This window comes from Xiphophorus maculatus, chromosome 20 (genome assembly GCF_002775205.1).
Source record: "Xiphophorus maculatus strain JP 163 A chromosome 20, X_maculatus-5.0-male, whole genome shotgun sequence".
NCBI classification, from domain to species: domain Eukaryota; kingdom Metazoa; phylum Chordata; class Actinopteri; order Cyprinodontiformes; family Poeciliidae; genus Xiphophorus; species Xiphophorus maculatus.
The window spans coordinates 24137675-24414030 of record NC_036462.1 but is presented as its reverse complement, the minus strand read 5'-3'; the positions used below and the strand labels follow the sequence as shown (position 1 = coordinate 24414030).

Below are 276356 nucleotides of genomic sequence, written 5' to 3'. Positions count from 1 at the left end.
AAAATTCAATTGCTAAGGTTTAACTGTGGGTTTATATATATAACAACCTGTGGGTTTATATATGTATGTGTGTGTGTATATATATATTTATTTCAGACAATTAGCATTTGGTGACTTCAACTGCTTGTCACCATCATTTCAGTTATTTTGCTATAAATCTGACATGTAGCAGGCAGCAACATAAAGACACAAGGACCCGTTAAACAACAAAAGAAAGATTAATAGCTTTTAAATAGCGAGCTGTCACTTCCGATCAGCTTGTTACCTCTGATAGATGACACAGGGACAAAAATCAGCACTGATGTGAGTAAAAACCAGGCCCAGGGGAGTGGCCGACCTGAGACCATGTGGCCCACCCCGAAGGGTCATCACAGAGCACAAGGGCACATCACGGAGATCACATTACCCTAGATAAATATGTGGCCTTCACCCAAACATGTGTAGCTTCTTTATAGCAAAAGGCTGCCACATGGCCCACTTTAGAAAAAATAAAAACGTGTCAGGATGAAGATAACGCACTGTGTGCTTGCGTGAATGCATATAAGTGTGTGCCATCCACTCAAGGGTTATTATGCCCTCGAGCAAGGCTAAAGACAGCTGCACAGTTGTAAAGACAGTAGAGAACAGAGAAAGCTTTACTGTAGGCCACTGCACATCACATGCTCATAAAATGTTGCCTTGTGGCCTGAAAAATCAGACATCTATTTTCATTAAGAGGGACATTATGCAGCACAACAAATTCACCGCTTGCTGTCTTTTCTCTCTCTTTTAGTCAGGTGAAACTACTCTACCGTGTGTAGCAAGTACTCTTTTTTTCTCACATTTTGTCAAATTACGATCACAAATCTGAAGGTATTTTATTAGGATTTTATGTGACAGAACAACATTAGATATTGGAAAGCAGCTGGAAAATAACATATTTTCTACTGACCTTCCCTTGAGTAGGGACCTAGTAGGGACCTTCTCCTTGTAGAAGGAAGAGATAGAAGCCTATTTTGGCTTCTATCTCTTCCTTTGTACATGCAGGCAAATACGTTTTTGAACCTTTTACTTTTAAGAATAGCTCAAGCTCAGTCAGAGTGAATGGACGGCAGCTGTGGACAACAATTTTCAAGTGTTTCTACAGAATCTCAATTGGCTTTAGGTCTGGACTTTAAATGACACATTAAAATGTTTTGATTTAAACCAGGGGTGTCAAACTCCAGTCCTCAAGGGCCACTGTCCTGCGGTTTTTAGATGTGCCAGATACAAAACATACGAATGAAATGGCTTACTTACCTCCTTCTTGGGTAGATCAGTTCTCCAGAGCCTTGCTAATGACCTAATTATTTTATTCAGGTGTGGTGCAGCAGAGGCACATCTAAAAGTTGCAGGACACCGGCCCTTGAGGACTGGAGTTAGACACTTGTGATCTAAACCGGCGTTTCCCAATTCCGGTCCTCAGGCCTCCCTGCTCTGCATGTTTTAGATGTGCCTCTATTCCAGAGCAGCTGATTCAAATGATTGCATGACCATCAAGTGCTGCAGAAACCTGTTGATCACCCATATATTCAATCCAGGTGTGTAGCAGAAGGGAAACACCTAAAACATGCAGGGCAGGGAGGCCTGAGGACCGGAATTGGGAAACACTGATCTAAACCATTCCATTGCAGCTGTCGCTCTATTGTTAAGGGTTGTTGTTCTGTTTTCTTGCTCGTTTCCCACTTGAATGTTTTCCTCTAGATTTGCCCTGTATAAGCTTTTTCAATCTCTCTATAAAATCTGACCAGGCTCCCTGTCTCTGTTGAAGAACAAATTCCCCAAAGCATTGTGCAGCCACCACTATGTTTAATAGCGGGAATGATGTGTTCAGGGTGATGTGCAGTGTTAGTTGGAGTCATGGAGTCTAGAGTATAGAAAGCAAGATTTTGGTCTTACTAGCATAGCAACTTCTTCCACACGTTTGCTGTGCCCTACTTGGTTTGTGGCATTGACGTGCGGTCAGGGGAGGCAGGTGAGGCAGAGCCTCACCTTCTGTGGGTGATGTGGTGGTGCATTGGCAAAGCATGACCACATATTGAGGCCTTAGTCCTTGTGGTGGTGGTCGCAGGTTTGATTCCCGGCCTGGCGACATTTGCTGCATGCCCTCTCATTACCCTGTTTCCTTTTGAACTACTTTCAAGTAAAGGCCACTGGAGCCAACAAAACCTTTAAAAAAAAAGAGCCTCACCTTCAATTGCGCAACCTCTCACTAACTGCACTGGCTGCCATTCAATGGGAGCATGTTCCTCCTGTCTGTAGCCAATAAAATGGCTAAAAAACATTTAATGTATGAACTGATTTTCCATAATTTAGCTTATATAATATAATGTACAGTGTTTTTTGTCACCAACTGTGTGTGTAACGTGTTTCATGTGCTGAGGAGCGATCAGAAACCGCAGAGAACAGATTCGAGTTGAGGCAGGCAGTTCTCTTGCCTCATGGCAGGGGGCGCTCATGATCCCAGACATTGTGACTCCACAACTGCAGAGAAAGAGACAGTAACAGCCAACTAGCCATACAGTAAAATCAAGTGCAGCGATATATTTATAGTTTTCTCCTTTTACCACAGCAATCATTTATTAATAATCGCAAAATAAACATTAAGCCTAAAACTATACTACTGCAACAGACTGAATGTTCTGCTCTCTGTGTGGGAAATATTTGAGTGTTTTTTGTTGCTCTATTACCTAAGCTTTCAATAAAATACATTGACGTTTGGGAAAGGAAATCACAAAATGTGAAACAGTTCAAAGGAATATTTGTTAGCTTATGAACCAGAATTAAATTGAGGTGAAAAGTGTTACAAACCCTCCAAAAGTCTGTTTAATCTGTTTTTTTCCCCTCCAGAACCAAATGTTTTACTTTCAGCTGCTAATCTTGCCCTGAGAGTAAGGGAGAGTTGCTGGCATGTTGGCAGGTGTCATTATTGCTGACCCACAGGGGCAGAGGGATTGACAAACAGGAAGTTATGATATTACACATATTCCCTGTAGGCTGTGGTTTCCTGTCAGGTATGTGGGAACAACTTTGTTGTCATTACAAAACCCCCCTGTACAGCCTATACCTATAAGTTTACACTTTGAAGATAAGAAATAAGAATAAAATAACTATTCTAGATTAATATTTTTGGAAGATATGAGAAGAAGCAAAAATAATGATTTCTCATAAGGTGAACAGGAGTCCTATCCACGGGATTGAGGGAATAAATTAATCCCATGATGACTTCCAACCATAGAAGACTTTGATTGGCTTCCTTAGCTTGGATAAGAAAGCACAGGTAATGGAGAAAGAAGGTTAGTAGAGGAGAGGGATTTAGAAGGAGGGAGAGGTGGATATGTCCCCTCTTCCTGAGGCAGTGTAATTATATCTGAGGATGAGATAAATGTCCTTGTAAAAGCACTCTATTGCACACACGCACACGCAGAGAAAAATGCGCACACATACGTATTCCAGGTAATGTATAGATCTTCAAGACCTTGGGCATTTCTCCACAAATCTCTAACTGTGTGAGTGATTTCTCTAAACTGCACCCTTGGGTCAACGCATGAGCATAAGCCAGCCTGTCAGGAAAGCTCACATTTGGTTAACTTCCCAGTCTAGACACACACACACACACGCCGACACAATCTGGGCAGTGCGGGCCAGCAATAGTGTGAAAGGGAAATGGGTGATAAAATCCTCATTTTCCTTCATTGCCGAGTCGTTTGTCTTCGTCATGCTCTGCAGTCATGGAAGTGGTGGCCGGCACTGGAGAGCTGAGTCATGTCAGTCCATCATCGATCACTCTGTTGTTTACTGTTGCTTTCAATTCATCATTTCTTTCTCTCAGTGCAGTTATTCTTTGCTTTATAACCATGTTTCACACAAAGAGATGTACTTCTCTCTCACCTTTAATTCCTGACATTAATATTGTGAACAGTCACTGTGAAGAAGCTAATTATACGTGTATGGACGAGGTAGATGGATAAATAGACTTGAAAATATATTACAAAAACTAAAAGAAAATAATAGTTGAGAAATAATTTGAATATTAGACCTTTTTGCGGTGCTCTTTATACAATAACATAAGTATTACAAGCCGACTTTGGTCAATTAATTAGGTAATCTGCTCAAATAGAGCACACAGATATCTGTTTAACAAAAATGCCGTTTACTGCCTGACTGTATTAAAGCAGTTTTACCTTCAGATGGACGGGCCTCTTTCATCTAGTTTCCACCAATACAGGTGTGTTTCTATTACCCGGCAACCTTGGATGGGCTGAGGATAATGTGATTGTTTGTCCTCTCAACGTGTGACGCTGTGACACAGAAAAGATGAGACACACAGCTTAAATTAGCATTTAACAGGAAGGTTTGTTCTTCTTCTGTATAGTGAACATACTCCATATAAGATACTTTATACTGAATACTTCATTTCAAATAATTGTCAAATACTTCAGCTATCACTGAGTAAGTGCAATAATCCTTAGATTCAGTACATCACAAAAATATTTTTACCAGAATAACAGCATCTTATCTCAACACAAAAACCTTTACTCTTTAACTACAAAATTAAAAAAGGTGTAATGCTCCTATATTAAGCTTCACACATTGACAGTCATTACTTTCTCATGGAATGTCATTACATAGTTTCTTTGTTGTGTTTTTTTACAGTAGTCCTTAAAAAAAAAATTCAATTTTGAAATACAAAACAATGTCCTTTGTTGGAGAACTGTTTCGGAAAAATACTAAATATAACCATTTCGAAGTAAATTCATCAGTCCTTCAGCTGTTTCTCAACTAGCTCAACACACATGCACAAAGTCCGCTAGCATTAGCATTAACTAGTATCCTGAAATATAGCCCGTTTTCAGAAACCGCATAACGTGACTCACTAGTTGACTCGCAATTCAGCAAGATCCTCAACTCATAAAGCTAAACAATATATATGCATCAAAATACATTTTTACTGTCCTGTGATACAGAAAAGATGAGACACACACGTTAAGCTTCCATTAGCATTTAACACGAAGGTTTATGCTTCTTCTGTGTTCAACCTTCTCCATGCCACCAATGCGACAGACGCCACCTAGCGACTGTGTGTGGAATCGTACTAAATAACTGAAGTAACGCCAAAACACTTATTGCAATGATAAATTAAGAACAGAGAAAAATAACTTTGGGGTGCCTAATTTTATACTTGGTGTTTTCATTTACTTATAACAACTTGTTTTTACTCCTCTACATTTCCACCACATTCCACTTTTCCCCAAAACATCTGTGATGCAAGAGTAATTAATTAGAAAACTGAAAAATTATTCAAATTAGAAAATAACTGCTAAGATTAGAGGAAATGAGCATATCCTAATTCACTTGTTAATCAATTTCATTTTTGTTGTGACACCAATTGACTATGTTCCGCGTTTTGTTTTTCTTTTGAATGTATCCTTTTTAATGTATACTCCCTTATTTGGTCTATTATCTAGTTAATTATTTTGTAGCTCAATACACTTTTTTGCTTTTTGTCACTTTATAATGTCTATTGTATACACACATGCTGGTGAATAATAAATATATATTTAAATAAAATAAAATAGAATGCAATTTAACATTCCCACCACAGGAACCTTTTTCCAAGAACCAATATGGTTTTCTGTGGCCTTTATTACTTCGTTGTATTTCCTCCTCCTTTATCAGGATAAAATTAGATCCTCAGAAAGAGAGATTTACCCTAGAAAAAGGCTCTGGCAGGTAAGAAGTACATTTTCATACACAGGAACCATTTGATGAAGTGTTGTGAAGTGAAAGTCAAAAACGTCTCATGCAAAGTTCGCAAAAGTCATTGGTTGAATGACATTGACATGAGTCTAATACAATCAAAAAATTTGTATTCCATTTAATGCTGTCTGTGTGAAAAATCGAGAAGTGAACCCTTAAATATTATTTTATCTGGAAGTAAAATGTAGATTTTACACAACTTAATCCTAACGCATGGTATGTATTAAGTGAGCATATTATAAACAGTACAAATACTTTATTTACATGACAAAATGATTTTGTTTTCTTCTTGTTGTGATCCACATAAAAGCCTCTAAAGATGCAGATACACCAGACTAATGAAAACTAGCGCCATGTCAGCTTTAAAAATTGATGCCAACATTGTTCTAAAAATTTCTATTAGTGCAGGAAAGTCGGGCAAAATGTCTAAAAAAAACTTTCACATGATTACTACTTTATGGGATGTTTGAAATGTATTATCATTGTAATTGGTTGATACAAGACAAAAGAAGAGACCTGATTATGGGAAGACAGAAATTGTCAACAGTTCTGGTCTCATTCTACTGCTCCAACAATCTGCACAACTAATGAGCAAAAAAAAAAACTTTCCTGTCTCTGGCTCTCCCACTCTCCCTCATTCAGACACACAATAAATCCCACACGCCTACTCTACAACACTCCCAAAGGAATCCAGCAAACCAGTAAATTTTGTGTTGGCTATGTGCAGGTGTCTCAATATGTCAGGCAGCTGCCAGAGTTCCTTAAAATGTGGAAGGCAAGGAAAACAGAGAAAGAGACAAAAACATGCAAAATTTGCCCATAAAATATCACCAAAATATACTCCATGTTCCCATAACTATTCTTAACATAAGCACATGAGCATGCAGCACATCAACAAAACACAATAAATAGTACTTTAATACATTAAATTTAATGATTTGTTGGTACATACAATTTTGAAATGAAAGTATATCTATTTATCACATAATATAATAAGCTAGTTATTCCTTATATTCTTCTACTATTGTCAAAATGTTTGGACAAACCAATGAATTAGGAAATATCTCTCAAGGAAGGAAGATAATCTTTTCCTCAAAAAATGTCAAGGCAAAATTTGATATGCGGTAGTAAGACAATCTTTTCTTAACTTGAAGTTGGCCTCTGATACCGTAGTCTGTGATGTCCTCATTGTCAAGTTATCAGAATTTGTTTTTCTGTGCTGACGTAATGAAATGCCCAGGATCATATCTGAAAAATAAAACTTATTGCGTTTGCACAGTTGGCGCATTTTCTAAAAAGGATGACAGAAATGTAGGTGTAACCTCCAGGTGCTAGGTTCGGTCCTTTTCTTTTTAGTTTTCTCGAGAATTATTTTCTTGAAATTTGTCCACCTCAAGTAACATATCAGATTCATTCTTTATTGCACAATTACATGGAAATAAAAATTACTATTCAGCCCAAAAACCGTTGACTACATTTGTCAAAACACACTTACGTAACTCACTCTTGAACTCCAATGTTGATAAAATATCCTTATTTCAACATCAATGGGATATACAGATCAAGATGTAGTGACAGATGTAAGATAATAAGAAAAGAATGCAACACAGATTTATATGGTAAGTGGATAAACAATCTACTGTTGAAACAAAATTCAAATTGTGAAAAAACAATTGATACATAAGGAACAATATAAGTACTGAGGCTTCCTAGATGTGCGTGAATGTCATAAATCTGCCATAATTACATACAACATCAAAGAAGGATGACTGAACTCCAATCAATGAGTTTATGACAATATAAGCAAGCATTAAAATTTATAAAATGAAATCCCATCTCTGCAGAGTTCTAACCAACCATGATTTTTTACCTTGCAAAAACAGTATTAAAGAATCCATTTCATTAGTGTATAACTGTTATAATTTTCTCATGTGTAAATATTTTATTCATCATCTTGTATTTTTAGAAATCCTGTGATTTAAAGTTTTAATCTCGTTCCACTTGCTAAGAACTGCAAATGGAAGTCTGGTTGAATTTGTTACTGCTTGGCTGGATGGTCCCATTAGATGATGGACTGAAGTGCTCATGTTGATTAAAGTGAAATGTCCCTTTAAATGTAGTATCTAAAAGTATTTTATGTCCAGGTCTACATAGACAGGTTTTAATGCTTATAGTTCACATTGCTGATGTATTTCTTGTGAATGTGTAGTTGGTAGTCCTCCCCTATCAGCAACTGTCTCCATGACTCTGCCAACAAAGACCTGTCTGCTGTGATTGGTTAGATGAATGATAGAAAACAAGCAATTTCATCCACTGCTCTTTTCTGGTAAGCAGCTGATTGAACGAGACAATGCAATACATGTAGTGGCATTATCAGCTCTGAGAAGACAAACACGGACGGCCAGGATTTCCAAAGCCTTTAAAATTTCTTAAAGAGTGAATTCCCCCTGTTGCTACTTCAATTGCTGTGGACAGACGCAGGTTTAGAAAATATGCGTAAAGCTAAATAACACCAAATCAGTTATATACAAAGGGAAGATCTATTTTTAATAATGGTAAAGGAAAAGGGGCTGAATGCTCGTACTGTTCAGCAGGTACAGGATGACTCAGCAGCCTTCGGTCTCTCAGGGGCACAGACTGCCTGTTAGCACTCAGCTAATAAGATGCCCGCCAGAGCTGATGCATCAACATCCTACCTGAACATTGCAGAGTGAGAGAGGGGAAAGGAGAAATGGCAGGGGACGAGAGATGCAGACGTAGATATGAAGAAGGAGGGGAGGGGAGAGGGGAGCCTTCTAGCTGAGTGCACCTGTCCCTAAGCACAAGCTGCCGTTTTATCTTTACCTCTTTTCTTAGGGTACAAATAAAGCACTCACACGCTTGATACTATATTGCACTGCACTGCACCTTGTACTGTTCAAGTTATGTAACAGAAGTAGGGATTATATTTACTGATAAATAATTAACTATAGGGGAAAATGTGTGGTCTAAATAATGTACACTTACATAAATCACAACCTGAGTTGGTATTTTTAGCAGAGTTACTCTGCGGTAGCTTTTCGTGGTCATCCATCTTAAAAACACTAGCAGTAGGTGAGACACTGTTGGAGAAACGTTGGTGTAATTTAATCCCCCAACATCCAAGCATCACCAGTACTGAAAACTACTAATCATAGTCAGTGCAATAAAACACACCAAAACCAATACCTAACATTAATAAAGCAATTCTGTACACCGATGATAAATTAAACACATAACTTTAGGAGTGACAGTTTCTGTAGGGCCTGTGCAACTTGCATCAAAGAATTACCGCACATATGTTTACCTGCATGGCTAGGCTGCCAAGCATTATGTGTAATTAATTTATCATCTTGTGCTATTGAAAGCAAAAGAAAATTGAATGAAATCATCCAAACTGTTATCTCACTCTTGATGACAAGCTGTAGACATCATTAGAGGGATAAAACATACAGACTTTTCTATTTCCCCCTGACTCCATGACCCAGAATTGGGGGGCTAAAGAGATGGCAGGGATTTGAAGGAAAAACTGTTACGTGGTTTTAACCATACTAAACACACCTGATTTGGTTCACTAACTTGACTATAAAAGTCATTTAAATAAAGTGTGTAGCTTAGAATGATTTTTGATAACACATGGCACAGTTTCTGGATTTAAAAAAAAAAAGCTCAACCAAAAACAACTGTAGCCGTAAAGGCAATATTGTTAGTGTTCAAGGAGGGATGGACAAGGGTGCCCCTGACTGTTTCTGTGTTGGCATTTCTTGTGTGGCAGCATTACCTCCCCTGATCTGGTACATGCAGTGCTTGTTAAAAAGGCTCTCATGTCTGTTTTTGTCATTTGCATAGTAAGATCTTCGTCATAATTTAGAAGGAATGAAGGAGGTTTATACAGTGGACAGATCTTTAAATGCAAATGAGTACAGCCTGGCGTTATCATTACACAGGTGACACATCCAAACACCTGAGTACTTGTCAATATCAGGTGCAGATGGACGTCCAGTCCAGCTATGTGAACTGAAATGCTCTGAGTTGAATGCTGCAGTTGGATCATCAATTACAAAACAAAAGACCCATTGATATACATATATTAGGATTGCAGCTGATAATTATTTTAGTAATTGATTATTCTGTCCATTATTCTGACTATTTATTGTGTAAAGTTTGCAGTTTTCATCTGACTTTAGCTTATTTAGTGACAGTTAAAGGTCAAGCTCAAACTTGCTAGCAAGCTGAATTTCTCAACGCTTTTGTTAGATCTTGCGTATAAATGGCACATCTTACTGAAGGCTGACAGGGAAAAGATTTAAGTGCCATCCTGTTAAAAGAGATTTAAGATTTATCATTTTCAATTAATATTTTTTTAGTTAACTAGTTTAGCAACAGTAGTAATGCTAAAGCTCAGCATGCTAGCAGGCTGTGCTTCTCAACTGTTGATGCTAACGAATAGCACATCTCTGCTGCAATTTTTAAGCTAACAGTGTCATGTAAAATATCTTTAATAACTATTTTGTTAGCAGTTAACTACGTTAGCATATGTTAAAAAGTGGTTGAATTGTATCAACTATCTGTCGTTTAACTGTTAGACCTGCATTCTGTTCTGGTGTACTGATCAAATCATAAAATGTACGTATTTGTTTTAATTTTCACTAGTTTGTTTTAACAGTGTAGATTTAACAATTATTTCATGGATCTGTTCTTTCAAAACAAACATATGCATCACCTCCAGAACAGAACATACACTCTCTGAGGGCCCAACACCCTCAGATACGTCTCTGTGAAATAAATATTTTCAGTTTTTCTCAGAGTCACAGTAAAGAAAACTCAGGGGGAAAACAGAAGCAGAGGACTAAAACTAAAAAGTTGTAAGGCTGCTTTTTGCTGTTGGTTTTTCATGTCACTTGTGGCATAATGTTTGTGTTGCAGTATTGCTGAAACCTCACATGTCAGCGCTGGATTCAGCTTCAGACACTCCATTCATACTGACAGAATTTCTGATTATTTTTATACCCATTTGGCGAACTCCAGTGTTCTCATGACTGCAGTGTCAATACACACTCCTTGTTGTCATGAATAGATCAGGCATGCCACAAAAGCGGGAAAATATCTGATTCCTGGTTCCTGTGCAAACCCAGATGTACAGTACAGACCAAAAGTTTGGATACACCTTTTAATTCAATGAGTTTCCTTTATTTTCATGACTATTGACATTGTAGATTCACACTGAAGGCATCAAAACTATGAATAACACATGTGGAAATATGCACTAAACAAAAAAGTGTAAAACAACTGAAAATACCCCTTATATTCTAGTTTCTTCAAAGTAGCAACCTTTTACTGTGATTACTGCTTTGCACACACTCTGCATTTTCTTGATGAGCTTCAAGAGGTCGTCACCTGAAATGGTTTTCACTTCATAGGTGTGTCCTGTCAGGTTAATAAGTGGGATTTCTTGCCTTATAAATAGTCATGAAAATAAAGAAAACCCATTGAATTAGAAGGTGTGTCCAAACTTTTGGTCTGTACTGTATATAAAATCAAACTAACTTTCAGCTTATTTTCAGCGGTGTGAACAATAACATTTTTTTTCACATTTTGTGTTCCATGATTTGTGAAAACCTCTAAATGCTCAGTACTATGGATTAACCTCTTACTATGATAAAGCAATTTGTCCGTTCTGCAAACTAACAGTTCTAGCTGAGACGTTTTGCTATTCCTACAGACAAGCTTCGCAAGCGTTTGAGTAAAAAAGAGCTTTATTGTTTCATGAAGAGGAGAAACGCTGCATAAAATGGCTCCCAATTTACTTGATCGAAAAGTTTCACACCCCTCTGAAAATCCAACTGGAACTTCTCAAATAACCACCGAAGCTCATCAGCTGATTAGGCTTCCTGCTTGCAGAGAAAAACAATCTGCAGCAGCGAAACAGGAAGGCTTGAAGGTTGTCTTTGTAGCTGCGACTGGGAGATGAAGGCAGTGAAAATCTGGAGGGCTGCATTCGCCTCATGAATTATAATGTAAGCTGTCAGAGTGAGCGTGTCTCTGGGATGGTAAGCGTCCAGTTCATGTCAGGACAGGACAGCCCGGGGCTTAATTACAACTCCGCCTATTAGAGGACACACACAGGGACACAGAAAACGCAACACCCTTCTTGGAATCATGGTGTGACTGTCCTGCATGTTTTGCTTTTTTTATTTGCATAAGCCCCCCATTTAGATTAAATGTATAAATCACAACAACAACAAAAATCACAACACATCATGTGCTAACAGCAAAAGTCTTTGAACCACACGCTGCATTACAGTGCAAACACACGCCACACATTCCTCTCTAGCCCCCTTCGAGCCCCTCTGCCTTAGATATTCTCTCTGAACCTGTGTGTGTGCTCGTGTGTGCAGATATGACTTTGTTGGCGTCTTAATCACGCTTGGCTGCGCCTGTGTGTGGGCTGCTGTGACTATACGCTGTCGGTGAATAGCAAGTGACAGTAGGTACCAGACCAGAGCAAGGAGCCCCCTCCACACCCACACCCCAAAACAGGCAGGATGGTGGAGGGGGGAGGCGAGGTGCAAGACAGAGAGAGAAGACCCGAGGGCCTTTCTGTGGCGCTGGGCAGGACGTGAAGGTCATGTCGCTAAGCATCAAATCAGCTGGGCTGTTGGCCTGGGCGGGGCGCGTTTCTGGGTTTCTCAGAGAATGGTATCATTATGTGCTCTTCAGGGATCTCAGTCTTTCTTTGTTATTTGAACTCAGGCAGGCTGAAGCCTCCAGTTGAAATGTGATGATTAGCGATATTAGAGTTTACGCTACCTTGCGCTTGGACGTATTTATAATTTGCCATGTTTTAACTCTAAACATCCACAAGGAACATCTGCAACAGAGCAACACAGGAGAGCTTTGAAGTCAAAGTGAAATGATAAAAGTTTTTTTTTAGGTACTTTTATATATACAATTTCTGAATTGTTTTCAGCCCCAATATAAGTCCTTTGTAGAGCCACCAATATTGCCATCACATTGGGATGTCTATGGGGAATCCTTCTGGTTTTTGGCCTTTCCTCTTGACAAAATATCTTTTTCTTCTTCTTTTTTTGTGCTTTGTATTGGACTTCTTCCATTTTCTCATCAACTGTGACCAAATCTTTTCCCTCATAAAGAAGGGTGTTCCCACAGCACAACGCTGCCACCACCATTTTCCCACACACTGGCTTTTCAATGTAAACACGTGTCAAACTCGAGGCCCGTGGGCCAAATCCAGCCCGCCATAACTTTTTATGTGGCCCTCCAGATTCTAGATTAAACACAAAGTGTTTATTATGTTATCAGTCAAATCAATTATCTGTTTACTGCCAAATTAAATCAATCAGTCCCTCAAGTACCTTGATAATTATAGTGGAAATTCACACAAAATCAACAAATCTCCACACTTTTTTTGCACTAATACATAACTGGAAGTTCATTGCAGATTTTTCTCAAAAATTGTCAAAAACTTGAACTAAACAACTGCCTCAACCTTAACTAATGTCAGATTGTAGTCCACGTTCTATACGGCCAGTAATAAAAATTTGCATTTACCGTCATAAATAAGCGGAAATATCACAAATATTTCCAAATTAGTACCACAAACACTTAGATTTTTACTACCAAAAAAAATCACAAAAAGTGTCACAAAATCCTGAAGGGACGGAAAAGATGTTCAATAATATTATGTAAAGAAGTTATTGATATTTTAAGTTTGTGAACAGGTTTTAGCAATACATTCTAGCACAACCGGCCCACTTGTTCAATAATATTAGGTAAGAGCATTCATGATTCTGATTTGGCCCGACATTGCTTCTGGCAAACTGCGAGTTTTTTAATAATAGCTTTCTTTGTCTTCCATAAAGGAAAGATTTGGATGACTACATCCAAATCTGGCCTTCAACACCAGTTAAAGAGTTAAGGTAAAGGATGAAAGAAAATTGCTGCATCTAAAGCTCAATATTGTTTGGTTTTTATTCATACTATTAGCTTTTGGTATCTCTGCCAATTTTATATTTGTCTTATTATTTTTACTAAACTTAATTTTATTTCTACTTTATCATTTATCTACCTGTGACGTTGTGGTTTGGTCAGCTGAGGACGTTGTAAATATGCTATATACTGTAAATAAACTTTGACTAATAATTGCCCTGTTTACAGATTGTTACACCTGAGCTGTGGATCTCTGCTGCTCCTCCAGAGTCACCATGTATGCTTCTCTGATTATTGTTCTCCTTTTCTGCCTGTTTAGAAGGACTACAATGTGTTAGTAGGTTTTCACTTGTACTGTAGTCTTGTTTTATAACCGAACCTTGTGCAACTTCTCTGACTGCTATGATGTGCTTCTTGGACATCATGAAGCTGTTTTTTCTCTTATGTTTCCCAACACCTCTGACAACAACTGTATTTATACAAAGATCACATTTTTACTCATTTAATAGCACTGGCTTTTATTTACAAGTACCAGAATAAAGGAGTGTGACTATATAGCCAAAGGTTTTAGGTATTTAATTGAAATAAGTCTCACATCCTTCTCTTTTCACCTCACACTTTTGATTTTGTGTTGGTTTATTACATAGAATTCTATTGCAATACATTGTTTTTGGTTGTGGTTGAAAGGTAAGTGTTTTTAATGTTTATTAAAACCTAGACACCCAGCTGCTTGTAGTCAAAAAGAGCACAAAGGCTTTGTCAAGTCTGACTACCAAAAATCTTCACGATGAGACCAAGAAGGACGGCCAGGGCAGACAGGCATGTCCAGGCAGACAGTAGTTGTTTATATTGTGTATTTAAATTATTTTGAGCTCCCAGTAAAGCAGGAACTGGAAAAACAAAAAATTACCATCAGCAGAGAGAAAAAAAATGTGTGTGTGACAGTCAAGGAAAGAACAGGGGCAAGATGGCAGGTATACATGCAGCAGGGATTAGTGGAACCGGATAAAGGTGAGGTGGGTGTATGAGTCAGATGACTTAGACAGTCTGAAGATGTCTGGTGGGTGGAAGGAAAAACACGCCTCAGACAGGAACTGCAGCAGATGTACATCCCTGATCTTTTAGCAGCTAAGAAGACAGACATCTCTAAGCAGGAAACACAAAACTTAGCAAAGAGTAGCGATCAATTTCTAGATGGACATAAGGTCAAAAGAAAGTTGCTGGTAAAGTGATGCTAAATCTTGGTGAGACATAAAGTTGTGTTTGTTGCCATCTCTCATCAGCTCCTCCAAGGGCCCTTCACATGCAGAGAAATACTGTAAACATGAGGTCACAATGACCTTCATTCATGTAGTTAATGTTGGTACAGTGTGTACTATCAATCTGAAAGGATTGTTGAATCATAAACACTGATCCCACAGTGCGTTTGTTGTTCTGTTAAATTTCTTTAGATACGGCATGTTTTTTTTCGCTATTACAGATCTTACATCCTACTTCATGTTGTTGGACCAGTTCTGTTAAAGAAAGTTCTGGATTCTGCAGGTCTCACTTGAGAATGTGAGGGAGGAACACATTTTGCCTGATTCAAAGACAGGCAATCTCTCCTGCCACCTATGGGTGGAGCTGCTTTTGGAGAGAATCATAAAAACGATTAACTTTATATGCAGGATATATCTGGGGCTTGTATAGTTTTCTTAGACGTTTCACATTCCTTTCTGTTGAAAAATTCAATTTAGTGAACTACGCCGACTGAAAAACTGTAGAGGAAACACAGAATCATATTTTACCTGCAGAGAGCTCTAAAAGATGAAAGTGAGGTTAGAGGGGAAAAAAGGCAGGGATGCAGCGAAAGAAAGAAAACCCCTCTTGACTGCAGGGCGAAAGGGCAAAAATCCCTGTTTGATTTGTTTGCTTAAAAGTTACCTCCGAACTTTCCCCTAAAGTTTCCTCAGAGTGCGAGAAAAATGTTTAGACTTGTTTGTGGGGGTGTGCATGCGTAGGGGTGTGTGTGTGTGTGTGTGTGTGTGGGTGTGTGTGTGTGTGTGTGTGTGTGTGTGTGGGCGTGTGGGTGCGTATGTATGTGTGTGTGAAACTGTCAGCGATCATCAAGTCTCCCCTCCACCAGTTCAATAAATAACCATTCAAAAAAAAAAAAAGCTCACTTTACTCACAGGTCAATTTCCCCTGCAGTCAGACAGAGAGGACTCCCCGGGGAGAAGGGAATGAGGCAAGGCGCTCTGGCTGCTTTTCTGGAGAACATAGGGAGGTGCTGTGGAAGAAATAGCACCCCATGACTCATCAGCCACAAAAATATTTCTTCACTTTATCTGCTGCCTTGACCCTTCTGTTCCAAATATGGCTTCTGCTCCCCAAAATTTAAGAGAATTGAAATAATTTTAGGAATTGCGAGTTGTGGCAAAACTATTGCTACACGATAACCTCAATGCTTTTGTGTTAGTTTTCTTTGGATGACAGCAGATTGTTCTTTTATATGCATCTCATAGAGTTGCTCAGCAACTTCCAGCACGTCTGTCCAAGAGCGGCTCCTGCATACTAGATGTAGCCGCGTTACAAAATCAGGGGAAATTCAAATGGAGAGGTTTCCTGACCGCTCTACATCATGTCTATAATTTGGTGAGAGAAAGGTCAAAACCTGAACGAGGATATGTCCTGTGGGGCTGTGTGCCAAGCCACCTGATGAGTGATGACAGGTGTGGCTGGACGCAGAACGAGGTCAGCAAAAAACAGGGCCGGGTTCAACCTGAAGGTACGGGCCGGGGTCCTAACACTCCCACAGGGATTGCAGCCTGACCTTGATGGCAAATATCACAGTGTTTGTTGAAAGGCTGCATGCTTTGCTTAATGTATTATTGCTATCATTAACATGCATGTGATACAGGGATGAAAGGGTATTTGCGTCCTTACTGATTTCTTCTGTTTGTGCTTTATGTCACATATAAATGTTTCAGGATATCAAACAAATTTTTATGTCATAAAAAGACAACCTGAGTCAATACAATATGCACTTTTCTCATGATAATTTCATTTATTAAGCAAAAATAGTTATCTAACCCAACCTGGCCTTATGTGACATATAATTACTTCACTTATCCTATGTGGAAAAAACATTTGTCCCACCCTTGGCAACAACTCTTATAATAGGTGATGATGATTCACTATATCTTACCTGGGTTTAAATCTTTATGTCTAACGTTGATTAGGCCACTTCAAAATGTTTTCTTTTTTCCTTCGGGCTGTCCAGTGGTGAACCTGTTGCTTGCTTCTGATCCTCATCCTGCTGTAAAAACCCAAGTGCACTTGAGCTGACGCTCATGACCTCATGGTCCGAGATTCCACTTAAGAATTTTTTTGGAAGAGAATAGAACCAATTTTGACCATTACGTTTTCTTTTTAATCTGTATATTTTATACCAGATGTAAATCATCCTAAATGCATTACTTTGCCTCAGCAGTCTACAGAATGCATTCCCAAAAGAATAGGGATCTTTAGGCATTTAGTGAGCAGCGGTTTTCACCTGGGAACTCTCCCGTGGATACCATTTTCCCCCAGTCTCTCTCTTGTTACTTCTCTTATTCTGCGATTCTGAATCGATAGTGTGACAAAAAACAGGAAAAAATGGGTAAGAATCTGTAAAAAGAACCAATTACTTTTTACAGCACTGTATGTATATTCTTCCTTACTGGTAGGAAACACTGTTTTATTCCAGCTTTTATTTGATTTATTTGCCAAGTTGTCTTATACTGGTAGCACAAAAAATAGACTATTTCCATTAGAGATGTGATGCACTGTAGTGGCTATAAAAGTTATAGTACATGATTCTGAAAATATTGCCATTACAGTTGAAAAAATGGTGAAACTAAAGAATGTCTTGGTTGATATGAATCCTTTTGGATGAAACTATGCATAGAGTTTATACCTTTAAAAGCACAGAAGTGCACTCAACCAAATTAGGTAAATAATAATAATAATTTTTAAAAAAACGACACTGTTCCGTTGTTTCGGCTTTGTCTCCCCAGAAAGCTGCATCTGCCTTTTAGGGCTGGCCAGCAGGATCCAAGTTCACACATTAATGCTTAACCTCTGGCTGACAATATGAGAGCAAGTCCCAGGCACAGAGAAAAAAATATATATATATATATATGTATATATATATATATATTTGTAAATATATATATAACTTGCATATGAATGGCCAGCTACTGTGGAAGAGTCTCTGAAACAAAGGCTCATAGTGGCTCATGTCCACTAGAGACAAAACGCAGAAAAAACAATTTCAACACCTGCTTTCAAAGCTCCTAAAAATCACACCCTCCGACTGACACACTAGCGCGTGCCGACACAAATGCACAGATAATGTGCCTTGATAACATTATGAATGGATGAGTGAGCCGCTCCATAGAACAGTGATTACTGGCTGCAGCGTGTGAAAGGAAATAGATTAGTCACTGTCTGAGCTCCCTCCCTTTTAATAACACAACATATAATACTCCTTCATGCTGTCTGAGTGGGGGAAATAAAGTCCAAATTTAATGTTAGGCTCTGAGGGAAGTGCTTTTTAATAGAGAGTGGGAGCACAAAAAGAAAATAACCCTAACCGCTGTGATGTCCTTCTCTTTTTTGCTTCTGCTTATTAAAGAAAACAAGTTTCATTTTTTTAAAAACAGCTACACCCCTGTGAAAACCATAAAGGCTGTAATTATGGCCACATTTATGTTAGCTTCTCTTTTGTTCATCTTTCTTCAACAACCCCATGGAATGTGTTTTGCGAGAAATATTTCTCGAAATAAGCCAAGAAAAAGAGTGCAGCGGCAGAAACGCTTCTTGAGGAAAGGCTGAATGGTAAAGATGGACTTCGCCTTGTTAGAGCCTCAGGTGTTTGCTCTCTCCCTTAACAGGTGCATTATGGGCAGGCAGGAGATGAACTCTGCCCTGGAGCAATTTCAATTTTTTTTTCCCTTCAGAGAAAGGCCGGCAGATAGACGGACACGTGGACAGCAGGATAACAAGGAGAGAAAAAAAATAGAGCTCCAGCTGCCTCCCGTAATTACATTCATATAAAAACCACACTGGTTCCAACTCCATTCTGGAGTGATCCGAGAACAATCGAAATCACCGGTTTATTGATGGAAGGAGTTACAATCCCTAAAGGAGCGATGCTGAAGTTGGTAATGAGTGTGACATAATTCTTATTTTTTCTGCAGAGGACACAAATGCTCGACGCTGACGGGAACGACTCCTCATCCAATTCCTACAGAAGATGACAAGTCCTCCCACACACACACACACACACACACACACACACACACACACACACACACACACACACACACACACACACACACACACACACACACACACACACACACACACACAATGAGGTGTCAAGGTGGCGGCAGCAGCAACAAAGGGTCTTGTTTATTAAAGTACCTTGTGAGATGACAAATGAAGCATGAAATGAGGATCTCACACACAATGCAGACATGCCAGGCAGTGTATGGCGAGAGCTCAGAGGAAAAAAAGTGGAGGAGCGACCTGTGTCATACTGTGAAAATGCTCATAAACATACAGATAAAAAGAATCAATTTCATGGGCTGCGATGGTAAACAGAATGTGGAGGCGTCTGTTTCATTTGGACCCTGAGCTGGTGCAGGTTCCACCCAGTAGGCCGTTGGTAGTTTTAGGGTTAAGTTATGGAGTAATATCCCAAGCAGAGTATGAGCCGGTAAAGCCTGACTGTCAACTAGTAAGTTAGGCAGGGAAGGCTTTAATCAGAGGAACTGCCAAGTGATCAGTGGTAAATTTTCAGGAGCTGCAGAGATCCACAGCACAGTTGGGAGAGGCTAATGACAAGACAATTATTAAGTGGTGCCACAGGAAAGCTCTTGTTGCAAGCAGAGCAACACACCATATTAAATCCCCCTTCTTATTGCAATGCAAATATGAAAATGTGTGCAATACTGCAACCACAAAGAAATAATTGGCTGCAAGATTTGGCTGGACATTTTTTAAGATTAGGTTAAGATTAAAGCACAACCATGACTCAGAGTGGTCCAATCAAATCCAGGTGTAAATCAAAATGAGAATTTGCTGTCAGACTTTAAAAAAAATGTTTATAGACATTCTCCATGCAATCTGGGCTTAAGGTAATTTTCAGAGAATATAAAGCAGGAAGACAAACCCCAATAAGACCTGCAGCTGAAATTACAGCAAAGTAATTGACAGGGAGGGCTCAATAAAAATATACGTCAAACTGTGCAATTTGTATTTGTAAAAACTTTTGAAAATTATGTATATTCAATCCAGTTCATTCCCTGCATAAACTGAACAAGAACGTATAGCTGGTGAAGTAAAAGTAAAGGATTTATCCCCATAATATATTCCATATACCAACCACTTTCCATTGTGAAAGCCTGTAGAGAGACACATACTTTGGGTGTTGTTAGGGTGGATGGTAAACACTCTGTCAGCATGTCAGTGCTGCTGACAGACAGAAGACTGTGACTTAAGCTTGATGCACAGCAAACATTATATGAATATACTGAACTGAAAGCACGTCTCGGAGCCCTGTCATCTCCTCGGCTGGCAGGAAGGTGGTGGGCGGATGATCGCTTCCTGTCAGGTGACATCTTCATGGCCCACTTGCAGACACTGCCCTGAGCAGAAAAATAAGTTTGCATGAAAACATAGAGGCAAAACAATTTAGGAGCTGCAGAGAGTTGGATGGGGGTTCTGTTGAAATCCTTTTGCGGCTTCACAGTGCCAGTAAACAGTATTCGCCTTTCTATTACTTTTACGAATCAGTCATGAACAACAACATTTGACTTTTGAGCAAAAGACTTACAAAGAATCCGTTAAAATGTCAACATGAAAACAGATTTCTACAAAATAACGACAATTAAATGGAATTATTTAACATAAAATAAGCGACTGCACAAATATTCACCCCTTTTAACGCAACAGACCTATCAACACAGGCCAGTCAGTGCCAGCAGTCGCACACTGAGTGGAATGGAGAAGAGTGACTGTATCTCTGGTGATTGTTACATAAAGACACCTGTGTCTGGAAGGTCCATTTACTGGTTAATCAGTATTCCTAGCTACTATTACAGCTTGAGGACAAAAGAATGGTAATGATGAATGGTAAATGGCCTGTACTTGCATAGTGCCTTATTTAGACCAGAAGACCCCAAAGCACTTTACATTCAGTTATTCACCTATTAAAGCACACATTCGCCATTCATGCGCTGGTGGTGGTAAGCTACATTGTAGCCACAGCTGCTCTGCAGCTTTCTACAGACAGAAAAGAGACATAAAGCTCCACAGAAATGGGTTGAAAACAACAAGGTGGATGTTCTGGAGTGGCACAGTCAAAGCCCGGACCTCAATCTGACAGAGAATTTGTGGACGGACTTGTTTACTTCCAATCTCCATGGAACCTGATAGAGCTGGAACAATTCTGCAAGGAACAATGGAGGAAATTTACAGTGTCTGGTTAAGATGGGGCCCAGATGTGCATCTACTAAAAATTAACTTGAATGGGATAAATATTATGCAGTCACATATTTTTATGTTATATGCTTATTATTTTTTGTTATTATTTTTTTAGAAATCACTTTTAACTTTTTTTTAGTTTCGTTTTTGTCAAAAAAAAAAAAACAACCCTCAATTTTGTTGCTCGTGATTGATTTGTACAAAAACAATTAAAAGGATGAAGCATCCAAGAGGCTGAATACTTTATAAAGACGCCTTTTATGTGGTGGGTATTTTATATGCAGCACAGTCTAAATCCATAAGCAGTTCTAGGATAAAGTTAATATGGATTTAATGAATGTTTCTGACAAAGACACCCCAGCAGCTCTACAATGTGCAACATGTTTGTATCCTCAAAGGGAGCGACAGGAGACTCTCCCTGTAATCATCTCTGAATTGGGAGTGAAGTCAGTGCAGTGCTGCAAGAAAACGGGTGTGACTCACTCACTGGAGTGTAATGCTGCCATCTATAGGTTAGCACTTCATTCCAGATGCCAACAACGCCTTTCCAGTCCACACTTTTCTGGTGTAAGATCAGTCACATTAGAGCCTCTGACTGACTGCACGAGTCATGTCTTGCACCTAACACCACCACAGTGAGGCAAAAAACAAATTGAAAGAGAAGCAAAAACCCTGAAAGAAATACAAAAAAGGCGGCTGACACAAAAGCTGGAGGTCATTTTTGTATAATTGTGGTATTTATGCCTTTATATTCAGCCCACCCTGAGTCAAAATCTTACTGAGATATCTTCACTACATTTACAGCTGTATGTTTCTTGGGGCAAGTCTCTGTCAGTTTTGCCCCACTCTTCAGTCTTTTAGAGACTGTAACAGGTTTTCTTCCCTATGATCAGCTCCATGTCATCTATACAACAACCGAGTAACGCCATATTCCTTTGATTTTCAGACGACAAATTGAACAGTGGTCTGTGAGACATTCAAAGCTTGTCATGTTCTTTTATTTTTCTCTGACCTAAACCTAATTTAAACTATACTCCACACTGCATTCCAGTTATATGTTGAGTTAGACACAGAGAGTTCAGCAATTAAATAAGCCTGGGGATCGCTGGTGACACCACATTTCCTTTAAGTGTAAAGTGGGCTGAATACGTGTGCTCACCACACTTTTTAGGATTTTGTTCGTATAAAAGTAATTTTAAAACAATCATTTTCCTCTCTTTTCATAATTGTTTCACAAAGTAGTAACGTGAAAAAAATGTAGAACACTTCAAGGGATGTGATTCATTTTTGAAAGGCGGTGGAAAACGGGTTCATACATCATCATAATTTTATGATCAATCACAAAATCAATTAATACCTCCTGTGAGCCGAACGGGCAGTTAAACAGTCAGTTCTTAAGTCATTATTAAAGTTGTTTCTAAAGGTTATTACCACCCTCTGCTTAAACAGACGTTGTCCAAACATGACCTTAAAGACGGTGTCTGATTGGCACCTGGGTGCCCTGTTTGATTTCTGGTCAGCTTCTCACCTGGCGCGCTCACAGCCAGCTGGCGAAGAAGCAAAAGGTTTCCTTGAGAGGTTCCCCACCCTGTCACTTAATACTTGCTACCATACGAACAAACACCTTCTGGCTTCAGGGTGGGAAACCTCGCACAACATTCCCAAAACACTTGCGGACTCAAAGATATCCGGTTTCATCAGGCAAGCAGGTATTTTGAATTTTCTATTCCTGCCACAGGTAGGCAGATTTTATAGATGCATGCCTATCAGTGAGGCCCAATTGATTACAGTGTCACTGATGAACATTGTGCTGGTTGCTGATAGGCAAACTAAGAATAGCTAATTGGATTAGCTATTCTAGGAAAAAGGAAACTGAACATTCCCAGATAAAGTGGCTGGAAATGTTTACACTGTTTCCAACATTATTTACAGGAAAAAAGCGTTGTAAAGTCCAAGGAATGTGACAAGCAAAAACCTACAATTAGTTGGCAATTAACTGAAGAAGCAGTCAAAAGCTCATAGTTAACTATAGAGGAGCTGCACAGATCTGAAATCTCAGAGAAAAATCATAGTCTCAAAGGTTACTATGAGACATGGTTTTTACAAATCTCCTTCAGTGGCAGAAAAACAGCTCAAACCAACTTAGAATCAGTGGCAAGAACCGCAAATTGAAGATCATAGCTCTATCCAATCTGACTGAGATCAAGCTACTTTCATAGAGGGATAGACAAAAATACGTACAAATCTGATGAAGACACAACAAGTATTGATTCAAGATAAAGAGTTGAATATCAAAGCAAATGCCATAGTTTTCAGATTTTGAAAAACATGTGAAGAAGGGATACGAACACCTTTGCATGTTTAGGCTTTTACTTTCAGAATTCATGTAAAAATGAAAACAGATAAAACAGATTGAATTAAAATTCAATATTATTTGTAGAATTTTCATAGATTTCCAGACTAAGACACAATTCTCCTCCTTCGGCATATGTAGCAGGGCAGGTTTTCAGCACGACTGTTTTTGTCCAAGTGATACTCTGGCTTGTGTCTGTCTCCCAGTTAATCAAAGCTTGTGTTGACACAGGAAGTCTATTGGAGAACATCACGATAGAGGCGTTGGTGTGTTTCCGAGTTTGTGTTGAGGGGTGATCCACTTGCACTCGCACCGCATTTCCTCTTTGTGTGACAGACAAAGCAGATAGCTCTCCGTCTATCTGGGAAGATAGGATCGCTGTACAAACAGCAGCCAGCCATTATTGACACTGCGTCTGTGTGAGTGCATGGATGGCACATGGTGAGGGCATCAAGAAAGAAGAGTGAGCGTATTGGAAGCCTGTTAAACAGTGCAGAAAGTGTTACTGTCAGACATCTCCTAATGCCACAGGGTGCTTCAGGAGAAGTGCATTTTCTGCTCTGATTGCCATTCATTGTGTTCGTACTAAAAGTTATTAAATGACATTTTATACTTTTAAGAGCAGTTGTGCAATTCAAGATTTCTTTTCTTCGTCACAGGATGACAAAGAAAGGCGAGTCTTTGAAATATTTACCAAACACACATTTTGCTTCCTCTATGATGAAGTTAACTACTGTCAACCTCATCTTAATCTTCACAGCAAAAATAAGTTTTACATAAAGAGTTAACTCTTACGCAATGGTCCACCAAACGAATCTTCAGTTCCTTAATACATATTGTCAGAAATGGGAGGAAATTTGAAGAAAGACAAACAAACACATCTCTGTTAAAAATATATCTCTGTTCAATCTATGGTAATATTGTCAATTAACTTGGAATTTTAAAAAATCCCATTTGGCAAAGGTTAAGCTTGAACACCAGACACCCATGTTGAATGTCCACACAAATAGAGTCTTGGTAGGAACTATTTTAGAACCCATCATAGTTCTGATATGAGTAAAGTTAATTGAGGTTCCTTGGAAAGAAATATCCACTCCCCTTATCTCCATGGAAAGAATCCAGCACAACTGTTAACCCACCAAAACATTGACTACCCACCAAAACAGGTCAGAATATGAGAACACTAATCATAGAGGAAGACAAAATGTCCATGGTAATTCTGGAGAAGCTTGAGAGAGCCACAGCTTAGAATCTGTCAAGAGTATGATTATTAACTTTACATAGTTGACAAAATAAACATTTGGAAGAAGATGATTGCAAAAGTAGTGCTTTCTGGATTACAGTCCATCTAACTTTTGACTTGCAAGACAGGGTTACTGGGGTAAAAGGGGCAGTAGGGGCAAGTAACCCCCCCCCCCCAAGACTCTCCTGCTCAATCTGGAGCATCCACACACTTTACATTTGGGTTAGAACCATTTCAGTTTATGATGAAGACCATGACCTGAAGATGGCAACAGATGAGACTGCAAGGCTCCCAATCCAGCCACTGCTTCAGTATTTATGAAGATCCTATGAAAACTACAAACATTATAGGTGACAGGACATAGCCCAAGTGGAATCCAACTAGCATGAGATCGACTCTGTGCCGAGAATCAAGACATAGCTCTTGCTTTGGTTGCAGAAAAAAAGATAGCGCTGAAAAGCATCCATTGGTGCCCATACGTTCACAGAAGAGGACTTTGCAAGATTTTCCCACATACTTAACCCACAAATCCCTTTTCCTTACAAATGTGACACATTTGATGAGATAATACGCAGGCTTTGGAAAGGTGTAAGACTTACTGCCAAGGAAAAATGGTTGGCCAAGCACATTCTTCCTTACCTTTTGTGCCAAGATCACCTCCATAAATGGTCTCCTTTACGATTACTGTAGTTGTGGTGACACTACTTTTGCATAATGACCCTATATTACAGCTTACCTAACAAGCAGCACGATAATCGAAGTTACAACATACTTTCTCCCCTCAAATTGTGCAAAGCATAAAAATAAAGAATCGAAGTTAGCCCCGACTGTTGGTACAAAATAACTTTCCAGGCCCTAAACGCTTAAGAATGAGGAATTAAAACGCAGGGACTGAGGCTGGTCGTAATACGAAGACTGAAACAGGGAGTGACTGAGTAGGCGGTGTGATGGGAAAAGGAACAATAGTTACCAGAGGAAAGAAAGTGAGAGACGAAGCAATGGGGGAAAGACAGATAAGGCTAGTGGCTTATTCTAGTTACTCGGAAAGGATTAAGCAATTTGCCACTGTTTTGGTGAAACACACATGCTCACAAGAATGATCTGTCTTTTGGGTCTGCGCACACAAACACATGCACACACGCACGCCTGCATGCGAACACACCCACACACCAACCCATGTGCTGAAAGGGGTTAAAGAGCTACGTTGCCCTCTGAGCTGGTCTTACTAGGCTGTAATGACTTTAGTGGATGCTGAATTCTTTTTATCCACCAGTGTAATATAATAAAGCAGAGAGAAGGGAGCCATCTTCTCCTGACCGCCTCTATCAGCCTCAGTAGACCATCTTACTGACTCTCAGCTCTTTTTTCCCACCTTTTTAACTTCTGCCATTCTCATCACTCAGAATCTCTGCTTGGTCCCTCTTAACCTTGACTGTTTTACTTTGTTTCCTTTGTTTACTCTTTGTCTTTACATTGTGGATACTTACAGCTTCATGCTTTTCCACTTTTATAATCTTTATTCCTCCGCAATGTATGGCAGGAAGGAGCCATCTGAACCACTCCACTGTCCGTCCCAGGCTGTGTAACTCCAGGTCCTCTGCTGCTTCCTCTCTCTGGTTATCTTTGTGTTCTGCATAGCTCATCCATTCTTTGTTTTCTTACTTTGAAGGCTAGATTTAACAAAGCAGCTCTTCCTTGGGGACAGTGTGAGAAAGAATATGGTTATACTCAGTGCAGATAATAACCATTGTAAGGAGTAACTGATTGGACCTATTTACAGCATGCAATAAAAGGAAACAGTAAAGATTATAATTATCCAAAAAGGATCTTAATTAAAAGCCTCTGAAGATGAAAAGTTGTAAGGATGAAGGGGGAGGAGGAGATTTATATTGAGAAGAGTAAAACTGTTAGAAAAAATTTAAGTGGGATTTTTTTTTCTTTTATTTCAGAAAGTTAATTTAAAATAAGTCAGAATTAAACTTTGGAGTTCATCATAGATATGCTCTCATCTCTCGCACCTTTGCATTTTGACAAAAAACAAAAAAGTTGCAACAGAGTCAGTCTGTGGTGTTATGTCTAAATATTAGTCCTCTACTGCAAAGTCTCTCAAAATTACCCAAGTTTCAGGCAAATAGAATTTTCTCCTTAAGTACCATCACAGTGAGGTACTTCTCCATTTATTTGTTGGTTTACATAGCCACCACCAGCACTTAATTCCAGTTCACTTTTATCCTCCTTAATTTATACTTGGGCTCCTCAAAATATTTTTGAAGTGCACTTGTCTTTCCAGTGGTTTCTATCTGAAGCAAAGACCAGTGTACTTGCACTGCTCTTTTTGGCAGCTTCTGCTCATTAGTTCCATATCACCTTTCTGGGTTTTAAGTAGTTTTTTGGGTCTGTCATCGTCATGCAACAATATAATTTTACAAACATGTTTGTTGTAACTGTAAGTATTCCTAATGTTTTGAAGTAGCCCAACTACCAAAGCCCTGACTGGAGTCAGATAGAGAATCTGTGGAGGGAGCTAAAGATTAGGGTGATGGCACGGAAGACTTCCAACCTGGAAGACTTGGAGCTCATGGTGATCCACCTCTGCACAATGCAACTTAACAATGACAGCGCAAATGTACAGTAAAAAAAAAAAAAAAGAGCATTGTTTAGGCTGCTTATTGTTTATTAAAAAATGTTTATACAAAAATCTGATCAGTCATAAGAACTGTTAGACTGCTGCAATGCCAATAAAATGTTTCCATTTACTGTTGGGACTGGTATAAATAATTTTCTACATTTAGTTTTTCCAATAAGCTCTCTGTTTTTTTTTTTTGCATTGATTTATAATGTTTTAAAAGATGGCTTTTCCATTATCGGAAACAAATTTCTTTATTGAACGAAAGCAATCTCAAATCAAATTTTTTTTATTCTATGCTGGACTGCACAAAGGCTTCAGACTAGCACTGTAAATGAAATAAACACCACCGTACAAGCATACCTCTCAGCCTCTTTATTAGTGCTTTCCTTTCTTGTCTTCCTTCCTTTTACATGTTCCTTTCATTACACCACCTCACTGAGCCGAACGTGTTTGTACGTATTGTAGTTATTAGCGTTGGTAGTGGTGGCGATGGGGGTCTAATTTAATTCGCCAGCAACCAGTTCAGGCTCACATTAATGCAGCTTAATAAAAGACTATTCAATTAGCTAAAGAGCTCTATGTGCTGTGCAGGAAAAAAAGAGAAAAGAGTGACGATTGTCTTCGATGGAGCCACAAACTCCAATTAGGCTCACTGTCAATTTCTCACATAAACAATGCCAAGTTGGCTGAGGGAAAAGAGAGGGAAGCATTGAAGAGATGACAACAGTCTGGGGCAAATAATGACTACAGTAAGTATATGTGACTGTCGTGCTTGTAGATTCAAAGTGTGCAGCTTAACTTAAATGCACCACCATTATGGCAATAGTTTGTCAGAATCTGATACTACCTCAGCTGGATGACAAACAACAGCTGACAAACAACACATCCAGAATGACTGAAGGGAGACGGTGCAGAGCAGCCAAAACAGCAAGCAGACTTTGTAGCCGACTGTCAAACTTGTCTGCAGCTTAAGTTATAGGCTCAAATAAACGTCCTTCAAAAAAAGAAAAAATGAAAGCAAGAAAAAGACTGCATGTTTGCTGAAACAACAAGCAACACAAAACCCTCGGTGTAGCATCTCGTCGTACTGAACTGGACCCAGTAATTGTCTGGAAATCAATAGTGGCGCATTGTGAGTCGTGAGCGGCCATCGTCTAACCTTGCACCATGCAGCTGTCTCCCCCAATCAAAGCCGGCCCGGTTTCCACAGCAACCTCAATCCCACATCTCCCACATTAATAAAAAGGGAAAAAGAAAAGCCATGGCACTTGGAAGTGTGGGGCTGAAATGGAACTAGCAGAGAAGGGGGGGGGGGGAGTGAGCTTCAGCTGTGCCTCGTGTTCAGCGATGAGGCTCAATCAGATTTAACAAACTCAGCTTTCTTAAAAAGAAAACAACCCCCTCCCCAACGCCACCATTGAGATAGTGTTTATTTCATTTCAGCGACAAACCCCATTCATAGCATCTCATAAAGCCTATTCTTCCACTTTTTTTTCATCTATTGTGCTCTCTTATTCAATATATTTGCAAAATATCCCTGATACTTCTGTAATTCAAGGTATTTAATTAAAGGGGATGGGTTTCTAATAAAAGCCAAATGGCAGATAGCAGTGCTTGAGCTTTTCAGGGGCTTGTTTAATCAGAGAATTGCTGAATGGGAGAAAAGGCAATAACAGAGTGAATAGAAGCTGGTATTTGTAAAGAAATGTCAGGGAGAGAGGAAGGCTATCAGAGTCAGTGGCTGAAACCTTTAATATGACGCTCGCTTTAATATACGTACGCAAAATGTGTGTGCGTGTGCATTAGAAGAGTTTGAGCAGCCCGGGAGGGAAGACTACATTTGGATGTCGGCATGGGCATCAAAGTACACCGAAGTTTTGAAAAGTTGCATGTTTTTTTCTGGCAGAGTAATTCAGCGCTACCACCCACACTACACTTTCTCCTTTCTTACAAAAGAAGAGAGAGAAAATCTTTCTGAGTTGGGTTCTGCTAGATGTTTATATATTTTTTAACATCTAGCAGAACCTTAACGGCCTGATGCAAAGTGCAATGTCACCACATGCCTGCTCAGGAGGTATTAATGCAAAACCAATGAGCTGGTGCGGGTAGCTGGCTTGCTTCGATAGAGAACTTTATCTAGTTAGCATTAAAAACTGAATTTGACTGAGCTGTTTTATTATAATGAACAACATGAAATTTATTTAACTCACTTTAAATTAATTTGATCCTATTTTTCCTGGATATCAGCTGGGCCTGTGTGTCTTGTAAAGTTCTTTGAGACGCCATATACAGTGAACTGACAATAACTAAAAATTTAAAAATAAACCAAAATTATTGAGACATTTATTTTGAAGCATATCTCTAAAGTGTTTACATTATTTAGAAAATCTAAAATATTAACCCCCAATGACCACAGGTCAATAAAAATATGAATTTAAAACCCGCCGTTTTAATAGTAATAATTTGATACAACATTTCCATCTATCAGGAAAATTCTGTAGAGTACAAAAACAAGAAGATTTGTTTAGGTTGACATTTGTGGTGGCACAGTTAAATTTTTTTTGTGAAATCACAATGTCTTTCTTCAATCTTTATACAACACAAAATAAAGAGCCTATTTGTTTACACATTGAAAGTTGATCTGCAGGGTTGGCACCTCTATTTGGTGAGGTTTGATAATACTTCTTGATATCTCTCTCCATTCATTCCTACAGTATTTACAGGTGTGAATTCAATCTAATTTTGCTTCCATAGCAACTCAAAATACCACAAGATTTAAGGAACCAGTATAATTTCAAATTCGACATAAGTGCAGTAATTTGTTAGAATATTTCTGCAGGTTTAGAAAGAATTCTTCCTTCAGTCTTTCATATTGAGATGACATGTCATATATTTTTGTTTTGAACTGTTATGCAAAACACAATGAAACCACGGTACTTAATGTTATCTGACCGTGACGATTTCACACTGCTCCAGATTCAGAGGGAAGGAATCCCAGTACGAATTATCCGTTACATCTTTCATTTTTACTCCATTTCTATAATCGAGCGTTTATGGATCACGCCAAGGCAATGTGGATGTCATGATCGATGCAGCGGTGGCAAGTGGGAGTCAAACTGCAATCAATAGAGCACTCGTCACAGCTATCATTAACAAACACACCTCAGTAAATTGTCATCGACAGCCACTTGTGTGAACGTGCGTTCATATCAGGGAACAAGCATGTTGGTGTGTTACAAGCCCGTCGATATTCTGTGTGTAAGTGGACGATAACAAGCCTCCATCATTCTAAGGGTGCCCAACCATGTCCATATAGAAGTGGAAATGCATCTCGACTTGAGTTGTGTTGTTCCTCACGCACACCCACGCCCACACACACACACTCCGAAGTAGGGAGGAGTTAAGTGTGTAAGTACAGACCACTGCTGCAGGTTGTAGCTCCGTTTGCTGACCTTTAGGGTTATCTGGAAGATTCCTCCGCACCTTACTGCTGGCACAACCCCTGCTGTCACCATGGAAACACAGCTAGCAGGGACAATCTGTGCTGCGTCCAGTGCATTGCCCATCTACAAATATTCATGCTCATGTATTTTCTACATAGTTAATAAAATCACAGTTTGGTATCTTTCAGAGAAACAAAATATAATTTTTTCGCTTAATGCAGAAGTAAACAGATTTTTTTCCCCCAAATTTGAGGAGAAATTGCTACATTTTATTAAGTTTCATTATTTTAAAGAGTGACTAGTGGAGGTCTGACCGGAGATTGTACTCCAGTATAATCAATTCTGTAGAAATAATTGATTATTTTCAATTCATTAAAGATAATCAGGTATAGTCAATGTCTTCATAATCTATTCAACAAAGCCACCATGAAATAGTCAAAGTTGACATTTAGGAGTGTTTGAAAAGGACAAAATATCCATGAGAATAACATATATTTACATCTAATTTGAGATGTTTTGACACACAGACAATCCAGTGTAGTACAACTTGTCCCTGACTGGACCCTAAAAGTCCAGCTGTTGGGATATCCCCTCTCCTCAGCGGGAATCCTACCAGCATGTCTGCTGCTGCGCAGTATCTAGGACCTTAGCTAATTTTTCTTCGGTACCAGTGAACAGTGAACTTGTTAGTAATTAAGCTAAGTGTTGTAAATGCTGACTAATCTTTAGTCTGATTCTTCTTTCTTCCTCCAATCGTCACTGTAGATTTTTAAATAAGACGCCTTAGCTTTCCTTAAATGGCAGACTTTAATGATAGCTGGGAGTTTTGGTGTTACATTTTAAGCCTGGCTAACAAATTGCAGCTCTGTAAACTTAAACACTAACATACCGTGTTTGGAGGAAGAATTGGTCCCAACCCCATGTGAAAAGTGAAATTTGCAGGTAGGATCATCAGAATTGAAAGAAGGATGAATGAAGACTTAATTTAAATGGATCTTAAGGAGAAACTAGTGTGATTTTAAAAGCAAGATAAATGTCCCAAACACACAGATGAGGAAACTCTTAATTGGTTTTGGAGAATAAAAGTAAAACTGCTAGAAAGGCTTTAATGTGCATTAAAAGGAATCAGAGAAAATGTTGTTACTAAAACACACTTGTACAAAGCATTCAACACGTCTGTAAGCACGTTCAATACTTATTCCCTTTGCCAGTCCAGGTTTGTAGTAATTATTTAACTTATGGGAAAATTTGCTGTCATCTCCTTGTGTGTATGGGTATCTTGGGTTGTTACCGACATCTGATGCTAATGTCCTATTAGACTAGAAATGAGATGAAAACATTTTTTTCTTCAGATTAGCTCAGGAACAGTTCATTCAAAGTGCATGTATCTCCATCACCAATCAGCTGCATCCAAACCCTAAATCACCAAGAGTATTACAAAGTGCTGGAGTGAAAGAAAGCATGCCACTACTGGACTCTAGAGCAGCGTCGACATGTGATGAATCATCACTCTTGGTCCGGTGGTCCGATGGATGGGTCCAGGTGTGGCAGCTGTTTTTCATGAATTTTCCATTTGTAAAAAAACAGCAGCAGAGAATATATTGCAGTTAAAGAGAAAGGTGAAGTCTCACACTGGCACACAAACACATTAATTCACTCTTCACCTGTCCCCCACTTCATTAATCCCTCATTTCCTTCACTCTTCTCTCCGTTCTTCTCACTTAATGAAACCACAAGTACGGCACAAAATCAGGCCTCTAGGCCCCTACAGCTGTCAGTGGGGTACACATGACCCCATTTTCACTTGTGGAAGAATTATTAGTCTGCTGTGGCAGGAAACAGTCATCCGCCACCTCACGTCTCGCTCACAGGCAACACACAAACAGCAGACACAAAGAAACACAACTCATCACCACCGGATTATGAGAATTTATTTTAGAACGAGCTCTGGCACAACTTGGCATTAAATCAACACATATTCGATTCAGAGAAAGAAAACAAAGAAAAAAACAACAACAAGGGAATGTGAGAAATGGTGGTTAATACATATTGGTGGCCAAACAGATGTGTGAACAGATAAGTAAAGTTGATTTTGAACAAGAAAAAAAATGTATGGATTTGATATGATTTTTGTTTCTTCGTTGCTTCACTGCACCCCTTGTTCCGGCTATTCTTGCATTTCTCAGCCATGATTTGTCACACAGCTCTGGAAAAAAAAAAAAAAAAAAGAGGAGGAGAGGGAAGAGGAAGGGGGAGGGGGAGGGTGAACAAGAGGAGAAACTGTCAAAGTATGAATTTGCATTACTGGAAGCAAAGGGGAAACTAACAGGAACCAGGATGCACCAGGAAAAATCCGGTCTCTCACACATAAACACAGAAGCTCAGGCTCCACACGGCACAGTGCCAAAAAAGAAAAAAGAAAGCGCTGTATTAAATTTCTAACTGTTAGAACTTTCTTTCACAGCAGGAGGTTATCCTTTCCACCCTGGAGACATGGATCAATAGACAGGAGCTTCTTTAAAGAGTAAGAAACCAACAGTAAGTAAAGGAGATTAAAAAAAATAAAAAATAAGTTTTTACAACCTTTAACACAACCTTTTCATTTCATAGCTTTAGTATTTAGTATCTCAAATTAAGGATGTATTTAGCTTAATACATTCTTGATGAACAAAAGAGGGCAAAATAAAAAGCAATAAAATGAGTATGAGTTGCACTTTGGGTAAGTAACAAAATATGTCAGATTTTAAAAACAGTTTTATTGATCAATTTAAAATGGGTTTAGGTTAAAACATCAGGCTATTGAGGCTTTTATTAAACTAAATAGAAAGAAAGATGGAAAGTTACGTCTCGCAGACTGTATGTAATCTTGTGAACAGATGATATTGAGTCTGTGAGGTGTGTCCTTTTGTGTCTCTGGCCTGCAGCTAAAGCAACTGGTTTTAAACAACATTTAGAAAAACAGACAGCTTTAATAAGATATGGAAAAAACATACTTAAGTTCTAATTCAGTGATTCACAAGCTGCAGGGAATGTCTGTAGTGGTTTATTGGTACAAAAGCTTTCCACTTCATAAATTTTGGCCTGACCTGTTATTTCTGGGGTGAACAGCTGCACAGCTCCAACAGCATTAACACAATCGAAGGAAGCAAATGTGGCCTTTGGAGAAAGTTCACTTTCATAACAGTGACTCTTCATTGTCTCACTAACAGAGATGGAAAACAGACAAAAGATTTCATCAAAATCTTTGATTGTTGTTTATTGAGATGATAATAAAGGGGATAAAAACTATCTTTCTAAAAGTGAACATGAACTGTTAAGATACAAATTTATAGCAGCATAAAGGTTAGTGCCTCAAAAGACAAACATTTCTCTGAAACTCAAACAATTGTCAAATGTGCTGCTCCAATACACCGTTTACACTAATTATCTATTCTAATAGAGATTTTAAAACCTGTTGGGCACCTTAAACTAGACATATGGATCCACTGACCTTTGTTTTGTCCAATAACTTGATTTTATCAACTTAATCTAAGTGCTTTCCTAACACTGATCAAAATGCCAAATTCTTTATTACCTGTCCAACCTAAATGATTACAAAGACTATGACTTTCTGGGTTAATAACAATCAGGCTAATTCAATATTATCTTCATTGTTATGACTTTTTCTGTCAAATATCTCTAATAGGCAGATCTTCATTTACTTTCTATGTAGGATATAGACTTCCAAGTCAATATCAATATTTGCAATTAATCATTTGTTGGTATAGGATCTGCACTAGGCCAACTGTAGGCAACAAACTGATATTACTACTGCAAGTTAGTAAAATTATAAAACAGTCATTTTGTTCTTGCAAAGCACCATGGTTGCTGTTTAACTTTAGTGTTAGCTTTACTATCAAGCCTGAATATAAGAATGAATGCTATTAGCTTTACATGCTGTTGTGTCTGTGTTTGAGCTTTTCTTAAACTCCTTTTTTTTTGGTTTTGGAAAGACCTTAGAATTAGAAAAACATAAAAAGTGATATTGACGAGTCCAAGTTGGACTGAATTATCCTTCACTGGTTACAGATTTCTTCACAGTTTAGTTTGTTGCCCTTTCATCCTTTGTTCTAATCATAGAAACAAAACAAAAAAGAATTCTTAGTTTTCCCAAAATTCTCTCGTCCTGTTATGTCTCATAAACATTTCATGGATCTCCTTATCTCATGGGCTAAATGTATTATTACACTCCCACTGTAAGTAGATATACATTATAGAGGCTTTGCCCTAAAATTACAATCATTAAAACACAAAACACTTGAATCCTCAGTAACTGATTCCCAGTGTTGCGACTGGGATCTCACAGAGGTTATGAATCATCATTTGAGGTGTGCTGAGATTGTGTTTAAAAATAAATAAATAAAAAACAAATAGATATATTAATCTCAAGGATAAAAAGTAGTCAAAATATCTAAAAACCAGTTGAGTTTATTTCCTTTTTAATTGGCTGACTGGAATTATTTATATACTTCAACCAATGATAGTTCAGAAACAGAAAAATTGGGGAATTCTTAAGCCATAATAAGTCTATTAATGGATATATTAAAATAAAAGTGAGAGCAAAGGCCTAAAGAAACCCATTGTTGTAAAAGATAATTCCCTGTGCTTAGAAGACATCTTGGTTGTGCTAATATTGGATTCATACTTTTAATACCAGATGGTGTAGCTCATTCCAACAAAGTAATCCATGGACACACAGAATAATGTTGACGGTGTAGAGCTAAAGTAATTAACAGTTGCCCAATTAAGTGTATATGAGGGACTCATGCTTTAATAATTACTTGAGACTTTAATTTTGGAACAAAACTCTGAACAGACTAAATGAAGAGAGTTAAGCAGAATTGTGGCTACTTCCCTGTGACATACCAGCTTTTTAAAATGACACAAGAATATTAAGTGTTTGCATGTAGATGAAGAGCAACACTTACAGACTGGCTTTTTACTATGCAACACAGTGCAACTAAACTCCCCATGTGTCAATACATGAACAAACACCCAGTCGGAGGAAGAGACACAGGGCAACACGGGGTTAGTGAAGCATTAGCTTGTGGCTGCTGGGTGGGCTAGTTGGCATGCTAACTGCCTCTGAGCCCGGCTGGCAGGCAGGCAGATACGCTGGCGGGTAGGTTAGCTGTTCACTTGCCAAGTGCATCCGAGGGCATCGCAGGCTGTGCCTTTGAATTGGAGATGAGTGGCAAATGTGACAAGGAGCTTTAGCTTTACTGCTCCACTCACGTCCCGAGACATAAAGGAGGACGGCATTAATGTGCATGTGTGCATAAACATCCACACTTTGTGTGAAGGTGGCTGCTAATGTGTGCAAGAGTTTATGCACAAAAAGCACAGTGTTTTTTTTTTTAATTCTTGTGTGTGTTTGGGTGGGTGGGGAGTTGTGGCAGGTGTGTGAATATTGCAGCACTTTCACATATTATGCCTAATGCATAGTGTATGAAGTAGCACCTGAATTTCAAATTGACCCCTGGCACCCCCCACAGTGCAGACAACTCAATTTGGTGCCCCAGGTCCAAATTTGGACTGTTGCCATCCAAACTTGGATAATATATGGACAGGGGAAGCTTTTTTGTGCACAACACCTTAAGTGCTGGGGGCAGACAAACATTTCACCTCAAGGTCTGAGCTGAATTTCAGCTGCTGCTTAGGTACACCAAGTTACTGCATTAGCATTTTAATAAAATTGCATTACAGGAATATCTTAGACTATTTAAATCTTGAACACATCTCGTTGTTGTCCAAATCAGAATGTTACTTCTTGGGTCCTTATTAAGTGACAATACATGCTCTGCAAGACAAGAATAGGGAACTTTCTTCTCTTTCCCAGGGGTGCTCTGATTTGGGAGTTTTTGCAGCTCATTGTTAATGCATATTCTGGGCAGAACGTTTTTCTTGTTCTGTGTCCCGAAAATATAAAGTAAATGTGCTGCAGTGGGAGAGACATATGCAGAGGAGTTCTGCACTTGAGTTCCTATGAGGTATGAAATGTCCTGGCAAGAAAAAAACTTTGTTCTTGCAGTCCTGACAGAGGGAAGACAATGCAGAGGATATATAGGCCTTAAGCAAGGGTTCGTTACAAATATCAAGGCATTCAAAAAGTTTTAAAAAGTGACTATTTCAAAACTGCTGAAAGTTTCTGTCTTACCAATCGTACAGCTTAAAGTGCTTTTAATGAGAGGCCAGAGAACATGCTTTAGTGACTATATGGAGCAGAGAAATGTATCACTGCCTCACTACAACGTGCTGGCACGTATCACTAAAAATCAAAACAAATTAAACTGTTTGGAACCATTTACGGGTCGTGAAAAACATTAGATGTGAGCACCACCATTCATTCTTAATTAGGTAAACTTAAAAATAGTTTTCAAGCTAAAATGGCACCTCTTAGACAGATGCCACCAAGCTACAATTAGACAGTCCGAATGATCAAATAGGTCTTTTATAAACGCAGTATTTTAAAAGAAACTTAAACCCACTGTATAAAGTGAAATCTCTTAGAATCTTGTCTAATCACTCGGTGTTTTCTCTCATAACCTAAGAGGTTTGATGCTTTACACTGATGCTTGCAGTGAATGTCGGACACTATTTGCCACTGTTATTTCTGACCTGATCTGATGTCGCTGTATGTAGAAAGCTCACAGAAAGAACCACAGCCTGTGATGTACGCTGCTATAACTCATCAATAAGAATGATGGTGTCAAAATTGAAGCATTTTAGTTGAAGGAGAGGAACTAGTTTTCTCTGCACATGATTAACTGGAGTCTTTGAAAAAAAATGTCACAAGTCAAATAATCAATATGCGACATCCCTGCTCCAACACTCAAAAATTCGCAGCTGAAACGACATGCAGGGTTATTGAAAATTTCTTCAAGCCATTTATGCTGACTAAAACATTTCTTTGAAAAGAAATCAGAACCCATAATGCATAAATGATAAAGCCAAGAAAGAATGAAAGGCAAAAAGAAACAGTATCTTGAACCTTCTCCCACATCATTAAATAAAAGTAGAAATTGATGTTTGTTAGACTCATATTTTTCCCAAACATAATAAATACAGATAACACAAAGCTCAATAGGCATCTGATAACTATTAAGTTTATCGGGTACTTATGTCTTATTTTTGCTGAAGTTGGTAGTTCTTGAAACTAAATGTAATCTTTGATTTAGCAAGTAGTGTGTAGGTGTTTGAGTAGAAGGAATTTATTTGTTTTGTTCTATAAAATAACATTATCCAAAATTAAAACATATTTCCATTTATAGCACTCAGAAAATGAAAAATGGTGTAAACAACACATGTAATAATAAACGGTGTTTTCAGATATCAATTAACGAGAAGAAAACATGTTTTTACTAGGGAAGAGTTTGCAAAACGATCATTGTTATAAAGTCCCTGAATTTTAATCACAACTTTCATGCACATTTCACCTTTCATTCACATTGCAGTAGGGTTCACCTCATCACTAAATCATTAGGATAATTGTGTGTGCTTGTGTTTGAATTCAGCAGATACTGGAATGGAAGTCATAAGTGAACAGGTGCAGATATAAGAAATCTTTTTGCAATGTTTTACAATGATACGATCAATATTTGGAATAATGTTAGCTTTAATGGTGTTAACATAAAAGCTAACATTAGCTTTTATAGATAGAGATTTTAGAATCTCTATCCATGCTGATTATTTATTTGCTTAATGAAGTCATTTACATGATGTGAAAAATATTTTGATCACATTGAGTTAAAAAAAAAGCTAAAAATGTTATAAAGAACATACATTTATATCCCAAAAAATGTGTCCAAAAACACATACTAACACAGAGAAATGTGTTTTCTCTAACCTGACAGCTTCCGTCCAATTAGCAAGCAGTTTGAAGTGTAGCTGGATGTGGTATTGGAGATAGATGTTGTGTTTGCAGGCCGCGGATCAGATCTAACTGTCAGCAGCATGAAAGCCACAGTCTGCAGCATGGACATGCTGGGAGTGTTTGCACTTCCACAGACATAAGCTAACGGTCTGCAAACACGGCAGAGACATTCACACACAAATATCTGCTGCAAATATAAAGAAGCTCTGTTTCACAAACACACTGGTGTCACTCACTTTTTTCCTGCGAAAAATAGAAATAATAGACCAGCAAAGAATCAATAAATGTCTTCTCTACTCAGTGCTAACAGCACTCAGCTCTTAGCTCCTCTCAGGAGGGACAGAGACAGGTGCTGGGACTGATCATAACCAAGAGTGGAAAGGGTCGTAAATGCTTTATAAAAACAATTCAATTCAATTCAATTTAGCTCTGTACAAGTCAGTTCAGATGTATTCATTTGGTGCAAATTCACAGAAAATATCATCTCAAGATCAAGCCAAAAAAAGTAAATTCGATTGAGTCGTTTAGACAGATTCAGTCAATTACATACATTCCAAACCAATCCTAGTCATCATCACAGAATTTAAGATTAGTTTATTGTTCAAATTGGTTGAAACGCTGGTTATCTAAGGAAGTCCAGCTGATTTCATCGAGTCACTGACTAGCAGAATTCACTCCTCCTTGACGAACATGTTGGATGGTTGATTACAATGATCTGTTATTGTGGCAGGAAACCCGCACACTGAGCATCCATGTGGTGACACCGTAAAACAAAACTCCCCTTTAAATAAAAAAATAAAAATCCTCCAGCAGAACCTGGCTCAATGTGAGCAGTCATCTGCCACAACTGACTGGGCTTTGAGAAGACAAAATATATATACACACATATCCAAAAGAAACACAGATGTGTTTTTTTTATGTTAAGAGAAAACAGAGAACTATTGGCAGAAGAACAATTTTTAAAGTCTATGGGATAAATGAAAGCTCATGCAGTTAGTCCTAGCAGAAGATCAGGCAACAGAGAAAGAGACATTAAAGAGGTGGGGCCAAATGTATTGTCTTTAGAAAAAGAACAGTAAGACATTTTTCAGCAGTAGCTCAGCTGATACAGACTTCCAGGAAGGTGCAACATCTAAAAATAACATCAGTCCAGCTGTTGTTTCAATCTAGAGGAAAAGAACTTAGAGAGCGTAAAGGTAAAAGCTGAAATAACAGGAAATAATTCAAGAGTAGAGAGAGCAGTACGAGAATGTAGCAGTTATGAAATGTGGCATTGTCTAAACCAGTGGTTCTCAAATGGGGGTACGCGTACCCCTGGGGGTACGTGGAGGTACTGCAGGGGGTACGTGAAGCTTTTCAAAATATCTTTAAAAAAATCAGTAGGCTCCTCATAATAGGTCTTGGGAAAAATTATTTCGTGAAAAGTTCGATAAAATATAAATGTGTGTTCATGTACTGAATTTTATATTCAGTATTTAGTTTCAATATCCTTTAAAATAAAACGGTTTGACTGGTTTTATACCTTCCTGGTGGTCACAGTCTTCTGTTTTTCTTTTTTGTTTAACCATGCAATATTTGCAATATGGATGTATTTGTCAGGTTCACTGATATAAGTTGTTTGGCTTTAATAAATCAGACAGTGATTTTACAGCACTGTACCTCTTTTTAATTCCAAAAATGTTTTGCCCGTGTCAGGGGGTACTTGACTAAAAATATATTTTTAAGGGGGTACATCACTGAAAAACGTTTGAGAACCACTGCTTTAGAGCAACGCATGGAAGGAGCAGAGAGTAGAAACGGTAGAAAGGTACTCAACTTTTTCTACTACTTTTACACGACTTCACAGGCCCTCGCATACAGGTGCTGGTGCGAGGGCTTTCACAGGCCAGGGCCTTCACATGCCTTCGCATCCAGGTGGCGGTGCGAGGGCCTTCACAGGCCAGGGCCTTCAAGGATCCCTGGCCTTCACAGGCCATCGCATCCATGTGGTGGTGCGAGGGCCTTCACAGGCCAGGTCCATGAAGGATCCCTGGCCTTCACAGGCCATCGCATCCACGTGGCGGTGCGAGGGCCTTCACAGGCCAGGTCCTTGAAGGATCCCTGGCCTTCACAGGCCCTCGCGTCCACGTTCGGTGCGAGGGCCTTCACAGGTCAGGTCATTCAAGGATCCCTGGCCTTCACAGGCCCTCGCGTCCACGTTCGGTGCGAGGGCCTTCACAGGCCAGGTCCATGAAGGATCCCTGGCCCGTGAAGGCCCTCGCGTCCACGTTCGGTGCGAGGGCCTTCACAGGCCAGGTCCATGAAGGATCCCTGGCCTTCACAGGCCCTCGCGTCCACGTTCGATGCGAGGGCCTTCACGGGCCAGGTCCTTGAAAGATCCCAGGCCTTCACAGGCCCTCGCGTCCACGTTCGGTGCGAGGGCCTTCACAGGCCTTCACATTACCACGTGGTCGTCTTATTCAAGCACTTCTGAAGGAACAGCCTGCGATGTCATCGATGACATCACGTTCGTTTTGTCGGTCTGTTGTCATCAGTGACAGTCAGGGACGGACGTGATGTCATCGATGACATCGCAGGCTGTTACCTCAGAAAAAATGTTTTTTATACCTATGTTACATGTCTCAGCTGTATTGAAACAGTTGTAACAATTGATGTTTGTTTTGTTTTGTCTCTTCTTCTCCTTTCTTCCGAGTGGGAAGCCTGTAAACAAGAACAACCGCCGTTTTCTTCCCCAAACTCTGTCTGTTTTATTACAAATTGTCAAAATCATGAAATCATGCAATCATACAATCAACATTCCTTTGTGCCTTCATGTCCATGTGTCCTTCCGTTGCTCCAAAACAACCATATTCCATCTACTTCAATAAACAACATCAGCCCCCACCAGCTGTGACAGCATCCATGGGCCAAATCAAAACAATTCAACAATCGATTTAAATCTTACACATTTACATAAAAAGAAAACTATTCCTCAAGTTCAGTGAAATTGTAAGGCTACTAATTTCTTTGAATTGTAATAACTCTGAAAAATGTAGTCATATTATTAGTTCTATAATTTAATATGGGCATATTTAGAGGACTAGATCTAGCTTAAGCTAGTACAGTAGAATCAATTACAGGGTAGTAGGGGAAAAGTGCTAACGTCTATAATAAATGTTTGAAACTGATGAGAACTGATTTCCGGTACATGTAACAGAGTAACTTTAACACATCCTATCAAAAGATAACACAACCCGTCAGGATACCACCGAAATCTTAATAAGGTTGGGTCGGAGAGTGTATCGAAGTTTAGATACATGTAGCAAACTTCTATAACGGCTGTTTTACGACCGTTATAGCTACAAACCGTAATTATGAAACAAAATCACTCTTTTTCCCTCGAACGTCTAAACACGTCTAGCAAGTAATTACGAAATCAGCACCGAATGAACTTGTAAATTTACATTTTAGCGGGGACAGTTTCCACCAGCTTCACACTACTAACCTGTAAACAAGAACAGCTTTAGCGAACGAAGAACGACCGCCATCTTTTTCCCCAAACTCTGTCTGAGGCGCAAGGGGGAAAGGGGCGGGGCTCCTCACTCTAGGTCTCCTGGTGAAACGCTGTCTATAATTTGGCTCTAACAAAACTGGAAACATCAGTATGAGACCTGAAAGAGCGTAGGGACACCCTAGAGCAGTGGTTCTCAAATGGGGGTACGTGGAGGTACTGCAGGGGGTACGTGAAGCTTTTCAAAATATCTTTAAAAAATCAGTAGGCTCCTCATAATAAGTCTTGGGAAAAATTATTTTGTGAAAAGTTCGATAAAATATAAATGTGTGTTCATGCACTGAATTTTATATTCAGTATTTAGTTTCAATATCCTTTAAAATAAAACGGTTTGACTGGTTTTATACCTTCCTGGTGGTCACCGTCTTCTGTTTTTCTTTTTTGTTTAACCATGCAATGTTTGCAATATGGATGTATTTGTCAGGTTCACTGATATAAGTTGTTTGGCTTTAATAAATCAGACAGTGATTTTACAGCACTGTACCCCTTTTTAATTCCAAAAATGTTTTGCCCGTGTCAGGGGGTACTTGACTAAAAATATATTTTTAAGGGGGTACATCACTGAAAAAAGTTTGAGAACCACTGGTCTAAACCCACTGATCGACCCTGACTAGAGATTGAAGGAGTAAATACTAAAAAGTCTAAAATAAAATTTAAAAAATTGAGTTTAAGATGCATTAAACCAATCACTTTCAATTTAATTCCTTTTTTCCTCACATGTATTTATTTTAATTAATACTTCCTCTTTATTTTGCCAGTTTTAGTTACCGGATTAAAACAACATTTACACCAATGAGTTTGTAGGTATTCCTCATGTTAGTGTGCATAGGCCAAAATCCAGCCAATTTGCACAACTATGAGCCGCAGTTTATTTTATGTTTCAAATATTTCACAGCTTTGCAATTGATGTCAACTTGGTAGGACAAAAAAAAGCCCTCAGCAGTGTAAGCCAGAGTGTTCTGCTTTTGTACAATCTGCTCATTTCATCTAAAGCAAATAATCACAATATTGGAATTCATCATTAAAAAGCAGTCAAGTGAACATTGATTTAATGCAGAACATGTAATTATCCAAGTTTCTTTGTTGTCCATTATTGCTACTGCTAGAGATGACAGTTTTACTAGCAGAGTAAAAGAACATAGCAATTCTCATTTGTCCAAGTTTACCTGAACACATTCCCCCTAAGCAAACGAAGTAAGACAGATACCAGCCAAAGGTTGGCAGGAAGGAATTCCTCACATGTTGGGAGATCTCGATCAGTAAAAAGGAGCAGAAGGGATCAGGTATATGGCTAGATGCTGATGGAGCGGTGTGAGAATTCAACAGACTGAACGACTGTTGGGAGGCAGAACGAAGGGACATGAGAGAGAACAGCTAATCTTTATGAGGCCTGTGCCATCATGCAGTGGTCGCCTTGGAGATGATGGATATGAAGCAGAGGAGGAACGGTTGGAAGTAAAGAGCGACTCATAAAGAGACAGAAATGTGTGAGCGAGCAAATGAGCATAAGTTTATTAAAATAACACGCAGAGGGGTGTGAAAATGTTTTTGTAATAATCAATGGGGAGCCATAATGAGTGAAGGGAAGCATGCTAGTATTACAAAAATATTAATAGGAATATTATAGTCCACACAATGTAGTCTGCGTGTGGAGGAGAAGGCTGCTGAATAAATAGAGTGGCTGTTTTATCGGATCAGAGAAAGCAGGCAGTCCAAAGCTCACAGTGGGGCTCACCACCTGCTACTATTGATAGCTTTACACAACCACATATTTATTTTATTTCCTTTCTTCTTTTATGCAACTTATAAACAATTTTTGTTCTCAGCCTTTAACTCTTTATTGCTCTGAAAACTACTTTCTTTTTTATCATTTCCCTTTTATATGCACTTTAGTTGCTCTGGGACTAAGCAGGCCTCATTGATTGAATTTTCTCTTCAGAAACTACAAAAGAAAAAAAGGAAAACAATTGCTTACTTAAATTTTATTTGAAAGTACAAAATATTAAATTGAAATTCGAGTAGTTTTTCTTTTACATGGTAAAAAACATTTACAAATGCAAAATTACACTTTGTTTCCTCATATTTATTGAAATGATAATTACAAAGAGAAATTAAAAATGTTCACATAATTTATTTTCCTAAAGATTGTGCTTTAATAAATAGAAATTGACAACATATCAACAAAATTGCTTTCTTCACACAGTGTCAAACTAAATTATTTGTGAATCAGACAGATCCATGAATGTTTTGGTAATTGGATGTTCTCATCTGAAACAAGTATTGAAAAATGAATAAACAAGTGGTTTCAAATATTAAAGAATAATGAGAAATGATTTTTGGGTGTTCAAAAATGGATAAGGAGAAATTTTTATTTTGTTTCACTTTATTATCATGTTGACAGAAATGAAAACAAGTAAACACTGGCAAGAGAAAGGAAAATTGCTCCTTTCCCCCTTTTTATTCTAAGACTGTCAATTAGCCTACTGTCATGTGAAGAAGTTAGGACACACTATGAGAGTTTGTGTGTTTTTCTAATGCATTAGGACAGTGGTTCTCAAATGGGGGTACGCGTACCCCTGGGGGTACGTGGAGGTACTGCAGGGGGTACGTGAAGCTTTTCAAAATATCTTTAAAAAATCAGTAGGCTCCTCATAATAAGTCTTGGGAAAAATTATTTTGTGAAAAGTTCGATAAAATATAAATGTGTGTTCATGTACTGAATTTTATATTCAGTATTTAGTTTCAATATCCTTTAAAATAAAACGGTATGACTGGTTTTATACCTTCCTGGTGGTCACCGTCTTCTGTTTTTCTTTTTTGTTTAACCATGCAATGTTTGCAATATGGATGTATTTGTCAGGTTCACTGATATAAGTTGTTTGGCTTTAATAAATCAGACAGTGATTTTACAGCACTGTACCCCTTTTTAATTCCAAAAATGTTTTGCCAGCGTCAGGGGGTACTTGACAAAAAATATATTTTTAAGGGGGTACATCACTGAAAAAAGTTTGAGAACCACTGCTCTAGAGCAACGCATGGAAGGAGCAGAGAGTAGAAACGGCAGAAAGGTACTCAACTTTTTCTACTACTTTTACACAACTTCACAGGCCCTCGCATACAGGTGCTGGTGCGAGGGCTTTCACAGGCCAGGGCCTTCACATGCCTTCGCATCCAGGTGGCGGTGCGAGGGCCTTCACAGGCCAGGGCCTTCAAGGATCCCTGGCCTTCACATGCCTTCGCATCCACGTGGCGGTGCGAGGGCCTTCACAGGCCAGGTCCTTCAAGGATCCCTGGCCTTCACAGGCCATCGCATCCACGTGGCGGTGCGAGGGCCTTCAGAGGCCAGGCCCTTGAAGGATCCCTGGCCTTCACAGGCCCTCGCGTCCACGTGGCGGTGCAAGGGCCTTCACAGGTCAGGTCATTCAAGGATCCCTGGCCTTCACAGGCCCTCGCGTCCACGTTCGGTGCGAGGGCCTTCACAGGCCAGGTCCATGAAGGATCCCTGGCCTTCACAGGCCCTCGCGTCCACGTTCGGTGCGAGGGCCTTCACAGGTCAGGTCCTTGAAGGATCCCAGGCCTTCACAGGTCCTCGCGTCCACGTTCGGTGCGAGGGCCTTCACAGGCCAGGTCCTTGAAGGATCCCAGGCCTTCACAGGTCCTCGCGTTCACGTTCGGTGCGAGGGCCTTCACAGGGCAGGTCCTTGAAGGATCCCAGGCCTTCACAGGTCCTCGCGTCCACGTTCGGTGCGAGGGCCTTCACAGGCCTTCACATTACCACGTGGTCGTCTTATTCAAGCACTTCTGAAGGAACAGCCTGCGATGTCATCGATGACATCACGTTCGTTTTGTCGGTCTGATGTCATCAGTGACAGTCAGGGACAGACGTGATGTCATCGATGACATCGCAGGCTGTTACCTCAGAAAAAATGTTTTTTATACCTATGTTACATGTCTCAGCTGTATTGAAACAGTTGTAACAATTGATGTTTGTTTTGTTTTGTCTCTTCTTCTCCTTTCTTCCGAGTGGGAAGCCTGTAAACAAGAACAACCGCCGTTTTCTTCCCCAAACTCTGTCTGTTTTATTACAAATTGTCAAAATCATGAAATCATGCAATCATACATTGAACATTCCTTTGTGCCTTCATGTCCATGTGTCCTTCCGTTGCTCCAAAACAACCATATTCCATCTACTTCAATAAACAACATCAGCCCCCACCAGCTGTGACAGCATCCATGGGCCAAGTCAAAACAATTCAACAATCGATTTAAATCTTACAGATTTACATAAAAAGAAAACTATTCCTCAAGTTCAGTGAAATTGTAAGGCTACTAATTTCTTTGAATTGTAATAACTCTGAAAAATGTAATCATATTATTAGTTCTATAATTTAATATGGGCATATTTAGAGGACTAGATCTAGCTTAAGCTAGTACAGTAGAATCAATTACAGGGTAGTAGGGGAAAAGTGCTAACGTCTATAATAAATGTTTGAAACTGATGAGAACTGATTTCCGGTACATGTAACAGAGTAACTTTAACACTTCCTATCAAAAGATAACACAACCCGTCAGGATACCACCGAAATCTTAATAAGGTTGGGTCGGAGAGTGTATCGAAGTTTAGATACATGTAGCAAACTTCTATAACGGCTGTTTTACGACCGTTATAGCTACAAACCGTAATTATGAAACAAAATCACTCTTTTTCCCTCGAACGTCTAAACACGTCTAGCAAGTAATTACGAAATCAGCACCGAATGAACTTGTAAATTTACATTTTAGCGGGGACAGTTTCCACCAGCTTCACACTACTAACCTGTAAACAAGAACAGCTTTAGCGAACGAAGAACGACCGCCATCTTTTTCCCCAAACTCTGTCTGAGGCGCAAGGGGGAAAGGGGCGGGGCTCCTCACTCTAGGTCTCCTGGTGAAACGCTGTCTATAATTTGGCTCTAACAAAACTGGAAACATCAGTATGAGACCTGAAAGAGCGTAGGGACACCCTAGAGCAGTGGTTCTCAAATGGGGGTACGTGGAGGTACTGCAGGGGGTACGTGAAGCTTTTCAAAATATCTTTAAAAAAATCAGTAGGCTCCTCATAATAAGTCTTGGGAAAAATTATTTTGTGAAAAGTTCGATAAAATATAAATGTGTGTTCATGCACTGAATTTTATATTCAGTATTTAGTTTCAATATCCTTTAAAATAAAACGGTTTGACTGGTTTTATACCTTCCTGGTGGTCACCGTCTTCTGTTTTTCTTTTTTGTTTAACCATGCAATGTTTGCAATATGGATGTATTTGTCAGGTTCACTGATATAAGTTGTTTGGCTTTAATAAATCAGACAGTGATTTTACAGCACTGTACCTCTTTTTAATTCCAAAAATGTTTTGCCCGTGTCAGGGGGTACTTGACTAAAAATATATTTTTAAGGGGGTACATCACTGAAAAAAGTTTGAGAACCACTGCATTAGGACACATGGATAAGAAAAGTTCACTTAAATAAAAAAATATATTTTAAATAAATAAATAAATGAAACCTCCTTTTGGTAAAGAATAGCTTAGGACATAACTATATTTATTCCAGCAGGCTCGGATTACACAACTGTATCAAATCAGGTTGACATGGTTAGAAAGTCATTATTCAGGATGTTGAAGAAGGTTTACCCTAAAGGCTAGATCTTGATCTCACTGATATGCTGTGGGTGACATAAAGTGGACTGTACATGCAAGAAACCCATCAAACATCTAACAGCTGAAAGTGAGAAGCAGCCAAACGTTGCTTTTCAACGTTTGGCTGCTTCGACCGTTGTCAGAGGCTGATGGATGGCTATAGGAAGAGTAGTGAAGCTGTTTTAGCCAAAGGGCCAAACAATTGCTCCTAAGAGATAAGGTGTCTTGGCTTCTTTTCCAGCTAGAAAATGCATACTTTGTTGTGCCTTTAAATTACTTCAAAGAACTGAATATTTATTGTGGTGTCTTAAAATTTTTAAATAGTAATTGTATAACTGCTAGGAGATCTTTTTTTTGTTGTTGTTGTTGTTGTCCCACATTTATGCCTCAACAAAAATATAGATCTTTATTAGTTTGGACAAAGATAAGAATTTTTTAAAAAAAAGTCTAATCTTTTATCACATATGAGCCTGATGTTTAACACTCATCCCTACCATTTATGAGTGATGCAGCAAAGCATGTACTTAGGTAGAGTACATGCAAAAGGGTACAGAATACAGAAGAATTTACCAATTTTATTACTATGATTATTATTAATATTTTTTTTAACGATCTTTGGCATTAGTGACCTTTATTCATCACTAGCTGAAGTAGGAAGTAAGGTAGAGAAAGAATGGGAAGACAGGCAGTAAATTGCCCAGGGTCGGGAATCAAACCCAGGACAGCTGCGTACAGGACCGTGCGCTCTGCCACTGAGTTGTATGAGACACTAAAAATGACAGCTTCTTATTTCTCTTTGAGACGCTTTTGTTATTAAAAAATGTCAGGAAAACTAAATAAACTTTGAATTTCTGCTAACTGATGTTTCACCATTAAAAAAAAAACTATTTAATTTATCATTCCTCATTTTAAAACAGATATATAACTTACTTTGCTTCTTTAAATAGTAATTTCTGGGGAGAAATCCATTTATAAAGCACAAACCGATCTACCATAACCCATTCCTCCCAGTAGCAGAATATCTTTCTATTCATCATGTGCATATTCCCTCATATCGTCCAACTATTCTCTATTTTCCTCTTACAGTTTTCCATCAACGTTCACATTTAAAAGCTTCCAAGAGCTTCCCTCCCTTTAGTTTTCCTTCCTTTCATCAGGCTCCATCCATTCCTCAGCTTTCATCCCAGCTACAAAGACTCATTCTTCATTTTTTCCTTTTCCAAAAGAATTGCCATAATTTCTACATCTCTAATTAGTGATCTTGTTTTTTTACCTGGAGAAAACATTAGCAGGTTTAAACAGATTTGGCTGTAATTTGTTGTGGAGGAAAAATATGTTTTCAAGTACTTACACTCTTAAGTGGTTTTTGGCAGCAAATGGACTAAACCTTTAGTTAGAGATGCAATGTCACTTGAGACCTACTTAAGATGCTACTAGCAACACACATTTGTTGAACAAAAAAAAAAAAAGTTAATTCGAGTTAAATGTGGCTGCTATAGAAAATGTCAACTGAAACGTTTGAAAGTAGGCAGAATGGTACTTCACAAATACTCACGATGCACATATACTGACACACACAAACACTCACACCACATGGCACAACTAATGGAGGTGAGAATAAGAGGAAAAAAAGAGAGAAATGCAGCTCAAACACAGCAGGATCTATCCACAAACCCACGCAGTCCAAACCAGTGTGTTCCTTTCCCCACCGCCCACAGACACTAGCTGCTTGAACAGACACTAGCAGCATTTCTTTAAATTATTTGCTATCAGAAACAAAACCTTTGACAGTATCTCAAAAAGAGATTTGATCAAAGACGCTTCACTAAGAATGAAAACCACAATACCAACGTTAATGATCATAGTGGCACAACTAAACTTAATAGAGTTGCTTTTCTTGAACTATAAACCTGCTTGATATTGTTGCTTTCTTTCAAAGCTACAGCACTTTTATAAAAAAAGGCTCCAGTTAAAGGTCAATTTTAAATTGAAATGAATTGATAAGTATTTTGCATATGATTTCCATTTTTTGGGTTTTTGCTTTGATCTGAGGTTTCCCAATGTTATTCAGTTACAATTTTGGTTCAAGAACCATGATGAGAGCAGCATTGTGAAAATGTGTTCTTGCCTTCCTGCTTTGAGTGGTCATTAAAGGATGGGAGGGAAGGGAGAGCATTATGTATTTTCCAGGCACATAACATTTTATAGCTCAATCCAGCAACTATGTTTCCTCAAGTCTTTATGAAAAAGGTGTAAATATATCTCTCTTGCAGCCTGACACTACTACAGGCACCTTGCCTTTGCAGAAAGTAGTTTCCTTTAAGCTAACATATTACACCTTTTGTGCTCCCTCTGACTTCATTTCTAAGCACCTCTTTGATACTGAAAGCAGCTAACTTGGAATTCTCCTACCTCAGTGACAGCATCTACACCAAAGCTACTAGTTAACATTTTGTGCATTCAGATTAGATTTTTTTTTTTAAACAAAACAAGGACTTTAGAGATTCCGACAGGACTGTTTTAGATAGTTGTGATTTACTGGACAGCAAAAATATTTAGACTGTTGCTGATTTCAAATAGATACTTCAGTTAAAAGCCAAAGTGGAAAGTGGAACAACATTTTATTTAGGTCTAAAACATCACCATATTTTTGTATATCACCCACAAATGCTGTTACTATGCTTAGCACACCTCTGTAATCAAGCCTGAAACTGAGTGGCACTTCACCTGATCTCTCAGGGGCAAGCACAAAAACAAATACATCTGGCAGGAGTCCCACAGGTTCAGATAGGTCAAGTACTGTGAGAGGGGTGGTGCCGTAGAAGTGTTTTTCTTTGCAATTGTCAGCCTCTGCTGATGGTATGAAGTAGGACAGCAATGTACATGGCCTCCACAGCAGTCTTAAAACATTGTGGAGTGGGACAAGAGGCCAAAGGCTATTTTGGATAACATTTGTGTAGTAAATCACACTTTCACATTATATGAACCAAAAATCTTATGTTTTTTGATTTTACTGCGATAATGAAAAGAACAACAAAAACTTAAATTCAAAAATGCATCACAGCTCTTTTGGCTATATGTCGACTACTGCATGCAGCAAGAGCCCTACAATCAACAGTGGGAGCTCTAAAAATAAAACCTGAACATTACCAAATAGGCTGCTCTAGTAGACAAGTTACAGGAAGTGGTGCTAAACTGATAAAAAAATTAACAATTTTTTTACTCAACCACATTTTAAAATACATCAATATTTATGACATCAACACTTGAAACTGTTTAGTTAAGCTAGCAATCCTAAACAATTGCTCAGTTTTGGAAGTGTGCAAACGTTGAAATTTAGAATTATCACAATAAATAACATTTATTATGATACTCATCTCCAATAACAAACAATACTTACCCAGCCCTAATTCACATAATTCAAGTCAGTGTTTACATGGACACATACACAACATGTACATTGAGTATTATATTATAATGTATGAATTAAAAGTAAGTAAGTAACTTTTTCACATAAAAGTGAAGAATTTGAACATTTGCAAGCCTCTATAAGCACAGGCAAATAGCAACATAAAATACTCCCAATCAAATTTTAATGGGGACATAAAGAGTTTGTAGTTGCACTTACACCTATAAAAATGTGTGTGGTCTGAGCAAAACCTGTAATAAACACGAGTGTATATATGTATGGGGTGCAACATTTGAACTACAACAACATAAAGTATATGACTTTTGTATATATATATATATATATATATATATACAGTATATGCAGTGTTCATAGAGTTGTATTATTGATGCAAGTATTTTGGCTGACTTTCTGCTCTTTTGAAATATCACTTACTATCTAACAAGGATTGTGCATTTTTTTTAATTTTGCAGAATAGTGAAAATGTTTTGTCATTGGTGGTAAATGTATTATAAAGACAGACATTCAACACAAAAGTAAAAATCTGATTTTTACTTTGTGGCAATTCGTTACCAGAAAAAATGCTCATCTATTAACACAAATTAATAAAAGTAATATTGCTTATTTTACATACGCTCTTTTGAAATACTGCTTATTTGCTTAAACACAGGAAATTTACAGTTGGTAAATTTTGCAAAAGTAAAAATCAAGTGTTTACTTCGTGGCACTTTGTTACCAGAAAATACGCTCATCTCTTAGCCACACAGATCGTTATTGTTCAAAAAACATAAGATCTCTCTCTAACTTTTTCTGTTAAATTATTAATTACGGCTCATTCTTTTCTTGAATATAGTTTCTTTTCTCTTGCATGTAGTATGGCATGATGAACCTTTTTTCATATGTGGTTGGTTCTATTTCCTGATTGTATCCGCCTCAGTTTTTTTCCTCTGTGCTTACAGCTAAGAAGGGCTTCGTATAAACTCTACCATACATCTTTTAGTGTCCATCAAACTATGTTTGTCAATCATTCTGCCAATAAAACTAGCAGCCAAATTATCTCTTTTTTTCCTTCCAAAGTTTTGATCTCGACATCACTAGAATATCTATCTTCCTCTTTCTGGCTGCCTTTTGAAGTCTCCCCACTTCACTATCTGCAGTGGCGCAGCTTTCCTTACATGTCACTCAGAAGTTGTTTTATGTTTTATAATACATGCCTGCTCACGCATACACATTTTTTACACACTCTTCCCTTTACCATCTGTTGAGGCAGTTCAGGGTATGGCCTTTCACCCCCTCTCATCAATCAGTCCCCTTGTCCATCTTCTGCTAGGGTCTCTGCTTGGGCCGTTGTCATGCATAAGGTCCTTTTGTTTCTGCTTGTAGCTTTGCAAACTGTTGTGTGAATTATATAGCCTAGATTAAAGTCAGCGCACCAGGGCCCACTGTTTCAAAGTTTTTGCTCATGTAACATAAGCAATATTACTTGTTATTAATTTGTGTTAATAGATGAGCATTTCTATCTGATAACGAACTGCTAAGAAGTGAAAATCAGATTTTTACATTTTGTGTTGAATGTCTGTTTTATAATATTTTTAAAACGAATGACAAACATTTTCACTATTCTGCAAAATTCACCAAATGCACAATTCTTAAGTAGTAAGTGGTATTTAGAAAGAGCAGAAGAAATCTTATGTTTTTTTGAACAATAAAAATCTGTTGCTAAGAGATCACTGTGTTTACTGGTAACCAAGTGACATGAAGTAAACATCTGACTTTTACTTTTGCAAAATTTACCACTTGTAAATTTTTTATGTCTAAGCAGATACGCAAAATTTCAAAAGAGCTTATAACATAAGCAATATTACTTGTTATTAATTTGTGTTAAGAAATTAGCATTTTTTTCTGGTAACGAACTGCCGCAAAATGAAAATCAGATTTTTACTTTTGTATTGAATGTCTGTTTTATAATATATTTATCACCATTGACAAAGAAAACATTTTCACTTTTCTGCAAAATTCTCCAACTGCACAATTCTTGACAAACATAATCACTTTGTTCCTGCAGTTTATTTCAGGGATTCTGAAACCTGAACCTGTTTGGCTCTATTACAGCTAAATAAATTAGAAAATCACTGAAACAATTTACTTGTGTAATTCAATTCAGATTGAAATTCTTTATTCATGAGTGATAAAATTCAGGCATTTATTTATGTAGATTTTGATTATAATGGTTTAAAACTAATAAAAATCCAAAATTCAGTTTCTCCTAATGAAAACTATGTCCGTATGCTGAAGAGTGTAGGGACTCAACACTTGGTCATTCATCCTTTATGTGAATATCTGCATCAATGTGGCGTGGCATGGAAGTAATTGGTCAATGCTACTTCGAAACTTTGGAGAAGCTTGTTACATAGGTAACAAACTTGTGATTAAAAATACCCTGCTCATACAAAAAGGAAAATGCAAAGAATTGTATTTTCTTTTTCTTTTTTTTAAAAAGTTCCCTTCTGCTATAAAAAAAATCACTGAGGCTCTGTCAGGCAACAGTTGGGATGATGATATCTGATAATAGACTGGATGGAGATAGTAACACTTTTAATGTGAAATCTTTCAGACTTACAGGTTTAAATCTTATTCCTAGAAACATTTATGAGTTGTTCAAAGTCTGAGACAGGGATGAAAAAAAAACTTCAAAAGTCTCAAAGGTCAACCTGAAAAGCCACTATCTTCGAAATAGTGGTGCAAGCCAGTCTTTAAAATGAAAGATTTAATCTCTGTCAGATTATCCCTATAAAGAAAGGGTAGACAGAGAAGATGTCAGCGATAAAATGTCAGGGTCAAGATTGTTTTCTACAAAGAAAAAGCCACAATGTGAACTTTAAAAAGGCACCAGCTTGGTATTCTGTGAATTTTAGGGAGATGGACACACAAATGTTTAACTTTTAACAATAAAAGTTAAAAAACTTTTATTCTGCACCATAACAAAGATAAGGAACATGTACTTAAGAAATATATACTGTTTTGTTACTTGGCAATGGCATATAAAAACACTTTGGATAAAATATTATACGGAGAAATCTCACTAGGAGTAAAACTGTTGGGTTTTTTGTTTCCAAGTCTTAATTTTTGGTTTTCATAATTTTACTCTTTACTTTCACTGTCATACTTTTATTTTTTTCAGTAGATATTTCATTTAGCCAGTTATTCTCATTTTCACCAAATTTGTCTAAGTATTTGACTCTGAATTAAATATGTGCTTGAAAAAAAAAAAACAGCTTCCACTCAATTTATATTTCACATAATTAAAAAAAAAAAGTCTGGTGCAAGAATATAAAATGTTTCTTCCCCACAGAGCAGCATTCTACTGGTAATTACGCTTTTGAAACAATATAAAACCACTGATTGCTTTTATTCTGAGCCTTTGCTTTTATCGGCTGTTGGTACAGCCAAATTCATCAATTGTTGCTCTGAGCCTTTTATAACTTTGAAGCTGCAGAAAGACATTCTGCCATGGTAATAATGTGCAAATTACTCCATTCAGAATTGCTTTTTGATTGATAAATTGAGTAAATAAAACACTTTGTAGATAAGCCTTGGGTTTAAACACTCTTTGAAAAAGCAACAGCAAAGCAAAACGCTTTACAAAGTGAATGCAAAACCCATTTTTGAACACTGGTAATGATGTAAGCCCCCAAATAGACAGCATATGTCATTTCTGTATTCTCCAATTTGAGGTGTCAAAATATTTAACAGGAAAGATGCAAATACTTTGAAATTAAGTACTTTAAATTAAGACTTTGAGGTTCTTTGTCTTTTTGCTGTCATCTTCTACTGTCAGCAATAAAAGCAGGTTACTTCAAAATCTCATTAGCTTGCAGCTAAGCTGAAAATAAATATGGTGTCCTCAAAAGAAAACTTCACATTTCTCTGTAATTGCTCTTACATCTACATGCAGACTGCAGCCATGACTTACCTTCTTCCCTTGCTGAACACAGTTCATGTACTGCTTAGCCAGTCTGGAGCAGTGCAGTGTCTGCTTTGGGTTTTCTTTATAGCATTGAAGCACTTTGGTCTGCAGGTCAGTGCACATGGGTGAAATGTACCGGGGCCTAGAAGAGGAGCAAAAAAGAAGGGTCATTAAAGTCCTTTTACTCCGTAAAATAAAAACTTGGATGTCTGTAATAATGCAAAGAAGTCTAATTCAGACTTTCCTTTTTACACTGATAAACTTAGAAGTCCCACTGCAGTACTAACATAGCAAATAATTGCTGATCAGTACTTCATGCTAGTAATTTAATGACATGTATTAATCATTGTGGTTCAATTCAGAGGCATTTTTTACATCCTATCTCGAAAAACTGGGACATTTTGAAACCATAACTTTGTTTCTCACATGCCATGGTGAAATCTTGGACATTACATGTTGCTTCTCTTCTATTCAGGTGCAGAAATCTACCATTTACACCTTCGAAAGAGCCATTATTTGAATAACAAAACTTCAAGAAACCAATTTTATTGCTGTATGATAAAGTAAGTTTATTGCAGAAGATGTTTTGAAAGTTGCAAGGGAGTGCTGTTGCACCATTTCTGTACCGACTTTTCGAAACCCTTTAAATATGTAATTTTCATGCAGGTCTGATGCATCCACCAAGTTTGGTGAGTTTTCGTATATGTTTAGAGCTCCAAAAAGCCAATACATTTGACAGAAAAAGAAAAAAACAGTACAGATGCAATAGGTCTTTGCAGTGTTTCGCTGTGCAGGTTTAATAATATCCTTAACAAAGTAGTGTTATCTCACACTGAAAATTTTGGAAAAATTAAACTTTTCATTCAGTGAGGGAAAAAATGCAACTGTGCGTGTTGAGCTTGTTAGAGATGGGAGTGACAGTAGCACCAGCAACTTCTGGCTCATATCAATGAATATTAATTAGTAGCAAAAGAAAATGAAAAAAAAAAATGCTCCAAAATGGACTGTCTGTAGTTTGTTTTAGTTAAAAGTTGAACAAGCTAAGATAGCTTCAAAAGCAGGCTCAGTCTGTAGGGACAGATGAATTATGCATCAAGCAAAGAGCTTAGTAGTCAATGTCAAACTTTCTTTTTTTGGTTATCTGACTTGCACATTGAGTTCGTGTACAGCAACAAAAGTACACAATTCAAACCACACCTACAAACACATTCAGGCACATCCACTCTGGCTCAGACCTTCACACGGATACTGAATGCTAATCCTACAAGAGTGTAATCCTTGATTGCTCTGTTGCTTGTGGTAATTTACCTGCTGTTGTGACAGAATTTGCAAATGGAAGGATATGGATAAACACATTCACACATATGTATCCAATGCACAAAAACACAAAGCAGATAGCAACCCTTTGAATTGGTATGCTTCTACAACAACTCACTTAAGCTAAACAAATCATTGCTTTTTTCTAATGCCACAAACAAAAATTACATAGCATGAATATTTGACTCAACTAAATTCACTTATTATGCACTTTAATTTAATAAACATTAAAGTAATTTAATTTAGAAATATCTAAAACATCTGCACCGAACTGTGGCAAAAGCAATTGATATTTGGTTAAAAAAAATTAGATATAAAAAAAAAAAATCCAGCTTTTCGGTACGTTGCTGAATATATTGGGGTAAGACACTACTTATAAACATAAATAAAATGTATAATATAGCAATTACAGAAACTCACTCTGAAGCTTGATCTGTTTTATCAAACTTTCTTCTAATTAAAAAGTAGCAACTTCTTACTGCCATAGAGAGACAGGTGAAGATGGACATCAGACCTGACACAACATGCTTAAATTCTCATCAAGAAACTGCTATCAGTATTTGTGAAGACACATGAAATTCTGTCCAACACATTTTTATGTATAATTAACAATCCATTTCAACATGGAAATCTCTAAAAAATAAATTAAATAAACATATTCTGAATCTTACCGAACCAAACTGCAAGTTCACTGAGCTTAAGCTTAGCTTAGCTGAATGTAGCCTTTTTCCTCATCTTGAAACAGTAAATATCCACCTTCATATTAGTATATTATTATACTAATAATGTAAGTAATAATATAATGTAATACAATATAATATAATCTCTAACACATTCATTCATACTTCCATTCCTGATAGAGTTGCACATTATACTGAGTTACAATCATAAAGTAAATGTGTGCATTTGAATGCAATGTCTGGTAGATTAAAACTATTTCAAGTGCATTGAAACTCTGCTTTAAATAAAATGTTGATTAGTCTATTTCAACATATCTCCCTCTGATTCATGCACATTTCTGACAGAGACTAGACAGACCCATGTGGGTAAATACACACAGTCATTGCAATATTCAGCAACATAATATCATGTAGTTCTTGTCCCTGATATTGATAACTTCTTTCCCATTTTATCTGTTTTTCAAGTAGGTTTTCAAAGAATGGAATGCAATGTTATACAAACCCTAAGAAAGGAAAAAACGGAAGGTATGTGAGGTATATTTTAAAAATACAATATTTCTTACGTTTACTGACTTTTATTTATTGCTGTTTTTATAAACAGCACGTCAGCCATGCTTCTCTTGAAAATATGTTATATGAGCAATTGTGAAATAAAATGGTGTCGGCAGTGTTGACTTTTTTCCCTTTCAAATTTCTCTGCACACCTTCTATAGGGGACAGGTTGTCAAGTATAGAGACATCCTTTTCAGAAGGAACCATGGCTTGTAGTGTATAAAGAATGCAGTTTTGCTCTCCCTTTAAAAATCCGAGGACCTCTGCAGAGAAGTTCTGCATAAAGAAAAAATATCTCTCTAAAATCTAGATTTGCTTTACTGCATTATTTGTGCTACACAAGTATGAATCACTTTTTCTAAGTGCATCTACATATTAACCCGTACAGACCTCGGCTGCTATATTTATTGATGACAATCTGAATGGTCCTCCTGAACGGATTTTTTTTAGTTTAAACACACATGACTTTTTTCTTTCAAAGCAAAGATCTGTGATGCTTACATGTACACATGGTTCTTCTGGAGGTAGAAAAGTCAGTAATTGTTGGTATCAGTAAAATAAAACATGTTTGAATATTCCAAAGTATGCATCTGACTCAAGTATTTGGCTCAGGATCCCAATCCTTGCATTTTTAAATGGCTGGCATCAGAGCAGACGATTGCACTAAACAAAATCAGTTGATACTCTTATCTCTACGTTTTACCTTAGTCGCATCATTAAAGCCATTAACTGTAAACACTGCAAACTGCCATGAAGGATCTTGGTGAAAGGCCCCAAGTGCTTTTGCTTTGTTGTCTGTAGTTTGACGCCATCTTATAATAAAGAAATGCTGTAAATGCTGTCCTTAGCAAGTCTCTCACACCACCAATCGCCAGTAGGACACCTATTCCACTCTGTGCCCATATTGCAAATAAATCACACCTTTGCACAGCTGAGTCATGATATTGATCAATGCTTGCTGGTCATGCTAGCTATTCTAACTATTGATGCACCAGTGGGACGGGTTGTGTGTTTGAGTGAGATCATTTGATACCCGAACATGGAGATGTGACGAAGCTGTACCAAACTGTACCACTGCAACCAACAAGAAAATTCAACTACTTAGGTATTGTTTGACCAAAGAAGGCCAGGACTGAGATCAAATATTGCAGGACTAAACTAATTTCATGTCAAATGTCAAAATTCCAACAGAAACATCAAGGCAAAATCCTAAATAAGCTACTAGAGACTTTATCAGTATAAAAAAAGTTGATTTGGGGGTTAGTTACACAAGTGTAGGTCATATATCGACAGCTTCCTAAAGTAATGGCCTAAATCACTACCTCTTTCTTTCAGAAATATGTTTTAGGCAAAAATATCACTTTTGGCAGGAAATTACTTTGACCATTATTTTAGGAAGGTGACATTATATTATGTTTACAATACAAACTCCTCTGACATTTCTGGTATAGGAATTTCATAACACACACAGATCAAACAAAACATAAACTACACCTAAAGCAACACCTTTTTGGGGTAAATTTTATTGAGAAATATATATAATAAACGATTTTATTTTTGTATCAACATCTAAATTCAAGATAAAGTCTAGATGAAAGCATGGCCGATGCTTAACCTGTTGCCACAGTGTTGTATAAAGCAATGGTGAACTTAAATGTTTCACCACAGGATTTTTCAGGCTGCATACAAAGAGCAAGAATTGTAGAGGGAATGAATTAGAGTTTAATTCGATAAGGAGGCACATGTTTCATCATGTCAAATGAAGAACTGAAGATGACCACTTGACATTCACACACACACACCCCTGCACAAGTTTCTATGCTTGCACGCACACCAACACCCAGTCAACTCTCAGAGCTGTCCTCGTACCATGCCAGAAAGCAATTACGGATTCATGCCTCCTTCACATATGAATGAGCTCAGAGGTTCCTTCCTTTACTTACAAATACACAACAAATATGCACACCCAGTGTGCACGTCGGTGTTATCTGTGCTTAACAAATCCATGGGGTGTGTGTGTGTGTGTGTGTGTGTGTGCTCGCATGTGAGAAACTGCATGCAAATAAGACTGTGAGAGAAATTTCTCTGCACTGGTGTGTCTATTGTGCAGTCTTAGTATGTGTGGGTGTGTGTGCTAGCGTGTGCAGTGGAGGGTAAAGCGACAGGATTAAACAAATCAGAGGTAGAGGGAATATTCATGAAGAGGGAAGTGAATGCAACCTATGAGAGAGAAACAAACCGAATGTGACAGTGATGAATTAAATGATGAATAACCCTTCCAGTTTGCATGGACAAACAGTAGTCCATGGCAACCATCAGTCTATGATTTACCTTTTCCTCATTACAAGGTGCAACGCCACTAGGTGCGCTGGAGGCAGTCAAACATTTCTCCACGTTAACCTATCAAGACAGGAAGTCAGGTTACTGACTGATGCCTTCAGGATCTGTCCTACACATTGATAATTGATGATAGTTTCCAACATTTCTAATATGCTGGACACAAATATGTAGTAACAGACTTCTTAATAGTACTGTAAGAGCCAACCGTCCTTGGATGTGAACTAGTCATACTAGTCAGTTCTTCATATTATCCATAAACTAGTCATATCTATTTCCTGGCCAAAGATGGAGCATGGTTAGGTAAAAAATAAAAAAAAATTCATGACATAAAGGTTGCATTCAAGCTTTCCCTGTTTAATTTGCTTATATCAAACTCTAGTTCAGTTGTCTAGAAAGTCTGGTTCATTTGGTGGTGTGTGAAGGCATGATCAAATGCTGATGCAGACCAAAAAAGACTAGTCATAATTTAATTGTTGATATCTGAATTATAAGTTTCAGATAACTTGCAATTAAATGCACATATCTAAGCTTTCATACTAATTAATGGTAAATATGACATCATTTATATTAGTCATAACGTAGTTAGAGATTTCTCAAACAGATAATTTGTCTAGTCAAAAAATAATTAGAGATATCTTAATTTACTAATACGACTGGTCCTAAACCAAATAAATGTAAATTTGGTTAAACTAATTTTATGTTAAAACAGCATGCCACAGAGACGGCATCTTTTTTTGTGGAGGATTGAAGGTGCTTGTTGCTAGAGGTTGATTCGCACCCCTGGGTGTTGACCATCAGCAAAGTCTGGTGCTCCAAAAAAAAGTTTCTTCTGAAGACAGAAAATCCTTTATCCCCTCATAAAAACTAGAATTAGGACCAAAAACTGTTTCTCCAGGCTTTTGAGAATCCATACGTTCCTAATAATTCTCAGATTTTACTAGTACCTACTTGATACTAATATTTTGAAAGCTAATTTCTTAGTATAAATTCTCCATTTATTTTCTTAATTTGTGTGTAATTTATTTAAAGTTAATAAGGGTCTTCTATTTTAATTGAGAGGCTGATTACCTTTGAACTGATTCAAAAACTCATATACAAATCCACTGAAAGTTTTTACTTAAAACAAGTATGTTTCAAGTTTGAAAGTCAAGAATTTAGCCCTTCTGACTGATTTGTCAAAGACTGTCAGACTAGTTGGTTTTGATAGATTGTGATACTTTGTGGCTTATGGAACTTCTTCTAATTGAATAGATCTCAAGCCTGCTAATGAAATGCATTCATTTTGGATAAAAAGGGGACAATCTCTGACACATAGATGAGGGATTAGCAGTGTTCTGCTAGATATAGAGATTGCATTGTGTTGAAATCAATTATTTGTGTCCAAATTTAACGTTTAGATTCTTTTGAATTACTTGATGTTTGCCTTTGCAACTTGACAATATGTCTGTGTTCTGAATTAGTCCCTAAGAACTCATGATAACAGCAACAATAGCCTCAAGGTATTAATCCAAACTCAGGAGGAATAAAAGTAATTCTTTTTTCTATTTAACACAAGAAACTTTCTGATAGCAGGTGTGTTTTAATAATGGAATCTGAAGCAGAAAATTGCCTCTGCTAATCTGCACCAACTGCCTCGTTTGACTGAAATAAAAGGTGAGCTCTTATTACAAAAACATTAGTCGACCCAGCTAGTTTGATTGCTAACTTTTGCAGTGAAAAGAAGCAAAACAACATCCAAATTGCTTTCTGAAAAGTGACGGTCGCCAAAGATGCGTGAAGAGTTGAGGGGAAAAGATTAGGATGGAATCGTAAGTTTCTCATTATTTTTTTGTCTCACCTTGGTGGTGTGTGGCTTTTTATGAAGAGAGCTCAAGCTCCTGGTTTTTGCAGGGCATGACATGAGGGAATTAAGAAATAATAAGAAAAAGAAAAGATCGAATGGGCGTAGCATTTTATTATTCTCCGTGTCTGAGGAGGCATTGTTTGTGTTTGTGTGTACCGGGGGATGCTTATTAATGACGAGGATGTTGGTTGCCCTAAACTAGCAGCTGTGGCATTCTACTTTACTTTTTAATAATACACTGAATGAAAAGGAAGCGAAGAGAGGATCAAAGATGTCATGGTTGGGGTGAGATCAAAAGAAACGACAGAGCAGGCATCTTCTATTGTAAGAGGCTTTGTGAAGCTTTTTATGAAAATGCTATGAGCATAACATAGTTCAGCTCACACTAATCTTACTTACCAATCACGCAATATCAGAAACATAGAATATTTCTACAAAGTATAATTTGGCAGTCATGGGAAAGATTTATCCAACCTTTGCTAAGTTATGACACAAACTTAAATCCTAAGTTCATATACTGCAATATTACATCCCTAAATTTTATCTCAGCTCTGCAGAAACACAGTTCTATCTCGAATGGGAATTACATCCAGGAGCAGTAGAAGTCATGTGCTGCAGATAGACAGAGCTGTGCTTCTACCTTTCTACGCTGACACATGAAATGCTAAAAACAGATGGAATTGATTGATAAAAATTTGCTCTCAGTTAGCCAGACTGATTGATCCCTACCAGTCTCGCTTTGTGGGGACAGAGGAAAAGGAAGATTTTATAGGATAAAGGCAGTGTTTCATTAAAACAGGTGACAAGCAAGAACAAGATAAGGGCCCCGTGTGTTCATGGGATTGTGTGTGACGCCTCATCGCTGATAACTGCTCAATCAAGAAAACTTGTGGTTGAACGACTCACTCAAGTTGGGAAGGATAAGGACCTTCTATCAGTGTTCATCTTTAGCTTTGCGATTTCAGACAGTTTTTTGGTTTCTCCATTTAGCTTTTCATTTAAACAGTTTTACTTAAAAAAAGGGTTAGCATTTCAAACTTATGGCTCAAAATGTTTACTTGAAAATTACAAAACAATACTGAGAGAAAATAAAATACAAAACGCAGTAACCTTAGACATTGTCTCTTTAAAGATGTCTTGTATTACTCACAACTCTAATGTATTTTCTACATTGATGGTGTAACGTAATACTTTTCCCCCCATTTTGCTCACTAGTTTCAGTTATCGTTAACATTTTTTGTATATCTTTATGTTATACTGCAACTTACAACTTTGCGTAAAATTGCAGCTCAAAAATAAATCTTAAATTAATCAACCAGATACCAACTGCTGTACTTTCAAATAGCAATAGTCAAATACAATGTTCTGAATTTTTCCAGGTTAGTAATATATTTGTCAGGTTTTGACTGGACTCTAAACTGCCTGGGCTGTTTGCATGTTTAATAGCAAAGACCTAAAAAAAAATCAATCAAAACTCAGTAAGACAGAAAGACAGAAATGAAAAACTAAAAGCAGCGAGATGCATAGCAGGCAATAACCTGTACCTCTTATTCAAGTATTCACCTCTACAATAGTAGAGATGCAGAGATTCAGATGAGACAGTGGGCTTTAAACTACCAGGCTGCAGTCACATTTGGGACGAATCCGCACACAGACACCTGAGGTTCACTAAGATTCTGCCCTAGAGTAACAAGGTTCTTTAAGAGGATTAATAGATTTCAAGATCTTAAGGTAAGCCCTGCCAAAATGTTGTGCTTTCTTTGCAGTCAGGTGCTATTTGGGGAATATGGGTTGCATGGACACCCCAAGGCAAAACTAACGGATGAACTCTTCTAAACTCCTTATAGCAAGACAACCATGCAATATGTCTCCATATGAAGGCAATATTTTGATAGGGAATCACATGTACTGCAGGCAAGGAGAGGACGTAACCTGTGGGCTCCAATATATGTATTCTAAGTTCTTGAAGCACCTGAGGTAAGACTCATCTTCACTAAAGCTTGCCAAACATTTTGGCCAAATATGTGGCTTTTTGCTTCATCAGGCAATGTATTAGTTTGTATAAAGGGAATTGTTAACAGGTGTCTTGGTAAGTTGCTGGTCCATGCAACCACAATTGCACAAAGGATGAGAAAGAAGAACAACAAAATATAAACAGACTGGATTTCCCCCCCACAAAGCGTTCAGCTATACATTTCATTTTCTTCCAATTTTGAATTCAGAAATGCATCCAGAAATTGCCTGTTTATCAGAAACGGACAGTTTTTTACCTTCACTGGGCCTTACCAAAGATAGACTGGTTGGAATATCAAAAATCTTATTCTGATGTCCGCTGCTGAGAAGAAGAAGACACACAATGTACTGTATCAGCCCAGCTAGCCCAACTAATTAAGTAGCTCATATCTCATTGATAAACTCCCAGTGTTACTCAATAAAGCAAACCAGCAAACCAACTATATTCAGGAGGCTAACTATATTTATTCTGTATTTTAAGTCTATGTATCAAAGTCAAAATAACAAATATGTGTTATGGATGACATTATTGTCATTGTATTTATAAAGAAATACTTTTCTGCTTTAAATGAAAGCAGTTGGGTCATGTACTCCAATTTATTAGCTAAATTTACTTAAGGTTGTCATGCCACAAAAGACTCTTACTGGTCAATGAATGAGGCACATGTTCAAGGCTTGTGGTTTATACAAGTTATCAGAAATCATTTAAAAAGATTCACCTGGACCAGCCCAAATTATTTTTATCACATAGAATAAGATGAAACCAACACACTTACAAACAATGCTAAGAAGTTTCATTTATGAAGTACAAAGACTGGAGGCAGAACAAATGTGCATGCCCAGTAGAGATTGGCACAAATCTTTTGTTTTATGTTGATTTTTAATTAAGAGCATTCATAAAGATCTAACTGATGTGTATATATAGAGATAGCTACAATAAAAAAAGAACAAATTTTACATTCTACTATGATTATTGTCAGTGTTACATATTTAAGTTATAACAAAAGAATATAAATAATAAAGTGAGTACAAAAACATATTAAAAAGAGACAGAAGACGGACATGTAGAGGTCTAGTTGCCAAGAAAGAGTGAAGAATTATAATTATTTTCTTTTTCTTTTCTTGTGCCATTTAGCTAAATAGCATAATGTGTACTACTCCAATCCTCCCCTGAACAGTTGGTAAATAGAATAATTACTGGCTGGTCAGTGTAGTGTGAAATGACAGCATGACCATTCCACAATGAAACACTGCCCTAATGCTGACAGAACATGATGAGCACATGACTGTCTGAATACAAAATGTCCCTTAGTGTGTGGCAGAGATGGAAAAGGGAAATTGGAGTGATTTTTTTGTGTGCACAGTATAAAAATAATAGCAGCACACCGTGGCCAAACTAAACACTTTCCTTCAGCAAACTTGTGCTGCAGTGATCTTTTAACCTCGCTCATGCAACTATAGAAAATAGCAAATCTTTACAAATGAAATCATTTGGACAAAATTTGAGGATTGCATTGTGTGGAGCTGAATTGAATGTGTCTGGTACTGGAAGATGTCAGTGTGGCGGATGAGGTCATTGTCCATCAGACAACACTTACGATAAACTTTTTAAAGATTTTCACTGCAACCCACAGTGTCTTGCATAAGTATTTATACTCCTTGAACTTCATATTTTTATAATTACAACAATAAATCTGATTGTATAAAAGCATAATGCATTTTAAACCAATACAGTAGTGTATGTGATAGTGAAGTGCACAAATCTGGCCTTCATTGATGGAAAGGCATGCAAAGTTTGCAAAGTATGGAATACAGCAAACATTTGCCGCTTTGGTGACAAAACACCACAATTAAATATTTCAGCTCACATGCAAAAAAAAAAAAAGCTATTTGTGCCAGAAAATAAACAGTGTACATCATCCCCACCAGTAACCTTTTAGGAGCCTACTTTGATTCCATGATCTAGCTATATACTTTCTCCCTATTGATCAAATGAGAGGTCCTGAAACGTAACGAAGGGTTGAAGTCAACCAACCAATATTACATTCCTGATCTACCTGGGTTTGGGGTTGTAGAATGGCAGTGACTTAATGAAAGGATGCAAAGCAAAACAAAGCACCAGCAGTGGCACAAAGTTGCGAGTGTGGAGAGCAGATGATCACAGCACCAGCTGATCCTCCAGTGCCATTTGATCAGAGAAATATATAGGGCAGCAGAACCTGATGCAGCTGATATGATAAGAATGGTTTGCAACACCTTGTAATTAAAGCTCTGAACGAATTAAAGAGCTTACATGTGGAACAACACAGAGCTTAGCTAGGTGAAAGCTTAGGTAAAAGATGTAACGTTGACATGGACTGACTTTAGTTTCCTGTTCCTTGTTCCGTGCTCTGAAAGCACACTTGCCCAGTAATTTTGGAAGACGAGCTTGTAGGAGTTGAAAACACAAAGTCATCCATAACGCAGGATTTGTGATTACGTTTTCATTGGAAAAACACAATTTAAAAGAAGCATTATACTGCTTCCAGTGGTGGCAGCATAATTCTGTGGGATGTTTATGTTCAGCAAAGCCTGGGGAAAAGGCCACAGCTCATGGGAAGGTGAATGGAGCTAAATGCAGGGCAATTCTAGAAGAAAACCTGTTAAGAGTCTGCAAATGACTTCAGTCTGCGGCAGACTGAGTTATGATGGAGTGGTTCTGATCAGGGGTCTTCAGATACAGGCTTTTTGGCAAGTCTCATGAAATTTGGAAAATTCAAATAAAACATGTAGACATGTGCTAATGAATGCCCATAAGAAAACTGAACACATTCTAACTAAATGATAGAAAGCAATGAGAATTGGTGTTATGAAGCAGAATTAATTAGCAAGTCCCACATACTCTGTCAGCGTCAGCATGACAGTAGGTATGTGTTGAATAAAACTGGTATACTTTCTGATAACAGGTAAGGTTTTTCTCACAGGAGCATCATGTCCTTTATGCAAAATCAGAATATGTTTATAGTACTTTGCGCTTTTGTAACAGGGCCTAAATAGCAGTTTTAGGCATGCTTTGTCAATATGTCAGGGAAATGAATTTACTAAAGCATTGGTTCAATCAAAATAAAGTATCATAGAAAGATACAATTGGGAGACAAGCTTAAATAATTCATTCCAAGGGTCTATAACAAAAGCTCAAACAAAGTCACATACTGATAGCAACTTAATTTCTTTTGTGAGATCTTATGCTAGGATATCCTTTCTCATCCGTACACTGAAGCATGCCTTCTTTTGGATGAATTCAAGTATTATGTCATATTATGTTTCACATCTAAGAAATTAGATTTTTTAAATAAATTTTGCCAACATCAAAATAGATGTCACAGTTTTAAAGACCAATTTCATGTGTAATATTTCTTTAAGCCTAAATCTGCTGTTTTGACACTTCACTAAGATTTTACTACATATTCAAGCACGGAAAAAAGTAATTGTCCATGTTAATTTGACATCTCAGTCACAATATAATAATAGAATAAATGAGGGATGATAATAGTAAATTATCACCCTGTCTCACAACTGTGAGTAAAACTGTTTAACAGGCAGCTTGAGGCTGAAGTGTCCACATTAACAGACCTATAATATTGCAAATAGTCTCCACACACTGTTGTCTCACACTTGTTAAATTGTTGTTTTCTCATTGATGGTTTTCATTCCACTGCAACACAATAACATTTTTATCCATTGGATTTGCAAACAAATAGAAACAAAATTAAATCACAAATAAAGTACACTTCAAAGTACACTGCGTAAACTGATTTAGTACTACAGATTGGAAATGTAATGAGGCAGTGAGGATGAAACATAATTACAAATCGGACAGTTCAAATATTTAGTATTTACCGTATCCGCTCTCCAGTTTTAGCTGCAGCCTCAAAGTACTCTTCAGCTGTCTGCTTGTAGTTCTGAAAATTCTGCGAGGAAAACCACAAAGATTAAAATCTGAGAAATTATTTTTATAATGTCTAAGAGCTCAAAATATACAGTATAGTATATTCAGAGTATAAAGTAGGCTGCTCATTCAGGCTTCTTTCAATTCAAGAAACTGTTTCTGGGGTTTAACATAATTCTGATTTGAAGTTGCATCATTATTAAGCATAAAAACATGACTGTCAAAATTTTCAATTCAAGTTTAATTAATCAAAGCTTCACAACTTGAATATTTACACAGTATTACTACAGCTGCAACAATTTTTTTCTGCTTTAATTTATGCATTAATAGGCCAGAAGTGATGAGCAAAATGCAGAAAGCACCACGGAAATGTCACATTCCATAAATTAGTGACCTTTGGATTTTACAGCCTGCTTACAAATCTGAATATTGACGCTCTGGTGGTACTCCATAATGTTTGATTTCATGCAAGAAACTCTGGCATTTAAATAGCAATTAGAACTCAGATGCAGCTTTTACCTGCTGGGCAAAGTCACATACAGCAGACGTTTACCTGAATAGTCAAGTGGTCGCAGTGTTAAGCACACTGCATTGTGGAGAATAAAGCAGATAGCATTTAAAAAAAGGCGTACGATTTGACATCTAAAAATAAATTCTATGTTAGTTGCTGGTGAGGATCACCTCGAAGGCTTAGTGTCAAAATATGTGAAAAGGTTTGTCTAAAAAAAATCCAAACATGAACTTAATCTCTTTTTTGCCACCCTCTCATACACATTCACTGCAGTAATCACGATTTTAAACCAATAACCGCAGCTCTCGAGCTTTTACTTAATAACTCCTTATATTCCCAATAGATGAGGTGATAGGAGAGGAAGATAATTGAAGTGACTGTGCAGGGAAGAGATGGGATCAAACACAAACCTCCCCCACAATCCCTAGCCCTCTACTCCTTCAGTGCCCGCAAGTCATTTTCATATCTCATTATTTTAGGCTCATCTACAGACAGGCTTGCCCCGGTTTGAATGCCTGATGTTGGAAAAGACTCAACATATTCTCACAGGCATTTTTTACCTAATCTGTTCAACTTCTATTCTTTGTGATGAGTAATCTGCCCCTATATGATTTCCTTTCTTACTCATTAAGGCTTTATGACAGAAGTTATCCCTCTAAAATGGAGCACATTTTAGATCAACAACTGTTTCTCCAGACTGTGATACTCTACTGACTTTTGACAACTGACTTCGGTTAATAAAGGTACAAATGAACGTGAATGAATATGTTTAAACTACAATCCTGTATGACTATAGTTAAAATTCTTTAATAAAATGAACAGCTGTTTTCTGAAATTAAAAGTTCTAATAATTACTCAGATTTGGCACTGAAAACATAATCATTGAAAATGTATCCCAAGTACAACTATAATAAACTAATCAAGTTTCATAGGTCAAAACACCATGGGATAAGAAATGAAACATTCAAAATAAGACATCTGGTGTAATTCACTCTGGCATCATATACAGCTGTGTAATAGCGACACATCAAAGACCAGATTAGTCTATGTATTTGGGAAAAATGTTTATAATTGAAGTGATTGGCTTGTAATACGCTAGTAGATGTAGTAGAATAATATAAAACAGAAAGACCCAACTGTCAGGATATGCATGCTGTTATTTCAAAGTAATTCAATCATTGATTGAAAAGGGGTTCAAAATATTAACTTCAAATAGCATCAAGTTCAATCAACGGAATTTGATCAAAACCAAAAAAATGAGGAAAACAAAACATTTCCTTATAAATGGAAAATAAGCCAAAATAGCATAGGAGAACCACTACTGTGGTCTCCACAACTTTGCTCCTAGCAAACTATTGGTCCCACAATGCACCATTGTTGTGAAAACATGACATGGTGTGATAAGACCAGAGTTTGCCAAACAAATAAGATTTTGGTGGACGGATGAATGCAAACTTGTCGTTTTCTGGTCTAGGTGCCACATGCAGTTTGTCAGGTGACTCCCACTGAATTTAATACGGAGATTTGAAGTGGTTATCAGACACCATGGCTATGTAAATATCTGTATTAAAAGTAGGCATTTGTTGCTTCAACAACTATTAAGTTTGGAAAAAATGCCCCCACTGCTATGTTTTTAAACATCCGATACTCATTTTTATCTCTGAATTTATGTAGACTCATCAATTTAATACATTTACATGGTTTGCTTTTAAATAGAATGTGAAGTGTTCGTAATACATTTATATGACTGAAAATAGAAGGTAGGGATTTTGAGGTTTATCTCACTTTTTAGAAAAACTGTCATTTCATACACAGCTGTGCTTTCATGTTATGCACTTAAGTGTTTCGATGATCTACTGTACCTAAGTTATTTCCAATAAATGCCTTAATGAAACTGTTTGGGACTGAAGAAGCCCTAAACAATTTCTGTTGGAGGGAAGTAAGATGCAACTTTGACAGGTTTTTAGTGAATATGTGAATTTAAATTAGCCAAATGAACCAGTGGGATGTCTAGTGTTGGAGCCAAGATTTGCAAAATGAAATAAAAAAAAGAAGAAAAAAAAAAGAATCCCCAAAAACTCAAAAATGTGAAAATCTCTGATTACACAAGACAGAGAACAGGGCAACAAAGAAATGAGCAGGTGTTTCTATTGTACATAATTTAGAATTATGTATAATTTTTGTGTCTTTAAGTTATAAATTCAACAGCTTTTAAAATTCGGATTCCAATTAAACAAAGTTACGTCCCTAGTTGAATTTAGATTTTTTTTTTTTTCTTGGGCAAGTGTCAACAGGATGAATAAGAAATTAATTAACAGGCCAGTGAGGCCTGCAGTGCTTTGAATGCAGTTGTGGTTCTGCTTGTGACCTCAATGAATTTGACAATATCTAGTTTCAAAGTTTTTTCACATAGCGAGTTTGGATTGTTTCTGCCCTCAAAAAAAGGAAATCATAATTTGACAGCTTCTTTTATTTCTTACTCGCATCATCTTTAACTGAAATTAAAATGACAATTTGAAAAATGTGTGACAAAAAAGAAAAAAAAAAACTGAAAAAAATCTGTTCAACCTAAGTCGATCGTTCATCTTATGCAACAGAAAATGCAGAGTAGCACAGTGATGACAGGCGCATTTCCCATCAAACACAACTTGAGCATATTTAGACATATTTATTTGTGATTAAAGAAATACTGAACCACAAAATACTCTATTGACTAAATTATACTTGACTATGTCCTCTGGTCATGCAAGAAAAGAAGAGCAGCACAGAAGAAAAAGAAAATAGAATCATTACTGGAGCATCTGGATTAGCAGCTTGAGCTTCTGAGTTTGAGTTGTTCTGGGACAGTGAGACTGTTTTGTGTTTCAGTTTATTAACATAAAATTTTGTGTCTTTTCACCAGAGCAGACTTCAAGCAGCAGTCCCAGATCAGCTCTCCTGACACCAGAGAAGAGAAGCACCTATCACTGGCACACATGCTCTGAGCTCTTCCCAGTCGTTTCCACCCATGGGGACAAAAGCCCAATGTGGAGAGACTGAAAAGGGGGAGATGATAACCCTCCAAGGGGGAGAACTGGGTTTTTGAGGTTGTTGGAAAGGCTCATGGAGGGGATTAGTGTGAATGCATGTGTGCTGTGTTTGTGTATAATCTTGCATACATGCAGGTGTGTGACTAAATCTGTATTTGCTCCCGAATCTCTGTGTTCAGATGATCCTTGCATGCACACTTGTCTGAACACCCTCTAGGAGCTGTTGACTGAGATGGGCTGATGTCAGGGTTTTGAAGGGAGGGGTTCTTTCACGCTCCACGCATGGACGAAGGCGGATTAATTTTTCTTTCTGAGGGACAAGCCGGCAAAGAAGGGGGAGAAGAGGGGATTAAACGAGGTGAATTTTAAACTAAGACTTGTTTACAGAGTCACCGGGTATGTTGCCACAGGAAGTAGGATATACTCTACCTGTACACTGCATAGAGATTAGGAGAGCTTCCAAAAATTAATGAGAGCAAGCGAGACGGTGGAGACTGGGGACTGGGAGGGAGGAGATTTGAAGGATGTTCCTGCATGTTCAGTAAGTAGAATATTGATGATTCTGGGTTTTGATTCTGTGTGTTTGGCATCATGAAAGAGAAGACATTAAAAGTTACTGACCAACCTTCCCGTTAGATATAGTTTGCCACATATGGCAAACTAAATGTGATGTCAGTTTTTATGTTTCTTTTGCTATTTTTTGTAGACCGCTATCTACTCTTCAAAATAAGCTTACATGTGCTCATGCATCTACTGATAAGGCAGTTGAACACACTTCTTCTGAGTACATTTGTCTACAATTTATACAAATTTTATTCTTTATTAATGTTTTTAATGGTTAAAATTTCTCCTTGGAAAGTGTTTATACAAAAAATAAATCTGTTGCTGTCTAGTTTTACGTAAAAAAAACAAACAAAAAACACCATTCTTGTGACTAAGCTCACTATTAATTCATTCCATTTGCACAAGTTCTGTCTCTTATGCCATAAGGAAGTTCATATTTGATAAAATATAATCTTTTACCCAGTCATTTTGGTTCATCAAAGTCTTCTTGTGACCTTGTCTCTCTCAGATGCTGCAGCTGCCAGAGCTATGGTGGGTTCAAAAGGACCCAGGTAGAGCAAAAACATTTGTCCATCAAGGAATCCAGGCTCAAGTGAACCAAAACCAGCACTGATAATACAATGGACTGCATTTCCTTTCATGTTTTTTTGTTTGTTTGTTTTGTATTGTTTTATTTTTTGAGTGAAAATCTGCAAAACGTTTACGTATTTTTGTATGAGATGTGCTTAGACCTTTTGATAATTCTTTAAAGTCGGTCATCTGGTTCAGACTCCAAAGTAAGGAGCCTTGGGACAAAAGAAAATCTGGTACAGAAGAATAATACTTATGGTCTGTGCTAAATGCAACCTTCTGGCGAGCCATCAGAGATTTGACCAACATTGGCAGGTGTGGAGTTGCTCATTTGCAAAAAAAAACAAAACAAAAAAAAACCTGTCAGATTCAGAAAATGATGGTCAGACAGACAGATTTATAATGAGCCTCATCATACTAGCTAAGCACTTAAGTGGTAGGCCACTGAGCTACTTCTCTTTATTCTTAAAGAGATTTGCCTCTCATCCAAAATGCCTCTTCAGTTCTGAACATGGTTGAAAGAAACATGCTTATAAGTTGCAGTAATAACAATCATACCAGTAAGTCAATTGAAGTCACTAATGGGGCAATCACAGGTCCTACCAAATTTTTGGATTGTTACTCAACAATGCAAGCATGTCCCCAACAATGCCATTTGAGTGGTTTCAATCACATCTTCTAAGGTGTAATTTACTGAAAAACTTCCTACGGAGATGAGTCAGGGCTGCAGAGTTGGTGTTTGAAAGATGAAATCTGAAGCCATCTCCTCTGTTTAGTGTTCATATTTAATATTTACAGGCTTTTCCCCTGCTCTCTTAAACCACTTTTCTATCCTGCCAAAAGTTACACATTTCTGTCTTTAAACAAGTATTCCTTGTCCTTGAGATGTAAATGAATTGTGGATTCTAAACCCTGTGAGTTTGCTCTTCTCGGTGGCAAACACACAAAATTAGCAGGTTGCTGGTTCACCACTAAGGTTGTGTTTGGGTGTTTTGTCCTCGGGATGAACCAATCTTTGTTTGATAGTTTTGTTGGGTTTAATACACACAAGAATATCATGCCAGGAAAACATCCTTCTTCGTTTCTTAGATGACTCCAGTAATATATGGAATGAAAATGTTCTTCAGCTTAGTCTAACACAGTGTTTCTCAATTCTGGTCCACACGCCCCCCTGCCCTACATATTTTAAGTGTTTCCCTTCTGCCACACACCTGGATTGAATTCAAGTTCTGCAGCACTTGATGGTAATGCAGTCATTTGAATCAGCTGTTCTGGAATAGAAGTGCAGAGCATGGGGCCTGAGGACTGGAATTGAGAAGCGCTGGTCTAGCAAGAAGTCCAGTTACCTTCTACTTAAGCACTTAGAATTGTCATATCCTGGATAACTGGAAATCTCTTTGTATATAGTAGTAAGCTCCACCATGCCTGCAACAGCAGTACAGTCTGTACCAACAACATCAATCCAGTTCACACTAGATGGAAAAAAAATACATGAAAACTTAGTGAATGAAATCCATAACAAATCAGTTAAAAAGAAATTTTGTTTTGCAGTGGAAATCCAAACTCCATTGGGCAGCTATGTTTTTATTGTCGGTATATATTTGTAAATTTAAAAAGTACACAACTTGTTAATATCCTTAGGATGCATGTAGTCAATCGGTTACTGTATAATAAATACTTCAAAGATGACAGCTTGCACGTGAACCTGTCAATAAAAAGACAATATTCACACGTTTACACATACACCCCCGCACACGGGCTGTTTGCACATTTGTGTTAGTAGTGCAATCAAAGGGCATCTACAGCCTTTAGACAAAAAGAATGCTTTGTTATCTTCTTTTATTCATAAGACAAACAGGAAACCGAAGTATGTCTGATTATGTCTTTTCACACAGGCAAAGCACATGTGCACACTGACATATTCTTCCAGACAACTTCAAGGACTTCATTTAAGTTAAAGGAAAGATAAAACAGTAATTGTCTCTGAATTCTCCAATTAATTTGCTTTTATCTTTGTTTTAAACATTTATTAGTACGAAGATGCCTAAAGCCTATGTGTGGTCAATATGACGATATTTAATTATAAAAGGTTAGAATTTAGGAAGATCCTGAAAATTTTCGTAACTCCTATTGAAGCAGGATTTGATTTATTTAAAAAATAAAAATAATAATAATAAAGATTGTTTTTTGATTAGCTGATTGGTGATTGAATTTGTTATATGTTTTGTTTAACCATTGTTTACTATTAACATTAGAAATAGTTGCCAATATGACAAAATAAAGATGCTGGGAGTTTTTGTTGTATGTACAGTATATCACATATTAAAACGTATATTGTGTTTTATTCAGGAGACACATGGCCAATATCTAGAATGTGTCAGAGTAAAACTATCTAGGACTATCAGCAGCAACAGAATAGAAAGTACTGATGAAACAACTGAATTGACTCCGTTATAAATGCCTTTTCTTTTATTTATTCCTGACAATACATTCTGAAAAGCTTTCTTAAATATATGACTGAATCATGAACTCTTCCAGTCTTTTTAATTTTATGTATATGACCTCTGTCAGTCACTATTCAGGTTTTAAGAGACCATTTATTTTCAACAAACTAAATTGAGTGACAGTTATAGGAGAATAAAAAGGGGAAGGATAGACAGCAAAATAGGAGCAATGCCATGAATGGAGAGCCAGATGAATAAAGTGTTGGACTGCAAAATGAAGGAAAATAAGGTGGAAGATGGTCGCCGACTGAGGACAGACAGTCTGTTTAATGCACAGTCCGTATAGCCTTTTTTTTTTTATCTCCTCCCACTCAGTCCCTTTCTTTCTCACTACCTCATCCACATGCAGGTCAGCTGCGAGAAAATGATGGGGGGAGAAAAAGATAGGAGAGAAAAAGGGACTGTGGCGGCAAGCGAAGAAAGATAGAGCATCCTGCACTCTCCTGCCAATCAGTCTTCTCTGTCAAGCATTGCAGCGCGTGCCGCTTGCTATGAGTCATGCAGAGACCCCACCATTTAACTTGGCTATGTAAAAGGTTTTCTCAAAGGCCTAAAGGAGGTGAGTGCCAGGGACTAGATAAGGTCCCTTCCTGTATACCTGATGGGCCCTGCCGCAGGGAGGGAGGGTTAGAGTGGAAGAGCCAAAGAGTCTCCAACTAATACTTGAGGGAAAAGCTGTGAATACACACAGTAACACCCAGAGGATGGGGAAGGAGAAAAGGGCAATAGCATACAGGAGTTTGTTTTTCTTCAATAATTTCATAGCGTTATTTCATATTAGGTTGCCACTTAAAGTTTCATAATATAATATCTTTCTCTACATTTTACTTTACTTTTACATGGTAACTGCAATGAGCAGAGAAATAGCAAATGAAGACCAAGACAGAGATGCTTGGCTACAATACACAGCATAATGTTTATCAGAAATTAAACTCATATCAGCACAAAACTCTAACACTAGATCTTTAGTATGCGAGTAAAGAGGTGGTGATGTGATGTTGTTCTGCAGCCACAGGTCCTATTCACTGTGCTGCTGCCATGTCAACTGTCTAAAGTTATGTACATTGAGTTATGGGTTTACTTATATTTTTAAGCAAGTTCCTCCCCATTTCGGCTTCATACTATTTTCCAAACAATGTGTTTTTTGCGTTAAAATCTGGTATGGATCACACATTTTTCAATAGGTCCTGATACTTTACACCACAAACCTTCTTCTTGTATGACATTAGATTCAAGAAACCAAAGACATTATTTCTTAAAAAAAAAAAGCCCAACAACCTGCATTTATCTTTTTTCACTTGAAAAACCATAAAATGGTAGAAAGAAGGGTTTCTTATTTTGTTTGTTTTTCTGTAAAGCATTTTGAGTTGCCATGTACATGACTGGTGCTGTACAAACAAACTTGCCTTGCCATATGTAATTAAGAAAATAAATCCATCTGAGATGCCTCTGCTCCATCACATCTGAATTCCCATCTGGCTGCTGACTCAATGTAATTTGTATTTCAATACTTCCTTGACAACATATAGTAATATAACTTACATTACTACCTTATGTAAGATCAAGCTACCTCCTTAATTATGCCATGTTTTTTTTGAGAGATAAAAAAAAAAAAAAAGAAAACACTTTTGAGAAAGCTGTGCAACGCAACAAACCAAACCACTTTTTTGGACGAAAACACTTTTACAAAATATAGTTTTTGTGATTTTCAAATACTTCGACAAACAATCAGCAGAAATGGCAAAAGCATCCTTACTTTTCTCTCCATTATTTCTAATTGCTCTTTGTAGAAACTCTGGATTGTGGCCAGCTCCTGTTCTTTCCGCTCCAGCAGTCTACCCTGGGAAAGAAAACAAGAAAAGAGACAGAGATTACGTATGAATTACAGCAAAGATATATTTTTTTTAGAAAAACATGACAAAAAAATAAATGAATTAAAACATCTGTACTACATTGATTTATACTAAGATTAGCTTGCAGAGAGCTAAGAGAGTACTGCAGACAATTGGTTGGCAAGGGACTTTACTTATCATAATAAATTGTGCTTAAACTAAATATACTTCACATGTTTCCAATATTTGTCTGGAAAATTCACCAAAACCCTATGAAGTTTGTAACTGTAACATGACTGTGGAAAGGTTAAGGTGGTAAGAATGCCTTTTGAAGGCACTATAAAATACATTTTTATTTATTTTCAAAGCGTCTATACAAAAGGCAGGAGGCAACAATAGCAGCTCCAGGTGGTGTGGAAATGATTGGCTGAAATCACTGAAAATACTGCTGAACATGACTGAAGACACTGAACATGTATCAATCATTTGTATTTTACCTCCAAGCAGAACACTAACCACTGTACAAATGTTTTTGAATCACAAAGTATAAAAATCACCATATAGAGCTTATAAACCTGATGACATACACATGGCCACTTGATACAATTGTATGCAGAAGAACAGTACTTGAAGGTGTTTGCTCATATTACTACTGTGTTCCCCTCAGCAGTAAACACACAACTGGGCTTAGTAGTACAGCTGCAAGATGCAAAAGATTCAATACTTTCTTCCACTGTGAATTAACAAATTATTTGCATATTGAGATTTCAAAAGAATTCAAACACAAAAAAGTTTGATTTCATCTTTCCCAAGTATTCAGTTAAAAAACAACTGGTTATGTATTTCCGGGTAGTTTACACTTCTTTTCACAAGTCCTGCTAATTCATTTTAGGTCAAAATAACATCAGTAATGTGGAAATGTACATTTAATTAGAACTCATAAAATCTATATTACAAAGCAGCACAAAGAATGTCAATTTCGTTGTAAACCAACACCATGCAATGACACTTACAAAACTAGTTAGGTGGCATAAGATTGGCACAACTGTGGCTGGAGGTGAAGTGGTGGTGTTGACATTAGCAGGAGGTGAAAGCCTTTTATAAGCTCACTGAGCCAAGCTGTGACAGGCAGCAAGATGGTGGACTGGCTGAAGGAAGACCCACAGTTTGGGCCATGGCAAAGCAGCATGCAAGCAGAAGAAGACAAAAGACAGATGTAAAAAAATAAAATAAAATGAGAGAGAGAAACAGGGAGAGAGACACACACTTTGAAAATTTGTTGGCATTTTAGCTGGAAGAGAGATACATGTATGCATTGGTGATAAAAAAGAAACCTGTGTCAAGAGCATAGGGGCATACAATTTTATAATTTCCAAAAGATTAACGAAGAAAAAAGAACTCCATGAATAATATGAATTTAAGTAACATATAGTGAAAACCAGCAAAAGAGCTAATGAATGGAAAAAAAGAACAGAAATCAATACAAAAATAAAAGTGAATGAGTTTCGAATGAACAAAAGTTAGGGAGCTCTGTCAAGCCAGCAGATTGTAAATACTCTGTTTTTCACAACGCTGAGAAATATGTTCACTGCCACATTGTATTGCTAATTCATAAAAATGTATTTTGGTTTTTCAAATTAATTTATTTACATAAACATAATGCACACAGAGCCACTCAATTTTTTCCAGAAAACAAACATATCGCTTTAAGCCGATTTATTATGCAGCCGTATTTTAAAACAAACTCATGAAAAAAACTCTTGAATGCATCATAATTAGTGTGAACATGATATGCTAGTTGAACACAAAAAATCTACGGTAGTTTAAGATCCTAAGAACAGCAACTGCCCATTAACTTATATAGAATGGAAAGGGAAAGTGGTGCTATCCCACATAGATACTATATCATGTTGAAATGATGACTACTTCCTCTACTTAACAGGTGAATTAGTAAGAGTATGAGTAGATGAAATATTAACTGATCAACTCTTCTTCTGTACCATTTAAATAAATCGGTATGCACACAAGCACAGTTACACTGACTGACATAACATTTATTGTAATTCAGTGTAATGTCATGCTAACTTAACAGACACACACATCTTTGAAGAGCACATGTGCAAATCCCTACTCTACGCTCTCTCTTTCAACGGTAGCTGTTTGATGCTTGGAGAATGTGTGTATATGTGCGTTTGCATGTAAAATCTCCTCTGCCAGCAGCACAGATGATGTGTAATTTTCTAGCTGAATACCTCCCAAAGATTTGTTGTGCAAAATGATGGCGGCAGCACACTTGCAGCCTTGCTTTAAAGCACAATGAAAACATGACATCTAAATAGAGAAAAGAGACAGAGTAAGAGAGAAAGGAATAGCCGAACTAAGACGGTAATAGTGTTGTTGCTTACCCACGCATCCAAATCTGCTAGCTAGGAAAAAGAGGGAACTGGAGTTAGAGAGACAATAGAAGGAGGAATGATACAGAGTTTAGGTGAAAAAGGAGGTGAGATAAAGACACATTTCAGAAAGTAGAATCCAGAAACTTTCAGAAGAAAGAAACTTGGTACTTCTAAAATCCCTTAGAAAAACAGTATGGGTGCTGTTGTTGCTGTTGTTTGCACAACGGTTTACTTTTAGAGTTTATATTACATTACAGGAAAATATATCCTTTCATTTAACTAGATGTATTGTTAAAGAAAAATACTCATGCTTATAATGATACACAGACTTATATCCATCTAAAACTGTCCAAGGACTACATGTTGTAACTTGGTTCCAGTATAGCTTCTGTTATGGTGTTATGATCCGAGTTGCCATGTTGTGTTGACAGAATCGACTAATCAATGTTGTCAAGATGGCTGACAACACTGAGCTACAACAGCCTTAAATAAGGATCAACACCTTCTAAATCATTTCAGTGGCAGCATTTTTGGGTGCTTTGTAGAAAACAAAAATGTTGACAGAGTGACAGACAAGATGCTATGTCAGAGTACTGAGATCAACATGATCTTCTAAAGACACTAAAAAGTTAATATATGCTTTGCAGTTTCTTAAGCTAAATTGCTTATTCACAGTATGCTTTTCTTAGTTAAAAATCAATCAAGTCAGAAGTTGCAAGCAAAGCTATACTGTGATTTGGAGTAAAAACTGTTGAGGTTTATGAGATTAAAGCAGTCGAGCTCCTGTGCATTATTCTGTTCAAATGATGTTTCTGCGACACCTAAACCTTAGGAAAAATAAATGAACATGGAGTTATCTGACACTCCTAATATAGCCTATGCATTTTTATGCTACTCATAATATATTATAGACCTTTACGACTTTGTGTCTAATGCAGCCACAAAGTATTATATGACCTGTATGGTAGGCTATCCCCAAATCAAGCAAAGCTCAGACAGGCGTACAATGCCATATTCTGTTTTTCTGTTCCTACCAAGCTCTCCCAGTCTGGCGTTGGATACAGAACACAGAGGGGACAGATTATAGCGGTAGGTGGCTCTAATGTTGCCATGCCTCATAAAAACACCATTGAGTTAAATGAGGTGAACTCACAAAGCCAGTGGCTGCAAAATGCGTTTGTGTGGTTTTGGGTAATCTTTGTAACGGATACAGCCGACACCATCTGTTAAACCTTCCCGCTCTTTGGTCGCTGGACCAAATCTGAATGTGTGTCTAAGAGTGTCCATGTATGTGTGAATAGCCGGATCCCCATGGATTGCTCACAGGAGTGAGGCGGTCCCATTTCCATAGATGAAAGATTTTAGAGGAGAGGTGAAGGGGCTTGTAGAGATGCAGAGACAGATAAACACACACACGTACACCTCCCCCCCCCTACCACACACACACACGCCCAAGCAGTTTGATGGAGTCTGCAGGCCAATAGCAAACAGTGTGACTGCAGGTACATCTACATTATATTTATGTGACTCAGATCTCCCTGATGATCAAACGTCAACGTGAATGTAAAAACTTATAGACTAATTTTTGGAACCATTATGGTGGTGGCTGTAAACCATCCACTTGTGTATATAACATCAACTTCAGAACAATTAAAAATTTATTTGGTTCTCTTGTCATGGGTCAGGCCATGTATGTTATGTTTGGTTAGAGGACATGCCAGCAACTTTGTCCAAAATGGGGTGAATTTATATGATTAGAGGAAATGGATGCTGTCATGTCACTTATTCCGCCCTGCAATGGACTGGTGACCGGTCCAGGGTGTGACCTGCCTTTTGCCCAATGATACATTTCAGAAGAAAGACATTGGTTAAATTTGACACATGTAGAAAAACATTTTGAAAAAGCTTTTACACAATTTCCAAAATGGAAATCAGCAAAGTGGACCTCCATGTTTGTTTCTATCTATCTATCTATCTGGCTTCTTGGTAAAAAGACAGTGTGTATAGTATTGTATTAATTGATTCAAAATTAATACAATGCAGGTAGAGCATTGTATTACCTGTATTGAATACAATACAATATTGAATACAATATTAATTTTGTATTCAAAATTAATACAATGTTACATTACATTATTAATTTACAAATTGTTCAACCCACTGAACTAATTAAGTATGAAACATGGGATAAGTGCACAATAGCTGAAACAATAGTTTAGCTTAGTGTAATATTTTAAACAATGTGAGGAAACTACAAAAAAACAACAACAATGAAATAAACACCTTATTTTACCTGGAAAAAACATGCAAAAGCCATCCATTTTTAATCAGAAACAGTTTCACCTATGCACCACATCATGTTCACAGTTATGATCCTAATATTTATGTCCTTTTCTACCCAAGTATCTGGAATGGGCACAATATACAAATAATGACATATCTCTCCAAACCGTTTCAATATCAGTGAGTAATGTTTAGAGGAGAAAAAAAGAGGACAAATAACCTTTCAATAAATTCTGTTTTCTCACGAGACTTGATGGGTCCTTGCGTCTGCCTGAGAATAATTCATGCATTTTATTAGATAAGAATGATCTAAAAGTGCAAAATATCTGTATAGTTGAAAAGGGGGGCACATTTTACCAGCTCAGAAAAATCAAAGATGCTCCTTCAATATAACCACACCAATTTCATGGATCCTGATACATTTGATCATGTATGCTTAGTTGATTATGTTTGCTGCGTGTACCGAGCAGGTCACCAGATGCACCAGCTTGGCAACGCTTCATGCTTCATTTAGACTTGGAATCTTAACCATCCAGTAACATAGTGTGTTTCTGTCTATTTCTCTGTGGGAGAGGAAAACAGAAAAAAACAGAGGTAGAGACTGTGACACAACAAAACCATGTGAGCATGGCAATGTAAATGTGTGTGCGTGAGTGCATGCGTGCGGGGGTGCGTGAGTGTGTGTGTATGTGCATGCATGGCAATATCAGACCTTTTGGTCTCCAACACTACCTCACAAAGTGTGAAACGCTTCCTTCGAAATCAATTATGCAAATGTTAAATTATGCAAATGGTGCGTGTGAATGAATCTATGTGTTTGGGGAGAAAAGGTTTTGGTTTGGTTTCAGCCTGAAAGTCAGGAGTAGAGAGAGAGAGCGAAATGAGGGAAGAGGAATAAAAGTAGGATTAGTGTGGAGAATGTCACAGGGAGACATTCTGTGCACAATTTAACTCTTGATTTGGCTTTTTAATCAGGAAGAAAGACAGAGACAGATGCAAATACAAACAGAGAAGAGGAAATACCTGAAAATTGTGGCTAATTCACTGACATCCCTCTCCCTGTCGTATAATAATGGAAGTAAGCATGTTATCCATCACATGTGCCAGTAATAATACATATCTGTGGTAATGCTGAGCCCCTGAATATAAACTTAAGATTTATTGGTGCTGCTAAATTAGCTAAAAAGCAGCATTTTTCAAAACCTTTGCATTGAAAGGCACATATACCCATAGTTAAGCTTCAATGTGAACTTGTTCAGTATTTACTAGTTTTATTTTTTTTAAATAGTCTGTTTTTATTCTATTATTACTGCTACAAAAAAGAAGTATTTTTGAGGTACAACTATATTTCAGTGATCAGGGATAACATTATGACTGCTAACAAGGGAAGTGAGTACCACAGATCATCTCTTCATCATGGCAGCTGTGAATGTTTGGGTTTATCATGCAGTAAGTAATCATTTCAACCTTTTGATTACATTGCATTAATGCATATTATTTGACTTTTATGGGCAGTTAAATCATTAATTTTGGCTGCACTGGGTATAAATATTTTATTTTATTAAATAAAATAACATGCATTTTGCCATGTTTCTGCAGTCGTTTTAGTTTGGCCAAAGGGAAAACTCTCTAGGCACCTCATAGTGTAGCAGTAGAGCGGGGCACCCGATAGACGGCGGCTATTATCCCTGGAAGCAGCCGTCCGTGGTTCAACTCTCAACCTCAGGATCTTTGTAGCGTGTCTTTCCCCAGCTTCTCTTAACCCCTTTCCTTTAAAATAACAATACTTAGAACAAAGGCCACTAGCCCCACAAAATCTTCCATAAAATGAAAATTACTATCAAGAAGGACACTTTCACCTTTTCACATGAATGGAATTGTCCAAGAATAAATGCAAGCCTCCCTAAAACTTGTTCAGTTGTTTATGCATTACAATTGTGCATCTCATTTTCATTGTCTTCATGGATTATTTGCAGTCATTTTAGTTTGATAGAAAGGATAACTCCATATCAAGTATGGTCGCCTCACACTTTTACAATGGGATAATATGACAACAATAAGTGCAGAACCTCTTGACAACTGCTCAAGTGTTTATGCACTGCATTTATAAATTTATCACCACACCAACACCTGTGGGTGATATGTATATCTTCCTGCACCTGTAAATTAAAAAAATACATGCAGACATGAACTCTTACATGATCATGCACACAAGGTGTAGCAGAAATACCAGAGGCATGAATTGGTTAGTCTAGCTGTTTGCTCATTAAATGTGAGGTTTCTTCACATAACCGTGGGAGGTTAGATGAATTAACACTTCATCATCAGCCTTCTTTGGCACACAGACTGTCACAGAGACAGAGAGAGGGGGGTGAGACACTGCCAAGGATATAGTGAGAAAGAGAATGCAGAATAAAAGACGGATGCTGAAAAAAGAAAAATAGGTTTTGTTAGAGAGGAAACAGAGGAGTTGTACAGTTATCTGTTCAACAAATGTGCACAAAAATCAGACTAAACATAGTTATAATTTTTATAGATTATATCAGGTACATTTGTTAGTATTTTTTTTTTTTTTTTTAAAAAGCCTTTCTGTAAAATGTGTATAGCTGTGCTACCACAAATAAATGTAATCATATGTGAAGAAAAAAAAGGTTTATTTATCCTATATGAACTGGTCTACAACTAAACTGAGTGAACGGGTTGTTCTCTTCCCTAAAAACAAGCATGATGGAATTTATTTTTACGATAAGTCTTGTCCAGTTGACTCATTACATCCCAAAAGCTCTCTGATGGGATGCGTGCTGTGCTCCAGCACATCGAACCTTTCAGCCGACAGAGTTTGTGCTCGACAGATCAAAATCTCCTCAACCTGAGGCGTTATCTGCTCGACAGCAGCTACAGCTGCTCAAAATGAAGGGGGCAAGCTTTTGCATCTATGAATGAGCAAGCACACACAAAGGGCTTATGTGATTTAACATGAAGAAAAGATGTCAAGTCTCTGGTGAGACTATGGTGAGGCAGTTTAGACTTAGTCTTAATGTTATGTTTTTAGTGTTTCTATGTGAGGTAAATTGAAGTGTAGCTGTGTGTGCATGTTCAAAGGGTTATAAAAGTATTCAAACACCCTTTGACGTTTCATGGTGCAACAACCACAAACTTCGATGTATACAATAACAATTTCACACTATACTGCCTAAAGCAGTGTTGAGTTATAAACATAGAAGATGGATTCTAGTTTTTAAACATCTGACATCAAAGCTGAGCTTTATTGTCATTATGCATTGTGCCATGTGTGGCTGAATACCAGCACTGCTAATCTTCCTAAACAATTTCATTACCTCTTTGAAAAATAGTAGTGGTAACCAGGGGAGGAAATTAAAACTTTTCTCTACCAGCCACAGTGGCTGATGGAGAAAGGTTTTTAATGGCCACTCAGACATTTCACCAGCCACTGTTTTTTTCTTTCAATTACAATCCCCACCAGTACGAGAAAATAACATAAAATACAGAATTTATTCTTAACTCTATGAAAACCAATTTACTGACAGTAAGTTTACCGTACATATGTACGCATTCAAACTAATTTAACATAACAAAGCATGGATACCTTAACAGAGGTGTAGAGCAATAAGTTCACTTTAAGTAATTACTAACAGCAAATTTAACTACACAACCCAAACATTCTTGCAATCATTTCCTATGTTGAACATTTCCACATTTTGGCTACAACTCCCCCAGATAGTATTTACTGAAGATGTGTCCAGTCATTTTTAAAAAAAATTAAATGGTATCAATAGCTGTTTTCTAACGGTCCTATTTGTTGTTCCTTACTTATTACGTTTTCTATTGAAGTTCACAATTATTCTTACTACCAATAAGAATAATTGTTATTCTTATTCTAATAAGAACAATTAATAACGTGTTCATCATTAATTCCACAGGCCGTCATCATTCCTGTATTATCCCCATACCTGTCAAGTCTCCCGTTTTGTCTGGGAAACTACTGTATTTTACCTACTGTATTTTATTTCTCTCTCATATTAGCTTCTCTCCCTCCCCGCCTTTACTGTAGTAATACTCTCTGTGACGTTACTGTGTGGTAATTAACATATCATTAGTTTGACATATTTTTCTGAATGGGCTTATGCGCTTTTTAGTTTTAGTTGTCTTAACTTTTCTGACACACACACACACATATACAGTATGTATATATATATATATATATATATATGCATATATAGACATACATATATATACAGTCCGTCCCATATACAGTATGTGCATCAGTCTGTAGTAGTCCGGTCAGCCACTCCTATCCTGGACAGAAGTTCAAACTGAATGCAGCTTTTTTTCTGTTCAAATTGTCAACCCGGCACAGTGGTGGGTGCGTTGCTCCAATTTACACGCCACTTCATACTTTTACCCATATTTGGCCAGTGGCAGGTGCTAATTTCCACCCCTGGTGGTAACACAATGTTGCGGTGATAATTCTTTGGAGCAACAGGGTTGCTAATTAGAGTTTATTAGAACATAGATTAAGCTAAATACAGCAAAATTCTGGAAGAAAACATGCAAAGATGGAGATTAATATTTCAGCAGGGCAACAACCCTAAACATGGCCAAATCCACAATACAATGGATTAGATTAAACCACATTCATAGTTAGAATGATCTAGTCTAAAGAAAATGTATCACATATTTTTATAATGGATGTTCACAGATGTTTTCCACCCAGTCTAATTGAGATCAAACTACTTCCTTATTCCATTTTATTCCTCTTAGACCAGTTATCTTCAATTTTTCTTCCATTTCAGATTTTGGCTAATAAGGAGGTGAACTAGTCAACCAGCAGCAAGGATGAAGCATCGCAATTTATTTCTAAGCCTTGCAATAAACTTCAAGGCTTTTTCTTGCTTATTAGCTACAAGATTACTTATTAAACTATCTGTTTTTTTCTCTGGCTAATCTCTAGCCGGAGTCTCAAGGCTGTTTCTGTCCACAAAGTTGCCTGATTTTAAACATGAGTAGTTTCAAGGAAAAATACCTGCCTCGAATGCTGTGTTTTCTATCGAAGACTGACGTCTTCTAGAAGGACAATCTTCTTGTTTCAGAGCAACAATACAGTTAACATTTCCATTTATTCTGCTAAAACATAAAAACAATAAATCTTCAAATCTGCTGAAAGGATAATAGTTGAGAAAATAATGTTGCTTTAGGCTGGTTATCAGGAAGGGATGAGTCAGTAAATAAATAACTGTGCTAATTAATAACAGTAGAGATGTGTCAGGACTGTTTGTAATCGCGGAGATAAAGAAAATTCTATTAAAACGTAATGGATTAAAAAAAAAAATCAATGCAAGTAAAAAAATTTTAAGTTAGATTAAAAACGGGGGGGAAAAAAAACTGACAAATGTCTTTTAAAGTGAGAGAGCAGGAGAGCTGGGTGGTAAGCAGGAACATCTTGTAGCTGAAAGCTGCATATTCAGTGCAAAACACAACATTTACACTCTAGTGAAGTGTCACTTCCTGGTGGTTTGTACACAGCAGCAGGGCAGCACATTGTTAACATGTATGGCACCAGCGCCTGTGGTCTGAAGGTTTTGTAATCTCAGGTCTGACTTTAACGAATGCCAAGCTTTTTAGCTTGCTTTTTTAAATAATTTCTCTTGGACAGTATCAGGGGCATTTCCATGTGTCATCACTAACACACACACACACACACACACACACACACACACACACACACACAGGAGGAAGAAAAGAGAAAGGAATCTAGGAGAACATGTTGCCCAGCAGCCCATTTTGCAGAGCAGGGCCGGGTTCCATCCTAATTTTAATCCCCTACCAGGAATGAAAATGTTCCAACAATGCCATCTAGTGCCTATTCACAAAACTAATTTTTTTTGCCACACTGGAACCAACACACCTTGGAAAAATATTAATGGGCGTATCAAACCTCACAAAACGGTGCCGCAACTACTGAAAATGTCATGTAGCAATAAATAACAAAAGACATTAGAGAGCATGAAGTGTGCTTTAAACACACAGACCAAAGAATCTCACAAGAGGGACATAAGAAGTTAACAAAAGGGTGCTAAATCTTTTATTACACTTTGTGATTCAACCACAAAACCAAAAAGATCCTCCTACAGATGGTGTTATTCTTTGGGGATGAATAAGACCTGTCAGATTTAGTCGGCTGTAGGTGTTACCAGCTGCTCTTGATAAACAGCTTTTCTTCAGACTTGACTGTTGGGATGAAAGTATTCAGACCCCTTTGAACTGTCACATTTTGTGACATTAAATCCACAAAGTTCTTAGTGGAAAGGTACCAAGGTGCCACGAAGTTTTTCATAAGATTTTCAAAAGAGAGGATAAAGCAAATCCACAGCTATGGTGGGATAATTGGGCTACATAAAAACAAATCTAGCTTTGGGGACAAGTGACCAGCAGAAAGCCACAAGGAGACTTGAAAAACAAATGCAGGTGTTCTGCTCAGATAAGAATTGAACTTTTTGGCCTAAATGCAAAAGTTTATATGTGGAGGATATCTAGAACTTCATATCACACAGTGTCACAGTGGTGGTAGAATCATCCTGTGGGGTTGCTTTTCTTTAGCAGAGACAAGGAAGCTGTCCAGAATCCATAAGAAAATACAAAATACTTGAGAATGTGTCACAGATTTACTTTCTGGCAACCCAGCAGCCCTAAACATACAGCAAGAGGAACGATGGAACAGCCAATTGTGTGAATTAATGGCCCAGTCAAAACAAATTCAATTAAATCCAACTGGAAATGCATAGTGAGACCTAACATCAAGGAATCTCGGTAAAGTTGTAAAGTCATAAATTGTAGAGAAATGCCAAAGGAGAGGCACTGTAAAAAAAAGTCTCCCAGGTTATTAATGACTCATGAATTCAGATTATTCAAAATCCATGCAGTACTGCAAATAAAATAGTTTGGATATTGCCGTGCAAGTTTTCTAAAAGAAATGTCAGCATAGACACACAAAAACAGTGAAAGCAATATTAATGTACAATTAACCCTGTACGAATACTAAAACAAATACTATCTTAATTTGTCCAGGGTTACAAATTCCTGATAAATTCATATTTGTCTGTGTTTTGTAATATTTCTGGTTTTCTCCAGAAAATATTCTCCTGCAATTATCTTTTAAAATTGGGTCTTAATTCAATTTGTAGCAAGTAATGTTGCTGTAGTGTTTTCACTGGGGATAAAAGACTGCTTTGATATTACAGCACAAACCTTCAGCCTCAGCCAACAGACAAGTGGGAAATTCTGTTCTTCTCAGCCGGATAACAGACTTCTCAAACTCAACAGCCTAAATTCAATGCGTGTGTGTGTGTATGAGATGTTTAGCACTGAATACCTGGGCATGCTAATTACATTTTGCCTGCGGCAGGAACGACACCCCCCGAGGTGAAGAGAACAGACAGGGAGGAGAGAAAGAAACACAGGAGCAACAGAGAAAGCAGGAGGTGTTAATGGAACTTTCTATTTTCCCCCACATCTTCACTCAAGGTTTAACAGTTAAATATAGACCTAAACAAGACAGAATGGCATTGTGAAAAACTCAAGTTCTGTACTTTGGAAGTCAACTAATGAGATGCATGTCAGCTAACATAAATGCAGGAACAAAGATTCAGAAGTCAAATAATAAACCATAATAGTTCCTTGGTTAATAAAGCAATAAGTTGGAAAGAAAACTTAACAGAAACTATTCATCATCTTTCATATATATTTATTTGAAGAAATTATCTCTATGATCGATATGAACTTATCAAACTCATAGAATTTAAAATATCTATGAACTTGTTAACTGGCCTACTTGACAGGCAGCTATACAGACAATTGATTGCATATTAAGAAAGTCATTGTTGTAAGAACGCCATTAGAAGCCCTGTTTGCAGTTTGCAACAATCCATGTCAGTAACATAGAGAACATATGAAAAAGAATGTACTCTGGTCAGATGAGGCCAAATTGAACATGAAAAATGCTGTGGGGTAGAAAACAAACACAATGAATGAATAGACCCTCTCCACCTTTAAGGCCACCATCTTGCTGCTGCCACAGCAAGATGGTGGCAAATCAAAATCAAATAAAATTTTATTTGTATAGCACATTTCAGCAGCAAGGCATTTCAAAGTGCTTTACATCATATCAAACACAGAAACACAAAGTCATCAAGTGGGGGGTCCTTGCTTTTGCATCCATAAAAGGTTTACCGGTTACACTCCTACTGTGTTATATGGAACAAAATATTTATTGGTATTTTTATTCCCATTCACGCTCACAATCACGCAGTTTAAAACGATGTAAACAGCCTTTCAACGGGCTTCCGGCACGAAGCTCGTTATACCTCTTTCACGGAATTTCGAGCAGGGACTCCGTCGTCCCTCACGGATTTTTGTGCAATTCTATGGTACCTGTTAGTGTCTAGAATTTACAAGGTTTCTGTTACGCGCAATGACCCTCAGTCACTCGGCAGCATCTTGCTGTGGGCGTGCTTTACTTCAGCAGAGACGAGGATGTTGATAAATAAGTATGAGAAATAATTGTGTTATTTATCATTATCATAATAATGTGTGAAAATGTTTGAATAATTTGTTACACGTGGTTCCATGAAAGCATATATAAATATCAATAGATGTAAGTAGAAAATTCAGTCTTTAGATGCACAAAGCGGGCAGAGACATATCCCACAAGACTTGCAGCTGTAATTGCAGAAAAATGTGGGTCTACTGAGGACTGATTCAGAAAATGAATAAATAAAACTGTGTATAGTTTTTCAACTACTTTATGATTATTTGCTAATTTGAGATGCTTAAACAAACATCCCAAAAATTACACTCATGTTTGTGGTTGTAATGTCCTGAAATGTGATAAATATCAAGTGCAATGAGCAGCCATGCAAGCCTGTGTAAACATGAGGAGCCTTCCTGCACATTAATAAGAAAACAACTAGTGGCATTTCAGACTAACCGATTTCTCCACACTAACAGTGATTTTAGTCAGTAAGTGGAGCGAGAGAAAGAAAAGCTTCCTAGCTTACTGCTGTTAGAGATGTTTATCTCCATGTTAGTGATCAGAAAAACACAAGCAAATTACAGACAGCTGCTTGTATATTAAAACATCAAAGAAACGAGTGGGAAAAAAAACATGTATAACTAAAGTCTGCTGAATTTTTCACCAAAAAAGTACATGACATCACAGAAAAGGGTCTGACTGACCCATCTATGAACTCTTTGCAACATACACACACACACACCCATCCAATGCACATGCAATGACAGCTACCGACACAGACGCACACACACGATGTATCTCAGCAGTGAAAGTCGTAGCTAAGGCAGAGGTAAATGGCTAATTTGAGCATTTGTGACAGGCAGCCCGAGGCATGGCGGCCAGCCGCTCATCTCTTCGACAGGTATAGCCTTCACACTTCCCTAACCTCCTCATCACCCCAACAGTGACACGCAGCCTGCATGCTGGGAAGCCCAGAGTGGATGTGAAACACACACACAAGGGTGAGGGGGTTGTTCTATATGCGCTCGTGTGTATAATTGTGATGGTGCCACATTAGAGTCTGTGAGCGAACGTATGATTTCAGGTGCTCATCTGGCTTCCACTCACATTAATAAAGCACTTCCAACCAACTTAAAAGATTTGTTTTAAGATGTATAAGAATAGAAAAAGCGAAGCGTGTTTTTAAGCTTCCAGCTGTGTCGATGCTGCTAGGAAGTGCTGAAAACGACAGGGACGCTCACCTGCTGAGCAGTGAAATTTGAAGTTGTGGAAGCTTATAAATCAGACTTCTAACAATTTCCTGAAAAACCATTGCAAGATAAAATAAAAAAAATAAGATTTTCATTTATAAACTAAGGAGTGGCTTCTGCCTGGTTTGACTTCGTTGTTTGGATGGATGAACTGAAGCTTCATTTAAAGCAAAAGGGACAAATCAAGGTGGCCAGAATGAATCTGTTTGGACGGAAACAGGCTTTAAAGGTGAGAGCGAGCAAAAAGCACCGGTTAGACAAAAGAAAAAGGTGCAAATAAAAAAGTGGAGTGGGGTCACATAAACACTCCACACCTCATGCTCTCTAGACCTTTCACACACTTTATAGGCATCTGCTTCATACCTATTATCACCTTAAAGCAAAAAAGCTCCCACTTCCTTTCACTCTGATGCTCAGACACAATTTTGCTTCACACCTTAACACAGTAAAGCTCGCACAAATACACACAATCAGACTGCTGCTGCTCTAACCTGTCAAATACAAGCATCATCAACAACTGAGGCAACTAAACATTATTGTTCTCTGCAACCCGATACCTTGTCAATTACTCTCAACTTACGCTCAAGTAAATAAATGTAATGCATGCAGGTGGACTCGGTGGTCCTGACAGAAATAGTGCAAATATATCTTTTAGGAGTGCTGAATTTCTAATTCTATTACATCATTGAGAATTGTGAACAGATTTATGTGGTTTCTATTAGAGCTGGAAGCATTGGCAGCATGACATAAAGTTCATAATATTCAATTTCATCAAAACAAGAGTAGAAAGATTTATTTGTTGAGACTGTTCAGCAAGTTATGTTTTATTTGGATTAAAACAAAATTTGAAATTAACGTACAATGGAGATCCAAAGAACCAGACAGCGTACTCACCAGTACCTTGCTCTTTTCATTATCGTCTTGTGTTCTCCATTTTTCTACGTAGACAGTCTCTCTCTCCCTCAGGTTGAGCTTGGCCAGCTGCTCCTGCACCAGAGCCTGTTGACGCTCATAGCTAACGTCAGGAAAGATATGAGATGTTAACCTTTGACAATTCATGGAGAGGCCACTCAGAAAACAAGCTAAAATTCTCATATACATATTTAACTTCTTCACAATGATGGTAATGGGGTGGCAAAAATAATTTTCTGTCAAATGACAAGCAAGAAATCATTTAAGTTTTTTTTTTGTTTCACTTCATAGCTTAAATGGTTTACAGTTTGTTTTGCATCACTTTAACCAAATGGAAATTTTCACTAAGATCAGAAAGGTGAGAGAGGTTTTATTTTTGCAACAGCTGCCTTCATCACATCACCCTACAGCCACTGCTGTTTCTGTAGCAGCCATAGGGGGGCAGTATCTTCAACTAGAGACATGCCAGAGGTTAAAGTCTGCAACCAGCAGCTCCAAAGCCAGGAGTAGTTCTTCAGGGTCTCCACAATGGCCCTAATAATATTGATAAAATTATTTGGAAACATCTAATATTAAATAAAGGGAATTAGAAAGTAGTTTAAATTGATATTTTACCTATTTATTTAAAACATTTTAAGCAATATCTTTTTATCTAAACCAACAGCTTACTTCCACATCCTAAAAAAAAGTAGGCAATCCTAGACTTAATTTTCTTCAAATTAAATAAAATTGTCAAAGTAAGTTCTGACTGGTCTGACTGGAAAACTTGACCTCACAACTGACCCTTCACTTACAGGCTTTTGGCACTTATAGCTCAAACCATAGGATAGCATAACATAGTGTAAATAGGTCGTGTAAAATACCCATTATCTTAGTTTCTCTGATACTTGAAAACCTATTGGTTTGTGTGCTTTATATAATTTCCTGCAGCATAACTCAAGTGCGGTTGCACTTATGCTCAACCTCAATCTGATGTCCAAATATAGCCCCCTGAGATTGTCCTAGTATAGAAGCAGCAGCTCTATCCCATCACGCTACTGTTGATAGCTGATCCTTTACTGAAATACCTTTATATCAGAAGTAACATGATGCACCAAACTTTCCATAAAGTCCCACTTTTATCTCATCAGTCCACAGAATATTTTCCCCTAAGTATTGGGGATTTTAAAGACGTTTAGTTTTTTGTAAACTTCAGATTGTACTGTGTGCTAAACTATCTGTGGTTTAAGCCTTGCAAGTCACTGGATGTCATTTATGTTCATCATTTGAAACCAGCCTTTTGAATTACCTTTTTCTAATGTTGAAATTTATTTGATAAAGAAAAAAAAAGAAATCCATTGGAAGGGACAACTACTTTTTGATTACACTTCTTTTGTTTTAACATCTTAAGCATCACAGAAACTAAGATCATGGGTATTTTACATGACATAGTAAATGTCAAATCAAGGCGCAAAAATGAATATTACACTGTAAACCACAATAAACAAACCAATGTAGTGACGTCGACATTTTAAAAGAAACAAAACTAACACCTACTTCTTAAGCATCTCTTCCTGTGTCTGTGAAGATGATGTTTCTGTCGATTTTGAACCTAAACATCAAAAAGTAAATATCAACATTAACAATGATATTATAGATGGGTATCAACAGTTTACAGAAGAGAATAAAACACTCAGTTTAAACCTGAACCAGTTTGTACACTCAACAAAAATATAAATGCAACACTTTTGTTTTTGCTCCCATTTTTCATGAGATGGACTCAAAGATCTAAAATTCATTCCAGACAAACAATATTACCATTTCTTTCAAATGTTGTCCACAAATCTGTCTAAATGTTTGATAGTGAGCACTTCTGCTTTGCTGAGATAATCCATCCCACCTCACAGGTGTGCCACATCAAGATGCTGATCTGACATCATGATTAGTGCACAGGTGTACCTTATACTGCCCATTATCTCAGCAAAGCAGAAGTGCTCACTATCAAACATTTAGACAGATTTGTTGAGAACAATTGAAAGAAATGGTAATAATGTTTATCTGGAATGAATTTTAGATCTTTGAGTCCATCTCATTAAAAATGGGAGCAAAAACAAAAGTGTTGCGTTTATATTTTTGTTGAGTATATATTCTATACAACACTTTAAACATATTAATATTTTCTTTATATTTCAATAACATGTTCTCATAAATGTACGGAGTCAAGTCTATAGAATCTTTTCCTTTGGTGTGTTGTACATTTTTCAACACAATCTAAATACGACAAACAATCACATTATTTTCCCTTTTCCAGGTAATCTTCTGAATAACGACTGCATAAAAAATGTGTGATACAAGAAATGTCACAGTTAGGACATACTTGGTGAAGTCCTTTGCATGTCTGGAGCAGGTGGCAAAGACCAAGCTCTTTCCGAACCAGGAGATTCCCTCATCCGCCGGAGGACATTCTCAGAAAGCTGGACCAGAGAGATAATATAAGAACATGACCTTCGTTATGACAAATGTTATTATTGTCTCGTCAAGACAAACAGTAGACCAGTTAATAATCTTGCTCCTTGACAATTATTCCACTAGTTATTTATGTAGACAAAATGTGTTATCTTTTTATTTTGGGGACCAGGGGAAGGCAGTGAAATTTACTTCTTTTTTAAATCCCATTTTATTTTTAATTTTACAAGCGTAAACACAAAATTACTGTTTGTAGCTTTCCACACATCTGCATGATTCAGATCACTAAAGTGCAAGACTCCTGCTTTTAAAAAGGTTGTCCCATTTTCTGATCAAAACTGCTGGGCAGGAGAAATTGTCTCCATAATGAGCTGATGTGTTTTCACCATTGTATTGTGTTGAAATCCACTTGTATTCTCCAGATAATTGAATGTCAATACTTCTACCTACACAGGGGGTGTCACACTGTCTGATAGTAAACACTTTACAGAATTATGGGTTGCAAATGCTTCGCTAGAGTCATTGCTAATATCATTCTGCCTTAGTGTTGTGCTAAATAATCAAGTACATTTAAATAGCGACACCTGGTTGCTACCTTCCCTCATAAAAGAAGCAAGATTGCGGTTAGTTTCCCCCCTGTGTTTATCGGCAGTCATGGAAGAGTTATTTCGCCCCCTAACAGTTAACTTAGCTGATATAGCATACAAGCTAACACTTAACACCGGCTATAAACGTTCATGTTACTAGCTACGGACATATCTGATTTTAATTCAGTATAAAAGTTAAACGTGCATTATATACACGAAAATATAGTATAACCCTAGTTCATTTAGGAAACGTCATGACTTTCATAGCAAGGAAAAACCTCAGCCTCAATACCTCCACAGTAATATTAGCATCCATTGGCATGTCTAATTACTTAAAGTCGACTGGCTATAAAACCAGCTAATTAAATACCTTCACTCCTTCAACTACTGTGACCTTCTCGTGTTCGTCCAGCCTGAAAGATACATTCCTCGCTTTGCTCCCATTTCCTCCCATCCTGAGTGGACAGCTGTCCGTCTTCACGGGATAAAATTAAATATTACACCCTCGCTTATCAACAGTTGTAACAGCAGGTAGACATTAATGACACGATAGTCGGAGTCGGCGCCACAGCAACTACTTGTCAAAATACTCCAATAAAGGTCATTTCGGCGTTCCAGTATCCTCAAAGCTCATTGGTTACAGGAAATAATTCGCAACCAATGGAGTGGGAGTAGCTTAAGAAGTGCTGCAAAGCATAATGGGAGTTGTAGGTTGACGACTTTTAATGCTTACATTATTTAAAGCTAGTCAGACATGCTTAACCCTCCTGTTTTGTTCGTTTCTAGGGTACAGCAAAAATGTTCGTGGGTCTATTTGACCCGGGGAGTGTTTAATCATGCAATAGTGTCAGAAACCAAAAAAATCCTCCAAAACATTTTTGTATCTGATTATTAACTCCAATACTAACCATTTTAATCAGTATTTGTGCAATGATGTTTTTTTTATTTCTCAGAAATTAAGGATCAGTGACGACAACCTACTCATTTACTCATTTGGACATAAAAAATGTAATTTACATTTTTAATGTCCACTGAAAAAAACCTAGACTATAATTTCCTTGAAATTGATCTTTGGTCATTTTTTTTATATTCCTGGCTCCTGTCAACACCTGCTTTCTCGCAGTTTCCTGGTGGAGTAAAGAGAGTAGTGAGGGGGTGGGCTTGTGTGTGTCGGGGTGTGTTTGTGTCACCCCGACACAAACACACCCCGGAAACATATAGAATTTGACATTTTTTAATCATTTTTGCCTTTAACCTGATTGCCAGGTCAAATTGACCCGAAAAGTATCTATGTAAAATGTAAACCTAGGGGTTGGTATAAATGTGTAAATGAATACATTTTCAATTTATATGTAGAGTGCACCTATTAAGACAAATAGAAAAAGTTTCATGCAAAAAAAAATACTTCCAACTATTTAAAAAAAAAAATTAAACTTTAAAACTAATTTTAAAGTTTTAAAATTAGTTATGTTCAATTTGACCCGGAACATAACAGGAGGGTTAAGATAACGTTTGGACCTTATAAAATAAAACACAATGGTGATTTTTTTTGGTATTTTCTTTATTTGTCTAACCCAGCTTGTCAAAGTCAGTGTGCAAGGATAACTCTGCTAGCTGACAGGTCTGCATTCGAGCAGCTACACAATTTAAGCAATCAGACAATGAAGTTTGTTTGACGCATAGTGACTTTAAAATATTTCATGATGAACTGTAGTAGAAATAAATAAATACTGAAATAATTGTGACATTAACGCATAAGAACTGAAGCTTTATTCTTGATTATAACATTCAAATATTTAACTACCTTTTGAAACATTTAGCTATGCTTTAAATTTTACTGATATATTACAACTATATTATTTTCTGGTTGTCATTTAAATTGCTACACATATCTATATTTACCAATTATTTATAGTGAAACTTTAAGCCCTCAATAGAAGAAGGCAATGACAGATTGAATGATCGTTGAGATTTCAAGTCAACATAGAATCCATATTGTGTGATCTAAGTATTCTATTAAAACAATTTTCAAGTCCAAACACTTTTCTCCTTGTACAGAACTACTGCAACACCCGTTACGTCTGCCAAAAAATTAAAAACTTCTACAGTCCAGACCATGATGCTTGTACCTGCAGTACCATCAACTTTACGTTTGACCCTGCAGTGTTGTTCCAGTTATCAGAAAGAGAAGAGTATTTTAGATAAGCTAAAGTAGTGCAAGTGTACAGATAAATCATCTAACTATTTAAAATCACAAGTAGAGAATTTGCATTTGCTCATTTATGCAGTGGCAAATATGAATGACAATCAGTCAGAAGCATGGACAACCTTAATGAATGCAAATAGATTAATAACATATGAAGTTCTGACAAGGATCACTGCCCTCCCAATCATTTCCTTCAGCTTTGCCATCTATGGAAATATCCCACACATAGATTGGCGTTTTCAGAGTCAATTTTTGGCTTAGACAAGTAGATCTAAAAAAAAAAAATGCTGGAATCTGTCAAAATTCACTCAGTCATCATGTTGACCAAAGCCAACTGATCAGCTCAAATTGCAGGCAGATTATGTCAGAAGTCCAAAGATGTATATAAAGCAGAATTTATTTCCCCTTCAGTATACTTACTCAAATAATTTTGTTAAATGCAGCAGAGGATATCTATACTTAATTTCTCTGGTTTTCACTATCAGTGTACATGTGTTTGTGTAACAAACAAACAAACAAAAAATACACCACTGGGTAGTTTTTTAAGCATGTGTGTATAGAGGTTCCGTTACCAGAATGGAGAAAACACTTTTTCACAGATTTTCCATTCTTTAGAAGACTTGAATGCAAAAATGAACACAATAGAAGAAAAAGTCCAGAGTTTATTTTGCAGCACATGGAATGGCCAACACACTGTAATTAAAGCACCACCTGCAAAACTTCACTATAAAAGATTTGGTGTCTAAAAAGAATATTGTTTCTTGATAATGCACCGTCTAAAGTCAAGAAAGAAAAAAAAATGCTTTTCTCCCAAGCTTGTCAACGTCATTCAGCAGCAATTGTAGTTGTACATCATGTATTTCAAATACAAATACTTTCGAAAACATACTTTCTGTACTGTGTTGTTACTTTATGTAGTTTTCCTTTTTTTTTTTAAATAACCTAATACTTTCTGTATACAAATCACAACCAAATTAAACTAAAAAGTTAAAAATGCAAGTCATCCATAGGAAACACTGCGCTTTTGGGAGAAATTTTCAATTATATTCCACAGCTGGTATGTATATGATGCAATTTGAATACATACAAAAAGGTATAAGACTTTCTGTTAAATAAATGGGCAAGGAACTGAACTACTTTTTTTTTCTTAAAAAGGAAAAGAGGAAAGTTCCTCAGATTCCCTGCATTATGATTTCTCTTTGCTCAATGGAAATCAAAAGCTCTAATTATATCACAAGACTTTTTTAACACCATCTTAAATACATTAAGAATGAGCAATATTGTTTCTGGTCTCACAACAGCTGGTCCTGAATTAACACACCAAATAAACTGCACCAGCAGCCTCTTGTTCAAAGACACAATACTACAAGTTCTGCAAAGAAAAAGAAAGGAAGAACACATAAGAAGATTTGTGAACGAGCAGAAGCAGGCTTGCTATTTAGGTCACACATAATGATTTTCTTACGGCATCTACAAAGCCCACAGGTGTCTATGAAGAGGCAGGAATGTTTTTTTTTTCCTTGTATAAAAAATATAAAGCAAAGGCAGAAATTATAAAGTATGAACACAATCAAAGTATACAAAGATTCTCAGGGAAATACAATTTCTTTTCAGGACTGTTACTGTGTCGCAGATGCTTTTAACGCTTGTGTTTAGGAGTCGCTGTGTGGTTTATTGTTTTTTTTACTTAAGAAAGCAAATATATTGGATGACCAACCCACAACTAAATGCTTGTGCTCAAAAACACAACGACTGACTATCTCAGCTACAACTCTTAACAGTATAAAACGGCACATTAACTCCTTCATATGCTGGGTCTCAAACCTTTCGGCAAGAACGTACAAGTGTCGCATTACTAAATCACACGTTAGATTTAGCGAAATCAGGCATCTAAAACTGGCTTCAAACTTCATAAATAAGAACAGAAGAGTTGATATTTAGTGCTGGAGTTAGAATAAATGTGCTGAGACAAGTTGATAAGCACTAACATCGAAGGGCCCGTGGAGTAGAATCAATAGAGAGGGCAACCTCGGCGTGGAGCAACAGTCTCTGTTTAAGTGTCCATTTGTTTCAACTATTCTGGCATCAAAGAAAGGCCAAGATCATAGTTTCTTGTTGTCCAGGCAACTGGCTCAGCAACACTTCTCTGATCTCAGTCCTGCCAAACTCTTTTCATCCACACCATACTTCAGCTGTGTGGCCGTGAATCCTTTCACACATTGACAGGTCTCCAACGGTCGGCTTCGATGCTGTTGATGCTGTTTGACCCATAGGGTCCCGACGCGACATCATCCAGGTACGCTCCAACCACGCGAGAGCTGCCGGGGCCGGCCCCATCGATCTGAGTGGAAGAGTAGTAGAGGCCCTGGTCGGTGAAGTCCTTGCGGCCGAGGGTCGCGGCGATGGTTGGAGGAAGGTGGACGTCGCTTTCATCCGGTTCATCCACCTGTGATTTGTAGGAGAACAGGATCTTTGGCTGCGAACTGCGAAAACAGTGGCAAAAAAAAAAAAAGCTTTGTCACATAGAAAGAGAATGAGTGTTATAAAATCACATTTTTTTTAAAAAGTCAACACGATGATAGTTAGCTGAACCCATCAGAATTTTCTCCGATATTTCTTGTGAAGCTTTAACCAGCTGATTTCGATTTTAGTCAACTATTGTATGTCCTTAGGATTTAAGAAGATATCACAACAACATTGTTTTCAGCTCGAAAACAACGTTCAGATCACACTGAAATTTCTCCAATTACAGCCACTTTCTCAATTTATCTCTAATATATGTGACTTTAGCTGACAACCTCCTAAGCCATAAGATTTAAGTACATTTTACAGTCTTTTGTTTTGAGAATCAAGTTGTGAAATTGTACATGGTTCCACGTAATTTGCATATAATTACATACCCAAAGAATCCTTTGAGGAATGTGATATAAATGAGTGGAGCAAAGGCAGAAAAATACAGGAAGGTGGTGACATCCACGCAGCTGGTTAAAAAAAAAACAAAGAGTGAGCAGTTTTAGTAAAAGCTACACAGAATAATGAGATTACAATCTAAAGCAAAACCAACATTTTGCTCATACTGGTAACACAAATAGTATCAATCCAGTCAATTAAAGTCATTTATGAGCAAGTTCATCTCAGTCAAACAAAATACAAGACAAATGCAACTTCAATAATGTTTCACATTACAAGAACAGTGACAATATATTCACATGCAGCAAAGGAGAAAATACTAACCAAAGTCCTTCTATAATCCCAGCACACAGCAGAGCGCTGCCCAAACCCTGAACAAAGTTCAGCAAAGACAGGATAGCTGCGTACACGTAGAAACTCCTTTTGGCTAGACAAAGGAAGGAAAACAAATGACCATAAAAAACAAAACAGTCATTTGAATGGGGGTACATCCAGCAACAATCTGTCTGTGGAGTTGTGTTGTTTCACTTTTTTTTTACCCAAGAAAATTACATTTTTCCAGGTCTCTTAGAGAGGCATTTGTTGAATTGATCTTTTTCTTTCTTTTTTTGTTTAATGAAGTGAAACTAAAATGAACACAACCTCTTTTGCACACGTGTTTCTTTAAACTGACAGCTGTTGCTTTTATTTTTTGTTTAAAATCAATATTAGAAGATACAACTCATCTTGTTTCAAGGAGACCTCCGTCATTAATTACATTGTCTTTTTATGACAGTTGGATGCTGCTGATATAGTCTGTAAGTTTAGCCTTAATGAAAGAAGACCGAGAAGTTGGTCAATTACTTCACAGTTCAGATTGTTTTGTCAAAATGCCATACATTTTTTTTTAAAACAAGGCTTCTAAGATCTTTCTACATACATTTTCAAAAGGGAAAAAAAACACCATTTTGTCATACATTTGAGGAAGACATTTCAACTTCAGTTAGATATTAAATACAGTGTGCGTCCAACTGTCAATAAGTTTAACTTAAAGCTTTTGAATAACTTTTTAATACACTTATGATTTCAATTCAAGACCTACATAAATTCTGAAAATTAAATCAGTTTAGTTTCTTATGCAATAACTTCAACTGAGTTTTAGTTGGAACCAAGTCAAAATTTGTGTTTTTACACCCGTGTTAGCTAACTTCAGCGCCTACAGTATTTAGTAAACCTCATAGCAATTTGTGATTACAGGTTCTAGCCAACATGTGAAATCCCTGTTTTCAAGCCAAGCTTTAGCAAATATACACTTACCCATGACAAAGAAGCTGGATGTTTAAACCTAACAAGGAGGATTTTCTTTCTAATTACCTGAGCCTGGAATAAGCCAGATTCAGCAGTGATATTTTGTAGGTTTGCAGGGAAAGCTAAATGACTGGGGATTAATTCATTTCGACAGAGCTGATTGCTTTCATGCATGTTGGTGTTTGTAGTTTTCTTATATTAAAAATAAATCCCAGAACAAATACAATGCCACCAGCTAATTAAATTATTTTAAAAAAATATTAATGGATCAGGATAAGTGAAGAAAATCACTAATTTAAGACTAAATACAATTTAGGAACATACTACAAATAGACATATTGATAAAGAGTACAGGCAGTGGGACAGGGAATTAGGTCTAGAAACATAAATATTTTTTCATACTCTATTTTGTCTTTTCATATTTCTCCAGATCTGAAAGATTTGTCAACTTCTATGCTTTTCCACATTACAAAAAGGAGCCCTGACAGTAACAATTGACATAGTTTAATTAGCATTTAAATTTTTTTGCCTTTCAAATGTTTAAATCCAAGACTTACATGGCAGTGATATTCTTTCTCTCACTGGGGTTTTAGGAAGGACAACAATCAGAGAGTAAACCTAAAAAAAGACAGAGTCATCAGTCAAAAATGAGTCTGCTTATGCATAAACTTTTGGTATGTTTCATGGTATGCCTTTGATGCAAGAGAAACATTTACTCACCAAGAAGAAGAAACAGGAACTGGCTAACCAGAAGTGCCGTCCTCCATGACCGTAGATGTTAAAGTCCTCGGCGGACAGATGACTGTCTGGATACAGTATCTCTAATGTTCCCTACAATAATACATTAGTTAACTCATTTTAATTTTTACTTTCTTGACTTTTACCAATAACATTTGATAGCCTGTTACTTGTAATTACCTGTGTAATAGAGTACGCCAATGCCAACACTGCAGTAATAGCCAACACACGCTTTATACTAGACTTGCTCTCTAAGTGACCTGAGAGCAAAAACACATTAGCTATACTCACAACTACAATAAGATATAACAGTCACTCCAGTGAGCAGGAGGTAACACTATATCGAGAATGCAGAAAAAGTGAACTGAAACAAACGGAGCAAACTGACCAAAAGCGAGTCCCAGGATGACGACGCTGAGCTCAATAGCAAGCAGGAAGAAGCGGGTGATTTCCCACAGCACCTAAAGAAGCAACAGACATCGTCAGATACCACGGCAGAAAAGTAGATCTGAAATCCTCCAACATGTTTTCCTTTACCCACAACAAAGGCGTGCCCTCACGGGTCTATGGAGTCATAAAGGCCCCAATCATGGCAGCCATGACAGTGTGTTATGAGAACAGCCAATCCAGCACTGTAAATCAGTAGGAATCTCTCTGGCATGTATGGAATGCAAGCCCAGCATTTCCGTTCATACATGAAGGCCCGGATACAAGCAGCTGCACAAACCATCTCCTCTGAGTTATTAATTTAGGATATCTCAGTTCCATAAATAAAACATATATATATACATATATATATATATATATTGTAGACATAATATATATAATTTTTTTATTAGTAAATTCCTCACTTCTTTCAAACAAATTAGAAGTCTAAATGAAAACAGAAAGGGCATTTTTCATACTTGTTTAGGGTAAGCACAAGTCTGTTATGACAAAGACAGCTCTGTATAGGTTTCAAAAATGGCAAAAACTGAAGGTTATGTTTATCTTTAAAAACAAATAGGAATTATACTAATATTTTTCCAGGGCTTAAATTGGGTTAATAGTTAGGTTTTACAAAAATAAAACAACATCCAAAACAAAATTTTGCGCAAGATGATCTCCAAATGTTTCAAACACAGCTAAGGGCAAGTGTATGATTACAATTTCATTTGAAAATAGAACTCTGTACTATGTTGCACATTGTTTGTGTCAAATGCTATTCAAAATTTACCACAAGACCTACTTATTTTTCCAGGGGGACCTTGGAAATGTCAACTTCTGATTATGAAAGGAACAAACAAACTCCCCCCTTAAACCAAACATGTAAGGTCTATGGATAAGGAAATTAGAGTTGGAGCCAGTTGCCAAAGTTTCACAATGACCATGCATCAATTCATACCCGCATTGGAGATTTTTTGTACCCGCTCTGTTAGTTGGCAATATGGAGCAATTTTGGATAATGCATTCACAATTCATTGTAATAAATTTGGGTTACATGACTCCAATAAAACATATCCATGAACCAGGGATCACTTAGATTTGCTTTAGTGTAATCAGGAGTCATGATGTCTCATACTTAAAAAGATTTAACTAGATCAGAATCAATGGGAATAAGCTGAAAAATGAAATGAACGTACATTTAAATTAAATTCCCAAGGTTATTTATCACCAGAATCCAACAATACATAACTAGCCAGAGAAATAAACTCACACCTATGAGTAAATACATTTTTATGAACAGGTTTTTGTTTTTCTTAAACAAGAAAGCTGGTCGGGATTCTTAGTGGTGTTCACAATCCCCCGAACTCCCTGCCCCCCAAAAATACAGTTCTATTCATGCTTTTCTTCTTACTTTGTCCACAATGGTGGCTGCACTGGATGCGCTGACAGTCATGGAAACAATAGCGCGAGTGATTCCAACTGCCGCGACAACAAAGACCTAAGAAACACAGTACACACGATATTATACAACACACACACACAGCCCATTTCCGGGAGCACACATAGACCAAAGTTTAGCTGATAACACGTAGCTGTCTGTGCTTCTATTATTGTTTCCGCCATAGTTGGAATATTCTGCTTAGTGTGGCACTGGTTGTTAAAGGATAGGCAAATCAAGAACAAATACAGTCAAAGGATGAACATAGTATAACAGTAGATATATGTTTGAACCTTACTTTGGCTGAAAGAGGCACTTTTTATGGGTCAGGGCTGACAAAGGAGACACCAGAAGAATCAACCAGCAACTCTACGCTACTAATGTCTGGAATTGTAATTGTTGTAATAGTCTTAAGAGGCTAAATACCAATTCAAAGATTAAATCAAACAAAAACCAGATTAAACTTTAGTCATAAACTGCACACCACAGCCATCAGACAACGATTAGAAATGTAGCAATCACTCAGCCAGAGATGGAAATCAGCTAATTTTCTCCAAGTGGTCAAATTCTAAAAAATGATATGAAAGCCTATAATCTGATGTCTATAATTGCATCATATATTTTCTTCCACTATTATCTGAGTTTAATCAAAATCATATTAGCCATGTGTTTGGATACATAAATAGGGATTAATTAGCAATTTTATTGCTTGATTTACAAAAAAAAAATAATAATAATAAAAACATCTGCAGAATGTCTTTTTTCTCTGTTGTGTGTTATAGCCTAGAACTTGTCAAAATTAGAATCAACAGGTCAGACTTCAATGCAAACCGGGAACTGAGATTAAAAGTAAAGCTTGATCAGTGCATCTCCAACAACAAGGATAGACATCACATTAAGGTCACAGAAATTTCATGAACCATACCGCCGTCGAAATGTTGTTCACCTACCAGCAAGTAGAAGGTGACAAAAATAGGGCTGGAAGTGAGTCGAATTTTTGCCCTCGCCGAAGGAAGCTTCCACATCAAGAATATGAAAAAGGCCACATTTGGCACCAGCAGCAGGATGTCCCAGAAGCGCACCCTAAGGGAGAAATGTGAAAGTGAGATGCTATCTTACACAATCGAGAGTTTTTAATCGGCCGTCCTCTACGGTACCTGGAGTCTCCGATATCTTCATATAGGACTTGTAGACATTTGTGAGGCATGGTGATGTTGGCTTGACCTTCAGTTGGAAATACAGATGTGTTCTCCAGAGGTGTAGGTGACACTGTGTCATTGTACTGAGCCAATGTAACCACAGCAGTCACCGTGGCTAGCATGTTGTCAGTTCCTAAAAGAGGAAAAAAAGAAAAGAACATAACACGTGACTCGGTTCGGTGATCTCCCGACTGGTTACTCAATGAGACATGGATCTTGTAAAAGGATGGTTTTAATCTTTTGTTTTCTAAACGTGGGAATGTCACTCAGATCAAACTCTCATGTCAACAAGGACTTTTCCAAAGATCTCAAATTCCTATAGGTACTGTCAATATACTATACAAGCACCAATCCTTGCAAACAGATTAAGTATCCCAAGTAAATATGTGGAAAAAACCTTGAAATAAATTAAGATTTTTATTGCAGTAGCATAATTATACACAGAAAATGTTTTTTAAAAAACCCAACTTTTAAATGTGTGTGTATTTATTTATCTCAATCTCAGATTTCCTGGTATTTTAAAAGGTTTATGATGCCGTGCAGTCCAATAAGGTTCCCAAGTGCTGTGAAGGAGAAACCAGCACAGTTCACCCACCATATTAAACCATAGACATGATGTCCTTTACTACAGATTAGTCCTTTATTTTGCAAATATCTGTGGTGTCACACATTACTGTTTTCAGAGTACCAACCAAGATTTCTGCCTTGTCTTTACTACAAATTTGTAAAGACAAGGTTAGCCTTACAGTCTACAGTATGAATTGTTTCTGCTGGAAAAAAGTCTGATCTCTCATCTTGCTTCTTCTGTGATGCGAAGCTCCTGATCAATGACATGTTTCTAATGTTCACACATACATTAGTGGTCTCTCACATCATTCACGGTGGCCCACCTCCATCATTTCAATAATAAAGTCAATCTTAATTTCTTCAAAGCAAACGGTTACAGTAAAAGTACCATTTGTTATCCTTCCCAACCATCCGGCCTAAACACATAAACTAAGTTACACATAATGGAGAAATTAGTTCTCCTTCAGCCTATTTCTAAGAAACCACCCCTGTGTCACCTCACATTTATACCCAGGAAAACACAAGTCGTGGACTAATAACTAATTCCTAGAAACTCAGACTAGTTCTGTTGCATTGGTTTGATGAAACTTTTAGGGGTTCCAATGATTTCCTTAACATGGATCTTTTTTCTACAGTGAATATATACTGAAATCAAAGAGATGTTTTTTTTTCCTACAATTTTTACTGTAGAATTATGCTGAACTGCAGTAAAAGGTGATTATGTAACAGGTCTTTACACCGTCCACGAGCAGTGTTCATTTTGAAGCAGCAACTACAGTAATACTACAGTAATCCCTTTAACACCCACTCGACAGTTGGGAGTGACTCAGGTTACAATAGTCCACATATCCTGATAATAAAACAATACTAAAGGAAAGAGGTCGGACTGGGAAGGAAGACAATCACGGCTGGAGTTGTCTTAAGTTGGTGGCACTTTACCTTGTTGCTTAAATGTGCTACACAAATAAACTTAAGTTGTAATTGAGCTTCTAATTATTATACAGTCCTGCGTCAGAGTGTTGTATGTGGACTATCAAGGCGGTTTCTGTTAAAGGGGAATTTCAGGCGTCAGCTACAGCTGCTACATGTAGCTTGCTGCTAGCTTTCGGAAGACGCTGTTGGAGAAATAAATGATTTTCCTCGTTTGAGATAAACACGTCGAAGATGAGAATTGTGCTTTCGTCTTTTGCTCAACATTTGCCAACACTGCTCAAAAGCCGACAGCTCAACGTAGGGACGGAAACAAGTGTGAAACTACAGCCAGTGTTTTCATACGCTGACACATAACGAGCGCTCCAAATTGTAAACAGTCACAGCTTACCCCGTCAGAAGACTCGGTCTAAAGCACGTAATCTCTCCAAAATGTCGCAGTCAGAAATCTTGATTCAAACATAAGCTAGATCCAGTGTTGCATCCGCTGTAAACATTCAAGACATCGATCATTTATCCGAGACATAGCTGCGTCTCCTGAGCACTTTCCTTGAGCAAATTTCCCGTTCGGTCACCTGACAAGTTGACGGTAGGTCGGCATCATTTTAGCGTCAGCGCAGTCGCCTGTGAGTTGTGCGGGAGGGGTCTGCACTCCATTTCAAAATGTCAGCTCACAAAAATGCACGGCTCTCTGGATTTTTTTTTTTTTTTATCTTTAAGGAAAATATACATCGATCAATACAAACTAATATATCAAAGTTTCATAAATACCATATTAAAGGAGCGCTGCATATTTTTTTCAGACTCGTGCGCTAGTTACAGAAAATGAAGTAGACCCAATTTATGTACGTTTCTATAGTTTGTCTCGCGAGATATTGAAATATTGAACTATTTACAGCTAAATTCAGTAAATTGCAATATTACTGAAAAGTTAATTAATTAACTAACTAAATTAAATGAATTAACTAAATTCACCAAGTGAAACACATTATATAGACAAGATATGCTTTGAATTACAATTCACAGAAAAGATACTTTAGAAGCCTACCTCTGAGTTTAAATTCAAAAACAAAAATACTTTATTGATATCAAAGGGAAATAAAATTTCCTAGGGTATAGTACTTAAAAAAACCTTTATACAGTGCTAATTCCATTAGAAAAGAAATTGAATGAATAACACCAAAGCAAATTTTGATTTATTTATTGCTAAAATACATTTAAAACACTGCACATAAGCCAAAACAACAAAAAACAAACTCCTCAATTATTTATGTAAACTGCAGAGATCTCACAATCTTGCACAGGAATCATAATCTCAATCCCACATATTTATATCCCAGATGATTTTGCTTTTTCCGTTTCTTTTTCTTACTGATTTCTTTTTACAGATGACAATATGATTCTTCATCACTGTGGTGGCAGTATATCTGGGCCCTGAGAATGTGGCACGAAAGAATCTGATAATAACAGAGGTAGCTTAGCTATGATATGTGGCCCAAGTGTACCAGAGTGGCTTGGTCATCTTTGGCCACAAGTCAAAGCTGCAACTTTGGGTAAGACTGAGCAGTCAGAGCTCCAGTTAATTTACACAAAATGCTTTGGTGCCATATTTATCCTATGTACATAAATATGGTGCCATTTCACCTTCATCTGACAAAAAACATTATCACCAATTTGCTGAAAAATTGTTTCCAATAAGATAAAAAAAAAAGTTGTAAACACCATGTGCATATAAACAGGTTGTTGAAATTGATGAAAGATCAGTTGTGAAAGCAGCCCTAAGGCTTTTCTATCAGTCTTAGAAAAGCTACTAAAAAAAAAAAAAGCTTTGTTTTGTGGATAAATTTACCTAGCTCCTGTGTGCTGACTTTGAAAACTTCTATTTATGAGCAAATTGTGACTCTGCCTTTGGGGTGTCCTGACATCATCCTATAGGCGAAGTGCACGGCTTCACTCAGATTGGCCTTAAAGGTGTAGATATGTGTCTTCCCACTGGTGGGGCTGATGTTGTAGAAGCTCAACCTGTGTGTCTTGAAGCTCAGCTTGACCTCAAGCCTGCGTGACACTGTGGTTTTCTTTAGTGGCACGCTGTGACCTTGCTCAAAAGCGGTTAGCAAGTTATCAAACCACATCAGACACCAGGAGCTCTGGCTGCTTTCCAGGGCGGATGGCAGCCCACTGCGTGGCAGCTTCCCACTGTAGCACATGCCGATGATCCATGGAGAACCTTCGAGCTCCACCTCCCAGCAGTGTTCGCCTTCTGAGAAGCTTTGTGCACTGAGTACCTGGTAAAAGCTGGTGAACCTCTGCGGTGAGGACGTGTAGGACCGCTTCACGGTGCTGAATGTTACCGTTTTCAGATCCTCTGACAGAATGAGATTAGGGTGAACTGTTTCTGGGTCAAAGGTCAGCTCTGAAGGGTTGAAGGTGTTTCGAAGGGAGCGCTGAGTCTCTCCAAGTTGTTCCCTCAGGACAGTGTTCATGTTTTCCAGTTTGGGACAGGCATATGCAAAGTTGACCTTTGTTTCAACAAAGTCTTCGTCCTCTCTCAGTGGTTTTTCTAGCACCTCTACAATGTTTGCATTTAGACTTTGAAGCTCATCACTAAATGCTTTTTCATCCTCTTCAGTCAGTAGGGATTCAGCTGTAAGCACAGTGTGCCTCAGCTGTTTCGCCAGCTCAGACGCTTGACCGACTCGAGCGCGGATGCTTTCTTCACCTGGGCCTAACTCCTTCTCGACCATCTGCATCACCTGGTCACTATAGCTCTGCAGGGAGTCCTTCATCTGCCCCAGCAGCTTCGATATTTTCTCTCTCAACTGAGAATTAGAAGTTGTCACCTGAAGCTCCCATTCCTTTTCTTTCATCAGAACACCTTCTGCGATCTCTAGTTTGATGTGTAACTCTGTGACTTGAGATGCCAGTTTAAACTTGGGCTCATCCATTTCCATTTTGCCTTTGTTGCTGATTTTTGCTTGCATCGGATTACAGAGAGTGCCTCTGAATCCAGAGCCAGTCTCACAACCTCTGTTTGTCTTGTTTTCTTCTCCATAGCATTGACTTTGTCCATCTGACTGATCCAAAGCAGAATTACACATACTCTTGGATGTTACATGGATGACAGTAGGAAGATCTGCAGGGGCAAAACCTTTCTCAGCAGTGTCTTTGTAGGTCTCTATGAATTTGGAAATTTTTACGTTTTTCATAAGAGCAGTGGTGCCCTGGTACTCAGCCTGACACTCTGGGCACCTGTGTTGGTCAAGGCCTTCTTCCATGTTCTTAAGGCAGAGAAAGCAATAAGTGTGACCACAGGGAAGGGAAATGGGCTCAGAGAACAGCTGCAGGCATATGGGACATGTGAGCTTATCTGCAGAAAAGCTTGCTCCATCAGACACAGACATGATGGTGGGGACAGGAAACCTTCAGAGAAATACAAAGTTTAAATCAAACACATGCCTGTATGTAAATGGAAATCTAAATTTCATGACAAAAGATTTAAAAAAAGTATTTACACATTCACTGACAAAAAAGATAATTACCTATATAAGGAAGTAGAAGGAATATTGTGATATGGGTAAAATCTGCTACTCACGACCAAAGATGTACAAGTGATTGATTTGGTCTGCAAGGAGCTGGCACATCTAGAACAGAGATGGTATGACAAGTTCAGTGTTGTATTATAGGCATTTACCCAACAGTCAGTCAAAGTTTAATTAAAGGTCACCCGACATGGCAGACGCCCTACAGATTCAAAAGACAACATTAACAGCACTAGATTTAGTTTGATGGAATTCACTCAATGGTTATGCACAACTCCTTTTGATCTAAATGGATATATGAGTGAGGGGCATACAGATGTCGCACAAGCTCGACGTCGGAACCAAGCTGTACTTGAGGACACATGAGGTAATTTCACTACATATTGTAAAGAGTGATACATCTTCTAAACAAATGTATCTCCAACGTTTCAGTCCCAAAAAACTGTTGAGATGTCCAAAATCACAGGTGTTGTATAATTTCTTTCAGCTGAACAAGGAGAAAACCTTGACATTTTTATTAGGTTCTGAATGAGTTGGTTTCCCAAGTTCAAAAAAATCTTACGTCTTTTGGCATACATAACGACTTATGTTACGTATTCCTCTGGTGATTAGCATTTTGGAGCTTGTTGAAAATGTGAAGTTTTTGACTATATTTTACATGCCATTCCTTTACGGCTCTCTCTGGCAGCTTGTTCCAGACAGAAAACTGTTCAAAGTTCTGGACTAGTGACACACGACTATGTTTCTGCCCTTCTTCAACCAGAATCCACTAGAATTCTGGGAAAGATCAGTCCTGCCTGATCAGGGCTTGTTATCCCTAAATCAATATGAAACAGAGCCTTTGCAGCTGTCGTCTCTACACTTAGGCCTTTTATTTACATTTTATAGTCTCTTGGATTTGTTCAAGAAGCAACCATTTAGACTAACATTATGAGAAAGCATTACATCTTAATTGATTTTACATGATTGCAGATTAAATTTTACTACTTTTAGTTGACAAATTTAGCTTTTTGCCTTCAATGCCATTTCTGTATTTTGGACACATGATCATGTTTATGTTAAAAGGCATCCTATCAACACAGTTTATTTACTTTGTGTCTGGCGACCTTTACTCCCTCTGACTAACTCGATTAATTGTGAAATATTGCTCGACTCGATGTTGCTTATGCTCTCTAGTGCTATTCTAGATGCGTCAGCTCTTTAGAGCTGTTTTACACTCTCCAGCTAAGTCTTCTGTATTTATTTATTTATAGGCAAACTTTAATATAACTTCTTTTAAAAATGGGAAACTGTCTCCTGGATGTTTTTTTTAAGTGCGTCTATTGCCAAATTAACTCAAATTTAAAGATGAGAATTTTATGTTTTCTAAAGTAAACACCGTCTTGCACACAAGTCATGGTGACTGATAAAACATGACTAAGCACAAAAGCAATAGCCCCAGTAAAGTTGCTCGAATTAAAAGGACAGTGTGTGTGTAGGCTGTATTAAATGTGACTTACTATGGAGGGAAACTGCAACAGTAACCAAATGTGTCTTTACATATTTCAAATTGACACGTTGTTTATTTTACAGGGCGGGTTTCGCTTAAGTTTCGATTTCCGGGGAACAGGAATAACCCAAACGACACAAGTTTCTTCAACGTGTTGAACCAGTTCAGCTGCAAAGAACTGTTCAGCTTTAGCAAGTAGCGGTATTATGGCTACCGGCGCTTAATCAACAGCTAGATATAATCTTGAAGAGAAATAATTATACAAAACAGGGGTTTAAACGTACCTGCTGGCACTTTTCTCTTTGATCCCGCTTCCTCCTCGTCAAGTTAAAAACAAGCGAGACCCACTGACGCGTTTATGACTGCGCCAGTCATAAACACCTTCATCGTCTCCGGATCCGTCAGGTGCAACATGTTGCAACACGACATGCGGCTAAAATGACTTCATTTTATATTAGCGCAATCTTATTTATTTGGCTTACCTTTTTCCCCCTTCCGTGTATGCTATTGTCAACTACTTGTACTTTTCAAGAATGCATTGAAGTGCAAACAGAGTGAAGAACTGCATCACTGTGTTTGCCCAAACCCAAAATGAAGGGCTTGTTTCGCCCTTCATTTTGGGTCATTTTAAAATTGTTTGTACAAGTTGCACAAAAGATGTCCTTCATTTGTATCTTAGTGATGTTTATATCTGATACAGAAATACACGAACATCTGAAATAAACTAAATCTGAGACAGTGTAACAGATGTATCATTTATTAGCTACAACTGGGGTGATACTCAATTTAAATTTCTGTTTGAATTTTTCTTTTAATTTAGTTATTTACATATACATCTTAGAAAGATGGCTACCTGGGACCTCTGTTTCCTTTGTTTGACTAGACAACTCAAAACAATGCATCCCAAAACTGTATTTCACTGTGAAGAGCTGTCTTCACTTTAAAAATGGCCATAAACTTGCTTTTCACAAATCCTACCATCATGGTGGTTTTGGATCTTTGTTGCTATGAAGTGTGATCAGACAAAATGTGAATTGCAAAATTAACAAAAGGAAGTAGGAAATATTAAAATAAATCTTTTGTCAAGTGTGGTTACCCACAAGAAAGACACTGTTGCTGTCAATGTTTTATTACATAAAAACCGTTTTTGAGTATAAAGTGCCGTGAAACAACATGTGTGGTGAATTGGCGCTGTCTAAATAAACAGATTTGAATTCAATTTGCATAAACAGACCTTTCCAGGCAAGGATACTGCTGCTTGTATTGAAATCAACCAATTCTGAACTCATCAGAAACTTCTGGGAGAAAGCTTCAGGGAACCCGAAAAAAAGAAACAAGTGCCCGAGAAATCTTCTAAAGAGCGTTCAACTAACATATCAGTTTACCACCAGTGCAGAGCTTAATCCTTAGACACACCAATGTGTTTTAAAGCAGAGTAGCAACATGTCACAATTCAAAAATAAAAATCAAGGAGCTCATGGATGAGAACTTTAAATATCAAATATCTAAAATTACCCAGATCTTATTCATATTGACCGTTTGCATACATTTAGATGTGCTTCTCAACAAGATATTGAAAGTGGTTTATTTTTGGATCAAAACTTTAAATATTTAGGTTCATTAAAAAAAAAGACCCAGATCCTATTCCTATTTATCCTTCGCATATATTCAGATGTGTTTGCCAACAAGTCATTCAAACTACTTAAAGTGGTTCGTTTTTAACTTTTATGTCCCATAGAAACAGCTGATACAAAGATCTAACACCAGAAAAGATGAAACATTTCTGAAACAAAATACATCTGTTCATCTTAAAACCTTTGACCACTATGGTATTTGCAATAAATGCATTAAAAAACACAAGGACACTCAGTAACAGGCTCCGCCAAATACAGCAAGAAAACGTCTCCACTTCAATAAAACAAAGTCTTGATTGAAAACATTTGTATATTATGATCAGCAACAAAAAAACATGCTTATAAGCGGTTTTATTGCAAATAAAATGTATTTACTCTAAAAACACAACTACACAACTACAATGTGCACAACATAGATTGTTTAAAATTCTTTCACATTTTTTGTACATTTGATTTACAGAAAAACTACTCAATTTCAGATCAGCTGGACAAGAAAATATGCAAAATAATAAATATGTATGACATTACCGTTAAGAGTTCACAGCCAAAACTCACATCTGCAGTGCAACTCACTGTTGGTCTTAAATCTGATGCTCGTTTGTGTAGTGTACATTTTATGCCATTACAAACTTGGTATGAAACAATTAAAAAACTGTGACCGGCATAGCTTCACGATAATCAGATTAAATGGTCCTTCTGCATGACGTAAAATTCTAATGGTGCGTGACCTTTAGTCTTGGACAAGTTCAAAATATAGCTTTTCGTCCAAAGGATTTTGTTCTCTCCAGTAAGGTGCAAATTCAAAGCTGTAACCGATAATCACAAACTGACTCATAAACTCAATGAGATCAAACAGATCTTATAATTAAGATTAATTTGATATGCATATTTAAGCAGTTTTTGGTTTCTTTGGAGAATGAGATATAAAACTCCATATGCTATACAGTCCAATGAATTCACACACACACACACACAGAGATTGTGTGCATGTCAAGGTTAATGTAAACACACCTTCTCTAGGTTCAAGTAAAGCAAATTATCTTTGAGTCATTCTCACAATTTAAAAAACACACCAAGTAATGCCTAAAGATGAGTTCTTCTCTGTCAGTTTTAATACAATTCATCAGGTAATAGGTTAAATAAGATTTATACTTATGAAAACATGTAGTAACAGGAAACAAACCTTGAAAAACTAAAAATGCTTAAGATACTAATTATTCAGTCGCTTCGACTCGAATAGTTTAATTGGGATCTATCTGAGTGTAGTATTAAAAATCAACAACTACTTCTTTATGTTCTTATCAAAGGTGGTTGTCCTGAGAAAATCAGAGAATTTATGTCTATTTTGCGTGCATGTTGGGCTTAGACACACATTGGAAGTTGGTCTATGTCAGTATGCTAATGTCCACTTCGGGCAGAGGCTCCTTCCAGTAAGAGAAGCTACTATATTCAGGACAGACTAAAATTGCAGCGTTATTGGTCTCAGCAGCGACCATGGGGAAGAAATGCTCAACCAGTCCAGTCAGGTGGTTATACCTGCAGAAAAAATACAATCAGGAGGTTAGAAATCTGACTAATCTGCATGAATGTATGACGGCAAGTTACAAAAAATTATTTCCATTTAATTGCTTAGTTTTTACTTACGAAGACTTGCTGCCTCTAGATAGTTCTTGGATAAGCTCTCCTTTTGGGTTGACTGTAAATATTTTACTCTCAGTCACTCCCACCTGCTTATAGGCAAAAACATCCTGCAAAAGCATTGGAGATAAGCTTTATTGCAGAAGTTAACATAACTTTAATCTTATTTCTTTACCAGAAAAAAGTTTTAACAAGTAAACCTAATTTTAGCTACCATTTTTCAAAATATGCAAGATTGTGTTCAACATCGTGATTAAATGTAAACCACTCAACCACAGTTCCTCTTGTCCTAAGAGGTATGGATATTATGCAAGACTTGGAGTCAGTCTTCAGTATTGCTTACATTCGTCCTGTTGCCGAAAGCCGCGTAGAAAGGTTGTTTGTGTGATCCGAACAAGTCCCTGATGTCACTAAGACAGGCGACCTTAAAAACCTCTGGCTTCTTCTCAATCACCTCCCTGCAAGATTGTTGATGTCAACAGTCATCCATCGTAAAGACTTTCTTGAGTTAAGTAGATAATATATATGCAATATTTGGTGAAGTTTTTTGAAAAACTTGAAAATAATGACTTTGGCTATTATTTTAAGAGGGTGTCGATATACTGTTATAAATTTGGTCTCGAATAGGAATACAGACCAATCCTGCCAGGATTTCAGCTACTGTTACCTGTGTAGTGCTGAAAAGAGGCTGCTGGGAGCCAGCAGTACAGGGCCTTTAGGAAGAACAGTGCCTTGCTCGTTGACCCACCGCAAGTAGTCTTTGGTAATACCAGCCATGCCGATAGCCCTCGCTGAGCAGTACAGGAACTTGTATCCATTTCTGCAAAGAAATGAGCAACCAAAACTGCGATTCACAAAATTAATTATTACATTTGATCAAAAATACACAATGTGTCATGTATTTTCAATTGTTCAAATAGCAGGACGCACAACAAAAAGTCAAGATAATCCAACAGGTTGAGTTCCATTGATGCGCTCATGTGTCGTATACAAAGGAACAGCATTTCACATACTTGTGTATTTTGTGATAAAGTTTGGCAATTCCCTTGTGTGTCCAATCTTTTCCAAACTGAGGTAGGATATGACCAAGCGCATCAGACCTAGAAGAGAGAGAGAGTGGATCTTATAACAGAAGAGAAAAACATTTTGTCATAAAAAAAAAGAACAAAACAGACAAGGATTACGATAAGGTCGCAAATTCTAAAGAACATTTTCATTCATATTTGAGGTTAATATCAACACTTATGTCAATAGCTGTAGAAAGGCATGATGCATGTGCAAGAATGTGATGAGAATGACATAAAAGTTATAGTGTTTGTTTAATGGGATTAAGGATGTGGGATTCTGTGTTCTTTTGAGTGAAGATGGGTTGTTATTGTTACTTTGGTCATGATATTACCATCTTATTTCATTTTGTTTCCATATTTAAGGATCAACGGACTGGAGATGAAAATTCCACACCAGTGGACAAATATTTATTAACTAAAATAACAAAAAAAGTAGAGAGGTTGCCAGCAGCCGGAGCCACTTCAAGCATTCACTAAGTACAGCATTTCTGCAGAATATAAGGCATCTGCAGAATATAAGGTATCTCAGATACATTGATGCTATAGAATTTTTACAATATGTTCAAATAAATCTTTGGTAGCCTGGCTTGTCTGGAGGTCACATTTCATTTGTTACAGAATCAGAGATCTAGGAAGGTGATGCTTACCTAGGGAAACTTTTATCTTTCTACAGAATAAAAACACAAAGCAATATTGATGAGGTTTATAGCAAGAAACCGTGTTTAACTTGGCCTACTTGGTGATTGTTCCATCAATGTCTGATATGATGACCCGATCGTTCCAGTTCCACAGGTATATGGCAGCTTCACAGCGACAGGTGCCCTGATATTGTGTGGTAACACTGAATACCACTTTATTGGCTCCGTCACGCAGATTTAGACTCTCCTGGCAGAGAAGAGCAGACAGAAACACATCATAGCACAAAAAGATCTTATTTAAATATGTTTGATGTTTTCAGGCAAAGAGTCAGGGTTGTCCTACTATCTCCTTGGAAGTGAGACGTAGTGATTTGCGGTACATGTGGCTGAAGGACTGAGTCATGGACATGGCTTCTGAAAAAAGACTGGAAGCATTGTCAGCTCTGAGAAAACAACAAAGGAAAGTCACAGTTTGTGTTCATCCGCCCCTAAAAACATACAGAGATGAAAACGTCTTTTTCACAGCAGCAACTTACAGTGTGTACCTTGCAAATAAGTTAACATTTGCAACTGTACAGTGCCTTGGCATTCAAACACATATAACATTTCCACCATTTTATTCAAACACAATTTTCATGTATTTGTCGTTATGTATATAATTTCGTTGCAAAAATATCCCACTATTACATTTTCCTTTTCAGATAAAATCCAAATAAAATACATAGTAATGTGAAAAAGTGAAAAGGTTAAAGAGATATGGATGAAATTAGACGACGTCCCCACAACACTGAAGATTTTTGGGTGTGTGAACAACTAAAGTAGCCAGTAAAGATTTACATAAACATGCAAGGAATCCTCGTTAGGGTTTCCCACCGCTACCAACGTCATGCGGTAGTGAAACAGATGTGCAACAGCAGGACTATCTAGAACAGCACCAGCTGGAACACGGTGCAAGGTTTCCTGGAGAAGGATTATTTAATCACTTGGTAATGAGGTGACTTACTGGGCTGAGGAGGAAACACTTGCCAGTTGCTCCTCCTTTAATTGTTTTTGCTGAAGAGAAAAGAGCAGTCAGCATTCATCACCATTATGTCTGATATGAAAAATATACTCCAACTAGAAAAGACACACCTTTTCATGATTAACTGTGTAGTCAGTGCAGGCTAATATATAACATTTCTTCCCATTAGCCATCACACAAGCATATATATATACATGAAGACCTGAGCAACTACCTTGTTGTTGTCCATTTCTCTGCGTCTCCATGAGAACCACCAGCGACCAGGCTTTTTGGACATCTTGTCCTTCACCAGCTGCTCTACTGTACTCTTATGTATGAGACATAGAAAGAAAATTATTCCTTCTTTCTGCCACCATTTTTATTGCGCAGGTTTTTATAAAATTTTAAGATATTCTATAACTTCGCTTAAAATTAAAAAGCACAACAAAAGTGTATTTAATGTTTGAATTTATAATACATTTTTAAGACTTTATTGGTCAGGTTTCAAAAAATAAAATACCGTTGGTAGGTGTTTTTGGAATGCTGTCATGGACAGGATCATTGGAGCAGCCACTCCCCAGTTGTAATAGCTGCAAAAAGTGTAAAAGAGTCAATAAGCAGCAACCGAAAAAAGGACTTTAGTCTGGAAACTGATACACTTTTAAAAACCGTGTAATTATTTATTTCACTCACTTAGAATTTATGCAGATGACTAGACTTGGATCCTCAATGATTCCTGGATTGTTGATAAAATCCTGATATGTCACAAGGTGCTCTGTGAACTTTTCTGAAGCAAAATGAAAAACAAACATACAAAAAAAAATAAAATGGAGTCATTCTCCACTGTGTGAGCAGAGCTAACAACCCGACACTGGATGAGTCACTCCTACCTTTGGTAATCTGGCTGGTGTCTCCTACTTTCCCACAAAGGGACATACTGACGTCCATGACGTACGATGTAGAATCAGACAGATACTCTGTTCCACTGTCCACTGCTCCAATGTCCACAGACTGAGGCGACTGGCTACCTGAGCCCTGTTCAGCATACTGAGTTAACGCTTCCTCTGCCTCCCTGTGGTCAGGCAACAGTGAGTAATTTAGATTCAGCATTTGCTATTAATGCAAGTTACTGTATCAGAATTACTAGCTTGTTACATAGTTCTAACACTGATGAGTTAAAATAAGCTTTAAGATACTCCATATCTTTGCTGTGTCATGCATTCAGCTAATGGCAAATTAGAAACATATCTTCTCATAGCTTTATTGCATACAAATTTGCAAAAAAGGTCTGAAATAAGTTTTTGCCAAAAGTGATTTTTTTTGCCTAAATTATCCTCAGAAAGAGGTACGGTAGTAATTTTTTTTTTTTGGCAAAATTACTTTAGGTAAAAATGACTTAGGCCATTATTTTAGGAAGGTGACAAAATATCATTTTTCTGTACAGAAAATGTGTAGCAATTCAAGGTTGGAACTTGACAAAATGTGTCTAGTGTGTCAGAAAACATCTTACACTTTGGGGAAATAAAGCTCCGCCACCTCTGGGTCCAGAGCGGTCAGGTCATCCAGGTAAATATCCGATGAGCCTCCATGATGATTCTGTTTACCTACGACACAGTCACACAGCACCGTGAGGAACAAATCCACCTCATGCATAAACAGGCTTGTGACTTTAACCTAAAGAATTAACTTAATCGCTCAAATGCTTCACTTTTTTTCTCGTCCTGTTGTTCCAGCTTGGAGGATGCTTCGGAGGATTTCGCCACGTCATTCCCAGTGTCCGTGTCGGCAGCTTGTGATGCAGTAGCTGAGCTTTCAGATGATTCATCAGTTGCTCTGAGTGTGGTATTGTCATCTTCTCCACCAGCGCTGGGCACTAATCCTCTGTCAGGAGCAGAATATGTAGAATCTGATTCTCTCTGCTCAGATGAGACACTCTCTTGTCCTCGACTATTCTGACTTGATTCTTGGAGTGTGCATTCTGCCATCTTTTTTGTCAGCTCTTCTGTTTTGCTCAAAGTTCCATTTTCAGAAACTCTTTCAGCTACAGAACTAACTTTTTCAGCACTTTCTTGGCTTTTGTCGAGACAAATGCCAATGCTCTCAGAAGAAAAGTCTTTTTCCTCCTTCTCTTCCACCGTACATTCAGAATCTACGTCAACGGAAGAAACACATGACATGAAATGGTCGCTGTGGTAGGAAAGTGCGTCGTGAACGTTGTTCTTCGTAGATAAAGAGCTGGCTTGCTGAGAGCTGCTGTCTAAACAAAATGAGCCCGCCTTCGGCTGTGGCTTCACGCAGCTGATCACGGAAGGTGTGACCTCGTAGTCAAGGTCAAAGGAATCCTGTCTCTCAATGGGGAAGAAGTGAGTTGAGGCCTTCAGCTCTCCTGGTGTATTCTCTGGGTCACAGGGCTGCGAAAAACAGGACAACCGCATGTCAGCAGGTTGAACTCCAACCGCAGCACAGGTCTGGCGTAAATGTGCAGCTCTGTCTGTGTTAGTGTGTTTCACCGTGGGAAATCCTCCCCAGTTCCACTGCATTTGGGGCTCAGACAAATCCTGGGCTTCATCCAGAACCTCAGAGTCGATTTTAGGAGAATCCGGCCGACTCAAGAAAACACTGGCAAACACACAGGAGATTCTCAAAACTGAAGAACGAACAAGAATGTTTGTTTAACAGAACGCAAGAAGCTTTTCTCACCTCTCTGAGAGTTCTTCGTCTGAACGTGGATGAGTGTCTCTGCTCTGTGTTTCCCCCAGTTCCTCGTTTGGCTCCTCAGACAGTGAGTAGTACACTGATTTACTAACAAGTAAAATGGAAAACATTAAAGATTTAACAACTTTGATCACCTCAATCTGGGATTAAAGTCAATGTTAAACCCTGGTTCCCATACACTGAACTCCAATGTTCTTTAACTGAAACATCAGCTATAGCACGGCTACAATCGGGTTAAAACTCATGGCCACAACTTTCCACCAATAAATAAAGAATTATTCAAAACTTCATAATGAGCTGTTTGAGTAGGGTTGTCCAAAAAAAGCTTCTTGTCTTTAAGGCAAACATGCAAGCCCCTTCTTAAGTTTTGTCTCTACAATAAATTACACTTTTTCCAACTTAAATTCGATTACTTTGTTTATTTAAAATAACGTAGTTTTAATTCGAGCAGCACTGTGAAGAGTTTCACTCAGTCCAATTCAACAACATCTGTATGTTTCACTGTCTGACCTGGTCAGCAGTGGTTGAGATGAAAGACTCTCCCACTGAGCAGCGTCAGAGTCTCTCATGCTCTCCTCCTCTTTGTCTCTTTCTTCTGACGAGGAGTTGGCTTCGTCCCTCTGCTGATTATCATAACGCACGTGCTTCCGCCACCGCTTCTTCTTGCGGGCTCCGGACCCCTCGGAGATCACATCCGTCTCCTCAGGGACCTCAAGAGGAATTGGGGAGGTGCACAGAAAGGCTGGGACCTAACAAGAAGAGAAGTAGAAAAAAAAAAAACATCTTTATTTGACATCATGAAAGTGTGATTTAGCTAAAGCAGTCTCTGACGTTGTTCAGCTTACGTCCATGTTTTCTTCTTCTTCCACAAAGAAAGCCTCGCCATTATCTCCAAGCTTCATATGCAGGTCGACCGATTCTCCGTTTATCTCGATGTCGACCTAAAAATGACAACATACGGTTCAACGAGAGATGACAGAGTATTTAGGCAGAGAATAAGGCATAAAAAAATGTACTCACAATTTTCTCTTTGGAGCGCAACACGCCGAGCTTCCCGAAGCGGATGTGAAACGGCGAGCATTGGTAAGACCCATCAGGCTGCCGCACCACGATGACATCGATCCCTCCGGTCAGGGTGGCCGGGTTCAGGCCGCGGTACAGCTCCTTCACTGTGACAAACACGGTCTCTGCTAGCTGGCCCACAATGTTCATGGTTTGTGACTACACACAAAAAAAAGATAGAAAAAAAACAAGAAGCGGGAGCTTTTAGGCAGAGCGAGTGCAATGACAAAGCAAGAAACTGTTTTTGCTCTACTCTTTGGTAAATGCTGCAGTCTGTACCTGGTTAGCTGTATTTCTGTTTGCTTAATCACACAAGTAGAAAAAAAAATACCAGCAAGAAAGTTCCTACCTGCAGAGTTCATTCAAAACAGCACAATGTCCTGCAAGCTGGTTTTTCTATTGTTTTGTGTAAGCCTTATTGACCTTTGCATCAGGTCTTTGACTATGATTAATGGGCTGAAGGTCAGCAAACACGTGTTAAGATTGGATCTTAACATGTGTTAAGATGCGATCCTGTGAAAAGATGCAATTGTTTGTCTTTGCAAGACAATAGAATCTGCTGACGTAATTTTCTTGGTCCATCAACTTGATTATGTAAAAGGGCTCACTAGGCGGGGTTCTAGTGTACACAAACACATGGGTCAGTTTTAAAGATGTGAAAACAACATGTTGGTGAAATTCAAAAATAATTGGCTTTTCTCACCAAACACGGCAAACGAATCCAACTGTTACCAGCTTCAAAAAGACAAAGCAGAACTTGACTTTTGACCGCTTTCAAGCTCACCTTGAAGGTGGACAGTCCACTTTCAGGTGACAGTCCATTGCTAGACTGTCAATTTAGCTTTCAAGCTATTTAAAGCCAAGCATGAAGTTAGGCTTCCTAGATGCAATAATTTCAGGGGGCTGTCTAAACTCTTGATCATAAAAAGTAATCCCTGAGTGGAGCAAAGTTGGTTTTGGAAATCACACAGTTAAAATAAGGATCTACACATGAAGATTATTGATTGAGTAATTCTTGACAAGCTAATAGCTAATACAAAATACTAATCATCATAATAATTTCCTATGCTTTTGTAAATAAAGCAACCTTGTCTTAAAGTCACTGTTTTTACTTCTTGTAGGCTTTAAAGAGAAATCTGTAATAACTGAAACAGTACTTACAAAAACATGAGATCAGAGATTATTTCCACTAATCTGGAGCAGATCCTGAGTCTAAATCTTACCCAGAGAGAAGGATGCAAATGTTCCCTCTCAATCCAGCCAGGTTGCCCTGACCGCCTCTCCGCCATCAGCTTTTCCCCCACTTTATGAACTCACAAACTGTCTCAGGAAATTTTGCCACCATGTTCATCTGAGGATCCTCAGAACGTTTGTTCTCATTCTGCTCCACTGCCTCGCAAAGCTGATGAGCGTGTCTCTGTGAATGTCGGCCTACATATTGGTAGATCGGACAACTTAAAGACGAAGTTCTAAAAGTCCGCAGAGCTGAGCTACACCGGATCATAAGAGATGACAACGCTCTACGCTTCTCTGTTCTGTGGTAAACATACACATATGCAGTGATCTATGAGAGAGTCCTAGTATATTTATACACACACTCTGATGCTTCCTCTATCTCACATAGCACACACACACACACGCACACCCCCACGCCCATACACACGCACGCACACACACACAGTCGCCTCACATGACAGCTAGACCAGCAGTTTCTGAAAGCCTCTGATGAGCTTTTCAAACACGCTCACACGTAGACCACACACATTCTGGTCGCAACCACAGCTCTCTGGGCCGTCAAAGGCCAGGGGGACTCTCCAGCAGATCTGCTGTCTCACAGAAAGGGCTTCACATTAGGATGGATATCTCTGCCCAAGCTGCCTAGAGACGTCGACAGACAGGTAGGCCTCTGAGGAAAACAACAGCAGATGAGGAGATGAGGCTGTACACGCAACCGCAACTCTGGCCGATCACGTGGCTGTGCAATAGAAACACAACTACATGTTTGGCTCACCACCTCATTCATCATAAATAACTTAAAGTGATAGCTGATTGTTATAACTAGGTCGGTTGTGGTGTACTGTGAAAACAATAAAAGAAACCCCCCTGCAGCGTGAACAACAGTCACAGTTATGAATCCAATATTGCTTTCGTATGATTCTGTCGGGAATTTTCCAGAAGGCTCGTTCACTTGAGCTTTTTATTCACTTCTCAGAGGAAATTAGATGGATACTGTAAATTGTAAAGCTGCAGCTATCAATCACTGTTTTACACTTCCTTTTTTCCAATTTACAGAGCTTTGCAAACATTTTCCTTTTTTTTCTTTCTTTTTTTTTTTTTAGCATTTAGTCAAATTACAACCAAAATCTTCATTCTATTTTACTGGGATTTTATGTAACAAACAGCATAACAATAAACTGAAAGGAAAATGATGCATGGTTTTCAAAGGTTTGTCCAATCAAAACAAAAAAAGTCACAAACATTCAATGCAACCGATTGTTTTCAAAAGTTACTTAATAAGTAAAGAAATGGAATGCGTAATTTAATCTCAATATAAATACAGCTTGTCAGTGAAGACCTCAGAGGTTTGTTTTTGAACAAACAGCATCATGACCAAGGAGCGCCTTGGTTGAAACATTGTTGAAATGTTTCTAGGGTACGAGTCATTTATTGTTCATACATGTTCACTTTAGGAGCAGGGTCTCAACATTGTCTTGTGTTTTTACAAATGAACTACTTGGTTTAGTTTTAAAAACAAAAACAAAAACATAATCGCTGTTGATTTGAATAAGACAGTCATTGTTTCAACATAAAGTATAAACATTTTTGGGGATTATTGCATGATGCAATACATTATAGAGCATTAAAACAACACAGATTTTGTGACAATTTTCTGAAAAAAAAAAAGTTCTCCCTAAAGCGTGGCAAAAGCAACACAGATGTTGCTTGGGGTGCCTTTTGCATTCCCCAAGAAACAATTATAACAATAAACAGTTAAAATACGAGCCCTTCTAAAGCATTAATCTCTCTAGTTTAAACACAAAATTCTCCAGACAAATACAAATTGGTGAATATTTTGAGAACTCCCAAAACAAACTAAACAGACAGTTGTGAACTAAGGACAAGCACTGGTGGCTACTCACTGTACTTACTTCTGAAATTAGAGCGCAGACCTGGAAATATCCTCAAATCTGTGGATGTTAGAAAACCACCGGGATATATAAATTGCTGTCCTCAGAGACAAGCTAACCACTCACTACCACCGACAATTTTCCTATTTGCATTTACTGTCCAATTCCTGATTTTACAGTACTGTGAGTGTGTGAACGTTTTAATGACATACAAAACTTCTGTAGTGAAAATATCAATTACCACAGCTACTACTGCTACATTTTTTGCCTAATAGTAGCGAGGTTGGAAAAAATGCCCATGGTTCCAACAGCAAACAACAAATATTAGGGAAGATTTCTAAATGTTGGAAAAACATGTACAAAAACTTTTATTCCCATATTAAACTGTAATACTCGATCACCTAAAAAGACACAATGAACATTTCCTTTCATTGATTATTGAACTGTGAACTAGTGCACTTAAGGTCAGATGCTTTACAATCCAGTTATTACTTTAGACTTAAGGATTGTGGGTGCCATGTTAGAGGTAGTAATAAAAATATATATTTCTTTTCTTATTATACCATGAATATCTAATATCCACAATAGCCTAATGTTTTAAGATAAGATTTACTATCCTCACACAACCTTAAGTTAAAAACTCAAGTTTCCCACTGATTGGATTATCCCACTTCCTTTTTGTCTACTCCCTCCCTGGAGAAACTATTTTCTATTAAATCAATGACTCAATCTTATACAATTCATTTCGAATTCAAAAATACTTTAGTGAATTAAATTGTAAAAATGTAAATGTAATCAAATTGTAAATAATTTAATCAATAATTTAATTTAGAGGCTACTACTATTTCAATTAATAACAAATATAATTTTCAAAAAATATAGCTAAAAAATTTTAATAAAAATAATAAAATAAAACAGAGACGCTTTCCCATTAGACGACAAAATGGGTCACTTTAAAGGTCACCACATACTTAATCTGAAGCCGAACGTCTAACGAAAGGGACTTTGGATGAAGTTCATGGGAGCCTTAAGATAAGGATGCAACAGAAAACTTAGCTTCCCTGACTGTTACATGTCTTACTCAGGCACTGAGTAACTTAACTACTTCACTCCACTTTATTCGAAACCTACACAAAAATAAAAACAATACGTTCCCTTCAAGGAAGCGCTCCGCTTTCTCCCTGAACTTCCTTCAGTTCACTTGGGTAAAAACGGAATTCCGAAAGAGATGAATCACCTCCATTTACTGCTTTTATGAAAAACCTGGGAGAGCGCGGTAGACGGGACAACAGCGAAACTTTACAAACCGACAAAAACTCTTACAGTTCACTCGAGTGTAGCACTCCACGTGTTTTACATCTGCCACACTTTTCAAACAACACTTTTATTTTTTATCGGCATTAAAAAGACGAGAGAAAAGACAACTCACCTTTCGGGCTTCTCCTCACTCTGACAAAACGACCATCTTCCAACTGTACAGCGCATGCGCGTTCTCAAGTCAACCCCTTCAGTAAGCCAATCAGAAACTCGAGTGTTAAAACTGTTCCGGCTTTAAATGTAAATAGTAAACAATACATGAAACAAGGTCCAACACACACCAAGAAACCTCGTCAGCTATTTCAAGAGACAAATAATACAAATAATCTTAATTTGTTGCATTTCCTTAATCTTTCCAAATATTCCATCTGCCTTTACCTGTTAGTCAATGTCTAAGATCAACAGACAAATTCCAATATCACAACCTACCCTCTTTAATTAGGTAGGTAGGTGATGTGAAAATAGAATTGCCACCTTTCGTAATCACGAATTAGCTGTGATTAAGCACATTTTTCTTTTGTTTCATATCACTAAATATAATAAAACCTGTCTAACAAACAATAGGAGGGTTAAAAGATCTGAGAAGTCTAAACACCACACCTAATCTGAGGATGTTCAATAACAGACGAGTAAGAAAGTAATTGTTTCTATCAGCCTAGAAAGGATTACTAACCCATTTATAAGGCTTTGGTGTGCAGTGAACCAAATGAAAGTCATAATCAACAAATACAGAAAACTTAAACATTGTGATCATTCCCATTGTTGCAATTGTTCTCACCAATCAGTTATTAGTTCTTTGGGGGCAATTACTTAAAATAGGGCCAGGGTGTGAAATTATTACCTCTTGTCATTTTAATTTAATATTAATCTGTTTGACCGTCTGGAACATTGCCATTAGGTGTATTTAGGTCAATACACCTAAAAAGGGTCAAATCTTTACGTTATCTTTTATTTAATTTTTCTTTCAGTGTAATACGATCGCCATACCATGGTTTAATGAATTTTAATTTGAAGACTAATGTTGCCCAGTAGATGGCGACACTGCACCACAGGTGAACATAATTTTAGCACGCGGGTGGACCTTGAACGTATTCCCCTTTTGTCTATTGTACTGCAGTCTAATTCTGTATTTCTAAATACAAATATTGTGATTTAGATTATGCTCTATTAAAATATAAACCCGATTATTATTGCTGAGTTAACAACAGATCTAAAAAGGAAAGGTAACAACGATTTATTATTAGTTATACACTTAAGACACATTACCATATACAAGTAAATGTTCATGTTTTAGACAACTGTATTTTATTTTTCTAAAAAAAAAAAAAAAAAAAACTGTGCAAAATGTATTAAAGACCTGTGAAAAAAAGTTGCGTTAAAGTCTTAAATTATTCTGCCCAAACAATGAGGGGAAGATTTTAGATTTTGCAAAGAGCTGAAAAGAATCAGAGTGACATATATTAGATAAGAATAAATCAGATACTTTATTAATCTTGTGAAGGAAATTATCATAGTTTTATTATGAGATAATTCCTGGAAGGGAAAACAGAAATTGTCCTTGATGGCATCATTTCAGGTGTTCATCTTAAATTCTGGCCCCTGAGTTGCGCAGCCTCACGGCCTATTTAAGGGCACTATTGTTCCAGCAGAAACTCAGTCGGCATTTCCTCACTGCTCCCTCTCTCCCTTAATATGTTTCCACCATCCCCTGCCTCCAAATGTTTAGACTCCTTTCTCTAAATAAGGCAGCCTTATCGTAGTTCCTGTCATTTCATCTTTGCCTTTTCGCCAAACATCCCGAAGAGCGACCGCGGCAGCAGCGAGGCTGTAGCTTTTGCATTCCTTTGCCTTGTATGGACAAATGGTCTGGGCCTTGGACGTCTCCCTAAGGGACACGCTGCGATTTCCATTGGTCTGAGCAGGAAAAGGAGGCGGGGCCTAACCAGCGGAGTTTGATTGTTTGAGCAAACTTTTCAGCAGGACCGCTTGCCTCCTTTCCCTCTGCGGTGACGGATCCGGACAAAAGGAGTTGGAAAGACTCTCTTCATTTTCAGCTGGAAGCCAAGGTGAGAATGAAAGCTGGATGCAACTCTTTAAGAGCGTCAAGGATCTATTTGCTTTATTTTAGGTGGTTTGGTGAGGTGAGATCTCAGGAGTCGCAGCTGAGGAGAGAATAGTTACACTGATCTTCCGAAGTGAATATTTGTGGAGATTTCCTTCAGTGAAAGGAGACTAATAGGGTGTTCATCATGGGCCAGTTGAACTATGAGCTTGTATGGTTATATGCATTTCCACCACAAAGGAACTTATAAAATCAACTGACCAATTTCTTACATTCACCTGAGATGCCGTCTCTTGTTGGGCTCTACTCTGTTTGTTCTTGGTATGTGTGACCAAGTTTTTGTTTTTGAAGTTTAAGTTTTCACACTTAAGCACCGGCTGACCTTCGTGTCTCAAAGTTGGTGAGATGGAGTGAGACAGCGCTTGTTCCTATTGGTTCTAAGGACAGGGGAGCTTTGTCTTGGCCCACTCCGAATAAAAGGATGAAAGAAATCGGTGATGGACAGAGAACAAACATTTCTGTCAGTACAAATCAAGCCGTGGTTATTTTTGTTGTTCTTGCCACAATTCATTGCTGATTTTAATATTAATTCTTATTCATGTTGACTCTTTGAAGGTAAAGTCTGTGCACTGAAAACTTGACCATTTCTATTGTGTATCAGACTTAAAAGGTCTAACATTTATGATGTCAGCTACAGGCCTTAAAGTCTTGAACCCAAACATACATATTATGTTTATTAATTGACTCCTTCCAAAATAGGTTTGCTGTATTTTTATGCAATTAAAATAAAGGTATCTTTCTACATCATGTACTTCTAGTGTTTAGTAAGTGTATCTCTAACAAGATACACTTGTATCTTGTTACCACTCTCCATTGACCTGATAAATGGCAGACTAGCGGGGCCTGGACAGAGTAACAGGACGTCCAGACGATGATCAACAGTAGCATGCAGAGGATGTATTGTATGTGAGTGGAAATGGTACTGCTGATCTGATATTTGTGCTTTTGTGTATTTTTGTTTTTATGTATTTATTTATTTAATTGTTGTATTGCAGTTTTTGCCCCTGCTTCCAAGAGAAATTTCTCCTGTGGGAGACTAATAAAAATGATCTTATCTTATCTTATATGTATTCAAAGCAAGATTTCATTACGTTACTCTTATGAACACTGTATTCCAAAGTTGGGAAGAAAAAAAACATCTACAAAATCAGTTATTAGTTAATGTCATTAATTTTTTTTGTGTGTTTCATGTATCTCTTAAAATGAATTTAAAGCATCCTATGGGGCATTATAAAGGACCTTAACTAAATTGCTACAAGCTTTTCAGGCAAAGTTGGATTTAGGAGGATGTGGGCTCCTGAACTAAAGTCAGTTTTGGTGCTTTACTTGAGTTTTCTTTTTTAACCACACATTGCAATAGCTCAAAAGGAACACATCAACATTATTTGTAGGCCAAGTATTTAAAAAGCCATTTTTGTATATGTGCTTTCTAAAGAAAAGACCCCCAAGTGTTTTAAATGTCAGGCCTGAATGTAGTGAGGTAACATCACCGAAAGAAAGGGTAGAGGCTAGGACCTCAAATTAAAGGTTCTAATGTCTGATGTACTTGTATTTGCACCAGATAAAAACTGGGTGTTGTGCATCTTCCAAAAAGAATGAAGGGAAAAGCGTTAAATGAACAGAGGAACTCCTTGCTTCCTGAAATTAGTATTGCCTCTTCATGGTAGTTTTGTTTCCAGCTTCCTGCGAGGAATGGAAGGGCCAGCGGCCAAAAGTGCACACCTTTGGTGTTTGTTTTAATTATCTGGGACACACAGAGAGTAGTGCAGCCATATGGTAGGTAAAATCAGTGAAGACTGTAGAATAAACTGTTAGAATTTAACCTGTAAAACTGATGAAGAAATCTGCTTACGTTTTATTTTGGTGAACTTTAATCAACATGAGTAGACTTGAACTAGTTATGATTCAACACATTTTAAAAATGTACTTGACAAATTGTCTAATTTGTTTTAGGAGAATTTTGGATCCAACATATTATTATTATTATTATTATTATTATTATTATTATTATTATTATTATTATTATTATTATTATTATTATTATTTTACTCAAGTTGACTTATTCAAACAGACAAGACAACCAGAGGCGATATTTGTAATTCATTAACCAAAGTATGATATTAAATAGTTAATCCAATTCCAAAGATTCCCAGTCTAGAATGCAGTTTTATACCTGTGCTAGACTCTTGGTGGTTGAATCACAACTAACAAGTACATTCACTGTTTCTTTCATTAAGTCATCTGGTTTGTGAAATTATGTGAAAGTGAAATTAACAATTTCTTATTAAAGCACAAAACATTTGTAAAATTGTAACAAACCTTTGAAACATATGCTAATAAGGTGGTTTATAAGCCATTTCCTTGATAACCATGTTGAATTTTTTATTAATTATTCCTTTATTTAATCAGGTAAACCCCGTTGAGATCTAGATCTCATTTTCAAGGGGGACCCGAAACAAACTTCACTCCCCGTCGGGGAATCGAACCCCGGTATACTGAAGGTGTGCAATTTACAAACAACTACCTCAGACTGCTGTTGCTAAATTAACTTAACCTGGATATAAACATCTTCTCATCTGTAAGTCTTATGGCAATGCTTGACTTTTTATTAAGTTGACATCTACATTTATAATACATATCATCTCTGTCACTCTCTGCTGCACACAACATGCCATGTATAATGATACCAGTCAGCTGAACCAATTGTTTTGTTATATTCTCATCAAAATTTTTAGATTGGGTTTGTTACCAAAAAAATTTACTATTGTTGCTTGAATTTACCTCTAATTGAGCATTGCATATTCAAATAAGTGTGAAACAAAAAAAATTGTTAGTACTATAATAGATCAATACTGTGAAACAGTTTTTTATAGTGCATGTGTTTGTGAACTGTCCTACAGTAAAGGCTCCTCACTTTGTTTTTAATCTATATAGAGGAAATGCAAACATGGAGATCCATAATGTCTTCATGTAAACTTCAGATCACAACTGAGTTGTCTATAAAGATCATAAACTGAGCTGACACGCCACATTTGCATTGGCTATAAAAGTATGAACGAGGTACAGTTGCATTAATTTGTATAAATAAAAATGTCGGTAGGACATGTATCTGCAGCCCAGAATGATAAGAGGCAGAGCAAACCAATTTTACCTGCTGCTCTTTTTTTTTTTGTCTTGGCTAACCTGCACAGTAATTCAGCTTTGCTCTGCTCTATTAAATACAAAGACACTGTCACAGATGGGGACCAGGGAGATGAAAGATGTGGTGAAAATGGGTTAACAAAACTGTGGGAGCACAAATGTATTAAACCATCAAAGGGTTAGAAATGGCTTTTTGAGAGCATTCATCTCCACCCTTCCTTGCTTTTGGACAATTACGACTACTGTAGACCTGAAAGCCCCAAAGAGCTGCAGGGTTTGAGATGTTCAGACGTAGACGTCTAGACATCACGATTTGTCTCTTTTCATACTCACTGAAACCGCTAGCATTGCCCATTTTCTCTACTTCTACCACGTCAAAATTGAGGAGACAATGTTCACTTGTTGTCTAATGTATCCCTCCAAATAACTGGTGTAATGGTTTTAAATAAAAAGGACCAGCATTATTCACTTTATATGGTAGTCGTCATAATGTGTCCATACACTTCAATCAGGCACAACCTTTAATAGAAACATTAAGTAGACATGCAGCAGTAACCCACTTTAAAATTCATCTTAGATTGTTTCATTGGACAGAACTAAATGGTTCGACTCATTTCATATGCCTAAATAGAGAGAAGGAATAGACATGAAGGAGAAAACTTACTTCAGATTTTCAATTTAAAAAGGGGGCAATGACTTTGATAAACAAAAAAACAACTTAAATGTGCCAGAGTTAGATTTATTATTGGTAGCATGCATTAGTAATCCCTCTGCCTGATGTTAATTAGAGATTGAAACAAGCATAAGACAAAAACTAAAAGTATAAGTATCCACTTTGGGATAGACTAAGTTGAGCATTATTTCATTTGTGTAAAATAATGCATGTGGATTTTTGCATAATAGTCAAACAGTAAGCTTGTGAAATCCTGTTCTAATCAGCACTAAATGCATATCTTGATAATTGTCAAAGAGTGTAGCGTGGCTGAAGAGTGACATCAGGCCTCAGAGACATGCTGCAAACCACCGATTTAGCTCTAGGGATAATATATTTTAATAAGACTGAAAAATCTCGCCGACTTCTGTTTATTCAATATAAAGTAAATATAAAAACTACTTAGAGTTTGAGGTAACGTGTTCATCTTAAGGTTAAGATTTTTTTAAAGTCTTTTTGTTACAATAAAGACACTTGCATTACATCATTTCTGTGCTTATCTAGACATGATGTCATTCTTCTGTGTGAATAATTAGCCTCAGGTACCTTCCTGCACGAACCAGCCTACGCCTGTGTCCTCTATCAGCCATTTACCCCGGGGGTCACACATGTGCACACACAAACGAATTATAAATCCTTGTAGACCTGAACATGAGTGACGGGTCTAATTCTGGAACTATCTGCGGTTAGGTGAGGTGTGTGCTGCAGTGACATGTCATTTTCACACCCATCAAAGTGTCTGCCATTTCACCGAGAATGTGATTCTCTCTCTAGAGGAAGTGAGCTGGAAAAGATTTGCCCGCAAGTGCAGACAAGATCTATGGAAGGCCTGGTTCTTTCTTGGTGCTAAATGCACACTATAACCCAGCTTAATTTGTGCATTCACATGAAGCTGTGTTTGTTGGCGAAGCTTTGTCTAACCTACCTTTGTCTGACGTGATGAATATCTCTGCACAGGTCCAGATCGAGCCGTCACCATGTCTAGCAAACGTGCCAAGGGAAAGACCACCAAGAAGCGGCCACAGAGAGCCACCTCCAATGTCTTTGCCATGTTTGACCAGTCCCAGATCCAGGAGTTCAAAGAGGCGTTCAACATGATTGACCAGAACAGGGATGGTTTCATCGACAAGGAGGATCTGCATGACATGCTGGCCTCTTTGGGTAAAAAAAGGAAAAAAAAGAAAAAACTTCAGGCTTTTTTTTCTTGTCACTATTTGGTGGCTAAAACAAAATGGGAGAAAAACATAAAGTCAAAAAAATTGTTTCACAGATGTGGTGCATTTATGGGGTTCAACTTAAGTCGGAATCCTTATTCTCAATATTTCTCACCCCTCAAATATTGCTGCATATCAGGCAAATGTAAGCGTTTGTACAATGCTTTGCAAAAGTATTAATATTAATAGCTCTTTATTAACAGTACAACCAAGAACTCGAGTGTATTACTTGGATTTTGTGAATTCAACCTACAAAAAGTGCTGCATAATTATGTGGAAGCATATGCATGGTTTTTAAAATTCTTTATAAATGATAAAATAAGGAGCACAGCAGATGGGCCAGGTCAGCCCCCCTGAACTCAACATCATCAGGGTGAAACACAGTGGGGGCAGCATCATGCTTTCCTGAATACAGGCTCCAAAACACTTCATCATCGAGTCTGACTCAATCTGAGCAATTTTGCAAAGCGGAATGGGCAAAGATTTCAGTCTCCAGAGCTGGAAGTGACATACATTAAAAGACTTTCAGTTGTCATTGCAAGTACAAAAGCAGCCGCAGATTTCTACTTTACAATTTTGCATTGGTATTTCACATGAAATCCCAATACACATACGAACTTACGGTCGTAGCGATATGAAGTAAAAAAGGGGTGTGAATAGCTTAAAGAAGCATTGAATGTAATCTAACCGCCTCACTGCTTCACAGGTAAGAACCCTTCGGATGAATACCTTGAGGGAATGATGAACGAGGCTCCGGGGCCCATTAACTTCACCATGTTCCTCACAATGTTTGGAGAGCGGCTGAACGGGACGGACCCCGAGGATGTCATTCGCAACGCCTTCGCCTGCTTTGATGAGGAGGGATCTGGTGAGTCCGCATGTAGACAAAGGTCCACGTCGTGTACGGAAGAGTCGTAGATGCCATTTTCAGTGTGCAGCGCTGTATCTTATTACTCAGTGGATGCCATCCGCTCAATTAGGGTTCATCCACGAGGACCACTTGAGAGAGCTGCTGACCACCATGGGCGATCGCTTCACAGATGAAGAGGTGGACGAGCTGTTCCGTGAGGCGCCAATCGACAAGAAGGGCAACTTCAACTACGCGGAGTTCACTCGCATCCTCAAACACGGCGCAAAGGACAAGGACGACGAATAGAGGGGAAAACGGCTGCTTCTGGCTCCTGCTCACATGCTGCACTACAGATACTCACCAATCCCTCCCCTTACAGTGTACATTAGAAGTAAATAAAATAAGAATCACTATATAAATGTCCTTAAATTGTATTGTACATTTGATGGTAAACATGTTGATCGAGGATTTAATCTAAGGATCCACATACGATCCTTAGTGTATTCTACAATACACATCCTGCAGCTCAAACTACATTAACTGCACTTTGACTGGTAGTTATAGGCAACTTAGTAAGATTTTTGTGATGCATTGCACACCGCTGTTTGTTTATATGTGCGGGGACTGTATGGACTTTCAGCTTTAGTGTTACACAGCAATGATGACCCCTTCCTGCCCTATAACTACCACAGATGCTTCAGCACTGCCACGTGGCTCCTTTCTCTGTCGTCTTTGTATTCTCGTAGGGTTGCAAAAACTGTTTATTTGATTTTGACAGTCAAGCAGCGAGAATCGCCTCCTGGCAAAGCGGATGGTTGAAGCGTTGAGACTGATGCTTTGCTCCATCAGCTGGTTGTATTGTTTGAAGGATCAGGTATGTTTGCTATAAATAAATGGACCATGTCTGTGGCAAGTTAAAAATGTTACTCATTTAAAACTAGCTTTTTTAAACTCTTGTGAAATGTTTAATCCTTTCTAGAATTTAGAAATGAAAGTGTTTATTGGATTCTGTGCCACAATGTCTAATTTTTTTTTAAACCAAGTTCAATATTGACAATTTAAATTGAAAAATGCTTTTCAGTATCTTAACTGATATTCTGCCATTTAAAAGATGATCTAACTCAAATTCAGACTCATTAAACTTCTGGCAAAGTGCAATCAGGGTCTTGGATGTCCGTATAGCCATACTACCAAAGAGGAAATAGAATAGGTACAGAATTAGATACAGCACATCTTAGAAGAACTCACAAGCTTTAAGAGTTGAAGGCCTCAGAATAATGGTGCGGTGTTGCACTTAAAGGGTGAGATTGCATCATTTTTAAATGTCTTAATCACCAGCAACTTGAGGGTATAAAAAAAATCAGTTTGTGTCATGAAAGGTAAACCAGATCCACTTATATTACCAGATTTGATCATTAATTAACAATCGTTACCATAAAGCCAGTGAGCTGAATAAAGCACATTTTTCAGTAGAGATAAAAAAAATAAAAAAAGTGAAATGTATATATGAAAAAAACTGAACCTTTATTTCTTTGAAATGTTCATACAAAAAAACAGACATTTAAAGTTTAAGGCGTATATTGCACAGACTATTGAGTTTTTAATACATATTTAAAAAAAAAAATAAAAGTAAGAAAAAAAAAAAAAGAAAACCGGGACTTTCTCCCTCATTCAAAGGCTTAAGGCACAGCAGCCAGTCACACTGCCTGGAGTCATAATTTGTAACATGAACTTGAAAAAGAAAATGTTCAAAATGCATTTGGTTGGACAGGAACTACATTTTGAGAATTAATCTCATGCTAGTAAATAAGAACAAAAAAAATAAAATAAAAGTAAAACCTTGACCTTCCACATATTTACATTAGCACATTGTTTTTTTTCTCAGAAGTGTCAGCTTACATCTAAAACCTCGCTACTTAAAATCTTAGCCAGCCTTTCCCAGTATTATGACCTCGAAGGCATCATCACAGTGTATTTATGCAGTTTGAAAAATGTAACTATAACTTATGCCCGACATCGGTTGTGTACAACTGAGGTATAAAATGAACACCGGCCTACTCTGCTTCTGCAACCAAAGCAAACATTAACCTTAACTTTGTGGCACAGAGTGGAACACGGTGAAGAAAATATGGGAGAAATGTTTGGAGGGTTTTTTTTTTGGAATGGTGGCAGTGTTCATTGCTCGGCAAAAGTAAAAGTAAGTCCCAAACATATGTTCTTCTGTCCACAACCACTCACACTAATACAACAGAACTGAACTAAACACAGCTTTGTGACCTGGTAAACATTAATCAATAATTGTGCTACAGTATTGACCAGAAAGGAGTCCAGCCTTCTGCCAAACTCCCACACAGACACTCACAGCTACCAATATAAAATGTTTGGGGGGTGGGGGTGAGAGACAGTTTCACAGAAACTACATCTGCATGGATTAGCAGAAACTCTGTAGAAGCCACTTTTAAACTATCAGATGTGGAAAAACTTCTTGTTTTAGACGTACAAAAAAAAAAGAAAAAAAAGATGTGCTACATCTGCTCTGTCGAGAACCTGTAGGAAATATCGATTTCCGTTACGACATTCGGATCAGAGAAACAGAAACTCTTAAGGCCTCACAAACGTCAGGGAACTCTGGGCGACGCATCGGGTCTCCAAATGAAGATCGAGAGGGATTCCAACAGAAAGCAACCTACACACCTGCTTTAAATGGAAACTGAAAATACTAGAAACTTCCCAACGGTAAAGAGTTAATGATGCATTTGTGCTAGAAAGTATGCACAGAGCAGCTGAGATGACGATTCATGAAACCGCTTGGCCGTAAGGAGGATCAAGGGAGTCACTGACTTAGAAAAAGTCAGAAAAGAAAAAGAAACGATTTTTCTTTGGCTCAGGTTTCCAAATGCAGGGGGAGAAAAAAAAGCAGAGAACCATGTCAGAAAAAAATTTACAGGCTCATTTTATAAAAAAAGAAAAAAAAAAAAGACAAGAAAAACAACTTCAACATTTTAAATGCACATTACTAAAAGAGTTCTAAGAAAATGTTGTGCTTTTTATCCAGAAGATTGAATAAAGGGCAGCAGAGTTCATATCCAGAGAGGTCACCTTTTTTTGTTTTGTTTTTTTACATTCACTAAAGTCCAGCGCTGCTACTGGAAAGGCTGGTAAATGTTTGTACAATTCAGGAATTCTTTCCTATTTGATCATTCTTGTAACACCCCAAAATCCCAGAATGACATCAAAATCCGTTGCAGAATGGCATCAAGAGTGTAGGAATGATACGGTCTCTACCTTCCTCTCTGTGGTAAACGATAAAAGTTCCAACTCATGCCAAGCTCAGGCTTCACGTCAAGGGGCTGACCAAGATACATTCTCCTATAAACGTTAAAGTCCAGCCGTATAAAACACACCTGTCCTTGCTTTTTTCCTCAGATTTTTACATAAAAAAAGAAGAAGAAAAAGAAAAACAGCAACAGCTTCTAGTTGACAGCTTCACTCAGCGTGTGCAGGCTGTGCTGCGGCCCCCACACCGTGCTGATGGGGGTCTGTACCACTTGGAGTGAACTGGCCTGCCTGGCGTTGGCGTGAACCATGCCCCAAACCTTCGGCACCATGGCTGAGCCGCTGCTCCCTGAGGTATGAGGAGCGAGGTGGGAGGCGAGGCTCAGGAGAGGCGGGACCGCTGGTGGTGAAGATGCGGATGAGACCGAGGGTGAAGTGGGCAGCACGGTGGGGGGAGTCACAGGGATCGAGGGGGGCTTGTGGAACGGGAGGTGGGGCAGGTCTCCTCTAGACGTCAATAGAGATGCAACAGCTGCTGCTGGGGGGGAATCTGAGGTGGCTGACTGGGCTGAAGGGGTTTGTATGGAGACAGGTCTCATTGCTGGATTAGACGCACTCATAGGACATGAGGCTGGAGGTGACTTTGGGTTAACGGCTAGGAAGGCAGCAGGTTTCTGTAGCTCTGGTTGCCCCAGGATGATGGCAGATACTGGCACTACAGCTGGTAGGTGTGCTGGGATGAGACAAGGTTGGTTTGGGCTGGATGCTCTGACAGTGTCTTTATCTAAGGGGCTCCACATCACTTTGTTTACTGGTAGAGGGGATAACCTGGAGGCTGGGAGCAAAAGTGGAGCAGCAACTGTTGGAGATTTGACCGGCTCTGGAACAGACATGGCCTTCTCCATCAGACTCTGCACTCTGGAAGGATGCATGACCTGTTCCTCTGGAGGCGGGGTTGGGCCCTTTTCGTTTGCACCCACCGGTATGGCATTTAAAGGCTCTGCTGGTTTGCTTTGGCTCTCCTTGAGCAGGTCCTGCTCTGCAGCTCTCTGTAGAGCGGCATCAACCAGCAGCCTCAGGTCACTGAAGTCGTGACCCGGGTAGAGCTCGGGTGGAGTCGGGGGAGGCGTGTTGAGAAGGCCGCTGGAGTGGCTTGCAGCTACAGTGATGCCTGTTGTTGGGCCAGCTGAGTGGGCGCCTCTTTCATCGGCTTCCCTCAACAGGCTTTGCGTGTCCAGCTTCATGAGTGCCTGCACACACCCTTCCTTTCCAGGATAGCCCGCTCCGGTGAGGATGGCTGTCGCCGTGTTCCCCAGTAGGCTAAGGTCCAAAGCGGGCGTGGAGCGGATTACCGATGGACGCGGCTGAGGGCAGTGAGCGGAGGCACCGATTTCGGGAGAGCCGGCTTCGCCTCTGTTTGACTGATGGGCCTCGGTTTTACCGACGATCTTACGGGAGATGGTGAACTTGGTGGGATCTTTGCCATCCTTGCGAAGCAGATCAGGCAGAAGGCGGCGGCGGGCATTGATGAACCAGTTGCAGATCTGAGAAAACAGACAAAAATTACTCACAAAAAAGGAAACAACACTTTCTTTTTGAAACAAACTTTCGAAAGCTATTTGAATAAGATGATATACGTAAACTATTTCCTCGACAACTGTGCCTAAGGTTTGCAATTAACAAGTGGTGCCCATCTTAGGTTGCTGTTACTAAATTAGAAGCATTTTTATAAATGTTAATGTTGTATTCCAAGAGCAGTGTTTGTGTTTGTGAGGGTTTACTTGCTGTGACACACAGTCAGATGTTCAAATAGGATTTTATGATTTAACCCAATTTGTAATTTCTCCACAATTTTAACCCAAACTTTAATTGTAAATGTTGAAAGCTCCCAACAGAATGCATTCAAGTTTCTGGTTGTAATGTGAAAAAAAGTGGATGAATACATTTGCAAGGCACTGTCAAAAACTAAAAAGACCTAAAAAAAATAAATAAAATAAATTATTCCACAAGATCTAAAATCTATGCAATCACTCCTTTTCCATCCAAGTCTTTTGCCGAAGTCTTAAATACTCCCTCTACTAGTACGGGAGGAGAAAAAAAAAAAAAAAGAGAGCTGAGAGTGCTCAGACAGCTGGCAATAATGAAGGTCTGAGCTGAAATATGCTGAGCCACAGAGAAGGCAGCCAAACGCATTCCAGTGAACTGACTACATAACAAGGAACTGCTGCCGCCGCCTCCTGCTACTCTGTAATCTGCCTGTGTGTTGAGAAGGAAAGAGGAAATGTCTACTACTGATGCAACAAAGTGAGAGAAAGAAGGGTGGGAGAATGCTAGTAGTGACTGCAGCACCATCAGTCACCGTGCCCTCAGTCTGTCTTCAAGCATTTCAATTACATAAGATATTGTCCTGAAATTACACAAGTAGTAAGTTTCAGATGAATGTCATCAAGAAATGCTATTTCCCCCCCCAGCGTTAGATGACATAACTCAACAAATAGCAGAAACAAGAAAAATCGCAATCCTCTGGCAGGTTCTGAAAACGTCACATGTATACAAAAAATGTAGAAAATAAATAAATCATCTCACCTGCAGCACAGACAGTTTAGTCTGGTTCGAAAGACTGAGCTTCTCCTGCTCCGATGGGTATGCGTTGAAGCGGTGCTCGTACAGCCAGCTGCGGAGGATCTGAACCGACTCCTTGGGCAGGTTGCCGCGGCGACGGCGCTTCCCGAGGACCCCTCTCCCTGACAGGTCGAGCGGGGAGCCGTCATCGCTGTCCGACACGGCCGAAGAGTGCTCCTGCTCGGGATGGTGGTTATCCTGCAGAGCTGGGGAGAAGACAAGTTGTTTTTAACACGAATCTTTCAACAAGAACTTGGTGGGAACAAAAGTAGCCATGATTAAAGGTACACGGATATAAACTAGACCTGTATAGTTTCTTTTTTTCCCAGGCATAATTGGTTTCTGATTTGAACTGTAATTTAAAAGAGATAGTTCTGCTTTCCCCCAACCTTTCCTGCTGATAACAATTCTCCATGGATCTTTACTGTCTTTAAGCAAAGACAAAAATTAATACATTAATACACTTTAAGAGTTTTACATTTGGGATTAGTGTGGCTAGCCTTGCTAAACACTACAGTCACCTATATTCTCTCTCTCTCTCTCTCAAAAAAGACCTTAACTGTGAGGTTTATTAGAAATCCAACATGTTCCAAGACAAAATATATTTAAAAAAAAATTAACATTTGGTGCAACAGTTTCCAGCCTTCCTGTTGTCTTCTTAAAGTCTTACTCTCGCATAACTTGCAGTCCTAATGAAATATGTCCCTAGATTCATTTACTTTATTAAAAAAAAAAAAGAAACACCCAACAGTCAACTTCGAGTTTCTTCTTCCACCCAAAAAACAGGAGTTGAAAGGGTGATCCGGTAGCACCCACTGTTCAGAGAAACTCTCTCCTCCCACCCCCACCCAACAAAAATCAGGCTGAAAAACAGAGCAGTCATCAGCACACTTCTCAGTGCACCTCTAGTTATGATTTTGGATCAATTAGCTAAACATTACCTCACACACAACCTAAACTCTAGTCACGAGAGGAAAAATGAGAGGAACAGAAAGAGTATTTAAACCTAATTGGTTACTACTTCACATGCAAGTTATCACAAAGTGATGTTTGCATTGAGAACCATTTTGACCAACTGCGTTTTTTTTTTTCTCTCTCTACAATTTATTTATTTATTTTAGACTGAACCCACCTCTCCTTCTAATCCACAGTGGGTCAGAGGAGGAAAACTCCCCACAAAATGGAGCATGCCCGATCCCAAAGGGGTGGGCCACAGAATGCAGTAAATGTCTTTCTCTGGGAGCTGGGTTGAAACCTGACCCCCGGGGGCAGCGCCTGTCCTCACAAAGGAGATTGTGTGCATATCAACATCACAGCAGCCAAGTGGGCCCAGGAACCTATTGACCATGCAAAGACGGAAGTGCCGTTTTGCTGCGCACACATGTGCAAAATGTTCATCTTGGACTCCACAGAGGAAAGCAGCACACGTGTTAGAAGAAGTAGAAATATATATGCTGAAAAATGCTACTTTTGTATCACGGATATAATCGCAGACCACAGAGCTCTTTTCATGTGGTCAGGACAGTCCCCTGAAGAAACGTGCTGTACGTGATCCTACAACTCTACTGCTGGCCTATACTGACAGTAGGGCTTTATCTTAAAAACTGAAGCAGCAAATGAATGGGATTTAATCAGCTAAGAAAATACATCAAAGATAAAAGAAAAGGTCACAACACCAGCAGCAGCAGCTGTGTGGTAAATCACTGCTGCTGCAAACAAACCAACTTCTTGTTTTTACAAATACACACGCACGCACACATAGGTAGCAGGAAAATCGTTCAAAAATAAAGTTTAAGATAAAGAAGTCATTGAAACTTTTCTGTTAATGAATCAATGTGCAACAAATTAGTTTGAGAAATATATACACATGTCTGAAACTGCTGTGATAAAAAAAAAAATGGTAACCGAGCCATCTGGAGCGCACAAAGGAGGCAGGGAGAAACGCACAGCCTCCCGCATGCCGCTCCGCCAGATGGACAGCACGCCTGCCTCAGGAGAGAGAGAGGGAGAGAGAAAGAGAGAGCGACAGACAGACACACAACTAGCTGGCTAGCTGTCCCTCCAAATTCAAACACAAACACACGCTGCATTTGCTCGCAACAAAAAAAAAAAAACCCTCTGCATACCAGGCAAGAGTCCACGGCAAAAGCCAGACAGAGCCAGCAGACGCACAATTCTGGGAGTGATTATTATTATTTGTTAAAGTCAATGGGATATATTAGAAAGCACGGTCAGGTTGGCGCTCACCTCGTTTCAACGCTTTCATTCTTTGTTGATGGCTCCTCTTGAAAACACGCAGCTGTCCAAGTTGCTTCCACTCACAAAGCGACACTTTCCGCTAAGGCTACCAAGAGGTGTTGCAGTTTCACACGCGAATTTAAAACCTCTTCTCCTCACACTATTTCGCACAAAAGGGCTCCCACGTTCCCATTGCACTCCTCGCTTTCTGCCAGGATGAATGTTTTCCAGGTCTTGTTTTTCCTCTTGTCGCTTGCTCCTTTTACCTGCATACAGCAGCAGCAGCCACCGCTTTGCCAATCTTGACAGTCGCAGCTGAAGTGGGCCCGCCTCCACCGACGGCTGTCAGCCAATCGTTTTCCCGGATTACTGCTCCTGGAGAACGGTCGGCCAATCGCAGTTCTTCTTCGGACAGCGGTCTGGTTTCGTGTTGTTGTGATGGACGGGAGAACCTTTTCATTCAAAATATAACGTTTGTGGGTCAAAGAAAGAATGGTACGGGGTTTTTTTCTGGATGTTTACAGTTCTTATACGCTGTAAGTTTAAAAAAAAAAAAAAAATCTAGAAAGAGATTGCTAATTATCCCTGCTTGTCGAAAACGGTTCCTGTTATTTTACGTAACAATGTGTATGCTCACGTTACATAAATCATAAAAATGTGTGGAATAAACTGTCGTTTCTAGAATAAGGTGATGTCAATAAAAACAAATGTTAGAAAAGTAGCAGCAAAATGAAAAATTATTATTTGAACTCTTCGGAATAGTTCCTTTCCATCGATTACTGGTTCAACTGTTATAGGTCTGCTACAATATGGCCCTAGACCAAGAGCTCAAATTAACCAAATATGCAGTGAGTAAAATATTAAATGCCTTGTGAATAACTGCCCTTGGTAGTAATATGACGGTCTACCATTTCATAGATACTTATATCTCAAACCTTTCCACACAGAGATTGTAGAGTGAAAAAAGAATGAATATCTGAAACGTATATGTATTAAGCTGCAAATCCTTTTAGGGTATCACTTTACCATCTATAAACAAATAATTTCTTTGGCTATTCTTTACAAAAATGGCTCAAGATCAGTCAGATAGGATTGAGAGTGTTTGTACATTTTCAAGTCTGGTTATGGCTTCTCAATTTTGAACCTCTGCTTTTCTTCCAGGATTACCTGGTGTATTTAGCCCAATGCGTCTTTCCAGCCTCCCCATCCATACTGCAGAAAAGTATCTGCAAAGTTAAATTTTGATATCATCTGGCTAGTCTAACAGCTTGGAAGTAAGATGTAAGTGTATCATTTGTATATTTTGTAACTAAATAAACATGATTATTACATAATTACATGTTTATTGTCCTCTCCCATCATGATTTTGTAACATTCATTCAGTAATGCATTCAGTAATATTTATGCATATCTTCACACAAATTTAAGAAACTGGTGCATATCAGAGAAAGCAGAGTATGATCATGACGTAAAGACATCCCAGTAGGCAAATACTGGTGTGTACACACAAAAAAAAAACCCAACACATTTTGAATCAGGGGAAAATCTGACTACTTACGCACGGCCTTGGAAGCAGAAAACAAAACAAAGTCATGATAAAGTGCTTGAGAAAGTATTTTGTGCACTTTATTGAACATTGCGCATCTGCAGTTTACATGTCGACAACCTTGAAACTGTATAAACAGGTTTACAATATTGTAAAAGATGAAATATTTAATCTGGTTTAATTCTTATGTACAGACAATAACTGTAAGAAGCACAAGGGGAGAGATGCAAGACAGCGTCCTTTTAATAGCAAAGAACCCCTTTACTCTGTATTGCACACTTTCTTGTAACCAGAGTATGTTGAACAGTAATAAAGGTAATACTCTCCAAACAATAGGCCCACATACTCACTCGCAGCACAACCCTTTTCATTCAGCTCCGCTGGATTACACACTTCTTATATAGTACTCTAAACAGATTCTAGTCATTAAAATATGTGCTTACTTCATTAAAATATTTATTTGTCGACACGTTTTGCTACATCATATCTCTGCTGGAATGAGCATGGCTTCTGTCCCTCTCCCGTATTTCATGGCCAAGTCGAACCAAGCAAAGACGGAAAAAGAGCTTGTTTGGTTTCAGTCGTGTTTTTGGCCTACAGACTTTCAGAGACTTCAAATCATTTTCTAGGGTTTGATGCATTTTGCCTCTTGTTTGCCAGAACTTTTAAAGACAACCAAAAAAAGAGGTCTTAATCAATAAATGTGAATCCATTTTCCTGTTATTACAAACACTTTTAAAGAATGGAATTAAAAATGTAAAAATTTGTGGAAAAAAAAGTAAACACCAACAGGCTGCTTCTTATGCATATAGGCAAATACTTATAATTGTCAATGACAGTAATCCTTCACGAACAACTTTAGGTTAACGATTGCAGATCTCACCATTATTAAAAAAAATTTAAATAAAGAGCTTAATCATTTAGAGCAACAACAATTTCAGTTCATGAAGAAGCTTCTGGAGACACTTCAAACCAAGGCAAAACAGAAGAAGTTTGGATGGGAAGAGAGAAAGAGAAATGATTGATATTAATTTGAAACAAGGAGATTACTCTTGGCTTATCCATATGTAATAAAGAAAAAAGAAACAGGAAAAAAGTCTGTAAAATAAAATATGCGGTCAAGAAATTTGAGGTGAGAAACTCAGTATAAACTGGGAATAATATTTTTAAAACTTTTACTCCAAACTCTTGTGTGAAATCCATTTCCTCCTCCACCCAAAAATCAGAGAACAACTAACCAGTGTGTAAACTTGGTGTGAAGGAACAACTATGAGAGTTACAAAGGAGAAGAAAAAAGAGGGAAAATAAATGAATGGTAGAAAGCATCAATCTCATATGCATGAGGATCAGTATCACCCCCAAATCACTTTCTTTACAGCAACATCCCAGCCCCCACGCAGTGAAACTATGCGGTCAACGGATACTCTACCCAGGAAATAGGCCTAGCTCTGTCTGTCTGTACCAGGTTTATGTTTATTGGAGAAAAACATTGTTTATGTGCTCGAGATAAGGTTCTGCTTTGTTTCTGCAAGTATGTCTCGTGGCATTTAACATGTATCCAAATGACAGAAAAATTATATTAAGATATTTAAAATGCCAGTGTGTTTTACCAGCATTCAAGGCAGAGAGTTTCGTATAAAGTTGGTGCAACAAAAAGATATGGTGGTAAAATATGATGCGCAAAAACAGAAAAGGATATGTGAGAATTATAAAACAGAATATACTTAGATGTTTAGGATTGTATTTGAAACGTAATCAATTATGACTTTATTGATGGAACTTTACTTAATGTCGTGTTTTGATTGTTGATTCTATGTTGCATTGTGTTTCTGTGTTTGATATGATTAAAGCACTTTGAAATGCCTTGCTGCTGAAATGTGCTATACAAATAAAATTTGATTGATTGATTGATTGATAGATAGATGGCAGTGACTGCATAAGATCTCTTGAATATAAATAGCTTGGTTCCGCAGATAAAACACAGCTAGATAAGCTTGCTTTGACAAAAAGAAATGAATGGTAGAAAGCATCAACTTCTACCATTTAGAAACCAGTCCAAAATCAAATCATGCTAATGACAACATTTGAGTCACACAAAAGGCTTTCAGGTGCTAACAAAAGCACCTGAAAGCTTTCCATCAGTCTATCAGTCTACTCTCATCCAATCAAATGGACGGGGGGTAGACTGATACCAATCATGGGACTGGCTATTGACACCTCTGAGCCATATTCCTTGAGAGTCACCCACAGCAAGCAAACACAACAGGCAAATAATAGCCGGCCATCAAGTGAAAGCTCTTTACCAACAACATGAGAAGAATAGAGATTGTTGGGCTTTTCTAATTCAAAGCTAGACGCTTAACTTTGGGTTATAGCTGATGGCAGAGAGGCCTTGACAACAGACACATGAATAGAAGAGCATTTAGCAGTGGCAGATCGAAAGTGCATCATTAGTGACTGTATGGATGGGATAGGGTGTAAATATCTCAAAGTGCCCATTAGGGATTTACACTGACAAATGGAGACGTTTTGTTTCAAATATCTTCAAGCTACAAAGTGAATTTAGACAAAATGTGAATGTTTTTAGATGTAGTGCTTCACAAAAATATTCACATACCTGTGACTTTTTCCCCCCGTTTTGTCAAGTTATATACAAACTGAGGTGGTTATGCAATTAGTAAATAAATCCAAGTTTGAGAGATATCTGTCTGGATGCTGAAAGCAGACTTAGGCTATAAAACAACTAGTGAACCACTGTTTTAACTCTTTCTTTAAAAGTGAACGAGTACGGCTAAACCACGAACCTTCCAAAAGATGACTGGTTAGATAAGGAGAACATTAAGCAGAAGCAGCCAAACACATTTATGGTAAATCTGGAGAAGATCAGAGACCTATAGCTCAGAAAGCATCTGTAGACAGGACAGCAATTAGTCGTGCATTCCACAAATCTGGCTTTTATGGAGGAGTGGGGAGTGGAAAGCCATTGATGTTGGAAAACCATGAGAAGTCCCTAAAGTTTGCCGAAAGAAGGGGACACAACAAACATGTGGAGGAATGTTTTTTGGTGAAAGAGACTAAAACTGAACTTTTGTCCTACATTGTAGGTGTGGCAGACAATTAATACAACCCCCACTGTGAAGCATGGTGGTGGTACCATTATGTTGTGGGGATGCTGGTTTGTTTTAATGGTAGCATGGCTGAAACTAAATGCATAGACGAATGGGCACAAGTTTCATATCTACACATTTAAAGTTGGCAAGGACATAAGCAAGAATGGTGATTTTACAGAAAATTGAATAGAAATACTACGAACAAAAATGCACCCCATAGTTTTTCAAGATTTCTACTTTTTTAAACACTGTGTATCATTTTTCTTCCACTTTACAGTTCTGCTCTATTTTGTGTCGAACCACGTACAATTCTGATAGGTTTGTGGTTATAACATGACAAAATGTAAAAAGTCTCCAACAGAATGAATACTTTTGCAAAGCACAGTGTGTCCCTTAATGCAAAACAAGAAAGGGATTAGGATTCTTTGTTCTTTCACTGAATGTGATAACTGACTACTGGTTTGACATGCAAGCACTGTTGCCCTCCTGAGGTTGGAAACAATCCTTTTCCATGAAATTAACTCTGTGTCAGATAGGGTAGTGTTGTGTTGTGGTTCTCATTGTTGGGCGGTTCTGTTCAAGCTTCCTGCCTTGTGGATATCCAAATGTTAAATCTGCAGTACATGTGTTGCTGTGGGTAAAATCCACTCCCATCTGTTTTCACAGTCAACCATCGAGTTTCCCTGCTACTCACATTTTATTACATGAGCTGAATTTCAAACAGTGTACTTATCTTTGGCTTTTGTATTCCTCAAAGACAAAAACAGTAAACACTAATGATTAAAAAGGATATGATTAAAAGGACGATCACTTATACATGTAATGATTTAACTAGGAAAGTTCAGAAAAAATGTAATCTTTGTGTAGAGTGGAAAAAAGCTGGATAAAGTGAAGTTGGGTTGACTAGTAGATGGGAAGTGGAAAAGAAACGCCTGCTGTTAACCAGCATGCTTACCCAGCTGCACAACTTCAGAGCCCTAGATTATTTTGAAATGTATGACTTTGACGCACAATTATTTTCCTTAAAGCACTTAAATGTCTGTATGGTTCAGAAAATATCCTATATATTTCTGGAGTCATAGCTCAGAAATGGAAAAAAGAAATAGAGGAAAGGAAAATACAAAATAACTAAAAGTATATTAGGTTTTTTCATCTACAAATAAAAAAACACACATTATGGACAGCCATTGTGACGAAACCTCTAGCCTGGCTTTGTTTAATATGTCCTTTCATAAAAAAAAACAAAACAAAAAAAAACATTAAGAAACTAAACGCAAAAGTCTTTAACACAAAAAAACTCAAACAAGATTTTGTTTGTTTATAGGAACTACATAAATGATCTTTCACATCGGACTTTGTTTCATCATACCAAAAATAGTCAGAAAAGCTTGATCTAAATTGATTCCTGCCCAGCCCAAATCAATAATTAAAGAAAAAATAAATACAAGGAAGACATATATATATATAGGTGGATTTGTGTGCAACTTGCATGATGGCCACAAGGAGGTGCTGTGCAAAGCTACAAGATGGCCAGTGATCTGGGAAGAGAGCAAGAGAGTGGGAGACAGAAGCATTGATGCTTATGTTCTGTCTGCTTTATAAATCTTATAGCCAAGATATAGGAACTTTTAAAACAGTCTTCATGGAGAGTTTTTAACCTATAACTGTTATAATAATATCTTCGTTAACATTTTTATGATATCAAGAAAAAGTAAGAAGAAATGATAAAGTTCATCAGCTGAGGTCTTCCCTGGCAGCCTCAGAAGAGGAATCTTCTGCTTCATAAGTCTGTAGTCTGTTGGGTCCACAAATGTTTCATTATCAGTTTCAAGCAGGACCAGCCTATGATTATGTTAGAAATATCAAAACACCCATTCATTGGCATTGCTCCTCTACACGCCCTTCCTTACTCACCATAACTCCTCTGCACTCAGACAAAATCCTCCCTGATTTTTTTTTCTTCATTTTTCTTCCCCTCCAACAAACTTATCTGTCCTCGGATCTACGAACTAGTCCTTGCTAGTCCTTTTCTCTCAGAGGCGAGTTTGGGCCTCGGGGACGTAAATTTCAATGCTGTCTGCGCTCTCCGTGGCAGAGTTCTGGCGAAACGAGGCAGCCTTCTTGGCAGCTAGCAGGCGCTTGCGAGCCTCTTGTCTCTGTTTTTCTGCCGAGGCTGATGAAGAGGTTGAAGAAGAGTCAGCACTCTTCTCGCGGGCAAGCGTCGGTTGCGTCTTGCTAAGCTTCTTTGATGCCGGAAGGGCCTCCTTGTCCTCGTTCTGCAAGATTGAGGGTGGAGATAACATGACACAAGGAAAAAAGTGTTAAAACAACGACATATAATAGTAGCCTGTTTTCTGTTTTTCTTCAGACGGATTTGGCAGACATGATTCATAGAGATCATTTGCCAAAGCTGTTCTTTCGTTCCCTTGTACTGCTCGAGACAACATGTAGCGGACTAGACAATCAAACACAAAACGAGGACAGTAGAGCCAGCTGGTTACAGAAGGTCAACATTGAGAAAGACAAAATTTCAACCACTTAAAATGGCAACATGAATGGATGTGTACTGGGTTTATCTGAAATCATAAAAGGATGACAGGACAGCCAAGACATTTACACTGATATGCAACAAAAAGCGGATCTCGTCACTTTGCCCCTCCACCGTTTGTACTTTGGGATGTTTGGTCTTTTCATAAAGTACCTTTTTGATTGCAAAAAAATAACTTTGTGCTACAGAACAATTTTTTTTAACAAAACCCAAACGTTTTAGAGCTTTTTGTAGATTTCTCATTTCAGCATTTTAACCACAAAAATCTAGAGGCAGTGACAGTCTGTTGAACTGGCTTGATATGCTACTGAATGGAGACCTTTTTGACTAGAATGACAATTACAAATTGACGGTAGGTGAAGTTCTACTGCTTTTACCACTGAGTATTTGGAGTTACTATGGTGAACTGATTAGCCAGAAATGCACCAAAAAATCTAGTAGGATTTAATATTGAGAGATTAGTGAGTTAACAAGAAATCAAAATTCATGTAAATTTGAGGTTACTTATTGTAGGAAAATCTGATGGGTTTTTAAAAGTAGAAGAAGGGTTTTATAATAATTTTATGCTTTTCCAGACTTACTGTTTGCCTTGTGAAACAGAAACCCTCTTAGAGGAATCATCTCTGTCAAGTAAGTAGCGATGAGTAAAAGTTGCTCTGAAATTTCAGTTTAAACAATATTTAACTTACCCTGACAGCCACAAATTTCAATCTTTCAAAAAAGGTTGCGCTATTATACTTTATAAAGCTTGCACTATTATTTTGAAAGATTAAGTCTACTGTTTATGTTTATTAACTAAAGAGGTAAGTAACCAATTTCACATCAGCTTTATGCATCAAACCTAATGTATGTTGGGCCTAAACAAGCTGAAAATACTTATTATGGTATCAATGGGGATGAGTGACGTGGCAAGCACCATCCTAGTTTTCTATTATCTCCACATCTACTTAAAGTTATTGTGGCAATGTTACTACAGAACAACAGATTCAACAAGCAGGATGTTGATTTTTGTTTAATCAGGGTCAGAATTTCTTACTCTATACTCATTCAAATACAAATTGTAATAATAAACACTGGAAGGGGTGTAGTGTAAAATCTTTGGGAAACAAAGATTACTATTAAATTAAATTACTGTACTGTTAAATTAAAACTATACATAAGATTTGTCATATGAAACAATTTATTTCCTTCAATTAATCCAAAACTCTTCATCTCAAAGAGAAAAACTGATTTACATTGGTTAAGAACGTAGGTCGGAAATGATTTGTTGACAGGTGCGAAATGGATTGGGACAAAATGTTAATGTGTGGGCATAAAAATGAGGCACTAATTATAGAAGGGGCAAATTAACCTGGAGCCACAAAAAGAACTTCACATACAGTTACATTCATAATCTTGAAGACTCGGACGTCACAGACAAGACAAAAAGAAAAGGCTTTACACAGAGACAAATGTAGCCAGGTTAATGAGCAAAAGCAAAAGCATTCTGTCACATTAACCAGCGCTTCTTAGCCATGCTCCACTGCAACACAGACACTAACACATGGACACACACATAGATAAATGATGCATGCATGCTCAAAGCAGGGCTTTACACTTTAAAAACACAGCAGCCCCAGCCCTCTTTGAGATGGCTCTTTTCCCATGCATGCCTAGAGGGATCTCTCGGGCCCCTCTGCGTTGGACAGGGAGGCCTTGTTAAGAGTTCATCCCACGCAGGGACAGGGTTTAAAAAGAGTGGGAGAGAAATGGTGGTGGTGGTGGGAGGAGAGAGGCCGGTTTCGGCGGCTTTCCTACCCCAGCCAGGGCACTGGGCAGCATGGGTGGGAAGTACCTTCCGCTCAGGGGACGACTGGGCGGCCCCAGACGGCACGGGCTGCCAGTCATTGGACTTGAGATGGTAGAGCTCATCAAACTTGAGGCTAATGTCCTCGATAGATAGCTGCAGCAGGTCCCAGAAGCCAGCCAGGTCCTGGGCTGTTGGCCGTGGGTTGGCAGTCACATTCTGATCAGAGAAAAATAAACATGGTGAAATGGAATGAACAGTAAACATTTGTGTATTTTTGCTAGACCTATTACACTCTTAATTTATTTTATTCTTTGCTTTTTATTTCCTCATGTTTTAATCTAATGTAAATCACTTTATCTTGACTTCTCTGTGAATTAAAAGTGCCTTATAAATTAAGAATGACTGATAGAAATATTTCATTTTAAATAGGAATAGATACAAGGCCTGCAATAGAACTGCATCTACTGCACAAACAAATTGTTAAAATCTCTGAAGTGGACGCAGCAGTGAGTTAAAAGTTGTGTCCTCTTATAAATTTCACAACCATGTATGGTATCTTGCTTGTCTCCTAGATACTTTTTGTAATGAACAAAACACTTTTCAAGTTAGAACAATGTGATATTGATGCAGTTTTTATGTTCACCACTAGATGGTGGAGTGCAACAATCTCATTTAGCTGGACATTTGTGTGAAACACTTATGCTGCTACTTTAGTTATATGGAATTACTAAACAATTACATTGAGAGCCAAGTGATTTACTATAAAATTACAAATTATAAAGCACCCATACCTTCTGTGCAAAATGATTTAGCTGAAATAATCATATTTCTGAAAAGCTTCCAGAAATGAAGAAATGTGAGAAAAGGTACAGTGCCTTGCTAAGTACCACTTGTAACAGTTCAACCACAAGCAATATTGTATTTTTTATTGCATGTGATGAACTAACTTGTAGAGACATACAGATGTGTACTGCAACTTTTCAAATACTCACACACACACACACAAAAAAGAAAAACTTCCTCCTTAGAATTATCCTATTGATCTTTCACGTAAAAATGCACATATGGCACAATATCTAAATATTCAGGAGGTATGAATCAATTTTTAAGGCACTAGAAGTCCAAAGCTCAAATCCTGCATGCTCCCCTTCAAAGTCTGCAGTGCTTTAAACACACTGACCTCTGTCTCTGTTGGCTCCACATTGTTCACCATTCTAATGCTTCTGCCTTTCCTGCTCTCATCTCAGGGCAAATCACATTAGAGTGCCGCTTATCACTCACTATGGTACATATCATGTGCTGGTTGTTGGGTACAATTTGTATAATGGCATTTTCACAAAAAGACGTCATCTGGGTGGAAGGGCTTATTGGTTTAATATAAGCTCCTTGTGTTTTGTGCTGCAGGGTCCTCATGATGGAGTCTGTGCATGCTTAATGTGCTGCGTATCATGGCTGCTTTCATATTAGTCAGGTTTCAAGTAGATGAAAGCTTTTTATGCATTGCAGGGTAAGCAGCTCTGACAAAGTGACACCAACTGTGCATTTTGAGTTTAAGTTTGTGAGCAAAGTGTGACAATATACACACCAGGTTTTGTTCACACAGTCCCCGGAACTGCTGGAACTTCTGAGACATTAGGAGCTGAGCACTTCCCACCGCACTGCGGACTTTCCCAAGAACTATAGTGAGAAGAAATCAGAACTAAACACAACATGGATTTAAAGCTTTTTCGAATGCATAATTAGGAATTATGTTACTTTTTGTAACACCCCCACCTGGAAAATGGGTCACCAGCTGGATGGCATGAATGCGATAACAGTGGAAATCCTCTTTTTGGACACTACATCTTTTTCGTTGACTTGGATGTAACTTGTGACTTGTTACAACATTAGTCTGTTTGCAGAGTCAAATTAGGACAAACATCTGCTCAGACAAAACTCAGAATCCTCCCTGATTGGTGGATTTTAAAGATGTAGGCATGGGACTGCTGTGTGGCGGGCGAGATCCCACTTCTGCACTGCAGATCTACATCAGATTTGATGCAAACTACTTAATCAAGTCAGGCCACATGCACACCCATTCAAAACACTGAGTTTTGAAAATGCAAACTCCCTTGCAGGCACTTATCTGAACAAGCTCTTCATGATAACTGCCTTGCATGGTTTGCATTTATGGTGTGCTTTGCACGCCTGCCCACTGCTGCTGTGTGTCCCAGGCCGATGCTAAGGCACTAATCTAATCTGAGGGTTTAATCAGTTCCAGACTAGATTTGTGTAATTCTGGAGATTACAGGCCTGCTTGTGTGTGTTAACCCCAGGTATTACAGCATCATCCCTTCCATGCTGTGTTTGTGCAACAGATTGATTAGAGGGAATGAGAAATGAGTTATGCACAAAAATCTAAGGTCAGTGTGTCTCATCCAAAAGACCTGGAACAGCCTTTTTAAATGAGAGAGTGAAAGGTCTTCTTGAAGTCATCCAGCTGCCTTCTATATGGAAAACAATAGCAAATCAGAGGTAGGCCTCTTAAAAAAATCCCAGAGCGGGTAACTTGATGTTGAGTCGAATAGTTCACAGACTCTCTGAAGAACCAATAGCTACACACCTCAAAGATTCACGTGGCCTTCAAATTAGCTCAATTAGCTCAATATGACATCATATTAAACACTTTAGATAAGGAATGGGATGTAAAACAACCTTATACATGTGCATGTGTATGTGACAGCAGGTGAGCGATAGCTTTTGACACTGTAGCTCTGGACAGGATAAAATATGCTTCCAGCAGCTTTTTCCTCACAGCTACATACAGCCCAGTGAGTACCGTGCGGACCTTACCCTCCTCTGAGAGTTGGTTGTCTTTGGTTTCCTGCTCCATCTGTTGGCACCAGCCTTCCATGCGTGCCGTTTCAGCCTGCAGCAACTTCAGGAACCAATGGCCGTCTCTTCTGCACAGCGTTCCGCCTCCTCCACTCTGGGAGACACCGCCGCTGCTACCGTTTCCGCTGTCCAGCCAGGGATCCGGAGGCGGCAGAGACGAGGGATCCAGCGCCGGATCCAGGCTTTCGGAGAAAGATGAGGAACTGCTCCGCGTGGTGGAGCGGTTGAGGATCTGCCTGGGCGGCGGTGGGGAGGAGGTATTGCCAGTCTGGTCTCCGTTGTCTAAAGAGTCTTGCCCAGGGAGGGAGCTCATTGACTGACTGGCACTGTTGACCATGACTTTCTTCTCAAAAGTTTTGGCAATGCTGATATGAGAAATGGCAGAGATGTCCTGTGTGTCTGAGTCTGTTTCTTGTTTTGATGCCATACTGCTGGAGCGACTGAGTCTGGAATAAAGCAAAGAGGCAATGTTACAATTCAATTCAGTATAGAAATTTTCCTTTCCAACAGAACAGAGAGCAAAATATATTTTACTGTTTCTCGTCAAACAATCTGCTTCAAAACTCGTCAGATTACCACCAAAAACGTCACTGTGTGTGATTAGGAGTTCATAAGATAGGCCAACACAAAGAGGTCCATAACTGTCAAGAAGAAGAAAATCAATACAGTATTTTCTAAATATAAAAATCCGAAAAGGGTAGCATACACATGTACAAAGCCTCCTTCACTCTGACACATAGCATGGCTGTATCATGCTGTGGGAAAAACTGGTAAAGACTGCTAAATACTTGAAGGGTTACATTGCAGTTGAACAATAATCCTGAACTTAAAATGAACTACAATGGATTAATTTCAAATTAAAGTCCAACTGAGTCAATTAGGAAATCTCTGGCAGAATCCCCCGACAAAAAATGGATGTCCATAAAACAGTGTTTCCCAATCCTGGTCCTCAAGGCACACTGTCCTACATGTTTTCAGAGGTTTGCCATATTCAACATAATGATCCTGATTCAACTGATTGCAGTTCAACAAACGCCTGTTAATCAGTCATCAATTGAAATCAGCTGGACTGAAGCAAGGAAATACCTAAAACATGCAGGGCAGTGCGCCTTGAGTACCAGGGTTGGGAAACACTGCCATAAAAGATCTGTACATTTAATTGAGCTTAGGTTACTTTGATAAAAGGAATGGTCAGAAATGGTCTCTAAAAATGCACAGTTGATAGAAATTCATATCCCAAAAGAACTGCATTGAAACAATTTTTGGTTCTGCAAAGTGTTGACTCAGGAAGATTGAGTACAAATGCACAAAATACTTTTCATATTTCTATTTGTAAATGTTTTTCATTTTCCTGCCACTTTGCGAATACACAACACTCACATAAAACGTTAATAAAATACATTGAACTTTTTTTTAACATGACTAAATGTGGAAATTACTTTTGAGAAGAACCTTATCTTTCAAAGAAAACATGGACAAAGAAACAACTCATGCAATTATTTCCCTTTCTGGAATAAATAGGACCTGTTGAGATTAAAAGCAGAGTCAGCTCTCTTGGTCAATGCAGATACAAGAAACATGAGAGCAAGAGCTTCTCGTCTAAACCGAGTAAATGAATAAATGGACTTCGTGTGAATTCTATCTAATTGTCTCCATTTCCTGTTACCATTGAGGAAGCACATATCAGATGCAGTTCAGACAATATGCCGAAAGCACATAAGAATAAAAGAATAGCAAACAGGACATGGGTCTCAACATCAAGCAGAGACGTATTTAAAGCCTCCCTCCTTGGTAAATTTGGTCAGTGCAGTTCTTTTTAATTCAGGCACAGAGCTGGGCACAGCAAGACTCATTTGAAAAGTAGCTTCTGCATATTGAGGCTTTGCGCACAGATAAAACAAAAAATCATGGCATTTATTTGGAAAGCCATTCTGATTTATCTAAGTGTTAGAAGCAATTTCTAACATGACACTGAATAGAAAAAGAAGTAAGAAGACAGACTGCATCCAAAAGAATTGTTTCTAAATATATACATTTAGAAGTTTTCCAAGGCTAGATTTCAAAGAAAGAATTGATGAAGTGAATAAATGTATCAAATTTAAATACTGCATAAAAAAAATGGCTTGGAGGAGATCTTTAAATAGTAAATGCTCATATGAGGAATATGCTTCAACATCACAAACACCACACGTACAAAAACACCCAGGATGATTTCACATGTACAAAGGGCCTGTATTGGAGGGAGTAGAACAGTCAGAAGAATGTGCGTGTGGCTATAATATAAATTCCTCACGTTGTTAAAAGGACAGGAAGAGGACTTACTGCCACCCGTCCTCCACCTGTACTCCTATTGACTGAAATCTGGCCAGGGGTGGGGTCTCCTCTCTTGGAACTTCCTGAATGCAGTCAACCTAAAAAGGAAAAAGCAGAAAACCAAACCAAGAGGGAAACAATGCTGGCTTAGAACTATGGTCATGCATATTTTATATCACTGGACCTGTGAAGTCTTTAAAGTTAATAAAAAACACACACACAAAAAAAAACAAAACAAAAAAAACATCTCAGAAGATACACAGACAGTAGGGAGCCCAGGTATTGAATTGGGCTTCAAATCAAGTTGTTTTTAATTGATTGGTATTGAAGTGTCTGACTAAAGTCAAACCCATGATACCTGTTGTTGCTTTAATGTCTGCAATGTGAGCCGCAACATTAGTCACTCTGCAAAACGGTATCATAGACGGTTCTTTTATTGATATAACTAATCTGGGTTTCTCCAAATAAGCAAGAGGTGTGTTGTCATCCAATGATGCTTACTTTGAAAGACTAAAGTGGCTGCTGGAGTGCCCTGTCTCTGCCAAGTAACCTGCTGTGTGCAATGTATATGCACAATTGTTTGTATTAAGAATAGCTAAATAGAGAGCAGCTGAAACACTAGTTATTAAATTTCAGTATGTGAAAAGCAAAGCATTACATTTATGAAGCAAGAGACAAACATTCAGGCAAGTTTTGTTTGCACGCTACTAACTGGAACATCTTGAATTTCTAACGAGATAAATTATTAACAAACCAGATGACTAAATGTAGCTGGATCCATTTCAATGGCTGCCAGGTGATCATGCATGGTCATGCATGTATCGACCCAATGCAGGGTCTGACCTACATTGGGTCGACGATACTGACAGTATCCGGTTTACTGAAGCAACTTAGCCGGGTTATTAGCTTCAAGTAGCAAATATGTTACCTTATCTGGGCCTTCTTTCTACACTTAATTTTGGATACTGCACCAGATTTAAGCCAGATCTTGCACAGGCTGGCTCAGTTTGTAAGCGCCACACAGACTAAATACTTTATTTACTAATACAACATTTGCCAGGTACTGGTCCATAATTTACATTTCTCTTCAGGACATATTTAAAAGAAGTGCCACATGGTGAGGAGTTGGAATGATCGTTGCCTTGTAATTATATCAACTATAGTGAGAAAACACCAACTTGGAGCAAATGCAACTTCAGTGAGTTTACATTTGCTCCCCATAAACACACAAGGATTCTCTTGGGGGAATTCCCACATCCCAAGAACATGGCCGTTTGGGTTATGGACGTCTCTAAACTGTCTAAGAGTCTGCATGTATGGTTGTTTGCCTTGCATCTCTCTGTGTTGCCCTGGTGATTGACTGGTGACCCGTCCAGGGTGGATATAGCGCTCCCCCAAATTTCTTAAGGAAATTAACTACATTCTGGAGCAGCATGTGAAGGCTGTCCTGCAGAAGATCTGGTTGGGACAAAATGTAAACACATACAAAGCACTAACTGTATAAGCTTTAACCTGGTATCTCGTTGGGACTTGGCATTTCTTCTGGCAAAACTACAACTACAGGGAAGAACTTTTAGCTTGGAGCCCCGAAACTGACTGCATTAATGCCCTTTAGGCCATAGTTCCACATTATATTCGATAAACTAGCATCCTTTATGTACGTTCGCAATTGTTGCTCACTTATATAAATAAACTGTAATTGCCTACCTGTATCCCAATAGAAGACAGTTTACGCCTTGGTAGTGGGGCTACAAACGGCTCCTCTGCTGCTAAATTCCCTTTACTAGATCCTGATTTCAGGGATTCATTGTGGACTGCCGAGTCACTAGTCTCTGTGGAAGCATTGGCGGTGCTAGGGATGATTGGCTCCCTCGGCGTAGCAATGGGAATAGGGATGATGTGCGGAGGACGAGGAATACCACGGGCCAGGCTGTTGGCACGGGTGCTGTCAAGGCTGTCAGAGGAGTTGCTGTGAGCGTGGCTCGACTGGCTGTTGACCTCTGACCTCCTGTCCTGTTGGTCCAAGTAGTTGTCCTGCGCTGACTCAGTGCTGCTCTGCACTGTCACCGATATGTAGGGCTTTGAGGTTGTGCGTGGAGGCACTGGTGGAGGAGCGGCCTTCTTACAGCTTGTTATGCATGTGGAGACTGCAAACAAAAACAGCGGGATTAGGATAAAAAGATTAGCAAGGGTAAAGTTGTGAAGTAGCTACATCTAGGGCTTTTGGTCCCAAAACAAGAGTAGACACAGAACTACAAATAAGTAGTTTGTGCATAAAGAGCTTGACCCACTCTTTGATAATTAACGTCATAACAAAGTCCATTGTTTATTTTATGAAACTTTGAACATCAGAGGGGACAATCCAGAAGCTTAATGTTAGTCTGCAGTATCAATATAAGAGCCACTTTTTCAAATTAACAGATAAAAATGCCCAGTAACCAGAGTGGAGGTCTTCCATGTACTGTTATCAGCTGCTACAATGCTGCCTCTGTTCACAGTCAAACTGCTAATGGACACCAACCACATCCACCAGTACCACTCATTATCGTACCTTACCCATCAACAAAAAATAAGTAGTTGATAATGCAATTTTAAAAAAAAAATACATTGGTGGAAATATCTGTGTGCCTGAACATGTTAGAATTCATCTGAGCCATGGAGCACAGATTACACTGGGAATTATGAGGGATGTCACTGGTGCTTCAACCTTTTAGAGGAACATTGTAAACCCAAACCTGTTAACTACATATGAGCAAGTTACTGGAGTTCAGGTTGTGATGAGATGTTAGAGAAAGTTCTGACTGTATTAGAAAAATCATGGTCCTTTGTCATATGAAGCTATGTATTGACACTCAGCTGGCTGAAAGAAGGTTACTATATCTTAACCATGTTTTTAAAAAAAAGGGTTGATTGGAAGTACTTTCAATCACACACTATCTGTGTGTGAAATAGTGTGTGATTGTGGCTCGTCTGCTAAGCAGATAACTACAAAATGTATTAAGCTTCTAATTTTAGCTTTTATGTTTGTTTTAAGAGGAGAAAGGGCATAAAGGTCTAATATTCTGTGCAACAAACCTTTAAAAACTATAGCTAAATTTAGCGGGTGCTTATTCTATGATTATTTCCATAAGTCTTATGGTATAAGTAATATGGTATTCAATGTTACTTTTAACAGGAATTATTGTTATTTTTAGTCACACAACCGTGTAGTTATACATTAAAGTATATAAAAGAATATTAAAAAAACATAACCTTCGTTATTTTCTTTCTCTAAAGCACTGATTGCTTCTAACATGCTGTAATAAACGCTGCGATAAAAAATCTCAACATGTCAAAGATTATAAAAAAGCCTTGAAGTGAACATGTGAGCTCCACTGAAAGCACTTTGACAAGAGGGTGGCTGTTCAACATAATTCTTTGCTCAGCTTTATCTATCCAGAGTATGCAACTGTACTCATATGACCTCAAGCATGTCTGAAAGTTTTCAGTAACCGTGAAATAATATTTTGGAAAGATTTCTTTCTTCCCTCTCAGCATAACAGGCACTGACAGGCAAAAGTTCATAATAATATATTAAAATGAAATGCTTCTTTGTGTTGCGAGATTTCTCACTCGTGCTGTGTTGCGTTTCATCTTCACCCTTCCTCACTGAGATTTATTTCTCTGACAAAATTACTTCTCCAGCAAATGATCCTGATTTAGCTTGCATGTGGTTGGAGACAACAAAAACGGAAAAAAAGGCCCGGGAATCCAAAACAAAACATTTCCCACTGACACACCACTGCAGCATTTGTGAAACACATGTCAGAGCGTTGCATGATTTGCAAGTGCAAACACTAGGCAGTTTCCAGCATACTCTACGTCACATTCCAGCAAAGCAAAACCATTGACATCATTCCTCGACACCCGAGACGACACCCAAACCACACCCGAGTTGGCCCATCTCCAGACTGCAGGACTGTCTTCATTCCAAAACCCAAACGAATTGAAGACACTGAGCTGACAGGACAAACAGGGCTTTATGAAGATGCAGCACCATGCAACTGACTTTCCAAATGAAATTCTAGAGAATGTCTGGTTTTCTTTTTTTTTATGTCTAGGATGCAGTTCCAATTTTATTCTCTGAAATGTTCACAGATTTTTTTTATAGCAGTAATGTAAGAAAAAAAGGTGTGCACCCTTAGCCACAAATAAATTCTGTCCAGCAAATTCCTCTTTTTCAAATACCCACAATGCCATGGTCTTAAACAGATGACAAAACCCTCTTATTTCACTGAATTAAAAACAATTCTGCCAACAAGAATGGGCCTTCACAACTGTTCTTGCAAATATTAATCGCAGTTGTTACCATCCGGTGTGGTAAAACCAGATATTAAACTTTGGATCCAATTACATTTAGCACATTAATTAAAGATAAAAGCACAATTGTTTCTTCTTTAAAAACTGATAACTATTTGTACCATAGCAAAAAAAAAAAAGCAAGCCTACATTACTGACTGGTTTCCATGCCATGACTATCCATGTTTGTTGTAGGACACCTGCCCATCATATGTGAACAATATGGCAAACCTTGCAACTTACTGACATTGGAGATTTTATTGTAACTAGCACAAAGTCTGTGCCAAGGCACTGTCCTTTTTTATTTGTTTTGTCTCTGTGAGAAAAAGGCATACAGTCATTTCATTTAGCAAGACATTTTGTAGAGTGACAACTTCCAGCAGGTTTGCGCACACCACAAATGGATTAAAGCCACCATGAAATAACATTTCAATGATGTCCTCCTTTATCAACAGTCTACAGGAGGCAAATAAGTGGCAGAGGCTTGGTGCTCACCTGTTGTGCAAAGGAGATTCTCTGACTGACTATAATATAATATTTCAGTCTGCCTTTGCAACGAGTTTCTCCTTTACCACAGAAATAAGTCCTGAATTACCCCTGACATAAGCCCATTAAATTAAATATTAAATGGAGAAGCAAAGACTTATGTAAATAAATAGAATATTCAAAACAATATTCACTTACAACAATAATGGTCATTAAATATCAAAAGGCTAGAACAAGTAACACAAAGGTCTTGTGTCTAAGGTGCATTATGGGAAACATATTATAATTAACACGGCAATCTATGAGTTCCGATTTTTACAGTATTCCTGTAAGACATTTGATTATCCAAGCACTTAATTAGATTAAAAAAAACTTTTATGTATAGCTAAATAAAATGCTAATTTATAGATGTACTAAAACCATATTAAGTGCTCAATATCAAAGATGGTGCAAATGGAGGTGAACATAAAAATGTCAGCATTTTAATGATGACCACAACTAATATTGACCTTAGTTTGTTAAGAAATGCTCTTTGCAGTTGTTTGGTGCATTGCTCTTGTGAGCTTGATAGTGTGGCAATCCGTCTAACCAGAGACCAACAAGATCGACCACATTAGAGATCAGACCGGTTATACAGACGGTTCTAGTTTAACCACAGGCCCCCATTGTTCACGCAGAGTAACTACATGAAAGTGTCAAGAGTGTATTTAGGTTGCAGAGGAAGCAACCTAAATACACCTGATTCATGATAATTTTCTGCTAAACCCACTCAAAAAAAAAATGCAACCACAGCAGAATCACTCCTCAGACAAACAGTGTAAGTGGCATGTTGTTTCATCAGCCAGTTTCCTGTGATATATTTGCTTAGATTACAGATCCCGGCCTCTCTAGCACAGCTGTATAAGCATAAAGCTCATCTCTGCATGAGCATCAACTACAAGCAATAGTGCTCATGCCAGACCCAGTGTTTCTAAAGATTGACTTTCACTGAGATGAAGAACTATAAAATTGGACATTAAGCCAAGCGCTATGGAGCTTTAATTGGACATATCAATACAGAAGCTCAACAAAAAATAACTATGGTTTCTCATTAGAGGTGAATTTTAACAAGAAAAATAGCCACTTGCTTATGTGCCAAAATTGCCAGTGTGGGATCTAGAGTGGGCACTGAGAACTGCTGCTTTAGTGTCATTAGAATACACGTTCTGTTGTCCACTGTGATTGCTGGATCACAAACATTTTTTTTCCAGCCAGGAAAACAATTTGCTTCAAGATGTTCCAGAAGGTGAAAATGATTTAAAACAACTCCACTCTGTGAGCCACGAAAAACACCTTCTAATGCTGTTTCCATAGCTTTGTTGGAGTGTTACAGCCTACATGCTACTATGTTATACTGCTGCTATGTAACCAGCGTTGTCAATAATACTAGTTGACGTGACAAAACAATTACAACTTTACATATACCAACACATTCCTGAAAACCTTTCTCCATATTTCTGGGATGTAGAGGAGAGTCTAGCTACAATTTTGTGCTTGACAATGACCAGCCGATTTAAAACTAAAACCTTGGAACTTCTATCCAATCAGTGAATGCACCATACTTTAGCTCTAACAGGTTGAAATAACAATCTTCAATGTTGAAGTTGGCATAGAGAGAAAAAAGCTAGGTATTTTCAATCAGAAGAAGCTTCTAGAAAGGCAGTTGTATTATTAACAAAGGTCTTCAGGTCCCTAATTCAGGCTGTGTCCTTAGCTAAGTAGGCAGATAGGTGCTCTTTTCTGATTTTTATGAGCTTTCAACCTTGATTTTCAAATGCTGGTAGGTTTTTATAAAACTCAGCGATAAAAAGGGGTCTTGTTCTAAAGGGCGTGCAAACAAAGACTGCTATTAACCATGGAAACTATGGTATTACTGCTCATAACTAAAATTAGATGCTAAATATGACTGCATGGAGGTGATGGCACTGTTGCCTTGCAGCACGGGTTTGAATCCCAGTCAGATGTCTTTCTGCATGGAGTTTGCATGTTATCTCTATGCATGCCTGGGATCACTCCAGGTACTCCGGCTTCCTCCCGCAGTCTAAAAAAACATGACTGTTAGGTCAATTGGTCAATTCTGTACGGCCCCATAAACATAGAAGCCTAAATTACCTATTTAGACAGTTTATCAACAAACTGATAAATTGTCTCACCTGAAAAATTATTTCCATTAGTGATGCAACACACAAACCACAATGCGGGTCAAAAGTACGACAGGCTTGAAATAATGTCTTTGGAAATTTTCCAACCTAAAAAATATTTTTAAAAAAATAAATCAACTTTGATGTTGACATTAGATTCATAATGTCACTTAAGTAGCTCAGACAGACAGTGATGGGATGACTCAAAATATGCAGCAACCCTACCTTGCTGCGTGTCGGGTTGCTGCAAGCAGCCCTAAATATTTTTTATAATAAAATCCAACATTCAAGTTTCATTGCCGAATGGTTACTCGGGTCTAAATCAGAAAAAAATAATCTGTGACATTAAAGTTAGTGGCAACTGGCAACGAATGAAATTAGTAGAAAGTGCTAAAAACGTAGGACTAAATGAGCTACTTACCCTCCCCTATGATGGAGATAAACGTCGTGTGTAATTATTAAAACAGAAAAACACTAAAAAAGTAGCTGTTTGCAGCTCAGTCATTCATTTAGCTTGTCACTCCAGCTAAGCAGCCGCAAGGACAGATATTTGCTCTTGTTTGAGGAGTTTCTCCCAGCTCCACGGGAGGAGACTTTGTGCGGTGCTTTCAGGGACGCCTCTGACATTAGAACTTCACCTCGGCGGATTCTGAGAATTTGCCACACCGTAAAACTTTCTATTTATAATTTACCCAACCAAGCACTTATGTGAAGTTAGTTTCTGTTTTTCCTTTCCGAGTCATAATTCTGAATAATATTTTGTGAACAACTCACTCGAGACTCTAACTGCACCATTTGTAACTGGACTTGAATATGAGAATAAAGTCCAGCTGTATTGAAACAAATTCATTTTGAACAGAATTGGATTTTTATACTGCATATGAATGAGATCTGTATGTAAATGCCTTTAGATCTAAATTGTTGTAAGTCGATACAGTATTCTTGAACTGATTTGAATGTATTTAGTTTAAATTTATGAAATAACTTTAGCTACTTATTGTGTAAGGACATCATTTCCAATAACAACAATACCAACATGAAAACACAACCATGTTGTGTTTACGTTTGTTGCTAATTTCTTCTAATATTACTCTAAACCATTTGCTAAAGATTACTCAATAAAGATGCAACTCAACATATGTTAAAAGAACAGTTACAATAATCCTAAAAATAACTGGAGTGTGGTCTAATTACAGCAACAACAAAAATAACAAAACAACAAAAATAAATAAATAAACCAAAAACTCTTGACTAGGATGTCGTAAGCTATGCCACATCAAAACGGAACATTTCCACACGAAAAATTCCCATGAAGGCAGCATATGGCTTCCCTAGAAAATAACAGTAAAGAGCGCCACATGGTGGATGACTGGTGGTATGAAAACTTAAATCAATGCCAAACTACTGACAATTTAATTCAGTGATTCTTGAGAAGAGGGACAAAACAGGTCCTATGGATAAAGCACAAATTTGAATAAAATATACACAAAATATAATAAAAAAAAAAAAAATCTGACTAAACTAACCTGGGCCATGTGAGCACAACTATGAATGTTTTCCGGGTGTTTGCTGAATATTTTTTATTTTAAACATTGTAGTAGGTGGATGGTATCTTTAAATCCCTTTAAAATGTCCTGGAGCAGAACTCAATACATCATAATAGTTTAAAACAAATAAAGGAGTACTAAGGTAATATATTATGATAATTAAGTATAAGTATTCAAGTAAATAATTATAAAAGTATCAATAAATTTAATTAAAAATAATTTTTATATATTTTCCAACTCAATTGAAATTTGTCCCAAATTTTTGTCAACACCGTCAGATATAAAAAGAATGTAAAAAAATATCAGGCATTATTGGGGGGCATCTTCTGAGGACCCCATGACCTCTACCTTTTTCCTCCTTTGCTAAGAGGCCTAAGCAGCGCTAGTTAGCATATGTTATTCTTTAGTTTTTTCTTCTGTTTTATTCCTAAGTTCTTCGTCACAACCATGATGTGTCAACACCATAACTAACAATTAAAAATTTTTTGATAAAATTTTGTGAAATAAATGCTTAATTTTAGTATACTGTAATGATTGCATGGACCTGATGAGCTACAATATGGCCTCCTTCAGAATAGCACCATATAAATTGAGGTAGTTTGGCATTTTGTCAACTTCGTCAGTTTTTAACTGACTGTGTGACTCTTTCAGTGATAGTGTTGACAAATATAACTTAAATGTGCAGTTAATTCATTTTAATGTATTTTACGTAAATGGCTTTACTTCACATGTATCAAGTATTTCTTTTTACTCACTAGTTTGTCACCACCTCAAGTTCTGTCAGCTCCGTCATGCACTGTCAACTCCGTCAGATGGACTTTATGTTGCTTTTTGTTTTAAATAATATTTCTTTTCTTTCTTGAGAAGCATTTGTCTGTAAAACTGAGTAAAAATATCACTAATAGGGTTATTAAAAAATAATTTAATATTTATTTTTGCCAGATGGTGTTGACAAAGTTCTGGGTTAGGTTAATTAAAAATGTAATTTTCAAAAAAAGTTGCAACGGGGAGCCTGCACCTTGGCATCTTTAAATTTCCAAAACATTATTTGTCATTGGATTTAAACCCATTTTATCTCACTTCTCAAGAATCACTGAATGGACCTTACCAAGCTCCGCCCACAACCGACCCAAGTGACCGCAAGTCTCACAAACAAAGCCTGTGGCCCGTTGTTTTTATGTAAACATGACTCCATTAGTGCATCATTTCTACCGGATTTTCACAATATAAAAGCTACTAAATGGACAGAGGAACTAACAAGTTCAGGTCATCATCTGGGAGGAGGTTACTGGTTTCTCAGTCACAAGCTGGTTGCAAACCTGAGGCCAGCAGGTGTCAGTCAGTTATGGTAGATCTGAAATTTGGTTTGATGACGTCAATATGAGAAGCTACAGACTGATAGGAGGAACCAAAGAGCTCTGTAAAGGTAAAGGCAAATCTTCTGAAGCTGGGATATAATTAATTTAATTTCACATAATTACCGCGGTAGAAGCCATTTGTTTGTTAAAATTTTATGAAATATATTTGTTCTAATTGATGTTTGTTGTGAATGACGTAAACTCACAAACGAACGAGGTAATTAGTCCAACGTTTAGAAACTACAGCGGTGTAATGCGCCACAGCAAAGGTAAAATAACCTGAACAGGTGATCAACTCAAAACCACTCCTACCTTTTTACTCTCTCTCTCTCTGTGTAGTTTAAGCACACCTGTTACCGTGGCAACCGCCTGCGCCCCGCAAGGCGAGCAAAGATTACGTTAAAAACATAACATTCAGTCCGTTACGGTATCAAGTTTCCAGGCTTGATATTTATTTCTCGATTATTAATCAGCGCTTCCCTGAACACAGTGATGGTTGACTGACTAGCTGTACTTGGAGCTAACGTGGCTAACACGAGTAACAGTTTAGTCCAAAGCCTTTTCTGCTAAAATAAAATCTTTAGTGTATGTCAGATACAGACACATTGCATATTGATCTGGTTAGCTAACGTAAGACTGTGTAGCAGACAGGATTCAAGGTGTAGAAGTTGTATCAGTTCTGCCTTTATGCTGTACTTAGCTAACGGGAAGCGTCTGTTTGTGAGACGGCCACGCACGTGACCACGTAGAATGGGCATCAGCCAATGAAAAGCGGCCCTTGTGGTAAGGTCCATTATGTATCCAGGCAACAGTCTAGAGACAGGAAAAGCCGCTTTCAATAATATGTCATGTCTCATTCGTTATCATTCCGCCTCTGATATTTTAACATTAAAGTGAAAACGTATGTTCTTGATGCTTTACACTGCTGTCCAACAGTTGGGTATCACTTCCCAAACATTTTTTAAGCCAAGGCTTCTCAAACTGTGGTACATGTATCACTGGTGTTAAGTGGGTTGCCTTTAATTGCATTCTTTGTGTCAGCCATCAAAAAGGTAAATAAGCTTACCAACAAGCAAAAAGTTGAATTGTTCAAGCTCATCAATCTCGTGTCAATCAGGTGAAGTTAAGCTGTTTCAAGAGTTGTCACTATAAAGTGAAGCAGGTGCTGGTGACATTTCATTTATCTTTAAATTCAGAACATGAATCTGAGAATGATGACAAGTTATCAAGCAGGGAGTGTCTTAGCTTTTCAAACACTAAAAGAGCATCTTTACTAACATGTTCTGTATATGTGGAAGGTGAAATAATACAGAAACCATTAGAAATTGAAATAAACTCTTTATTACTGTAGCCATCGTTACCTTTTAAAACACTCAGCAGCCATAATGGGTTTTGATGTCATGGTTTCTGAGAAACCTGCGACTTCCCTGCTTGGAATTTCAATTTCAGGAGATTTTCTGCCTGTTTGTACAACTAGACATTTCTACAGACAAAACCTATTAGCATGATTTTTTGATTTCTGAAGGAAATCAAAGGCAGAATCACCAAACATCCTTCAACGAACTACAAAAGGTCCTGTTTTAAAATGTTTGACAGCACAACATGTATTTATGTATTCACTGAGATGAACAAACACTTTGAGAAAACGTTCAATTGAATTTTATTTCTTTTTTTATAATATAAAAATTCATGAGAGTTAAACTGATTGGATCTTTTCAGGGGAAGAGATTTTGAGTTGTTACCTGTGTGTGTGGGTAGGATGCGTGGTCTGTCTGTCCCGAAACGCTGAAGAAAAATTGCAAGTTGTTTCTCCTTTGGGGCTTTGTCCAAGCCAGTGGCTATCAGGTAAGAGGCAAACTGTTCTTTCCATGTCTTCCATTGTGTAGAAAGGTCGTCTAGTGTGGGCAAAAGAGGCTGCATTTAAGCTAAATATGCTACTTTGGGAAAAGCTGGATGATCAAAATCTTGCTAAGGACCAAGAATTAAAAGGATGCAAAGTGAAATACAAAGGACAGCAGGAACTTGGACCAAGTGATTGTTTATCACAGGAAAGGGGTGACAAAAAACAATGCAAGAAAAAAAGCTGGTATTTTAAAAGATTTGATGAGATCAAAACCTTGTTTTTCATTGTTTCGTAGTTGTTGTTTTTTTACAAAAGGACTTACCAGTGCTGGTGCTGTATGTGCGAACAGAGGAGTCAGTTGGAGGTGGAGAGCAGCCTGAGTCTATGGAAGCGGTGTCGTCGTCTTGGGAACAGCCAGCCTGGATAGCTCTCAGGTAGCTGTGGCTGCGGGATCGGAAGCATGTCGGCATGGGCATGTCCGGAGGCTCCGAGATGTCCTGAGAATGGATATCTCTGAAGGCGGACACTGAGCTTCTGTCTTCGTAATGATGACTTTTTTCCAGGTCTCGCAGCTGGACAAAGACATTACAAAGGCATGGGACTATTTAACCCCACAAATATGTTTTTTTCTGATTTTGTTTCCCATCAAGAAACTGTAGATGTGATTTTTTTTTTTTAAAAAATAACATTTTAAAGTAAAAGAAATGGCTGCCTACTTTTAGTCTGCAATGTGCAACAACTGTGGACTAGTCAGTATTTGACAGATATGGTTTGAAATTTCAGCAAGCCAGCTTTGCAGACGTCTCTTCACTGACATAAATGAGACAAAGTAATGGGCATTTTAATGACTCACTGACTGTAAACGGAAGAATATGTGGAGTAAATACGAGGGAGTCAGCACTAGAGAGATGAAAACGAAGCTGAAAATGTAGCGGTTATGCCCAGCTCTATCAATGTAAACCAGAAAAAGGTTTTCAGCAGTCATTTCTTTTATTATTGTTATGTAATCCTTGTTTAAAAAGAGTGAATGTTAGACAACCTGACAGGAAGAGCTTGCGTTTGGCCTGCTGCTGCTTACTAAATACGCTCTCTAAATACGATACATCTCTTCACAGGAGACTGCTCTAATACATGCGTCTTGTAAGAATTTGGAGGCAAAGATTCGGTCATTAGAAAAAGACTCCACGGCTGAACTTCATCTCAGTGACCTTCTCATTGGCAAACTAATGCCCCCTCTGTTAGTGGACAAATTAGACCTCTAACTATCGCCGTCACCTCATTTGTCTTTTGGGGTAATAACATTAATACAAGACAGCTGGAAATGTTCTCTGGAATCTCATTATATCAGTCATTATAATGGAAATAGTGAAAATGGAAATGAGAGTGCAGATCAAAGTAGAAACAGCACGGTTTAAGAATGACTAGTCATTCAAATGTTCACACGGAGTGGGGTTTTGTGCGATAGATAAACACAAACAACTGCATGATTATGAAGAGTAAAGATGTTTTCAAAATTTTTAAAAGAGTAGTATGCAATTGTATCAACCCCTTTTATTGTGACACCCCTACATAAAATCAGGTAAATAATTAGTAAACCGTATTCACCCGTGTGTTATTTAATTTTAGAGTACACACAGCTCTACTCTTAATGCCCCATTAAACAGACAAAAATGTTTATCTTTTTTTTACAATAAAATTGCACTGTTAGTATCCTTGTTTTTGTGAAAATACATAGCAGGTGGTGGCTGACAATTTACAGAAAACCTGATATAATTTATTTATTACAAGCCTCTCATGGAGAGCATGAAGACGATGGTAATGGAGCTGGACCCAAACATTTCAAAAAACACTTTGAGGTTTGTGGTTGTCTAGTATCAAAATGTGAAAATGTTAAATAACTATGAGTTATTTTGCCAGAGTGACACTGTGTATAAGAGACATGACATAATGAAGTAAAAAAAAAAAGAAGTTATTTTTGTAGCCCCAAGCAATTTCTTTCTTTTTTTTTTTCATGGTTTTTGTAAATAATAAAATAAGCAATCCTAACCTGTTCTATGCCACTACGTCTGCCCAAGGTGCTGCAGGCCTGGCTGAAGCTGTCTTCGTCCCACGGTGCCAAAGCTCCTGGTCCTCCAATAGAGTCCAGATTATCCAGGCTGCGATTATTTGAGAGTTCTCTGAGAGATGGAAGACAGCTGGAAAAAGAAGAGTGAAATCAGATTAAAAAAAACATAGAAGTGTTAGGAATCTGAATAAGAGGACGTAAAAGAGACGTGGACAAAAAGCTGATGTTTTCATATCATGACCTGAAAGGCAGCAGGGAAATATTAACTAAATGATTGATCACCAAACCAGGAATTGAAAAAGAGATAAAAAGCGGAGATATATTTTACTCAAGGCACTTCCTTCATTTCCTCCTTGATTTATGTGTTCTCACAAATCTTAAAATAGTCTCTATTCCAATTTCAATTGTCTTGAGTCACCCAGTACAGAATTTGAGCATGCAGTGCAGTCAGAGAAAGAATGCACACAATGCAGCAAGATGAAAGGAATCAAAAATGTTCAATAACGTCTCTAGACTTATTTTTGTCTAAATTGTGATAATGGAATAGCTGTGAAGCTTCATGGTACGACGCAAGAAGACAAACGATGCTTACTGCTTTATTTTAAAACACAAATGATGCTACTTTGAATCCAAAAGCAAATGGTAGCTGCAAGCTAACAATAAGCTAGCAGTTGTTTGATGCAGGAGATGACTTTTGCATTTGGAGTTTTAACTCTACAAGCTTTCCTGAGGGGGGCAGTGCAAAGTCACTGATCACAAATAATCAATCGCAAGTGTTTTGTACTGCAACCCTGAGGAAAAATTTACAGGCCTCCCACTGACCTGCTCCTTGACCTGCCCAGCTGGTGCAGAGAGGACACACTGTGGAGTGGAGACCACAGGGCATCCAGCTCCCCCTGCAACAATGTGAAATCCAAGGTTCTGCTGCTAGCACCAATCAGGTAGGTGCAGAACGAAAGAGAGCAGGATTGGATGATCAGAAATGGATTGTTGCATCAGGATCAGTCATTCAAGGGATGTATTTTATAAGTTTGTGATAGAGAGTGTTGTCTTTGTTGTTTTTGAAGAGCCAACACCTTAGTTTCTTCAAGTATTGCAGCTTAGGTTGTATGTTATGTAATATTTATGCATTTTTACACTTTTATGGCAGTAAATCTTAAAAACAAGTTACCTTTGGATGTTAAGAGAGTGCCATATATTTACTGCTTATTAATAAAATAATAGAACACTGAAAAAATGTTTACCAATTTTCAAAATTCACTGTATTGCCACAAGTATTTGCTCATATGGCTTGTGTGACATCACATTCTTAAATCACAAGGTTTAATCTTTAACAGCTTAATGTCTGGGAAGGATTTCCATCTGTGTTAATATTAATACAATAGGAATACAAATCCTCCAAAGGTGTACTGGGGAGGTCAGACATTGATGCTGGACAAGAAGGCCAACATCAATGGATGACATCAAAATATGCCAGCCCACACTGTTATACTTTGAATAAAATTTTACAGTGACATCCAATCATGGTACAACAGTGGTACAATCCTCTCCTGAAGTGTTCAAAACCCCAGAGAGCAGATTCCATGTCAATATGAATCATAGCTGGAGTCAAATTGAAAAGGTTGGTAAAAAACAAATTACCACAAAAAAACCCCAACAACCTTTAATTATGTACGTTAATCCCCCACAGTACAATGACTGTATATCCATATTGGTTTTAATTTAACCAGTTTCCAGTTTTATAGTATAGTAGCACCCCTCTCCCCCACACTTTACTATATGTTTTCAGTAAAAGGTGTATGATTGTCAAAAGAGTGGGGGAGACAAATGCTCAATGTTTCTCTTGCATATGACAGAAGCAGCTCCAGGCCCTCTTTTCAGCAAGGCACTGTTCAGAAACAAACACCTGTAACAAGTCACAGTCGTGTGTGTATGTCTGTCAATAAGACAATCAGCCCACCACAGGTTAGCAGTCAACAAAGATAACCAAGCTGAAAAGAATTTTTCAACAAGACTTTAAAAGAAGAAATACCAGTTTCAAAATTTAAAGTGCTAATACACTTGTAGTTTCTCATTGTTGTGGCATGTATCTTAGCATCAAAATCAATTAGTTCATGTTTTATGGATCTTCAGCCTAATTGATGTTCTAAAAGTACATTATGTAAAGAACACTACTTTTGTTCTTAATCAAAATAAAACTGATATATATATATACATATATTACAATTACTGTTATATTATCTTGCATGGTTACTTTTAAATAAATAACACGTCTTTCCATTATTTCTGCAGAATTTTAAAAGCCAATTATTGTAAATGAGAAAATCATAAAGTAGAACTCAACCTTCCATAAATTTCCCATATTTGTTCAAGCTGAGAACAAATAAGGTGAACTCCAAGTCAAATAGAATGATGTGGCTGATTGACTACTATATGATAATTGTAAGGCTGGTGGTTTGTGTAGTATATGAATAAGCAGAGTTGTGGTGCTAACTAGCATGTGAACAGGAGGCTAACTAAGCATTTCATGTGCAAGTAATCTCTTTTTGGACTTTGTGTGCACGTATCCAAGACCAGGTAGGACATAAAGATTTTCTTTCTGTGTAAGTGAAAACTGGCTGGAATATTTATTTTACTTTTGATTCCTGAGAGGCTTGCCACTCAATTTTTAAAGCAGTGCACTTTAAGGACTCCCTCTGTGTGTTTTGTTTTTTTTTTTGAGAGAGAGAGAGAGAGAGAGAGAAAATACTTTCCCTGTGCTGTCGGGTCTAAACAGTCAATCATAAAATTTTAATTTAAGAAACTCTAAATAAAAGATACAACCTAGGCCAGAATAAACAAAATGATTTGCTTGTTTCATGCTATCTGATAATTGACAATGTGTTTGTTTTCTTACTTGCGTGGGGGTAGCTGGTCACTTAGCGACTGCTGGGTGGCCCTGAGGTAGCTCTGACGGCGAGCAGCACTTTTGGGCGAGGGTTTAGGGCTTCCCTCGGAGTCGTCACTGTCTTCCATGTCTCCCATAGCCTTTACATAGCTACCGCTGCGCATCCGTCGACATGGAATCTCATTGAAACCTGGACTGCGACCTAATGAGCTGCTCCAATCCCCCTACAGGGATCATTAAAGGGGATAAAACAAGTCCCGAGTTAGCTTTTAGATAACATAGTTATGTTATTCTTCTGGTCTTCTGATGGTAGAAGATTTACATGTTCTGTCTCATTTTTTGAGACATTTTCAAAATTTTTTTGACAACAATCGTGGTGTATTTTTATGGGATTTTTTGTGATAGAACAATGTTAGGTAATGCATAATTGTGCAGGGATATGGAAGAAATACAGAGTAATTCCTTAAAAAAATCAAGGAGAAATGTATGAGAGGTATGGACCATTCAGTATCCCTTAGTCTGAGGATGTATATTTAAAGACGTTCTGTTGGAAAGTGAACTTCTGCCTTATTTTGTCTGTTGACAAATACTTTGACTTGGATTGTGGATCTCTGCAGTTCCTACCAACTTGCTGTAAACCTCTTTGGCTGCAGATCAGTGATCATTAGTCTATCACATAAAATCCCAATAAAACACATGGAAATTTGTGGTTTAAATGCCACAAAATGTGAAAAAAAGTCAAGTTTAAATATCTTTATGTGAAATTGCATACTCACCCTGCGTCCAACCTGCAGATAGTTACACGTTAATTCCTGTTGGCAGGACTTGGACTTGAGCATTGACCTGTCCAGAGTAGTAGAGCCCTTCTGGAGTACCTGTCTTGGTTGACCCATGGTCAATGTGGACCAAGACCCTCCTTTCACATACTCTGTATCATTCATCAGCATGCCTACTGGTCCACTTATTCCACCACCACCTCCTATATCCCCTGGACCAGGAAGTGCTGGATACTTCATGTCATTGCTGCTTTTAGAGGAACTGATTGTGTTGTAGCCACTGTGGATGTATTTACTCTGACCACTATGGCTTTCATGGCCACTCGGACGCCCCAGGGTCATCATGGTCATAGTATTATGGTAGCTGCTCAAATCACTACTGTCCAAATCATCTGAGCTCCAGTAACCTGACATGTTGGATCTTGGCCGTCTCTTAGCAGTTGCCTCGGACTTTGTAATACGATCCTTACTTTTGGATCTGCGAGTATGCTTCCCTCCGTCCTCGGTGCCAGAAGAAGTGCCTCCACCACTGCCAGTAGATCTTCCGTTCACATTTCCCTTCATGTTGTGGCTCTCCAGTGACTGGGACTTTGCAAACAGTTTCTGCACCGAGTGTAGCATGTAACGAATGCGGCCAGGACTGTCTGTCCGCTGCTTGGCAGCAACAGCAGCGGATGTTCGATGAAACTGCAAAGTGCTGAATCCGTCACGACCTCCTGGTAGCTGCTTCTCAAAATCCAACAGACTAGGCGGAGTTTGATTCTTAGTCATATGGTGTGATATTGTTGCAGAGCCACTTGTAATCATAGGTGTTCTTCCACTCAACCCTGACATGGCCATACCTGATGCCATGCCCATCGACAGAGATGTCCCCATGGTGCCCGTGCCTATCCCTCCAATACTGTCCCCAGGAGGAGAAAAATCGGACTGGTCATAGGAGTTGTAGTGAATACTGGGAAAAGTGCTGCTATTGGAAAGCTGATTGTTGAGGGGCAGCATGCAGTCTGCTGGAAGGGAGCCTGGATTGGCGGAAGGATAAAGGTGGGGATCCATGGTGCCATAGTGGTCCATTGTGGGGCTGAGCAGATAAGGGCTGCGTGGCAATGTGCTGGTCTTCTGATGGTAGAGTGCCTCTGGATGATTAAGAGAGGGATCACAAGAATCAGACAGATGTCTGTTACGGTTGGTCCCCAACCCCTTCATGATGGCAAGGAGGCTCCGACCCTCTAGAAGACCCCCAAGCCAAGTGAGGAGAAGAGATGTTCAAGGTGATTCCTACAACAGACAAACAAGGAAGAAGAGTCGGTTACACATGCACAAAAACATCACCATACATGCACGTAAGATCACACACACACACAACCTTGTCTACTTACCACCTAAACCAGACTATGCAACACAAACACAGGCAAATGAACAAGTTTTTACATCCTCCCACAGCAAACCCTTGCACTAATATGCTGTAAATATGTGAAAAAAACATGTGGAACAAGGACAGGCTGTAACCAATGGGTCACTGAATATATTACTGCTAAGAGAACAATTGCTGACAGACACTCCTCCGTATTTATGCAGACCGTAGCAGCAGCCAGAGAACAAATGCCTTCTTTTCTCAAGCTAATCACATTCAGAAATACAAGAAATATGAGTGGAACGCTTATTGTTTCACAATACTTCCATTCCTTCAAACATGTTATATGACAACAGTGCAGCTATGTGGGCTCAAATATCACACAAACATAAAAGCAGATATTAAATTATTTGATAACTTAAAATTATTCCTACTCAGTTTGTGCGGCGTATGTTTTCCCTGTCATTTTGTTTTCTCTACATATCTAGGCATCCCTGGCATAGTGACCAATCTCCTGTCATATCTTTGCATAGTGAGCCAAGGATGATGAGCAGACCGAATGGTGAAACCAGCAAAGAGGATTTGACCAGTGGGTGGCAGATAGCAGGCACTGGCAGGTAAATCTCCCATACTTCCTGGTCAAGCTGTGCCAGAGTCCTGCCTGGTGTGGCAGCAAGGACAGGACTTCCTGTCATGCACCATGACACATGGTGGTCAAAGGTTATCATTTTAAAGCAGAGGGTATTTGATCAACTCTATAAGCAATTAACAATATGCAATGAATAGTGAGAAATGTAATCACTTTTCAATAGTGTCTAGTAAAACTGATATTTTAAAATCAACAATCTGGATTTTGAATATATATGTGTCTTGTGTATTTGTGAAAATACACAAGACAGACCATTTTCAATGCAACTTTGACACTGAAATTATTAATCCATGTATCCATAAGTATATATGCAAATAAATTATTGTACTTTGTAAGACAAACAAGTTCAGTGTAAATCCAAATCGGTCCAGTTTGTTTCCCAGTATAATACAAAAGTACAGTCATATGTAGATCTGATTATATACGGTCTCATTCAGTCTTATTTATGTTTAAAATACCTAATGTTATCCAGACAAACATGTTTTATTTATGAGAGATTCTGATAAGCTACAAAAGAAAAGGTTACTGTTTTTGGGAGAATGGACTTCATCAGGGAAGTGTGAGCCAAAAACCATCACTGCGAAGCATTTAGCTGTATGTTGTGACAGCTAAATGCTGTCACAACATACAGGAGACTTTTACTACAAACTCACAGCTTAAACTCACCACTATTTAAATTTTTTTTTTCTTTTTAGAAAATCCTTTACATTTTTTTAAAGAAAAGCTGAAAGTTAATACTTAATAGTTAATAGACAACACAAATTCTCATTTATCTTATTGATCACTTGTGTAGCAAACTTATTTAAATCTATTGATTTCAATCTTGTTTTAGTCAATGCAAACTATATCTTAGTGTGACTGAATTTTCTATAAATGTTTTCTGAAAGCACCAAATGGTCTGTAATTCAAACTGGAATTTTAGCTGTTATTATGTTCTTAATTGAAATCACTTTTAAAGCTTTGTGAGACTGATGCACTACTTAGGTTTTGTATTGCATGTGCAGTCAGTGGAGAGTTGTACCTCTATGTATCGAGTTTGTTGCTGAAAATAGGAGACATGGAATACATACTGTACTTTGTTGGTGACTGCACAGCACCATATCCCAACCCAGATTCTCAGATTATTTTCAGTATTTTGATTGGTTGGAGGGAAGCAGAAGGAGCGAAACAAAAACAAATACAGGACATTTAAAATTACACTTACATTTTAGGTGCCTATCGTTCAGAGAAACTAATAAAACATTTTGTGAATCGCCAGGCATTTCAAAAAAAGTACACTCAGCCATCTTTTACACCCTTCTTCCAAGTGTAAGTAGTGTGTTTGCAGGAATAAAATCTCCTCATGAAATTCAGTCTTTCATGTCTCCATTATTAGCATGCCTCAGGCACAGACTCATTTAGCGTCACTCATGGCAGCCTTTCTGAATGCCCTCTCTGCTGATAGGGTCAAATCCTCTAAATCCTTTTACACAACATTAACTAACTGCCTCACATCCCATCATGACATGCTACTCAGCTAAGCTTGGCATGGCCTCCTCAATGTGTCAACAACCCCGACTTTAAATGACAGTGATAGCTTTGGTGAGGGGAGGCTCGTCAAACTAGAGGAGCTGACTGCCACTTGGAAGATGTTTTTATCTTTCTATCTTTTCGTGTTAGTGGTAGATTACATTCGAAAATAGAGAGAACAGGGTGACATAGTTGTGTAAAGGTACTGAGAGATCATTTTAACAGCATTCAATATTAAATACAAGTTATTGTGCATTTCCTAAATATTCTCTATGTGTTAACTCAAACACCAGCATTGTAGGAAGGAAATTTTAGAGCCAATTAGGTGGGAGTGCCAATTTAAAGGTTCTTAGAGTTACATTAATTGGATTTTCTCAAGCACCAGACCGTGGTCCTAAATCCACTCACTTTTCTATATCAAACACAACCAGGGGGAAAAAAACTGGGAGTATATCTTCAATTAAGTAAGAGCGATAATACTAGTGTTTTCTGAAAGGACCAGTAGAAGATACAGAGAGATTAACCAAAGCAATTAAGCAAAAACAAGAAAAAAACAAAACACACACTTAACTTGCAGTCTTTAATACAGTTTGTGATTTATCTCCGCTATGCATTCTGATAACATCTTAATCAGGGCAGCTCATATAGTGTCAAGCTTATACAGTGCTTAACAAAAATATTCAATATCACATCACAACCACAAACGTCTTTGTATTTTACTGTAACTGATAAGAGCAACACGAAGCAGCTTAGACTTGTAGGGTGGAAGTGAAATGATAAATTAGTTTCATTTGTCTTCACAAATGAAACTAAAATGTCTAACTTGCTTTTACATTCAGCCCCCTCTACTGATATGTCAAAGATAAATCCAGTGCAATCCATCATGCAAAAACAGAAAGAATAGGGCACAATAAAAGTAATAAAAACTTACTAAGCTCCAGCTGTCCACCTAAAGTGGCAGACACTGTTCCTCATGGACCGGACTAGAAAACATCTGATGTAAAAGGAAAACTAACATAACTAACCCTGAACCTACAACCCCTATTATGAAACATGTTGGAGGCAGTAGCTGTTCACAGAAACTCCCTGTCTAATCAGACTGGACCTAGTTAGTGCAAAAAACAAACATACAAACAAAAGCACAGGAAAAGACAGCTAATCAGTTTGTCATGTTTTCTTATGTTTTACAGCCTTTCAATAAAAATAAGGGAGGAAGGTTCCTTCACTCAAACCAGGGAAATTCAAAATGCCAGGAAATAGAACTATTTCCTATTTCCAGGATATATATAAGCTGTATGCACACATCGCCCATACGATATTTCACAAATAAAACAATGTCAAAACTTTGAAATAAATCTCTTTGAGTTTGTTATATCACGCTTTGTGAAGCATTTGGTGATTATATCTCCTTACCTTGTGCACTGAGGAGCAGCCACCTGCTCCTCAGTGAGAAAAGGAGATGTTGGCATGAAGTCAGATTCATGCCCTTACAGTACCTCAATCTCTGTCAGAGATGCAAGAAGTTCTCACAAGTAACCAGAAGAGGGCGACACACTCTAGACAAGCTAAACTGTCCTTTTACTCAAATTTTTTTTATTTATTTCTGGCAATTAACTTGTCAAAGTACAAGCTCCAAAAAACATCTATGACAAAGTGAGAGCAATGCAGATAATGAAATGTTCTGTAGGGATGCCAGAAATGTTTTTGTTGATAATTAAAGGCAAATATTCCCTGGCCATTATATGGGTTTATATCAGAACACTGATATGTTTTATTTTCAAATTGGAGTGTCGATGAATTTCTCTTCTCATCCTTTATTCAGAAAATAAAAATCACCAGGACATTAATGTGATTAATGACATGTAAAGGTGCAAAGTTTCAAATACGTAATGAGAAATACATTAACCAAAATAAAGCCTAAGAAAAGGCATATAAAAAAAAAAGATTAGTAGGACAGCTGATAATTTAAAGCGCAATTACAGTTGTTAATTTTTAGTATCACTATTAAAATCAATTGAAGGCATGAATTCTTTTTTTTAGAATAATATATTTAAATATCATAGGGAGCAAAAAAAAAAAAAATTAATTAAATGAAGATATATTGCATCATGAACCAGCGTAGAGTAAAGAAGAATTACAATGTAAAACAAAACTTTGATCTACTTATGTATACTTACAGTCAGGCAAGCATCTGCACACCTTAAGTACAGGTATATTAAAACATCAGGTTCAAATCCCAATTACACCTGTCCACTGTGGGTGTTATGTTATTTTGTTGATGTGCTGCATTGTTTTTGCCCAAAGACAGATTATCGAACAGTAACCTCTCTGCAGACTATAACTTGTGCTAAAAGGAAAATCACCCAAACTTGTATCTACACTTTATTTTAATTTAATAAAAACTTAACAATAATTGTTGGCAGGTGTTGAACTCAAGAACACTGAATTTTTAAGGATGTGCACATTTATCCAATGACGGTAGCAAAGCTTTTTATGAATAAATATTTTTCTCTTTAATATGTTAATTTTTCAGCTCAATGTGGTATAGTATGTGGAAAAGGTTTTTAAATGATCAGTGGTATGTGCATTTTTCACAGTCTGCTGTTTTGGAACAGCGAGATAGCACAGAGTATATTGTTTTGGGTCAGTAATTTGTTGTTAGATGTAAAAAGGGGTATTTTGAAGGGCGTATCTTTCAAAGAGATACTGAAAAATATATGTTTAATTTCAAAACTACTGTTACAATTGATGCCATATCATGTCCCATCCTTTAATGAAATATGCCAGCCAGTAAGTAAATTAATTACCAAGGGAAAGAGGGAGTGGGAAGGTTAGGTGGGGGGTTAACTATAAAAAAATCAGAAGCTGTCGTCATGGAAAGCAAACACAAAACCTGATGTAAAGATAGAAAGTTTTTATGATGCTACATCAGAAATCTAAATATATCAGCAAATTCAATCGCTAACTTATTCAGATAACTACAAAGCTACAACAACGTTAAACATTAGCAAACAATTCAATTGTGTAGTTAAATGTTCAAAATCCTCAATAATAATGTTGGCATCTCACATTTATTAACTCTTCATCATTACAGGGGGTCTTCCTTGCAGTTATTTAAAAACTTCCAATCAGATATGATATAAGATATTTTGTCATGTTACATTTTTCAAAGCACAGCTTAAATTGGAATTCAACTTGATTTTCTGTTCCAAGACAAAATGAGAGTCATTATTTCCAAACGGATCCATCCCGGGTATATTACAACCCATTCTTAGATTTTGTACCAGACGCTTCATGTTGCCACTATTTAAGCGTACAGATTTTCAAGCCAGCTGCCAGCTTCTATAATGGCACGCCAGTGGGTGGCCAGAATTAGATAAGAGACTGTGCAAAGGACATCGTCCTCTCATCTGAGCAACGGTATACATTCAGGCAATTTGTCGGAGAGAGGCAGCAAGGCTCAGCCAGTCCTGAGTCCATCTGGTCCATAGGCTTACAGCTCTGCCCTAGAAGACAGGGGGTGGCTCCGCATATGCCTGTGTGCTGTGTTGAAAGGCCGTGTGTGATGCATGGCAGATGAATGCTTGCACACTATGGGAAAGGAGGATAGGGAAGGAAGAATCAGGAGGGGGCGGGAAGCTTGTAAGGTGTGGTGTTTGACAGCAGAGGAAATGAAACAGATCTGAGAGGAAAGAAGAGGTGTGAAAATGAGTAAATGTGTTGTAAACTGTGCACCGAGGTGAAGCTGGAAAAGCATAATGGAGAGCAAAAACAGAAAGAAGAGAAAAAGAGGAACACAGGGAAGAGTTAAACGGCGATGAGTGGAATTTTTAATATTTTTTGCATATTTTTATTAACAAGGGTGGGTTAAATTAAGCTTTTATTCAGTTTGATCCTATATTTTCAACCCAGAAGTAGTTTGAGTGTCTAAATGAAGGGAGTTAGCCATCCTGAGTAGGTTTGGGTGAAATAAAACCACCCACTGAATGGCACTAAGAGCAGAGTGTCTTCAGGTGACAGTGGCATATAAGTGGAAACCTAAATGCATGTGTGCCACATCACCATACGGAACTGCATGTGTGTGTGGGTGCATGTATGTGTGTGTAACGCAGCCTAACCTTGTCCTAATTACACTCTATCTATTCCATCAGTGCCGTGCTCTGGCCTATTTTCACAGCTATAAATTTATCACTCTCCCCTCTGTTGTGATAGATGACCCACTCATTTTAGCCCATCTCTGAAGACTGTGAGCCAGATAGGAAGTCAGTGGAAGACAGTGGCACCACTTCACTGCTCACAAAGGCAATGATGGAACTTTCCATGTCCTCCAAACTATTCCTGGATTTCAAATGTGCACATTAAAGAAACGTGGTGCACATTCGTGACTATTTTTGTGCTCCGTTTGATGAGCAAATTCTGACTTGTGTGAAAAATAAAACAAATTAACTTTTGTTTTGTAGATGAATGTATCAGCTGGATATTAATTAAACAATGCAGGCATTTTACAGGCAATAAAATAATTGTTTTCCAGCTGCAGTCCTTCCATTGGTTAACTTGAAAAAAACTGATAAAATAGATGTAGCCTGAGATATTAAAACTGTGGATAAAATAATAAACTGTTTTTGAGCTACACATGGACTATCAGTGGATAATTGTGCCTTTTTAACTGTTTCTTATACATGGATTAGTAAAAGGGGGAAGAACAAAGTATGTTGATGCAATGTCAATGGCCTGCTACTTTAATTTAGTACAACTGTCAACAATAGTAATAATAGACTTTCATTCTAGCTTTTCATGGGGGGAAGTTAAAAAAATCCATCCAGTTTACTTATGCACAAGAGCACAACAGGTCTGGCATTGTCACTATTTACTGAACAAACATGAAGTCAAAGTGAAAAGACAGACCATCAAAAACTAAGTACAACATTTTTTAATGTTGGTTTAATTACATGAGGATTGGAGACATTTGTTTCTGAAAAGATTCCACAAAAATGGTCCAATTATAGGTTGCGATCTGGACTTTGACATTGACATTGCAATAGTTTGTGGACTAAATTCAGCTTTAATCTAATTCAAGTGTCCCAAGTAAAAATTTTCACACATGCAGATCAATTTAATGCAGGTTATACGACAGAAATTGTAGGCTCTAAGCAATCCTGCTAACACTATAGATAGCTGGAAAGGGACATGATAGAAAAAAAAGGATGTAGATTTACAATGTGTTCATTTTTATAGGGGGATCCCCTCAGTTTGACTGATCCATTTGTTCACTTCCATATGCAGGCCTATGCAAAGTATCGAAAAATTATCTCCTGGTAAGACATTTTGTACTAAAATACCAAAGATTAATGATAACTTGATGCCACATGGACTGAACGGTAGCTTTATGCCCAGTAATATATCCGTGATATTTTATGATGATTTCACATGTGGGAATAAGAAAAAGGGCGTCTCTCACTGACTGCTGTGCACAGTGAGGGGCAGGGAGGGTTGTGTGCTACAGCTGTGGCCACTGTCTGTAGTTTCCGGGCAAATTGAAATGACTAATGCAAGCAGACAGAGAGACGTACATGCCCACACTCAGGCAAAAGCCTGCTTTATGTTAATGCATGTATGTTAAGATTATTTTTCCAGCACAAAGACAGCATATGAACATTGTTCTCACAGAGATACCTCTCCTACAAATCAAGGATCTATTTCAGAAACCAAACAATCCAAGCATTATACTGCAGCCTTCACTTGAAACATCTCTTTGATTTCAGTTCACACCATCTAAGCAGAGCTGAAAGTTTATTTAGAAAATGCTGCTAATACAAGGTAAAAGAAAACAGAAAAAAAAAATCTGCATGGAAATTTAATGGTTTGGACACATTTTTATTCAATAAAAATAAAACCTTGACAAAATTATGTAATTATCTTTGTGGAAGCCTGTTCTGCCTGACAGCTGCTGCACAGCACATGTGTCAGCATAGAGCTGCGGTCTTTTATGATCAACCGCTGCACAGACATAAATCCCACCAGGATAAGCTTTAAACCCTTCCAACTCAAAAACGTCCTTGGCTTGACACACAAATCGGCCACTAGCCCTCGGTCTAAGACAAGTCACTTCCTTCCTGTTGGAATGGGAAGGGTCACTAGAGGGTGAGGCATATGGAAAAGGGTTCTCAGTTGATGCCATGTAGGTCAGAGATGCATTCATGTGTCAAAATCCTAACAGGGACATCACAGTAATACTCTGGTGCATATCTGTTAACTTAACATACATGTAGCAAAGAGATATGTATCATGTATGTACTGTATGTAGCTGCATGATGGGCTCAGGGAAATCTTTACCACCAGCCTTTATATTTAACATTGGTCGAGGCAAAGAACTTAGTTAATAAAGCAGAACGTAATTTTCTCTAATCACATTGAAATATCTCACAATGTCAAGATAGAGAGTACATGTGAGTGTTAGCTTAGCCTAGCAGTAAACAACTCAATATGAGAACATCTTCAGGTACAAGACACCTGAAGATGTTTTCACATTCACATTTTTAATGTGAAGAGTAACTTGTATTCAGGCTGAAACTCAGTACCTATTAACGTACCTGGATTATATTCCTTCCCCCAAAATCTATTCTGATTGTCTATAATGAGTTTTTTTTGAAGACGGTTCTTTGTAAAGGCGAACACCTGAGAATATAAAACAGAAAACATTTTTTCTCCATAAATTATGTCCAAAATCAATCATCAATCACTAATCAAAGGGCATTGTGACTCACTATGAGTAACATGCACAAAGACAACTTTACACCACAGATCATATTCCTCTGTTAATGCCTACACTGAAGTGTACGTTGGCACATTTTATAAATGTGAAAGTTGAACAATAAATGTTCTGTTCAACATGATTCAGTTTTCCATTTATTAAAGATTGTAATAAAGTTCTTAAGTTTAAAAGTTTTGTCACAAGGTAGCTCGTATGATTTTGCTCGAGTCGGAAAAAAAAAATCCACTGATAGGAGGACATTAATTTGAAAAAGTTTTATCATGAAGAACTGTAACCGCCAAAAATGCCAGCGGTTAACTTAACTTAATTAGAGTTAAAGCACATATAAAATGCCGGCACTATTAAATCTTGAGTTTTTACAAACTTTTTTAGATCTAACTATACAAATAACAGAACATATTATAAAGAATTAAAGTATATCAGTCAAGCTTTAAAGCATGCATGTCAAAATCCTGGTTTGAAAAGATTTGATCAAACTTTTAGGGCATAAACAGTGATTTATTTTGAAGATCCTAATCTAGTCTGCTTGCAAGCGACAAAACAATAACAATTGGAAAGTAATGCCAAAAAAGGGGGTTGCTGGTGAACTTCAAAATGCCAATTTCCTCACAGTAAAAATGTCAATGTTTGCAGTTTTAGAATATATGTAGGCTAATGAGAGCCACACTGAAAGGGAAGCTGTTGTTTTGCAGATATTTTATAATGACCCAAAGTAACCTAGTGACATTTTTAGACAATATTGTCTTTAGATAGAAACTGAAATGAGTTACCACAGCAATTGCAGTTTAACCAGAGGGGACAAAAGTCTGTCATCCACGTCTTTCAGTCAGTTATCAAATTGTCATAAGGTTCAGATATCACAGCGCAACTTTGGAATTGTGTGCCTCGGTCAATCTGTTGAAAATGCCATTAGATCTGACATCATCACAAAGTGATACTTTGGTTAAATTCTAACTTGCTTTCCGAACCATCTGTTTTCTCATTCTTTAAAATGCATACATTGATCCTTCTTCATGATGAAGTAAACAGTCTGAAAGTAGAGCATCATAATAGCTGCTACTTCCTTCTGGGTAGGTGAAGAGGTTCTATTTATGTGTCAGTACCCGTGGACTTGTGGATTTGACTCACTCCCCCAGGGCTTGAATGTTACTGACTCAATATACAGAATAAAAACACAAAAATAGGCCAATTATTCTATATCTAACTTGCTGTCTTTAATCTGAGTAAAGCAACAGGCATGTCCAGTTTAAAGACAGCATCACTCAATGTACATTTTGCAGTGTTTTATCTGCTTTTCAGACACATAATCCTTTGCCTTGCAAGCAAAATAGTTGAGGAAATTGTGCAAGTTTTGCTACTGCAACTTGTTTCATTGACTGTCAAACGTGCAAAGGGTTCAGAGAAGATAGATTCTGTAACAGGAGCGCAGACCTGGCTTATTTAGATTGGCAAAATCAGAAAAAAAAAAGCAGTGACATTCTGGAAAGCTAGCGTTACAGAGATTCTAACTCAGTGCTGATGAACTTTCTCAGAGATTTTAATTTAATATCACCAAGGCTGCTGCATGAAAAGTGCAATATGTCCCTGTGCAGGGGAATAAAACACTCATATCTAAAGCAGATCAAACCTTTCAGGCTATAGCCTGGGGATCTTTGTCTTCACTCGTGTTTGACTTGTTGGACTTTTTAAAACAGTTAAATCTATTTAATATATTAATATGACTAACCTATGTATTTGGTCTAGTGTTTCACTTTTTTTTTATTGTGGCATCAGTACTTACCTATATCTGTTGTCTTGTACTTGTCCTTATTTAACCTTTTATATCTATTTAGCTATTATGTGCATGTTTTGATGCACTTTATCTGTTGTGATCAATATCTCCTGCACAGTAATTTATAACTTTGTGCAAAGAGCTGAGTAGTAAATAGAATCTATGTACCCCTGTGAAGGCAACAGAAGATCTAACAGCATCACTAACACAGCAAGCAGCTCAGGAGTAAAGCTGTGGAGAGGTTTAAAGTAGGGTTATGTTATGAAAACCATGTCTAAAGGGCCAAACATCAGCACTATGCACTAAAAATGCAAAGACTCCAGCCACTGATAATCTGAACAAAGATAGAAATTTTGACAAACACAGCCAATAGACCCAAAGTAATTCTGGAGGAGAAGCAGAAACCCACTGACAGTTCAGTAGACTCGGTGGGGGTCAAAATGTCAACATCTGTTATTTTCAGCCAGTGTGGTTCGCTTTCACACTGCACTGTCAAACAATCCACACTAATTGAAAAACTTGTCCACCCTGTCGCCTGTTGTGATGCTGCACCAAGAATCTCTAAAGGAAATGACACAAAAACTTCTGAAGAGGTTCTTCGCAAAATCCAAACTAAAGAAAGAATGGCGTCAGATATTAGAGGTTGTAGGTTTTCTCTTTTGTCTTTGGCAAAAAAAACAACAACACACAAGCAAGTCCTCTAGCGTTAGACTCACGCCTTTGTTTAAGTTGTATTTATCCAGAATGCCCTGCGCTATTGTTCACTTCCTGCTTTTGGAGTGGCCTCCGGTCCACTTGGCATTCGCATATGCATTCAAACTGTGCTAGAGTTCACTTCAACCAAACTGAGACCTAGTTTCATAGTTGAGCCAGAGTTCTGCATCACAGTTTGCTTGCACATTAACCCCTCTGCAAACAAACCAAAATTTATAGGCAAACAAGTCAGAATTCAATTAAAGTCAAGTAAAAAGAGCTGGTGTGAATGATTAAATCTGGTAGTGCCCCTTAAATGATTAATGCAGCTTAGTGATGGTTTAGGATCATGAAGCATCAAACAATACAAAGTAAAATGGAGCTTCCATTTTAATTTTAATACAGAGAATACAATGATAAACCACCATGTTCACCATGAGTAATTGTTTGGATTATGAGTGCACTCTAACACAAAGCATGTTTCCAGTTTTACTTTTTACCGCTTCACTCTTGACAGCTTTTGTAACGTAACAGGAAAAACACTTTATACCGCAACAGACAAAACAGGAGGAAACAGAAGATGCTGTCCACTGTGATTCAGGGGAATTGCCCAGGTCTCATTCTCTTAGTGTGAAGAAACCAAGAAAAGAATAATCACTCACAGCCATCTGGCTTTGGCCAACTTTCTTTTCAGCACTCTGATTCAGAAAGACCTCAGCTTTGATTGTAATGTTGCATCATTATTGAGGGCGCTTCCTTTCCGTCTGTGCTTTCATTGATCCGATCAACCCTGGGTAAATGCTACTTGTCTCACTTTGACCTGAAAAGTAAAGTATGAAATTAACCTGCAGCACAGGATATTGTACACTGTAAAAAAAGTCAGTAAATTTACGGTACAAAACTGTAAAAAACCAACAGTTTTTGACCGTCGTATCCAAAAACATTGCATTACCGTAGAAATTACATGGAACTACCGTAAGTCGAAACTGCAAAGAAAGTCAGTAAATTTACGGTAAGAAATGGTAAAAGACCAACAGTTTTTGACCGTCGTACCCAAAAACATTGCATTACCGTAGAAATTACATGGAACTACCGTAAGTCGAAACTGCAAAGAAAGGCAGTAAATTTATGGTAAGAAATTGTAAAATGCCAGCAGTTACTGACCAGAATATTCACAGCATTATACTGCCGTAGAAAATACATGGCATTATCATAACTGAATAAACATATATCCTAAATAATTGTGACAGTCACGAATGTAGAAAATACAGAAATATAGTGTAAAAATATAAGTAATTGTAAAGTTCTTAAAAAATTGTAATATTGCCAGCAGTTAATTACCCTAAACTTAACAGTAGCAATCAGCCAAAATTACAAATTTTGCTGATGTTTAGATCTACAATGTAAAAGCGTAAACAAGACTGCAAAATAATTTTTTACAAAGAACAGAATGCTGGTGTGATATTTTGGTTTCTTTTTTAATAATGCCTTTAATACACCAAACTGAAATCTCAGCAGTAGACCAGGCATCGATCTGGCGATCCACCGATTGCAAAGCAAACTCCTACAGCCAACGCCACCATCATTTATGAGAGCATTTGATCATTAACATTAAGAGAACTGTATGTTAGCCCCTCTTGCTTGAATGAAGCTGAAGTTGGTTTCCAATTGCTGCTTCCAATTTGGGAAATGGCTAAAGGGCAATTCCACCTAATTTTTCACTGCAATCAGCATCTTTAATTTACTCTAGCTAAAAAACTACAACACCTAGACTCTTCAAATCTGGACTAGATTATTCTCAACTCATATCAGAATATTTAAAACCAAGTGTGGGATTTGTAAAACCTTTATCTGATTTGTGAAACTTCAATAAAGAACAATTCTAGTGTTATCCAAAATCATACAAGTTGTAAAGTCACCCATCATTGAAGTTTCACAAATCCCACACTTGGTTTTGAATATTGTGCTATTAGTAGAGAATAGTCTAGAGCAGGGGTCCCCAAACTTTTTCCTGCGAGGGCCACATAGCTGTTCCTTTCTCTGCTCGGGGGCCGGTCTTAGTTTTTGGAGAAAGATACCTTAGAAACTTATTGTCGGCGGGGGGGGGGGGGGGGGGGGGGCTGTTCTGTCTTTGAAACTGTCGACGGGGGGGGGGGGGGGGGGGGGGGGTTGCTGACTACGACACATTCGCGGTCGCTTTTAGATAGATTTTTACCCAGAATGGAAATGGAAAAAACCGTGAGTGAAACGGTGACTGGGACTGACTAGTATATATTTGAGGGAAAGTTAGTTTAACATCTGCTCAAGAGCCCCCTGGTGGTTGAAGAGAAATCCACAAACCAGAAAATACAATATATGAAAAAATACACTGAATGCTCTCTGGTATGAGGAGGCGGGCCAGATCCGGCATTGCCAGACCAAATGACGCAGGCCGTAGTTTGGGGACCCCTGGTCTAGAGAGTTTTTCATTTTGTAATTGTGATAAATAGTAGGGTTTACAGTAAATGGAGACTGTTATTTGTCATGTAAACAAATAATTATCTAGTTTGCATTGCTGCTTGATCCTTCAGCATCAGCAGCAAGATTCTTTTAACTCTGTTCCTGTAGTGGTGTCCTGAACTCAACACAGTAAAGTCACTGTGCTAACTAAGGTTGCTAACTAGGGTGCTGAGAGCCCAGTAGGCCTGGTCCTTGTCAAGATGCTGCTACTGTCTTTGAAATCAAATTTCTGCTATTTTTGCACGTTCAGGAGGAGAAGGGCAACACATCACAGGTGAGTCCCTTTCACGGTTTCAACTGAAGTTAGCTAACTTTAACCAACTGACAAAGAAATGTGTAGTTTCTGAGCCATGCTGTTTATGTACATGCACTGCAGCTAGATATTTTTACTATATGGAACATTTAATCTTCACAGATGCAACACTTCCATTAATGTTTCTGTAGGAACGGCTGCATAGATTATATTTCTGGTCTACTTCAGACTACATGTGCTTAAAGTTATTGTTAATGGCAGAAGCAACTTTTTCCAAGTTTGGTTCAATAATTAATTTGAATTACTTTGAGTGTGAAATGTTCATGCATGCAAGTTAAATCTCTGAAGAACATGTTAGCTTTTGTTTCAATACTTTGGTAATACTTAGAAGTATAAAGCTTGGCATCAGAGATATTATTTAATATTTTCCTTTGACCTCTTGACTCTCACACCCAAAATACTTGCACTAAAGTCACTGGGTCCATGACAGTTGAAGGATTTGAAGATAAGAGAATTTAAATATTAATATTTTACAGCTTTTCTCAGTTTGGGTGCATCTCTCAGAACAGAATTGAAATTCTTAAAACTACCTGTTCAATCTTCAAATTACTGTGTCACTTCTGCACATCAACAAATTTGTTTTGCAAGTTTTGCTTTTGTACATCATGTAGCTGGTTATGTACACTTCTATGCTTTTATAATTGTAATTTGCTTTTATCGTCTTGATCAAAATATGTTAACCCTCCTGTTGTCCTCGGGTCAAAATGACCCGCCACTGTGTTAAACCCCCCCCCCCCCCAAACAATCCCCTAAATGTAATTTTTTTAACTTGAGATTTTAAGACTTTTCCTAGATTGGCCCAGACAATAGAAAAAGTTCAGTGTTGCTTTTATTCTCATTTCCATGTAAGCTGTACAAAAAAAGGTACAAAGATGGTCTTCAGGTCAAAATGACCCGTGAGGCAAATGGAGTTGAAATCAAGGTCACAGAGTTATTTACAAACCATAAAATGTTACAAAGTTTTAGTTGTGTCTCAGATCAATCAGTAGCAGAAGTGAGCAGAGAGTGGAAGGCCAATTTTCCGAGCCACAATGCCAGTCAAACTCTTTCACACCTACTCAAGACTGATGCGATTTGATGACCGTGAATCAAGACCAGCAAGACGTATGACAGACAAACTTGCAGCCATAAGAGAGGTATGGGACAAGTGGGTGGAGCGGTTGCCCTACCTCTACAATCCAGAGCCTGATGTAACAGTGGATGAGCAACTGGTTCCATTTAGAGGTAATCTGTTTTCATATTTGTAATAAAAGTGATTTTCACTATTGATTTCTTTGACTGTTTTCTGTGACACTGATACTAATCACTGATGCTAATGTCTTTTGTCCAAAGGTTGTTGTCCTTTCCGGCAGTATATGCCCAGCAAGCCAGCAAAATATGGGATCAAGTCATGGGTGGCTTCTGAATCAAGCTATGCTTGGAAAATGCAAGTCTATACTGGGAGGTCAACCAGTGGATGCCCAGAGAAGAACCAGGGGTTGCGAGTTGTGCTTGATGTGACAGAGGGACTGAGGGGTCACAATGTGACATGTGACAATTTCTTCAACTCTTATGAACTCGGACAGCAGCTCCTGAAGAGGAAGATCACCATGGTTGGTACAGTTCAAAAGAACAAGCCTGAGCTCCCACCTGCACTGCTTGGGTCAAAGGAGAGAGAGGTCTTCTCCTCAAAGTTTGCCTTCACACCCACCACCACTCTAGTTTCCTACCTCCCAAAGAAAAACAAGAATGTAGTTCTTCTGAGCACACTGCACAAAGACGGCGACATTAGTGACCGTGAGGACAGGAAGCCAATCATCATCCTGGAATAAAACCGAAACAAAGGAGGTGTGGACAACCTAGATAAGGTGATTGGAGCATATAGCTGCAGAAGAATGACTGCCCGCTGGCCCCTGGTCATCTTCCACAACATCATTGATGTGTCCTCCTACAATGCCTTTGTGATTTGGATAGAGATCAACCCAACCTGGATGTCTCATAAGCACAACAAGAAGAGGGTGTTCCTGGAGCAGCTAGGAAAGGCACTTGTAACTCCACTCATTGAAAGAAGGAAGCATGTCCCCCACACAGAAGCCTCAGCAGCGGTTGTGAAAGCTATTCAGAGTGCAGCAGCTCCTGATCAACCTGAGGATCCATCTACCACAGCCACTTCCTCAGCTAAGCCAAGTAAGAGGAAGAGATGTCAGTTCTGCCCTCAGACTGTAAAACACATACTGTGTGCTGCAGGTGTAAGAAATATATCTGCAAAGGCTGTGCACTTGCATACTGCCCTACATGTGCCAATTAGTTGAATGGGTTATGTTATTTTTCATATTTTTGTATTGTACATCCTCTTGTTCACTGGAGAAAAGTAAAAGAAAATTAGTCACTGTGATGAATAAAAATGCATTCGAAACTCATTTTGCACATTTTTTTTCTTAAGCTATAGAAATTCAAGTGGAGAGGGAAAAGTCAAGTATTCACACATTTTGTGGTGAGTGACAATATACAAGATAGAATTTGGTGTTTAAAATTCAATTAAGCTGCTTATATTGGGGGTTTATTGAAGACGGGTCATTTTGACCCGGAGGATAAAGGGTGTATACAGAAAATGAGGACAACAGGACAACAACGTGTCTGTGTTGAATTCTCAACTTCCAAAATAGCATCAGTTCATTGTGTAAGTCTTAACATGCATAAGTCTTAAAGTTGTCATAATGTGAATCATATATTAATTAATTTATATTCTATTATTTTCTAAATCTGTCCTGAATTGGTAAATTGCTCCCAAGTGAGTCCTGAGTTTCTCTAACAGGTCAGTGTATGAACCATTAGCTCAACCAACGATCAACCAGTTTTCTGAAACAGATTGGAGGTGCATCTTGTGAACCATCAGTTGGCAACATTATGCTCTATATAGTCAGAACACAACACAATGTTACATGTCTGAGAACTGATGAACAAGTATCTGGGCAGAGTGAACAGCCAGAGAGAAGAAGAGGAGTGAGGCTGAGGAGGAAATAGTTGGGAGGAAAGCAGAAGAAGAGTCAGAAGAGGCTGAGGACATCTGCCAGTTTCCATCAGTCCAACATCAGGACATGGCTGAGACCCACAACATGATGCTGATGGAGGTCCTCCCACCCTACTGTTCATTCCTTAACCCCACTGAGGAAAAAAGATTCCTCAGTGGAGTTAAGGAACAAAGTGACTATGGAAATTAAAATGTAATGTAATTTCTACAGCACTGTACAGTTTTCCTTGAGGAGATTGTCCTGTGGCTCCTTTTCTACTTTTTTTGTTCTCTGCATTTCTGTCTTTTTCTTTCTGAATCACCATGGCATGGTCCATGAATAAATTATAGCAAAAGCATAAATCAGTGTTTCTCAATCCTGGTCTTCAGCGTCACCCTGTCCTGCAGGTTTAGGTATTTCCCTTCTGCCACACACCTGAATTGTATCTCTGGATGATTAACAAGCTTCTGCAGTACTTGATTGTCATCCAATCATTTGAATCAGCTGTTCTGGAGTAGAGGCACATCTAAAACATGCAGAGCAGGGGGGCGTTGAGGACCAGGGTTGAGAAACACTGGCGTAAATGATCCTTTTGTAGTCTCTTCTCATGACTAATCGATTTGACTGTCTTATCTGTACATAGAGAGACTATAACTTATTATTTTGAGTCACTGATATGTTAACAGACAGGATTTTAAGAGCTGAACTAAGGATTTTGAAAGCAAACAAATGCTATTTTTCCTGTTTCTACAAATTGTTTTGAGAAATGCGCTTACTGTTTTGTAAATGCCAACAATGACTCGAGAAATGCACCAAAAGTGACTGAGAAAAACTAACCTAGCATAAATTGTCTCAGCTGTATCAATTTGTTTGCCTGTATGAAAAGTGTTCACATTTACAGCTTTGTTTCTGCTAGCTTGCAGGAAATGTAACTTACATAAATGGTTGAAGACAACCTATTGGCCTTCATGAGACTCAGATAAATGGTGAGTATCTATTTCATAAATTGCCTAAAACAGTTATATTTGTTTTTATTTGTTTTTTGTTTGTGTATTTTGTCTGGTTGCAGACCAGAGGATCACACCTGTTGACAACAAACAAAGGTTTAACTACTGAATTTTCAGTCAGAAATGATCACACCACCTGGTTGAAGTACCTGTGTCCATATGCAAGTCAACAAAGGTGAAACAAACATTTAAGCGAATAAGATGTTCATGTAGTGCATCTTTCTAACTTTTTCTTTTTGTTTTCCAGCAGAGAGGAAACACCCGATTGACAACATGCGAGTCTCAATTTCAACCTGTGACTGGGAAGACTACAACCATCCTGAGCAACGTCTGATCTCAGCGACTTGTGACTCTCAACCCAGAACAAGAATCCTTTTATCACCATTTTGTCTTCTACAATATGTTATCTCTTATGTGGACACATACTGTTTGTTTTGTTTTTGTTTTCCAGATCTCAGTAATACCGTGAGGAAACTGGACATAAAATAGAATCAGTTCTTTTTTTAACTTGACTTTTTAAATAGAAATTGTTTCTTTAAGTGGATTACTCGTAATCTGTATTTTTGTTTAATTAGAAATTATTTTCTTTATAACTTTCTGTATAGAAATGCTTGACAAGTTACACTTCCTTGGTTGTTGTACTATAATTTGTATGGTAAAATTCTGGTAGGAACAGAGACCAGTAATTTACCATAAGTTTTTTTTGGGGGGGAGGGTTTACAATAAAATGTCAATATATCATACAGTCTGGATGTGTTTTTCACTCATGTAGATATTATGCCTCAGTCAGCATGACCGTATTTACTACGGCAAAACCACATTTTATTTTTTTTAAAATATTTTAGGAAGTACGGTATTTTACCGTATATTAAAAATACGGTAAAATCCTGCATTTACAAAATACGGTGACAAACTGGCAGCTGTGGTTGCCAGAATTTTACCGTATTTTAAAAATACGGTAAAATCCTGCATTTAGCAAATACGGTAAAAAACTGGCAGCTGTGGTTGCCAGAATTTTACCGTATTTCAAAAATACGGTAAAATCCTGCATTTAGCAAATACGGTAAAAAACTGGCAGCTGTGGTTGCCAGAATTTTACCGTATTTTAGAAATACGGTAAAAAACTGGCAGCTTTGGTTGCCAGAATTTTACCGTATTTTAGAAATACGGTAAAAAACTGGCAGTTTTGGTTGCCAGACTTTTACCGTATAAAGACGGTAAACTTCTGGCAACTCAGCTGCCAGTTTTTTACCGTAAAATGAGGCCGTTTTTTTTTACAGTGTATGATTAATGCGTTATCAAGCTCCCGTTGTGCAGAGCCACTGTACAAAAACAAGCATCAAATGAAACCCCCAGATCCAATTCTAACACCTCTAGCATGTCCTATTGTGAGCGTGACGGCTGCTCTCATCTTCCACCCGGGGGAAAGAACTGGAGACCAGTTACTGGAGCTTCCTGTTATCTCCAAACTGCAGCATCACAGCTGGTAGTGCCCATGATTGTCGAGAAAAACAGGGAACATGAGCACACATGAGAGGGCAGTAGTTTCTGTTCAAACCGAAGAGTGTACAAATGTCAGCTTCATTTATATACTAATGCCCCCATTTGTATATGTGATAAAGGAGGAGTAAGTGCACAGTAAGTAGAAGAAGTGTACACAACCCAATAAAAATGAATGTTTTTCATGCAAAAAGAAGTTGAAAAGTTAGAACAAACCAGAGCAAAGCACCACGAGAGAATTATGAACAAGTCACAAAAGCAAAAATGGAGAAAAAAGATTTAAAAAACCACATAAGTTGCTGAGAAAATACTGATTTTTGTTTTTTTATATATATATGTAAGAAATCATAAATAAATTAGCACATGCTTTCAATAGTTTCTGAAGTTTTAAAAAGGCAAACTTTGCATTTAAATTCAGCTTATTTACAGAGAAAATCTGAGATGTTTCAAATTAGCTGTAAACTCACAGCTAATTAACATGCCAGGCTTCATTGGGATTAATGCACGTTTCTTATTGATTTCAGCTAATAAGATGAAAGTTTGAAAGAAATATATTGCTATTTATCTCCACCACATCAACCTAACCCACACTGGTATCTGGGGAATCGGAAGAAAAAAGACTCAGGCCCAGGACTGCTGATGGATCTGAGCCAAATGCTCACCGATGTTTGGCCCAGATAATTTTTGCTGTCTGGGTAAATACAAGCATCAAAGAGTTTGGAGATGTCCACGTCTCCAAACTGTTGCAAAGCTGCAAACTGTCTGTAGAGTACAATATATGATTCTTTAGCATCAGAAACAGAAAAGCAGGATCTGACTATAATGGACACCTATGAGCCAAGGAGCACATATCCCTACTTTGAGGATGACAACAGAAAGTCCTCATATTTGCTAAATAGTAAGCATGAACTAATGCTAGCTATAGCCAACATTCACACTTTGATCAAAGAACTGAACATAAAGTCAGTATTGACAGGCAATAATTTTAAAAGTGTAATAAATACAAACTTCTTGTGTAAATAAAAATAATTTTAAATCACGAGTAAGAATTATTCATACAAAACTGTATTTATTTAAAGGAACAAGAACTATTACTGGCAATAACATTGCTGTAACCTCAATTCATAAAATCCAAAATAAATCCTATACATTTTAGATATTAGACACTTAAAACCACCTTTTGGGTTGCAGACTTACTCAGGATGCTAGGTCATACCCATAATCAAACACAATTGATTGATTGATTGACTATGTGGGTGTATGACTCAGGACTGGGTTACCAAAAGATCTCAAAATAGGATGTTGCTTTTTTTTTTAGTTCAGCAATGTTTAGAGTGCAGCCCAGTAGTCCAAGCTGAAGGGGATTTGAGTACACTACCTATGCACTATCAAAACTGGAGTTTCTACTACAGAAACCTCAGTTGAAAACGTATGAAGGGAAAACTAAATTCTCATAAAACTTTCAGGCCGTATGGTTATCTCTGAGGATTGCATCATCTTATCATTACAATGAGCAGGACTGCACCACTTTCCAGGCATTCAGGGAACCGCTCTACCCAAGCTTTTAATGGAAGCATATCAGAGTTTGGAAAAATCCAGTGAAAACTTCCACATCCTCATTCATTATTGATAACACCCTAAGCCTTGGTTGCACTCGGAATGACAAACCTAAACCATCAGTCGCAAGACGTCCATAGAATAACATAGAGTGGAAGACTTGTGTTTGAAATATGAATTATACGTCTTCATGATTGAGTCCTGCTTTGACAGAGCATTGGCGTTTGCTGAGAATAAAAATTAGCTTCTGATGAATTGTGTTGGAGATGAGTGCTGTCTCTGGTGGGTGGTGAAGTGAAGTAAAATAAAGGTTAGAGGTTCAGAATTGCATCTCTACTGCACACGTACGCATTTGTGTACTCAATTATACCTCTTAGTCAGTTTAATGAAATTAAAAGCAACATTACCAGCTAAGTCCTGAGGTCAGCCAAGGGACTTACATTGGCAGCTCATTTCTCAGAAGTCTCAACCTCAGAAGAAGACGATTCCTGGAAGAAATGCAAGGAAAACTGTGTCAGACATGTCATGCTTTATTTGTTAAATTAAGGACAACCTAGGCTAAGATGCACACAAACACCCACACGTATACCCATGTAAATTTGCAGACTCAGAGAGAGCTGACGATGAATCTGTGTCATGCAGTGTTGAAAATCCGTTTACAATAATCAGATTCTGAAAAACTGCCCGAGGGCTACTCGTACGCAAGCACTGGCCCGCAAAGGAGCAAGCAGCTCCACCTTGATGTCTACTTTACTGTGCCCTACTTCCTCTCCGGTTCCTGCCTCCTGATGCACCTCAGAGGGAAAAACAAAAGCATTAGCACGCTTTAACAAGTTTCAGTCACTGCAGTCTCCCACTCATCTGCAACTTGGTTGGATAGAAAATGTCTGCGGTGTTAGGGAAGCTAAGACAACTTTCAACTAGGGGTGCCTTTCATCTCTGCAAGCAGGTGTTCACTCACCAAGCTGAGTGATAAAGCTGCACACGTTGGATGGAACAATACTTGGACACAAGATTGAGAGTGTGCACCAAAGTGCCTTTCGACAGCTTCTCTTTATCTCCTGCTGCTGATGTCAAGTGGAGGGGAGATAGAGTCTGAGCTTCTTGGCACCACTTTGACAAGTGCCATATAAAGTCTGCAAGGGAACAAATCTCTGGAGTCATGCATCAAAGTGCATCCAAGAACTCTTCTTTTGTATTATGGATTCATCGTTTCCTCATGATTCAGTAAAAGCCCTTTGTTCTCACAGCCTCACAAGTATTAATATATTCAGCATGTTGAGGGGCACAAACTTGATGCTAAAATTCATCATTTCCTTCCTTTATTCAAACTGTAGTCATATGATATTTAAAACTCATCCATAATCTGAAAAGTATTTGAAATAATGCCACAGCTGAAGGTTTCCAAGATCCGTGTGCAACCAAAACAGACAAATTGAGTGCAGTAAAAGGAAAAATCTTTAACGCCAAATAATTCCCATCTGTTAGAAAATAGATCAAGGTCATAGACTCTGTGAGAAACTCAGCTGTCTATCATATTTAGAGCCTTAACATCTTCTCTATGTTATAAAACCAAGCTGTTACAGATTTAAGTGTCTAAAAGAACACCTATTTAAGGAGACTGAATTAGCTACATGGCTGTATTTCATGAATAGCCAGTATTAATGTATTTTTCCCATATTTAATGATCTACCAATCATTTGGTAATGGCAACTTAATCCTCCCGCAGTCTTAGCACCATGCTCAGGAAGAGTGCAGCAGATGTCATGGTCAGACAACAAGAAAGAGGTCAGGGTATTCTGTCAGTCTGTCAGTCCCCGAAACTGACAGACTGTAAAAATGCATGTGGGATCAGTTTGACCCCACTAGGACTGCACTCTAGGGGTGTAACGATTCCTTGAATGACTTGAGTGCCTTGATTATTAAAATTCCTCAAGGAAAATGTACCTGCCTCGAAGCATCGTAGAATTATGTTTTATTATTTAGCGCACCTTGTTCCGGCCGGATCATTATTTGTGTTGGACAGTGCGCTCTCTTCCACCTATGACTTGTTGCTATGTGCTAACAGCATAACTGCAAAGTCTCCGGGTTCCTGTCACTTTTTTGTGGGACCAATAAGCATTTTGAAAATGACGGACACATTGGTTGGAGCACGACAGCTTTACTCCTTCCGGAACTGCGCGGTTACCGTTTCATGGCTAATGGTGGGAAGGTTGCTGCCGGTGTATTTATACAGGAGAGGTCACAAGAGACTAAAGAATGTTTTCACCATTATTGCTGCAACATTCATCATATTGCTGCTTAATTGTGGAACATAGGGTGGTTCTAATTTATGACACTCATGCCATGACTATAGAAAAAGTTTGACTATTCAAAATTCTTTATTTCCAGCCCTTTAACAATATAATGCTGTAGCCCTCAGTAAAGTCACATATAGAAGAAAACTACAAAATGTCAAGTTTCTCAGTTACATGATTCTGAGAAGTCAAGAGATGATGTGTCTGCCCTGATCGTACACCACATCTGTGAAACAGTTGAAAATAGTTGCACAATGGTTGTTACCTTTGATTTTTTTTTGGGGGGGGGGACAGAATCAACAAATGCAAAACTCAAAAGCGCTGTGACCTTTTACAATAAAATGTCAAGAAAATTGCAAAAACAAGCTGCCACACATACACGCACGCCCCAACAGTGTGAAATGCTGTCTGCTATTGGCGTCAAAGTGTTGCTCAAAAGGGCCTGAATAACAAGAACAAAAAAATAACCCAGCGTAGACATATCAATAAAGAATGAATTTATTTGACATGGTAAAAGTAGTTGTAAAGAAAGCAGGACAGCCACTGACAAATACAATAAACCTTTAGGGATAAAGCTAATCCATCATTCTCTTTTCTATGTACAGCTTCAGCAGCAGGGAGGCATTAAGATTCCCATCACCTACTCACAGAACAGATTCACCATTTTAAGCTCCTTCATAAAGCTTAGGTGAACCTGAATAAAAGACAAATGAAAGGCACTTCAAGGAGTTTTTAGGGAATGAATTGTGAATGGGATTCATGCCAAACTACTCCTGAATGGCTTCAGTGCCTACTGCAGATTTGAGAGATTAATGTCGAACTGCACTTCACGGTGCTGGGTTTGTTGGGGTAAAGTAAAAATAAATTAGAAATGAGATTGGGAAACTGATTGAGGTATCAGGCTGGGGATCTGCTGATTGGGCTCTTTATGTAGGGAATGCATTATAGATGCCTGCTCAGAGCCTAGAGGAAATATCTCTCTCTGTTAGAATGCTGTGGACAGCATTCACCCATGCACTTCAAGTTCTGCTGAGAAATGAAAGTATTCCTTTTGCCAGATGTTGATCCACACTGTGGTTGGTTTTTGGGCCACCTTTGATTCCTAAAGATTTTTCTTCAAAGTCCAAGACCTTTTTTGACATTTTAAAAAAAGAGTTGTCCTGAGCTATTGTTCACTGGGCTCAGGTAGAAATTTCCTTGGACATTCACTGCTGACACCTATTTTATGAATCGTTTAAAGCATGATCAATGAAAACACCTTAAGTAACTTAGCCTAACAAGTTTTAAATTGTGACTATCTAGTCTTTACTCTTTTACATCTGTAAAAGAGTAAAGCTTAAGCACATCTGGACCCTGCAACGATACAATACAGCGTGATGTTCCTTTCATCTCTGACAATGGAAAGGTCCAAGGTTACATCTTTCAGATTTTGAGCCACTGATTTTGAGAAAACTAAGACTGAATGAGGTTTTGAAATCCAATTATATGAGGAATCATCAAGCATGTAATGATTATTAAATAGCTCAGCATGTAAATGGTCTAACGGGTTGTAGAAACTGTACCAGGCTGATGGGGAACAGGCTGGTAAAAAGGCCAGCAGACGTGGGAGCCCTTCAGAAATCTGTTGGGTCATTTCATGAAGACGAGCACAAGAACTTCTCCTGCTTATGCAAGTTGTAGTGTTGAGGAAACAGATGGGAGGCTTTATAAGTGTGACTGAAGATGAAGTGAAGCAGTGAGGCAGCTCCTTCGGAAAAAGCCACACACTCATTTCCCCCGAATCCCTGACTGCTGTAATTATGTTAATCACTTAGGAGCAGGCAACAGACCCAGAAACTGGTTCCCATGGGGGCACTTTAACAACCTAGCCTGGGTGTGCGTGACATCAAAACATGTGGTTATGTTACCTTCATTTATTAGTTTTCATTTGAAAATGACCCCTTTGAATCACACTGACATCTGTATAAACAAAGTTGAGTGACAGTTTATCTTAGAGTGAGTAAAAGCGAAGAACATGGCTTCCAATTGTAAATCTAATTTGTTACAGAAAATAGTTAATTTATGTCTGATGAACAAAGTGTATATTCAGACTTGAATATCTATTAACTAGCTTTTCCAAGAACATTATCCTTCCCATCATCATGGATCAGTCAGTTGTGGGGGTATAACAGACTTTTGCAAGTACCCAGTTACAGCCATGTGTGTTTGGATGAATTAATATTAAAAAAGGCTCCATAATTTTGAGGACAACATTCAAAAGACAAATTTAGCTGATCAGCAACACACTTTACAGTTTCTGGTGGCAACTCATTTGTGAAGTCCTGTGTCAATTTCAAAATTTACTGTCCAAACCTTCACTGTAATGTTTTTGTTTTACACCATTTAAATTTTGTTTAAACACAATTTATGATTTGTTAAAATTTTCATCAAACATTAGAAAAGTTATTTCAGAAAACACTAAAGTCTGAGTGGTATTTGCAGCCTCCAATTCTGCTATACATAAAAACAAAAAAATTATATTTCCAGCATTAGGACCTCCTTGGATGGGGTTATGTTCTAAAAGTCAGTATTAAGAGGAGAAGTCGCACCTACACTAAATTATTACAAATTCTTTAAAATTTAGCTTGTGATTCATGAAACCTTTGTTTAGGGAAACAAAGCCATTGAGATTGTTAGTTTTTTTGAAAAAATTATAAAACATAATTTCGTCTCATTCTGATGCACCAAACAAATCAATCATTTCATAAGCTCATTGCATTGTAACACCAGCACTTGGTGTCTTTGAATGAGATCCCACTTTGTTAGCAATGAATTAAACGGTATTTTCCTCTTTGTGTGTCGTGTCCTGGCAGAGTTAGATAAACAGTGTGGTGGGCTGAGCTGGCTTGCAGTGTTGGTGGCAGACGTACTCTACCAAAGTGGGAAAAATTAAATGTTGCTCTTGTTTCACAGCAGACCTTATTGAATTATGTGTGGTTCAGAAAGCCAACTGGACAGAAAACATCTGCAGAGGTGACAGCAGACGTCATCTGTAGTTAAACGTTGGGTATTATGTAAAGTTAATTTTTTTTAGCCTTACATCATGTTATAAAACTTGCCGAAGAATACTTGAAGGATTGCTTTGATTCTTTCATGCATGTTTGATGAATCCTTGAATATCCCCTGGAAGCCATTTGGGGTGCCTAAACTCTTGCTCGCACCAAGTGCCGTCAAGAAATCCACCCAGCTCCATTTGAACAGCTCACTAACCCACCCAGAGAAAACCCACGTTCTGATCCTGAAAAACCCCACTCCAGTGTGTTTGTTGTTGCTGTTTTGCAAGCAATTACAAAAACAAACTGTTAATCAGACATTTTCTTCTCACTAACTATCCATGTTTATATAACACTTCTGAGTGATGCAGTATCTTCATACCTCTATCACAATTGAGTTGTACTATCTACAACCAGTAAAGCTTATCTTAAGACATAGTGAATGGAGATGTGAATTTAACCAATAAGTGAGTAAGGGAAGCAGGTTGAGGCGGGTTAATAACATATAAACTGCTGACTCAGGCTGTACTTTTTGCATGAAAAGTCAGACAGCAAAATTAAGTTGATCATAAAACTCCCTCAGGGGAGTGCAGGTTTCTTTTCTTGAATGTTAATAAGTTTGGCTCCAGAAACTCCAAACCAAACATTTGATCCTTTGGGAGTGGACTGTCAGAGCAAGGAAAATATTAATTTCTCTTTTTATAATGCACTGAATTTGTGCATACAATGTCAATTATTGCACAGCAGCAATATCCACTTGAATCTCTTAGAAGATTAGAAATCTAAAAGTGGGCTGCTGAATTAATTAAACCAAAGGATGTGATATATCCACGTATCTGGAATATCCCAATAACATTGCAAAGCTCCAGTTATAGTCTTATTAGACCATAAAAAACACGATTCCAGAAAATCTTGTGAATGGGCTGCACAGTGGCGCAGTTGGTAGCACTGTTGCCTTGCAGCAAGAAGGTCCTGGGTTCGATTCCCGGCCCGGGGTCTTTCTGCATGGAGTTTGCATGTTCTCCCTGTGCATGCGTGGGTTCTCTCTGGGTACTCCGGCTTCCTCCCACAGTCCAATTAACTTTTAGGTTAATTGGTCCCTCTAAATTCTCCCTCGGTGTGTGTGTGCATGGTTGTTTGTCCTGTATGTCTTTGTGTTGCCCTGCGACAGACTGGCGACCTGTCCAGGGTGTACCCCGCCTCTCGCCTGGAATGTAGCTGGAGATAGGCACCAGCAACCCTCCCGACCCCATTAGGGACAAGGGTGAACAGAAAATGGATGGATGGATGGAAAATCTTGTGAATATCAACTTTATCCCATCTATGTGTTTTCATTAATACCCGCTCAAAACCAGCATGAGACTTTGACCAAACCAAATGTAGATCTTGTAATAGTTGTGTCTTAGTTAGGGATTCTGCATGTGTTTCAGCTTTAAGTGACAGACGGTATAAAAGGAGACTGCTGGTCTGAATGCAGACTGACTGTGAAAGCAACATGCCAGCTCTGCAGGATCTGGCTCAAAAGGGAAATACTCTGCCTTTAAACTGATAAACACACACAGACACACACACCCACACACACCCACACACCCCATCAGATAAATGCACAACAACATGGACCCTAAGAGATTCACCTGCATAGACCTGCACATACACATAGCACTAAAGAAGACCAGGAAGTTAAGGCAGACAACACCTGTCGCTCTGTCTGGTTATCCTTCTGCCACTGCACAGGGGAGAAAAGTAGAAAAGAGGGAAGCTGAAGCTTATCTCTTTTTTTGTGCAACACACATATACATGCTTAGCAACATAAATGACCACCATCTTGGGCTTCATTGACAGATGGGTGAACACAGCATAGTAAGAGCGGGGGTGAGGAACTGGAAATATAATCTTGCATGGCTGTCTTCTAATTGCCTCAGTGCAAAAGTGAGTTATTTGATATCTGCTTAATTAACTGACTGAAGGTGTCATGAAGTCAATCCTAAAAGTAAATTTATTGCTAAGTAATGAAACTACAGTTTGTAATATAGAGTTTATTGTCAGCTTAGGTTCTAAGACTTGTACATATTTGGTGAATGGATGTGTTTGCATCTAGTTATACATTCCTTGTTTTTTTTCGTTTTAGAAATGCTTAATGAGGGATTAGTCTGAGCTGCAGCCAGTATTTAATAAGGATATCCTCTGCTCTATTACTGGTTCACACTTGCCTACAAACAGCCTACTCCCCCTCCCCCAAACTGGCTGACTCTTCTGGCACATCAGACAGCTGGCTGTTTTTCACATATGAAGGGAATGAATGTCATCAAGCAGAACTCCTCTGCAGGGCAGGCATGCCAAAAATCTAGAGCAGGTGCATGATTTTATCGTCACAAATCTGATAGAGATCTTAATACATACAATCCAATGTCAGGAAGCAGGCAGAAAGTTCACTTGCAAAAACATTCACGTTGCCTAAACCTTTACACATTTTGTTCCGTTACAAAATGTTACAGGCATAATCAGAACATTGTATTTTGCTATAATTTTATGTGAGTAGACGAGCAAGAAAAAGGCTTAGAACATTTTTCTTCAGATAAAAATGTGAAAATTGTGGAATGTATTCGGTATTCAACCATCTCCGCCCGGTGTCAATATTTTGCATGTTGCTGCAGATGTGTAGGGTCCTTTTGGTATGTCTGTCTCAGCTTTGCTCATATCAAAACAGAAATTTCTGCTCATCCTTAGCATAATAACTCAGATAGATAAGTCAGATAGCATCTGTGTACATCACTTTTTGTGTATTGCCACAGATTCACAGTTGAAATTACATCTGGACTTTGACTGGATCATCCTCACACGTAAATAAGACATTGCCGCCCCAGGACTGTCTTATCAGATCTATGATTGTCATTTATGGTTCTGCAGTATTTAAGGTTAAGCAGACACATTTAAGTTTGGTCTCGTCTTGGCAGAAATACTTTTTAATGCATGTTTGCTCCATGTTCAAGTGTGTTATCTGAAATGCTGAAATGTGAGTCTTTGCTCCAGCCTCAAGTCGTCTGCAGTATTGCCCTGCATTTAGCTCCATCCATCATCCCATCAAGTGGGAAAGGCTTCCCTGTTCTTGCTGAAGTAAAGCATTCCAACAGGATGATGCTGCCAGCACCATGTTTTACTGTAAGATTGGTAAAGTGGAATGGTAAAGTGATGTGCAGTGTTGGGTTTAGTATTGGTGTTCTTTCTGGGATATTAGGCTAAAAGAGGCTGAATATAAACACACCACACACTTGTCAGATTTTTATTTGTAAAAAAAACAACAACATTTAAACAAGTCATTCTTTTTCTTTTCAATTCACAATTACTTGTGAAAATGTTAAAGGAGTATGGTTACATTTGCAAAGCACTGTAAGTCAGCTAACTTAGAACAACTATTTAAATGTACAGCATTATTTTTAAAAGCTCTCTATTTGTGTCCGAGGTAAGACTGGCCGTTAACCCCGTCTCCTCAGTTTAAACCTCAACAAGCAGAAAAATAGGCTTGTGAAAGAGTTAGGCGCAGTCTAGCAATCTCAGCTTTTCTCAGTGCCTTCAGCAGTGCAGTTGCTGGTTAGACCTCCAGCCAAGCCGTGTAAAAAAAAGCAAGACAAATTCATCAGCAAAGCCGTTACAGGAACACCAAAGCATTCTCTTGCTCAGCAAGCCTGCTCGGTATTCTCATGGATAAAAGCAATAAGCCACAGGTTTACAAGTGATCACGTAAGGCCGACCACTGCGTGTGAAAGTGTGTTCTTGCTGGTAACAAGATTATTTCCCATGTCTGGATGGGGCCTCACTAAATAAATATAGCCAGAGAGAGTGGGGAGAGGTCTCAGGGAAAATAACGACGCAATATGAAACCCCGGTTTCCTCTTAATCTGGCAGGTAGCATCCATTAAACTGCAATTACTTTTATTAAGCTCTCTTCACTGACTTTATTGCAGGGTGAAGCTCAGTAGACAATTTTAAAGCCCCACTGGGAGACATAGATTCACATGTGTAACCGAATCGGGTGCATTCAATTATGACCCATTGAATGCCCATAGCATCACCAATGATTTGATCAATTGAATTAGCAATAATGTTGCCTGAAATATGGCTGAAGATAACACCAACATCCTGGCATCCTGTGGCAGCGATATGTAATTCAATACCTCGTTTATCAGTTTTGAAGACCTGCCAGAGGAAAAAGGTTGGACCTCTTTCCCTCCCTGCCCCCTGCTGTATTGTTAGACTTGGACATTGCGTCACGGGCTCCTTTATGAGATACAAGCTGTTTAAGAGCAGAGAACGGGGGAGAGAGACGGGAGAGAGGGCTAGGCGACAGCACCCTAAGTGAAACAAATGACATGCTTGAAGCACCTGACCAGACAGCTCAGATTTATGGGAAACGAAAGGTGCGTCGGTGTCAGTCAGGAGTCTTTGTGCGAGAGGAGCGAATTGAATTTCCCAGAGCAAAAGAAGACAGATGCATACAGACCGAGGTACTCTGCTGCCTTTGCCGTCTGATACCTCAGAGAGGTCGGTGAAAGGGCAGCGAGCACGTCACGTTTAACAGACAAACAAGGAGGGAGGAGTGGCACTTTGGAAAGTAGGACGAGAACAGAGTGGGCTACTGTAAAAACCCATGGGATATTCAAGGATAAAGAACGACCACTCAGAATGAGGGCAGAGTGCCGCGTTTACTGAGCTGGAACAATAGCCTGTTAAACCAGCGTGACAGCGAGAGGTCAGGGTGCATGTTTATATGCTTGCATTTAAGTCTCACACAATTTTATGCTGGATAGCGGCAATAAATTCACCTGCTGTATGAAAACTATTTTCATCTTTCTGTCCCCCACAAGAAGCCTTGAATATAAAACATTTTAAAGGATGCTGAGGCAATAGAGATGATCAAATGCCAGACATCTTCATGACATACTGGAAGCCTGATGGGTGACTCACTGACATGCAGTTAATTTAAGCTTCTGTGAGCTTGAAATCCCCAAAGACAGGATGTATCAGAGTCCTAATTATATCCTAGTTTGACCTGGAAATGAAAGCAAATAATTGTAATAAACTTTTTTTATTCTTTTGGAAGTTCCCTCTTTGCAATCCACAATCTAAGAAATGATAAAAACAATCCCGTTATATTCATCACGCTATTTTCAGAGAGTGCCAAAACATAAGCAGCTTCTGCACACTTCTGGAGGTGAAGAAAGAGGGAAAATTGGCCATGCAAGCTTATACTGTGCAGCCAAAGACTATTTTCATAAGATGTGAATTCCGCTGTTTTGTTTTTTCTTTTGACAAATCTGGACAATCTCTGAGCCATAGCGAAAAGTTCCTGCTGTGGATCAGCAGTAATCTGATTTTCTGCATACCACTGTGCAGCCGTTCCTTCAAGAATATTTGATTTGCTCATACTGGAAAAAAAAAAACCCATCACCACTTTATTTATGTCAGAACAGAAGACCGTTTTGTTAGCAGACCAAACTGCTTAATGAAACTGAATGCTAACAAAGATATGAATGCAATACAAATAGAAATAATAAAAAAAATCTTATTTAGGGACAGACAGATCCACGTTTTTCACTTCCGATACTGATACAGATATCGCTCAATACCAATCTGATACAGAAAGATTTTGTTGAATTTACTTAAAACATTTCTTTTTTTAGACATAGACATAAATGTATTGAATTACACATTTATGTGATACCTTTGCACCAGTACAGCACACGTCAATACACTATTGCTTTACAAAGACGGTCAAACATGTAAAAACAACCCAACTTTAATTTGTTAAGTCAATGCAACTGGTAATATAACAGCTAATGTGAAAATGTTCAGTTTGACTATGTTGGTCAAACGTAAAAATAAACTGCAAGGAACCTCCTTTCAAATGGTTCAGAGAGCGCAACTAGAAATTTTAAATATAACGTAAAATAAACAATAAAGCATGAAGTCACTCATGACACAAAGCATAGAATTACACTGAATAGATCTGATGGATAAGATGCAGTGTCATGATACCCGATCTAGCATTTTTTACAATATCAGGACCAATACTGATATTAATATCTGATCGGTGCATCTCTAATCATAAAAGTTTGTCCTAACCCTTTTTGACTCTGATGCCACTAAATAAAGTCCACCTGTGTCTAATTTAATCTGAAAAAACAGAACAACTCATCTAAACTTTAATACAATAGTTTAATTTGAAGCAAATTGATGTTAGAAAGGCCCAGTCAAAGGTAGTGGCAGGCCAGCATTGAAGTAAGAATGCATACCAGATTTTCTCATTTTAAGTTTTAAAAATATAAAAGATGAGTTATGTTTGTTTTTCAATCCACAACTATGTATTGTGTTAGTTGGTCACATTTAATATACCGTAAATAAGATACATTAAAGTTGGTAATTTTGACAAAATGTAAAAATAAAATAAAATAAATAGGTGGCATGAATATTATGCAAGGCACTGAAATATGTTTTGAATCCCAACATTTTTGGAAATTGATCAGTGCAAAGTCAGTGCATTTGGTGTTGTCTGTTGATTTTCTTACTTCAGTAACTGTGCAGTGCTGCAGCACTGATTAGTGATCAGTGCAAGAGCCTCCGTCCCAGATGAAAAGCAAAAATAACTCAGGCTGCATACAAATGTGCAGAAATCTCTGTGGCGCTCTGATGTAACCTTTAAATTTCCTTTCAATCGATTCACTGTGCCTGTGACATGGCTGGCATGTCATATCACACCTGGCTGTGCAGGCTCTCCCTGGTGTTGTTGGAACCAACAGTTTGTGTAACATGCAATTTGATGATAAATACAACCACAAAAAGATATGTTTTAAGGGTTGATGTGTTAAAATATGCTGCCTTCCCATGATGCACAGCTTGCTTGTGTCAGCTGTGCTTGCAATACCTGAGATTTCATTTGAAGCTGAGGCAGCTTGTGAAGCTCAACAAGACTTTGATCTACAATTTTGCAGCGAGCAATGCAGTGAGTGACTTTGATGCCATGCTGCCGATTTGGGCTCACGAGTAGACTAATTGAAGCACCAGTAAAGCGGACAATTAACACTTGGCTGGGTGGCAGTCTAAAGTTGTAGGAATTTGAGAAATGCAATTATTTGAGCAGATATTGTATTTTAGGGTTTACTGTCATTAAAATGGGAATCAGTAGTTTTATACGAAACGAGTCTGCTCAGGTTAACTACATTAGCTGTAATACTTTCTACAAGTCGTCAAACGTCAGCTGGATATTTCTACTTCAGTGCTGTTTGAGTTTTGATCTTTGTTCAAGACAAACAATGAAAGGGTTTTAAATGATCACAAAACTTTCATTTTAAAGTTTAAGTTGTCAAAATTTAGAGGTCAAACAATGGATTTTATTTCTGAAACTCTTCACTGCCCTAAAAAGTATTCGTGCCCCTGGATAAAATTTATATTTATTGTGTTACCTATATTTTATTCCATTTTATCAGGTTAGGAAACAACCTTGTTGGAAGAAAAACTGTTTTCTTCTATTTTTGTCACACTCTGGTTATTTAAGTACAAAATCTTAACACTGAACCTGCTTAAACAGCGGAGTCTTGTTTTCTGTTGGTCCCACAAGAGTGAAACAAAATGAGGCTAAAACTGCCTTCTGGTTTTTGATGCTGTCGTAGCGCCATTTCACTCCTTTTGTAGAATGCAAACTTACTTGGATCATCTTCATTCCAAAACTATAAAATAGGGAGCGTTCATTAATTTTGTCTGTAAGACTTTTGTTAAATTCAATTTATTTATATATTTCCTATTCATAAAAAACTTAAATCAATAGTTTTAGTCCTCTCTTTTTCATTTTTGACACAGTTTAAGAACCACAGGTACAGATTAGCCTTATTTACAGCTGCCTAAAGACTAAATAGGCCCTTTAATGATTTTTGAATGTACCTTCATTTCTCAAAATCAGAATATTGAAGGGTCAAATCTTACAATCAAAGCTTGATTTGCACCCTACCAAATTAGCTACCCAGCACTCCTGCTGCTGTGAAAACTTTTGCCCAGGTAATGTACCCACCATTCTCTGTTGATATAAGAAATCTAAGACCCGGTGACTCTTTGTAGGAACTAAAAACGATCATAAAAATTTAGAAGCTCACTTTAAAACACATAACACCAAAAATCAGGTAGCAAAAAGTTGAGGTGACAGAAAAGACAAGCCATAACTTGGCCTCTAGAAATTATCGTTCCTCTGTCTTCAGACTTTTAGCTGAATCAAAAAGTGTCTCCGATCTTCATCAATGATGCACAACTGTTGTTTTGCCATGAGCATCTAATTTTCTCCAGGTCGATTTCATGTCATGGCGTATCTCAACAACAACAACAAAAACTGATCGTTTGATAAACCTAACAATGCTCGGGGTTTTTACATTTCACTCCTGCAGCTTTTGTGTTATTAAAGTGGGTACAAAGTAACTCACAAAAGCTGCTTCAAATGCCCTTGCTGGCAGTTTCTTCTCACCCTTGTCAACATCACCAGCCAGGACATTTGCATGAAGCATGCCCAGTGGCTAGTTTGACTACGTCAACAAACTAAATGCACCGGCTAACCAAAATCAACCAGTTTGAATAAAAATAACCTTTTTGAGGCTGAAAACAGGTTCAGAAGTGATTTATAACGAAGTGACGGTTTTTAATGTAAGTGAACAAAGTGCATTCGGCATGCCTTTAATCACAAGTTATATGATTAACTATCATTTGAAATCAAAGAAGGCTGATCTCGACAGAGATTCCTGTTGTTACCTACTCAAAAATAAGAGGGAAGAATATGCTATTTTCAATTGCAGCGAAAATCACAATGCAATTCATAAGATAATGAGCTAAAATGATAAAATGTAATCACACCAGAAATAGTTTTTTACACCAATTCAAGGACACAGGCTGATTAAAATTTTTTCATCCAGGATATGACAATCATATGTCCTAAGCTGAAAGTAACTGGACTTCTTCTTTTGTTTAAAGATATTCAGTCTCTCATCCAAAAGGCCTCTTTAGTTCTGATCTAAAAACAGCTACAACAAATCCAAAGTGAAGCCTTTGTTAATCATATTTGATTAAATTGACATTTAATTTATTGATAAACATTCATTATACAACAAATTTTATCTTTGTGAATTACAGAAGTCAAACTGTCGTGATCCAGGGATGTTTGAGTTTTGGGTTTTATTTGTTTTTGTGCTTTAATCACAAATGAACAAATTGTTTGTGTTCCTTATCATTGCCTAAAGCTGACCTTTTATGCTTTCTTGAACAGGTTAGGAAAGATCAATGGGCCATAAAGAACGTTCATTAGATTTTTCGCACAAACTCATTCTCAGATAAGATTTCAAGTGGGCCAGTTCTGCCTATTTTGAGTTCCTGTCAGAATGAGCTGTTTTACAGCCTCTTGTCACTTTAAATACAAAACAGATATTTCTGTTGGCTAGCGCACACTTTGGCTTTGTGTCAGACATATCATAGTTCCTGCCCTTCATGTTTTGGTAATGCTTTTCCCACAAAACTACTTAAAATGCTGTGGTTGATGCTTGACAACACAGGTAAACAGTCATGAAATATATTAATGATTTTTGGTCTAAGTAGATGTAGGATTTTAAAGCTTTAACTCGGAAAAATCGTTAAAGAATCTTGCTGCTCATCACAAGATTCTGGATGCAGATCCTGTGGTCTTAATTGTCCAGCCATGACGAAGAAAGCTATGCTATTGATTAATAGCAGAGTACCCAGTGGAGGGGACAGAGATCAATCTGAACGCAGTCGTCCTCAAGTGTGTAACCTCACTTAGGGGAGAGTCGGCCTCAACCCCCGTCTTCCAGAAGCCAATTTCAGAGTCCGTAAATCAGCCGTGGGACGACAGTAAGAGATTCACTGATTATCAAATTTGTCAGAAGAAGCGTTCTGTAGCTGAGATGAGGGATGATTTAACTGATTCAAGGAGAAAACAAGATGAGGATAGGGTGCTGTCTTTCTCCCTCGTGCTCTCTGACCTTGATGGCTGATTATTACACAGCTGTGCACATCTCATGTGAGTCTGGCTAATCCTGAGAATTCACAGGTGAGAGATGTGCAATTACCCTGGCTGAAAAAAAGCAATCAGCATGATAAGACTAAACACTATGAGCACTAATTTACATAATGCACACCAAATCTGCAGGGCAAAATGTCTCCATTTTAGAACAGTTTCACTTTTAGCCTTGACAAAAACAAATCTGTGCAGCCAAAGGCATCGTATCGCAATAATTATCTGAAGTTGCAGGGGCAAAATGTATTAATTTCACATGAAAATTACCACAACACAGACAGAACAAAAGCGTAATGCATGTTGTATAGATTTGAAGCTAGATACATAATCTTTATCTTCTTTATCTCACCAAAATGCACCAGAAGCTTTAGAAGTAAACCTCTCCGCTGAACATGTCAGCTTCCTTACTTACTGTACCCACACTTTTCATTCAACACATTAAAAATGCCAAAGTAGAGTTCAATACGTCGCCCATAACAACCCAACTCTCTCTAATGTAACCCAGAAGCAGAAGGGAAATTCCTTTGAAGAGCTGGAAATATCACCGTATTTTCACCGAGGGCTTCAGAGGCATTCAGGCATCGGTAAATCCATGAAAATAAAGCTTACTCATCTCTGACTCTGAGCCGTGTGTTTGCTGGTGTGAGATCACTCACTTCCTCCTTTTTTCTTTTTTTTTTTCCTGTCCTCACTATTTGCACATACTTAATTGCCACTGTGTGTCACTTTAACCTAATAAGATAGCTTCCCCCCGCCCTCTCCATCTACTAGTTGTTCCGAAAAAAGATCTCTGTGTCACTCTCTGCTTCCTTCAATCCTCTCCTGCTCCTCCTCCTCCTCCCCCTCCTCCCTCTTCGCTGTGTGGCAGCTGAAAGCTCTTTAAAGATGCCCGGGGGCTTAACCACTTTGACATTATTACATGAGCCTGACTCACTCAAACCAATCTCAAGCTAATTGAGAAGCTTACGTCTTTACCACAGCTGCTTTCAGAGGAAGAGGGGAAGCTCCCAGTCCGCCGTGCTGACTGACTTTGGATTAAGCAAACCTGATTTGCTTCTGCTGTATTTCTTAAATGGAAATGTACCTCACAGTACGAGTCTGAGTTTATTCTATAAAGCAGAAATGACTTTAGGGGATTCTTATATAAACCGAGAGTTGAACATTCTATTTGAGCTCTGTGTTTTGGTTGATTTAATGAGAACTCAGATCAGCTTACAGAAAAGTGATGCTTATTAGCCAAGTAGTGTTCTGCGTATCCAAGTAAAAGAAAAAAAAAAGAAGAAATCTGGCAGCCTGACTTTGGTGGGGATCAAATTACACTTGAGTAATACATGTGATGCTTGACTAATTAACTTAGTTTTGCATGATAGAAACACATGGGAGATGTGCAGTGGAGCGACAGGCGTATAATATATTCATTTGACAACTTGATCTACCGACTTTATTCTAACAACTTCTACATAACAAATGTACAAACTTTCTGCACACTACTGACAAGAAGAGTGGATCTTATTGTCTCTAACACTTATAAGAAATTCAGAACTAGTGTACAAAAGTCAAGCATAGACTGCTATTGTAGACCACTTTTAATAATTTATTTTTTATTAATAGATTTAAGTCAGTCATCGCTTAAATAGAACAGCGGGCCCTGCAACTTTTTGCCACTTATTTTCACTTTTCACTTATTTGTTTTGCAGAAATATTTTTGCTATTTCTGTGCCCTCAGATAAACTGCTCTGAGGATGTGAAGAATAATGGATTAGCATGGAAGGAAAAAGAGAAGAAACGGAGGAGGATAAAAATAAACCCTTAATGAAACATCAAGAAACACATTTTGTATGGCTGGGACGTCTTTCTGCCTCAGCTGAGGGCAAGACTTAACCAACAAGGAGGCGTAGGTAAGCTCAGCAGCATATTTTGACATCTTATTCTTCCTTTCTATTTTTACTGCAGCAGATAAAATGAGAGAAATATTCTCTGAAGCTCCTGCTCAACAAGGATGAGATGATTTTTTTTTTTTTTTTTTGCAGAGTTTTCAAAACCAAAGCCTGACTCATATTTCCCAGACTGCTCGGTCTCGTCGCACATTTAATATAACTGTGCGGCTGTGACACAAAATGTGATAGCACCGCTTCCTGTGCCAAGTACACAGTGTGCCTCTGCTGGGGGCAGGGAGACTGGAGATGAGGGGAACTGTCTTGTCTTGGCACCTATTGGGAAGGTCCAAAGTCAGCACTGATGGCGGTCATTCAGTGAAATAGCAGCGAAAAAGGAAAAACTGTAAGCAAAGAGATCAGACAGAGTACAACTGCTGCAAAAGAACCACACTCTCCTTCTTGGTGTGAGCACTTAGCTCGATTCCTCTGAGCTGGCATAAAAAAAAAATGGCATGCCTCCTTTTTTTGAGAAGGTTGTGACAATCGGGAGAAGGGAACAAGTAGCTCATACAATCCTTAAGCATTACAAGGATAAATAAACTGCACATAGGCTGATATGGAGCAAAGAAGAAGAGCTCCTTGCAAACTGACATTGTCACTCTTTAAATCTCAAATATGGAAACACTTAACATCCTTTTTTTTAGTCCAATCTGGAGCAGAAAATGGAGTAGGCAACCTGTTAAAAAAAATCTATAGATAAATCTACCATCAACTCCTCAGCCCCTCTGCATGAGGCCCCTCACCTCATGGTGAGGTTCAAAGACACCTCACCATGATACATTTACTCTTCTAACAATAAACCAATTCAATCTGCAGACAAATCCAGAATTGTTATGTTTGAGAAGCAAATCAAAACAAACCAACGTTAGCTAATTTATAAAATTTAAAACTTTCCTTCAAAATGAGAAGAAAATGAATTCATAATGCAGAGCATCACAACATGTATAGCACGGTTGTATCGTGTACAGTGTAGGCGTGCTCTAATGTGTAGTAAAACTGATGGAACTTGAGAGTAAAATCTCTGTGTATGGATTTTCTCCATAGCTTTAGGCATTTGAAATATTTATGAAGATGTTTAATGCCATGTGTGTTAGCAAACACAAAGCCATACCAAGAAAACAAGTGTACATATAGAGACAAAAATCCTGTATGCTCTTAATCACACATAATCAGATTAATTAAATAAAACAGTCGTAACATTTAAAAGCATCTAAACCGCCCTCTTTATCCCCTCGATTACTTTAAACCTTCTCAATGACGTCATTCACCAGGAAGACGAATGACTGTGCACCGACTTTTTCCTGCTTCTGTGACAGAGACGGCTGTTCATTAACATGGGCTAAAGGTACTTAACGCTTATGGCAACAACTAGACATCGGCTTTACAAGACAACACACAACCGTCAGCTGAGGCTGTTGTAAATGTGCTATATAAGTAAACTTTGACTTTGACAAGAAAAGAAATGTTTAACATTCTAACATTTAATATGAGGAGGATACACAGGGGAAAGGAGAGGGTGCATTTATTAATCAGGAGCCGAGTTTTCCAGCCTATAGCACAAACAGAGCACACATGTCTGTGCTTTTGTTTGAAAATTTTTTGCTGTTCTTTTCCTCAGGGTAGGCCGCCTGCTTCAGGCCAAAGTGATGCATCCAGCTGTGTAAGATGTATCATTTTAGAACTGATACACGAGGACATGCAAAGTTAAAATGCAGACGAGTCCCTTTAAGACAAGCTGGACTCATCAAATGTGACGTATTTGCATTTGGGCTGTTGTTTATTTTCTTTGGTCTTTAACAGATGTGAGCATCTTCAAAAACATGAGCAACACCATCTTCTCGCAGTCTGCTTTAGGCCTCAGCCTTTTTTTGTGTGTCTTTGGCCAGATGGGATGCTTAACTCACACACAAACCCAAAAATAAAAAAAGACAAAACAAACAAAAAAAACCCGACACACACACACACACACACACGCACACACACACACACACACACACACACACATAAAAATACCAGATGTGCTTCTTTAGTCCCATGCAACAGACCACAGAAGGTCATGGTCAACTGTGGCTTAGAAAGATACAAAGAAAACAAACAAAAATTTGCCATACTCATTCACTTTAGCTCCCTTTTTTTTTTTTTTACATGCATCATCCTTCCATCGTATTAAACTTTCCATCCGTCCAACTATCTAAAGCCAGATTTGGAGCAGACAGCATGTGGTTTTAAACCCCTAAACCAGACGCAGTCACGTGTTGCAGTTCCGGAAAGGCTCAAACTTGCCATTCTGATGGGCCCACAGCGAGTGCTGTGTGTTACTGGGAGGGATGCGACGGGTTCAGTTTGGAGGCCGAGAGGGAGAAAACATGATGAAGTCCTACAGGGATGGAAATTTAGATGATTTTGGAAAGTGTAAAAAGGGAAGACAGAGGACTGTGATGCGTCGCTTTTAGTTTGATAAATCAGTCAGCATCATTTTTTTGATGAGCATGTGATTTTGACATGATGAGAAACAGAGAAACTCTAAGCAGGATAGCGTGGTCAGGAGCTTTTTTCAAAAGCTTTTCACATTGCTTGACATGCCGACATCCTCGAGTGACGTGTTGATGATGCAAAAGCTTTAGCTGCCCCCAGTTGATGCGGCCTTAATCCCATCTCCTCCCAGCCCTTCCAGGATCTATTTACCATTTTAGTCCATTAGCCTTATTGCAATAAAAACAGCCTCAGAAAGAAGACTGATATGTGCAAGACTCTTAGCAAATGTGCTTGTTGATTACAGTTGTGGATGAGCTTCTTCATATCCAGCATTAATGCAAAGCAATCTGATGCAAAGTGATGAAATGTATTAGCTATGCACTTTTTGATAAGCTTCTTTATTTAAAAAGCTCTTCAGAAGTGACATGCTGATAAAGCTAAAGTTAGCCTTGCATGGCAGCTGCGGGGGCTTAATCTGAACCCATTATTCGTTCTGAAGGATTACCAGTGCATGACGTCTTCCAAATGTTTATTATTATTATTCTCTTCTAGGAAGAACCATAAAAAAAAGACAAAAACTGCTTGACACACAGTTTTGAGACAAGAGCGAACACATGAGGCACCATGAGGATAATGAAATGTTGCTCTGTTGGAAATCAGGACTGCATAGTGACACTACTGGGTCACTTTTCATGTCCTACTTTATTTGAGGGGCAAGTGGTATTTTTAAAAGCTTTCTAAAAACTGACACCAGGGAGACAACTGTGTTCTGACAAAAACTATAAAGCCATGTCTAGCCTAATATAATGTGGCAGTGGAGTTAATTTAAACATGAATGGGTCAATAAGGCAAAAAGTGTTGCTAACTACTAGCAACACTTTGTGATCGAGTGGTGATCGAGTGGTGAGATTATTTTCTTGGATGGTAATATCAGATATAGGAGGAAAGTACCTTCTCTGTCCAATAAGAACCATTGACTTTATCAATGCTGGGGACATCCCAGGAAATAGATCACTAACCAAACTCAGGATGAACACAGGAATTCAGCTCTGGTTTTCTGAGTTACCTTGATACCATCTCACATGTAGTAAATGGTCAGTACTTGAATAGCACTTTATCAAGTACACAGTAGTAGAAGTGTTGTAGTGATGATGCAGGAAGTATGAATTTCTTAAAGAGAAAGAGGCCAATTTCAAGGCCTCAAATGGAAGTCATATTTCTTTTATTTTTGACACAAATAACATTGGTGGACGGTAACAGTTACTTGACTGTGCTATAAATTGGCTCTATGTGCCTCGAAAATACATAATGCTGCTCCTTTAATAACCCCAAATCCTTTGTCTTCCTTATTAGGTGCTTTAGAAGAGGGAAATTGGACTATTTTTCATAGCTCAAGCAAGCTCCTGCCTGATAATTACATAATAACTGGATGACTGCCGTTAAGTTGACGTGAACTCTTTCACTCACAGGAAACAGATCATCTCTGCCTCAGCAAGGACACCAAATAAATCATAAAATAAATTCTGCTCAGACTCAAGCTGCAATTAGCTCTTGTCAGAACAAGGGCTGTAGTGGGTGAGAAACAAATTAATTTATGCATCGGCAGCTTTTGTATATTCTTATTTAAATTATTATTATTAAGAAAGCTGTTTAATTAGCCAGCAGAAACACTGGACATCTGTAAAATTGTAAACAACCATAGGAAGCAAATACAATTTGATGTTTTTGGTTATGTGAAAGATATAATTGGCTTTATAAACACAACATTTCCTTGATGGTAGTCCATGTGGCAGGCTGAGTTAAAAGTGGGTTTATTACACTGTCCATACTGAATAGAAAAGTTTACAGCATGCTGCCAGAGGTGCATCATTATTAAATTATTCAAACACACTTAGTGGTATTCTGCTTTTTGTTTTTTAAAGAACTTTTAATGTCAACATTTCAACTTGTTGCACTTTTCAGAATCTAATGGCTTCCTCTTTAAGATCAGTTTTATCTAAATCGTGATCAAATTTTTTTTAAATCACACTTAACAGAAAATCTTACTGTTTAATGTATTATTAATCAATGTAGAGGGCAAAATGCCATGACTAATAATTAGAGTTGCTTACCTGTTGCTAAAGAAAAAGAAAAAAAGATCAGGCCTAAATACATAACAAAAATCAATATAGTGAAAACCCAAATTATTTATGAAACTTCAGCTATTAGATTTACAAATTTTTATTCAACCAATACATTTGTTTTAATAGAAAATGAGATAAGCATCTCTCAAAACATAAAACAACCTAAGTACCTTTTAGAAGAAACAAAAATGACCTGGTGTAATTATATGTGGACGAAAATGACATAGTGAAAATTATTGCTGATGAGCTTTTCATGCTTCCACTTGTATTTTTCATCATTTACCTTTGATGATGGGCTAAAAATCTTTGCGGTTGAAAGCGCTTTTTGCCAGTACTGCAATCATTAGAGGGCTGTGATCGAACCACTCAACAATTTCATTGGTAATTATAGTTGGAAGAAGCATGTTGGGGACTTTGAAAAATGACTTTTACTCCTGCAAGGGCAATGAGTGATTTTGAGGTCAACAGTAAATAACATAAGACTAAATGTCTGAGAGTTAGAATGAAAACAGGACTTGCGCTACAAGAATTAAACTGGAAACTCTAAAAGTAATGAAATACTTAATTCTTTGGTGCTACAAGAAGGTTATTTTGAAGGGCTTAACTAAAAGTTGTAAGACCTCACAATAATTTTGACATATCTTTTTGAATCTCAAGACGGGGCAAGAGGTGTGCAAATGGTTCACTTAGATTTTGGATGTATTTATTTAATCATCACCTTAGAACAGTTTAGGAAAGTTCTAGATAGGTTTGTAGCATCGGATGCTCAGCCCATGGATATGTTTTGGATAATCTGTTTTGGTCTGAGACATATCTGGACAAAGGACAGCTCTTTTGAGCTGGCCAGCAGAGTCTAGAAGGCCAGTAGCTTCATATCTCTAACTTGATTATTTATGAGTGAGAAGAGCCCTGATTGAGTTCATCTGGTGCAGCTCTATGATTCGACAAACGTTTTATTCCTTTCTAAATCTGGTCATAAAGACAGATCTTGCAGCGGTGCTGCTCCTCCGCCCACGCCAACTCATCAAGAGTTGATCAGCCAATCGACAGCAGATTTTTGGTTAATATCAGGTCATGACATCAACACAGTGTGCTATGATATGCTTTGCACAATGTAGATATTTTCGCACATGTAGTTATTTAAGATATAACATCAGTTGCATACTCAGTTTGACCTTTTGACTTTATTATGAAGAATTATATGATTCAAGATAAAAGAAGAAAATGGATTAACTTGTACAGAGTTGTAATTTGTCTCTTACTAAAGACTTCAAATAAGGGAAGTCTTAAGACTTTTCTTATTAAGCCTCTGAGAAGACTTAGTAAGAGGGGCTACAACAATTTTGAACATCACAAAAACACCATTTTGAGAAACTAGTGTAAGTTTTGGTTAGAAAAATACTGCATTTTGTTTTAAGTAATGGTTCATTGAAAAATTAAAATTAAAAAAATTAAATTCAGCCAGTTATAGTGGCAGGAAAACTGGACCTCTTTGGGGATGAAAATTTTTATACTCAAATACAATACTCACAGACGTTAAATGATTAAAACTGTGTCATTTCACTAACTGGTTTTACAGCTCTCAACACTGGGAGTTGTTAAACCATCCAACAGCTCCCTAGTTTGAGAGGCAAGATGGGAAACTTTTGCTTTCAAGACAACAGCAACAATTTAAAAGGATATGATGCAACCCATGGGAAACTCCCCCAGGGGCTTGTTCTGTATCTGACTCAAAATAAAATGGTTCTGTTTTTAAGGACCATTACATTTGAGTGATTCAACATGTATGTCTTGGGATGTCACTGTCTTTTACGTTAAAAAGTTTCTCTTTAAAAATGTATCATTCTTCCGACTCATTTGAAATATAAAAGTTAAAGAAAATCTGAGCAAACTTCTCAGCTCAAGGCCAAAACTAAACTATGCTCCTCCCTGTGAGCAGGGAATATCGGAGTGAGCAGCTTATATTGGTTTGAGGTCTACTGTATTAATCTTGTCAAATGGATTCAGAAAGCACAGATACTGCAGATCGACACGAGGCTCAGGACAGAAGACCAGATGGCCAAACAGACTGGACAGGGAAACAGAGAGCAGTCACCCGATATAAAGAGGGGAGAAAGAAGGGCATTCGTCACATTGGAGAGGAGGAAGTAAGAACGATAAAGGAAAAGTTCAGGATAGAAACAAAGAGGTGCTTGCAAAAGTGGGATGTCGGCAAGAGATACTCAAAGGGAAGGAGTAAAATGACAGATTGTGTCTTCTGCTGAGCATCAGCTCTTAGATGTTATGTTGTAGAGTTCCCCTATACAGCTCAGCTTCCCGCCATTGCATGCAGCAAAAGCTCTGCTCCCTGTTGAATTATGCATACTAGTGCGGGAGGAGGGAGCTGTTGAGTTGAAGGGGGGGGGAAAAATAAGAGATATTGAGAAAATTAGAGGAACAGAACAGGTGTATCTATTACAAAGAGAGCAGAATGCAGCAGTTTCCTGGAAGATGACGTAAGCAAATGTGTATCAGCGGGAAGGGAAGTGGTCTATGGAATATGACACTCCATCTATGTCTTTCACAAATACTCGATTATGATGGAAAACAGCTCAGGAAAACATGTTTACAAAAAATACCAAAGAGCCTCATCCAAATCCAGGCCGCAAAGTTCAGGTTAAAATCAGAACTTTGTGGTCTGGGCAACAAAAGCCTTATATGTGCTTTTTTTTTTAGTCATTTTGATTATTTAAATTAGTGAGAGAAGCAAACTTCTAATGGAAGTGTAGTCTGTTTAGGCTTTGAAGTTGAAATCTAGAAAATATTAAATTTCTGGATTTTCAAAGTCTGTTAAAATTTGAGATTTCTTTTTTCTTTTTGCCGCTTTAGCCCCAGTTTGTGGTATTTTGTTCTCGGTGTATCCTTACTTTGTTGTGTAGACATGTTAGTATTTACTTTGTTCCTCGGTGTTTTAGCTTTCTGTTTTGATTTGAACATCAGTCAGGACAAAAGGATCTGCAGATTAGGACCCTGGATGCAGCGATTGATTACATATATCACCTGCAGATGTTTCATTATGATTGTATCAGGAATTTGTCTACATTTTGTTTCAAAATAACAAAAAAACCACACCATAATTAGCACAACTAATTACCTTGGTTTTCACAACTAATTGTAATTATCAGTCTAATTGCGTAATTCCTTGACAATATAGACCCAGTTGTCTCGACACGTGGCAGAAAATAGTTTCTTTTAATAGTTGCTTCTCACATCTCAGTGATGCTGAAAATAGCAAAGCCTGATTTCTCTTCCTTCAGTAACATCCACATCAAAGAGCATCAGTGAAACACTGACTTCACCTTCTGAGACATTTTAATAATGAAAAAGAGAACATAAAATAATTTAAATATCTTCTCTTAACCTAAGTCATGTTGAGTAGATGAAACGAAAAGGGCATATCTGAACTGCTGAATGTTTTCTTTTTCTGCTGTCATCGTAGATTGAAACCATCAATCTACGATAATAATGATTTATAATAATGATTTTTAAGTATCATTATTGGACAGTGTAATCCAGCCTTGCTTTTAGTAATATTTTGCATTATTTAAAACCTATTTTTATTTATTTTTTTGTCCTTTTTCAAGGACGCTTTGGAGAATCAGTCAAGACATTTATAAATTAGAGGGGTACAATAAATTAAATAGCATTCATCCTCATAATATTCATGGGTGCAATGTTGTAAAGTTCTGTTTGGATGCAATATCTAGTAGGCTTTTATGTTTCACGTGTCATGCATTTTAATTCTGCTTGCCAATAAAATATTTGTCCACTAGGATTGACTTTCATTGTCCTCACTTCATGTAGATCTCACTTACTGAGCTAAGAAAGACAAGAAGAAATATTCTATTCTTGGAAAAAATTAGTATCTAGGAAAGTTTGGGTTTATCAAATGAAAGATTGTTGTCACAACATTCAATAATGATTCATTTTCCTAATTCCCTAATATTAATATTGTAGGGGATTGTTTGGATAACTCCTCCCATTCAAGAAGCTAATACAGCAGTACTACTTCTTTTACTTGAATATGCCCAGCATGTTTTTCTGGACGACAATAATCCTGTTAAAGTAGTTATTTTTCTTGCACCAGTAATGGGCATGCAATCTTATCTATTTTGACAATGAAACCACTTGCAATAAATCAAAAATGCTCAACTGTGCATCCACACACATGAGAAGAGACTGGATTATTAAGTTTGAATCCACAGGAGTGGGGCTACGACCCTGGAAATGATGAATCACTGTACATGGAGGAAAGTAGATACCTGCTGCAGAAACAACGTCACGTTGTTTAGTGTGGAGGAAAAAGAAAGGAGCTGGTCAGTGACCTCTTAAGTTCATGACATAAAAATATAAACTCCCGGCATCACTGATCTTGTAGTAAAGACAGTGGACGACACTTAATACTGTGAAGATCTCAGCTGGTCAAAGTGCAGCACTTGACTCAGCAGAGACTACACTTTCTGAGCAAACCGACACAAGCATCACTCCCTACCCGCCTCTTCACAAAACTCTGCAGACCGGAGGGAAAACAACAAACAGGGCCCTGCAGAGGCTAATGAGAGGAAGCCATAAGTGTCGTTGGCATGCCCCGACCATCAGGATCCATTTCAAAGCTGGAAATCATCAGAGACTCCTCACACCCTCTTGATAACGATTGCGATTTGCTTCCATTGGGTAAATAGCGGTGCAACAACAAAACCAGAACCACCAGACTGCTGCACGGCTTCCTGTCTGAAGCTTTTTAGATAGTTAGTTACTGAGAATTTAAGTTTTGGTATTATATATTACTCCACTATGTTTATGTCTTTCTTTTTTTGTGTTGTGTTGTTATTAATTTGAGTTTTATCTGTTTTAGTGAACTGCTTGGTTTTGCTGCTGCTAATTGGTTTACATAGCAGCAAATTGATACGTTTTTATTATCTAGTTTGAATTAATCAAATGAGCCAGTATGTTGGTAGTTATGAAAGGAAAATATTGTTTTGTCTTACAAAATTAATCATTCGTATTTGTCAGATACTTTACTAGTGAGTCCAATACCAAAGAAAAATGAGAAAATGTTGTGCTGTCCTTAGTAGAGGACAGTCAGGATGTTGAATTGTTACACATGGCACAACAAAGGCCATGACAGGATCAGGTATCACAACACAAGGCATATATAAAAGGAATACATAGCATCTGCATCTCCAACACAAACAAATAGGTCTTTGTTTTAAAGTTAAAGCAACAAACTCTTTTCTTGACATGTGGTAGAAAAAAATACTGTGTGTCACATAAGTGGGTGAAATGGAGAGAAATGCTGCGGTCACCTTAGCTGCCTGATGGACAGATGAGAGTCACCGAGAAAGAGTGGCAAATGAAAAGGCAGAAGCTTTAAAAGCTTTAGAAGGGATTTGTATCCAGTAAGCCCCACATAGGATTAAACCATGTCAGTGCAATGCCTACATGCAGCAGAAAGAGTGCACATACCAACACACAGAGAATACACAGATGGCGGCATGTGCACCAAATGACAGCAATAAGCTCGTATACAGAATGACAGTGCAATGATACGTCAACAAAATCCTGTGGTTCTGAGGTATCTTGCTGAGATGGGTTTTAGCCACTTGTTTGTAACAAATTTGTTTATGTATAAATGAGAAATTGCTCTTCTTTTTATAAATGGAAAAAACAAAAATCCATAAATAAAATAATGCATGAATGCTATTTAAATCTTTTAACTTTTCGTGGCAGGAAAGCACTTGATAGCAACAACTCTAACCAGACTATATTTCTTTTTATAAAGATTTGGCTTCAAGCCCATTTAAATCCATGCTTCTAGAAACTTCTTTAGGCCGCAAGGCACAAATATCCCCAAAATGCAATGTCCTCTGCATTTAAAAAAAGAGAAAAGAAATGACCACACAGTTAGTTCAAAGTAGTCTTTCTAGCCATGACTCTCACTAAGAAAAGAGATTTTGGGTTGAACAAAGTCGATGAGATCATCGCTACCGGCACATCACGTCTGCCTGACATTAAGTATTGAATAACTTTCAAGCAGTGAAAAAAACACAGACTAAAATCTAATAAACAGCACCAATATGGAAACTCCCAGTGGCCATAACAGTGGAGAGGTATTTCTCTAAGGAAGAAAGCTGAAGACTTTAAAGTATGTGTTCACAGTAAACCAGTCTGAGTTTAACAGTGCAAATAAAAGTCATGCCTCACCTTTGCTGAATAATACCTCAGTCATTTGACTTTTTTGTCCACACACATATAAACACAGTTTCTGTGCAAAACTACAGGCCTGTATACAGATTATGCATAACTACTGATTAATATTAGAGTGCATGATTAAGTCTACTGCTAATGAAACATAGGAAAGCAACAGAAAGCCAGATGCAGTTTTTAAACTCACACAGGAAAAAAAGACCCTCACTTTGGACACATTTCCTGTATTCTGATGAAACCAATAGTTGTTTGACCATGATGTCCATCACTTATAGCTGTTAAAAAAGTTATTTATGGAGAAAAACTGATATTATTTGAAAGAGGTGTAGAAAGTTTGGTAAAATAACCATTTTAATGGTGCTGATCCAGCCTGCAAGAGAGTTGCAGCATGTAAGACCTGCTGTCACAACAAGTCCTCTCCGGTTTTATTGACAAGAGGTGAAAAATTACATTTGAGGAGGCTGCTAAACATTCGTGAAATTTGCATATCGAAATAAGTCTATGTCTGTATAATTTTAAGGAAATATATTAATTTCATTAAGTGTAGCGCTGTGAATACTTTTCAGATGCACTGTACATGATATTGTTAGCTTAGATGATCGACAGCATGTGCTCAGCTGTCTAGCGAAGCTGTATTTCTAAATGTTACTTTTAAATATACCCAGGTTATAACAGACAGTAGTGTTTCAACATTTCACCTTTGCTTTCAGTCTTGCTTGACGAATGAATCGCTGTTTTCTGTGTGCAAGAAGCATCTCAGAAAAGCAAAAAGAGGAAGAAAAAAAGAAAATCATTAATGCAACCACTGTGAAAAGAATATCGAATTGTTTCTTTGAAAAGAAAATCCAAGCAGGATCTATCACTGTCACTGCAAATTTAAATGTGTTTTTTATATATAGATATATTTATATGTATATATATGTAGTTGCACATCTCGTTTTCTGTCTTCACTTTCAAAGAACAAAAGAAGCAACTTTACCTATTTGACTCTTACTTTATTTTCAGTCGTCACAATCTTTTCCATCTCTTGGATTTTTTCCCCCCCATCTCTACATCTTCTGTGGGCGTGCTGCATATGAAGTATTTTCTCTACATCGTGAGTGACAGCCTGTCCCTATAGATAGCATCTCAGCTGAGATTTGTGCTTATTATGAAATGAATCCAGTGTGAAAATCACGAGCTGCGTGTCACACCTCAGGGAAGCCCCCTCGGAGCGCTGCGACCATGTTCCATCATCTCTCTCTGCCTGCGGCCAACGTTGTGCATGCATCTGCATGACAAAACATGCTCCTTCATCCATGCCACGTCAACACAACGCTAATAAACCTACTACGCTCATCTCACACTTAGTGTTCGTCTTGAAGATGGGCTGACATTTCTATTCTGGTCAGTTTTTGGCCTTAGAAAACACTAGCCCCCTGGGATCTCATAGCCTGTACAAAGGACAGATAGCTGTGCCTCCCACAGCTTTTGTCTTTTTGTTTGACAGCCTCATTCAACCCATTTGCCTTCAGGATTTATCGCTGTTCAGAGTAGACAAGGTCAAGGCAAGGAGTTAGCTTCTGTGGCTTGTGAACCGAGCCTTTTGGTAGCTCGGACGCTTCCATGCATTTAACAACAAAATGAAGCACTATATCTGGTACAGCTAAACACAGTGCCAAATGTACACAGGTCATCAGTCTCCTAATGGTGGAAGAAAGACAAACTTACCTTCTTAGAGCAGACCAGGAGTTTCTTACTGAGGTGACGGAGCAGCAGGTTTACCGGTGGGAAGTTCTGCAAAAGAAAGAGATCTTTTCAGCTCCAAACATTATGAAAGTGTTTTCCTTCTGCTTTAACACAAACAACCACAACTATAAATATACTATACAACCACAACTATAAATATAGTTCCAGTATTATATTCCAAATATAATATAATTTATTCTCAGTATAAATCCAGCTGTTCCATGAAGGCCTTTGAGGTTTGCTAGAGGAAATTAGTGAACAAAAAGCCTCATTAAGTCAAGAAACAAAGTAGAAAGATCAGGGGAAAAGTTGTGGAGATGTATAAAGTGGGTTTAGGTTACAAAACAATAGCCCTAACTTTGAACATCTTGTGAAGCACTCTTTAATCTATCATCCGAAAATGAACATACTATGGCGTTGCTTTAAACCAGCCAAGGCGTGTCCATGCATAGAATGGAAAGTCAAGGATAAGGCGAGCTTTAATCACAGAAGCACCAAAGAGAGCCATGGTAACCCTGGAGGAGTTGCTGAGATCCAGAGCTCAGGTGGGAGAATCTGTCAACAAAGCTTGTGTTTGTAACAAAATGTAAAAAAGTTCAAGGGTGAGGACCACGTTTGAAAGGCAATGTGTTTCAAAGTGAGCAAAATGGAAGAACCAATTGCTTTCACTGCTGAAGTGAAAGCATAGACTGAGGTAATTTGTGTTTGAAAATAGAAAGTTGTTTCATCTGATTGTACAGACAAGCGAAGTTATTTGACTTCCAAAAGATGGTCAATAAGATAGTTGTTTGGAGATATGTCTCGCCGTCTTCATTGCTCCCTGTTGTCTCGACGAGAGCTTTCTTTGTTTGCAACATCAATTAAATTTCGGAGACAACAAATTGTCATATCTTTATAGATAAAGAATTCTAATTAAAAACCAGAGATGAGATTAGAAAAATGCTTCCAGAGGCAGTAACTCTCCAGACAACAACGTTATACAGCAGTCAAGCAGAAGCCTTTTTTCCTGTTACATAATGTGACTTTTACATGTCATTATCACATAACAGAGACATACAGTAGTTTGACTCAATACAGTAGTATTTTTATGATTTAATAAAAATGTTTTTAAGATCTTTCTCTTTGTATTTTATTCATTTGTTTATTACCCCTGCAGTGAAAACACTTAGATATCAAAGCAGTTCTTCATTTGTAAAAATGTATTTGAAACAGCTTTCTCCAATAACCTTGTTGATGAGTTGAAGGTTGGAGATTGGTCTGTAATTCTGCAGTGGTGACTTGTCCAGATCGTTCTTTTCCAGGAGTGGTTTCATATCTGCTTTTTTTAATGCCTAGGGGGAAAACACCTAATAGTTGTTTCCTGTTGTCCCATTAATATTGCAGACTGGTGTGGTGGGAAACAAAATAAATGTTCTGTGGCAAATGTCTGTACATTTCAAACAGATTCCCTCCTGAGGAAGGTTGTGATGCTGTTGAAAAGATAACTTCTACGATCTAATAGGTTTTCTGAACAAGCCATTGAAAAGCATTATAGCAACTTTTGACATACCTGCGGCAACAATTAAAAAGACTGTAAACCAAATATGTGATAAAAAATGAAGGAGAAACTACAGTTCTGACTCGTCGTTTGTGTAAATCTCATTTAGATCTTTTAATTTAAACAGCATATTTAGCAAGCTTCTAGCATAATTCTGGTGGGATCTTTAAGAAACTTGAGCTCATTTCACTTGTTTGGTTTCTTTGCAGAGGGGAAGTTTAAATATTTTTAATGATGTTGAAGTTGGGGATTTGGGAAGAAAATTCATACAACTTAATATTCATCTTTGCATAGCATACAACCAGTTTGATTTTTGTGATTGTCCTTTTGCAACAGAGCCTTATCGTGGTGCAAGTACAGTATCTTCATGTTTGACATCTGGTACAGTGTTCTTGGGCTTGAAGTCCCTAACGGGGCGGTGCCGCCGACTGTGACTGAGATTTTTGAAATGGCTCATTTTCCAGACACCAAACAAAATTAACTTAGTGCCAGAAAATGGATGGTTGTTCTTTTTAAGTGCTTGGACTGTTTCTAGAAACAGTGAGACCCAAATGGAAGTACAGAAACGAGGAAATAGTCAATTCTGCATAATACGTCCCCGTTAGTAGCGTTGCTCATAACAAGATTTATTGTAATCAGTTCCTTTCATCAGAGTGATACTGGTGCTATTATTGTCAGTCTGCCCAGAGCTTTTCTTTTGCTGACCTCAGGAATTTATCTGCACAGGAAAAAAAAACTATTTCTATAGAAGCAGTGATTATAGGCGAAGGCAGTTCTGATTTTCCAGCAACCCTTGTTTGCTCATCTATATAAGCTGAGCTCTTCATTGTTACACACATAACTTTGGTTTTCAGGGCATGACTTGTGCTGACAGTAACAGTAAGTGCTGAATGCTGCAGCAACGCACTGAAGCAACATTAACATGGTGCATTAGCCTAGCTTTCTTATGACACACTTTCAGCTGAGGCAGCCAGCGTGAGCCAGATCTGAGAGCTTCGCTCTGAGCCGCACGGGCTCCCCGCTGCTCATCCCGATCACTGTCACCTGACTCTTTCTGTTAATGTGCTGCTGTTTTGTTTTGTCATAATGTCTAACTACACTCTCAGACCCTAAGCCCCGTGTGCATAGCTTTTTCCCGTCTCGTTTCTAACTTTTACAAAAAAGAATAGTCTACTCAGACTATCCCAAAGCGAGATCAATACAGCGTGAAGGCCGACCCTTTCACCCTTTCAGTGTCACAGCAGGTGCCTCTTTTGACCAAGTCGAATTCTCACTGCGCAGTCAATGACAGAGGAGTGGAGTCTTTCTACTCCACCTTTGTCCTCACAATCAGAAACAGAAGAATACTCTTAGCAAGAGGCCTCCAAGTCAATCAGTCAGAGCTCTGTCTGGTAAGGCCTTTGATAAACCCTTGCATCGATGACAAGTACAATGTCCTTAAAAGGTGCATATTTTAGAAGCTTCTCATGTTACACGAGCCCACGAAATCAAACACACACAAAGACTTATTGGTGAGATCAGTATGGAAAATATTTTGGATCAAAGATGGTTATATGATCACGAAGAGATATATAGATCATAAGTAGATCACATAAACCACGGTTCAAACGATTTGCATTCACTTTGCTCATTGTCCTGTTAGAAGGTGATGCTCCTTTTCAGTTTTCTGGAGGTTTTCTTCCAATATTTCCCTGTTATATTAACTCCAGTGGTGTTTTCATAAACTGATTAATTTTCTTGACCCTGCTGACAAAAATCAACCATGGACAGCCATGCTCCACATTGTACAGATTACTTCCCACCACACATATTGTTATGCATGCTGTCCTCACATGCCTGGAGTTTGTATATTTACTAGATTTCTATAGGCAGTTATCTTGACTGAATTGGTTTTTGGGCATCAGAGTAAAGTTGGTGAAACTAAATGAATTAGTTTGTCAGACCGTTTATCTGTTTTTACACTCCATCATTAAAGACTGTTTTGTGTGAAAAGGTTCAAGGGGGTGAATACTTCTGCAACGCTCTGTATCCGATCAGTCATTGCTGCTGAAAAACTGAAGCTTGCAGCAGCAAGAGGCTTCATTTTGTTTAGCTTTACCCTGCGAGTGCTACTTTCTTGCTCTACTTCCTGCTCTACTTCTTGTCCCCTATAAGTGAAGCTTTGCTCTGGCATACTTTGCTTCTTTAAATAGTCCATCACAGCTGACAGATGTGCTTGCTGTGAAAACATTTTTTTTGTGGAACCATATAAAACAGTCAATAATGGGATTTCTGATTAATACAGATGGCAAGTACAACAGCAGTCAGACAGAGCTTTTATATTCGCTAAAGCAACTCAAGTCCTTTGTGAATTGCTGTGAAATTCGGAGCAGACATTGATGGTTCCCATGGTACTTGTGATGGGTGTCAAGGCAATTTTCTGAAGGTCTTGCCTTTTGTCTGCGAATCGACCGCATTTTCGTTCTGTCTTGCCCCCGTCTCTGACAGAAAAAACTTTTGATTTAATCTCAGGAGATGGCAAAACCTCAGTGCAATCAAGTTATCTGTACACTGAGTCGACTATTTTGAATCATTAATGTGCTTTGATTAAAAAATATATATAATGCTTTTAAATGCAACCACAAACATGATTCATTTCTAATTTGAAATTCCTGTTACTATGAACAACTGTGACTGTCGGTAGTATCACTATAAACAGACCATCAGCAGAAGCTTGTTAATTTATAGTGAGTATTTTATGATTAGAAGAGCAGTGTCATAGGTTTACATAAACCTATCCAGTCATGGACATGAATGTCATTAATTATGTCGTTGAATGACAGATGTATACATTAATGTTTATATGTGTACCTAAGCAACAGTTTTTTTTTGCCACTTACAAGCTTCTAATTATGATTAAACATTTGACCACTGTTCATGTTTGGCTTCCTAGCAAAGTGTTAACCTTTAAGCATTGATTTATCCATTTCATTTGTGTGTTCAGATCACTATTGTGTTGAAACACCCAGTTGTTTCGAAGGGAAACTGAACAATCAGAAGATCGTCCCCCAGATTTCCCACCACAGACAGTAAAACAGCTCCAGTGTATGATTTTGGCACCAGCATGCCGACCAGTTGTGACACTTTTCTTTTACCTCGACTCTGCCAAGCACAAATCTTGTCACTATAACCAAATAGCTCAGTCTTTATCTGGGTGTCAAACTATCCTTTTGTCCACGAATCAGGAAATTTCCGCTGAGGTAGAAGTTAATTTTGGCTCGATTTCTCTCAATTTTGATGAAACACTGGCTTCTCTATGGGTAGTGACGATGGTTTTCATAGCACACTTGAGTCTTGGTAATGTTTGTGTTGCTGCCTAACATCCTAACTAGTTCACTTTCTTCTGAGAATGGTGATTTGGATTACATGGTTTATAGGCAAACATTTAGAGTGATCCAGCAGGAAAATCATCTCAAATTCAAATCAAAAGTAGTTTTAAAATGGATATAAAAAACGGGCTTACGTTAAGCTTTCTGAATGGCCTTCCCAAATCCCTGAGTCTGATCCTGTTTTAAATTTGTGGACTATACTTAAATGTTGCTTCCATGCCAACTTCACCAAATGCTAAGAAGAGTGTTGAAATATCCAGACAGAATTATGGCCGAGAGCTGATTGATGACTGCAAGCGTTTTGTGTGGCAAGAGAATTTTAACCAAATATTAGAGAAGGTCTATTGAGCCTGAATCTACAATTTTGAGCCTGTGCTGACTAGAGAAATATCTGCATTAAATTAACACTTTTCCTCTCAATTATGGTTTATAAAAATAATTTAGGTTTGTTTGTCCTGTAAAAATCCCAGCATGAAAAAGATTCAAAGGCACTAGTATTACTAGCATTTCTTGAGTTTATAGCAAGCAGAAATGTTCTGTCCTCTAATAAATGAGCTGTCCAGGCTGACGGCAGCAGCTCCATCCTAAGCGTACTCCTGTAGTCCTACAACAGAAGGGGATAGAGGAATGATGCATTATGGGTTGTTTGTATAGGCTGCTTCTACAATAGAAACAGACTATATTGTGTATAGAACCACACCAACTCATGCTGTACCACCCAGTCAAAATGAGGCAGATGTGAAATTGCCATTTTGTACAAAATAAACCCACCTTAGTTTTTATTGAACAAAAAGGGCAAAAAAAAAAAAATCTTTCTTCGTGGCTCATGATGAGTAGAGTTTCGCTTCTCGGTCCGAATAGCTCTGGACTGCAAGAGTGCACCAACCACTGTGTACTACAAGGAGGTCTATGCATAATTAAGAAAACACACTAACAAACAAAAAACATGCTAGAGGCACTTTATATTGCTTGGAATATTATTAAAAAGTTACATTTATTACATTAGAAATAAATAACCATTTATGCCCAAAGAATAGTAATAAAAAAAGTACAATTTTGACTTTCTAATCAATTGACATTGTTTTTATTAAGTCTTTTCAGTGACTCAGCTAACACTTGTTATCGCTGTGTTCAATTTGCCAATGAGTTTTTATTCCACTATATATTGTTTGGAGGCTTTTCTCCCCTTCCTAAATTGGAGAATTTTAATTTCAATTAAAACTTTTTTAAATTTTGCACTAACAGAACAGGAAGTGCTTTTATTTTGATATTTTCACCCAGACGTATGAGTCACCATCTGACCTCCAGCATTGACACTTGACACTTCAGTGTCTCGACCTACTCCCGACAAGAGCGCTAAAGATGTGACTAGAAGGGGAAACAGCAGTTCGACTGTCTGCTGATCCCAGAAAGGTGTGAATTTATGGACCTGTTGGGAATCCATGTATTTAGTGCAATTTGCATTGTGGATCCCACGTATAAATAAATGATGATCAGATGTGCAAAGCTGCTGCCAAAAGCTGCTGTCTCACAATACTTGAGTTTCAGTAATGGTCTGCTGAAAACAATAGAAAATACCTTAATGCACATTTATGAATTCTACATCTACACACGGGTCAACAAGAGATCCAGATTAATTTTCAATCAATGTGCACATTTCACTGTGTGAATGTGAAGCAAACAACTGGAGTTTATGTCAGTGATCACTGTGAATGAAGGCTCTTCCCTGATTGCCCCCTGGACCTTTCTTGCTATGGTAACAACCCCTAATGACCACCATTGTGGCAGCAGCTGTAATCGCAGCAACAGTTGGTTAGTTGGGCTCTTTCACTCAGAGACAAAAGGAGGACAGCATGAGGAGGAAGAGAGGGCAGGAGACGTACTGTCATCAGCAGTCAGATGGGGCATTCATCAGCGTCTGCTGAAGCTCCACTAAATTCACCCATCCATCCCATTATTTCACCCATTTGTTAGTTCTTCTGTCTCCTGCACACGTTTTCCTCATCCGTCCCTTATGTTATTGCTTTGTTTCCAATAGATGATTAGCTTCCTGATGTTCTCCTTAATCAGATGGATTCTTTTGTAATCATAAATATACATCATAATATATAATTATAATATACAACAATCATCATAATTATTTCGCTCAAGCCGAGGGATTTCTTCACATTTACGTTCCTGAGAAACACAACAGCCAAATAAACACACGCGTCTAATTATTACCGGTTTTCAGTTCCTTTCACATCCTTTTCAATTTTTTAAAATACCCACTACCACTTTCACATCCCACCCTTTCCTCCTCCTTAATGTCTCGACCTTCTCATGCTGGCTCTGCAATTTACTGTCCACTCTTTCTGCTTATCTGTCTCCACATCAGCATCTCCAGGGACTCTGAATGATCAGCGGGCCCTGTGAGTGCCTGTGCCAAGATAGCCTGAAATATTGATGTCCCCAGGTGAAGGCCACCTCCAGCACACTCAGCAGGGGGAAATACAGGCGGGGGCCGTGTTGGGGTGGGCTCGTGCAGTGCAGGTTGAACTTTAGCAAAAGGAATAGCATTACAAGTAGGTATTCAGACTGAAGCAATTAGGGAGAAATAAGACAGTAAATTTAAGGCTGTGTTAAGTTTTTAAATAAGCCCGTGAGATCCAGACTGCCAGCTGGCTTCCTCATCAGCATCTGGGGGTTTGCTTTCAGGTTTCTGGAACAGTATCTAAGAAAGCACCCATATGGCAGTCTGATCTGAAATCAACATCAGTAATAGAGATGTTAGTCCTCAGTGAAAATGCACTGAACTTATAAATGTATTTACACTAAATGGAAAGATGCATAACCCTTTTTTGCCTTCACAGTTTGAAATTAGATCAGGGAAACTTTTTCCTGTTTAGGTCAGTTAGGATTACCAAAATGATTTCAATTTGCTAAATGTCAAAATAATTAACATTTTAAAGATTTTTAACATTAAAAAGGGTCAAATGACCTTAAAACATTTTGAGAAAGCCCAGATAATGATGTTATGGTTTTGTAAACTTTTGACAGATTAGCTCACTAAATCTGATTTAATTGGAGGAACACATGTGGATGTATTTTAGAATACTGCTTCCTTCTTTAAAACTACAGCTGTTTTTCTAAATCAAAATCAAATTAGCGACAAATGCTCTTGACGACATTATACATGTAATAATAATAGCATGTTATTTTAGCAGAAGTAGGACAAGGAGAGAATTTCATTCATAGTTCAATCTTTAGGGACAATATAGTACACATTCAAAGATGATGCATCAAAAACTTGAATTAAAACAAAATCTGTAGAAAAGTATGTCACACTAACGAAAGGTTTTACCAAACTTTATGGCCATAGCAATGAGTTAATGTGTTTGCTTTGGATATATGCAATTATTTTAGGCCCTTTAAGTCTTTGGTTCATGTTCAGAATGGAGATTTTGGCCTTTTTAGGCATATGGAGAAGATTTGCAGACTTGATGAAAAATTGATGAAGTGAGGGAAACTAAAAGTGCAAATGCAGCTACAGTTCAGATGTTATGATTGCTGTGGTTTTGTTTGTTTTTTGTAAAGATACCTCAGCTGAAAGTCCCTGCTTAAAGTTACAGAGATGTCCTTCCCGTCATGTTAGCACTGCATGTAAACTATAATGTTCACAACTACGTATTAAGAGGACATTGTGAATGTGAGTCACAGACTCGTATCATAATTTAGTAATTTGACTTTTCATAAAGCAAAAGAAAAAAAGAGCTGACAGATGACAGCGTCTTGTGATTAATGTACATGAACAGATTTGGAGACAGAGGTATAGAGCAGCAAAAAGGCTTTTGACACAATAAAGAACAAAAGAAAAGACAAGAAAAGATGTCTGTCTGAGCTTCCCAGCATTGCATCCATCACAAAGCCGACATTCCCAGCTGCCTGTCAACATTTAGGCTAACCTACTTTCTCTAAGCATCAATTCCAAATGCAAATGCAGATATGAAACTTTTCAGCATAGATACATAAATTATCATTTATAAACATTTCTATCTAAATCACAATAACAAAGAAGGAGTGCTTTGTGTGTTGCTGTATCACTAAGCTGATTTAGTCTAATTTAGTCGAATGTTTAATGTTTATATAACTAAAATATGCACTTACACAATTCGTCACTGGTGTTGCTCTTTGTACTGTATAAAATCGTGATACAATACCAGTTTACAGAATCTTTTTTGAACTTGAAAATATTTAGAAAGCACTTAAACGGCTTTGAATCCGATCAGAATATTAAAATGTTCTTGTCAAATGAATAGAAATGTCCTTTATTGTCCGACAGGGGGAAAATCCAGGTGTAACAACAGCAAAGAAACAGGCAATCGAGGCATATTGCCTCAAAACAAAAACAAAAAATATATAGAAACACAATTAAGAATAATACACTGTACAGTAAGGGCAAAATTAAAAAATAAAACACTGTGCAGTTATCACAGATAGCGTACGCCGATCAAGTGAATATTTACAAAATATGAAAATAAAACTGTGCAAATATCAGGAGAAATGTTGTTGAAAATGTTGAATGGCATTCAATTCTAAACTGTGTAACAGAAAATAGACTCATTAGTGGGATACTTGTTAATAAAGTATGATAGAGGCCAAATAAACACTGCCAAAGGATGCTTGGAAAACAAGTATTGTTTGTATGCCAACAAATAATCTACTGTCTAAGACTGAAGCTTATAATATTAAAGTTCTGTGAAGAATTCTTGAAAATTTAAACCTCAGATGTGCATTTAATTACATTGTTCTGACTCATAATCACAGTGTTGGCTGCAGATGTTTGTGCCCAGTAGGAAGGAGGTCAGAGTGGCCCGAAATGTGGTTTTAAAAAAATACCTTCTTTGACATGAATAGAGATCATATTTACTCAATAGTTATTGTTTATATTATGTGTAAAAACCTATTAAAATGAATAACGAAAGAAAATAGTTACTCACTCAAAACTTGCTCATATCTACTGCCAAACCAATGATTAATAAGTTTAAAAAAATTTAAAATGGGTTGCGATCATGGTTTTGTGAAAAATCCAAAGCCTTAAAAAACTGAAGGCCAAAGGACAACCAGCAAGACAGAAGAAATCCTGAATTTAATGAATCGGCTATCAAGTTTATTTACTGAGGAGGGTGACTGACTTGTAAAAGGAAACAGTTGAGTGGTTACAGTGATGCATGACAGCAGGGATGGCACATGAGTCCAGGACACTGACAAAGTTAAGCCAGAAAACAGATTCATTAAACAATATATGTACACAGAATGACTAATTACAAGGGAGCAGCATACAATGGTAAAACACTACAATTATAGTCAAGAAATTGGGAGATGACCAAAAAAATCCAAAGTTCACTGCTAGATTATAGCAGTGATGGTTTTGCTAATTCAGAGATTATGCTAAAACTTTTGGTGCTTTCCACACATCTTCACCAGAGCTGCAAACTGATGTGGAGGCTGATGTATTTTGCAGATTCCTTGCAACTGATGCGCACATCATCGGTCGTTAATGTTGTCATTGAACACTTTATCACTCAAAGTGGGACACTTGGGAAATGATGTTCAAGCATGCTATTGTTCCACTAAGCAAGAGACTTAACGTATGCGTTCTCTGGTTATAATATTGTCTTTGATTGTACATAACATATGAACCCTTCAGATGAAAACGAGTAAAAGCAAAGCTAATAAAGGACATCCACTAAACTGCCACCGTAACCCCAAATTCAGGCATGCAAAATTTTGCCAGTGGCCTCCTTACTTTATTACTGTTTTGACTCAAAGCAGATGAATATTTTTTGTCAGGTTTGTAGAGGAGGTGCAAACAATGTCAACACAGAGCAAAACAAATTAGCATGAAAAGAACAAATCTGGGCCCGAGGAAGACCGAATAATAATTGCATGCAATATGCTCGGCGGATGGTTCTTGTTTGAAAAGAGGATATTAACCCTCGCGGGTCAGAACACTTATGACATACTTGAATAAATGCATCTCTAAATGATTTATTAGGAAGCCTATTTTAGGGACAGTGAATTGGTCTCATGTCAGAAACCCAGCTCATTTCATGCCTCTTTTGATTTGTTATAACAGTGTCAGGCTTCATCAACACAAACTAGTGCTCCATTGTGCTATAAAGTTATTGTCATGTTTAGTTAAGTGCTGTAAATACCCAGGGCCTTGCAGAAGTATTCATGCACCTTATTTTCCACATTCTGTCACATAACAGCCACAGTTATCAACATATGTTATTGGTATACTGTATTTTGTAACAGGTCAGCACGAAGTAGTGTACAATCATAAGGGAATTTATGATATTTTAAACAAAAAACAAATATAGTATGAATTTCTATCCAGCCCCATGTACTGTACTTTGATGGCTCTAAGTAAATCTCCTCACAACCAATCAGCTTAACAAATAGTCCACCTAGGTGTGATTTAACCTCAGAAAAAATACAGATGTTTGGAGGTTTGTTTTACAACATTAGCAAACAAATAACATTAAGAACACAGAGGAACACGGCAGGAAAACTCCGACACACCTTCCAGCATGACAATAACAGCTGTTGAATGGTTTTGATAATATCACATGCTAAAATGGCTTAGACCAAAATCTAATTTGGAGTCTGAAGCAAAACTTGAAAATCGACAGTCGCTCTTTACTAAATATGACTGATCTTGAACTGTTCTGCAAAGACGGATGGGCAGAAAGTAAGAGACTGTAACTGTGGAAATGTGGTTGCCATATACAGTACTTCTGGAAACTTGCAACTGTAGTTGCCATGAAAGGTAGCTGTTTTAAAAACCGTGTACAGCCTTTCACTTCACAATAATTAACCACTTTGTGTTGGTTCATCGCACAGGACCTCGATAAAACGCATGGACGTTTGTTTTTGGCAAAAGCCTCTCAACACCGATTTCTTATATTGTTAACCATATCACACCCTTTTAAACTACACCCATTTTGGGAAATTTCTAATCCGCATTTAAATGTTAAAATCTTTGCAAAAATAAACATCCCAAATCTTCAAGTGAGGTCAGTGCCTGACGAGGTGACTCACAACCCTCCAGCACAGCCGCGTCGCAGGAGCCGCACTGAAATTTAATGAGCTGAATGAGTGTGACCTGTGAGAGAACAGGAGCTTGGACTCTGGAGCTTGAATGAGGTTTTCATCAGATGAAACACCTTTTTGCCCAGCAAATGGCAACAGTGAGGACACTACAATGCAACATTTATGAGTAGACAAAAGGGCCAAAATGAGGTCATGCTCAAGCACTGGGATTTTTTATTTTTATTTTTTTAATTTGTAGAGCTCACTAAAAGCATCCGACTAAAACTGCCGTTACCTTTTTGGTGATTTCATTATTTTTATTTGGTTGGCATTTCAAACAAATCAAATTTCAGCTCTCTTGCATAATAAATCCACTAAAAGGCCCACAAAATACAGCAACATCATTTTAATCTGCTAAACTGACAAATGAAAAGACATTTCTGTTTTTTCTGAACAAAAACCCTCTCGCTGCAAAACTCAGGTGTTATTAAAAATACAGCTAGATTTACTGATATAGCATTTAATAATTAGTTTGAATATTATGGTGTTTTTCAAAAACCTACCCTTTGCCTTTGACACATTTTAATAAAGGAGATAAGTTCTGCCTAAATCATATATTACATCTTTGCAGCCTCTACGTTTAGAAAAGGTAAAGGGTGTTTCACTAAGAGCAGTGTACTTTTCAGAGGCACATTTAAAATAGAGGTGTGAGTTATGCCAGAAAATACCTACAGTAAGTATTTTCTCAAATATTTGTATATCATGGCACCAGTATAGTGCTTTGCTTATGAATTCTGTGTTTTATTTAGTGACAACAGAAGCACACAAATCAGATTCCAGCTTTTTTATTTTTATCCAAAAAAGTTGATCAGTTTTATATTTTAAAGTTTTATGTTGGTATTCTTTTAATTACTTGCTTCACCTACTGTTTCCTGGAAGACGTGCTGCGAGCCCTAAGGTCTTCATTTCATGTTTGGCATTACTTTTACTCATCCTTAATAATAATAAATGTGGCATTTCAAATTATTGTCAGCTAGATAACATTTAAATAGCACAAAAAGCTATGCAAATAAAGATAGGTTCCCTACTACAGCCTGTTTCTTTCCAAAATGCTGGTTTATGTCAATTACATTTTTTGTGCAACGTAATAAACAGAAAATCTAGGACACCCACTATATTTAATAAAATGTCATTAGTAATGTGAAAAATTACGCACAACCATATCACACCAGGTGTTCAAGTCTAAAAGATTGCTACACAACATTTTGAAGAAGTTTTGCCTCGTTTAAACATCAAATATGAAGTAAGTGGGGTGCCAAGGTAAAATTGAAGGAGCTGTCTGAAGCCGGCAGAAAGAAAATTGTGGAAGTTCGTAAGTGGTTAGAGATTTTACGAGGTTATTCCACTGCATGTGAAACAGTCTCCAAGTGGAGAAAATCAAACACAACTGCTGTCGTCTCCAGGTCTACCTCAACCAAGTACTTTCTCTGGTATCTCAACAAAAACATATGTAACCTGCAAGAGTGGTATGATGAAAAATTTTGAACATTTTAAACCGTATCTTTATAGGACTGTGATGCACCTTAAAAATAACAATTTGCAACATATTGAAATTAATCAAAACAGACATAATGCTTGAGTGACAGATAAAAGACCCTATTTGACAATGTTTTACAGTAGCTACTCAACAAAATAAAGGGGTGTACGGGTATAGATATAACGCCCTGAAACAAATGTACCGAAACGCTCTGTAGTATTCTGAGCAGCATACTCAGCACATTTAAAAATAAAAAAAAAGATGGCTCAAATGGTCTCATGTAGCATCCACTTGCCCAGAACTCTGCTTGAATTGTCAACTTGTTGCTTAAGATTCGACCTGACCTTGAGTTGATTGTGTAAACCTCAGAACCTCCCTTCCAAACTCAGTGGAAGCAGAAAAAATCCATGCCAATGCCAGAACCCTTCTTCTAATCCTAAGCAAACACTGCATTTATAAGTCAGCAAATTATATGTTCTTTATTATCTTATGTACAGTCTTGAACTGAAAGACAACTTGGATTTTAGTTCAGAAGGCGTGTTTTACATAAACTATGATGGATTTCAGAGTGGTGGTGAGAGTCTTCAGCTATAGATTTGATATCGTCTTCCATAAAAAACATTGTGACATCCCCACCTTCTAGCATCAACGTGGAAAAGAGAAATTGGGTTAATAGAAGCTGGCCTTATTCTGATTGAAATAGCTTGACTGTTTTTTTTTTAAACATTACCACAAAAAGATTACATTAAAGTTGCTCATATAGAACATCATTGTCTGAACACACACACCACTGGACAGAGACCGACAACACTCTGCAGCCAAGTGAGCTATTACCTCCCAGCACCGAGGACCCCTGAAGGATAAACCAGCAATCCTTAAATCTACGCTCATCATAAAAAAACCATGACACAAGCTCTTGCAGGGACACTGCTGCTGCACTACCAGCATTCACAGTAATACAAACAGGCACTGTCAGAGCCCAATCATTATCAAGCATCAGCAGCCTAACTTCCCCAGCGAGCTCTACCCCAGGGTTCAAATGTCAGACTGTCACAGCGATTTACTCTCGCCGTGGCGGCGAGAGCTTCTGTTGTTATTGGGAGTTTGCCTTCAGTGTGGTACTTTTCTCCTCAAGAGATAATTGTATCTTCACTCAGTTTTATACTAGACCAAATGAAGCTACTGCACTAGATCAACTAAAAGAAGCAAGAAAGGAAGTAAAAAGTAAGCAAGCTCAAGTCAGGATTCTCACAGTGTTTCTCTTTCCATACATTATTGAAACATGCTGCTATGCAAGGGACTTGTGTGCCAGAAAGCATGCTAGTTCAGAACATAATGCAAAATAGAAAAACGTTAGCGCAGAAGGTTAACAGAGAAAGTCTCACTTTTAGACTAATATTTCTGGCAGCATTTTCAAATGAATTAAGAAACATTAACAAAAAAACGAACTCTATGGGAATGAGCAGCTTGAAGAAGTCAAAAACTTTATTTTTATGCTTTTTTCCATTGACTGAGAGGACTTTGACACAATGTAGGAGTTTGTTTTCAGTGCGTGGTCCAGTTTTTTATATAGGGCAAAAACAAGGACATATTTAGGAGGGCAGGGGAGGAAGAGGAATGAGAAGGAAGAAAATGAGAAAAATTGTGAACTATTAAGACTGCAAAGAAAATAAAGTTTTCTCTGAACATAGTATGAGCCAAAATAATCAACCATTGCTACCTTTTGTTGAGCTGACAGGAGAACTCAACAAGCACAAAGGGATTTGAAAATGTATCCATACCTATTGAACATTTTCACATAGTGTCATGTTAAATCTGCTGCAACCACAGCTGCATGTATCTTGGGGTTTTTACAAGATCTGCATGTCATTTTTTCCCCTAATTGTACCCCCTCACCCCCCCCAAAAAACAGAAATTCAGTCACATTGGATGGGGGGCATCTCTGAACATGAATTTACAAATTCTCAGTTGAATTTAGGTCTGGACTTTTACTGTGCCATTCTGAATATCTATTTAGCTCATCTTCCAAGCAGCTTTGACCATCATCGTTGTCCATGCTGAAGAAAATCATACAGAATGATGCTACAATCACTTCCTTTCACCAACGGGATTGTGTTTTTAGGCTGTAGTGTATTGTTAGGCATTTCTACTTGCATGCAAAATGCATGCCAAGGGAAACAAAAACTACTTCATTCTACACGTCTGCTATGTCCCTATCTGCTGCAAACGAGACTGCTTCAACCAAGGCCTATTGCCACTCGCTCATAAAAGCCAGATTTCTGGAGTGCAAATTTTTCATTTATGGCAACATATTGGACGGTTTGCAATTAAATCACTCTTTTCATTTTTGGATAATGGGTTAAACTGTGATGCTTGAGATATTCCTTTATAAACTCATGCTGCTCTAACCTTCTTCAAAGCTTTATCCCTGCCTTGACTTGTGATCCTTTGATTTTTATGATGCTGATTGTCTCCTAATGTTCTCTAGTCAACCTCAGAGGCTTTCAGAAAACTGCTACGTTGACTGAGATTAAGTGTGCATTCAGACAGACTATTTAATAAGTAGATGACTTCTGGAGACAATGTGATGCGCTGGGTTTAATTTACATGTCTCAAGAGTAAATGGGGCTGGAAAAAAAAATGCCCATCATACCTTTCAGATTTTTATTCATCCAAGATTTACAAACACATGTATAATTTTCCTCCCTTCCCAATAAAATACATCAGGGTTTGTGATCATCATGTGAGAAAGTCTGTTAATGGTGTTTAAATATTTGCAAGCCACTGTGAGTTTACAACAGTAAAGCATCCATCTTTACACACTAACGCACAGATGTGCAACTTAAATATTAATTGTTCTTATGTTTTGCTTGCATTTGTATTTCAAACATGTTCTCTTTTCTTCGAAGTGAATCAAGTGTCCCATTTCTACAAACTGACAATCAGGTCAGCAGCTTGTCTATTTAAAGAGCCAGGCACAGTTTCCAATAGGTATGGTCAGGAAGGTACTTAAATGCACCATGTGTGGAAAACATAGGAACTCTAGGCATCACACACAAAAAAATCATTTTTAAGTCATGCACTTCTTTCGAGGTCATGTGAGGTTTTCTTTCAAAATATGCCTGAGCTCACGTGGCCAGCTAACAATGCTGCACAAGCACCAAGTGTACATTTGTGAAGGTCAGCCTCTTCTTACAACATCTTGGACACCCACAGCAGACGTCCAGATGGCTGAACTCACAAAACCGCATGTACCGTCTTGCAGTGACACACAGGCTGAATTATAACACTGACCTTATAGTCACATAACATGACCTTAATGATGTTAAATGAGTCTGAAGCAATCAGTGGTGCATTGGAGAACAGTTGATCATTACGGCGGGTGGGATGGCAGGGGTCACCAGTGTTAGATAAGGATGACCTAATGTCCTTTTTAAACCGTTTTTAACTTAAACTCTTAAGGCTGTGCAAAATGTGTCCAGCCTCAAATAGCCGCAGTTTGCTAATCTTCCTATAAACAAGTACTTACTGCTGGAGAGAGATTTGATTTACAATTTATTTAGATTCCTGAACGTCCAAACAAGATTCACTGATGAGACACTAACTGAAACGGCTTCCAGTATGCCATGTAACCCAGACAATTGGTTGTAAATTAGTAGAATATTGGCATCTGATTTTGATCTGGACATCATTGCATAAACAGAAACACTTCAAAGAAATATTGTCAGTAAACAAACCTTGTCTCTACATCAACAATTTTTCTCTCCATCCATTTTCTGTGCTTAGTCATGTTTCTAGAAGAGATGCAAGGATCAGAGATTTTACTGCCAATTTTGGTCGGACATGCCAAAACCAATTTTTGTTTTTATCACATTCTAATTTATCTTCAATACTATAGCAAAATCTTTATCTTTAACTCCCCCAAAGAAAATTTACCTGGCTTAACCACAAAGTGGTTAAAAACCCACAAAATAAAAAAAGTGGATGTCTGTCAATGTAAAATGAGAAATAAGCAAATATAGTAAATCCTTCAACCTAAAGGACAGAGGTACTTATTAAAAGCAGAGTTGTAGCTTTCCTCCATTTATAGCCCAATATGTCTTTTTTTACAAGCCTGAAAATGTAAACTGACTTCATCACAAGATATTAAACATTATCTAAAAGGAAAATTCTCAAATTTACTGCTATTTTATATTGTTAATCCATTCAATTGTGACTACATAAGAGTCTGTCAGTAATTATTGATTAATAATTACTTGTACTAGGACTTGGGGTGACACCAATCCACACAGGTCCAAAGTTGAAGCAGGATCATGTTGTTTGAGTAACCTGGTAGCACATATGCATCTTCTCTCATAAGAAAAAGGCTGGATTTTTAATTTCCCACTGATCCGTTACCAGCCAGGAAAGTTGAAAGTGAAGTCAGCAGAGTTCAGTCTTAGCTAATGTTAGTGCATCTCTAAGGACACCAAGAAGAGCTTGCCAATCAGCTCTCCTATGAAGGGACAACAAGAACAAACATGCACAAACACTAATTCATAAGAGTAATTTAAATACACCAACTAGCTTGAAATGTATGTTCTTGGACTCTGGGAAGAAATGTGAGTTTCTGGCAAAATAATGACAGACAAAAACAGCCTCCCCCCACCCTTCACCCCCTGCACTTCCCTCTCACACAACTTAAGTTTATGTTAGATGAAAAGTTGGAAGAAGTCCTGTTGTCTTGCGAAGCTAAAGTTAAAATTGCTTTTAGAAATCCTGAACAGTGTCCTCTGGACTAAAGCAAGCTGGGACTATCCAGCTGGTTATCAGCACAGAGCTCAAAAGCAAGCATCTGTCATGGAGTGGCAGTGCATTAGTTCACATTGCATGGGTAATACGTGCATGTGTGAAGCCACCATCAATGCCGAACAATATGTACCCTTTGGAGCAACATAAACTGCCATCCACAGGATGTCTTTTTTTAAAGAAAGTCCATCCAGTCCACAATTAAATATGCAGAGATAGCAGCTGAATGACTTCCAATCAAACGTCCATGCTGAAGTTTAGCCCTTTGTCTGGATTTCAACACTGTTTAGATCAATAATATAGAATCACTGATCACTGCTGATGAGAACTGTCAATTGTGTTTCAGCTGATAAGCTGATGTTTAATTTACAGTATGGCAACCGAATGTAAAAGTATGGATCAATAATACAGAGAAATAATTTCAGGGAAGTTAATGGGTAAACATTTGTTCCCACAGGAAGATGGAGAACATATCCGCTCGGATTATATCGCTTTACAACAGCACTCTCCATATTGTTTCAGTCACAGACGGTACATCTTGTACATTGCTACTCAATGACAGCGCAAAGAAGGGTTTAGTTATCTAGAGCCATGTAATATGGAGAATATTTTACTTTTATAGTTTTTCTCACAACATACTGTTAAAAGTTTCAACTATTCCATTCACTCATGCTGTTTTTCACAGTAACTACTCACAGGAGAGCTTGTTAATAATCACAAAAGCACCATAGGCAGCCTTCGTCTATCTGTGTAGTTCTCCCAGGGTCCCGCTGACAGCAAGTCACACAGGCCCCAAAGCTTTACTGGGTGACACACACACTAAGACCTGATCAGCACTGTGTTTGTTGACTATCTGGTGTGATAAACTAAAACTCACTTTTGTCTCTTGGGTATATTGGTAAGTCTGTAGTCTTTAAAAATAGCCCAATTATTGGGCTATTTTTAAATCCCCCAGAGACTATCAAATGGACTATAATAAAATCTGATGAAAACATGTTTAGATCCCAGTCAATACATTTTAAAGCCTATGGCAAAACATTAATGAATCTAATTAAGCTATTATTAGATGTCTATATTTATGGACTACAAGGCTTTATAAATGTCAGACCTAGTTCAAGACATGATAATCTTGTTTGATTCACTGACCACAATAAATTAGAATAAAAGCTTAAGTAAAAAATGAAAAACATACAAAATAAAATAAAACACACAGTAGCTCATGACAAACATATTCACATCACATGAGTTTGAACAAATGTAGGCACTCAGGCAGCAATAAGATCACAGGTGCTGCACATTGTCCTGTAATTTAATACTGTTTTTTAGTCAGAAAGGCGCTAATAACCAATGAAATGCAACATTAGTCACAATAACCCTGAAATATGCCGTGAAATCCATTAGTCTTTTTCTTATTCTTTTTTATAACAAAGATGTTGTGTTTAAATAATATTTCAGTTGGATTTGGTCAGCACTGTATCACAGTATCTGGACCAAATTCTTCCTGGCTCTATGCAAAGTATATCTGAAAAGTAAACAGACACACACACACAAAAAGCACTAAAGAGCACAGGTCTTGAATGGGGAGATTGAAACATTCATGTAAAAGCATACACACACACGCGCGCGTCGTATTACTAGAATGTCTTCCAGTTACATGGAGAGAGAATAAATGCCTTTTCTTAATCAGAGGGATCCATTAATGGGCCTCCATTTTAGATCAATGGAGCCAGTTTATTAAATGACTCTGACAACCAGTCCACATTTTTATCATCAATAGAAGACATGAAGCATGTGGATGAAGCACCACTTGGAAATTTTGTATGATATCCCCAGTGGTGAAATGTTTTCACTGGTGTGAAAAAAATGCTATTTTATAGTTATTATCTGCCTTGGTGGTCTGCAACGCATTTTTGTTTAACATTTTTAAATAAAGTTACACATGAAAACACCAAATGCAGAATTTATACTGTACTGCAATACGATAAAGAAAAGCAGGATGCTGACACTTTAATTCCTTCCTGCCATTTGAGTAATATCCGAGATGTAATTTGATTAGGGGCCTGGTGGCATTTGAGAGTAACAGTCTTACAAATTCATTGAGGACTGACACAACCTTATGAGTGTAAGGTAAAGATTTACTGTGTATTCACTTACAATGTTTAGCTACAGTGAACAACAAAAAAAAAACAATAATATAATTGGCTTCACTCTCCTCAGATAAACTAAAGGTTTCAGCAGGTCATTCAATCAAAAGCACTCATGGTTTGATAGGCTTAGCCAACCTCATTAATCTGCTATGATTGGATAAGCACTCTTCGATGCATGGCTAAGGTTACGGCGAGGTGATCCTGTAATGGAAGACTGATTGTTGTTGGGGTTATTGTGGAGGTCTAAATCCTCACTTATTGCTCTTTGTTTTAAAAGGGAAGGAAGTTATTTTTCTAAGCTCTAGATACACGATATGACACAACATATGACTTATTGACCATCTCCCACTAGAGCAACCATTAAGAAACTGATTGACAATTACATGCATTCTTATATACAAAAAAACATAATTCAATTCAGTTCATTTGCAAAGCACCAATTCATAAATATTATCTCAAGGTTCTTTGCAAAAATAGTACATCGAGTCCAACCACACAGACAGATTCAATCATCTATATACATTCCTAAATCATCACAGTCTTATGTCATTTTTAACAAAAAGTGCTATTTTTTTCCAAACACATTTTTTGGAAAGAAAGAGGTGGCGATTTATTTAGTCAAAATCAGTTTTGACAAAAAATGATTTATTCCATTAATTTACAAAAGTCATAATATGATTCTATGTATGAAGCAATGCTGTCCTGTTCATTATTCAAATTGGTGAAGCACTCTTCTTTCTAACACACAGCCAATTGTACAGAGTTGTTGACTTTGAAGCAATTCCTCCAACTGAGCATGCACATACCAACTGCAGAAATACAAACTTTTGGGGGAGGAAATGACAAGCATACAACTACTTGTGACTTCTAAACATCAGTGCTCCTTTTTTTAATCTCTCTTTCAGGGTCTCACAATCTTGTCTAATTATAAGTTCCCATAATCCTTCACTCCCCTCCTTTCCTATATTAATTAACAGCATTAGCCTTTTGAGTCAGCTGATGGGCACCATGGTAAAGGACTGTAGCATTGAGTTTAAGTAGCTCATGTTAAAAGATACAGCAGATTTGTTAATACTTCAAATGTGGATCACATCACAGCTCTCTAAAGCCGCTTCTTCACTAGATCGGCTTTAACCGGTTCTGCCCCAGTCCAACTCAATCAGATTCGTCTCTGTTAGCAGGTCCTGCAAGGCTCTGCACTCTGTTCCCCGTTTTCATATTCACTTCAGAGGTAGCACAAACTACACGGGCCAAGACGTGTTTTGTGCGGAAGCGATTTGATTGGCAGCAGACTTCCTTCGTTGACTGGCCCGCGATTTACGTCACTGCAGACTCCAAACATTTCTCATTCAGTGTAGCAGTGGACCGGCGGACATGCTGTCTGCTTTCAGAGAGCTGCTCAGTGTGGAGGAGCATAATTATGAGTTCGATCTTGAGCAGCGCCAGGAGCACACGCTTCAACTTTTGGACCAGAACGACCATGATTTAGCTGCCCTGCAAATTGCACGTCTCTCAGAAAGAACAGGCACTCAGTGACAAAGCGAGAAGCAGCTCTGGTCAACGTTCTGTCACAGCTTTAGGTTTACGCCAGCTGGTGTTTGGTGTTCATGTGAATTTTATCCTTCATTTGGAATTTTTTTTATACAGTATATATAATCCATGTGCAGTTATTAAATGTACATCTTTTGAGTGATTCACCTAAATCCAAAAGTTGCATGTTTTTAAAAAAAACGGGGAAAAAGGTGCCACAATATACATGTATTGATATGTATGGCTAAATAATCAGCTGATCTGAATTGTTTTCATTATGTGTGGGCTGGGAATGAATTTCTATTAAGACAAGGGAAATGTCTGGGTTTATTTCAGTCCATCAAAACTCAAATAAACCCAAATTTCAAACCTTGAGGTTTTGAAATTGCAGTGTTGCTGCAAACATCGGTGATACAACCTCTGCACCTGCACACTCACGGCCCATATTCTCGCCCACAATAGTGGGGAGCAGATCGTAATGAAGATGCTCCAAACTGTGGTAGAACCAAGCAGCTAGAATGAGACTTAATAATGGAAAAGCGGCTTAAAACTTCAGATGAAAACCTTATTAAAAAGCTTGAAAACCATATGAATAAATGACTGAATAAAAGCAAAAGACAGAAATTCCAAAAAAAAAAAAATAATTATAAGGCAGTGAGCATTTTTACTTTAATGCTGAATTAAAGTAAAAATGCTTTAATTGTTAGAGGATTACATACATGCTGGAAACTGCACACATTTCTTTCTGTGCTCGCCTGTAGAGAATGAGGAGACAAGCACTTTGGCTTGAATCAGAAATGAGCCAAGCAATCCCTCTTAAGTGCCTCACAATCTAATCAGAACCTATTTATGACTTAAATACATGTGGAGCCAACGCCAATTTTATTTATACAACATATTTAAAAGGACTGAGACTCAGGATCGTGCTTTATGGTTAAATCTGGCAACCAGATAATAAAACCAAATCAAAGAGAATGAAATGCTAAGAAATATATACAATGTAGCAAAAATCAAAGAGAGTTACATAAGTCATAATTAACACCTCAAGCTCTTGTTTTGGGACATGTTTCGTCTTCGGCAAATTTTTTAACTTGTGGTAAGAGATTCTGAAGTTTCTAAGCTGCATGTCTTACATAGCTTTTTGGGATAGTTGGAAATGTTCTCCAGCTCAGTAAAAAAAACAACAACAAAAAACCCTCTAATCTTGGATTTTACTCCTGCAAAATAATACTTCAAGTAATAGAAATATTTTATGTTCTCTCACAGTAAACCAAATCTTTAACAGGAACGTTGGATAAGTAAACCTGAGTCAAAATATATTCTGGATCCAATTTCTGGTTTGCTCATGTTTTAATTTGTTAAGATATATTTTTAGAATAATACCTTTTCAATAAGAAGCCATGTTATTAAAAATAACCTGATTTTATTTAATAACAAAGAGAACATATATTTCTTCTTTTTTTTTCTTCTTTTCTTCAGCTTGAATTTCTGCAGTTTCAGTACCTTAAGCCATTTCTTGTCTTTTAAACTCCCATATCAGTGCGCTGCATGTGGTGTAAAACCCTGTGGCTCAATTTTTAAAAAACAGAGCGCTGTAAACATTAGTATTCCCTGTCACATTATTACTAAAACATAAAACTGTTTACTTCTAGGCAACCCTCCATGTTAAATTTAGGATACTGAGGATATTTCATAACACATACAGTGAACCAGCAATGTGTTACGCCCAGGTAAAAACTGGATCTATGCCCTGGTCAAAAAAAAAAAAAATCCCAGGAAATAAGAACCATCCTGTGTACTCATTGTCGCCATTACCAATTAACAATGCATGTTTTGGAGCTTTTGGAGGAAGTAGATGAGACTAAGATCCATGTATGCATTTGGATTAAAGGCAAACTTCACACAGAAAGGTCAACACAGCTGAGATTCATACAGGAGACCTTCCTGCTGGAGGGCAACAGCATTAACAACCACATCAAAGTGCATTAAGTATAGTCTCAAGCACTGCTCCAAAGCAGTGCTTGTTGAAGCAGATATGTGGCTGTTCTGTTGTAGAAAATGTAAAAAAAAATTGATTTTGGCAATGAACAGACTGGTAAGAGTCCACTGCGGTATACTCTTACATGTATTGCTCGTTTTCAGTCTGCTGTGCCGGAATAAGATCCAGCAGCAGCTCAGAATCTGCAGCAGTTACTCACCCACTGCTGGCTGCACCACAGAGATACCAAGACCTGCTTGGTTTTACTCTGAGGGGGAGACAGGTCAACTTTAATGGTGCGCAAGTGAAATATATATTTTTCTAATGATAAAAATACTTTGGGTTGTTTTGATAGACAAATGTATACTATTTAGTACAAACTGAGTCAAAATAGATACGAAAATGTGTAAGCCAGTTAGAAAAAAACAGATGAGTCTGAGCTCATGCTATGATAAATACTAATATAGACAAAGATATTTGTTACACTGTTTTATGTATGTACAAATATGTGCAAATAAAAATAAACCTGTTTAATTTGTCTTGAAAGCTGGAGCTCAAACCCGGAAATGACTCCACACGGGAGTTGTGTGTGTTTTAGTTGAGAAAATTTCAGAAAACCTGTAAAACTGGATATTTGTTGTGGCACTAACTACTACCAGCAGTGCAAGCCAATCAACTAAGTATTTTCATAAATTTTATATGTTTAAATACTAAAAAGGCATGTCCACAAACATATATCTCTATCTCTTTAAGTCAGTGAATCACATAGTACTCAGAAGAGCTAATAAATAGTGGCAGCCATATTGGATACTGAACGTAGGTGACTTGGCGACTTTCAATAGTTAGAATTTCAGCAGTAGACAGATGGAGAATCTGACCTCTGAGGTCAAACAAAATGCACTATGATGCACTGGAGACAAACTATCTGCTTTGTCACGTCCATGAAGGCAATATCACAATTGTACAGACTGAATATTTTGAAAAGTTTTATATTTCTACTGCATGAATAAAACTGTATGCCAGTCAGATATTTGGCCAGTTGCGTCCTCCTGAGACTCTGATGTTTTTTTTTTTTTGTGTATTTTTAAAACCATGCTTTAAATTGTTCCTAACTAATAACCTGTAAAAAAGTTAAGTCAAATCCCCTGAGCTGCCAATATGCAATACACCACACAGAAAACAATCAAACAAGCCCTTGTTTATAAAAGCAAAACAAATTATGTATTCAGAACAATATTAGTGTGTGTTTATGTGAGTGAGAGACGGGCGGGAGCACAGGAGATGGGGGAGTTGATTATTAAAGCATTGCGGGTTTAAGTAAATTAAACATAAGTGTGAGCCTCCCCTCTGCTTGTTATTTGGTTCTCTGATTTCATTTTTCCACTCATTTCTCCAGCAGAGATCATGCACCTCAGTGAAAACTGATAGTGAAAACTACTCTGATAGAAAGTGCTCTCACATCTAATGAAGAACAATTCCCTGATGTTATTAGGAAGCAGGAGATGGGCAGCAGGGGCAGACTTAAAGGCATTCAGTAATGAAGTAAAAAGGAGCGTTGTTCCTCCCTAAAAAGCTGTGATGGAAATGAGGTTGCACTGATATACTGGTTTCAGTGATAAGCTGCTGGTTAAACTGCTAATATTTTCTGTTTTCACATACCGGGATTAAAATGACATTCCAAGTTAAATTGCACTTAAGAGTTGGTCGACCAAACATTGTCTGTGTTTATTTTTTTAGATGATTACCAGTGTGTAAATGACCCAGATCAGGTGTTTTCCTGATCTGGATTTGGGGTCATGCGTTCTAAACCTGTCTAACATTCAGAGCTGGACTATTAAAAATAAACCACAGAAATAGCCTTTAAGAGGCTTGGAGTGTCAATCTGCCTCCCAGATCTGGACATGCAGGGTTGCACTGACCTTCCAGTTTCTCTGCAGTTGACAGGGACCTTTTCTCACTGCCAGCTTCCCAGGCTGCTCCTGAGCATCCGACAGCTTGACCTCTTCTCACCAAGGCGCCATCTTTTTGACTGCAACTATTTTCTCATCGTTATGTTTAGTAGCCGGCCTGCGACTGCTGGGACACAGGAGACTACTCAGGCTCAGGCCATCATTCATAGCGGGGAAGGAGGAAGGGATTAAAGCCAATGAAAAAGAGTGGAGGAAAGTAGGGGTCTGCATCTTAATGTCGGGCTCACTATGGAACAGCCTTGTTGTTAGGGGAAGGGGAGAAAAGGTGCTGGGTGGGAGGGCAGAAGAAGAAAGAAACTAATACAAAAAAGGATTAAAGAGAAAATGAAAGTCACCTTATTAGTTCAAGTGCTGTATGTTCCTGTCATCCTATCACCACTGTGCTATTTGTAACAGGAAGTAATACAATTGCTGTTTGTATTTCATGCCACCCTCCTTTCTGGTTCCTTTTTCACCTCTCATTATTTTTGGTGAGAAATCAGTTTGCCCAGACAGAGAAAAACACTTCAAAAGGACTTTTTCATTTATTTCAATCAGACACAATCACCATCTCATACACACACATGCCCACACACACACTGGATGACTTCTGGCCTCATACGCAAACATACATTTTTTACAGTACACTCAGAAACAGATTTAGGGAAACCGCATTTCACACCCCACTGGTGTTTGATGTGTTCTGAAACTGGTGTGGTTAAAAATCTCATAATTACCTTTAAGGACACAGATATGCTCTCAGTGTGTAAACAGCTGGAAAATAAAAGCTGTCTTCATGATCACCACAGCGAAAAGACAGGACATAGCTGCGGTCGGACACGGCAAGTGAACATTGCTTGTTACAGATTGTTTGCTCCCTCCCCCCCACATTTGGCCAGTTTGTTCCTTTCTAGCCTCTCTGCCCGCTCTAACTAACTCAAGTGTGCCCAACAAAGGCTTCAGGCACTTGCAGTTATCTCAGTTCAGCAGTGGAAGAAGAAATTGAGTCAATACACCAGCACTGCAGCAAAGTTACTTACACTGGCTAGAGACTCCTTTATTGCAGTTATTCCAACAAATTCCCCAGCAATGACAAAACAAAAATTGCATTAAAGCAGGGATAGATTTAAGCTTTTAAATTAACTAACCCATAGATTGGATGCCAATGCCTGGACAGTATAGATATTAGGTCCAGCTTCAACTTTCAACTTTTCTATGAAGGCTTTCCACAAGGTTTAGGAGGATGTTTATGGAAACTTCTAACCCTAACTCATACTTACAAAAGCACATTTATGAGGTCAAACACTGATGTTGGAAGAGAAGGCCTAACTCACCGTCTCCTCTCTAAATGATCGCCAAAGCTGTTCTATTGGGTTGCGGTCAGGACTGTGTATGACACTTCAGTGTGGGTGCTTTGGAGAAGATTTCATCAGAAGTCATTTCCTACTCCTCATAGTTCTACTCTAAAGAAATGTGATTCTGTGTAGTATTGTTGAGAGGCAAATCTTTTTCTTCTGAGATGAGATCATTGCTTATTATGTTTCCCAAGACCCAGCGGGCACAAACAGGATTTTAACCACAATTCACAGAGACAGAATGTAACATAAAAGCTTAAGAAAAAAAAAATCTGATGCTTTACGATAATTTGAAAATGGAATGTCTTTTTCTCCCACCAGTTTCCTCATAATAAAGCTAAACTCTGCCAAAAATAGACACCAGGCAGATTCCAATAGCAAGAAGTACCGCAGTTTTAAAAATCCAGGATTATTCTTGATTCTAAAACAAAGACAGTCCCTGAAGTTGTTTGTCGTCAGCTAATGACACTACTGTGTATGAATACGTGTTAGGCAAGCACATGGCATGTAAACTATGTGTCTGAATACACGGTGGAAACAGAAAATCACTGCCTTCTAAGAAAACATTCAATATTCATTTGTCTGCCAGCTTTATTGTGGTGCCTGTTGTAATCATATAGCACTGCACTGATTGACATTTCCAATTTAAATGTTATATATTTCCACACTGTACTTGAGTTAACAGTAACATACAATTATCTATGATTGTTGATGTGTTAATTGCCATTATAAAGTGTAGTCATAGTTTTGTAATGTAAGGTTGCATTATTGTACAGAATCACAGGCCAACATTGATGTGTTAAACAGGTTTTCTGTTTTTTTTCCCCCTTTCCATAGGAAACTGTCCTGCTCAGCCTATCTGTCTCTTTTCTTGGATGATGTTAATGAGTATTTGCTCATTAACTACATTAGTTTTGTAGATTCTACTTGTTTTCTTTTTCAAAGAAAATAGCTACAGGGTTTCTCTGTTTAGCTGTACTTCTTTTCTGAACAAGACTGACTGAACTACTGCTGCTGTTTGCTCCTTTTAATAGAAGGCACCCCCGAACCCTGAACCTCTTCTCAGAGCAATAAGCTTGGCTTCCTGGCTACAACATTTGACCAATTAGCATTACATGATTAGCTGAATGTTGCTGCGTTGTATCATAATTGGACCAAACTACACTGGATGTAATTAGATCTGAAGGTGACCGTATAATTGGATTTTGGAATGAGTTATAGTGACTATCAAAATCAAAGACACCCCTGTCGGCAAAGCCAGCATTTTGAGATCTAGAAAAATTAGATCATAATATATCAGTTTAAAATTTTGCCCATTTAAAATGTGACATTTATCCTTAATAATCCACCTTACTAATAGACACATCTGTTAGAAGAAAAAATGCTGAATAGAAAAAAGTGCACAGCGCTAAAATAATTATTTACTGAATCAGATTTTGATTCCATTTCAGCAAACATCATTCTTCACTAGGAGCCTATCAGCATCCCATATCTTGTCATGGCAACATTTCCTGCATTTTCCTCCAACTCTATGAGGCTAACTGTGAGGACATCATGTGTCCACTGCTTTCTTTAGGTGACAAACTATATTTCCTCTCTTGGACTCTGGCAAGGCCATTCAAAAACATAAATCTACCTCTCTGATTCCTATGTGGACTCACTGTGATGCTGAGCAATAAAATCCTTTTTGTCTGGCACCTCTAGGTTTTGGGTCAAAAACTAAATAGCATTTCGAACTGTTCCAGCTATATGTGAAGAAAAGTAATAAACTATGCCCACCACCAGGGTATTCTGTCAGGCCTGAATGTTTTTTGGGTTTTTTTTTTTTTTTGGAAGAAAAGGATTTAGTCCTCAAACTTACTTCTAAGTCATAGCAAATGAAGATTACAAGAGATTCTTGTCACGTGTAGAACATAACCAACATCCAATACATAAGCAGACTCCTTCAGTGTGGCTGACAGCCTCCTGGCAGCTACCCTGCCCAGTTTCTATCAGCTCTATAATTTCCCATCTCCTTCTGTGGAAGCAAGTCAGGAAAATCAAAGTATGACAGCTGGACTATATTTCAGGTTAATGAGGTTCGTCATTGTCGGTGGTGGGTGTGAACTCAAGAAAGAGGAATGATGAAAATGATTAAGAAAGTGTTCATCGTGGTCTTTGGTTTTACTCCACAAAATCCTGGAATTTTAACAGGGTGTTGAGGCTTATGAGAGCCACTGAAGGATGACAAAAAATGAAAACAGATCGATATAAATCTGGATATGAATTAGACCCGTTTGCCTAGTAAAGTGCATCAAGGGGACCTCTGTTGTTAACAGACCCTACAAAAGTAAACTGAACATAATATTTGGCATATTTCTTCATAAATGACAAAGCATTGTCTGTAATCTCTCAAAAACATCGATAAGTCAAAGAAAAGCACAGATGATCCACAGTTTTAGTGGGTTCTTTCTTCGTGCTCAAACAGACAGCACAGCGGCTTCTATTTTTAAAAGTAGTGATTGTCTCCTGGCTTCACACCAGCGATAGTAGCAAGTCATGTTGTGTGCGGAATTACAACAGCCTGGGTGGTGAGGCCCCCCCACCGGCTAGCCTGAGTCGGTGCCAGACCCGACTATCCCAGCACGGTGCAAGTTGAGCAACACATTTCTGTAGCTGCAGGGCAGGTGAAAAAAGGGTTTGGCATCGTCCCCTTGCCCTGTCGCCTCAGGGGAAATGAGACGTAAGGCGTAATTAGACTGGATAGCGTGGTATTTCGGACATGTAGTGGAGCCTAAAATTGACGTCAAAAGTCCCCTGCATCATGTCAGTTTTATCCGGAGTGCACTGCCGCACTTTAAAGAGCAAAACACGTTTCTTCAGCAGGATGGCTGCACAGCTTTGTTTTAAGACTGTCTTGGTCTCACACCTAAAATCTGAGAATCTGACACACAAGAGACAATTATTGGCAAAATATGGAGCTGCACTTTCAAAAAAGGGAACATTATATTCTCAAATTATTCCCTGTCCTTGTTTTAATAGCTGAAAATTTTGTTCAGTGAAAAGATGATTGCCGTGACATAATTTCATTAGTAAAAAAAAAAAAACTTTTGTTTTTTTGAGCGTTTGCTTCGACATATCCAGTTCCCTGACAGCATTCTTCCTCAAGCAGATTAAAATAAGGCAGTCTGTTTGATGTTCAATGTCACAGAGGGATTCCTTTGTAGCTGACAATTACTCTGACAAACACAAAGCCAAAAAAAGGCCAATGTTTAAAATTTTCACTGTGTAATTTATTCAGTTTTGACATTGATCCTTACTCCAACAAACTAGCCTGCTTGAGATGGTAAACAAGCAGGCTAGTTGTTTCCTCTTTCAAGCACTAACACAGGTGCACAGTCTTCATCCACACCTGCCTGAAACAATAAGCCTATTGTATGTGTGCACGTCTAAAAGGCTTTATCAAAAACAAGTAGAGAAAACACGGAAACATGAAAGATGTGGTCTCGTTTTTCAGCTGGGCTGATGACGACATTTCTGTGGAGAAACAACTTTTAAAGAATAGACTTTTTGCAACTTTATCTGCTTTCTTGGCTAAAGGGATTCTTGACATTTGGCCTTCATCTGTTTACAAAAATGTTACAAAGGGTACAAAAGGTTACAAAAATCTCCTATGCTGGACATCATTACATAAACTTACATCAACTGCAGCAGCATTAAAGTGTTGACTTACACAGACTTGTAAAATATGCAAACCCCTTGAACCTTTTCACATTTTGTCACGTTAGCACCACAAACTTCAATGTATTGTGCTGGGATTTGTGTATTAAGACGAGCACACAGGGACACAGGACGGTGAAGTGAAAAATGCATGTCTGTACCAACAGACTCAAATTTCTGCCATTTCATCTTTGCACAGATGCTCAAAATTGTCTGACTGGTTTGAAAGTACCTTTGAACATCTCTTTTTAAGCCTCATCACAATTCCCTGACTCTAGACTTTGACTGGGCCATTCTAAGATATACTTTCAACCGAACCATTCAACTGTAGTCTGGAGTTGTGGTGTTTTCAATAGGAGAACCTCCACCAGAATCTCAACACTTTTGCAGCCTTTAACAGTTATTCCTTCGTGTTTGATCTTCATTTAGCTCCGTCTACCTTCCCATCAACTCTGATCAACTTCCCTGTCTGCTCTGAATAAAGCATTCCCAAAGCATAATACCATGGATCTCTGTGAAAACAATGAGTTTAGAATGAGTTTCATCACAGGTTTTCCTGTGCAGTCTGCATGAAGGCAAAACATTCAATCTAGTCTCCTCTGACCAGAGCACCTTCTTGCACACATGACTTGAGGCAAGCACCAAGTTTAACTTCCAGTGGCTTTCTTTCATTTTTTTCTTGCCTCTCTTCCATAAACACAACATTTGTGAAGTACATGACTAGTAGCTATCCTTTCAACAGATTCTCCTACCTTTTTGTGGATGGCCAGGTCTTTATAGATCTGAGGTTGTACCATACTCCATCCACTTTTAGATGATGGATTGAGGGACATCTTTTAATAACTTAAATGTCTGATTTGTTCCTTTGTCTTTCTGATGCTGTTTACTGGTGTTCTTTAACAAACCTCAGAGCCCTCTGCAGAACAACTATACTTATTCTGTGATTAACCTGCATGCAGGGGGGTAAAATTCAAACATATGTTACACATTTCCTATGTTTTGCTTGCAAAACATCTTGATGATCTTCTTTGTTTTGGTCTTTTCAGTGCACTTTAGTTATGAGTGAAATCACACATTCCAAAAAGTCAGTCATCTGTTTAACCAACACATTCTCACTCTTCTGAAATTCATGAGGGAATTTTCCCTGCGTTTCCCAATAATGCCTGTATCCCGTCCTTGATGGAATATGGTGTGATCGAACGGCCCCTGACTGAGCAGATATTTAATACAACGCAGAGAGACATTTATAACATATAGTTCAATTCTGTACTATCTTTATGCATTAGTGGAGAAAATAGAGATGACCTGTCCTTGAAATACCACTGGGGCTCGGAGCTTTCTGATTGCTCTTCCAACCTAAAACATAACCCGGTTCTGAGGTCAGAGGAGCTGTCACAGTGGAGCAGGCTTCAAAGGAAGAAATGGGTATCAACAAATGAACTCGGAAAAATAAACACAAACTATCAAACTGCGGCACAAGATGTACAGTGAGAGCAAAGACGACAGAATCAGTCAAATAACATCACACGTTGCTGTGGGCTGGTGCGCCTCTTTTTCTGCGTGTGCGCGTGAGATGGAGATGAGCAGAGGGGGCAGAGTGCGCCTGAGAGTGATGAAATGCGATGAGACACAGTTTGAGTGAGTGCATACTAGCAGAGGGGGAGAGAGGGGTGGAGTGTGTGAAAGTGGATGAAAAAGAGCGAGAGAACCAGAGAGGCAAGATGGACATAAATGGCTATGAGTTAGCATGGCCTACAATTTTTTTTTTCTTCCGGTTAAAACAAATTGAGGCCACTAATGCAGCAGTTAGACTGCTTTTCAGGTCACTCCAAAAAGCTGTGCCAAAATAGTAGATGGACCTAAATCCATTGTTGATTTGCCAGAATTAGAGGCACTGTAACCTACTAAAAGAACAGAGCCTGCTAAAGCATATCGGATGTTGTCTCATGTTACCGGTTCAGGCCGCAGTGAGGTTAATTTGAGAAAGCTGAAAGGAAATATGGGATTAATTTTCATGATTACCAATGCTGCATGAGCTCCACATAACATTAAAAATGAGTAAAGAACTACATCTGTTCTTTACAATGTAAAAAAATTAAATAAAATTTTATTTTCATGCCACAGTACTGGGTGAATGTTCTTCATGTTTTAGTGAGCATCCTTTCTATTCTCTGTACTCTTAGCTGTCCCCATCGCAGTCCTACTTTGAGAAAACAGCAGTTCAGTGGATGGCACCACATTACTGATTTATTTCAGTCTGAGGATTAACTAACTTCATAAAAACAGTGCAGAGGACAGAGCCTGGGCTAAAATTGTGTTGTTTTCTTTTGTCTAACTTTGCAGATAAAGTTACTGACTGACAAAAATAATATTGCACTTTGCTCTACTTAGAATGACATTAAATATGACTAATTGGTAATCTCACCTCCTGTGCAAAATACACCTCTAAACGCGATGGAAATGAACATGTTATTTTCAACCCTAGAAATGAGCAAGACTCTAGTTCAGCATTACGGAGTGCCAAGTTTTTCTTTTCATAAATGATCACAGATTATTTGACACTGTGGTTGAAAAAATGTACATCGTTTTCATCTCCGATGAAGATTTTCACACCTGCCACATTATGACCACATTTCTGTATTATTTAGGTGGGATCTTATATGATTGACCAACACAAAATAGAGCATAAAGGTAATATGGAATGATATCAATGTGTACTTCTCCATTTCTTTTCAAATAAAAATCTGAAAACTGTGGGATACTTTAGTATGAAGCCCCCATTTCTTGTGAACAAAATTCAGTGAAGATCAGGCAGCTCAGGGATAAGGACTTTATAGAAGATATATGTTGTTAAACAACATCCAAACCTATGGACATATCACAGAGCGCTCTTAAATTCATAATCCTGAAAATTGTAAGAGCATGGACTCCCTGCAAACCTAACAAGACACCTGAACTTACAGGCCAGGACAACAATAACCATGCTGGGTTCCATTTATCTCAGAAGTCAAAACTCCAAACTGGTGTTTCAGGTCACACCAGCATTTCAGATAACATAGTCAAAGAAGTCTGGATTTAAACATGGTGATGCCCAAGAAACCATTGTTCTCCATTTCTCTTATGAACATTGTTTTAAATTTTAATGTAAACAAACACCACTTTTAATTTATACATTTTAGGTTCTACATGTAACATTGATCTTAGTCGCATGTTTACAAGTGAGTCTTGTAAAAAAAAAAAAAAAAACGTATTTCCACCACAGCTTACTACTGTTGATGCGAGGAGCAGCCATATTGAAACGCAAAGTTGGCCATGAAAATCCTAACTTGAGAGTTTCTCCCACTTTCTGAGTGGGAAGTTGACTTTGGGATTTGGGGGATATTCCAGTTTATTTTATTGACTGGAAAGTTGTAATTTCTGAGAATTTAACACACCAATACACCAGAGAGCCAAAGACTCATGGTCTGAATGTACAGCAGGAAATACGCCGCTCAAAATCAGTTGACAAGACATCTATCAGTCATGCAAAACACTAGCCTTTATGGAAAAGAGGCCCATACAAAGCTTTTGTTAAATTAAAGCCACTAGAAGCCATAGGAAATTACTTTTTTTACACAGCAAACAAGCTTTTTGAAGTACAAGTAGAAAACTTTGTGTCTGGAGAAAAAAAAATATCACCAAACATACTTATAACTCCAACAGTAAATATTTTTGTTGGTGGTGTCATAATGCTGTGGGATCCATTATTTCAGCAGGAGCAGAGAAGCTTGTCAAAGTCAATAGAAAGATGGTTGGAGCTAAAAATAAGAGATTGTTACAATACAACCTACTAGAGGCTACCATACACCTGAGACTGAGGCAGACGTTCATCTGCCAGAAGGAAAAGGATAATAAAAATAAAAATATCAGAGCAGCAATAGAATGATTTACATCAAACCATATTAATATATTCATAATATGATTAAATTTGGCCTATTGTCAAATAATGTGCAAATATTTCCATCGTTTTATGTGCAAAAGGAGAACACAAAAGGCTTGTTACTTTAGCTGCAGCTTAAGTTGGGATCAAGAAGTACTGATATTTTTCGTTGATTCTCAATAAGCACAAAGTTCGAGGCTGCACTATGAAACAAAAATAAGAAGCGTTCAATAGGTGTTTTCATTCATAACCCTTTTGTGATACAAGTGAATCCCATTGAAACAGAAGGCCTTATTTTCAATAGAACCTGTATCAGCCAGCATACAGGGGACTATATAAACTCAAAAATATTTTGTAAAACAAGAGCTAATCATCTGCATGGAGCCTATTTACAGCAGCACGAGTCTTGCAAGAGTGGACAAATAATCTATGATCAGAATTAACCTCAAATAAGCCACAAATGATCAGTCCTACCCTCCATTAAATATTCCTATTTATTAGAGGGGTAAGCAAGAAAGGGGCTATTAATATTGGTAAAGAATTGAACTGCTCAGACAAACATAAACACACTTCCCTTGCTGCCTTATCCACTCAGAAACCATCTCTGAAGTGAAGTGGTCTAATTTTTTCATCTAACAGCCTTTACAGCCTGTGTGTCTCTTCTTTAAAGCCATAAAAAGGCGCAGTGATGCTGGCTCCAAAACACCGTTTGAAGCAGCATGAGTCACCTTCCCACCCACTTTGGTCAAAGCGCTCACTCCTGTCTAATAGAAATTACTTCTTATATGTATGTATGTATATATATACATAATATAAAAGATTATACTCAAACTGAGATTTGCAGGCACAGACACACAGACATCAAGCAGCAGACAATTCAACAGTTTTGGTTTTCGTTTTTTTTACCTGCAGCCGACGAGAGCGCTTGTTGAAAACTGGAGAGGATGAGGACGACTTGGAGGATTTATCCGCGGTTTCTCTGTAACTTCTCAGGTCGGACATTCGTGTTGGCTGATGTGTTCATGCAGAGGAAAGAAGAGCGTCACCTCGACGACCAAGCAGCTGAGAACCGCCGTTTGCCCCTCTGACGCCTTTTTTCTCCGCTGAGTTTGTGGGGTCTCCTCCGAGGGTAGAAGCAAAAAGCCAGAATTGCTCCGCTGCGGTCTCCATGTTCGGGCTCTACATATCGCCTTTTTTTTCGTTCAAATACGTCAAATTGAGAACCGGAGAGACAGATTGATGGGTGAGCAAAGGGAGACGAGGACTGGCTGTGTCTGTCAGGCGAGCCGGGATACAGACTGAGGCTCTGCTGCAACCAACCAACACACCAACTCAGGAGAGAGGACGAGCGGTGGGGGGTTTGGGATGAATCGCTTTACTGTGTTTAGGCGACAAGTCACCCATTTAGAGTCAGTTAGTGCTTTAATACGAGTGTTCAGAGCCGGACCAAAATTAAATAGGGCCCTAAGTGGAATTTATATTTGGGGGTCCCATTCATGGTTAAATTATTTATTTTATTTAAGTAAGGTTTTGTTAAACTATTATTGATAATAGTTCCCTAACCTACAGAAAAATGTCACATCAGTACTTAGACATAGGGCCTGGGAATACCTGGACAAGGAACATGCACAGCTATTTTCACATTTATTAATCAGACTCCGCTGTGCCATGTCATCTACACATACACACATACATACAGGTTCTTATTTTAAAAAACAACATCCTGTTTAAGACATCAGTGACAACCTGTGATTCTGTTCAGCTGATGTTCAACATCGCCATCTCCCATAACATAAAACGCTATGGAATTTAAAAAGAAGTCTTCCCAAAAAACGTACTGGGGACTATGGGAAACCAAACTGAATAGTCAGAATGGACCTTTTTGTTTTTGTTTTTTTGTTGTTCTTTTTCCTGTTCAGGGAACAAAATTAATTTAGTGCAAGGTGAAGATTCAGTGCCATTTCTGAAATGAAATGGGGCTTACAAACATGAAATTCATTCAGGACCAGAGACAGCTCTCAGTGCATCCATAACTAGGCCAAACACTTGTTCTCATTCTGCCTGTCTGGTTTTTTTTTTTTCACTCAGTAAATCCAGTTGAAAAAGCCCTGAAGACATACTGAGACTGTACATGACATACAATGTCTGGTAGATATCAACAAGAAGGTAAATGTAGAGTGAAAAGACAACAGTCGAACTAATGTGAGACCAGGACTATAAGGTTGTTGCTTATGGCCGCCCTCTGCCTGCCACATTTAAATACTTTTATCCCCTGTGGGTCAAAAGACCATGATGAGAGCTGGCCAAAAGTACATAAAAACTAAGCTACTGTTTAGTATTTCTTGCCAGCAGGGGGATTCAAAGAACACTCATGAACAATATACTAAAGAAATTAAAATGTAAAACCTCTGTGTTGATGATGAATGCCTTAACCTTCAAATGAGTTTGAATTAATTACAACCATTAATTAGCAATAATGTTGCAAATCAACTCAAAACTACCACTCTTCACATTTGCTTTTTATGGTTCATGGATGTTTTGTGTTGTTACAGTTCTATCAAGTGTACAAATTAATACATAACTTTCACTTCAGCTAATACTTTCAAATTTTATAATATTACAGATTTTTTTCTGACTGAGTTTTATTCCTAACCACCATGAGTAGAGCTGCATGTAAATTGATTTCTTCCTATTTTGGGGGGTGGAAGGGGAAAAACTGCATTGCAATTGATATTTATATTTCAAAAAATATAAATATCAATTTTATGGATATTTATGTTCCATAAATATCAATATTCCTATCAACAATAATGTTAAATGCCAAATCTGTGTCTCATTAATGATCCAGTATTCTCTCTGAAAAACGTACATAATCAAGATTATGTGGGTCATAATCAAGATTACTTTTGATTATGTTGATTTGTATTTTTAATGTTTTTCCCCATTTTTATTCAAAATTCTCCTCAAAGGCATTTAGTTGCATTGTCTTCATTTGCTGTAGTTTCTCAATACACAATAGCCTGGAGATCATTGGAGTTAAACTTTGACTCAAACTTTAACTTTTGAATCACTTGAAACTTAACCCTCCTGTTATGTTCCAGGTCAAATTGACTCGTTTGAAAGTTTAAATTTTTTTTTAAAAGTACTTGGAAGAATTTTTCTTTTTATGAAACTTTTTCTATTTGTTGTAGTAGGTGCACTCTACATATAAATTGAAAATTTATTCATTTTACACATTTGCAGCCCCCCATGCATCTATTTTTTACATAGATACTGTTCGGGTCAATTTGACCCCGCAGTCAAGTTAAAGTGCAAAAAAAGATAAAAAATGTCCATTTCTATATGTTTCCTTGCAGCTGTGAACCATATTTCACCACACACACACAAACACACCCCACCCCATACATGCACACCCCGACACACGCAAGCCCACCCCCTCACTACTCTCTTTACTTCACTAGGAAACTGCGAGAAAGCAGGTGTTGACAGGAACCTTTTCTGTTCCTGTGGGCAAACTCCACCCACACTGAGTGGACACTCAAAAGAAGTGGAGGGAAACATAAATACTCTCTGCATGACTCATTTATCTCGATTTTAATCAGCGGGTCAATTTGACTTTTGTGTATCTCAAGTTAAATTATAAAGATCACCCATTGAAAAGAAAAGTGTAATATAAAAAACTTTTACCAATTTCAAGGAAATTATAGTTTTTTTGTGTCTAGGTTTCTTCCAGTGGACATGAAAAATGTAAATTCCACTTTTTACGTCCAAATGAGTAAATGAGTAGGTTGTTGTCATTGATCCTTCATTTCTGAGAAATAAAAAAACATCATTGCACAAATATTGATTGAAATGGTTAGTATTGGAGTTAATAATCACATACAAAAATGTTTTGGAGGAATTTTTTCGATTTCTCACACTATTGCATGATTAAACACTCCCCGGGTCAAATAGACCCACAAACATTATTGCTGTACCCTAGAAACGAACAAAACAGGAGGGTTTAAATGTAGCTGAAATGTTTCAGAATGTGTCAAAATCTATGATCAGCTGATCGGCTTGATTCTTGTGCCTTTTGTGATATAACCCACCCATACACACTAACACAATTAGATGTCTTTTTCCCCAGTGAGCCTTCTACAAACTTTGTATTTTGTGAAATCCGGCAGTATAAATACATCGCAGACATTCCATGTCTACAAGCCAAATGCGTCTATATTCCATAAAAATGTCCATATGTTAGTAAAAATAAAATACACTACCATCAAATATCTATTGGTACCTATTTGAGTTTGCTCACAGGAGTTTCTTTAAAATAAAATAAGCATTAAGTGTTTTTGACTGTGTTGAATCCAATTTATTCATAATAAAATGATATACAAACTTTCATTTGAGCTAATTTAACCCAAATGTTTCTAAATTTAGTGCGCATTTCATTAATGCATGGAAATGAGGAACTCAGAATTAAGGTGGCAGGGTCATATGATGGACCAGTTGATAAACAGATGGTTTCCCTTCCTTCCTCTCTCAGTTTCACTCTTTCACAAACATGCACCCAAAAACAAGCCAGATAAATGGCATTGATTCTTATCCAAAGAAAAATTAAGTTTTGAACAATTATATCTTGTTTTATTGACATGCCTAGAGAACTGCAGTTGCTCTTTCTAATAAATGCATTTAATTCAATAGAGAGCCTTACACTCGCATCATGACCAACTAGTTTTGAGTATTTTTTCTAAATTGATCACCTGTTTCCCACTGTAATCTCTCTTTTTATGAATCACCCTGCTCAGATCTATATTTTTAGAGAATCATGGCAACTTAAAAATCCAGTTTGCACCGTTGACACTTGCTCCAGCGCTTGCTGATGCACCTGTCCACCCCTGCTAAATGTTTCCATCTGAATAGACAGCTGGTTTCAGTTCTGCAGCGTTTTGCTCTGCGGGTAATTGGATTTCAAATTTAGTGGAGGGGACGCAGCCAAGTTAATCAACGCACGTTCAGACCGGCTGAGTCGGAGGGAGTGCAACAACATTTGATTTGTTTTTGTCAGCATGGATTATGGGAGCGTTAATTCTGTGAAAGCAGCACAATGGAACGGTATTTACTCATGCAGCAGTGGTGAATGTGAATCTCATAACACAGCATCGTTTTCTCTCAAATCAACATCTTGCCCTGTTCCCCTGTGCGGTTTGTTGAACCAGCGCAAGACAGAAATCTCCTTTTTATCCGACTCCTCCTGGGATTCTGACTACAAGGGGAAACGGATAAAAACACATTCAGAGGGCCCTCTGCGTACAAGCAGGAAAATTAACTTGGAAAAAAAAAAATAGAAAGGAAGAACTCACTGGAGAATCTCGCTGGGCATAAAACAAGTAATCACAGTCGATAATGAGTGTGTTGCTCAATATTAGAGCAAGTGTAAAGTCCAACTAACACTGTACTGTTTGTGATTTCAACCAACTGGGATGGAAGTGCTATATTTATCAGCATGTCAACACCCTTAAAATGTGATACAAGGCCTTGCTTGTTTGATTAATTATCTCAGATGTGGTGTTTTTGAAAGGATTGCTACAGTTGCACATTGTGGGTTTGGAGCCCTTATTCTGCAACATGTTTGTGGATATGAATATATACAAGTATGAACATAATAAGGTCTCAAAGGTTTTTAACATTTGGGATTTCAAGGACTTAAAAGAGAAAGACTTTTTATAAGAGAGGAGCTATAGCCCTTCAAATAATGCATTAAAAATAAATAGGAAAATGAGACCTTAGGAATGTTTTTGCTCACCTCAGAATTTGGTCTTTTCAGATATCTGCCTTTGCTGAGTCACCTATCTTCTGTCATGTTATTGAGGGCAAAAGGAGGCCAAATGTAGCTAGTTTGTCTTAAACTTTTGGGGAAAAAAAATCTTTTTATAACTTTCACATCTTACAGCTATTGGTTTTTCTCACTTAGGTCTTTTCCACCAGTGTGGTTTAGATCCTGTTCCAGTTCCTGAACGTGTTTTCCAACTGGTTTTCTGTGTTCCCACAGAAATAGTCAGGTTCCAAAGCCCAAATTGTGGTTCAACTTGGGCACCACAGTAGCTGCTTTTTCTATGAGAACTGTGACATCAGCCTTTAGCCGGTCAACAGCTGGATAAAAAGACTGGTTATTTGAACAGAGAAACAACAGACAAACATGGCAGAAAATAATGTGTAGTAGTCTCGAGGAAACCCAGCAGCTGATTTTATTTTGGGCTGACTGGAGCACTGGAAAGCAGAGACATGCCAACTCTATTATTGCGTGGTAAAGATGTCACAGAAGGAAGTTATCAACGTCTCTGTTTTACGACATTAGTCTCTGTTATGTGCAGCAAGAATCAACGCTATATACAATTAGCTAAAAAGTCTGGATCATTAACTGAAAAGAAGATGTGTAAACAAAGTAGTAACTCATAACGCTCAACTGGCTCCTCCATCTTGCTACTGCACTCTCCTACTGGGTTGTATACAACCACTGGTGATGACATACCTGGTTCCCATAAGCTGGTGGAAATGGGAATCAGCTCTCAACAACTTACTGAGCTGAACCAATTAAAAATTGAGAGTTCTTTCAGTGATAAATAACTTTTTTCTTTTGTATTTCTGTGATGGATTATAATGGAACTTATAATAAAACAAAGAAGATAAGAAATAATCACAGGATAACTGTGCCATTAATTAGCTATCTTTTATCCAAATACCACAATGCTGAAGATACAAAACTAACAGATGTTTTTTTCCCAGTGTAGCCCATGAAAACCATATCAATGACAGTTTTTAAAAAGGAAGCCAAGGAAAGGATAACAGAGAGAGTTCAAGGAAGTGTCAGAAAAGGCTTAAATGGTAGAGAATGTCCTGGTGGCTCACATAGTCATTAAATAACTATGTTCAATTTGTTTGGCATGTCAATTTAAACAAGTTTCTTCATAAGTAGGATGAAGGGCTAAACGAATGGAAGTAAACAGATGCAGGTTCATAAAGGAGGCAACACGCAGAGGTTGTGTGATGAAGCCTTTTATGCATAATTATATAAGTGTATACTATAAACAATTCTGCTGGCAACTCTTTGTACACTTCTGGGTAGTGAGCCTGTTTGGGAGAAAGTTCAGCACCAGTTTTTAGTCTAACTCCACCCCTGAAAGAGGGTAACCAGGGGCTGCAAAAGACTTCGCACCAGGATAAAGATTCACCTTTCAACAGGACAGTGATCCTAAACACACAACCAGAACTACAGCGTCTGCTTTCAGATCAACGCACCTGCACAAGTTACAGGATGGCGAAATGGAAAGAATACTTTTAAAAAGCACTATAATCTGTTGGGGTTATGATTTTCAACACCAAATATCAAGGTAATCTATTTAACAGCCATGGCAATATTTTTAGCGTGGACAACAGTTGTGGCTTGACTGATCCACTAATAGACCAATCACCAGACAGGACTCACTAATGACAAAGAAGTGCACGTCCTTCACAACACATCTGTTTCCGACACATCTGAAATGTCCCTGGGTTTCACACGGAGAGCGTGTCCCTTTGTAGCTACGCCACTGTTGTTGGACATTCTGTCCCAATAAAATGATTTGCTCAAACTGTGCAGTCCAAACACAGACACTCACAGGAAGAATTATTTGAACAGCAAACACACAAAATCCGTAATAATCTATGCATTAGCCTAATTATTTAATTCCAGCTTCAGTGTTTTTCTGAGCTCCAGGTTGAAACAATGGTTAAGCCTTTCAGAGCTCAGAATATGACTGCTGCGCAAAGCGGGACGGCGAATGGCTCAGGATATTGCCAGGTTTCCTGCCACCTCCCTGGTCTACAGAGTGAACATTATAAAATGTGATTTAAAGCTCGCCGAAGAAACACAGAGGAGTTTATGGGCTCAAGTGAGAAACTGACGATTGATTTTTGACCAGCAGAACAGGTTCCCTCAGAAAAAGCTGGGCCCTGGGTTTTAGCAATCAAAACAGCATTGTAGTGAGGGATTTCTTTTTATGACAAAGAAAGGGGAACTTTTATCTGCAATCAGGTGAAGGTCGTACAGAAATCGTCTTATAACCTTGCCCTCTGCAAGCGTCTGATTGCCGACTGTAAAGAATCAAGTTTGATTTTTACGTGATTTTAAAACGAGTAAAAATTTAATTGTACTATTTGTCTGATTCTAGGCTGTTTTTTTGTAGGACTCATGAAAACAATGATAAGTTAAAAGCATTTGGTGTTCACACTGCTAAAGGACTTGAGTCTTGGCTACATAAGATTTAATGATGCATTTGACATCTTGCATAACAAAACTTTGTGGTGATGGGTTTTTATTAAGGTTTAAGTTCTTTGTTGGATTTCTCTGATTCGTAGAACTTTATTCATTAAACTAGGATGGCTAAAAAGTTGCATATGGGACCTTTCTATTTTCATTCTTTCCTACCCCCCCAACAGTAATTTCTTTTTGCCAGTTCTTCTCAAAAACCCCATTGAATAGACAACCAATAGTTGTCAGGTTATCTGATTGTCCCACCTGAGCTTTGGCTAACTGCAGCTCCTCCAGAATTACCACTAGATATTTGTTTCTCTGATTAATGCTCTCTTTGTTAAGCATTGTAGTTCAGCAGGACAGCCCTGTCTTGGGATCTCTACAATTGCACAAAAATGCATAATATTTTGTGACATTGCGCCAATATCCCAAATCCTACTATAAATCTCTCCATAAAACTTTCCTTGAAATGTCTCCTTTGTTCCTCCACTATGCAGCTTGATCACTAACATTTAACAAACAACTCACGCCTTCAAATACATTTACAATTAAATGCCATGCTTTTCATTTATTTGATTTTATTTATTTGTGCACACAGTCATTCATTACTTTTTGTTGGTGTCAAGTAAACTACATGGAAACAAAATATATTGATGTCTATAGTTGTAAAGTAAGAAATTGTAGAAAGGTTAAAGGTGTGAATAGGTTTAAAAGGTAACTAATTTTGGGTTTGTATAAATTCTGCTTAATTTAATCCACTGCTTGGATGCATTAATTTGCATACAACACGTCTCACTGAATGTTCCACCTGCACAATCACCTGCCTTCCTGACCTTTTCTTCTGTCAAACCGTAACAAGACGACTCTGACAGAAAAACACACACAATTGATCTATGTTCGGCTTCCAGAGGTCACACCAATTACCTCCAAACCAAAAAAAGACCAGTTACTGAAGTCCATCATGAGATGTGAGGCCAAATTACTGCATTGTTTTTTTTCTTCCTTCTCTCCATTTCCCCCCCTCTGTATTCTTTGTCAGCCTGAAAATGTCACAGGAAGACGTGTCACAGAAATGTGCTGCTGCCTCTCACTCATCAAACCCGACTGGTTTATTTTCTTTTACACGTCTTCACTTCCAGCTTGCGTCTTCCTCTCTGCTCTGTTCAGCACACCAGCGACGTGAGCATCTGTTGAGTCACATGACGTGTGACTCAAGGAGATGCAGACATTGACATTCATAGGATTCAGCATGCGTGTTCTCTGATCAGCCACAATTTGAACACTCATTTTCCCGTAAACCGAATCACAAAAGCCATTCGCCCATAAATGCAGGGAAATGTTTCAATATTTGTAACCAGAATCTATTCACTCACGTCATGGAGGAAGTGGCGGGGTACATGTTGCCAGCAAATCAGTCAGATACTCTGAGGAATAAGAAATTGAAAGAGGCTAATGAAATAGATGTTTTATTATTATTATTATTATTATGTATACTTCTATCTAGTATAAAGATATGCATATGTAAGCTCCCTGCCAAAAAGGCTCATTTTCAAGACATAAATCTTGGACCATCAAGCAACAATGTTAACTGTGCTATCATGAGGCCCTCATCCCATTCAAATTCACATAATTGCAAGTTTATCAAGGAATAACTACACAAAATAAAGCCCAACAGCCTTTCTGATATTGGATACACTGATATTTGGTTTTAAGCCCATACTGTGAAGTATGAATGAATGACTGAATACACTTTACTAATCCCATGGGATTCATAAAGAATGATGGCATTCATGGTGTTGTTGGACCCAACATACTGTTTGGAATCGATTTGAATCTAAAAGTCCACATTTGGCATCATTTGGCCATCGCACAATCTCCCACAGATTTTGGGGAGATTTTAGTGAGATCTCAATGCCTTGTTTAAAGCTCCCATCTCAAAAGGAGATTTTTGCCACATAAATAGAAAAAGTTAAAAAATTATTTCTAATTTTTGTATCACACAAACCTGAAATTTGATCAGGAGTGTATACACATTTTACAATTTACTATGCATCTGTGAAACATAAAGAGCCAATAGGAGATTAACTGTCATGGGTAAGATTGTATTTTCATCAAGTGATTCTTGACATAAGTTTTAGATGATAATGATTATGATTATAATGAAATAATATGAGGAATAGCCTTGCTTTTTCCACCTTTCTGAGACTTGTTGCTCCTGCAGATAATCCACACACAGATGTCATCATTTGTTTTATAACCTAAGCTTTTACATTTGCTCTTTTAAGCATCAGTGAGCGCCTCCACTGCCTTATTGTCCTAAAATCCTCTAATGTACAAAACACAACATCAAATTATTGGGAATGATCCAGGATTGTGGTGTGCTTCACAATGTTTTTCTCACGAATATTTGAATTTGTTCCTTAAAATCTTCCAATGTCAATCAACAGACAATAAAATCATTGTGAAAAACCACAAAATGGTTCATACCTGCGCTGTCTAAAGGGTGTTAATGAATTAATGGGACGCTTATTGCAGAAAAAGTAATATTCATGACCTCTGCCTCTAAACTAGTGGATCAAATTTGTGTCACCCTCTATAGTCTTTATTGTTTTAAAATTTATGTAAAAACAAGTTTAATTTATAAAAACGTATAACTTACATGTGCACATCCATTTCCAAAGCAGGGTCATGCTCCATTAGGGACTGATTCTTCTACTGCTTCTATTTAAAAACCAGAGCCTTAAGCCAGTGGCCAATGAAACACAACCACAGATGGCTCCTTAATGCTAACATGGACATTTAGAGTTAGATGGAAAAGAATGAAATCAGCCAAATGGGAGCAGAAGCAGCTTTCCACTAAAGGTAGAGACTGAAGGATTACATCCTAAGTTAACATGGTTGGATATTTTTTCCAAGATCCTTTTAATCACTGTCCTTTGTGCGATTAGCTTTGGTAGGACAGATTACATAAAGATTTAGGCTGCAGTGGCTATTTACTAATTAAGGCAGTAATTTTAATTGAGCATTGGTCCAGCATTGGTCTATTCCTGTTGAAGCCTTAGCTGAGCCCAGATGTCTTTGCATTTAGTCAACATGAAAGAAATCTACACCTTTAATCATCTGCAAAAACTGGCTTTTTACAGAAAAAGATTGAGGCAGATTTCTTTTCTAATCAAGAGGAACAAAATTACTTCTTGATAGTCAAATGAAAATTGTAACAGTTCCTGTTTTGTGTTTTTTGCTCATCTGTCCACAAGTCAAGGTGTCCCATCTGTCTATCTCTCTCTTGCTCTCTCTCTGGCACTCCTTCCTACACTTTTTTCATAGACTATAAATAATAAGCAAAGGTGTGTTTGTATAGCAACGTACAAAATTCACAAAGAGCTGTGCAATACAACATCAGTCACAAAACAAAACTAGTAAGACAAAATCTAATTAAAATAGATTGACCTGTCATCCCAACACCGAGGATCCATCCTTCTTTGTATTAATACTTCAGCTCATTCTGATCCAAAGGCGTTTTGAGATCACAGGGGATTTAAAGGCTCTCCACAGAGGTGTGGGTCTGCCTCAAGGTTTTCCCCCAATGGGATAAGTCTGGCAGACCTGGAGCCATCCAAATCAGCCCCAGGTCAACTCAACTGATGTTTTTTTTAATTTAGCAAGTATTATGTTATCTGTGTTTTATTATGTTAGTTCTATTTACATTAGTAATGAGTACTGTCACATTTTTATTTGTATTAGTTTAGATTTTATTGTTCACCATTTGAGATTTCAGGTCACTGGAATTTTGTTGAGTTTTATTATCTTTTAATAAAATACATTGTATTCAACTTTTATTCTTTATTTCACTTTACTTTACTTAGTATTTTTATTGATCCAAATTTGTAAAAACAAAGTTTTGTATGATGACATAATATTTTTTTCACAAGTGAACATACCGCAGAGTACAATCTTTATTTGTATCTTGCAAACACAATACTGAAAACATAACAGGCATTTTATGAAGATTATAATAGATATATTTCTCTACAGAACACATTATTTCAGTTTTTCTGAACAATAATAGGGAATCTTAAAGACATCTGTTGGACTGCTTACACACTACATTCAGACATACTGAGTCACCTGTCCAGGAAATCAGCTTTTCTCATCCATTTTTAGTGGAATAGTATGCAACCTGGATTCAGTGCTAAAGCATGAGTGTAAGGCAATGGGCGTAAAAACTGAACAGAAGATAAAAATAATGATTCAAAGAACAAAATCATACACAAAATGACTCGCAAACTTTAGCAAAACCCTAAAGTAACAAAGCTCAGTGGGTTTTATGCAACGATGTTCTTTGAATAACTCCTGATGTTTTTCCTGCTTCACACAGAAAATTATTAGGATCACTAAAGAAATACAACAAATTAGATTTGACTTGAATTAAAATCAGAATTCTTTTTTCTCCCCAGTGACTGTAATTGTCTGCCATAACTAGCAAAATGTAGATTTCAATTTTGAAACTATTGATTTATTCATTTATTAATTTGCAAAAATAATGTTTAAAAATAAAGTCCAACTTACAAAAACAAAGTCCAGGATCCCAAAATCTCCTCCATAACATGAACTTTGGACAATTAAACAATATACATTAAGAATGGAGAATCACACTGAAAGCAGGTGTAATAATCAGAGGATTGGAAACAAGCAGGCCGACTAATAGGAAACACTTTACACACTAGATCAGCGATTCTCAATTTCAGTCCTCCAAGCTCGGTGTCCTGCAGGGTTTAGATGCATCTCTGCTTCAACACACCTGAGTCAAATAATCAGGTCATCAGCAGGATCCTGGAGAACTTGTCTGCATACTGAGAAGGTAATTCAATCATTTGATTGAGGTGTGTTGAACCAAGGACACATGTAAAAGTTGCAGGACACTAGCCCTCGAGGACAGAACTCAAAGACCCTCGCATTAGATTATTGTCAAGTCTTTTCCTGTGGGTCTGTAGTTCATATGTGTCTAAGAAAAATATAGCAACATGTAGCAGAACACAAGAATAAACCAAGAAAACCTTGACACATATTTGCTTAAATTATGACAACTACTAAATACAGGAAGATCTTTTGTAACAATTATATGCAAAGTAGCCATTAGAGAGGAAAACAAATATCTAGATGCACCACACCATCTAGCTTATCTGTTTTGATAGGAGCTGACTGAAAATCAAGCGTTCTTTAAAAAAGTTTTTCTTACACTAATTTCAGATAATTTCTAAATCAATAAGAGGCATGTCTTTCATGGTCTCTAACCAACAATGTGTGAAATCCCATTAAATCTTAGAAAATGCATTTCAGGTTAGCCTTTGCAGATTACGACATAACTTTGGAACTATATCTTTGGGTAAAAAGTTCTGAAATTTGTCAGTCATGAAGCAAGAGAAATATGTCAGAAATCTGCTGCCAGTGTAAAACTGAGTCCGACCTCAGCTTCTTACAAATCCATAGGTGAGCATCTATCTGTTATGTACCAGAGCATTAGTTGATTATTTAAGCCTGAACGCCTCCAAAAACACTGGGTGTATTCAAGCGTAAGGTTTCTTTTTGTTGCTTTGGAATGCCTCATTAAGCACCGGTGATTGTTAAATGTAGAGAAAAGCTGGAGGTAAGGATGATATGAATTAATTATCCAATTCTCTGCTGCCTTTCACAATTATGCATCAAAATGAGGTTTAATGTCAGTTATTTGCTAATGTAACATTGAGTTGCTATTTATAGAGTATAATTTATGAAACATTTTAAAACATTGTATTAAGCGTTTTAAATCTACACAGCAACACAACAGTAAAGTGCAGAGTGACAGGGTGGATGCTTGCTGCCATGCGGTAACATCTTATATGACCTAATATTTCAGACATATATAATGTTGACAAGTCCTTACTATAGTCCTCAGTCACACACACAGAGTTTTACACTGATTTCCTTCCAAGGACATTAGACTGACCTACTCAGTTAAAGCTGCAGGTTATAACTTCAGGGTTCATGGTTCAGCCACCACGCCCTCAGCTCCACATGCTGACATGCCATGTGTCTGTCAGAGGTTTGTGATGGCCATATTTGTGTCAGTGTTGTGTCCTTTCATAAATCTGAACTCATTATAATGATGTTATCGTGAATATACTTACAGTAGGCTAGTGCAGCACCCTCTGGCTTTGTCTTGTCATTTTTCTTCAGAGTTCTTTAGCCATGTTTTTAACGAGTGTTGAAAACTGCTGTCTCCCCAAGGGCTTCCCTACTGTGCTTCTCGCAAAGCTGAGCCGTATCCACTTAAAGAGAAAGCACAGTCGAAATTAAAACTTTGGAAGATACTCTGCAATCCCTTGGTGTTTGGATAAATTG

General features: G+C 38.0%; 8 protein-coding genes and 1 long non-coding RNA gene across 22 annotated transcripts; 3 read left to right on the top strand and 6 right to left on the bottom strand.

Annotated features, from left to right (window-relative positions):
* Nucleotides 1–32839: 32839 nt before the first annotated feature.
* LOC102224473 (MICOS complex subunit mic25a-like) lies at nt 32840–96146 on the bottom strand. 5 transcript variants are annotated; one of them, XM_005797955.3, is made up of 9 exons: nt 95912–96146; nt 94866–94962; nt 94046–94100; nt 92492–92612; nt 79526–79546; nt 77045–77128; nt 68062–68132; nt 55444–55579; nt 32840–33132 (listed from the first exon to the last, which is right to left on the bottom strand). In XM_005797955.3, exons 1-9 carry the CDS (start codon nt 95993–95995, stop codon nt 33109–33111), a joined length of 693 nt encoding a protein of 230 aa, XP_005798012.1. In that variant the 5' UTR covers nt 95996–96146; the 3' UTR covers nt 32840–33108. The 5 variants fall into 5 exon arrangements, with proteins under 5 accessions (XP_005798012.1, XP_023181489.1, XP_023181490.1 ...); XM_023325721.1 differs by having other exon boundaries at nt 92498–92612; XM_023325722.1 differs by lacking the exon at nt 79526–79546.
* A 2245-nt stretch (nt 96147–98391) lies between these two features.
* On the bottom strand, nt 98392–107841 carry tpra1 (transmembrane protein adipocyte associated 1). The gene is made up of 11 exons (XM_005797956.3): nt 107634–107841; nt 105704–105878; nt 105497–105629; nt 104520–104606; nt 103071–103143; nt 102863–102942; nt 102665–102775; nt 102502–102562; nt 100982–101084; nt 100648–100728; nt 98392–100230 (listed from the first exon to the last, which is right to left on the bottom strand). Exons 2-11 carry the CDS (start codon nt 105865–105867, stop codon nt 99960–99962), a joined length of 1164 nt encoding a protein of 387 aa, XP_005798013.1. The 5' UTR covers nt 105868–105878; nt 107634–107841; the 3' UTR covers nt 98392–99959.
* Nucleotides 107842–108433: 592 nt separating this feature from the next.
* LOC102237597 (E3 ubiquitin-protein ligase TRIM21-like) lies at nt 108434–112821 on the bottom strand. Of its 2 annotated transcripts, none has more exons than XM_023324478.1 (3): nt 112555–112821; nt 110782–110883; nt 108434–110662 (listed from the first exon to the last, which is right to left on the bottom strand). In XM_023324478.1, the coding sequence occupies exon 3, from the start codon at nt 110641–110643 to the stop codon at nt 109126–109128; it is 1518 nt and encodes a 505-aa protein (XP_023180246.1). In that variant the 5' UTR covers nt 110644–110662; nt 110782–110883; nt 112555–112821; the 3' UTR covers nt 108434–109125. The 2 variants fall into 2 exon arrangements, with proteins under 2 accessions (XP_023180246.1, XP_005798064.3); XM_005798007.3 differs by having other exon boundaries at nt 110835–110883.
* Nucleotides 112822–114238: 1417 nt separating this feature from the next.
* LOC102237852 (phosphatidate phosphatase LPIN2-like) lies at nt 114239–126667 on the bottom strand. Of its 2 annotated transcripts, XM_023325181.1 has the most exons (20): nt 126582–126667; nt 121983–122183; nt 121808–121903; nt 121473–121711; nt 120948–121049; nt 120758–120866; nt 119956–120658; nt 119758–119851; nt 119138–119319; nt 118941–119034; nt 118768–118837; nt 118483–118575; nt 118251–118300; nt 117591–117690; nt 117346–117494; nt 116556–116642; nt 116210–116362; nt 115886–116000; nt 115549–115652; nt 114239–115440 (listed from the first exon to the last, which is right to left on the bottom strand). In XM_023325181.1, the coding sequence occupies exons 2-20, from the start codon at nt 122172–122174 to the stop codon at nt 115290–115292; spliced, it is 2883 nt and encodes a 960-aa protein (XP_023180949.1). In that variant the 5' UTR covers nt 122175–122183; nt 126582–126667; the 3' UTR covers nt 114239–115289. The 2 variants fall into 2 exon arrangements, with proteins under 2 accessions (XP_023180949.1, XP_023180948.1); XM_023325180.1 differs by having other exon boundaries at nt 119956–120866.
* A 1754-nt stretch (nt 126668–128421) lies between these two features.
* LOC102224997 (myosin regulatory light polypeptide 9) lies at nt 128422–135666 on the top strand. The gene is made up of 4 exons (XM_005797957.3): nt 128422–128535; nt 133402–133605; nt 134365–134526; nt 134639–135666. The coding sequence occupies exons 2-4, from the start codon at nt 133422–133424 to the stop codon at nt 134812–134814; spliced, it is 522 nt and encodes a 173-aa protein (XP_005798014.1). The 5' UTR covers nt 128422–128535; nt 133402–133421; the 3' UTR covers nt 134815–135666.
* Nucleotides 135667–136015: 349 nt separating this feature from the next.
* LOC102238111 (proline-rich protein 36-like) lies at nt 136016–142982 on the bottom strand. The gene is made up of 3 exons (XM_023325249.1): nt 142654–142982; nt 140371–140612; nt 136016–139328 (listed from the first exon to the last, which is right to left on the bottom strand). The coding sequence occupies exons 1-3, from the start codon at nt 142670–142672 to the stop codon at nt 137982–137984; spliced, it is 1608 nt and encodes a 535-aa protein (XP_023181017.1). The 5' UTR covers nt 142673–142982; the 3' UTR covers nt 136016–137981.
* Nucleotides 142983–146296: 3314 nt separating this feature from the next.
* LOC102225261 (disks large-associated protein 4-like) lies at nt 146297–263216 on the bottom strand. Of its 8 annotated transcripts, none has more exons than XM_023324937.1 (15): nt 262604–263201; nt 226796–226861; nt 197323–197403; nt 174305–175579; nt 173538–173752; nt 171464–171565; nt 170624–170771; nt 168899–169148; nt 168476–168628; nt 158532–158971; nt 156834–156922; nt 154470–154957; nt 153223–153314; nt 151683–151853; nt 149313–149576 (listed from the first exon to the last, which is right to left on the bottom strand). In XM_023324937.1, the coding sequence occupies exons 4-15, from the start codon at nt 175505–175507 to the stop codon at nt 149334–149336; spliced, it is 3594 nt and encodes a 1197-aa protein (XP_023180705.1). In that variant the 5' UTR covers nt 175508–175579; nt 197323–197403; nt 226796–226861; nt 262604–263201; the 3' UTR covers nt 149313–149333. The 8 variants fall into 8 exon arrangements, with proteins under 8 accessions (XP_023180708.1, XP_023180712.1, XP_023180705.1 ...); XM_014468385.2 differs by having other exon boundaries at nt 197356–197403; XM_023324941.1 differs by having other exon boundaries at nt 149449–149576; nt 151646–151853; nt 197356–197403; nt 262604–263216.
* LOC111605852 (piggyBac transposable element-derived protein 3-like) lies at nt 190751–192234 on the top strand. The gene is made up of 2 exons (XM_023324945.1): nt 190751–191085; nt 191194–192234. Exons 1-2 carry the CDS (start codon nt 190893–190895, stop codon nt 191670–191672), a joined length of 672 nt encoding a protein of 223 aa, XP_023180713.1. The 5' UTR covers nt 190751–190892; the 3' UTR covers nt 191673–192234.
* Nucleotides 193690–194288, top strand: LOC111605853. The gene is made up of 3 exons (XR_002751860.1): nt 193690–193837; nt 193921–194033; nt 194106–194288. It is a non-coding gene; the product is annotated as an uncharacterized LOC111605853 (long non-coding RNA).
* Nucleotides 263217–276356: the final 13140 nt, after the last annotated feature.

Excerpts from the sequence above, each read along its gene's own strand:
- LOC102224473 (XM_023325719.1), bottom strand. The coding sequence starts at position 95,995 with ATGGGAGGAAATGGGAGCAAAGCGAGGAATGTATCTTTCAGGCTGGAC. Across the intron at positions 68,133-77,044 it reads TAGAAATAATGGAGAGAAAA|AATTTTCAGAACTACAAGCA; the intron begins GTAAGGATGCTT and ends TTTTCCTCGCAG. Across the intron at positions 55,580-68,061 it reads AAAACTGGAGAGCGGATACG|GCCCCGGTACATTTCACCCA; the intron begins GTAAATACTAAA and ends CTCCTCTTCTAG.
- tpra1 (XM_005797956.3), bottom strand. The coding sequence starts at position 105,867 with ATGCTAGCCACGGTGACTGCTGTGGTTACATTGGCTCAGTACAATGAC. Across the intron at positions 104,607-105,496 it reads TTGTCACCTTCTACTTGCTG|GTCTTTGTTGTCGCGGCAGT; the intron begins GTAGGTGAACAA and ends TGTGTTTCTTAG. Across the intron at positions 102,776-102,862 it reads TGGCGTACTCTATTACACAG|GGAACATTAGAGATACTGTA; the intron begins GTAATTACAAGT and ends GTATTATTGTAG.
- LOC102237597 (XM_023324478.1), bottom strand. The coding sequence starts at position 110,643 with ATGTCTGTGTCTGATGGAGCAAGCTTTTCTGCAGATAAGCTCACATGT.
- LOC102237852 (XM_023325180.1), bottom strand. The coding sequence starts at position 122,174 with ATGAACATTGTGGGCCAGCTAGCAGAGACCGTGTTTGTCACAGTGAAG. Across the intron at positions 121,712-121,807 it reads AAGAAGAAGAAAACATGGAC|GTCCCAGCCTTTCTGTGCAC; the intron begins GTAAGCTGAACA and ends TCTTCTTGTTAG. Across the intron at positions 116,363-116,555 it reads CTTTATCACAAAATACACAA|AAATGGATACAAGTTCCTGT; the intron begins GTATGTGAAATG and ends ATTTCTTTGCAG.
- LOC102224997 (XM_005797957.3), top strand. The coding sequence starts at position 133,422 with ATGTCTAGCAAACGTGCCAAGGGAAAGACCACCAAGAAGCGGCCACAG. Across the intron at positions 133,606-134,364 it reads TGACATGCTGGCCTCTTTGG|GTAAGAACCCTTCGGATGAA; the intron begins GTAAAAAAAGGA and ends ACTGCTTCACAG. Across the intron at positions 134,527-134,638 it reads CTTTGATGAGGAGGGATCTG|GGTTCATCCACGAGGACCAC; the intron begins GTGAGTCCGCAT and ends CCGCTCAATTAG.
- LOC102238111 (XM_023325249.1), bottom strand. Across the intron at positions 139,329-140,370 it reads CTAAACTGTCTGTGCTGCAG|ATCTGCAACTGGTTCATCAA; the intron begins GTGAGATGATTT and ends CTGTTTTCTCAG.
- LOC102225261 (XM_023324937.1), bottom strand. The coding sequence starts at position 175,507 with ATGAAGGGGTTGGGGACCAACCGTAACAGACATCTGTCTGATTCTTGT. Across the intron at positions 154,958-156,833 it reads CAGGTGGAGGACGGGTGGCA|ACTCAGTCGCTCCAGCAGTA; the intron begins GTAAGTCCTCTT and ends GCTTTATTCCAG. Across the intron at positions 149,577-151,682 it reads AGTCGTCCCCTGAGCGGAAG|AACGAGGACAAGGAGGCCCT; the intron begins GTACTTCCCACC and ends TCAATCTTGCAG.
- LOC111605852 (XM_023324945.1), top strand. The coding sequence starts at position 190,893 with ATGCCAGTCAAACTCTTTCACACCTACTCAAGACTGATGCGATTTGAT. Across the intron at positions 191,086-191,193 it reads GCAACTGGTTCCATTTAGAG|GTTGTTGTCCTTTCCGGCAG; the intron begins GTAATCTGTTTT and ends TTTTGTCCAAAG.